Here is a 220,959-nt window from a genome sequence, read left to right as displayed (position 1 = left end):
CTTCTAAGTTGTAACCGGCCGATTTTAACTAATTCTCAACTTGAATTAGGATCGTCATCGACCATAAAAGAGCGTACTTGAGCTCAAGCTTGACATTAATTGTGCATAGATTCAGAGAAAAGCGAGGAAAATATATCCTTAAATGTAAAAGGATGTAAAACATAAGATGCGTTTATTATATTTTTAAACGGAGATAAAAAAAAAAACAAAATTAACAAGAAGAAAACTCAAAGAGTCTAAGACCAAAATAAAAATTTCAGTTATAGAAATTTGAAATACGTATGCAATAAATGCAGTTGTATGGATAAGCAAATAAATTTGTAACATAGATTCAGAAAAAAAAAAGTGAGTAAAATGATATATTAATACCAAAAGGATAAAAAGTTGGTTCTTTATTTTTAGCTCGGCAAAATAATAACATAGAGATCGGGAAAAATACAAAATTTGTACTTCAAAGTATAGCTCGGCAAAAGAAAAATATCACAAGGTGGTATGTTGACGCATTAACTACTCCAGTAATTGTGGCATTCCAATTAAATGCCGTGTAGACATTAGACGATGGCCTTAATTTTCAGGCTTAATTCAAATTTCTTTCATATATCGATGAATAATGAAAAAGTGCATACTCCATTCGTTTCGCAAAACATCAACAATTTGATTTAAAAAATTCTTGATTTTGAATGTTTTCTTGTTTAGAAAAATGACCATCCATGGCTATAAACTTTTATTGGGTAGAAGTATATCTTTCGTTAACTTATTTTTCAAAACGATTTAAATTGCAAAATTTGGAATTGTTGGCTTCTTTTTATGAAAACAAATGGAGTCTGACTAAAAGGAGGCTTACTTAAGCAACGACAAAATAATTAAGTTGGAGAGACCGGAAGATTAGGTTAGTGACCTTGCTAAGAGGAGGCTTACTTAAGCAATGATGAAATAATTAAGTTCTCCTCCATAAAAAAAAATAAGTTAATTAAATACCATTAGCTTATTAAGTTTTACTTCACCCTTAGCTTCGTAATTTTCTGTAATCCTGTAGCAACAATTTTCATCTCCTTAGTCCATTCTCGTCCAAGTTAGTTGACAATTTAGCCCTTAATAAATCCACTTTAGGGATTTTAGATCACCCAATTAGAGAGTGGTAACATGGGGACTTTGTCATAATTGCTCTCGAGTTAGGCAGTTTGACCAATCTTGAGACATTTTGATTAATATTTTTTTTTGTTGGTTTTATAAGCATCGCCAGATGTGAATTGTGGGATTTTTAATTGGTTTTAAACAAAAGTTAATTATTGATCTCGACCTCGCGAATCTTTTTGGCTTGGGAGACCTGCCCTTAATGTGATTTCAGCCCAGCTACATGCTCGACGAATGTGGCTTCCTCTTCAACCCTTTCTCTAATCCTCGTGACTTTTCGAAGACTTGTGGCCCGAAATCAAAGTTGAATTCATTGTTAATTGTACTTTACGTCCGTCATCATTCCTTTCTAGAATGAATTAGGATCACTATCACGAAAAACCCCAAACTGATACATCTATAATAAATTTACCCCAAACTAATTTTTTGATCATTAAAAATCCCAAACTGGTACACTTGTGACAAATTTACCATTCGTTAGTGTCAAATTACTAAATTGGATGACACGTGATTATTAACGGCTATGCCAGTTTTAAGTTTTACCCTTCGTTTGTCACAAGTGTATCGGTTTGTAGATTTTTGTGGTATTAATCCAATTTAATGGAAACTAACGGAGTGTAAATTTATAACAAGTGTACTAGTTTTGGATTTTTTGTGGTCAAAAAATTAGTTTAGGGTAAATTTACCACAGGTGTACCAGTTTGGGATTTTTTGTGATAAAAAAATTAATTTGAGATAAATTTATCACAGGTATATCAATTTGGGGTTTTTCGTGATATTAACTCAACAAATTAAGGGTGATGTCAGGCGATTTCTAGCTATAAATCAGCTAATTTAAAATTAGCCGAAAAATCGTTTTTCATTGTTGTATCCCATCACATATGCTATAGTAAATTCCACGAACCTTTGATTGAGATGGTAAGTTGACTCTTGGTTCCGAAGTATAAATGATGGTTCCTCCTCAAAGTTGTTTACAGATGCTTTGAATCATCAAATTTCACGTCCAAAAAACACATCTTTGCCACTCCTAGCACAAAATCTTCTCTTTTCACAAGTGGTAAAACCGGTAAAAATCCCATCAAAGTACTTTTTTTACCTAATAAATGACAAGACATTTTGGGGGGGGCCAACAATTCCGTATAAACATGTTATGTGTCCGATTGGCTATTTCCACGAAGGACAATTCGATTTATGTGCTTTCCAACTTTAATTACATAAACAAATGACAAAGAAGAAAACACAACACAAGAGGGAGGAGTACGAAATTAAGGGTCCAGTCGAACTCGAGATTTTTGGACTTTGGACTAAGAAGTCCACATCCGCACAAGCACCCAAAAAAGCCTCTGACGTGGACGATCCAACGGGGATTTTCGAACCTCGAATTCAGGACAAAAGGAGAGTCAAACTTGTTCTCTCCCAAGGAGGGGACCAGAATACCACTTCGGACCCTCAATTGAAAAACCCCCTTCTTCCCTTCCATCGATCCATACTTTGCATATGCTTACGAGGAAGAAAACGAAACCCAAAAGCCCACCCACGGGAAAGCAATAGAGAGAGAAGGAAAGAGAGATTAAATATAGTATAATGTCACCATGATTGTCTTCACATGGATCCCAACATAAAAGGGTTGATGAGTATTTTAAAATGTTGGAGGGTGGGGAGGGGTGGAATGGAATAGCTTTGAGCCTCAAATAATGAAACCCAAATGGCAATTTGTTTAGTGGTTTTTTCTTGTAGGCTACCCCCCACAAGACAATAAGTTTTTAGGGGGGAAAAGATGCTGAAATGGCTTGACTTGTGTAGAATTTGAGGGAAAGGGGGGATGGTTTCAAATGCAACTTGTGGGGCTTGCTTAGTTTTGGGGGAGAGAGTAATTAGGGCAAAGCCAAGGAAGACCAACCAAATTGGTCTCCACATGGGGAAGTGCACTCATCGTGTCATGAGTTCTCCCAATCATATAGTACACGCTTGCACACACACTCACACTTTAACCCCCCCACTTGGTTTTTCATGGTACAACTACTTGCCCTTTAGAATGGTCCTCCATCTCTTTTCTCCCTTAGTTCATATTAAAATCAAGCTTTGCTTTTTGTAAATTTCTTTTGTATCTTTTTTAGAGCATTGGTGGCTTGATTTGGTAAGATATTGACCAATTAATCAAACAGCAAAAATTCGGTAAAGATGATGATGAATTTTGTTGTTTCTGTTATATGTATATTTAACAATGCCGAGATCTTGAAATTCTTTCGATATATTCGATGTTTCCATTACGTGATGCCCAACTTATTAAATAATGATAATAGAAATTGTTCTTTTTAAAATGTCAATCACCCAAACAACTTATTCAACTTTTTCCTTTTCTTTTTGTAGCAGATGTTCTCTCGGGATAACTAATTTGCTCTTTTTGATTGACTAGTCATTGGATAAAGTAGATCATCAAGAATGCAATTGAATCTTTGCATAACCTTTCTCATTCTATTACATCTTTGATTGTTATTCCTTTTTCTCTTTCGCTATCCTTGTTCCTGCCCTCTGAAATTTGTGCCATCACATATCCATTCGATGTTACAAATTACTTCCGTCTTGGCATCGCTCATATATACTAGCAAATGTGCATACGAGTTGCATGTATGCACGAATTTGACTTTTGAAAAACTAGCTCTCGAGCTGGCGCTATGTGCAAGCGTGTGGGAAGCTAGCAGTTAGCATATAGTGGCAGCAACTATCCCAAGGGACCTAACAAAACATTGTGGGTATTGATCATCTTTCTAATTATTAATGGATAAGGGGAACATAATTTATGCGTGGTTATCATCTTTTGAATTAGTATATAAGGGGAAAATTGTCCAAAAAGTCATAAACCTATTGTACTTTTACCAATTCAGTCCTAAACCTTTTAAGTTTGCCAATTCAATCCTAAACCTTTTCACTTCTTGTCAATTGAGTCTATCCGGCTAATTTTGACCGGCTGATGCTGACGTTGCCATTTTTTAATATTTTTTTCTACCTTCTTCTCTCTAGCCGGTTCGGCAACTGGCGACCAGCCAGAGGCACGGGCCGGCGAGGTCGACCTTGCCAGTCTCTAGCGAAGCTTACCCCTGCTGGCCATTGGCGAGGGCGAGCCTCACTTGCAGCTGCCAAGCCGACCTCGCCCAGCCAAGGCGAGGTGAAACCTAGCTACCAAAAAAAATTAGATAACTAAATTAGACAAAAAAAATTACCAACCAAAAAAAATTAGATAAATTGAAAAGTTTAGGACTAAATTGGCCGCCATACTATAAATTCAGGACTTTTCGGACAATTATCCCACCATTAAAGGGAAACAAAATTATTTTCGTGTGGACATGGAGAGTTTGAATATTTGTAATAATCAAAGGTAATATTCATGCAACAATGGGGAAAATTATCAATAAATCATAATCCTATTGTAATTATGCAAATTCAGTCCTAACCCTTTTTTTACCAATTTAGTCATAAACATTTTGTATTTGCACCAATTCAATCCATTCGGCCAATTTTGGCTGGTCGATGCTGACGTGGACGCCGTCTAACCGACGTTGACGTAGATAATTTTTAATAATATTTTATTTTTTTCGAAATTTTTATTATTTTATTATTTTTCCTTTTATTTTTTATTTTCTTCCTTCCTTCCTTCTTTCGTTTCCCACTGTGGCTGGCGAGGATCGCAGCCCTCGCCCAAATCTGGGCGAGGCCATGGTCAACTTCGCCCATGGCCTGGCCTCGCCCCCACAATCCCAATGCACTCGCATTCTTGAATAGCACGGAAGAAAAATGGAAGCAAAAAACAGGTGAAGGAGGCATAGATTTCCAACCTTTGATTGTGCCCAAGAGTAGAAGTCCAGTGAAGTAAGGCAAGCCAGCCACAGCCCCCAGGCCTTGCCTAGATCTAGGCGAGGGCTTTGTGGCCCTCGCCTAGTGGGCAACAAGCTCCGGCGACTCGCCAGCCATAGTGGGAAACAAAAGAAGGATGTGAGGAAGAAATGAAAAAAGAAAAGGAAAAAAAAATACACTTCAGTTCACCGGTGTTGGTCTGCGTCCACGTCAGCGCCAGCCGATCAAAACTGATCGAATGGACTGAATTAGCACAAGTACAAAAGGTTTAGGACTACATTATCACAATTGCAGTAGATTTAGGACTTTTTTTGTAATATTTCCTGCAACAATGATTATCTAAACTCCAATTCCATCAATCATCCGTGCCTCGATATCGCTTGACAAACTCATTTCTCCGGAGATTGAATACGAATATCTATTTACATATCAACAAAAGAACAAGAATATCCAATTCACGTAACTATCGTCACACTTGTGCACATGGGCCGGCACACGTGCTAGAGAAATGTCCAAAAATTGCAGCATCTTTCTCTTGTAAATAAAGAAAGAGAAGATGGTCGTCTTTACAACGAAACGGTGACGCCAAGGACAGAGTAAAATTCTATGTGCGCGCGGGCGAGATTGGATCGAGGCCGTTCAAGATGAGGGGTTGGTGGGGGGCTATTGATGTTGAGGCAAGGCATGTCTCCTGGAGGTGATGAGGTCAGGCTAGGGCTGGGAGGGTGGAAACAGGTTTTCTTTGTTAAAAAAAAGAAGGGATCTATTTTAGAATGTCACCGGCCAAAAACCGCCACCAAGTAAAACAATGCTCTCTCTCCTCTCCTTAAACTAACCGAAAAAAAAGACAACCACAAGATAATTAAGGTAGGGGAAACGGAGCGAATGGTTCTTGAACTTTGAACTCGATATATAATGTTGTTCCTGAACTTTTAATTTGTTTAATGCGATCTCTAAACTTTGATCCAATATGCAGTGTCGTCCCTAAACTTTTAATTTGCCCAATATGGTCCCTGAATTTTGGCCCGATATTTGATGTTGTCCCTAAACTTTTAAACATCTTCATATAGTTTGAGGACTCTATTGAACATTTACCGATAGTTTGGAGATCACATTGAACAAATTAAAAGTCTTTGGGCGACATTGAACATTGGGTTAGAGTTCAGAGACCGCATTGCATAAATTAAAAGTTCGAGGATGATATTGCACATCAGACCAAAACTCGAGGGCAATTTGTGCTATTATCCCTAAAAGATAATTGGGAAAAGACCATAAAAAACCCCAAACTATGCTATTGTGACACATTTATCCTAAACTTTTTTTGTGACATAAAAAATCCCAAATTATGCACATTGTGACACATTTATCCTCCGTTAAGGTTCGGCTCCGTTAAAACTCTGACGTGGTACTGGCGTGGCGCTCGCATGGCACTATGTCAAAAAATAAATAAATAAAAAATCATTGTTCATCGCGAGTTACTGCTCATCATCTTCTTGCTCGACCAAAGCTCTTCCGGAGCTCGTTCATCGCTGCCCACTACCGCCTGGACTTCTGGGAGCTTTGTCGTAGTTGCTAATCATGGCGGCCGCGAGCTCGAAGCTTGGCCATGGCGATTCCGCTCGAGCTCGAAGCTTGGCCTAATGACGAAGAAGAGGAATACGATGACGAAGATCCACTTCGGCCAAGCTTCACCCTCAAGCCAAGCTTCGAGCTCGAGCAGAGCCATCATGGCCAAGCTTCGAGCTCGTTCCTTTTCGGCTTTTCTTTTCTTATCAAAATGTGCACAAAAGATGATAATGCGAGGATCAAAAGTTTTACCATCAAGAAACACAGCCATTCGAGTTGAACTCAATGGAACTCGCATAGCTTTCAGGAAGTTTCTGAGGTAGAGAACCTCCGGCCATGAGACCAAGCGACACCTCTACGGCCTCGCCATTTCCCCTGTCCTTAATATTGAGCTTCAATTCTTCGACCTTGTAGTTTGGCAGCCGTGAGCTCGAAGCTTGGCCATGGTGGCTGCTCGAGCTCGAAGCTTGGCCCGAGGGCGAAGCTTGGCCAAAGTGGACCTTCGTCATCGTATTCCTCTTCTTCGTCATCAGGCCAAGCTTCGAGCTCGAGCGAAGCGGCCATGGCCAGGCTTCAAGCTCGCGGCCGCCATGGTTGGCAGCTACAACGAAGCTCCCGGAGGTCTAGGCGACAGTGGGCAGTGACAGACAAGCTTTGGCTGAGTGAGAAGACGATGAACAGTAACTTCGAAGATAATGAACAGTAACTCGCGATGTACAGTGACTTTTTTTAAATATTTTTTTGATGTGGTGCCATGTGAGCGCCACATCAGCGCCATATTAGAGTTTTAATGGAAATTTTTAACGGAACCCTAACGGAGGGTAAATGTGTCACAATGTGCATAGTTTGGGGTTTTTGGTGTAGCAAAATTTTTTTGGAGTAAATGTGTCACAATGAGCATAGTTTAGGGTTTTTGGTGGTCTTTTCCCAAGATAATTTAGATAAGCTTAAAAAATCTCCACCGCTGCTTTTAAAATTTACCTATGGATTAACATTATCTTGTACGTTGTATTGATAATTAAATATGTTAGGTCCACTAACTTTTTTTTAGTTTTGGGAAAATGACACAAAAGGTCCCTGAATTTTGACAAAATGTGCAATGTGGTTTATGAATTTTCAATTTGTTTAATGTGGTTCCTGGATTGTAGCCCAATGTGCAATGTGGTCATTGAATTTTCAACTTATTCAATGTGATCCTTGGACTTTTGGTACATATTTAATTTAGTCCATGAACTATATGAAAATATTCAATATTGTCCTTGAATTTGAATTAATAGAAGGACGACATTGAACATGAAAATGACAACATTGAACATTTTCATATAGTTCAAAAATATGTACCAAAAGTGTAGAAACCACATTGCATATTTGGCTAAAGTTTGGGGACCACATTGAACAAATTAAAATTCATGGACTATATTGCATACAAGGCTAAAGTTCAGGAATATTTTGTGTCATTATCTCGTTAGTTTATTAGCACAAACACATTGATATCGTGTTATATGGTAAAATGTCTTGCGTCATATGTTTTTTAGCTTTATATGCTATTTATATACATAATTTCCTTCTATCGGAAAGTATAACCCCTTGGGTTGGAATTCCTGACACGGTACAATAGTCGAGTTCTACCCGGTTTATTTCGAAAGACCGGGGTCAAATTCCGCTTGCCCTCATCGATACTGCTCGCAAAAATCCACTAACGGGACATGAACAAGTATGGACAAGGCAAGAGGCTAGTTCTGTCTATCGACAACTCATGCTTATTGTTCTTTTCTGTCTTGAAGAATAGTGAATGCATCTCTGATGCTCCTCCTCACTTGACTTGTTCTATTAAGTGAAGTTTCGCATGCACATTCTCTATTCATGCTTTTTTTCCCGACCTAATACTTTCTCTATCGGTCGGATCACACGGCTTATCCGGAATAAGAGAAAGTTCTCTCACCTCTCTATTTTTTTCTCTTTTTTCTTTTCGTAATGCAGAACCCTCGCTTTCTATTGACCAAACAATACCCAAAAGCATATCAAAAGTAAGAAACACACAAAACGAATCATTGAGCGACCGTTTCCTACCAGAACCTCTCGTTCCAACTTCGTTCAAATCACGCGTGGTGGGCAGTATAATGCTAGCTCTTGATAGGGGGGAAAGGCCAAATGGCTGCTAAAAAAGCACAGTTCACTTATCACAGCAAAAAGAGACAGGTGTCGACCCATAAAGCCGCGCTTAAACAAATTCATCAAATTGCCTAATTATGCACAGGGGACAGACAAACCCTCACTAATCCAAGCCCTGATTGGTTTGTCCTTTTGTTCTCCCCCCCTTCCCTCCCTCCCTCCCCCCTCTATTTTCTCCCTTTCTCTGATTAAAAGCACTTCAAATGGGTTTTTAGTTCCTAAGTGTGCGTGTGTGAGAGAGATGCTTATCCACACCCCCACCACTAAAATGATTAAAAATTTGCAAATTATGAAATGAAAAGCCAGTGCTGACGTGGACTCGATAGAGGTGGGGCCATGCTTACTTGGTTTTTTTTGCAAATGTGATGCCCCCATCACTAATTGACAAAAATTTTCACATTGGGTGACCAAAGTTGACCCTTAATCTGCATGCGATCGATCGACGTGGCCTTTAGGGATGATCGGTTCTCGATCCGGTCCGATTTCAAGATGGAACCGGAGCCCACCCGGGAGGACTGATTCTCAATTTTGAGAACCGAAAATCGGACTGGTTGGTCCTAGGATTGGGAACAGATCACTTTTTTATTTTTTTCCCACCACAACGAGAAAGAGTGACAAATGTCAATATATTGACGGAATCGATTATGAGTGAAGAGTCATTGTGGTGTGACGACAAGGGAAAAACGTTGTATGTGAGTTTAGTTCACATTTTACTAATTTTTTTTAAAGAAATAAAAATAAAAAAGTATATGTAGTCAGTCTGGTTCTTCCTTAAAATCGGGAACTGGACCGCCCGGATAACGGTTCTACTTTCAAGAACCAGGAACTGGATCAATATTCCCGAGAACCGGATCAAACCGGCCGGTCCGTTTTGCACACCTCCAATCGCGGTGATCGATTCTAGGTCGAGTAGGACTTCGACTCGGCATTACCTGCTCCTTTCGAACGCGGAGAATTACCATTTAATGGTAGATGCATACGCCGGCTTGGAATGAGATCAGGATGCGGATGACCAATCTGGACACGAAAGGGCGGAGAATTCTCCCATCGCGAATTCGGGGGGCGTACCTCTACGATCGTCGCATAAACTAATATTATCGGAAAGGAATAAGAATACGATGTAATCGTCGGTCGATCGATCGAGAACAAAAGCATCCGGCTCTTGGGTAAGCAAGCATCTTGGACATTCCTCGTTGGGGACAACCGGGGATTGCTATATAATGTCACAAAAAGGTGCAAAAGCTACCGGGCAGAGCACAAGCCATAGGCTTAATCAATTCAAATTCCCATTAATTAATCGGCCTAATTTAGGTAAAAGTTAGGCCTAAACAAATGGTCGACCGTCCTTTATGCCGTGTCTTCCAGGAATGAGGAAGGGAAGGGAAGGGAAAAGGGTCGTTCCTACGCAAGACCTCTTTTTACAACTCATCACCGCAATAATGTTTGGTGACAACAGCAATAATTTCATCTGGGGTTGTTCGTCCAATTTGCCAGAGCGTGCAGAGTCCTTTGCTGACCGCGTAACATGCATTCACAAATCCACCGCCGTACTGTTTGCATGAGATGGATGATTGATAAATCCCACGCATAATGCACGTAATAAGCTAGGGAAAATTGTCAAAAAAAAAAAAATCTCTTAAAGTTTATAACTAAATTAGCTGAAAATTGCGATCTGCGCCCATGTCAGCAACTTCCGGCCTGAATTGTCAGAAGGACTGTATCGATAAATTGTCAAAAAGTTTATGACTAAATTGATAAACTTGAAAAATTTAAGAAGTGGATTAACCACTATATAATAGGTTTGTGATTTTTTTTTTGGACAAATATCCCTCCAAGCTCGGATCCGTTGGCTGCTCCACCTGGCCAAAAGCTTTGATTACACTAAATACATTTCTACACAAAATACCATCTGTGGCTGATTGGCTTGGTATCTCCCACTCGTATTTTCCTAATTCTGTAAGTATTTGTCTCTATGATCTTTTCTATGAATAAAAAACATTAGAAATTCTTATAAAGGTTGGCTACTATCGGTCCTATAGTATTTTGTGATCGTTTTATTTCGAACTTGGCACATCACCATTCGATCATAGCATTTCCGAGGGAGACGAAGGAGAGGAAGGTCTAGCAAGGGATTCATGCGTCTTCTTTCATTTCCATTGATTCAAAATGGTGGCTTGCCAAACAAGGTGTGTGAATTCGATTCAAATATGGGTATTTATAATTTTATATACGGGTATTAGATTGTCTATTTTCAAAGGAAAATGTATATACATCTCTATTTCACTTGGAGTTACGCACCCTTTATAACTTAATGCAGCTCTTTATTCGGATATGTTATGTGATTACGATTATCATGACTATTTTAAGCTGATCTATTGACCAAAATCTCTTGTAACTGTCGTCAAAATGAGAACACAACAATTGGGCAATGATTTCCATATTTAATCTTTTACTATCTTGAAAATCTTGCCGACTCGTACAATTCATCTTCAGTTTACGGCGAACCACTCGAATGGTGCACGGGGCCAATCACGTGAAAATGCTTTTTATTGACTATGGATGTTATAAAGGATATGTTAACGAGTGTCCTGTAACAAATTAATTCTCAAGACACTAATCGTATGCGAGAAAAAGATAATCGATCTTTCGAAAAAGATTATAAAATTTTCTTAATCAATTGCTAAACAAGTATTCTCGAACAAATTTTAATAGGGTTTAATACCACGAAAAATTTCAAACTAGTACGCCGATGACAAATTTACCTAAAACTAATTTTTTGACATCTAAAAATCCAAAACCGGTGTATCCGTGATAATTTTACCCTTTATAAGTTTTTGTTAACTTTTACTATCAAATTGCCGAGTTGGATGACACGTGACAGTTGAAGGGTGTACCAGTTTAAGGTTCTTCCTCTATGTTTGTCACATGTGTACCGGTTTGTGATTTTTTGTGGCATTTAGAGGGTAAATTTATCACAAATTCACCCGTTTGGGATTTTCGATGATAAAAAAATTAGTTTGGAGTAAATTTATCATAAATATATTGAGAATTTGAGGTAAATTTACTATAAGTGTATTAATTTTGGGTTTTTTTTTTATAGCATTAATCCTTTTTAATAAAGTGGATGCTGCAAGGAGTCACGAGCATGAATTCGAAACCACCGGGGATGGAGAGAGGACAACGCGGGGCGAGAGTACGAAATCATTGCATCCTGGCCTTTGTCCGATCATCATCTGTCCCCCCAACCACATGTGCATTTGCAGCAGCACTCACCCAGCAAAACCTGCTGAGTTCATCATTTCCTGTACGTCCCCCCCTCATAGGACCCTCCTTCCGGGACACGTCACCATCAACCCCCCTCGAAATCTTCATACCAAAAAAGGAAAAAAAAATATATATATAAATAGTCTATGAATTTTAATTCAATATATAATAACGTAATTTCTAAATTTTTTTTTTGATCGAAAGATTCCTAAACTTTGGATTCCTGAATTTTAACCTAATGTGCAATATCATCCATGAACTTTTAATTCATTTAATGTGGTCCTTGAACTTTTGATAGTCCTCAAAGGCCTAATTAAAAAAAAAAAAACACTAACTGTACCTCAATTTATTCAATTTGGGACTTGAGTAAAAATTAGTGCATTTTATCGAGACAAAAAAGTTCGCTCCAAAATTGTCACTCAATATAAAATCGATGCTTTTTTTTTTAGAGGTAGCCCATTCCCAGATTACATGAAAAAGTTCAATGTTACTCTCGAACTTGAATTAATAGAAGGAAAATATTGAATATTTTTATATCGTCTAGAGATCAAATTGAACATATACCTTAATTTAGAGATTATATTGAACAATTTAAAAGTTTAGAGACGATATTACATATTAAATAACAAATTTAACGATCACATTGAACAAATGAAAAAAATTGAAGATAAGATTTCACGTTGCTTCAAAGTCCGAAGACTATTTGTGTTATCATACCAGAAAAATAAAAAGGGCGGGAGGGAGGCAGGTTTTGCTACAGTGCGGGGGCGCTGCAGGGGGAGCTAGCCGTGTTCACACGTGGTCCCGAGACCCGCTCTGACCTAACCACGTGGATCGCCTGGCGACTCCCCGATGACGTGTGCCCCCCTGGACCGCAGATTCGTGTGGGGACATCGGAGTCCGGACAACAGAGTCACAGCACTGACCATATAGTTTCCTTTGCCTGGGGACAAGGCTCTACACAAGAGGGTTCAACGACGAAAACAAAAAAAGAAAATGATAATAACAATAAAAGAAAATTAAAATAATAATTTTCTTTTGGGCGAGATCGTCAGCGTCCCGAGTCTCGTGGGCGCGTGAAATAGTTGCCGACCGTTTTGACCGGTCGGAGGACGCCGATTCGCCGGTGCGTCGATCCGCCGCTGGTTCCGCACGATATGCTTTTGCTTGGGCAATCGGTTTGACCGGTAATCCTAGTATGGCGCATGATGTTCCTGTCGAGATGGGAGGGTTTAACTCCATGATGCGTACGTTTTAAATGATTTGCACGTGCGTGGCTGTCCAATCATTTCTCCTCTTTGCGTTGATACTAGAATCATTAAAGATTATTATACATAATTAGGGTTAGACGCCGTTAATAATATCAAACCGGGTGTATTAGTGTAGCATTTATCTCGAATTAATTATCGAGTCACCAAAAAGCCCCACTGCGCTAGTGCTCGTGTCGCAAAAAATTACGGATCCTAGCATGGAATTCGAACGAGCTTTTAAGTGGAAATTAGCAAATTTTGAAAATTTATATATTTTAAGATTTTCGTGATTTGTAATCTTTTGTGACGCAAAGATTAGTTCGGGATAATTGTGATACGTGCCTACCAGGTTGAGATTATTTTATGATACGAAAATTAATTCGTAGTAAATATGGCGATGAACTATCGATTTGGAATTTCTGGTTGCATCGGCCCTCGTAGTTTTGATTCGGTGCGACTAGATGAGTTTTGGTGATCACACTTTCAAGTTGTTGGACGGGTAAATAAAGGAATGTTTTGATTTTTATATTATAAATCACATATAAATACTGTGAAATTTATTAACAACAAGAATTCCATCGAACACATAAACAAAAATCCAACATCCCTATTTCCGGGCGCGGACCGGTACAGGTCTCTCCTTCATATCACCAGTCTCCGCAAAGCGAGGACAATGGCACGACCCGTAATAATCGGTCAACACGGAGGTCAAACTTTAAGACCGGGACGAATATTAAAACCTTAAACCCGAAAAAAGGAAAAAAGGAGAGAGAGTCCCCCAAAATTCTGCCGGTTTAACTCTAGCCAACCCTGTTGCCTGCTTCGAAGCAGACAACACAAGGGACGGCCCCTCCCTAACGGCGACTCCCGACGGCGACGGCCTCCGTTATCCTGGACCACCTCCCCTCCGATCGCATCCCGATGCCCCCCCCGCAGTCCGTACAGGCCTCCCAGCGCCCGGCACGCTCATTAAACTAATCGGACTCCCCTCATTCAAAACAAGAAAATTAAAATAAAACAAAACACCAAAAAAAACAAAACCCCCGCCCTCCACCCGCGCACGCCGTTACCGTCGCCGTCACCGTGAGCGCGCGCTAACCCGTCGCTCCGGTTGAACCGCGGTTAGCGTTTCGGGGCAGCGGGGGGGGCGGGGGCGAGCAGGGGGGTTAACCAATGGCATCGCGCAACAATGCACACGGCACGCGCAGAGATAGAGATAGAGATAGAGAGAGAGAGAGAGAGAGAGAGAGGTAAAGTGGGGAGGGAGGGAGAGAAAGCTCTTTGCGTATAATAAGTGGAGCAAAGCGGTTTCGTTGATTCTCTGAACGGCGTTCTCTCTGTGATTCATTTCTCTCCCATCAAGAGAGAGAGAGAGCGAAGGGCCTAGAGAGAGAGAGAAAGGAGAGGGAGAGGGCGGTGCTTCTGGTCCGGTGCCGGCGAGGTCCGCGGTGGCGGCGGCGGTGGCGGCGCGGGTCGTAACGGCCGTCGCGGTCGCCGAGAGGACGGTGCTGCTGGGGGGGGGGGGGGGGTTTCTCTGGCGTTACGTCTTTGCTTCTGTTTCTCTCTCTCTCTCTCTCTCTCTCTCTTCGCGGAGGAGGCGAATCGCATTTACGGCTCGCGGGCTGTGAGTATTTCTCCGCGGCGATTGTTTTGCGGTTACATAAGGAGGCGTACGGACGGACAGACGGACGGAGGGAGCTAAGCTTCTAGGGGACCTTTCGTCTGTGATTTCGCCGGCCGGCGGGGGTGCAGCTTCGGAGCCGTTGACCCAGGCGGGGCTCAGATGATGGCGAATCGAGCTGAAGGTGAGCTCCGCTCCGGCGTTCCTCCTCCTCCTCCGTTTGTTTTCTCGCGTTTTCTGTTCGTTTTTTGGGAGGAAAAATGTTGAGGAGCTTTGGTTTCTTCCCCTTTCTCCGGCGTCTGTTTCCGACGGCGATAGGTTGTGGAGGCGGAGGCGGCGGAGGAGGAGTTGAGGACCTCTATATGGAGCTGTGGAAGGCCTGCGCGGGGCCGCTGGTCGACGTCCCTCGCGGAGGAGACAGGGTCTACTACTTCCCACAAGGACACATGGAACAAGTGAGTGATTTCGGTTCCAGAATGTTAGATCGGTTAGAGGATTTCGCTTGTCTGCCTTTCCCTAATCGCTGCTCCAGTTCGTTTCCATGTGTGGGTGGTGCTGCTTCTTTTTGGGTAGTGGGAATTGAGTGTGTTCCTTTTTTGTTGCCATTTCTGTGGATTTGTAGCTGGAGGCATCGACAAATCAGGAACTGAACCAGAGGATTCCGCTCTTTAGCCTCCCTTCCAAAATTCTTTGCCGGATTGTGCACGTTCACCTCCTGGTATTCTTCTTCAAATTCTTGTTGTTTTCGCGAGAATTGATGTTCTTGTTCCTTCTTTTATTGGGTAAATTGCTCGGTTTAAGAATTAGTTTGCCGAGCTAAACCATATTTCGGCGTTCGTCGGTTATATTTATGGTCACGATAAACTTCTAGAGGCACTCGTCCAATTTGGTGGCAGCAAGGGTTTCGATTTTCTAATCGGTGGAGAGGAACTATATCAGTTGCTTCGCGGCAAGGCTTTTGCCTTGCGATTGGAATTCTTGACAACCAAAGGTTGCATTGGTTGAGCCCTTGGAAGCTTTGATATTAATAGATTTTGCTTTATTGTGTTATTTGTAGGCGGAGCAAGAAACAGATGAGGTTTATGCACAGATTACTCTGATTCCAGAAGGAAATGTAAGGTTCCTTGTCCTTAGATGTTTTCCTTAAGGTTGTGATTGCATATGGTGATTAAGTCAAATGATTTGGGGATGTTGTCTCTTGTTTAGCAAACAGAGCCTACCAGTCCTGATCCATGCGCTCCAGAACCTACAAGACCGAGAGTTCATTCTTTCTGCAAGGTTCTAACTGCCTCTGATACCAGCACACATGGTGGCTTTTCTGTTCTCAGGAAACACGCCACCGAATGTCTTCCCCCATTGGTAATTGATTGCGAAACTTGAACAACCAGAGGCTTTCTTCAAACTTTTGTTTGGTTTTGTCAAATGGGCCTTATCTCCCTGTCTTCGTCAGGACATGACCCAGTTAACCCCAACCCAGGAGTTAGTTGCCAAGGATCTTCATGGATATGAATGGAAATTTAAGCATATATTCAGAGGTGTGTAGCTCACACAATCCTTTTCCATATAGAGTAACTTTTACTCTTTTGTTTCATATTGAATGGACTGATGCCAAAAGGCGGCACTTGTGCTTTTATTTTGGCCTGAAACCTGACAGGTCAACCTCGAAGGCATTTGCTTACTACAGGATGGAGTACGTTTGTCACATCGAAGAGATTGGTTGCTGGTGACTCGTTCGTGTTCTTAAGGTGTTTCACCTTATGATTTTCTGTTTAGACACCAGTTTCCTTGCCCTATCCGGGAACGTTTTTGGCTTTTTTTTTTTTCCGGAAGTTAAAAGATCAGTATGTGATGTGATAGGGGGGACAATGGCGAATTGCGTGTTGGAGTGAGACGAGTTGCTCGTCAGCAGAGCAGTATGCCTTCCTCAGTGATTTCGAGTCAGAGCATGCACCTTGGAGTCCTTGCGACTGCCTCTCATGCTGTCACGACTCAAACTATGTTTGTAGTTTATTACAAGCCAAGGTTTGATACGCCAAATTAGTGTCCTGTATCACTGTATGATTGTTCCTGCTGAATCACGCTTTTGATTAAAACCAGCCCTTTTTAATCAGGACTAGTCAGTTCATCATAAGCTTGAACAAATATTTGGAGGCTGTTAACAATAAATTCACAGTTGGAATGAGATTCAAGATGAGATTTGAGGGTGAGGATTCTCCAGAGAGAAGGTATTGGAATATAAGAATGACTGTTCATTTAAGATCATTGAGATTCAATTGTATTTTTTCTCGTGTTTTATATGTCCCGTGTATTTTGTTCCATTAGGTTTTCCGGTACAATAGTCGGGGTGGAAGATTTCTCGCCTCAATGGACTGATTCAAGATGGCGATCATTGAGAGTACTGCTTTGTTCTGCTGTTCTTGTTTATAAAAAGTAAATTACTATTGAGAGATAATCTCATCCCAAGTATCTCTCTTGCTCAGGTTCAATGGGACGAACATGCATCCATCCCAAGACCTGACAGGGTATCACCCTGGGAAATTGAACCCTTTGTGGCTTCTGTGCCTGCAAGCATCCCTCTATCGACAGCAGTGAAGAGCAAGAGGCCCCGTCCAGAAGTCCCTGCAGGTTGGATATAATGTTTTGCTGTACTATATGGTTTAGCCTTTTAGTTTTGTGCTCCATATTAAGGTTACATTCTGACAATCTCAGTGTCATTTCGTGTTCTAGATGCTACTGCTGCGTCTGCTATCTGGAATTCTGGATATACACTGACCCATGATCTGAAACAACTGAGAGTTACTGATGAGGGAAAAAGTAGTGATGGTCATTTTATGTGGAATTACAAGATGGCAGATAACAGCACTGGCAGTTCTATAACAAGGGCCCAAACAGAAGGGGGATGGCTGTCTTCTCCATGCTTAAGTGTTTCTCAAAATATTCTACCCGATGCAGCGGATGACAGGAAGAGCATCTCTGCTTTGCCTGTGCCCTCCAAGCACTCAATAATGCATCCATCAAGCTTGAATAATGAACAGATGCCCAACCCAGTTGAGGACGGTAAAAAAGTCGAGACAACTTCTAGTTGCCGGCTGTTTGGTATTGATCTGATTAACCACTCTTTAAGTTCACCTCCTTCGGACAAGGCACCTGTTCAATCTATGTGTGTATCAACTGCTACAACTGAAGGACATGTTCAAACCGCCCTGTCAACAGCTGATTCTGATCAGAAATGTGATCTTTGGAAGGCTTCTGAGGAAGTAAAACAAGGACAGTTGCAGAATCTAGGGAGAGAGACGCAGACCAAGCAAAGTTGCTCCACTAGAAGTCGTACAAAGGTATGTCTCAAACAAAATCAAACTGACTTATTGCCCTAGGTCTGTCTCTAAAATTCAATCTCAAAGGTGGATTCATGTTTTATAAAGGTTCAAATGCAAGGAATGGCCGTAGGTCGTGCCGTGGACTTGACCATGTTGGAAGGTTACAGTAAACTGATGGACGAGCTAGAAGAGATGTTTGACCTCAAAGGACAGCTTCGGCCACGAGATAAGTGGGAGATTGTCTTTACTGATGATGACGGAGATATGATGCTCATGGGCGACGATCCCTGGCCGTAAGCATTCTACTGAGCTACCCAATTTCAGCTTGGTGTAGAAGTTTCCCTGTATCACTGATATCGACTTAAATTGCTTGTGCCATCTTGGTTTTTTCAGGGAGTTTTGTAACATGGTGAGAAGGATTTTCATATGCTCGAGCCAGGATGTGAAGAAAATGAGCCCCAAAAGCAAGCTCCATGTGGTACAAGGTGAAGGCACCGTAATAAGCTCGGACTCAGCAGATAACTGACTCGACGGAAGGCTCTCTCTCTTTCACTCTCTTTACCTTGTCACTTTCTTTTCTAGTGGTCATTCCGTTTTGTTGTTCTATTTGTTCATACAAAAGGGAGCTGGTTTACATTTATTTAGAGGGATGATGTTAGTTTGGACAGTAATGTAACCGGACATCCGTAGCTCGTTTTTAGGAGCTGCTAACTTCCAAAATGAACCTCATTATGCTAAGTGAGTTCGAGGGCTGGAGGGAGTTAATGCATAAGAGTCGAGCACTAGAGTCTGTGAATACTTTTAATTTCTCCATCAGGTGGAGATTGTCGTGAGGTCTCTGTCTCTTTGTACTTGTAAATATGCTCGTGGCAGGACAATGATCGTTGTTAGTGACTACAAAGTTTCTAAGTTTAGTTTAGTCGCTTTGGTTTCCTATTTATTTTTTTCTTTTGAGATTGCATTTGATCAAACATCATCCTGCTTTCGGCTGTCCGTAAAAGATTTAATTTGTCATTGTCACTCGAGGGATGTTATGTGGGAAGTCGTTATAGGCCTTGTTTTGGGACGGTCTTCTTCTCTCTGTCCTTCAACTCGACTTAGGACCGTGTGTTCATGTGATTGGCAGACAAATACCTCTGGGCACCTGAGCCTGATGAACGACGAGAACTCCAAATCTTAAATTTTGTCACGGAAGTATAATTGAGTCATAACCTCTGTTACAAAGGTGCAATCGATTTTCAACTAGGGCATTCAGCAGAAGGACTTCATTAAATTAATTTGGCAAGTTTTAGAATTCGATTATACTTTTTGAAATCATTAGGATTTGATTGTATTTTCATGATGAATTTTAGGATTTGATTGCATTTTCATAAACAAGTTCTAAGACTTATAATGTACTTATTCCAAAACAAAAGAAGCATAAGTTGTAATATAGAAAATATGTAGAAGTATATGATCTCCTATGATAGAATGTCTAGGAAGAAAAACAATTCTTTACCCATCTCGTCTCGTTTTTGTAAGAGCAAATTTTTCTCAGCAAAATCCAGTTTACGCGGAAAATAGATCGTTGAAGCTTTCCTATCCATAGCATTGCAACCAAACAAATGGACTTTTCAATCGCGTTGAGTTTTTTGCAACTGTTTCATGCAAGTGAAATCTTGATTTCCTCTCGTATCTCTTCATGAATATGACTCCATTTTATTGACATTATGTAAGAGACTGCCTTCAAATAGTTGCAACTTCTCAAATCATCTTAAATCATTTGAAACATCGTCTAAGGTTAGTGTACTCTCCAAATATGTGGTGCCTCACACTCGATAAAGAAGTGATAAGTTTTGCATCGCATGTGAAGTCATAAGTTATTAAGTTCGCTCTTGCGTTATCTAGAGATAAGAAGAGAAGGCATCAGATCGACTCGACTGAATGAATGAAATGGGTAGCTCGTCGTGTGATTTTAGTAGGCCGGAGAATCGCAATTAAACACCTGAAAATCGATTCATCGATCCTATTCCTTACCCAGCAAATAAACCCGAAAATCAACAACGCTTCATTCCAGTACAATTTTCTAACCCTATCGAAACTTTATATGTCCAGAACAAGATTTCTGTGAGCGCTCGAAAAAAGTCATGAAAAAAAATCATTCAGCTCGTACCTGTCTTGGCAAATTTTGGCAAAGATTGAACAATGCTCTCTTCCACCAAGCCCGTGATGAATGAGATGGATCCTGGAAACGAAAATCACACTGTCGACCATCAAGCCCGTTCCCATCTCGGCCATCTTCGGGCCCAAACGCTCTCGGGCCCAATAATAATCTTCCCAGCCCGGCCCAATCGCGCCCCCCACGCGCCGGCCGCCTCCTCCCTGCCTTCCTTTGTCTTGTCAGGAAAGCAAAGCGCAAGCACGCTCTGCTCAAGGACAAAGCAGCAAGCAAAGACCGAGCGAAGGAGAGAAGAAGAGAAGGAAGAGAGGAGAAAGAGAAGCCATGGATCCGAAGCTCACGGAGGTGTCGCAGCAGTTCGGCCGGTTCAAGGCCGCCCTCGTCAGGAACGACTTCTCCGCCTGCACTAGCCTCCTCTCGCAGCTGAAGGTTTGAACCCTAATCTCGCCCCCCCTCCCTCCCCTCTTTGAGCTGCTTCGCGATGGCGAATGCTTGGTTTGATGCCGGTCTGAGCGCGCGCAGCCGAGCTCCGCGACCGAATGTTTTTGGTTTATTAGCTTGTTCTGGGGCCCCTTCGAGCGATCGATCCCGGTAATCGCCGTTCTCCGGCACGTCTTCGGCCTCCTTTGTGCGGTTTTGGCTCAGTACCGTTGCTGAATTCGAGAATTTTGGGTTCGCGGTCGTGGTGCTCTCCGGTTGTTTCCGAGAGAAATGGAATTTGTGGGCCCTGATCGTATTGCAGTGACCGGTTTTCGCTTTGGTCTTCTTGCGCTTCTGAGTTTCGGCTGTAGAGATTAAGCTTTGTCCTGAATGTGGGCTGGGTCGGGGACGGATGTGGGAGTAAATGAGAGCGTAGATGTTGTGAGGTTTAAGATTGGTGATTGGGTATGCCGAGATTGAATCGAAAGTTTTGATTTTTTGTCATCACCAATCAACTCTGGAAGTGCTGCCGGTTGTTCTGTGGAGAGCTGAATCCGATTCGCGGTATGCGAGGTGCACATTTTGAACTGGTTGAGTTCAAGAAGGCCTTCCCTGGCATGAGTTGCATTCTGTTAATGCTTGAAGCTCACAGATTGCCCCCATTTAGGACGAGGTTTGAGTGGAGAACAAATTGGAGGTCTTCGTATATATAATTTCTAATCATTGTAGATTTCGCTCTGTAAATTGTTACTGTATGGAGAGTTTGCTTGCCAAATTTGTTGTGTAGAGAAGAGTGTTGACTGAGGTCCCCACTTTAAACTGTGCCGTCTCTCTTGTACGTGTATCTGTCATTGTATGTATGCAATAAGTAGAAAATGTTCATTGTACAGGTTTTGCTGACAGAGTTCAAAAGTCTTCCTCCGCTGTTTGAGGAAACACCAAATGCTGTCCATGAATTGACTCTTGCAAGTAAGATCAGGTTTACTCTTTATTGTGTTTGATTTTTTCTCCTTGTTGTGGGCCTAGTATGGTGCTTTAGTGGTATGCAAATGGAAGTGGAGAAATCTGAATTTTTTTCCTGGAAACTGCAAATTCCTTCTCTATATTCACATTTTGTGTTAAAAGTGGAAGAGAAGTGTCTTCTGCTGAGTCATACACTTTATAATGTGTCCCTTTAAGGTATCAATTGAATGTTCTTGGGAAATAATTTGGAGAACTTATAGTTGGTCTGATCATTCTGGTTGGTTGCTTGTAAGATGGGTGCCTGTGGCAATATTTTTATCTATATGCTCTGTCATTCCGCAGGAGATATTTACGAGCATGCTGTTATTCTAAGTGTGAAGATGGAAGATCAAGATGCATTTGAGCGAGATTTTTTTCAACTGAAGCCTTATTATACAGATGCAGGGTAAAATTTTGTGCTAGAGTTGCTTAAAATTGTTTGTGCGTACTCATTTGCGCGTGCATGTGCAGATGCTATAAGGCATTGGACTTGAGTTGCTAGATTATGAGAAAGATTTCCCATCCTTATTGCTTTATTAAACATTTTACTCTCATCATTTTTATGTGAACTAACTTGAGAATTCTTGTGGCTGAGCAGTGGCCGTATTCCACCATCTCCTCAAGAGTACCCTATTTTAGGTCTCAACCTGTTGAGACTCCTTGTGCAGAACAGAATAGCTGAGTTCCATACCGAACTTGAATTGCTTTCATCTGCTGCCCTGGAGAATCCTTGCATCAAGCATGCTGTTGAGTTGGAGCAATCTTTCATGGAAGGGGCCTACAATCGTGTTTTGAGTGCTAGGCAGACAGTGCCTCATGAGACTTATGTTTATTTTATGGATCTTCTGGCCAAGACAGTCAGGTAATTACCGTGTTTTTTGTTGTTAAGATGTTAAATCAGTCAAAAGATTTGAAGTTAGCTTCAACTGGGTAGACTGGATTAGTAATCAGTAAAATTAGATATATGTCTCTTCATATATTTGCAACAGAAAGTATTGTTGGAAATGTATGGCATTTGCAATGGGGTGATTGAGCATACACTTGTGTGGCTTTCTGTTGCCTTTGAATTAAATACACAAGTTCATGGCCTGTACTAATCAATATCGACCATCACAATATACAAATAGAAACATGAAGTGTGACCCATCTAGATTTCAAGGTCTTAGTTAAATAGTGAGATTGTCATACTTAAAGATTCTCTTATGTGTGCTTACTTTATTCTTTCCCTTTTTACAACAGAGATGAAATTGCTGGATGTAGCGAGAAAGCATATGATTATTTGTCAATTAGTGACGCACGGCAAATGTTGCTATTCTCCTCTGACCAAGAACTTGCGGAATATATCAGGGAGGTAAATATTATGGGAGGACTTTAGCCTTCTCTACCTGGAATTCTATTCTAATTTGACTAATTAAGTCAGAAGGATAATATACTCTCCAGCATCAGTCCAGACCTTCCAAGGGTCTCATTAAAACCTCTTCTATGGAGTTGCTAATTTATATCCTTTTCAACGATTATGGTAGTTTATCCTATCTTGGGATCACAGACAGATATAAAACTTACACTTGCCACATCTACGTGTCATTTGGCCCTTGCTTTCACTCTGCTGGGGTCAAACTAGGTAAGTTGGGGTCAGTACTGAAACCTCGTGCTTGAGAAAGCGCTGATGTAGATAGTAAACAGTAGTCCTACTGTGTTGAAGAATTTATCTATGTAAATAGCTGTAATGTGGAGCCTGAGCATTTCTGTATCTGTTGGAATGCAGGAACATCCCGAGTGGGAGATTAAGAGTGGGTTTGTATATTTCCAGAAGGCGAAGGAATCTGCACCTTCGAAGGAAATTCCTTCCCTGCAGCTTATCAATCAGACTTTGAGTTACGCGAGAGAGTTGGAGCGGATTGTTTAGGATCTTCTGCCATGCGTGGTGGTTTGCACTGACATTTGCACACTTAAAAGATTGGTTATTTTGTGCTAATGGCATATCATCCCTTTTGCCCATTTCGAGAAACTTGATATTCTTTTTAAAGTCTGTAACTTTATTTGATCATTGTGTTGGAATTATCTCAGCAATCACGTTAGTATTCATATCCATGTTAATTTGTTTTTGTATTTGTTCAGTAGGAAATATCCTACTGAAGATGGATAGCTCGGAGAATGCACACGTCCCTCTTAACCAATCTAACCCTATGAGTAGACCTAGATACAATTAGGTTTAACTGTTATAGGAGAATCGAATCTATGCACACTTGGTGACATCAATTGTCTTCATTGTTCAAAGAGTTGCAAGGCATTGACGTAGGAATAGGCCAACTAGTGTTGCTCGTGTCCAGTTCAAATTTTAGTTCGGTAGGTTTGAAAAAGTCATATTGCTACGGCGGATGGCTTTTGCTTACTCTTGGTTGTCAGTATCCGGAAGAGATGACATAGGAAAATCATATCAGATATTTTCCTTTTCCCCATTTTTCCTATACTCCAGTTTGAGCTCTGTGAACATGTGGTTCGCTTGGTACATTTGCTGCGATAAAGCTCTCAGGACTGAGCAGAATCAATGATTCTGGGTTTGCATTTTCTTAGAGTCTTTCATGATCCATGATTTAGCCTCTGCATGGTAAAATAAAAGTGGTCGCTAGTTGCTGTTGACCGTCTCTGATAACTGATGTTCCTCCTACTGGGCAAGAACAATGGAAGTCACCATCAATTTGCTTAATTGATACTTCTAACGGATCGGGGAAACAGCAAGGACGAGGAATTTAGTGGGTGGGTATCCAACAATGGTCCGCCTCTTCTAAATCATGGTTGTCATAATGTACTCACTCGATGTGCAATCATCGACAAATCTCATCATATCGTATGATGATGTAATAACCAAACGTCTGAGAAGGAACTCCCAACCACTCATATGTTTCCAATTTCTTAGGCTCTTTTTCGTCTTTATTCCATTATTTTCTAAATAATTGTTGATTTTTGTTGTTTCTTTACAAGTAGGCCCTTCTGCTCGACAGTGCACGATTTGTTCCCATCTTACCATGTAGACTTGCTCGATCTCGTATCTTGACTACTGTATTTACCAAAAAGTTCAAGAGTGCAAAGATTTTGCCACCTCACTTCTACTGGGATTTACACCGATGTATTGCAAAACCTCACTATGGTTAGATTTGCATGCACAGTGGACCACCAGCGAATCCTTGAGACGTATATAGAAAACGTACTGCATGAGTTAGAGCTGGTCTATATTAGATTAAATGTCAATCAGTTACTGAATTGAATGCTTTAAGCCCTGCATCTTCTGACATCCTAAAGGAGTCCACTGATGACTGTCATTTTGCATAATCGAATCACAAAAAAGTGCTCGGCGAGTGCAAATTGAGTTAGGAATGTGATAGATCGACCCTGGGTAGGCCGATGAATGAGATCACCCATCCTTGAGTTTTACACCTAGTATGACAAATTTTGTTGAAGAATTAAACTGGATCATCAGCGAGAAAATTAGATGGAACTCCCAATGACTTTGATGGCGATACGGTTATAAATCACCACCCATACATGATTTTTATGTAGTCAAATATCCAGTTAATCTTTTATTTTAAATGAACTATGTCCCTTTTTTTTAAAAAAAAATTCTGTCTTAATGTAGTGGGGCTCAATTGATGGAAAGACTCTAGCTGACAGCAACCGACAGCTGATGTATGTCGGCTGTGTAGAGGATTGACTTACATTGTAGTACCAAATGCCAAACCGACACCACGTCTTTCACACAAGAGAAGGTTTCTGTTTTCGGTGAGTGATCTTGAATGAAGATGATTGTACTACCCATGATGAAGAGCAAATATTACACTTGATCATTGCATAAGAATAACTGGTAACATCTTCGCTTACGTGTCACTCCTCGTGTAGATACGCAGGGATGATATAACTCGTAAGCCAAATGAACAGGAGCGGCAATTGGATTGGCAAGAGTCTACCTTTTATGCTCGATATGTAAAAGTTTAAATTATTAGATAGAAGAAAGTGCTCGTACATGAGAGGCTCACGGGCAAAAACAGTGACTAAGAATTATTGGGATGCTAAAGTTTTCGGATGTTTCACTTTGGTAGTTTTCTGTTTGGGTGTGCATTGCTTTCAGAACTTTATTTCCAAAAAACTCAGTGCCTTTCTTGTCCTTGTTAGTAAAATGTAGCCTTCATCATACCCCAATTATTACTCTCCCCGACAGAGACACTCAAACAAGCTTGTGACAAAAGCATAAGGCACAAATTGCACAAACAACTATCTATAAAAGCCCATCTTCAGCAAGAGTCATCACTGCCTCACTCTGACACTTGGTGGTGACACATCTCTGCAAAATGATTTTTCTGCTTTCTCTCCCTCTCAATATCTAAGGTGAAGATCACTATTTCTGGTTATGGCCTTTTGGATATGTTTCTTTTCTTTTCCTTACTGAGGAATGTTAGTGAGCTGAAACTACGCTGGGGACTGTGTTGTTGTAGATAGAAAGGGAAAAGAGCAGGTAACGTCATATTCGTTGCATGTGCTTTTTGCTCTCCTACTGGGATTTTTTCTCTAGTTCTTTTTGGACTTGCGGTTTAGCAATGCTCTATGTGATCCGTGAATTGACAAAACAAGAAGAAAAGTTTGCTTGCGTTGGCAATAACTGTTGTCATCAGAACACGAAGAACTCTCTGAGTTTTGCAATATCTCAGGATTTTAGCCTCGGCTTTGATGGTAGGAAATGGTTGAGATAAGAATAGGGTAAGAACATCAAGAAGAAGAAATTACGTTTTCATGATTTGGCAGGACGGTGAAAGATAATAGAGAAGGAAAATGTTCTCTCGGTTAGAAGGAAAATTACAACTAGGACGAGACGGTGTCTTGGAAATGGATAATGACAGTCAGTGCACGAGTGTGTGAATTTGAATCTGATTGCTTCATCTTCATTGTAACAGGTGAAGATACTCTAAACTTTGGTATGATGGATGTTTCCCAGTTGCCTTCTCCAGTTTCCGCTCCTCAGCAAGCTTCACATTATGATGAGCTCTCCATGAAACAGAGCTTGAACTTTTCAGATAGCTTGAAGGTACTTATATAAACACGCACACCTGAAGTTTTCTTCAGTACATAACTACTAGTTACTTTTACTAGGTTTACCTTGAAATTCGATTGGTGTTCCGTTATGATCTCATTTATCCATTTTCATAGTTGTCTGTGTTCATGAACCAGTTGCTTTCCTCTACTTTTTTTTCACTTGTTAGATGATCAAATTCCTCATGATCTAGTCTTCATCATGTTCAAATTTCGGGGTGAAAAGGTTTGGTTTTGTCTTACATGCTGATTGTAACCTTTTTCACTAATCAGGACCTGAAGGATCTTAGGAAGCAGTTATACTCGGCAGCTGACTATTTTGAATTGTCTTACAACAGACATGATCAGAAACAAATGTGAGATAAATAGGTTTTCATTTCATTGTCGTGTACTGGGTTGAGCATTTTTTTCTGTTGCGCATCTGTTAAATGGCCTTGACAATATTGTAGAGTGGCGAACACATTGAAAGATTATGTGACAAAAGCTTTCATAAACACTGTGGATCACTTGGGCTCCATGACTTATAAGGTCAACTGTCTCCTGGATGACAAGATTGAGGAAGCATCTGCAATTGAGCTCAGATTCTCTTGCGTTCGACAGGTCTTCTATATTGCATACCCTCTGATTTACCATGTGCAGGGTCTAACAAATTGCAACTTACCAAGAAGAATTAAGTTTTTGAAAATCTGAAATTACTTTAGATAAACTCCGTGACGTGTCGGATTATATTACATTGTAACAAACTAATTGGCAGAGCAAAACATGTTCTAAATAGCAGAACATATCCTGCTTCAACATTAATATGGAAAATGGCATAGAGAACAACTATCTCTCGTACTGTCGATTTTTTATTTTTATTTTTTTATTTACTGTCGACTTATTCATCACAGATAACGAATATAATTTTCCACCCTGTTTTTGTGCTTTAGAGACTAAGAATGTGTGAGATGTTCATAGACCGTGGAGGCCTTTCTCAGCAGTCACTAGCGATAAGAACTCCGAAGCACCACACGCAATATATCTTACCAGGCACGCTTCCCTTCACAAGATTTGTCATTGGTTTATTATGATCAAAAGTTTCGAGTTGGCTCGTGCTTAAGAACTTTCTTTCAGTTTCAAAAGCTAAAGACGGTGGAGTCAGCAAGAATCCGCGATACTGTATGACAAGTGAAGTATATGGCGAAATGTCCGCTGGTGAACATTGTACGACTCTTTTTCTGTTTTAGCTACCACTATGCAAATTGCACGGAACAAGATTGGTCTATTAGATAAAAAGCTCATTGAGTCATAGAACTAGCTGATATCTAGCTCATCATTTACATGTGTTCAACTTATTCCATCAAAAAGAAGAAAATCAAATGCTACTACTGATGTACTAATGACTTTTTTTCTTTCCGAAGACATATATCCAAGAAATATAGAGACTTCTGCATCATTTGTCAGGTAACATTTGATGGAATCTGTGCTAATCATCCTAGCTTCGAAAAGACCCGATGCTAACAGTGGAACCCTGATGCAGGAAACAGCATTCGGCAAACCAGTTTCCACAATCCTCCCCAGCCGGCACCTTTTCATTCGCAAGTACTTCATCCAAAAAAAAAGCAGGTCAGTACACTCGACTTGAATGCTCTAGATTGCCATACCTAGCGTTTGCGTCATGTTTTCAGACCCTATGATGGTATCATATGTCGTGTAGTCAGACAAGCTCCTAATGCAAGCCGCACTTTTTCTTACCAGAAAAATGCGCCTCCCCATTTCAATTTCAACTCACACGTTCGGGTTCTCTTGTCTATAGATCTCCAAACCCTTCTAATGCCAAAAGACGAGTAAGCATCAATGAACTTCAGTGCAGCTTAGCTATTAAGCTTTATTTTTTGTTGGACATGTCTTGCGGACATGATCTCTCATGATCGATTCTCTTATATGCCCACATGAACATCCAGTACCAATCGGAACCCCGAAGATCCACTACAATGTCTACTCATGTTGAGAGGAACAGAAGAACTGATATCGAGCTATATTCCAGCAAAAACAAACGTCTCTTCAAGGCCTTGCTTAGCATGTGGAAGTCGAGAAAGGACAGCAAGTTATACAAGTTCTTGGACGAGAACTAAGAAGAACAGGGGATAAAGGAAACCAGATAGACCCATATCTCAGCTTCTTTGCATCATAAGTGTACTTCAGTATGTTGAAGATCACTGGAAATACATTAATTATGTCGTGTAACTAAAAACGTTTCAGATCAGACTGCTGCAAATGAACTTGGCACTAGAACACTCCACATAAAAAAAAGAGCTCGACTGTACAGATTTCATGTGTGATAGGCACGAGATTCTTGCGCACTCCATCCCGATTCTTGACAGTAGCAATATAGTTGATTGAGCAATGGATATGGTTCAAAATCCAAGATCAAAACTGGGACACTCAGCCTTCACTTTCAATGGATCTCTATCTCCTTCAGGGGTCATCCTTTCATCATTAGCATTGCCGGGAGAACCACGTGAAAGAGATGCTTCAGAAACAAGATTGTTGCTGCAGCATTTGGGGTGAGCTTGTTCATGAGAAGGCTGCAAACGTTAATTGCAGCAGATGTACATGCTAGTCATACAAAGCTCAGTGAAATTAAGAATGTCCTCAAGGTAAATAAAGAACTAGATTTTGGACTGGGATGTATTAGAGAATTCAAGCAGGTCCTCATGCATCTAGCTTGAAAATGACCTACAAGCAGTTGCTATCTCCCGTTAATTTAATTCAGCTTGTCCAGTAGTTTGGACCAAAGAGTTTCTACAAACATCAAAACTCATTAAGTTGTAATGGAATTTCAAGATGCTTAGAGTCACAACCTTGCCACAGACGGGTCAAAATAGAGCTGAAAGAATCGATTACTGTAAACAGAATAGGACAAGTAGCTGTGAAATACCTGTGAGTTGCCAATTGCAAAGCCCCTCGTATAGCGACATTCATTGAAATCAGAGGCTGAGTCTGATGATATTTTACGATGTCAGATGAGGAAACATATATTGCGAGAAAGCTAACACTAACGATAAAAGAATGCTGAAGTGAGTAAAAATTATTTGTTTTGACAAAGACGGTAACAAATTGATTGCCAGTGCAGTTTTGACAAAGACAAGCCAATCAAACCCAATCATGTCCGAGCCCAATCGAAGGTAACTAAATTCTCCGCTTGAAGTGCTTGGTGAAGGTGACGTTCCAACTCGTGGGAGCCTCCATGGTCGCTGCTGCATTTGGGGATTTCGAGAGCTGCGAAGGAATTGCTGGGAGAGTGATACTCATTGCGGGAGATGATTTATTAATATATTTTTTTTGGTCGGAATGATTAATTAATATGAGCGGTAGGAATTATTTGTTTTTTAGGTCTAGACATCTAACTCTGACAACTCTGACATGTGTGTTCGATACATTTTGTACGGGATAATGTGACTGATTATATAATCAATGCCGGTCTTCAGATTGTTTGCCTACTCACGAGTGATAACTTTTTTGCATATCAGTGGTAATGTCTTGGAACATCCGTAACTGGAGCAACAAAGCATTTCTTCTACCTGCAGAGAGAATATATACCCTGTAAACTTTTCCCTTACTCCATTCTTTTCTTCTTGGGGTGCTTTTCGTGCATCGGTGGATGTAGAATATGGAATATCAATACAATACGCAACTTTCTAAGTACTCATTCCTTTTCTCTCTTCCGCAACCTGAAGGCCTATATGTTCAGAGCTTATTAACGCATGAAAAGTGAACTCTCAAGTCATTCTCCATCATAAGCTCCACTGATCATTTTCAAGTACCGCAGTACCAATGGCCGAGGCTGTTGTTTCATTCGCGGCGGAGACAATAGGAAAGCTGCTCATCGACGAGGCCAAATTCTTGTGGGGCGTGGGGGGCAAGGTCAAGGACCTGCAAAGGGAGCTGAGGCTGATTCAGGCCATGTTGAGGGATGCAGATGCAAGACAAGAGCGCGAGCAAGTTGTTGGAGAATGGGTCGCCCAACTCCGTGACATTGCCTATGATGCTGAAGACGTCATCGAGCAATACATCCTCAGAGTAGCACCAAAGAAGGAACAAAACATCATCAAAGCGTATGCTTGCTTCGTGGCGAAGTGCACTTGGGTGCAGGCTCATGTGGTGGGGACAAAGATTGAGGGCTTAAAATCCAGGATCTCCAATCTGAGAACGAGTATGCAGGGTCATGGCATACTATTAGCGAATGAGGGCAATCGCGAATGGGCGACGGCTTCGATGCAAAGGCATACTTATGCCCATTTCGAGGAGGATGTTGTTGGGATGGAAGATAGTATTGAGGTGTTAGTGAAAGAGTTGAAGAATGGAAGACAGCACAGAGTTATTTCTATATGGGGAATGGGTGGTTTGGGTAAGACAACACTTGCTAAGAAAGTCTTCGCTCATGATGGAGTGAAGAGCAATTTCGATGGTTTCGCATGGGCTTGCGTATCTCAAGAATACCATACGAAAGAAATCTTGGTGGGAATTCTTGTTAAGTTAGTCCCAGATCAAAGAGAGAAGGTTATGCAAATGACAGATGACGAATTGTTTGAAACTTTATACAAGATCCAACAAGAGAAGAGATGTATCGTGGTTCTTGACGATATTTGGACCAAAGAGGATTGGGACGGTATTTGAGCCGTGTTCCCGGTCGAGAACAAGAGAAGCAAGTTATTGATAACGACTCACAATAAAGAAATAGTGGAGTATATTGATCCTCATGGTTTTCTCCATGAACCTCCGTGCTTATCAAACCAGGAGAGTCGGGAGCTGCTGATGAAGAGGGTGTTTCCTAAAACGAAAAGTAAGGCTTCTCTAAGGTTATTATCCTCGCATATAGTTCAAGAGATTATATTGTCTGTTTGATTTTGATTTATGGCCCCCTTGTTATTATTGCACGATTAGCTATTGAACTTTCTTCTATTGGACCTGGAGTTGGTCAAGGTATTGCTACGGGCCAAGCTGTAGAAGGTATCACAAGACAATCAGAGATGGAGGGACAAATACCAGGTACTTCATTGCTCAGTTTGGCCCTTTGGAAGCTTTAGCAATTTATGAATCAACAGTTACATTGGAGTTCCAATAATAGATACAAGTATTAGGCACCATAATTTCAAATTTTGGGTAAACAAATGCCCCTTTTGTTTCTTAACGGCTAACCATTGTACCTCTATACCAACATCCAAAACTTTGCTCCTCCTTTCCTCCGAATAAATATCGAAGTGGCTTTTATATGGACCAGAAAATAAGCGATTTTGATAAGATTAATGAAATAATGTGAAGCCTAGCTATGTTACTTCTTCCATAGGCTTCATCTCATGTCCACCTTTTTGCATTTGTGAATAGTTGGCTTAACAATAAGAATTGAGATTGTTAGGAAAATCGTGAATCTTCATGCAACAAAGGAGAGGGGCAACATGAAGATTTCACTAGAATTTGCGAATGAGATTAGTAGCACACTCAAGTCACGAGAGATTATTAGCACATTTGAGTTATCCCCGGATTGCTTTCGTTTTTCTTCATCAAGTAGGATTATTGTTGTTATACATTTGCTTGAATCACTCAATTCAAGCCACGTATAACAAAGAAGATACATTTCATTTGTAAATTTAGGGTTCTTGATCTTCCAGGCGTAGATGGAGGCATATATAGGAGCTTTGTTGTGGTCCCTATATTCTTTCCCCTTACAAAAGCATAAATGAACCATGGAATATAAAGAACTGTACAATCTTACTTATATATCTAAAAGCATATATTCGTACTTGAAATTATCTTCTTATGACAGTTGCATCTTCCTATGACTGCTAAGTTACAATTTATTGCTTGATACTGTGCAGTAATCACTGAAGACATGAAGAGGTTAGGAGATGAACTCCTTAAGAAGTGTGGAGGATTACCTCTAGCTATCATTGTGCTTGGTGGACTTCTGGCGGTCAACAAGTGGGACACGGTTTACAAAAAGATCAATTTGTATTTTAGCGATAAGAGTGATGTGTCAAAAGTGTTGGCCTTAAGCTATGACGATCTACCATGGCATCTAAAGCCATGCTTCCTATATTTGGGTAGCTTTCCGGAGGATGCAGAAATTCCCGCAACAAAGGTTCTTTACATGTGGATTGCTGAAGGCTTTGTGTCGCTGAATCCATATGACGAAGAGAGAGAAATTCAAGTGGAAGATATAGCAGAGCAATATTTAACGGAGTTGGTTAACAGGGGGATGGTTCAAGTACGATTCAACTTGAGTGGAAAGATCAAAACTTGCCACCTTCATGACGTGATGCGAGACTTATGCGTCTTTAAGGCTATGCAAGAGAGTTTTCTAAGCACAGCAATAAAAGTCGAGTCAACTTGCAAAATACGAAGGCTTTCGCTCAATATGCACAAGATTGCCGAAGGAAACATGTTTTCGAGCGTAAAACCAATAGAAAGGACTATACTCCACCTTCGAACTTTCATGTTCTTCGGATCTGTCCAAGGGATTTGGAAGCAATTTCAACCGATTTTTATCAACTGTAAGTTTCTCAGAGTTATGAAACTGGAGAATCTTTATGATATGAGAGGAAATTTACCTAAATCAGTGGGAGACCTAATCCATTTAAGATTCTTAAGTTTAGCGGGAAGTTATTTTGATGACTTGTCGCAATCTATAGGGAACCTTATATGTATGGAATTTTTGGACCTGCGTGTGGCTTCATCTGCTAGTGGTATTGTGCCAAATGTGTTGCGTAAGATGAGAAGGTTGAGGAGTCTCCACCTTCCCTTCGTTTTTCACTTCAAGGGGGAACTTTATGGAGAGTGGTCAAAGTTGCGATTTGACACTTTAAAGAATTTACGGACACTGAGAAACTTTAAGCCGTTTAATTGTGATGTGAACGATATAGGCAAACTGACTAATTTGCAAAAACTGACCGTCAATGAATGCGAGGAGTTGGAGATAATGCCACAACTTGCTAAATTCGCTTTGAAACATCTTCGAACCTCATCTTTTAAGTTCTTCGGCCGCTTGTTCACTCAAGGTGAATTGAGTAAAATGTCGAGCTACCCATATTCCTGTAAGCTGAGGTTACAAGGAAGAATAGAGAAGTTACCGGAACATAAGAATCTACCACAACAACTGAGGAGGCTGGTCTTATTACACTCTAGACTGGAAGAAGATCCGATGCCAATATTGGAGAGATTGCATCACTTGGTTGTTCTCGTGCTGGGGACTTGGGCTTTTGACGGAAAGGAAATGGTTTGCTCTACAGGAGGCTTTCCTCAACTCAAGCATTTAGTTCTTTATTATATGGAGGATTTGGAGGAGTTGCGGGTGGCTGAAGGAGCCATGCCTCATCTTTCTCGATTAGGGATCGGCTACTGTCCCAAATTGAAGGCGGCGGTTCCTGAAGGAGTCCACACCTACGACAGTTCTCAAGAAATGTGGGATGAGTTTCATAAGAGGAAGTGAGATAGAGAGATATTGATGTGGGTGGTCAGGGGTGGCCTCAGCTGTCTCGTGGGTTGTCAGGGGGTGGGCTTGAGGACTTCAGTGGGGAAATCTGTTTGTTTCGCTCGCCGTCGAGATGCGTCGCGACTTTGCTCGTGGAAGATTGCAAAGTTCTCGCTGGGGAGGTGGAGCGAATTCAATGCGATGCTTCTCCAGAAGACAGCTGATGTTGAAGACGCCATCGTGAAAGCAGCTTGTTTTGGCGAGGAGAGGAGAGAAGATTCGATCATTTCCATAGTGCTGGTCAGATGTTTGACGAAATGCGCATGTGAGTAGAAACTGGGGGTAACATAAATCGGTTGTGCAATCTATTTCTTTGTATATAGACACATAATGACGAGGAATACAACATTGCATTATTGTGCACATCCCAGTCTCTCTACGTTTTTTTTTTGTTATCATCAGTATCCTACTCTCCTTCTTGTAAGGCTACAGGATATACTTAAAAGATTCTTTTATGTGTGCTTACATTACTCTTTCCATTTGAACAACAGCGATGAAATTGCTGGATGTAGCAAGAAAGCAATATGATTATGCCAATTGGTGACGCGCGGCAATTGCTGATGCTCTCCTGCGACTGAGAACTTGCGGTGTATATCGAGGAGGTAAACATTATGAGAGGATTTTGGCTTTCTCTGCCTGGAATTGTATTCTCGATTGACTAATTAAGTCAAAAAGATGATATCCGCTCCAGCATCAGTTCAGACATTCGAAGGGGTCTCATAAAATCTCTTTTATCAAGTTGCTAATCTATGTCCTCTTCAACTATGATGATTGTTTATCTTCTTTTGGAATCACAGACTGATGTTAAACTAACGCTTACCACATCGATGTGTCATTTGGCCCTTGCTGTCACTCTGCTGAGTTCAAACTTGGCAAGGTATGCTTGGTAATGAAGCCTCGTGCTTGAAAAAGTGCTTCATAGTACGTGGAAGAATTTATCCATGTAAAAGCTATATTGTGGAGCCTGAACAATTACATATGTTGTCTGTTGGACTGCAGGAGCATCCCGAGTGGCAGATTAAGAGCGGGTTTGTATATTTTCAAAAGCGCAGGAATCTGCATCTTCGAAGGAAATTCCTTCCCTGCAGCTTAATATGACATCGAGTTACGCAAGAGAGCTGGAGCAGATTGTTTTGGATCTGCTGCAGTGTATGGTGGTTGTAACAGCCCGAATTTCGACGTAATTCCGGGATCAATAAAATTGACAATATTTCGCATTTCATTTTAGTAAGTCTCGCCCAGAGCTGATCACTCTCGGGATACTAACCAATGGGGTATGGCTAACTAGGAAACGGTACGTGGATCAGGGACTCGACAGTGAACGGGACACCGATCTCGAGATACGATGAGTGAATATTTTGGGCCAACGTGGGTCGATCTTAGGAAAGGTGATGGATTTGGTTTGGCCAAGGCCAACGATGTACAATCGGATCGCAGGTGATTCTGCAAGACCGAAAGTGCACGTGGCCAACCAGTCCTGAACCTGAACCGAACGATCGTAACCTTTGGAACTAATGATAATTTCTCATTCTCTCAATGATCGGGACCGTCGTAATTCGAATAACCCTAGGTCGATACGCGTATGTCCTAAATGACCGCCCGTTAGCCGAGACTCGAAATTGAAACTCGAGCGAGTTTGATCACGAAATTGGGCTCGGATTTTGATGTCGATTTTCGAAGGCTTAAGAGACTATTTTTGGGAATCTGACGTCATATTACGCTGGCCACACATGTTTGGAGTTAGTACGAGTAAAAATTGGAATTTCGGTCCGGGGGTGAAAAATTACGATTTTGCCCCTCGGGACGCCAGCGTTGCTTTTCGAGGCCAAATGAGGTTATTTTTCGAGGCCGGCACCATTTTTGGGTGGCCACGCATACCAGGAGTCGTTATGGCCAAAAATTGGAATTTCGACAAAAATTGGAAAAATAATATTATTTTATTCCCGGAACTTCGCATTCGATTTTCGAGGGTTTAGAAAGTGAATTTCGCGATTCCGACGCCACATTTTGTTGGCCACGCTCATGGAGGGTTGGTACGTGCGAAAATTGAAATTTCGCCCCGGGACCGGAAAAATGACGATTTTGCCCCTGGGCTAATTTTTGGTCCGAATTTTTTTGGGATAATTATGGATAATTATCAGCTGCATTATTGGGGGCTATTGACCATTTTACCCCTCCCTTTTTGGATAAGAATGCATAGGAACCATTGGATTAGGGGCATTTTAGTCATTTTTGCGGATGGGCGACACTTGGCGCCCCTAGTCTATAATGTTTGACCAGAATTAAACTCTCTCTCTCTCTCCTCAGCTCCCCCATTCGGCAGAACCACCCAGAACAGCCCCCACCAGCTCTTTCTCCTCCATTTTCTCTCTTTTTCCTCTCTTGTTTGGCTCGCCGGAGCTCGTCGCCGGCCACCGGAGCACCGCCGCCGACCACCGTACCCCGCCGTGGACCACCTCAGCCCCCTCAGCCTCAGCCTTGCCCTGGCCGACCCTTTCTCTCTTCCTTTCTCTCTCTTTCTCCCTCTTTTTCTCTTTCCCGTCCGGCAAAAAGGGCCGCCGGAGCTTCGCCGGAGCTCGGATCGCTGTTCCGTCACCACCCAGCTGTCCAGCCTCGCCCCGTACGACGTCGGGCGTACCCGTCCGTACAATTTCCGTACAAAGTTACTGTAGCAGTCCGTACGGAAGTTACTGCTCATCCCGTTCGTACGGGGTCACTGTTCACGCCGTCGCCAGGAATTTCGCCGCCGGTTTCACTGTTCACCAGTGATCGGCCGCCGTTCCCCATCGTCGTGACCTCGGATTAAGTGAGTAAAATTCCTAAACCCGGATTAGGACTGTTAGTGCATTTTTCTGGACTGGTTTAGGTATTATCGATACATTTTGGACTGGCTTAGATAGTATCAGTGTGTATTTCAGACTGGATTGAGGATTGATTAGTGGAAATAAAATCCGAGGAATTTAGTGGGATTGTTATGGACAATTATTGGGCCCGGATTGAGGAAATAGCGGCTGTCCATGTTTTTGAGGAATGTACCGGATTATATTGGACAGCAAGAATTATTAGCTGAATGGCCGGGATTACCCAGAATGATTGGCTATTGATTGATTGGTGATCAATTGTGTTTAATTGCGAAATACTATATTGCGTGCTTGTGTGGCTGAATCATGCGGAGTGTGATTGGCCAATTGATGGCTTGAATTGTGTATTTGGAATTGGACCGCACGGTATTAATAGGCCAAGTAAGCACGTGGCTTGTGAATTAGGCACTGTGGAATGACTTTGATTGAACTGTGTGCCTGTGCCTATGTTATGTGGATGCTCATGTTGCATTTCATGGCACGCATTATGAATGCCGAGAATGAGGCTTGTGATGAAATTGTGTGAGACTGTGTGCCTGTCATGAGCATGTGATCACCTAAAATACCTTGATGCATGTTACGCGGGGTTCAGATAATAATGGGTTGTGTGATCACCTAAGGGCCTTCGGGTCGTGACCTTCGGGTCGATACCATCCTCATGCACTTTGAAGCAGGACGATGCCCGGTACGTCCGGAAGACGACCATCCTCATGCACTTTGAAGCAGGCTCTGGTTCGTAAGGAGATCAGTGTTGCGCCTCGTGCACTTTGAAGCAGGCTAGAGACACTCGGGCCAGATCGGCTGCTGCGCCTCATACACTTTGAAGCAGGCTAGACGCACCGGGCCGTGAATATTGTCGACTCGAGTCGTAATGAATAATAAATTGGGCGATTGCCAGTGTGCCAGTGTGGGCCAGTGGGCCGGAAAATGCACGTGACATGTCCACGACATTTGCATGCATGAACACGAGGCTAGCGAGGGAGTTCGTGAGGCTAGAGACCCAAGGTTTGACGATGTGATGAATACCCTACGGGAGATAGGGCGTGTTATGGGATTGCAAGCTCGGGAAAGGGGCCGCTGTTATTGCCCAGGCTGCTGAGGTTGCAGTGATTACTGCTATGAATGGGAATGATACCAGTTAGGCCAAGTGCAAGTAGTGGCCAATAGACAAGTGCACCGATTTGTGGAATAATTTTTCGAGTTGAACTCTCTTAAGTTCAATGGTAAGGGTGACCCCGAGGCTACACCGAGATTGATAGCAGAATTTGAGAAAGCCTTTGAAACATCGGAGTGCACCGAGATTGAGAAAGTAAATTTGGCGGTGTATCAGTTACAGAATCATGCCAGTTATAGATGGCTTTCCACTAGGGATAAGATATCCGCAATGAGTATAGCCCAAATTTGAGCCATGATTGTTAAGAGTTCCTATGGAAAAATATTTCCCGGAGAGTGCCAAGAAAAGGGAACTGATGGAGTTTATGTGACTTCGCCGAGGGCAGATGACTGTGAAATGATATGAAATGGAGTCTGCTTGGCTGGTTGAGAATTCACAGGACAAGGTTCGGAAAATCAGGAATGATGGGGAAGTGTATGAATGAGCTCAAGTAATAGAGCGAGATCAGTTGGAAAGTGCAACTACTTCTGGATAGTGGTTTGCTCAAATTAAGGATAATCACTGCTTCGGGAAGAGGCAGATGGCGGGGAAACAGGTGATTCGTCCCATTGGTTAGGAAGGATATCATAAAGCCGAACCGTCAAACGAGCTGTTTTGAGGCTTGCATCGAAAGTGGGAGTCGGAACAACTAGTTAAACTGGATGGGATTGAGTCTGTTGTGCTTGAGTCACGTTTGGTGTGACGATTCCTCGAATGATAAGGTGATGGTGTCATTGAGGTGTCTTAACTGTGAGACAGTAATTGATAGTATAGAAAGGAGTGTCGACTTGGCAGTATTGGTCATGTACGATTTTGTCGTGGAAATTGATACTGAGTGATTTGTAAGGCAGAAAGCTGTAATGAATTCTGATAGTAGGGTAATCCAGTTTTGTCTGAATGGACGTCCTAGGTTTGGATTTCAGGAAAGTCGAGGAGGAATATCGATTCCTTGGATGCCCTTGCTTGAGGTGATTAGATGTCAGATGAAGGTTGAGAAGGACGCTTAGTGGGCGGGGTTAACCCGATCGTGACGGAACTAAAATCGGAAAAATTAACGAGGTGTGTAACCTTTCGAGGTCTTTTCTTAGAAATTTTGGGATTGCCACTAGAACGAGAAGTGGAATCGTGGCAGATTTGCCCAGGAGTTGAACTGATTTCGAGGGCATTGTATTGAGTGTCCTTGCTAGAAATCAAAAGAATTGAAAGTTCAGATGTAAGACCTCATAGACAAAAATTTTATTCGCCCTAGTATATTTTTATGGGGAGCTCCTGTATTTGGTATGAGGAAAAAGGACAGGATTTTGAGATGGTACGTAAATTACCGACAATTGAACCAGGTGACAAAAAGGAATGAGTACCCATTACCGAGGATCGATAGCCTGTTCGATTAATTGCAAGGAACTTTAGTGTCCTTTGAGGTTGAATTATGGACGGATGTCATCGGCAAAGAATTCATAACGAGAATGTTCCTAAGATTGTGTTACGGACTGGAAATTTTCCGTTAAGGATGTGAAAAAGAGGATGTAATTACGACTGCTTAACAGACGAGGTATGGGCATTATGCATTCATAGTAACGCCCATTGGTCTAAGGGATGCCTCGCTGCTTTTATGGACCTAATGAACTGAGTGTTCCAAGAATTATGGGATTAGTTCGTAATGGTTTTCGTTGACGATGTATTGGGAGACTCGAGGAGCCTGAAAGCAAGAAGCAAGTCTGACTGAGGAGTTGCGAACCTTGAGAGAACACGTACTCCACGCCAAGTATGGCAAGTACGAATTTAGGCTCAATAGAATAACGTTCCTTGGACATATAATGTAAGGGAAATGGAATTACAGTGAACCCAACTAAGGTCGAGGTGATGACTAAGTGGCCAAGACTGATGCCAATAACGGAGGTTAGCAGTGTCTTAGATTTGGCTGACGATTATCGACGTTTTGTGGAAGATTCTCGTCGATAGCCGTGCTACGGGCACGACTGATTGGGAAGGAAATCCGTTTGAATGGAATGATTACTGTGAATGGAGTTCCCAAGAGCTGAAGCGTAGGCTGATAATTGCCCCGGTATTGAATATTCAACCTGAACAGGGAGGATTCGAGGTCTATGGTGACGCTTTATTAAGAAGACTTGGGTGTGTGTTGATGCAACACGGTAGAGTAGCAAATTATGTGTCGTGCCAGTTGAGGCCACGTGAAAAGAATTACCCGACGCATGTCGAAAAATTGATTGCAACACCCTGTATCGCCATGGAAAGACTGGATGAGTAATAGATACGCTAAGTCGTGAGTCGATTGGGACGTATGGGGTGATCAAGGAATGAACCTCGTTGGGAAGGCTCAGGGACTTGGAAGTTAAATTTGAGGTGAACTGGATGTGGAATCTGTTGACCGCCTTGAGGATTAGTTGGAAATCTAGGCCCAGAACAAGGAATGGCATTATGTGGATCACAAGATTCAAAAAAGTTGTTGAGATGGATACCGATAAGCGGAAGTCGGATTTCCCTATATTCGGGGATAGAAATCTTGAGGTTCTAGGAATGATTGTGTGTACCTGATGAGGCGAAACTCGAGGAAAAAAAATTGAATGGAAATTTCCGCAATAAGCATAAGGTTCACCCGAGTAGCACAAAGGTGTGTCCAACGACGTAGGGAGGAAGAAAGAAATCATATTGAGACCTATGAGAGTAATTATGATGTTCACACGGGCAGTACGAAATGTACTAGGATTTGTGGTGACACTGCCGGAAAAATGGGGTGAAAGTAAATATGGCCAAGTGTTTGACGTGCCAACCAGTGAAGGCACAGCACTGCAAGCCAGGTGGCTTATTAAGACCGTTAGAGATTCCTGAATGGAAATGGGAACATATCACGATGGATTTCGTGACGGGTTTGCCACGAAGCCAGAGAGGGCATGATTCGATATGGGTGCTAGTGGATCGATTGACTAAGTCAGCGCACTTCCTGGCAGTGCAAAAGGACTTTAAGTTGGAAAGGTATGCAGAATTATGTGTACGACAGATAGTACGTCTGCATGGTGTACTAGTGACGATCACATCGGATCATGACCCAAGATTTACAGCGCATTTTTGGAAAAGCTTGCAATTGGCCTTAGGAACGAAGCTGCAGTTTAGTACTGCTTATCATCCTTAGACGGATGGTCAGTCAGAAAGGACAATTCAGGCCCTAGAGGATATGTTGAGAGCATGTGTAATTGATTTTAGGGCAAATGGGAAGAGCAGTTGCATTTAGTGGAATTTACCTACAATAACAGCTATCAGCAAAGTATTCAGACGGCACCGTTTGAGGCCTTATATGGTAGGGCGTGTAGGACGCCAGTGTGTTGGAATGAAGTGGGTGAACGGAGTACCACGGGTCCAGAGTTGATACAACAAACCGTTGAGGCAGTTGAGGTCATTCGAGACAGACTCAGAACGGCGTAAAGTCGCCAGAAAAGTTATGCCGATCGAAGACAACGACCTTTAGAGTTTCAGGTTGGAGATCACGTGTTTCTTAAAGTGTCGCCTATGAAGGGATTATCTAGATTCGGCAAGAAGGGAAAACTGAGTCCTAGGTATGTCAAGCCATTTGAGATTTTGGAAAAGATTGGAGATATGGCTTACCGACTTGCCTTGCCGCCCAATTTGTCCCAGGTACACAGTGTTTTCCACGTGTCGATGTTAAGAAAGTATGAACCAGATCCGACTCACGTTTTAAGATATGAGGAGATAGACGTGGACGATAAAGTATCGTACGTGGAAAGACCAATCAGGATCGAGGATAGAAAAGAGCGTGTGCTGAGAAACAAGACGATCCCAATGGTCAAAGTTGTCTGGGAGCACCACGGAACAGAAGGTGCCACGTGGGAAAGCGAAGAAGCGATGCGACGTCAATACCCCCAGTTATTTGAGTAGATAAGGATAGATTACAAATTTCGAGGACGAAATTTTTGTAAGGGGGGAAGAGTTGTAACAGCCCAAATTTCGACGTAATTCCGGGATCAATAAAATTGACAATATTTCGCATTTCATTTTAGTAAGTCTCGCCCAGAGCTGATCACTCTCGGGATACTAACCAATGGGGTATGGCTAACTAGGAAACGGTACGTGGACCAGGGACTCGACAGTGAACGGGACACCGATCTCGAGATACGATGTAACAGTCTGAATTTTCGATCCTTTTCCCGGGATTTAAGAAATGAATTTGACCCTTTTGCCCATCTCTTTTTAGATAAGAATGACTAGGAACCATTTAATTAGGGGCATTTTAGTCCTTTTTACCTAAGCTTGACACATGGCACCCCTAATTAAATTATTTGACCAAGTTGGCTGATCTCTCTCTCTCCTCACTCACTCTCACGTGCAGACCAACCCTCTTCAGAAATTTTCTCCCCATTTTCCCACCTTTTCTCTCCACTTTCTCTCCATTTTCCTTCATTTTCTCTCTCGCCGGAGTTTCGCCGGAGCCACGCCGGCCAGCCGTTCCACCTTCCCGCTCTAGCCGAGTTAGTCTAGAGTCTGGTAAGTCGCGATCTAATCCCTATTTAGGACGTCGGGTATTTTCGGACTCGTTCGGGTATGGTTTAGAGGATTTAGAGGGTGATTAAGGTATTGATCATGATTATTGGTGGTTAATCATGGCTATTGGTGGCTGAGTATGACTGTTAGTGGTTGTTGCGGGTTGGATTAGACGTCGGGAAATGAGTTTTGGCTGTTGGAATTCGGTAGAAATCGATTCGGGCTTGAATCCGTGAGGTTCGGGGTGAATCGCGGATTCGCGGTTACTGTACCCACCCGGTTTGCTATTTTTGTAGAAAATTTTGAGGGTCGAATTTGAGGAAGTTTTCTTCATGAAAGTTGTTTCCAACATTTTGAAGTATAACATATATTAATTTGGGAATTTTTGGAAATCATTTGATGCCATTCGGAAGTCCATCTTTGGACCGAAATAAAACTGCCCGATTTACTGTTCAGTCGACCTTCGGGTCTGTTCGAATTTTTATAAATTTTTCCAGGCCTATTCTCGAAACACTTCCTTCACAAAACCTGTTGGGGACATTTGTGGCTATAACATATAAAAATTTCAAATATTTTCAAGGTGATTTGGGTGTTGAAATAAATGTATTTTGAGGACAAAATAGTCTGTTAGAGCGAACTGATTTTGGTCTGATTTTGAGGGACAAAAAGGCATGGTTGTAAATTGAACCGGATTTCGTGTTCTCATGAGAAATGTTTATCGGGATGTGTTTTGCGACATATCCAAAATTTAGAATTTTTGGAGTTCGTTTACTATTTATTTTGATGGGATTCCGGTCACTATTTAGGGTTCGGTTTAGGGGATTTTGTGACTGTTTTAGGGGCTGTTTGGGGCTGAATTGAGAGACTGGTTATTTGGTGGTTGTGGACTGATTTGGCGACGAAAATTTGAGGTATAGAAAGCTTGGGTAGGACCGTGATGTTGTGACTGGATTGGGGTTGAATTGTGCAATCGATCAGTGGGAATTATGCTATGAATTGAATTGTGTACGTGGTTGTGTGATTTGTGATCGTGGGCTGATTTGGATTATGCTTGGGCTGAATGTGGATTGGTGATATGCAGTGTGTGCTTGGCCGTGAGATGTGGTGGTGTGATAGTGCATTCGCGTATTGTATTCGCGTGCCAAGAATGTGTGATTGGGTGGCGTGTTCGTGTGACGAGAATGTGAAATTGTGAAATGTGTGTGAGGTGTGCGTGTTTGGCAGTGTGTAGGTGTGGCCGTGTGACAAATGTGGTTTGAGTGGAACGAAGGTACTGGAATGTAGGATTGGTTTGAAAAGTGAGACCCTGAGGCGTGTACGTTTACGCGGGGTGAGGTCCGTCCTGAGGCGTGTACGTTTACGCGGGACGATGCCGTCCCTGATGAGGTGACGATGCCCGGCCCGACGGGGTGACGATGCCTGACGTGGTCAGAAGACCGTTGGCCTGATGCGTTTTACGCGGGCGCGGTAGAACGAAAGTGTGTGTAGGATTCCGTCCTGAGGCGTGTTCGTTTACGCGGGACGATACCGTCCCTGACGAGGTGACGATGCCCGGCCCGACGGGGTGTCGATGCCTGACGAGGTCAGAAGACCGTTGGCCTGATGCGTTTTACGCGGGCGCGGTAGTGGTGGAAAGGTTGAGAATGAGCGGGAATTGGCTTGAGGTGCGAGGTTTGAGAAAGTGACGCGTGGTGTGAGTTGGTGTGCGAGTGTGTTTGTATCGCGTAATGCAGTGCGCGATTATGGGGTAAAATCAGCTAGGCATGGTATGGGACGTGCCCAAGTAGGTTTTGCTTTATAATCGAGGCACGCGCGCGGGGCCGTGATGTACCTCTTTGTGGTATGATTGGCGTGTGTATTGATATGTGGAAAGTGTGTGATGGCATGTGTGCAAGAATTGTATGTTGGGATTGTGGGCTAACGGGCATGGTGCGTATGCAGAGAGTCCAGGTATGTGTGAATGTTTGATTGCTGGTTGTGTGGTTGTTTGGTTGCGCGTTTGGATGTGTCTGGAATTACGTGATAGCCTAGGTGGGGCTTAGGTTGTGACTTATTGAGATGTGATCTCATGGTTGTTTCAACCAAACCATTTCAGAGCCCCGCCTGAATGTCGAGGTTGAGGTCGACTCGGAGTCGTCGGGTGAGCAGACAGCTGCGGAGGATTCAAGTGGTGATGCCGAGGACAGTGAGTCAGAGTGGACGCCTTCGAGAGGGCGTAGGGGATAGTTCTGGGAGGAGGATGCGCCCCATTTTTGGATAGTGCTGACCTAGAGAGCCGATCTTAATAATTTGGTGGTTTGGAGTTTATAGTTCGGTGTGCTTATAAATTATTTTGTGGTTTGTATTGGCGGATGATGTAAATATTTGGAAGTGTAATATATGCTTGGTGGTTTGTCGATTTGTTCCTTCTTGGTGTTCTCCAATTTTATTGTCCGGGATTTTTGATTGCTTCTGCCGCGATTTAACTCTGATGTTTGGGTTGGGTCGGCGGCGTTCCTGGGACATTGCAATATTTCGACCAGAGCGGGATGTCGCGAGCTCGATGGGGTTCGAGGCGTGACATACGATGAGTGAATATTTTCAGCCAACGTGGGTCGATCTTAGGAAAGGTGATGGATTTGGTTTGGCCAAGGCCAACGATGTACAATCGGATCGCAGGGTGATTTTGCAAGACCGAAAGTGCACGTGGCCAACCAGTCCTGAACCTGAACCGAACGATCATGACCTTTGGAACTAATGATAATTTCTCATTCTCTCAATGATCGGGACCGTCGTAATTCGAATAACCCTAGGTCGATACGCGTATGTCCTAAACAGCCGCCCGTTAGCCAGAGACCCTGAAATTGAAACTCGAGCGAGTTTTGATCACGAAATTGGGCCCGGATTTTGATGTCGATTTTCGAAGGCTTAAGAGACTATTTTTGGGAATCTGACGTCATATTACGCTGGCCACACACGTTTGGAGTTAGTACAAGTAAAAATTGGAATTTCGGTCCGGGGGTGAAAAATTACGATTTTGCCCCTCGGGACGCCAGCGTTGCTTTTCGAGGCCAAATGAGGTTATTTTTCGAGGCCGACGCCATTTTTGGTTGGTCACGCATACCAGGAGTCGTTATGGCCAAAAATTGGAATTTCGACAAAAATTGGAAAAATAATATTATTTTATTCTCGGAACTTTCACAGTCGATTTTCGAGGGTTTTAGAAAGTGAATTTCGCGATTCCGACGCCACATTTTGTTGGCCACGCTCATGGAGGGTTGGTACGTGCGAAAATTGGAATTTCACCCCGGGACTGGAAAAATGACGATTTTGCCCCTGGGCTAATTTTTGGTCCGAATTTTTTTGGGATAATTATGGATAATTATCAGCTGCATTATTGGGGGCCATTGACCATTTTACCCCTCCCTTCTTGGATAAGAATGCATAGGAACCATTGGATTAGGGGCATTTTAGTCATTTTTGCGGATGGGCGACACTTGGCGCCCCTAGTCTATAATGTTTGACCAGAATTAAACTCTCTCTCTCTCTCTCTCTCTCTCCTCAGCTCCCCCATTCGGCAAAACCACCCAGAAAAGCCCCCACCAGCTCTTTCTCCTCCATTTTCTCTCTTTTTCCTCTCTTGTTTGGCTCGCCGGAGCTCGTCGCCAGCCACCGGAGCACCGCCGCCGACCACCGTACCCCGCCGTGGACCACCTCAGCCCCCTCAGCCTCAGCCTTGCCTTGGCCGACCCTTTCTCTCTTCCTTTCTCTCTCTTTCTCCCTCTTTTTCTCTTTCCCGTCCGGCAAAAAGGGCCGCCGGAGCTTCGCCGGAGCTCGGATCGCTGTTCCGTCACCACCCAGCTGTCCAGCCTCGCCCCGTACGACGCCGGGCGTACCCGTCCGTACAATGTCCGTACGGGAGTTACTGTAGCAGTCCGCACGGAAGTTACTGCTCATCCCGTCTGTACGGGGTCACTGTTCACGCCGTCGCCGGGAATTCCGTCGCTGGTTTCACTGTTCACCAGTGATCGGCCGCCGTTCCCCGTCGTCGTGACCTCCTGGATTAAGTGAGTAAAATTCCTAAACCCGGATTAGGACCGTTAGTGCGTTTTACGGACCGGTTTAGGTATTATCGGTACATTTTGGACTCGGCTTAAATAGTATCAGTGTGTATTTCAGACTGGATTGAGGACTGATTAGTGGAAATAAAATCCGAGGAATTTAGTGGGATTGTTATGAACAATTATTGGGCCCGAATTGAGGAAATAGCGGCTGTCCATATTTTTGAGGAATGTACCGGATTATATTGGACAGCAAGAATTATTAGCTGAATGGCCGGGATTGCCCAGAATGATTGGCTATTAATTGATTGGTGATCAATTATGTTTAATTGCGAAATACTATATTGCGTGCTTGTGTGGCTGAATCGTGCGGAGTGTGATTGGCCAATTGATGGCTTGAATTGTGTATTTGGAATTGGACCGCACGGTATTAATAGGCCAAGTAAGCACGTGGCTTGTGAATTAGGCACTGTGGAATGACTTTGATTGAACTGTGTGCCTGTGCCTATGTTATGTGGATGCTCATGTTGCATTTCATGGCACGCATTATGAATGCCGAGAATGAGGCTTGTGATGAAATTGTGTGAGACTGTGTGCCTGTCATGAGCATGTGATCACCTAAAATACCCTGATCCGTGTTACGCGGGGTTCAGATAATAATGGGTTGTGTGATCACCTAAGGGCCTTCGGGTCGTGACCTTCGGGTCGATACCATCCTCATGTACTTTGAAGCAGGACGATGCCCGGTACGTCCGGAAGACGACCATCCTCATGCAATTTGAAGCAGGCTCTGGTTCGTAAGGAGATCAGTGTTGCGCCTCATGCACTTTAAAGCAGGCTAGAGACACTGGGCCAAATCAGTTGCTGCGCCTCATACACTTTGAAGCAGGCTAGACGCACCGGGCCGTGAATATTGTCGACTCGAGTCGTAATGAATAATAAATTGGGCGATTGCCAGTGTGCCAGTGTGGGCCAGTGGGCCGGAAAATGCACGTGACATGTCCACGACATTTGCATGCATGAACATGCATGGACTGGCATGCGAAAGTGTGAGAATCGGTGCATGAGCATGTGATTGGCGTACGTGTGATAATGTGTGCCACGTATGTGCCGTGATTATTATATATATATTGAATTGTCTAACCTGCAGGGTCAGAGAATCATTGATTGTTGTTGTGTTATGATTTCTAAGTATTTGTTTCCGGTCAGGAGATTGCATGCTAGCCTAACCTAGGTTTAGGGGTTGAACTCGCTGAGATTCGTCTCACGGTTGTGTAAACCGAAACTTTTCAGACCCCCAGCCGTAGGATGCTGAGGACATCACCTCTTTTTGGGATACCGCATTTTATCCAGCGGTCGTCAAGCATGCACCCCGGTGGAGATGGAGCAGAAATGAGAAGTGGCTGTTTGGTTGTTCCCAGCTGTTGGTGTTTCCTTTTTTGTTGTAGTGAACGCTGTAAAAAGAGTTTTAAAATAGTAATATAAGTATGTACATATTTTCTGCGTTGATCGTTGTTTATTGCTTGGCTATCCTTGGCTCGTATTTTATTATTGTCAGGGTTATGTATTGCTTCCACATGTGTTTGATCTCTGCCTGTTCTGAACGTGGGTCGGCGACGCTTCCTGGGACGTCGCATAATAATTGACCGGAGGTAGGATGCTCGCGCTTCGTGGGGTACGGGGGCGTGACAGTGGTTTGCACTGATATTTGCACACTTTGAAGATTGGTTATTTTGTACTAATTGCATCTCATCCCTCTTGCCCATTTCGAAAATTTTGATATTTATTTTTAGTGCTCATAGCCATTTCATTGTTGACTACAATTTTGTGTTTGATTAGTAGGATATTTTCCTTGTCTTACCTACTTGGAAGAATCAGAAACCAAAATCAGTGTTGTCACATGGAGATGGACAACGTAGAGAATGTAGACGTCGCTCTTAATATATCTAACCCTACGAATAGGCCTAGATACAATTAGGTTTAATTTGTTATAGGAGAATCGAATCTATGCACACTTGGTGACATCAATTGTCTTCGTTGGTCAAAGAGTTGCAAAGCATTGGCGTAGGAAGGCCAACTAGGGTTGCTCGTGTCCAGTTCAATTTTTAGTTCAGTAGGTTGAAATAGTCACCGGCTGCAGGCCTTTGCTTACTTTTGATTGTTGGTATTCCTGTGCTTACTCTTGATCGTTGGTATTCCGAAGAGACGACATAGGAAAATCATATTAGAAATTTCTTTTCCCCTTTTTTTTCCCAAACTCCAGATTGAGCTCTGTGAACATGTGATTTCAATTTCTACATTTGCTGCATAAAGCTCTCAAGACTGAGCAGAATCAATGAATCTGGGGTGTGCAATTTGGTAGAGTTTTGCGTGATCCATGATGTAGCCTTTGCATGGTAAAATCATCGCTAAATGCTGTTGCCCCTCTCTGATAGCTAATGGTCCGCCTCTTCTAAATTGAGGTGTTATGATGAATTGACTCCTTGCTGTTGGTATGTGACAATCATCGACAAATCTCATCATATCGTATGATGATGTAATAACAAACGTCCGATTAGGAATTCCCAACCACCCAAATGTTTCCAATTTCTTAAGACTTATTTTCTTGTTTATTCCATCATTTTTCAAATTATCGTTGGCTTTTCTTGTTTCATTTCAAGTAGGCGCTTCTGCTCCACAGGGCACGTTTTGTTTCCATCTTTCCATGTAGTCTTGCTCGACCTTCAAGGTGACGATATTAATAAAAAGTTGACGAGTGCAAAGATTTTGCCACCTCACTTCGAATTGGGTTGACAGGATCTTTTGCAAAACCGCACTTTCATTGGATTTGCATGCACAGTGGACCACCAGCGAATGCTTGAGACCTATATAGAAGATGTACGACAAAAGCTAGAGTTGGTTTATGGTGAGAAAGATGAAATGTCATTCAGTTGCTGAATTGAATGTGTAAGCCCCACACCACCTGACTTCCTAAAAAAGTCCATTGTATCTTAATGTAGTGGGCCTCAATTGATGAAAACTCGAGCTAACAGCAACAGACAGCGGACGTATGTCGGCTCTGTAGAGGATTGACTTCTGTGTTGTACCAAATGCCAAACCGACACGGCATCTTTCACACAAGAAGGAGGTTTGTGTTTTCGATAGATGAGAGTGAGTGAAAACGATTGTATTACCCACAATCAAGAATAGATATTATACTTGATCTTCACATAAGAATAACTCGTAAAACCTCCTCTCACGTCACACCGCGCGTAGATATTAAGGGCTGAGATAACTCTCGAGCCAAATGAACGGGTACAGCTATTGGATCGGCAGAAATCTACCTTTTATGCTGGATATGTAAAATCTTAGACTATTAGATGGAAGAAAATGCTCACATATGAGAGAATTATAGGCAAAGACGGACGAATTATTGGGATTTTACTGCAATTGGATGTTTCACTTTGGTAGTTTTCTGTTTGGGTCTGCGTTGCTTTCAGGACTTATTCCCAAAAAACCCAGTGCCTTTCTTGCCCTTGTTAGTACAGTGTAGCCTTCATCATATCGCAATTATTACTCTCCCCAACAGAGACCCTCAAAACAAGCTTGTGACAGAAGCGAAAGGCACAAATTGCGCAAACAATTATCTATAGCCATCTTTAGCAAGAGTCATCACTGCCTCACTATGGCATTTGGTGGTGACACATCTCTGCAAGATGATTTTTCTGATCTCTCTCGCTCTCTCTCTCTCTCTCTCTCTTAATATCTAAGGTGAAGATCACTAATTCTGGTTATGCCCTTTTGGATATCTTTCTTTTCATTTCCTTGCCGAGGAATGTTAGTGAGCTGAAACTGGGCTCGGGACTGTGTCGTTGTAGATAAAAAGGGAAAAGAGCAGGTAACGTCAGCTTCATATTCGTTGCATGTGCTTTTTGCTCTCCTACTGAGATTTTTTCTCTAGTTCTTTTTGGACTTGCGGTTTGGCAATGCTCTATGTGATCCGTGAATTGATAAAACAACAAGAAAAGTTTGCTTGCCTTGGCAATAACTGTCGTCATTGTCACATGAAGAGCTCTGAATTTTGCAATATCTCAGGATTTTAGCCTCGGCTTTGTTGGTAGAAAATGGTTGAGATAAGAATAAGGTAAGAACATCAAGAAGAAGACATTACGTTTTCATGATTTGGCAGGACAGTGAAAGATAATAGAGAAGGAAAATGTTCTCTCGGTTAGAAGGAAAATTACAACTAGGATGAGACGGTGTCTTGGAAATGGATAATGACAGTCGGTGCACGAGGGTGTGAATTTGAATCTGATTGCTTCATCTTCATTGTAACAGGTGAAGATACTCTAAACTTTGGTATGATGGATGTTTCCCAGTTGCCTTCTTCAGTTTCCGCTCCTCAGGAAGCTTCCCATTATGATGAGCTCTCCATGAAACAGAGCTTGAACTCTTCAGATAGCTTGAAGGTACTTATATAAACACACACACACACACACCTGGAGTTTTCTTCGGAACATAACTACTAGAGTTACTTTTTCTCGGTTTACCTTGAAATTCGATTGATGTTCCTTTATGATCACATTTATCCATTTTCATACTTGTCTGTGTTCACGAGACAGTTACTTTCCTCTACTTTTTTCGCTTGTTAGATGATCAAATTCCTCATGATCTAGTCTTCATCATGTTCGAATTTCAGGGTGAAAAGGTTTGGATTTGTCATGCATGCTAATTGTCGCCTTTTTCACTAATCAGGACCTGAAAGATCTTAGGAAGCAGTTATACTCGGCAGCTGATTCTTTTGAATTGTCTTACAATAGACACAATCAGAAACAAACGTGAGATACATATGTTTTCATTTCATTATAGTGTACCGGCTTGAGCATTTATTTCTGTTGCACATCTCTATACTGGCCTTGACAATACTGTAGAGTGGTGAACACACTGAGAGATTATGCAACGAAAGCTTTCATCAACACTGTGGATCACTTGGGCTCCATGACTTATAAGGTCAATTGTCTCCTGGATGACAAGATTGAGGAAGCATCTGCAATTGAGCTCAGATTTCTTGTGTTCGACAGGTGTGCTATATCATTAGGTTTTCCTTGTTTTATAGCATTACGGATGGAAAGGGCTTGCATGCCCTCTGATTTACCATGTGCAGGGTCTGACAAATTGCAATTTACCAAGAAGAATTAAATTCTTGGAAATCTGAAATTACTTTAGATAAACTCCAAGACGTGTCGGATCATATTACATTGCAACAAACTAATTTGACGAGCAAAAGATATTCTAAATAGCAGAACATATCCTGCTTCAACAATAATATGGAAGATGGCATAGAGAACAACTATCTCTCATACTGTCGATTTATTTATCTCTTTCAACCCTGTTTTTGTGTTTTAGAAACTACGAATGTGTGAGATGTTCATAGACCATGGAGGCCTATCTCAGCAGTCACTAGTGATAAGAACTCCGAAGCACCACATGCGATATATCTTACCAGGCACGCTTCCCTTCACAAGATTTGTCATTGGTTTAGTAAGACCAAGAGTTAGGAGTTGGCTCATGCTTAAGAACTTTCTTTCAGTTTCAACAGCTAAAGACGATGGAGTCAGCAAGAATCTGCGATACCACATGACAAGTAGAGTAAATGCCGAAATGTCCGCAGATGAACATGGTATGACTCTTTTTCTGGTTTAGCTACCACTATGCTAATTGCACGGAACAAGCTATTAGATGTAAAAAGTTGACGAGTCATAGAACTAGCTGATATCTAGCTCATCATTTGCATGTGTTCAACTTATTCCATCAAAAAGCAGAATATCAAATGCTACTACTGACGTACTAATAACTTTATTTCTTTCCGAAGACATATATCCAAAAACTATAGAGACTTCTGCATCATTTGTCAGGTAACTTCTGATAGAATGTGTGCTAATCATCCTAGCTTCGAAAAGACCCAACGCTGACAGTGGAACACTGATGCAGGAGACGGCATTCGGCTACACAGTTTCCACAATCCGCCCCAGCCGGTATCTTTCCATTTGCAAGCACTGCATCCAACAAAAAAGCAGGTCAGTACACTTGACTTGAATCCTCCAGATTGCCATACCTAGCGTTTACATCATGTTTTCATACCCTGTGATTGTATCATATGTCGTGTAGTCAGACAAGCTCCTAATGCAAGCCGCACTTTTTCTAACCAGAAAAACGCGCCTCCCCATTTCAATTTCAATTCACACGTTCAGGTTCTCTTGTCAATAGATCTACATCTCCAAACCCTTCTAATGCCAAAAGACGAGTAAGCATCGATGATATTCAGTGCAGCTTACCTATTAAGTTTTATTTTTTGTTGGACATGTCTTGCGGACATGATCTCTTATGAACGATTCTCTTATATGCCCACATGAACATCCAGTACCCATCGGAACCCCGAAGATCCACTTCAATGTCTACTCACGTTGATAGGAACAGAAGAACAGATATCGAGGTATATTCCAGCAAAATCAAACGTCTCTTAAAGGCCTTGCTTAGCATGCGGAAGTCGAGAAAGGACAACAAGTTATACAAGTTCTTGGACGATTACTAAGAAGAACGGGGGGTAAAGGAAACCGGATAGACCCATATCTCAGTTTCTTTGCATCATAACTGTATCTCAATAAGTTGAAGATCACTGGAAATAATGTCGTATAACTAAAAATGTTTCAGATCAGACAGCTGTGAATGAACTTGGCACTAGAACTCTCCACATAAAAACAAGAGCTCGACTGAACAGATTTCTTGCGTGATAGGCACAAGATTCTTGCGCGCTCCATCCAGATTCTTGACAGTAGCAATATAGTTGATTGTGCAATGGATATGGTTCAAAATCCAAGATCAAAACTTGGACACTCAGCCTTCACTTTCAATGGATCTCTATCTCCTTCAGGGGTCATCCTTTCATCATTAGCATAGCCGTGAGAACCACGTGAAAGAGATGCTTTGGAAACAAAATTGTTGGTGCAGCATTTGGGGTCAGCTTGTTCACAAGAAGGCTGACAACGTTAATTGCAGCAGATGTACATGCTAGTCATACAAAAGCTCAGTGAAATTGAGAACGTCCTCAAGGTAAATAAAGAACGAAATTTTGGACTGGGCTGTATTAGAGAATTCAAGCAGGTCCTCTTGCACCTAGTTTGAAAATTCCCTATAAGCGGTTGCTATCTGCTGCTAATTTAATTCATTTTGTCCAGTAGTTTGGACCAACGAGTTTCAACAAACATCAAAACTCATTAAGCTTTTATGGAATTTCAAAATGCTTAGAGTCACAGCCTTGCCACAGACAGGTCAAAATAGAGCTGAAAGAATCTATTACTGTAAAGAGTAGGACAAGTAGCCGTGAGATGCCTGTGAGTTGCCAATTGCAAAGCCCCTTGTATAGTGAAATTCATTGAAATCAGAGGCTGAATTTGATGATATTTTACATTGACAGATGAGGGAGGAAACATATATTGCGAGAAAGCTAACACTAACATTAAACTGAAGCTAGTTCAGCAGCTGGCGCTCTGTCTTTGAGCACCATTACAAAACTTATCTGAATCTTGAAGCTCCTTTGTTAGTGAAGCAAAAGTTGCCTTACTTTCATACGTATTTTCGGCAATGGCAACTTGATCTAATGGTTTTCGGAGGACAGATAACATTTGATAGGCTGCATCGATTGGATTACAAGAGATCATTTGCAAGCTGGAGTAAGTAACACAACAGGTTCCTCCAATAAATAAGAGAGTTAACTTTATAGGAAATGCAAAATGAAGTGAGTGATCCATCAAAATCCATAAAACCAATCCCAAGCTTAATTGCATGACATTCTCTTTCTAGAGCGGGTCCGTGAAACAATCTATCCATTTTACGGGCTTTACAAAGCTTACTGTAATTTACTTGATACACCTGAATAACATAAAATTTCATTGTGCCTAAATCTAACTACACATGCGAAAGATAGTAACATCAAAAGGCAGAAGACAATTCTCATAAAGAGAAATTTCTACATAGAGTAATCACCATCACGGAGAGGCTTGGTCTTGGGAACTCTCCTGATGCAATCTGTGCTTTTGAAACCAGATATTCCACTGTTTGAATCTGAATCTCTCGCTGGATGAACATTCCCTAAAGTTTTGTCTCCATGTTCATGCCAGAGTACTGTATTATCCAAACATAAAGCGTTAGGCATCAAATAATTGAGGCACATAGAATTGATATCTATGGAAGAACGAATTAGATGCTCCAATTCTGAATCATCTTGAGGTGACCATATCAGGCGAACAATCCTCCTCATATAAGTGCCCCTACTTGGTTAGGGAGGTAGCAACTTTCTCCTAACATGTTCTTTCAACATATTCATTTACAACTCTATCTTAATACCCACAGTTCCACCTAAATAACCTCTTCAGTAATTCACTAGGACATAGCTAGACAAACAGGATGCATTAAGGAAAACTACAACTGAATACAATAAAGTTATTGAAACATCTGAATAGCATTGGATGAATCAATTATGCTGCAAACCTCCCAGGATTGATTGACCAACTTTAGCACCATCCACCTCCCCATGGCCTGTTCCCATTTCTCCAGCGGCGTGACATGGTTCACGATCATTCAAACCCATTGGTACCTTTTCTTTTACTACATGCTCCCCAATATCAACCAAGTGAGAATCAAATACTAGCAATTTTCCAGTTCCCAACACTTCATCTTTCCTAAGAAATTATTCACCAAGACTTTCCTGCTAGCATCATACAGTGTGACCTGAATGATCCAAGGGGAAGAAAACAATGAGCAGAAAAGTAATTCCAGGACCTATAAATAAGGGGTGCGAAAGGCCTTTGAACTTTTTTGGGTATTGAAAAGCACTTGAATTAGTGTGATACTTGGGGCACATAATGAACCACTATCCAAAAAACAGAAGTGATTCATGTTGGATCAGCAAACAAAATGGCCAGCGTAGTTTAATGAAAAAACAGTGGCTTAAGGATGAAAACGTCCTTGAAAGTGCTTTGGAATGACCGGCCTCCCTAAGGATCCGCGAACTTCAAGCTGCAAAAAACCATCGTGGTATTTCTTGGCCTCTTGAGTTACTTGGGTCGTGTACAAAACCTGCCATTCTACATGACAGGAAAATGTTAATCTCCAAGCAGGACATGCTCAGTTAAACTAACACAAAACAGCAGGAGAACACAGACCTCAAAAAGGAATATTCACATGCTCATGCGTGTTGAAAATGACTGGAGAATAATAATGAACTTGTTACTGATTTCGTTATTTCAATAACCTCAAGCTAAATGTAGGCAGTAAATACACAGCAATACATACCTACCCATGTAGAAATCTATCGGGATGTAGAAGGAGCAATCTGTTAGTTAATGAAAACTTCATTGGACAATGTAAAAACTATAAAGGGATATGCTGAGGAATCCATATACTTGGTTCATTGCCCTCCTCTTTTCCATGAGGTTCCCCTAATTGTAATTCATTCTTCACCCAAATCATGGTGCTAAAGCTAGGACAATATCAAGAACATAACCTGACAAGGCGAATTCTGGACTTTCAGAATGCACAGACACACATTGTCCACCGCCGAAGCACAAAGCCGAAACCTCAATAGATAGTTTTGTATTTGGTGAAGCTTTTACACATCATACGTTTTGTCCTTTGAACTCAAGTTGGAAATCTGTTGTATCTAAGTTATTTCAAGAATCCATCTGGTTAAGCAGTAGAGAGTTTTGCCTATGACAAGTACAAAAGTTTCCTTACAGTTCATCAAGGAAAAAAATTGTGAGTTTGGCCATTTTTTCTTCTGAAAGAGGAGTAATGGGTACATCTTTCAGCGCATCACAATCAGATTCAAGTCATTATTGTAGATCATCCAAAACATGAAGAGAAGGTATCATCCTCCTTAACAGAAAAGGAAGAGATCATCTGAATAACAATGATGATTTTCAATTGTCATATCTCTTTATCTGGTCAATGAAGAAAGTTTTAACTGGAAACAAAAACAAAGAATTGACTCTTGGCATCTGCAAGTTAAAGAATTTTTGGAAATTGTCCCACATTTTATGAACATCCTATGAACTTGTGTCCTTAAAGCTCCGAATCACATTGTGTTGAAATATCATTTTGGTGAGTATGGAGTATCCCGCAATTACATCAATTGCATAGCACCTGAGGGAAATATAAACAATCAGGAAGAAAATGTTGACAATCTATTGGCAGTTCAAGACTGTGGACCAGGGGGTAAGGCAAATTACCTCCATAGAAAGACTAAACAGGAAAAAAAAATTATACAACACCATGGAATGGATCAAATTGAACTGTATTCAGGTACCTTTTACAGCAGATTCAATGGTAGTAACGTTATGCTGCTGCTTCTGAATATTTAATTTGTGAAGAGAATTGAAGCCGTTTCCAGATGCTTTTAGATCACTCAAAGATTCATGGTTTGCTTCACGATTGCCAACTTCAACCAAACAACTAGGAAATTCCATCATCTCCGCAGAGCTTACTTCTTCAGCTTTGTTCAGGAACCTGCTATCTAAAAGTTTCCAGCTCGTATCATACAAGAAAACCTGGTAAAAAACCCAAATAAGGTTTCAATCATCTGAGCCATATTTATCCTGACAAAATTTTCACTAATCTGCTGAGAAAGGTATACATCATGAAGAAGAAAACCAACTAATAAAGTAAGCAAGAGCTGAAATTTAATTCAGCAATGAGATAGCTGGTATTATCGAACAGTAAAAATCCATAGTAGATGTAGACTGTATGACCTGCCTAGTCATAGATCCACTGCTTGTACAACGAAAGAAGCCATCATGATATTTTTTCAACTTTTGAGTTGAGTGTGTTGTATGCAAGGCGTGACAATCTATATCAAAAGGAATATCATGTCAACTGCAGTGCTGAGACAACAATAACGAACTCTTGAATATAACTGCATAGAGAATTTTGAGACCAGTTTTCTGAGGGAAATTTGGATATATGGTAAGAAGCTCCAATGATTTCAATAGAAGCCATGAGAATATATAGAACCACCGTGATTGAGAAGATTTGATATACAAAGCATCAAAGTTGGGAGAATCTTTGTTGACCTTGAAAAGGTTCTTTATGTATGTAGTATAAAGATGTGCAGAAACTGTACCCCAAAGAAAATCAAGAACAGATTCACAATCCAGGAGATACATCAAGAGAAAGACACGGCCTGGCATGGGCATAGATGAGTCAGCAAAAGTCCAAACTCACCTGTCGTACTCGATGTCCTTGAGTTTGGACTTGCCTGCAATATGCCGTACTTGTTCATTTCATTCTTCTTGAATTCTGGAAATCAAAAAACAAAATAAAACGCATGCTAAGTTTTGTACCCAGCATTTACTTGCAGTTAAGAGAGAGTAAGATTATGTAGCCAACCTTTTATAATTTTCTGCGATGGGCTTAGGTCGATCGTCTGCTGTTTACCCTTCTCCACTTTGGTCTTCACATCTCCTTAGAAACTAAGCCGAGTGGATTATACGATAATACAGGTAGATGAGCACAACATTGTGAGTGTACGAGTACGAGTTGTCAAATTTCAAATCAATGGAGACACCAGCATGGAGAAAAACAAATATGTAAGAACAGACAATACCGGCGGAATCAGATACTTTGATGAACTTGTTTCTGTGAAGGGAAGCTCTTCCCTTAGGAACTTTCTTTTCTCGGCTGCAAGTATAAGCATCATCAAGAGGCTTTTGCCCTCCTTCAGGCTCTCCAACCTCAACCAAATAAGCGTTGAAGGTCAGTGTCTCACCAGAACTAACAACTTCATCATTCTTCAAGATCCTGCATTCCAATAGCTGCTCGCCGTCATCATACAGCATTACCTGTCATATCATCCGACCATCAATCACGGAATGAACTAATCTACTCAGAACAAGCTCAATCCTGGAGAGTATGACGCCCGAAAGCACAGAACAGAACAATCCGCGATGACAGTCAAAATTGAAATCCTAAATATGGACAAGCCAATCAAACTGAATCATGCCTGAGCCTCCATTGCGGATCGAGTTGAGCTGGACACCAATGGCAGAGGAGTTTAGTAGTGAGCAGTCGGGAACGCACCTTGCCGGCGGGGGTGTGGAGAGAGAGGAAGCCGTGGCGACAGGACTTGCGCTTCTTCTGCTTGAGGTGCTTCGTGAAGGTGACGTTGCATTTCGTCGGAGCTTCATCCATGGCGGTTTCTGCATTTGGGGAATGGGGAAGAAGAAGAAGAAGAAGATCTTCCAGGGATTTCGAGAGCTGCGAGAGCGATCCCGCTTTCGACAACTTAAATAGTTATGGCGGAAGATGAATTACTAATATGAGTTAAATCATATTAAATATCGATGTTCGCTAATTCATTTGTTGAAGTTGTTCCTAAATCCTTGAGTTTATATCATAGTCATAATAGTTTAATAATACATTAATATTAAGTTACATAATTTTTAATCATAAATTTATTAAATAATTCATTGGTTATGATGTAATTTTTGTCTAGTCAATTACATTATAGGTATGGGACATAAATACCGCTCAATCATTTTCGCCACCCTAATTAAGGGCTAATTCCATAAACAAAAATACAAACTTTACTTTGAGTGATAATTCTGCCTCGATTTTTTTTTGTCTTAATAAAAAGCATCAACTGTTACTCGAGTCCTAAATCTGGCCACCGTAATGTAAAATTTTCAAAATGTTCTGGTCAGATTTGAGATTTAAGTGAAAATTAGTGATTTTTTATGAGACAAAAAAAAAATTCGGGCCAGAATTGTCATTCAAAGTAAAATTGATGCTTTTTTTGAAATTATACCCCTAATTAATTCAAACCTTTTGAGTGCAGGAAGATAGCAAGGAAGATCTTGGAGGTTGCCTAGAGGTAAACAACAAATTACTGAGTAATTAGCATTTTTTAGGATGTTTGAGCATTTTCACTTTCTAAGAAATTTCATCTATAACTTTTTCTCATGCGGTGGAGAAGAAGAAGACGATGAGCACTAGACTCCGTATTAGAGAGATTTCTCTGACAATGCAATTTTTTTCGATATTTACTTATATCATAGTTCAGTAATAAATTACAATACTTCAAGTTTTTTCTTTTCTAGAATTTCAATATAATAATTGGGCTGAAATATCTTTTCATTAAGGCTCAACTAGTTAAAATATTAGGGTCCTCTTTAATTTGAGCTAGCTCATGAATAGGTCAATTTGGACTAAGAGTATTTGGTCCTTCCAGTAGTGAGAAAAGAATGATCACATCGATAAGAGGGTCAGAAAAAAAAAAAAGCGAGAATTCAAAACATTTATAGTAGTGGGAACACAAAACTCGAGGAGTTTGGAAGAAAAAGATCTCTTATTCACATAAATCGCATAAATATTATTTTACTTGTATTTTTATTCGACAACCCGAACATTACAAGTCAAGTCTATTTAACGGACATTTATATGGTATAAGATTGTACCGTACATCATTAATCATCAATTATTAAACGATATTAATTGATAAAAAATGTTAACGATTTCAGAGAAGTCACTAAGTGAAATTTGAACAGTATTTTAAATTTCAGTGGCATGTAGTGTTTCAGTGTAAAAAAGTTGGCCCATTTGAAAGGATATAGCAATAATAGGGAAGTTCTAGCTGCACTTGCTCCCCTCCCACACTCTCCCATGGACACACTTTTTTATTATTTGACAATTGTTTCTTCTTTCCTCCAAATACGCTTATCTTAAATCAATATTTTGCTACATTGTCGCGACCTAAATTTTCTCAGGCTAATGAATTATTAAGACTAAGCCTAACTCGGGCCCTCCCAAGCCCTACCATTTCGCAACTTAGGATTTAAGTTTTTAATATGCAAAAGTTTTCATGCTTAGAGTCGCTACTAATCTATTTGTGGTAGGTCGATTAGAAATCTAAATAAAACATAGGAAGATATGTTTTATTCCTACGAACCAGAGATTCTAAGCTCGGGGACTTAATTACGCTAGATCTAGTCTAACACCCTTTCGGTACCTTTTCTTTTCAAAAATGTTTATGCAGGCAGTTTGAATCCATTTTATTACCTAATCACTAACATGTGAGGTGTTCATGCGGGTGCGCAAACCACCAATTTAACACCCAAGAAAGCAATAAATAAATTGCAAGATTAGGAAAATGACGTACCTTAATGCAACTCAAGCATATGCATTGTTAGTAGAAAATCACACAAACAATCCTAATATGATTTCTAATTAACAAAGCAAGGCACTTAAGGTGTTGTTTAGGGTTTGCGCTTTATTAAAATGCAAACTAACCTATATGCAATGACGTGCAAAAAATGACATGCGATTAATGCAACCTAGCATGCAAACTATATGTCATGCGACGACGTGACCTAATTCTAATGACGGAAAAATGATTTATCTTTTGGTATTTTTTTCAATGAAATTCGGAATTAAAAATACTCAAATCAACATGCAATCTATCCTAGAGAAAATGATTTGATCTATCCTAAAGTGATTCTTTTTTTTTTTTGAGATTTTTATTAAAATTCGAAAGCATAGTTTGCAGCTAAAAGCACGCTCTCATTCCTCAATAACAGATTTACCACAGTAAACGTTCGGCGGCCAATTACTAGATTTAGTGATGAGCACAAGCCGATATCCCCCACTCCATTTTCAACGGCTTGCGGTGCACGTCTAGATTCAACGTCCTCATCGCTATCACCGTGCAAAGACACTAACATCAATATGTTGAAAGAACATATAGCAAATACCTGTAAGGAACTCCCAGATTTAAACCTGAATCTAAATCAGGAGAATAAACTCCTAGATCTAGACTTAAATCTAACTCGGGAGAGGAGAGCGATCTAATATCGGATAAATTGTGGAGCCACGTCACGCACATTTTTCTCGATGGCTATCAACTAGATGAATGGTCGAACTGGACTCAATGTTTCACCCAAGATCAACCGCAGAAATTTATTTATACACAAAATCTCCCAAAATAGATCAAGAGAAAAAAGAAAAGATGGTCGAAGCAAAGAAAAATTTTTGCTGTTAATTGGCCTCTCATTTTTCTTGCAAACCATTAAATTTAGCCTTGAACTCCAATTACTTCAAGGGTTAAGATGAACAATCTTGTACTTGGGGCTAAAATTGGCTGCTGACCAGTCGTTGATTGGTAATTTAAGGAACCAATGTGTGCTTTGGTGCAGTTGATCATTAATTCATTACCCACATCGCAAAGAAGCTCTCAGCCTCTCTTCCCTCTCTATCAGTCGCTTGTCTCATTTCTGTCAACAAAGGGATCATCATCTACAATCACGTAGTCCGACGTCATCGTTGCCACAATCACCAGGAACGTCATTACGGTCTAAAAAAAATTAACAGTTCCCTCCAGTTTACGGTCTAAAAATAGTTGAGACTCCTTAACTTTGATGCACTAAACTAAAATCTCAATCCTCATTCTTATCGTGGGCTGACCACCTAAGAATATCTAAATAATCCATTAAGATTAAAATAATCTCTAATTTAAACTAGGAAATATGCTACCCTAGATCCCAATTTAAATCAAATAATTATCTTATTCTTTTAGATATATTAAGGATTCTTTAAGCATGCAAAATTTCTAATTTAAATCTAACTAACAAATTTTTGGATTTTCTTTATTTAAAAGGAAAACAATTAAACAAAGATAACAATCACATTCAAACAATCCATGCAATCCGCAAGATTCTTCAAATTCAGATAAGGCAAAGAAATCAAACTAACGGTCATATCTATAGGGTTATAGATATCGACAGAAAGTTGATTGTTCAAATTTGAAAAGCAAATAAATCCTATTATCGTACCCAAGTGATTATGGGTAAGATAACAATTTTCCGTATCGCCGCGTATCGTACCTTAGGGATAAGGTCGAATAGTCGTCCAGATACGTTGCCAAATTAGGAATGAAGAATCTTAATTTTGGGTATTTTCGAATATTGCGGATATAGCACACATCATCCTAACATATCTAGCAATCCATGCACTATTCACGAAATATTCAAACACCCGAAAGATTAGAGATTGAATATTCTAAGAATATAGATGAGAATCTTACCTAATTTGTGGATATTTCAATTCGAACTCGGATCGGACTCATGCTTGTGAATCGGGACGGCGACCGATGGCGACGGTTCTCACGACGGTGACATGGTGGTGGATGATGTATGATAACAAAATTCAATGGATCAACGCCAAGGTTGTAGGATCGCCAGAAAAGATCGGAATTTGCTAGACCAATAGAGAATTTCACGGTAATCCTGCAAAAAATAGACGAAGCAAGGGAAGGACAGCGTCGGATCTTGGGCTGTTGTGCTCACTAGAAAACTTTTCTTTGTTCAACAAAGCAACCCATGTGATATTGCGATTTGACAGTGAACGTGGCTTCTTTTCTCTTCCTCAAAGCCACCTGTTTGCTACACGATATCAAAAACGGTGGTCAAAGTCCCTCTTTTCCTCACCCCACCTCCACCACTTGGCTCTCTATAATTGTATTATTATCAGTCTTCCTCTGCTCGTTTGACTTATGGCCATTGGAGGCGACTGATGCTCCCGGAAACACTTGTTGATAGGCGTTGTGTGGCGGCTCAGCAGGGATCACGAGTCAGGAAGCAGCAGTGATGTTAAGAGGGACAGAGCAGCGCAGCAACGTCGTCAAGGAGGTCAAGACAGAACAGATTCGCGTCGGTGCAGGGGAGTCCTCGGCGGGGTTTTCGACTGGATCGGGCAACGGGAAGAAGCAGCACCGGCTGGGGAACAGCAACTGCATAGCAAGGACGTCATCGAGCGGCTAGGACTAATTGCGGTAGTGCAGCAGCTCGGTCAGCGGAGAGATGCGGCAAGGGGTGCAGCCAAAGGTTTGGTCGCGGAATCTTTTCAAGCTCTCTTTCTCACTCAACTCAAATGTATCTCTCGTGCCTCTGAAAATTCTGTGTCTGAAAATTATGAGAGTTCCCCCTTGATTATGACCCATAACGACATATTTATATCGCAACCTAGGTTAATTAACCGGGCTTCCTAGTCCTAATGAGCTTATACTTAGGCTTTATCATTTAATTTAATTTTAATTCTAAATGGGCTAAATTAATTCGGGCTGATTTAAGCTCGAATTAAAACAACCAAAGCCTTTTAGATTTGTGAATTTTGGCCCCCAATCCCTTGAGTGAACCGAGTGCTCAAGCTCAGTTTACGCGATGAATTTTCAGCTTTCTCGCCACCGCCGGTCCGATACGGAATGCAACTAACCTATATGAACTTAAACTATATGCTATGCAATTTTAATATTTTTGTTTAGGGGTGAAAATTTAATCCTTAATTTTCTATGCAAATTATTATTAAATGGTCGGTCGAAATTTAGATGTCAACATACATAAAAAGACATTTAAATCATAATAAATTATTTTGTTCTCTGGGTGGCATCCAAACAATATTATGACTTAATGCCTCTATTTCCTTTGTCTTTTTTTTTCTCATGATTATTTATATAATTTCTATTTCTTTCTAATTAATCGCCTCTATCAATACATAGCATAATCGAATTTGCTAGTGAATTCGTGGGATGACAGAGAGATCTAAAGGCGTGAAACTAATTCAACGAGCCGCGACACTGATTAAAAGATCAGTTTGTGGGATTTGGGAGCCATGGCCATCTATATTATTTCCAACCAATACCTCAAGCACCAAACTATTAGTTTAGCACTCGAGATCAATGTCTAAGCAAAGATCTAATTGAACAAGCAGCGGCACTTGGCCCTCCATAAAGAATTTTTCGATTTTTGACTGCATGTGTGACTCGAAGCCCACATTAAGATGATCTTGAATCAATAAAAACCAATAAATGATTTGTCAATTTGAAGAAAACTCAAAGAACTCGGGAAGTAAGTTCAAGTCAGCTACTGCTTCATCATGAGCTAAAAGTATTACTCCAATAGTTGATGCAGTTGACTCTATAATGTTTTTTTCTCCTCCAGGAAAAATTTATTAGTTGATTTCTGAATCGGTCAAGGACCGACTAAACAATCAATATAAAAAGCTATACATGCACTAATTGAATTCATTTAATTCTTTTGTAGGGGCTACAATCTAGCTCTCGCAACTTTTCTTTTTTTTTATCTGTTCTATCTCTTAACTTGTAATGTCAATTCTCCTTGCTTTTTGAATTTTGCTGTGCTTCTTAGAGAGCGCAGGAGTCAAACACCGTAGATGTGATACTATTGGCTAGCTCTTGCACCTTACTAAGCGAATTAAGGGCACCGACCCCGCAATTACATCTGAGCCCCTCCTCCTTCGCGCGTACTCTGTACGCAATACAAAAGGCAGAAGAGTCCAAGCAGAGTCAATACTACGGATAAGGGTTGGATTTCTCACGGGCTCAAATTGAGACGATCGTCGATCGTCCCGATCAATCCGATTGATCCCCGAATTGAGATCACTGCCTACTGCACCGTCGCTCTTCTCGTCGCCGATCGCACATCGCTTCAGGTTAGTCGGTCCCCGATTTCGTCCTCTCTAGCGTTTTGTTTCTCTTACTACCTGGGGGGGGCGGATTCCGTGTCTTATAAGGTTCCTGTTTCGCACCACGACGGTTCTCCAGTCCTTCGATCTGCCTTCCGTTATCAAAAGCTTTGATTTTTTTTCAGCATCCGGGTGTGAATTTTTTTTCCCGATTCTCTCCCTCTTCCCGTGCTTGAAAGATTTTCCGGAAAGTGATGTTGAATGTCGTCTGCTGTTGCTTGTTTTGTTGATGCTCTCTATAATCTCTCGTTACGGCTGCCTGCACTGGTGCCTCGCGGTATTGGGTGTGGTTTGTTCGCTGTGAAAAGAGTTTTTTTTTTTTTAATTAATATGTATGTGAGCACCAGCTCGGGCATGCGTAGACCCTTTGCGAGTTTTGAACGATAGCAGGAAGGGTGAGCGAGATCTTTTTGTAAATTGATTTGATGAACGTAGAGGCAGATATGTCGGGGCATGTATCTAGTCAATCGGGCGCTCAGTTGCCTGGGGTGTCCCACCAAAATGGGAATGCTGTCCCGGATATAGTAGCTGCAGGCGGCGGTGTCCCTCATGCTGCGTTCGGGGTGGACACGGATCTTGTCAGAGCTCGGCGCTACATGCAAGAGAAGATGTAATCTAATCTGGAGCACTTGTTCTTCTTGTGCTTTAACCTCCACAGCTCCATTGGTCCTTGTTTGCTGATTGGACTTTTTACTGTCCTTTTCAGCTTTGTTCTCTTGGCAGAGCGGCATCAGCAGCCAATTAATTACTCTCAAATGCAGAAGCTGAAGGATATTGTTATACGCCTGGAAGACAGTCTCTTCAAATCTGCTCACTAGAGGTCTTCCCATCCTCATCATTTCTCTCCACTTCTTCTTTGTAAAAGTACAAAAAGCGGCTTATGATTGCCCTTTATTGGGTTTTTTTTTTATGGGGTTTTACATTTTACATCTGCGAAAGCCAATAATCTGTTCATTTCTCTTGCCTGGTTTCACCTGTTTTTTCTCGTCATTATTAGTATTCCCTTTTCTTTTTTGGTGAATAGGGCTTGACATTCTTTTGCTCCTATAATATTACAATTATGCAGGATGAGTATATGAATTTAGGCACATTGGAGTCCCGGTTGCATAGTTTGATCAAGCGTCCATCTCTTAATAATCAAAATCCAGTCAATCCTAATTCAATGACACAACGATGATTCCAACTCCTGGATTGTCGCATAATGGGAGTTCGACCATTATGGTGATATCTTCTTTCCTCCGAACACCCTTATTTCAAATTATAGCTGCATAAAATGACATTCAAGTCATAATACATTATTTTATATTCCTTGCTCTCGTTAGCATCCACAAATTATCATAACTTAATGCCTATATTTTCTTTTCCTTCTTTTTCTGTCGTTATTATTTGAGTAATTTCTTTTCCTTTCTAATTAATCACCTCTATCAATACATAGCATAATTGATCTAGTCTTGTTTCCATTCAGCGGAAGAACAGGAGGAGAAGAACGTGAGACATCTGACTAGGGAGAACTCTCTAATAATGAAGTTTCATTACTTGAAGCTTCTAAGGAGTCCTCAACAAATTGGGCATGGTTTAATCGTCATTTCTTGTGAAACCTTATATGTTATGGGATGTTATATTGAATTTGCTAGTGAACTCATGGGATGACAGAGAGATCCAAAGGCGTGAAACTTAATTGTTCATGTGGTAATTAATGGTTTGCAATTTGTTTATGTGCCTGGTCATGTGTCGTGTTAAGTATTCCAAGCTCTATTTAGACAGCGTTTGAGTAATGTTCGATGTTATGAAACTTATAAAGCCGGTGCCCCCTTGTATTATGGAACTAATAAGTATTGTCATGTATCTTGTGAAGAACTGTTTGGTGCTCCTGAAAAAAGTGTTATTTAGAGTTAATTTTTCTTTCTTGTATTTGGCTATTTACCATCAAGTATGCTGTAGTCGATGTATGACTATTTTGTGAGAGCTAAAACACTCTGTTGTCTTGTTTTAAGTAGATGATGAATGTATAGGTTTATGAGCCATCATCTTGTGGGTGCCTAATGTAAGGGGAAGCCATTGTTTGTCCATCAAAGTTCCCATATTGCATATTTCACTAGGCCAATTCCTGCGTGATCGGGCTATTAGTTCCCCCACTCAAGACTTGAGCATGCCTTGAGCCATAGGTATGCTCAAGTCTGCCTTAGCTTCGGGCTCATATTCTACTTTTTGCTGATTTTCATAGCTCATACTGCTAGAAAAGGCATTTGGCTGTTTTGAGTTTACTGTAACTATTAACATCAGCACCAACATACTTTGGTCGCCGCATAGAATGTGTTTGGTTTCAAGACCGCCAATGTGTTTGCCGATAGAGCCACAGTCTCATGCCGACGACGGGCATCTCAGGCGCCACTTTCCTGGAACAATGTCTAAGTGAGCATCGATAGAGATTGAACTAAGTCTGTGTCTATACAAAGTTTATTTCCTGAACTTAGAATTGATTATATTTAGTGGCGTTGCCACAAGCCTAATATGTCGGCTGGAGCTTACTTAAGGAAAAGATCAGCTTGCGGGATTTGGGAGCCATGGCCATCTATATTATCTCCAACCAATACTTCAAACACCAAATTATTAGTTCAACACTCAAGATCAGTGTCTCAACAAAGATGCAATTCAATGAGTTGAGAAACCTGACCCACCATAAAGAACTTTCCGATGTTTTGTTCGCATGTGTGACTCGAAGCCCACGTTAAGATGATCTTGAAACAATAAAATCCAATAGCTGATTACGTCCTGGTGCAGGATCTTGGTCAGTTTGAAAAAAACTCAAACCAACTGGGGAAATAAGTTCAAGTGTGCGGCTGCGTCATGAATTCATTTAATATAAAAACCTATACATACACTAAATGAATTCATTTAATTCTTTATCAGGGAAAAAGAAAGGAGTTGGCTCCAATCCGGCCCTTGCACCTTTACTAGGCGAATTAAGGGGCACTGACCCCACAATAACATGTGAGCCCCCCGCCTTCGCACGCACTGTGTACGCACTACAAAAGGAAGAGTCCTAGCAGTCAAAACCGGTCAAATCTTTGTGTGCAGTTATGAGAGGCCCTTCAAGGAAGGAAATTCAATCAAAGATAAGAAAACGTGGGATTCCTATCCTCGCATCTGATCAGCGATGATTTCTCCAGTAAAAATCCTTCTCAATATTACGGATTTCGGATTGGATTTCGTACGAACTCAAAGTTCGAGATATAATTTAACATAAATAGAATTGAGACCATCGTAAATCGTCGCGATCAAATCCGATTGATCTCCGAATTTGAGATCACTGCCTACTGGCGCCGTCGCTCTTCTCGTCGCGGATCGCACTTCACTTCAGTTTCGTCGATCCCCGATTTCGTCCTCTGACGGGGGGATTCCGGGTCTCATAAAAGGTTCCTGTTTCACACCACTGACGGTTCTCCAGTCCTTCAACCCGTCGTCTCCCGTTATCAAAGCTTTGATTTTTTTTTTCCCAGCATCTGGATGTGAATTTCTTCCCAATTTTTCTCCCTCTTCCCGTGCTCGAGAGATTCTCGAGAGAGTGATGTTGAATGTCGTCTGCTTTTGCTTGCTTTGTCGATGCTCTCTATAATCTCTTGTCACGGCTGTCTGCACTGGTGCCTGGCGGTTCTGGGTGTGGTTTGTTCGCTGTGGATAGAGTTTTTTTTTTTATATGTTGGCACCAGCTCGGGCATGCGTAGACCTTTGCGAGTTTGAATGATTACAGGAAGAGTGAAGCTCGAGCTTTTGTAGATTGATGTGATGAATGTACAGGCAGATATGTGGGGGCATGTATCTAGTCAATCGGGCCCTCAGTTGCTTGGGGTGTCCCAGCAAAGTGGCAATGTTGTCTCGAATACGGTAGCTGCAGGCGGTGGTGCCCCTCCTGCTGCGTTTGGCGCGGACACGGATCTTCTCAGGGCTCGGAGCTATATGCAAGAGAAGATGTAATCTAATCTGGAGCACTTGTTCTTCTTGTGCTTTAACCTGCACAGTTCCAGTGGTCCTTGTTTGCTGATTGAACTTTTTACTGTCCTTTTCAGCTTTGTTCTCTTAGCACAGCGGCATCAGCAGCCAATTAATGACTCGCAAATGCAGAAGCTGAAGGATATTGTTATACGCCTCGAAGACGGTCTCTTCAAATCTTCTCACTCAATGGTCTTCCCATCCTCATCATTTCTTGCCTCTTCTTTTTTGTAAAAGTACAATAAGCGGCGGATGATTGCCCTTTATTGGGTTTTTTTCGGTGTTTTACATTTTATATCTGCGAAAGCCAATAATCTGTTCATTTCTCTTGTCTGGTTTCACCTGTTTTTTCTCGTGATTATTAGTATTTCCTTTTCTTTTTTTGGTGGATAGGACTTGCCATTCTTTTGCTACTTTAAAATTACAATTATGTAGGATGAGTATATGAATTTGGACACATTGGAGTCCCGGTTGCATAGTTTGATCAAGCGTCCATCTCCTAATAATCAAAATCCAGTCAATCCTATCTCAATGACAACGATGATTCCAAGTCCTGGATTGTCGCATAATGGGAGTTCGACCATGACGGTGACAACTTCAGTGGATGGACCTATGAGTAATATAGCTGGGAGTAGTAGCGTGCAGCCAACGAATGCAAACACGGGAAGCCTTATGTCAAACAGAATTAATCCAAAGGCATGTGCTCTCTATAAACTCTTGTTATGGCTGTCTGCATTGGTGCCTGGCGGTATTAGTTGTAGTTGTTCACTGTGAATAGAGTTTTTATGTATGTAGCACCAGCTCAGGCATGTGTAGACCCTTTGCGAGTTTAAATGATTACAGGAAGAGTGAGAGCTTTTGTAGATTGATGTGATGATTGTACAGGCAGATATATCGGGGCATTTATCTTGTCAATCGGGCACTCAGTTGCCTGGGTTATCCCAGCAAAATGGCAATGTTGTCCTGAATATAGTAGCTGCAGGCACTGGTGCCCTTCATGCTGCGTTCAGCGTGGACACGGATCTTCTCAGAGCTCGGAGCTATATGCAAGAGAAGATGTAATCTAATCTAGAGCACTTGTTCTTGTGCTTTAGCTTCCACAGTTCCATTGGTCCTTGTTTGCTGATTGAACTTTTTACTGTCCTTTTCAGCTTTGTTCTATTAGCACAGAGGCATGCACAGCCAATTAATGACTCTCAAATGCAGAAGCTGAAGGATATTGTTATACGCCTCGAAGACGGTCTCTTCAAATCTTCTCACTCAAAGGTCTTCCCATCCTCATCATTTCTCTCCTATTCTTCTTTGTAAAAGTACAAAAAGCGGCTTATGATTGCCCTTTATTGGGTATGTTTATAGTGTTTTACGTTTTACATCTGCGAAAGGCAATAATATGTTCATTTCTGTTGCCTGGTTTCACCTGTGTTTTCTCGTGATTATCAGTATTTCCTTTTTTTTGGTGAGTAGGACTTGACATTCTTTTGCTACTTTGAAATTACAATTATGTAGGATGAGTATATGAATTTGGGCACGCTGGAGTCCCGGTTGCGTAGTTTGATCAAGCGTCCAACTATTAATAATCGAAATCCAGTGAATCCTAATTCAATGACAACGATGATTCCAACTCCTGGATTGTCGCATAATGGGAGTTCGACCATGATGGCGACATCTTCAGTGGATGCACCTCTGAGTAATATGGACGGGAGTAGCAGCATGCAGCCAACGAATGCAAACACGGGAAGCCTTATGTCAAGTGGTGTCATGCAAACACAGGAATCCTTATGTGAAGCCTTATGTCAACTTGAATTGTAAATGAACGTTTTCATTCAGATGTTGACCTTATGTAGGATGTTTTGCTATGTTTTGAAGTTGGGGTATAATTTGAACGATTTTCCTGTTTCCCAGAATATCAATGAAGATATAAACACCTACGCACTGGCGCTGATGATCAAACATTCACTTGGAACTTCGACCAGAAAAGGATGAGAATGCAAAACAATAGGGGATTTATTCACATTTCAGAAAATGTTACAGCTAAAATATTCAACCTGTCATTCCCTATGAAGGAACAAAAAGAAGCAGGACATACGACAAACCTAAACTGTGGACTCTGCGTGTAAGAATGAATCACATGCCAGCTACTCAAGATTTTTCCAGTGATCAAACATACTTCGGAGTAAACCCAGCATCAGGTAAATCGCCATCTCTGCACATGATGCTGCATTTCCCGTGATGTCACCTGGAATCCTGGCAACTTTTATTCCATTTTTGGTGGCAGCGTCAATATCAACACCTTCGTGGAGATGTAAATGTTGGGTACTAAATTCAATTAAGATCTAACAAAACATAGTAATAATACTGACAAAATAAACCAAACTCGGGGAGATTATCACCTTCCAGACCGACACCAGATTGCATTATAAGCTTCATCTGTTTCACTCAAGCTATAGTATCTGAGTCGAGGCGCTTGTTCTTCACCACACAAATATGGTAGTTTCCTATAACATGTGGCACCTCATCTAGGGCCACTCATCAACCTATGAAAATGGAAAACAGATGAACGAATGATCTTCAAGGTGCCGCTAGAGAGAAAATTTGGAAACATATGAAACAGTAAGTCCTTACACTGCCATAAACCCAAGCACACTGATTAACGCGGATATATCTACATTTAAACGTAAGACCGAGCCAAATGTGCAAAGTTGAACATGCTTTCTATTCCTAGTCTGTTATTTATCCAAAGGCATGTGCTGGCGATAATGGGATCATTACGGCAAGTTTAAGTAGGACCCTGACAAGAGCAGATTGGTTTGTTTATTTAGCCAAGTAAAATTTCATCGCTTACTACAGTGTCTCAAAGTATACAATTCTACTATCTTACAACGATCAGAGGCAGAAACGGGATATCACTTCAGTGCAATAGGTAGTTGAAATCCGGCTCTACCAATGGATGTGAAAATAATTGGATGGCATCGAGACCTCAAGTCGATGCAATCAAATCCCTTTTTTCCGCTCAAAACACATCCAGCTAATTCCATCAACCACTTGCAACCGAAGAAAGTGGAACATTAAAGCATTTTCTTTCATATACCGTAGGGGAATCAGAATCACATAGGGTCTGAACCTGGATAAATGGTTATTGGCTCAAGTAGACTTTGGTGTGATTGTGAGACGCCAGGAAGTAGCGCCTGCAAAAGAGGACGCAGGTGACGCCTTCTTCACCGGCTCCATTCCCATTTCCCTCCACTTCCGTTGAGCTTGTGAAGCTGTAACTCGGAGTTAGAGAGAGAGAGAGAGAGAGAGAGAGAGAGAGAGAGAGAGAGAGAGAGAGAGAGAGAGAGAGAGAAGGCAGGGACGTTGACGTACTTACAACTGGGGACTGGTGAGGTGGAGAAAGAGACGGAGTTTGTAGCCTCCACAATCTACACCAAAGCACAGAACATTCCTCGATGACAGACTAACTCATAATCCGAAAGGATGCTATTCAGTTCGATCGAGCGAGCTAAATTCGAGGAAAAGACGGTAACAAATCGATCGCCACTGCATTTTCGACGTAGACTAGCCAATCAAGCCGAATCATGTCCAATCGCAGGTAACTAAGTACGCTGATCGAGTTGAGCTGGGACATGAACGGCAGATATCAGTAGTAAGATAGAGAGAGGAAGCCGTCGTGATAAACCTTGCGCTTCTTCTGCTTCAGGTGCTTCGTGAAGACGACGCTCCACTTCTTGGAAGCATCATCCAGGGCGGTTTCTGCATTTGGGGGGATGAAGAAGAAGAAGATCTTCTAGGGATTTCGAGAGCTGCGAGAGCGACACCGCCTTTGAGAGCTTAAATAGTTATGGAGGGAGATGAATTATTTAATATGAGTTCAAAGGCTAAGTCACTGCACAACCACACCCTTTGCGTGACTTTCTCAAACAAACTTTTGATTCGATTTTAACTCACACCGCGAGCTAAACAAGAAAGCCTATTAACAGGAGAGCATAGTATTTAGCACGACAGCATCAAGCAAACTCATGATTCGTCCTTTAATCAAGAAAACCTTTATACCTTCTCAAGTCTCTGTCATAACCCTCCTAAGAAGTTTAATCACATTCTGTTGGGGGGAAAAGATCCCAAAGCGTCCATCGATAATTTTGTTGGACCCACATTTATGCAAAAGTTTCAGCCATTGAATTATGTGCCAAGTAGGAATTATCTGTTTTTTTTTTACTAGCTTTGGACATCCAATGCGGAATTTCTTCCCTCTCATGACTCTCGCGCGTGTGTTCGGTGCATTTTGTGCGGGATAATGTGACCGATTATATAACCAATGCTGGTCTTGAGATTTTTTGCTTATCATAAGTGATGACTTATTTGCACATCGGTGGTAATCTCTTGGAAGATTACTCCATTCTTTTCTTCTTGGGGTGCTTTTCTTGTGTCGGTGGATATAGAATATGTGATTATCAATGCAATACGCAACTTTCCGAGAACTTATTCCTTTCCTCTCTTCTTTGCAACTCGCAGGCCTATATGTGTTCAGAGCTTGGTAACGCATCATAAGTGAATTCTCGAGTCATTCTCTATCGTAATCTCCACTGATCATTCTCAAGTAGTACAATACCAATGGCCGAATCGGTTGTTTCGTCTGTGGGGCAGACAATAGGAAATTAGCTGCTCATCGACGAGGCCAAATTCTTGTGGGGCGTGGAGGGCAAGGTCGGGGACTTGCAAATGGAGCTGAACCTGATCCGGTGCTTGCTGAGGGATGCGGACAGGAGACAAGAGCACAACGAAGCTGTCGGAGAATGGGTCACGCAACTCCGAGACGTTGCCTATGATGCCGAGGACGTCATCGAGCGATACATCCTCAGAGTCGCGCCAAAGAAGGGACGAAACATCATCAAAGCGTATGCTTGCTTCATGGCAAAGTGCACGTGCGTGCATACTCATGTGGTGGCAACAGAGATCGAGGGCTTAAAATCCAGAATTTCCGATATTGGAAGCAGGATGCAGAAGTATGGCATACAATCTGTGAAGGAAGGGGAACGCGAACACGCGAAAGCTTCCACGCCGAAACAGACTTACGACCATTTTGAGGAGGATTTTGTTGGGAGGGAAGACAATATTAAGGAGTTGGTGAAAGAGTTGTTGAAGGATGGAAAAGAGCAGAGAGTTATTTTTATATGGGGAATGGGTGGTTTGGGTAAAACTTCACTCGCTAGGCAAGTCCTCGCTCTTGACAAAGTGAAGAAGAATTTTGATTGTTTCACTTGGTCTTACATATCCCAAGAATACAACGTGAAAGATATCTTGGTGGAAATTCTTGTTAATTTGATCCCTCATCAAAGAGAGAGGGTTATGAACATGATAGATCATGAATTGTTTAAAGCTCTATACAAGATCCAACAAGAGAAGAGATGTATTGTGGTTCTTGATGATATTTGGACCAAACGGGCATGGGATAGTCTTCGAGCCGCATTCCCAGTCAAGAACACGAGAAGCAAGCTAGTGATAACAACCCGCAATAGAGAAGTAGCGGAGTATATTGATCCTCAAGGTTTTTTTCATGAACCTCAGTGCTTATCGGACAAGGAGAGCTGGGAGTTGCTGATGAAGAGAGCGTTTCCTAAAACGAAAGGTAAGGCTTCTCGAAGGATATTATCCTACCATATAGTAGCGTCAAGATATTATAAAGCTCGTTGAATTCGATTTATGGCTCTTCCACAGGGTTAGCCGTTGGCCTTTCTTCTGTTGGACCAAAAGTCGGTGAAGGTATTACTGTGGGGCAAGCTGTAGAAGGTATCACAATACAGTTAGAGGTGGAGGGACAAAGACAAGGTGCTTGATTATTCAATCTGGTCTCTTGGAAGGTTTAACAATTTATAACTTGATAGCTTGTACTGGAGTTGGAATGATTGATATATGGAGTAATAGGCATCAAAATATTGATATTTGGGAAATGATATGCCTCTTTTATTTCTTAATAGCTAGCAATTGTACTTCTAAACAAACATCCACAACTTTGCTCCTCCTTTCCTCTAGTGAGGATGACTATCGAAGAGGCTTTTATATGGCCAACATAATAAGCGGTTTTGATAGGATTTATGAAATAATGTGAAACCTAGCTATGTTACTTCTTCCATAGGCTTAATCTCAGGTCCACCTTTTATGCATTTGCAAATAGTTGGCTTAATAATAAGATTTGAGATTGTTAGGAAAATCGTGACTCTTTATGCGACTAGAGCGGCAAAATGAAGATTTCACTAGAATCTGTGCAGGAGATTAGTAGCACACTCAAGTCAGGGGAGACTACTAGCACACTCGAGTTATCCTTGTGTTGCTTTCATTTTTCTTCATCAAGCAGGATTAGTGTTGTTATACATTTGCTTGAGTCACGTAATTCAAGCCACTAGTAACAAAGACAATACATTCCATTTGTTAATTTAGGGTTCTTGATCTTTCAGGCATAGATGGAGGCATATATAGGAGCTTTGCCATGGTCCCTATAGTCTTTCCCCTTACAAAAGCATGAATGAACCACGAAATATAAAGAACTATAACATCTTATTTATATATTTAAAACGAGATATTCGTCCTTGAAGTTGTCTTCTTATGATAGTTACATCTTTATCTTATTGCTGAGTTGCAATTTATTGCTTGATATTGTGCAGTAAACACTGACGACATGGAGAGGTTAGGATATGAACTCCTTAAGAAGTGTGGAGGATTACCCTTGGCTGTCTTTGTGCTCGGTGGACTTTTGGCGGTCAACGAGTGGGAAACAGTTTACGAAAAGATCAATTTGCATTTTAGTGATACGAGTGATGTATCAAAAGTGTTAGCCTTAAGCTATGACGATCTACCATGGCATCTAAAGTCATGCTTCCTCTATTTGGGTAGCTTTCTGGAGGATGCAGAAATCCCTGTAACGAAGGTTCTTCACATGTGGATTGCTGAAGGCTTTGTGTCGTTGAATGACAAAGAGAGAGAAATTCCGGTGGAACATGTATCAGAGCAACATTTAACGGAGTTGGTTAAGAGGGGGATGGTTCAAGTACGATTCAACTTGAGTGGAAAGATCAAAACATGCCACCTCCACGACCTCATGCGAGACTTATGCGTCTCCAAGGCCACGCAAGAGAGTTTTCTAAGCATTCTTAACATTCACAAAGACAAAAAGCTGGACGATTGAACTTCTTTGAGGGCAATAAAAGTCGAGTCAACTTGCAAAACACGAAGGCTTTCTCTCAATTTGCACGGGAGTGCTAAAGGAAACATGATTCCGAGCATAAAATCAATGGAAAGGACTATGCTCCACCTTCGAACTCTCATGTTCTTCGGACATGTCAATAATGAGTGGAAGCAATTTCAACCTATTTTCATTAACTGTAAGTTCCTTAGAGTTCTGAAGCTGGAGCACCTTCCAAAGATGAAAGGAAATTTACATAAATCAGTGGGAGACCTAGTCCATTTGAGATTCTTAAGTTTTGCAGGAAGTTGGTTCCAGGGCTTGCCTCAATCTTTGGGAAACCTTGTATGCATGGAATTCTTGAACCTGCATTTTGTATCATGTGATACGGTAATTGTGCCAAATGTGTTGTGGAAGATGACAAGGTTGAGGTGTCTCCAACTTCCCATCGTGTTTACTGTCCAGGAGAAACCCATTGTGCCAAATGTGTTGCGGAAGATGACAAAGTCGAGGGGTCTCCACCTTCCCATCCTGTTTGCCGTCAAGGAGAAATCCAATGGGGATCGGAAGAAATTGCGGTTGGACACTTTGAAGAATCTACGGACATTGAGAAACTTTTGTCCGGATAACTGTGATGTGAACGATGTAGGTAAACTGAACAATCTGCAAAAACTAACTCTTATTCGTTGTCAAGAGTAGGAGATAATTCCAAAACTTGCTGAATTCACTTTAAAACATCTTCGATCCTCATCTTTTAGATTCTCAGGCCGTGATCGTTCATTCACCGAAGGTGAATTATGTCAATTGTCAAGTTGTCACCATTCTTGTACGCTATCCATACATGGAAAAATAGACAAGTTACCGGAGCATAAGAATCTACCCCAGCAACTGAGGAAGCTAGTCTTACTCTATTCGAAACTCGAAGAAGATCCGATGCCGATATTGGAGAAATTGCATCACTTGGTTGTTCTCCTACTGGGGTCTTGGGCTTTTGTGGTAAAGAAAATGGTTTGCTCAGCAGGAGGCTTTCCTCAACTCAAGCAGTTAGTTCTTTCTGATTTGTCTTATTTGGAGGAGTGGAGGGTCATTTGAAGGAGCCTTGCCTCATCTTTCTCGATTGGGGATCAGCAGACGTCCCAAATTGAAGATTTTGCCTCGAGGGATCTCCACATATGATGGTTCGGGAGACATGTTTGATGAGCTTTGGAGGCACCCTGACTTGGGGATAGTGCCCTGGTAGACTAATAATTAATTTGAAAGGCCAAGTAGGGCATTTCTACTCTGGCATGAAGCAGCCGTATAATAATTTTTTTTCCAGTAAAGTTTGTAATGGGCAATCATATGACATTTTGGATCAAATATTGTGTCTATGCAAATGGAGCAATCCTACAAACTTTCTGGTCTTTCTTGTTGGCCGGCGTAGTTGGCAATGTGAGTGCTATTCTCCCTCCCTCTCCTCTCTTTATCTCTCTCTTAATTGTCTCTCTTTACGTGAAAAGAGGTTTTCGTCTTACTTTATTAAATAAATAAATTATATCAAAATATTGATGATAATAATATTGTATTTGCTAATTCATTTGTTCAAGCCATCCCAAATTCTTAAATTTAAATCATAACCGTTGTCTAACATTAAGTTAAGCAGTACGCGCACTAATTGCATCTCTATATTCCTTCATTTCACGCTTGCTCTTCTCTGTTGAGTTAGCACCCTGGCGATATACAACGAGAATAAAGGGAGAGTTCATATTTTTCATAATTTTAAGTCGGCAATAAAATTCAAATTCCTTGGTTGAGCGGAAAAAAAAATCGAATTAATTCGCTCGAGATCGCTCGACGGGGGACGCTAGAACGCTAAAAGACTACTCATTTCCAGCCATTTGTGCGTAATCGTTTCGATGCTCACATCACGCATTTCATTATCATAAATTCCATCTCCATTCTCCAATTTTGCCCATTCTGTTTCGTTTCCTTTTCCCAATCTTCCTTGCGGACTTCAATGGTGGGGAATCTGTCCGTTTCGCTCGCCGTCGAGACGACTCGCGACTTGCTCATGGAAGATTGCCAGGTTCTCCCGAGCGCACGAGGGGACAAAGGGATGGGTGAAGGGCACGCGGAGTGGAGGTGGAGCGAATTCCATCCTCCTCCAGAGACGCTGGACGGGAGGCATGTGAAGAAATACGAGTCATCGCTCGCGGGGTTGAAGACGTCGCCGTGAAAGCTGCATTGGGGAGGACGGAAGATCCGAGCATTCCATTGCGCTGGTCAGATGTTTGACGAAATGCGCGGGTGAGATTAGAAACTGCGGTACCTAAAGCCGAAATTGGCGTGTTGCTTTCGGAATGTGTGATTCATTTCGTTGTACATTTAAGGATTCTTTTATGTGTGCCTACTTTGTTCTTTCCCTTTGGAGAACAGAGATGAAATTGCTGGATGTAGCGAGAAAGCATATGATTACTTGTCGATTGGTGACGCGGGCGGCAAATGTTGCTGTCCTCCTGCGATGAGAGAATTTTAGCTTTCTCTAGCTGGAATTCTGTTGTAAATTGACTAATTAAGTCTGAAAGATAATGTACTCTCCGGCATCAGTTCAGACCTTCGGAGTGTCTCATAAAACCTCTTCTATGGAGTTGCTAATTTATATCCTTTTCAATGGTTACGTTAGTTTATCCAAATTCTGGGATCGCAGACAGATATAAACTTTCACTTAACCACATCTACGTGTCATTTGGCCTGCAAGGTGGGCTCAGCACGGAAACCTCATTTTTGAAAAGGTGCTGATGTAGATAGTAAACAGTAGATTCATAGCGCAAACCCAATGCTTCTCGAGAGATGCTAATGCGAGACTAGACGAAGTTGAGTCATTCCTCGTGGCGTTGCAGATTTCGTCGTCAAAGGTTGATGCTAAACCAAAGAAGAGGGAAGATCTGAGCATTTTTCCAAATGCTGGCCAGGTGTTTGACAAGATGCTCTCGCGAGTTGAAACAGCTTTTTTTTTTTTTTTTTGGGGTGAAAACTGAGAAACTTCATTAATTCAAACCAAGTTTGTTGACATCCAAACATAAAATATCTTAACATAGATTGCGGGGGGCAAAGCAAACAATTAGAAGGGAGTTCATTTTTCCTCTTTTGAAACAGTGTTCGAATGCGTGAAATAGAAGCGGCATGTTGATTTCGGTTTGTATAGTCCAATTCTTGCATTTAGATGAACAACGAGACGTAAAATATAAACTCATAGAGAAAAACGAAAAAGCGTGATTAAGGAAACACCAATTGGCTTTGTCAAAACATATTAATCAAAGGGACGAGCAACATGTAAAGATACGACAAAGCAACGGCGGCTGAAACCGTGAGGCACCTCCTCAGGTTTCGCGCTCATAATTTCTTCAGCTCCTGTGCATCGGTCTTTCTTTACAATTTTTTCGTGCAGCTGTCCATCAAAGCTAAAGGGACCCCAAAAAGACAAAAAGAGAAGAGACAAAGCAATTGGTGGTGGTCGAAACGGGAAGCATGAAGCAAGAAGCAATCTTTTTCTCCGTTCTTTCGGTGCTAATTGTCGAATCTTGCAGATGAGAGTTCACATCATAATCTTATGGTAATCCTTCTCTAAACATGGGGAATGAATGTAAAGAGACGGAGCCTCCCCCCTTTGCTACTTTTGACAGTTTTTTTATGAATTTATCATAATCTAATTAAAGAATGCTTCAAGGACACTCATTAATCATATTTAATAAAGAAATATTTTCATTTGTATTTTACCGATTGTGCAATAGATGAGAAATTTTTCCCTTGAAAACTTCCACATATCAAGATTGGTTTACACAATCATGTATCATATGTTTTTGGGGTATCTCTATCTTTTCAATAAATTCAACCCATTGTCGGTTGAGAGAAGTTGTGGTTGTATTCTTTGTTTCGTCCAGAGAAATTGAGACAAACTGCCAAAACTACAAAAGTGGTCCGTTTGCAATCCGTGCCCCCCCACCGAAAAGCAAGATATGATTCCACAACTTGGTAAACTTACAAACTCCACGAATCCGCCCCCTTTTGTTTCCTTGCTCCTTGGCAAGGTTTCAGCCGAGACGATTTGTGTAAAATGTCTAGCAATCTGTATGATTGTAAACTATACTTACATGGCCAAATCAAGGAGATGCCGGAACACAAGTATTTGCCTCTGCATCGGAGGAGGTTGCTCTTGGTTGGGCCATGGAATTGAGAGGAATGGAGAGTTTTTTTATTTTTTTGCTAGAAAAGGAATGGAGAGTTGCTAAAGGAGCCATGCAACGTCTTTCTCGAGTCGGGATCGATGTCTGTCCAAATTGAGGACTGTACCTAAAGAAATCCACTTATGCAAAACTGAGGAAGACATTGTGGAGGCCGTTGGGAAGCTGCATCAAAGGGCGAAATCGAAACACTATGTCAGTGGTACTTGGCTACTTGCTCTACCTGGTAGTCAAATTTGAAGCAATGTTTCTCGGAAGCTAATAATATTGATAGTGAATTGCTCATTTTGCAAATTGAGTAGCAATGGTAATAGACAATAATAACGTAATAAGATTGATTGGTTTGAAATCATCGTGTCAAATCAAATTTGAAACCAAAAAGCAAAATTTGTTGACTTTACTAGATTTTGCCATACCAAACCAACCCGAATATATCCATCCCATCTTAATTCGCCCTTTTATGCTGTTAATTTTTTTTTTTGAACAAAGCAAATACTAGAACGCAAATAACAAAGCATAAAGCATAGTCTGCAGCTAAAAGCACACTCTCATCTCTCAATAACAGATTTACCACAGTAAACATTCGGCGGCCAATTACTAGATTCAGTGATGAGCACCGGCCGATATCCCCCACTCCATTTTCAATGGCTTGCGGTGCGCGTCTAGATTCAATGTCCTCAGTGCTATCGCCGTGCAGAGACACTAACATCAATATGTTGAAAGAACATATAGCAAATACCTGTAAGGAACTCCCATATTTAAACCTGAATCTAAATCGGGAGAATAAACTCCTAGATCTAGACTTAAATCTAACTCGGGAGAGGAGAGCGATCTAATATTGGATAAATTGTGGAGCCACGTCATGCACATTTTTCTCGATGGCTATCGACTAGATGAATGGTCGAACTGGACTCCACGTTCACCCAAGATCAGCCGCATAAATTTATTTATACACAAAATCTCCCAAAATAGATCAAGAGAAAAAAGAAAAGATGGTCGAAGCAAAGAAAAATTTTTGCTGTTAATTGGTCTCTCATTTCTCTTGCAAACCATTAAATTTAGCCTTGAACTCCAATTTCTTCAAGGGTTAAGATGAACAATCTTGTACTTGGGGCTAAAATTGGCTGCTGACCAGTCGTTGATTGGTTAATTTAAGGAACCAATGTGTGCTTTGGTGCAGGTGATCATTAATTCATTACCCACATCGCAAAGAAGCTCTCAGCCTCTCTTCCCTCTCTATCAGTCGCTTGTCTCATTTCTGTCAACAAAAGGGATCATCATCTACAATCACGTAGTCCGACGTCATCGTCGCCACAATCACCAGGAATGTCGTTACGGTCTAAAAAATATTAACAGTTCCCTCCAGTTTACGGTCTCAAAATAGTTGAGACTCCTTAACTTTGATGCACTAAACTAAAATCCCAATCCTCATTCTTATCGTGGGCTGACCACCTAAAAATACGGTTCCATAAAATCACTTTTTCTTTCGAATTTAAGAATCTCAAATTACACAAAATGCAAAATCATCACCTTAACAACTCTCTGTTTCTTGTTTGGTTAGAGCTTTGGGAGCATTTCAAGTTACAAACTGGGAGGTCGCCGGTTAATGTCACCAATTGCATGCAAATTTCTCTGGGTCAAGCCAATTGCATAGACTGAAGGCATGAACTCAACGAATATAGCATGTTGCGATCCCATGTTAAAGTATTCAATGATGGAGCTTTTTATGGGCATTATATACATGTGGTCCTTTTGCATTTAACTAATTGTTTTTAAGCTTTTGGATTATAATTTTTAATACAGTATCGTAGATAACCACCACACTTATATTTTAGAATCAAAATATTTGACTATCAACTCGCCGCAAAATTACTATAGCACATCACTAAATTTTCAGAATGTGAGAAGTGCATATATAGAGTTTCCAAATTTTATGGGCGGGTTCGATCATGGCAACTTATCTTTAATTTTGTGGAGTTGAATTTAATTAACATGGACGAGTTGACTGATTTGTGTGTGTTTCTTAGATAGTACGAGCCTTGATAAATCTTATAGTAGATATAATCTGGGATGGCTTGTTTCCCAACACAAGAAACCAAAATGTTGCTATCAGTGTTAGCCCATGGGAAACCAATCTTTTGACTTCACGTAAAGCAGATGCTTAATTGACGGCAGATAAAAGCTGTTGGCCCATGAGAAACGAATCTTTTGACGAGGCATAAAGCTGTTCGCCATGATAAGCCCATCTTTTGACTGCCCATAGAACAAAAGGTTGATGCTGAATTACTGCCATTAGCCCATGCGAAACAAATCTTCTTTGGACATAAAGCAAAAATATGATTCTGAATTATTGATCTTTGCCCGGGTGATACGAATCTTTTGACGGTACATAAAGCAAAAATGCAATGCTGAATTATTGCTTTTAGCATATGTGCCATTACCTGTATCTATATGCCATCGCCTAGATACAGTTAGCTGTGGAGAGTGATGATGATGACGATGAAGATGATGAGGTCATTGACCCGATCCCAATATTATAACTGGACAATAATCATTCTGAGTTATTGTTTTTGGCTCCGTCGTAGGATTGGTAGCGGATCGTTCGGAGAGATCTACCTCTGTGGAATGCTTGCTAACTGATGCTCGGTTTTTGCTTTATCCATTCTGCTTTTAGTTTGATTTTGTTTGAACTTTTCCGCGAATTTATTTCAGGTTCTAAAATTCAGACGAACAAGAAAGTCGCAATTAAGCTTGTGAGTGGCCCTTTCCCATTTGAATTGACCCTATTTCTTTCTCTAGTTTTTGTACGTTTTAGTTTTTTTTAGCATTGTAGTAGTCATTGCATCCGTGTTTAGTGGATTTAAAATTTCGATGTTTTATTTTTACGTTCTTTAAGGCAATATGGATTATGCTTTGTTCCGTTTTTTTTTCTTGGGTTGTTCGAATGACAAAGATATTAGTTCACTTGCTTCCAGCAATTCGGCGGTGCTAACTTTTATAGCGCGTAGTTGAGATCGGCTATGGAGCTAGCCTGAGGAAGACTGATTATGACAGGCTTTCGTTCTGCTTTTTTCACCATACATTGAAGACAAACTCACCATGAGATAGCCTTTAACAAGAAAGCATCATATTCGTGATTGCTGTCAAGCAAATTCATGATTCCTCCTTCAAACAAGAAAGCCTTTATATCTTCTTTAGATTGCCGTCATAACCCTTTTGACAAGTTTAATTACATTCTGTTGGGGTGATTTTCTTGCGTCTGTAACTATAGCTACAAAACATTTCTCCTACCTGAGAATATATGCCTGTAGACTTCCCCATTACTCCATTCTTTTCTTCTTCGGGTGATTTACTTGCATCGGCGGATATAGATTAGGTATAATCAATGCAACAAGCAACTTTCTAAGTAGTTATTCCTTTTCTCTCTTCTATGCAACTTACAGGCCTATATGTTCAGAGCTTGTTAACGCATCAGGAGCGAATTCTCAAGTCATTCTTTATCATAAATCTCCACTGATCATAATCTAAGTAGTGCAATACCAATGGCCGAGTCTGTTGTTTCGTCTGTGGGCCAGACAATAGGAAAGCTGCTCATCGACGAGGCCAAATTCTTGAGGGGCGTGGAGGGCAAGGTCGAGGACCTGCACAGGGAGCTGAGGCTGATCCAGTGCTTGCTAAGGGATGCGGATGCGAGACGAGAGCACAACCAAACTGTTGGAGAATGTGTTGCACAACTCCGAGACTTTGCCTATGATGCCGAGGACATCATCGAGAGATACATCCTCAGAGTCGCGCTGAAAAAGGGACAAAACATCATCAAAGCGTATGCTTGCTTCATGGCGAAATGCGCGTGCATGCAGGTTCATGTGGTGGGGACAGAGATTGAGGGCTTAAAATCTCGCATCTCCAATCTTAGAACGAGCATGCTGGCTTTTGGCACACAACCTGCGAATGAGGGTGAACACAAACGCACGAGAGCTTCGATGCTGAAATGGAACTATGAACATTTCAAGGAGGATTTTGTTGGGAGGAAAGATAGTATTGAGGAATTGGTGAAAGAGTTGTTGAATGACGGAAAAAAGCACAGCGTTATTTTTATATGGGGAATGGGTGGTTTGGGTAAGACCTCACTCGCAAAGAAAGTCGTCGCTCATGACAAAGTCAAGAACAATTTCGATGGTTTCGCTTGGGCTTGCATATCTCAAGAATACCACATGGGAGATATCTTGGAGGGAATTCTTGTTAAGTTGATCCCTGATCAAAGAAAGAGGGTTATGGAGATGAAAGATGACGAATTGTTCAAAACTCTATATGAGATTCAGCAAGAGAAGAGATGTATCGTGGTTCTTGACGATATTTGGACCAAAGAGGCATGGGACAGTCTTCGAGCTGCATTTCCGATTGAGAACACAAAAAGCAAGCTATTGATAACGACCCGCAATAGAGACGTAGCGGAGTACATAGATCTTCAAGGTCTTTTCCATGAACTTCGATGCTTATCAGACCAGGAGAGTTGGGATCTCCTAAAGAAGAGAGCGTTCCCTGAAATGAAAGGTAAGGCATTTTCAAGGTTATTATCCTAACATATAGTAGCTTCAAGAGATTATAATGCTTGTTTGATTTTCGATTTATGGTACTTCTATTGTTATTGACAGGATTAGATATTGAACTCTCTTCTGTTGGACTTGGAGTTGGTCAAGGTATTACAACGGGCCAAACTGTAAAACGTATCGCAAGACAGTCAGAGACGGAGGGACAACTACCAGGTACTTCATTGCTCAGTTTGGCCTTTTAGAAGCTTTAATAATTTATGAATCGATAGTTATAGTGAAGTTCAAATGATAAATATATCGAGTGTTAGGCATCATAATTTCAATATTTGGGGAATCGGATGCCCCTTTTGTTTCTTAATAGCTAACGACTGTACCTCTGAACCAACATTTAGAACTTTGCTCCTCCTTTCCTCTGACGAGGATAAATACAAAGAGGCATTTATATGGCCAACATAATAAGCGATTTTGACAGATTTGTGAAATAATGTGAAGCCCAGCCACGTTAGTTCTTCCATAGGCTCAGGTCCGCCTTTTTTGCATTTGTGAATAGTTGGTTTTACAAAAAGAGTTGGGATAATAAGGAAAATCGTGAATCGTTAGGCGACAAAATAGAGCGGCAACATGGAGATTTTAGTAGAATTGGTGTGGGAGATTAGTAGCACACTAAGTCACATAAGATTACTTGCACTTTCGATTTATCCCCTGCGTTGTTTTCATTTTTCTTCATCAAGTAGGAGTATTGTTGTCATGCATTTGTTTGAGTCACTTAATTCAAGCGACATATAACAATGACAATACATTCCACTTGCTGATTTAGGGTTCTTGATCTTCAAGGTGAAGACGGAGGCATATAGAGGAGCTTTGTTGTGGTCCCTATAGTCTTTCCCCTTACAAAAAGCATAAATGAACCACAAATTATAAAGAACTATAACATCTTATTTATATAGCTAAATGCAAATATTTGCACTTGAAGTTATCTTCCTATTACAATTGCATCTTCCTATGATTGCTAAGTTGCATTTTGTTGCCTGAAATTGTGCAGTAATTACTGAACACATGAAGACTATAGGAGATGAACTCCTTAAGAAGTGTGGAGGATTACCCCTGGCTGTCATTGTGCTTGGTGGACTTCTGGCGGTCAACGAGTGGGAGACGGTTTACAAAAAGATCAATTTGCATTTTGGCGATAAGAGTGATGTGTCAAAAGTGTTGGCCTTAAGCTATGACGATCTACCATGGCATCTAAAGCCATGCTTCCTGTATTTGGGTAGCTTTCCGGAGGATGCAGAAATTCCCGCAACAAAGGTTCTTCACATGTGGATTGCTGAAGGCTTTGTGTCGCTGAATCTATATGACGAAGAGAGAGAAATTCAAGTGGAAGATATAGCAAAGCAATATTTAATGGAGTTGGTTAGCAGGGGGATGGTTCAAGTACGATTCAACTGGAGTGGAAAGATCAAAACCTGCCACCTTCACGACCTCATGCGAGACTTATGCATCTTTAAGGCTACGCAAGAGAGTTTTCTAAGCATTTTTAACATTCGGCAGGACAATGAGACGGAGGATTGTTCTTCTTCGACAGCAATAAAAGTCGAGTCAACTTGCAAAATACGAAGGCTTTCGCTCAATATGCACGAGAGTGCCGAAGGAAACATGTTTTCGAGCATAAAACCAATAGAAAGGACTATACTCCACCTTCGAACTTTCATGTTCTTCGGATTTGTCCAAGGGAAGTGGAAGCAATTTCAACCAATTTTTATCAATTGTAAGTTTCTCAGAGTTCTGAAACTGGAGGATCTTTCTGGTATGAGAGGAAAATTACCTAAATCAGTGGGAGACCTAATCCATTTAAGATTCTTAAGTTTAGCGGGAAGTGATATTAAGGACTTGCCGCAATCTATAGGGAACCTTATATGGATGGAATTTTTGGACCTGCGTGTGGCTTCATCTGCTTGGGTAATCGTGCCAAATCTGTTGCGTAAGATGAGAAGGTTGAGGTGTCTCCACCTTCCCACCTTTTTTGTTGTCAAGGGGAAACTTCATGGAGAGCGGAAGAAGTTGCGGTTTGACACTTTAAAGAATTTACGGACACTGATAAACTTTAATCCGTTTAATTGTGATGTGAACGATATAGGCAAACTGACTAATTTGCAAAAACTGACCGTCGATGGTGGCAAGGAGTTGGAGATAATGCCACAACTTGCTAAATTCGCTTTGAAACATCTTCGAACCTCATCTTTTATGTTCATCAGCCGACATCCTGACTCGTTCACTGAAGGTGAATTGAGTAAAATGTCAAGCTATCCATATTCCTGTAAGCTGTGGATAAGGGGAGACATAGAGAAGTTACCAGAGCATAGGAATTTACCCCAGCAGCTGAGGAAGCTGGTCTTATTGAAGTCTTTTCTGGAAGAAGATCCGATGCCAATATTGGAGAGATTGCAGCACTTGGTTGTTCTCATGCTGGGGCGTTGGGCTTTCACTGGGAAGGAAATGGTTTGCTCCGCGGGAGGCTTTCCTCAACTCAAGCATTTAGGTCTTTATTATATGGAGAATTTGGAGGAGTGGAGGGTGGCTGAAGGAGCCATGCCTCATCTTTCTCGATTAGGGATCATCGAATGTCCCAAATTGAGGACGGCGGTGCCTCGAGGAGTCCACACCTACGACAGTTCTCAAGAAATTTGGGATGAGCTTCGTAAGACGATGTGAGATAGAGAGATATTGATGTGGGTGGTCAGGGGTGGCCTCAGCTGTCTTGTGGGTTGTCAGGGGGTGGGCTTGAGGACTTCAGTGGGGAAATCTGTTTGTTTCGCTCGCCGTCGAGATGCGTCGCGACTTTGCTCATGGAAGATTGCAAAGTTCTCGCTGAGGAGGTGCAGCGAATTCAATGCGATGCTTCTCCAGAAGACAGCTGATGGGAGGCATATACGAAGAGAATAAGGGTCATCGCTTGTGGTGTTGAAGACGCCATCGTGAAAGCAGCTTGCTTTGGCGAGGAGAGGAGAGCAGATTCGATCATTTCCATAGTGCTGGTCAGATGTTTGACGAAATGCGCATGTGAGTAGATACTGGGGGTAACATAAATCTGTTGTGCAATCGATTTCTTTGTATATAGACACAATGACGAGGAATACAACAGTGCATTATTGCGCACATCCCAGTCTCCTACATTTTTTTTTTGTTATCATCAGTATCCTACTCTCCTTCATGTAAGGCTACAGGATGTACTTAAAAGATTCTTTTATGTGTGCTTACATTACTCTTTCCATTTGAACAACAGCGATGAAATTGCTGGATGTAGCAAGAAAACAATATGATGATGCCAATTGGTGACGCTCGGCAATTGTTGATGCTCTCCTGTGACCGAGAACTTGCGGTATATATCGAGGAGGTAAACATTATGAGAGGATTTTGGCTTTCTCTGCCTGGAATTGTATTCTCGATTGACCAATTAAGTCAAAAAGATAATATCCGCTCCAGCATCAGTTCAGACCTTCGAAGGGGTCTCATAAAATCTCTTTTATCAAGTTGCTAATCTATGTCCTCTTCAACTATTATGATTGTTTATCTTCTTTTGGAATCACAGACTGATGTTAAACTAACACTTACCACATCGATGTGTCATTTGGCACTTGTTGTCACTCTGCTGAGTTCAAACTTGGCAAGGTGTGCTCGGTAATGAAGCCACGTGCTTGAAAAAGTGTTTCGTAGTATGTGGAAGAATTTATCCACGTAAAAGCTACATTGTGGAGCCTGACCAATTACATATGTTATCTGTTGGACTGCAGGAGCATCCCGAGTGGCAGATTAAGAGCAGGTTTGTGTATTTTCAAAAGCGCAAGAATCTGCATCTTCGAAGGAAATTCCTTCCCTGCAGCTTAGTATGACGTTGAGTTACGCAAGAGAGCCGGAGCAGATTGTTTAGGATCTACTGCAGTGCATGGTGGTTTGCACTGATATTTGCACACTTTGAAGATTGGTTATTTTGTACTAATGGCATCTCATCCCTCTTGCCCATTTCGAAAAATTTGATATTTATTTTTAGTGCTCATAACCATTTCATTGTTGACCACAATTTTGCATTTGATTAGTAGGATATTTTCCTTGTCTTACCTACTTACTTGGAAGAATCAGAAACCAAAATCAGTGTTGTCACATGGAGATGGACAACATAAAGAATGTATACGTCGCTCTTAAAATATCTAACCCTACGAATAGGCCTAGATACAATTAGGTTTAATTTGTTATAGGAGAATCGAATCTATGCACACTTGGTGACATCAATTGTCTTCGTTGGTCAAAGAGTTGCAAAGCATTGGCGTAGGAAGGCCAACGAGGGATGCTTGTGTCCAGTTCAATTTTTAGTTCAGTGGGTTGAAATAGTCACCCGCTGCGGGCGTTTGCTTACTTTTGATTGTTGGTATTCCTGTGCTTACTCTTGATCGTTGGTATTCCGAAGAGACGACATAGGAAAATCATATTAGAAATTTCTTTTCCCTTTATTTTTTCCCAAACTCCAGATTGAGCTCTGTGAACATGTGATTTCGATTTCTACATTTGCTTCATAAAGCTCTCAAGGCTGAGCAGAATCAATGAATCTGGGGTGTGCAATTTGGTAGAGTTTTGCATGATCCATGTTGTAGCCTTTGCATGGTAAAATCGTCGCTAAATGCCGTTGCCCCTCTCTGATAACTAATGGTCCGCCTCTTCTAAATCATGGTGTTATGATGAATTGACTCCTTGCTGTTGGTATGTGACCATCATCGACAAATCTCATCATATCGTATGATGATGTAATAACAAACGTCCGATTAGGAATTCCCAACCCCCCCAAATGTTTCCAATTTCTTAAGACTTATTTTCTTGTTTATTCCATCATTTTTCAAATTATCGTTGGCTTTTCTTGTTTCATTTCAAGTAGGCGCTTCTGCTCCACAGGGCACGTTTTGTTTCCATCTTTCCATGTAGTCTTGCTCGATCTTCAAGGTGACGATATTAATAAAAAGTTGACGAGTGCAAAGATTTTGCCACCTCACTTCGAATTGGGTTGACAGGATCTTTTGCAAAACCGCACTTTCATTGGATTTGCATGCACAGTCGACCACCAGCGAATGCTTGAGACCTGTAGAGAAGATGTACGACATAAGCTAGAGTTGGTTTATGGTGAGAAAGATGAAATGTCATTCGGTTGCTGAATTGAATGTGTAAGCCCCACACCACCTGACTTCCTAAAAAAGTCCATTGTATCTTAATGTAGTGGGCCTCAATTGATGAAAACTCGAGCTAACAGCAACAGACAGCGGATGTATGTCGGCTCTGTTGAGGATTGACTTCTGTGTAGTACCAAATGCCAAACCGACACGGCATCTTTCACACAAGAAGGAGGTTTGTGTTTTCGATAGATGAGAGTGAGTGAAAATGATTGTATTACCCACAATCAAGAATAGATAGATATTATACTTGATCTTCACGTAAGAATAACTTGTAAAACCTCCTCTCACGTCACACTGCGTGTAGATATCGAGGGATGAGATAACTCCCGAGCCAAATGAATGGGAGCGGCCATTGGATCGGCGGAAATCTACCTTTTATGCTGGAAATGTAAAACCTTAGACTATTAGATGGAAGAAAATGCTCACATATGAGAGAATTATGGGCAAAGACAGACGAATTATTGGGATTTTACTGCAATTGGATGTTTCACTTTGGTAGTTTTCTGTTTGGGTCTGCGTTGCTTTCAGGACTTATTCCCAAAAAACCCAGTGCCTTTCTTGTCCTTGTTAGTACAGTGTAGCCTTCATCATATCCCAATTATTACTCTCCCCAACAGAGACTCAAAACAAGCTTGTGACAGAAGCGAAAGGCACAAATTGCGCAAACAATTATCTATAGCCATCTTTAGCAAGAGTCATCACTGCCTCACTATGGCATTTGGTGATGACACATCTCTGCAAGATGATTTTTCTGATCTCTCTCTCTCTCTCTCTCTCTCTCTCTGAATATCTAAGTTGAAGATCACTAATTCTGGTTATGCCATTTTGTATATCTTTCTTTAATTTCCTTGCCGAGGAATGTTAGTGAGCTGAAACTGGGCTCGGGACTTTGTCGTTGTAGACAAAAAGGGAAAAGAGCAGGTAACGTCAGCTTCATATTCGTTGCATGTGCTTTTTGCTCTCCTACTGAGATTTTTTCTCTAGTTCTTTTTGGACTTGCGGTTTGGCAATGCTCTATGTGATCCGTGACTTGACAAAACAACAAGAAAAGTTTGCTTGCCTTGGCAATAACTGTCGTCATCGTCACATGAAGAGCTCTGAGTTTTGCAATATCTCAGGATTTTAGCCTCGGCTTTGTTGGTAGAAAATGGTTGAGATAAGAATAAGGTAAGAACATCAAGAAGAAGAAATTACGTTTTCATGATTTGGCCGGACGGTGAAAGATAATAGAGAAGGAAAATGTTCTCTCGGTTAGAAGGAAAATAGAACTAGGACAAGACGTGTCTTGGAAATGGATAACAACAGTCAGGGCACGAGGGTGTGAATTTGAATCTGATTGCTTCATCTTCATAGTAACAGGTGAAGATACTCTAAAACTTTGGTACAATGGATGCTTCTCAGTTGCCTTCTTCAGTTTCCGCTCCTCAGGAAGCTTCGCATTATGATGAGCTCTCCATGAAACAGAGCTTGAACTTTTCAGATAGTCTGAAGGTACTTATATAAACACACGCACACGCACACCTGGAGTTTTCTTCAGAACATAACTACTAGTTACTTTTTCTAGGTTTACCTTGAAATTCGATTGATGTTCCTTTATGATCACATTTATCCATTTTCATACTTGTCTGTGTTCACGAGCCAGTTACTTTCCTCTACTTTTTTCGCTTGTTAGATGATCAAATTCCTCATGATCTGATCTTCATCATGTTCGAATTTCAGGGTGAAAAGGTTTGGATTTGTCATGCATGCTAATTGTCGTCTTTTTCACTAATCAGGACCTGAAAGATCTTAGGAAGCAGTTATACTCGGCAGCTGATTCTTTTGAATTGTCTTACAATAGACACGATCAAAAACAAACGTGAGATACATATGTTTTCATTTCATTATAGTGTACCGGCTTGGGCATTTATTTCTGTTGCACATCTCTATACTGGCCTTGACAATACTGTAGGGTGGTGAAGACACTGAGAGATTATGCAACGAAAGTTTTCATCAACACTGTGGATCACTTGGGCTCCATGATTTATAAGGTCAAGTGTCTCCTGGAAGACAAGATTGAGGAAGCATCTGCAATTGAGCTCAGATTCTCTTGTGTTCGACAGGTGCTATATAATTAGGTTTTCCTTGTTTTATAGGATTAAGGATGGGAAGGGCTTGCATGCCCTCTGATTTACCATGTGCAGGGTCTAACAAATTGCAATTTACCAAGAAGAATTAAGTTCTTGGAAATCTGAAATTACTTTAGATAAACTCCACAACGTGTGCGATCATATTACATTGCAACAAACTAATTCGAAGAGCAAAAGATACTCTAAATAGCAGAACATATCCTGCTTCAACAATAATATGGAAGATGGCATAGAGAACAACTATCTCTCATACTGTCGATTTATTTATCACTTTCAACCCTGTTTTTGTGTTTTAGAGACTACGAATGTGTGAGATGTTCATAGACCGTGGAGGCCTATCTCAGCGGTCACTAGTGATAAGAACTCCAAAGCACCACATGCGATATATCTTACCAGGCACGCTTCCCTTTACAAGATTTGTCATCGGTTTATTAAGACCAAGAGTTAGGAATAGGCTCATGCTTAAGAACTTTCTTTCAGTTTCAACAGCTAAAGACGGTGGAGCCAGCAAGAATCTGCGATACCACATGACAAGTGGAGTAAATGCCGAAATGTCCGCAGGTGAACATGGTATGACTCTTTTTCTGGTTTAGCTACCACTATGCTAATTGCACGGAACAAGATTGGTCTATTAGATGTAAAAAGTTGACGAGTCATAGAACTAGCTGATATCTAGCTCATCATTTGCATGTGTTCAACTTATTCCATCAAAAAGCAGAATGTCAAATGCTACTACTGACGTACTAATAACTTTATTTCTTTCCGAAGACATACATCCAAAAACTGTAGAGACTTCTATATCATTTGTCAGGTAACTTCTGATAGAATCTGTGCTAATCATCCTAGCTTCGAAAAGACCCGATGCTGACAGTGGAACACTGATGCAGGAGACGGCATTCGGCTACACAGTTTCCACAATCCTCCCCAGCCGGCACCTTTCCATTTGCAAGCACTTCATCCAACAAAAAACCAGGTCAGTGCACTCGACTTGAATGCTCCAGATTGCCATACCTAGCGTTTACGTTATGTTTTCATACCTTGTGATTGTATTATATGTCGTGTAGTCAGACAAGCTCCTAATGCAAGCCGCACTTTTTCTAATCAGAAAAACGCGCCTCCCCATTTCAATTTCAATTCACATGTTCAGGTTCTCTGGTCAATAGATCTACATCTCCAAACCCTTCTAATGCCAAAAGATGAGTTAAGCATCAATGATATTCAGTGCAGCTTGGCTATTAAGTTTTATTTTTTGTTGGACATGTCTTGCGGACATGATCTCTTATGAACGATTCTCTTATATGCCCACATGAACATCCAGTACCCATCGGAACCCCGAAGATCCACTTCAATGTCTACTCATGTTGAGAGGAGCAGAAGAACAGATATCGAGGTATATTCCAGCAAAAACAAACGTCTCTTAAAGGCCTTGCTTAGCATGCGGAAGTTGAGAAAGGACAACAAGTTATACAAGTTCTTGGACGATTACTAAGAAGAACAGGGGGTAAAGGAAACTGGGTAGACCCATATCTCAGTTTTTTGCATCATAACTGTACCTCAATATGTTGAAGATCACTGGAAATGATGTCGTATAACTAAAAATGTTTCAGATCAGACAACTGCAAATGAACTTGGCACTAGAACTCTCCACATAAAAACAAGAGCTCAACTGTACAGATTTCTTGTGTGATAGGCACAAGATTCTTGCGCGCTCCATCCAGATTATTGACAGTAGCAATATAGTTGATTGTGCAATGGATATGGTTCAAAATCCAAGATCAAAACTTGGACACTCAGCCTTCAATTTCAATGGATCTCCATCTCCTTCAGGGGTCATCCTTTCATCATTAGCATAGCCATGAGAACCACGTGAAAGAGATGCTTCGGAAACAAAATTGTTGCTGCAGCATTTGGGGTCAGCTTGTTCACGAGAAGGCTGAAAATGTTAATTGCAGCAGATGTACATGCTAGTCATACAAAAGCTCAGTGAAATTGTGAATGTCCTCAAGGTAAATAAAGAACGAAATTTTGGACTGGGATGTATTAGAGAATTCAAGCAGGTCCTCTTGCACCTAGTTTCAAAATTCCCTAGAAGCAGTTGCTATCTGCTGCTAATTTAATTCAGCTTGTCCAGTAGTTTGGACCAATGAGTTTCAACAAACATCAAAACTCATTAAGCTCTTATGGAAATTCAAGATGCTTAGAGTCACAGCCTTGCCACAGACAGGTCAAAATAGAGCTGAAAGAATCGATTACCGTAAAAAGAGTAGGACAAGTAGCCGTGAGATGCCTGTGAGTTGCCAATTGCAAAGCCCCTTGTATAGTGAAATTCATTGAAATCAGAGGCTGAGTTTGATGATATTTTACATTGACAGATGAGGAAACATATAATGCGAGAAAGCTAACACTAACATTAAACTGAAGCTAGTTCAGCAGCTGGCGCTGTCCTTGAGTACCATTACAAAACTTATCTGAATCTTGAAGCTCCTTTGTTAGTGAAGCAAAAGTTGCCTTACTTTCATATGTATTTTGGCAATGGCAACTTGATCTAATGGTTTTCGGAGGACAGATAACATTTGATAGGCTGCATCGATTGGATTACAAGAGATCATTTGCAAGCTGGAGTAAGTAACACAACAGGTTCCTCCAATAAATAAGAGAGTTAACTTTATAGGAAAAGCAAAATGAAGTGAGTGATCCATCAAAATCAATAAAACCAATCCCAAGCTTAATTGCATGACATTCTCTTTCTAGAGCAGGTCCGTGAAACAATCTATCCATTTTGCGGGCTTTACAAAGCTTACTGTAAATTACTTGACGCACCTGAATAACATAAAATTTCATTGTGCCTAAGTCTAACTACACATGCGAAAGATAGTAACATCAAAAGGCACAAGACAATTCTCATAAAGAGAAATTTCTACATAGAGTAATCACCATCATGGAGAGGCTTGGTCTTGGGAACTCTCCTGATGCAATCTGTGCTTTTCAAACCAGATATTCCACTGTTTGAATCTGAATCTCTCGCTGGATGAACCTTCCCTGAAGTTTTGTCTCCATGTTCATGCCAGAGTATTGTATTATCCAAAGATAAAGCGTTAGGCATCAAATAATTGAGGCACATAGAATTGATATCTATGGAAGAAAGAATTAGATGCTCCAATTCTGAATCATCTTGAGGTGACCATATCAGGCGAACAATCCTCCTCATATAAGTGCCCCTACTTGGTTAGGGAGGTAGCAACTTTCTCCTAACATGTTCTTTCAACATATTCATTTACAACTCTATCTTAATACCCACAGTTCCACCTAAATAACCTCTTCAATAATTCACTAGGATATAGCTAGACAAACAGGATGCATTAAGGAAAACTACAACCGAATACAATAAAGTTATTGAAACATCTGAATAGCATTGGATGAATCAATAATGCTGCAAACCTCCCAGGATTGATTGATCAACTTTAGCACCATCCACCTCCCCATGGCCTGTCCCCATTTCTCCAGCGGCGTGACATGGTTCACGATCATTCAAACCCATTGGTACCTTTTCTTTTACTACATGCTCCCCAATATCAACCAAGTGAGAATCAAATACCAGCGATTTTCCAGTTCCCAACACTTCATCTTTCCTAAGAAATTTATTCAACAAGACTTTCCTGCTAGCATCATACAGTGTGACCTGAATGATCCAAGGGGAAGAAAACAATGAGCAGAAAAGTAATTCCAGGAACTATAAATAATGGGTGTGAAAAGCCTTTGAACTTTTTTGGGTAGTGAAATGCACTTGAATTAGTGTGATAGTTGGGGCACATAATGAACCACTATCCAAAAAAGCAGAAGTGATTCATGTTGGATCAGCAAACAAAGTGGCCAGAAAACAGTGGCTTAAGGATGAAAACGTCCTTGAAAGTGCTTTGGAATGACCAGCCTCCCTAAGGATCCGCAAACTTCAAGCTGCAAAAAACCATCGTGGTATTTCTTGGCCTCTTGAGTTACTTGGGTTGTGTACAAAACCTACCATTCTACATGACAGGAAAATGTTAATCTCCAAGCGGGACATGCTCAGTTAAACTAACACAAAACAACGGGAGAACACAGCCCCCAAAAAGGAATATTCACATGCTCATGAGTATTGAAAATGACTGGAGAATAATAATGAACTTGTTATTGATTTCGTTATTTCAATAACCTCAAGCTAAATGTAGGCAGTAAATACACAGCAATACATACCTACCCTTGTAGAAATCTATCGGGATGTAGAAGGAACAATCTGCTAGTTAATGAAAGCTTCATTGAAAAATGTAAAAACTATAAAGGGATATGCTGAGGAATCCATATACTTGGTTCATTGCCCTCCTCTTTTCCATGAGGTTCGCTTAATTATGATTCATTCTTCACCCAAATCATGGTGCTAAAGCTAGGACAATGTCAAGAACATAACCTGACAAGGCGAATTCTGGACTTTCAAAACGCACAGACACACATTGTCCACCTCCGAAGCACAATGCCGAAACCTCAATAGATGGTTTTATATTTGGTGAAGCTTTTACACATCATACATTTTATCCTTTGAACTCAAGTTGGAAATCTGTTGTATCTAAGCTATTTCAAGAATCCATCTGGTTACGCAGTAGAGAGTTTTGCCCATGACAAGTACAAAAGTTTCCTTACAGTTCATCAAGCAGAAAATTGTGAGTTTGGCCAGTTTTTTTCTTCTGAAAGAGGAGTAATGAGTACATCTTTCAGTGCATCACAATCAGATTCAAGTCATTATTGTAGATCATCCAAAACATGAAGAGAAGGTATCATCCTCCTTAACTGAAAAGGAAGAGATCATATGAATAACAATGATGATTTTCAATTGTCATATCTCTTATCTAGTCAATGAAGAAAGTTTTAACTAGAAACAAAAACAAAGAATTGACTCTTGGCATCTGCAAGTTAAAGAATTTTTGGAAATTGTCCCACATTTTATGAACATCCTTTGAACTTGTGTCCTTAAAGCTCCGAATCACATTGTGTTGAAATATCATTTTGGTGAGTATGGAGTGTCCTGCAATTACATCAATTGCAGAGCACCTGAGGGAAATATAAACAATCAGGGAGAAAATGTTGACAATCTATTGGCAATTCAAGACTGTAGGCCAGGGGGAGGCAAATTACCTCCATAGAAAGACTAAACAGGAAAAAAAAAATTATACAACACCATGGAATGGATCAAATTGAACTGTATTCCAGGTACCTTTTACAGCAGATTTAATGGTAGTGACGTTATGCTGCTGCTTCTGAATATTTAATTTGTGAAGCGAATTGAAGCCTTTTCCAGATGCTTTTAGATCACTCAAAGATTCATGGTTTGCTTCACGATTGCCAACTTCAACCAAATGACCAGGAAATTCCATCATCTCCCCAGAGCTTACTTCTTCAGCTTTGTTCAGACCCTGCTATCTAAAAGTTTCTAGCTTGTATCATACAAGAAAACCTGGTAAAAAATCCAAATAAGGTTTCAATCATCTGAGCCATATTTATCCTGACAAAATTTTCACTAATCTGCTGAGAAAGGTATACATCATGAAGAAGAAAACCAACTAATAAAGGAAGCAAGAGCTGAAATTTAATTCGGCAATGAGATAGCTGGTATTATCGAACGGTAAAAATCCACAGTAGATGTAGACTGTATGACCTGCCTAGTCATAGATCCACTGCTTGTACAACGAAAGAAGCCATCATGATATTTTTTCAACTTTTGAGTTAAGTGTGTTGTCTCCAAGGCGTGCCAATCTATATCAAAAGGAATATCATGTCAACTGCAGTGCTGAGACATCAATAACAAACTCTTGAATATAACTGCATAGAGAATTTTGAGACCAGTTTTCTTAGGGAAATTTGGATACATGGTAAGAAGCTCCAGTGATTTCAATAGAAGCCATGAAAATATATAGAACCACTGGGATTGAGAAGATTTGATATACAAAGCATCAGAGTCGGGAGAATTAAAGATGTGTAGAAACAGTACCCCAAAGAAAATCAAGAACGGATTCACAATCAAAGACATACATCAAGAGAAAGACACAGCCTGGTATGGGCATAGATGAGTCAGCAAAAGTCCAAACTCGCCTGTTGTACTCGATGTCCTTGAGTTTGGACTTGCCTGCAATATGCCGTACTTGTTCATTTCATTCTTCTTGAATTCTGGGAATCAAAAAACAAAATAAAACGCATGCTAAGTTTTGTAGCCAGCATTTACTTGCAGTTAAGAGAGAGTAAGATTATGTAGGATATCATCGCCAACCTTTTATAATTTTCTGCGATGGGCTTAGGTCGATCGTCTGCTGTTTACCCTTTTCCACTTTGGTCTTCACATCTCCTTAAAAAGTAAGCCAAGTGGATTATATGATAATACAGGTAGATGAGCACAACATTGCGAGTGTACGAGTATGAGTTGTCAAATTTCAAACCAATGGAGACACCAGCATGAAGAAAAACAAATATGTAAGAACATACAATATATACCGGTGGAATCAGATACTTTGACGAACTTGTTTATGTGAAGGGCAGACAATACCGGCGGAATCAGATACTTTGACAAACGTGTTTCTGTGAAGGGAAGCTCTTCCCTTAGGAACTTTCTTTTCTCGGCTGCAAGTATAAGCATCATCAAGAGGCTTTGGCCCTCCTTCAGGCTCTCCAACATCAACCAAATAAGCGTTGAAGGTCATTGTCTCACCAGAACAAACAACTTCATCATTCTTCAAAATCCTGCATTCCAACAGCTGCTCGCCGTCATCATACAGCATTACCTGTCAAATCATCCAACCATCAATCACGGAATGAACTAATCTGCTCATAACAAGCCCAACCCCGGAGAGGATAACGACCAAAAGCACAGAGCAGAACTATCCGCGATGATAGTCAAAATCGAAATCCTAAGCAGCATCGAGCTGTTGCTTGCTATTTTGTTCAACCGAGTGAGCAAAATTCGGATAAAAAAGGGTAAAAAATCGATCGCCACTGCATCTTAGACATAGACTGGCCAATCAAAACGTCCGAGCCCAATGCAAGGAAACTAAAATTTGCTGATGGAGTCGAGTAGGACATGAATGGCGGAGATCAGTCGTGAGGGAGAGGGAACGCACCTTGGCGGTGGAGGAGTGGAGAGAGAGGAAGCCGTGGCGACAGGACTTGCGCTTCTTCTGCTTGAGGTGCTTCGTGAAGGTAACGTTCCATTTCGCCGGAGCTTCATCCATGGCGGTTTCTGCATTTGGGGAATGCGGAAGAAGAAGAAGATCTTCCAGGGATTTCGAGAGCTGCGAGAGCGATCCCGCTTTCAAGAGCTTAAATAGTTATGGCGGGAGATGAATTACTAATATGAGTTAAATCATATTAAATATCGATGTTCGCTAATTCATTTGTTGAAGTTGTTCCTAAATCCTTGAGTTTATATCATAATCATAATAATTTAATAATACATTAATATTAAGTCACATAATTTTTAATCATAAACTTATTAAATAATTCATCGGTTATGATGTAATTTTTATCTAGTCAATTACATCATATGTATGTGACATAATTACTACTCAATCATTTTCGGCACCCTAATTAAGGGGCTAATTCCATAAAAAAACACAAACTTTACTTTAAGTGATAATTCTGGCCCGATTTTTTTTGTCTCAATAAAAAGTATCAACTTTTACTCGAGTCCCAAATTTAGCCACTGTGATGTAAAATTTTCAAAATATTTGGGCCAGATTTGATATTTAAGTAAAAGTTAGTGATTTTTTATGAGACAAAAAAAAATTCGGGCTATAATTGTCATTCAAAGTAAAATTGGTGCGTTTTTTGGAATTGGATGCCTAATTAATTCAAACCTTTTGATTGCAGGAAGATAGCAAGGAAGATCTTGGAGGTTGCCTAGAGGTAAATAACAAATTACTGAGTAATTAGCATTTTCAAGGATGTCTTAGCATTTTCACTTTCTAAGAAATTTCATCTATAACTTTTTCTCATACGGTGGAGAAGAAGAAGACGATGAGCACTAGACTTCATGTTAGGAAGATTTATCTGATAATGCAATTTCATTCGATGTTTACTTATATCATAGTTCAGTAACAAATTATAGATACTTCAAGTTTTCTCTTTTATAGAATTTCAATATAATAATTGGGCTGAAATATCTTTTTATTGAGGCTCAACTAGTTAAAATATTAGGGTCCTCTTTAATTTGAGCTAGCTCATGAATAGGTCAATTTGGGCTAAGAGGATTTGGTCCTTCCAGTAACGAGAAAAGAATGATCACATCGATAAGAGGGTCAGGAAAAAAAAAGCCAAAATGAAAACGTTTATAGTAGTGGGAGCACAAAACTCGAGGAGTTAGGAAGAAAAAGATCTCTTATTTATAGAAATTGCATAAATATTATTTTACTCGTATTTTCATCCGACAATCCGAACATTACAAGTAAAGTCTATCTGACAGACATTTGTATGGTATAAGATTGTACCGTACATCATTAATCATCAATTATTAAATGATATTAATTGATAGAAAATGTTAACGATTTCAGAGAAGTCAATAAGTGAAATTTGAATAGTATTTTAAATTTCTGTGGCATATAGTGTTTCTGTGTAAAAAGTTGGCCCATCTGAAAGAATATCGCAATAATAGGGAAGTTCTAGCTGCACTTGCAACCCCCCCAACCCCCCCCCCCACACACACACACACACACACACTCTCCCATGGACACACTTTTTTATTATTTGACAATTGTTTCTTCTTTCCTCCAAATACGCTTATCTTAAATCAATATTTTGCTACATAAAAAGACATTTAAATCATAATAAATTATTTTGTTCTCTGGGTAGCATCCAAACAATGTTATAACTTAATGCCTCTATTTCCTTTGTCTTATTTTTTCTCATGATTATTTATGTAATTTCTATTTCTTTCTAATTAATCGCCACTATGAATACATAGCATAATTGATCTAGTCTTGTTTCCATTCAGTGGAAGAACAAGAGGGGAAGAACACGAGACATCTTTTTAGGGAGAACTCTCTAATAATGAAGTTTCGTTACTTGAAGCTTCTAAGGAGTCCTCAACAAATTCGGCATGGTTTAATGACAAACCTTATATATTATGGGATGTTATATTGAATTTGCTAGTGAATTCGTGGGATGACAGAGAGATCTAAAGGCGTGAAACTAATTCAACGAGCTGCGACACTAGTTAAAAGATCAGTTTACGAGATCTGGGAGCCACATCCATTTGTATTATTTCCAACCAATACTTCAAGCACCGAACTATATTAATTCAGCACTCGAGATCAATGTCTAAGGAAAGATCTAATTGAACAAGCTGCGGCACTTGGCCCTCCATAAAGAACTTTTTGATTTGTGTCTGCATGTGTGACTCGAAGCCCACATTAAGATGATCTTGAATCAATAGACATCAATAGATGATTTGTCAATTTGAAGAAAACTCAAATAACTCGGGAAATAAGTTCAAGTCAGCTGCTGCTTTATCATGCGCTAAAAGTATAACTCCAATAATTGATGCAGTTGACTCTATAATGTTTTTTTTTTCTCCCCCAGGAAAAATTTAGCCAAACGTGTAGTTGATTTCTGAATCGGTCAAGGACCGACTAAACAATCAATATAAAAAGCTATACATGCACTAATTCAATTCATTTAATTCTTTTTTAGGGGCTACATTCTAGGTCTTGTAATTTTTTTTTATCTGTCTTATCTTGTGATGCTAATTCTTCTCGCTCTTTGAATTTTGCTATGCTTATTAGAGAGCGCACGAGTCGTACACCGTACATGTGATACTATTGTCTAGCTCTTGTACCTTACTAAGCAATTACATATGAGCCCCTCCTCCTTCGTGCGTACTCTGTACGCAATACAAAAGGTAGAAGAGTCCAAGCAGAGTCACTACTACGGATAAGGGTTGGATTTCTCACGGGCTCAAATTGAGACGATCGTCGATCGTCCCGATCAATCCGATTGATCTACGAATTGGAGATCACTGCCTACTGCTCCGTTGCTCTTCTCGTCGCCGATCGCACATCGCTTCAGGTTCGTCGGTCCCCGATTTCGTCCTCTCTAGCGTTTTGTTTCTCTTGCTACGGGGGGGCGGATTCCGTGTCTTATAAGGTTCCTGTTTCGCACCACGACGGTTCTCCAGTCCTTCGATCTGCCTCCCGTTATCAGAAGCTTTGATTTTTTTTCAGCATCCGGATGTGAATTTTTTTCCCGATTCTCTCCCTCTTCCCGTGCTCGAGAGATTCTCGAGAGAGTGATGTTGAATGTCGTCTGCTTTTGCTTGCTTTGTCGATGCTCTCTATAATCTCTTGTCATGGCTGTCTGCACTAGTGCCTGGCGGTTCTGGGTGTGGTTTGTTCGCTGTGGATAAAGGTTTTTTTTTTAATTAATATGTATGTGAGCACCAGCTCGGGCATGCGTAGACCCTTTGCGAGTTTTGAACGATCACAGGAAGGGTGAGCGAGATCTTTTTGTAAATTGATTTGATGAATGTAGAGGCAGATATGTCGGGGCATGTATCTAGTCAATCGGGCGCTCAGTTGCCTGGGGTGTCCCACCAAAATGGGAATGCTGTCCCGGATATAGTAGCTGCAGGCGGTGGTGTCCCTCCTGCTGCGTTCGGCACGGACACGGATCTTCTCAGAGCTCGGAGCTATATGCAAGAGAAGATGTAATCTAATCTGGAGCACTTGTTCTTCTTGTGCTTTTAACCTCCACAGCTCCATAGGTCCTTGTTTGCTGATTGAACTTTTTACTGTCCTTTTCAGCTTTGTTCTCTTAGCACAGCGGCATCATCAGCCAATTAATGACTCTCAAATGCAGAAGCTGAAGGATATCGTTAAACGCCTAGAAGACGGTCTCTTCAAATCTTCTCACTCGAAGGTCTTCCCATCCTCATCATTTCTCTCCACTTCTTCTTTGCAAAAGTACAAAAGGCGGCTTATGATTGCCCTTTATTGGGTTTTTTTTGTGGGGTTTTACATTTTACATCCACAAAAGCCAATAATCTGTTCATTTCTCTTGCCTAATTTCACATGTTTTTCATGTCATTCTCAGTATTTCCTTTTCTTTTTTTGGTGAATAGGACTTGACATTCTTTTGCTACTTTAATATTACAATTATGCAGGATGAGTATATGAATTTAGGCACATTGGAGTCCCGGTTGCATAGTTTGATCAAGCGTCCATCTCTTAATAATCGAAATCCAGTCAATCCTAATTCAATGACACAACGATGATTCCAACTCCTGGATTGTCGCATAATGGAATTCGACCCTTATGGTGATATCTTCTTTCCTCCGAACACCCTTATTTCAAATTATAGCCGCATAAAATGACATTCAAGTCATAATACATTATTTTATATTCTTTGCTCTTGTTAGCATCCACAAATTATCATAACTTAATGCCTATATTTGCTTTTCCTTCTTTTTCTGTCGTTATTATTTGAGTAATTTCTTTTCCTTTCTAATTAATCACCTCTATCAATACATAGCATAATTGATGTAGTCTTGTTTCCATTCAGCGGAAGAACAGGAGGAGAAGAACGTGAGACATCTGACTAGGGAGAACTCTCTAATAATGAAGTTTCGTTACTTGAAGCTTCTAAGGAGTCCTCAACAAATTCGGCATGATTTAATCGTCATTTCTTGTGAAACCTTATATGTTATGGGATGTTATTCTGAATTTGCTAGTGAACTCGTGGGATGACAGAGAGATCCAAAGGCGTGAAACTTAACTGTTCATGTGGTAATTAATGGTTTGCAATTTGTTTATGTGCCTGGTCATGTGTCGTGTTAAGTATTCCAAGCTCTGTTTAGACAGCATTCGAGTAATGTTCGATGTTATGAAACTTATAAAGCTGGTGGCCCCTTATATTATGGAACTAATGCTGATTTCTCGCAGTTTTAAGTATTGTCATGTATCTTGTGAAGAACTGTTTGGTGCTCCTGAAAAAAGTGTTATTGAAAAATTTTTCTTTCTTGTATTTGGCTATTTACCATCAAGTATGCTGTAGTCGATGTATGACCATTTTGTGAGAGCTAAAACACCCTGTTGTCTTGTTTTAAGTAGATGATGAATGTATAGGTTTATGAGCCATCATCTTGTGGGTGCCTAATGTAAGAGGAAGCCAGTGTTTGTCCATCAAAGTTCCCATAGTGCATATTTCACTAGGCCAATTCCTACGTGATCAGGCTATTAGTTCCTCACTCAGGACTTGAGCATGCCTCGAGCCACAGGTATGCTTAAGTCTGCCTTAGCTTCGGGTTCATCTTCTACTTTTTGCTGATTTTCATAGCTCATACTGCTAGAAAAGGCGTTTGGCTGTTTTGAGTTCCCTGTAACTATTAACGCAAGCAACAACAAACTTTGGTCGGTTCATAGAATGTGTTTTGATTTCGGGACCGCCAATGTGTTTGCGGATAGAGCCAGTCTTATGCTGACTGACAGGCATCTCAGGCACCACTTTCCTGGAACAATATCTAAGCGAGCATTGATAGAGATTGAACTAAGTCTGTGCCTATACTAAGTTTTCTTTCCTACACTTAGAGTTGATTATATTTAGTGGCATTGCGACAAACCTAGTATGTCAGCTGGAGCTAGCTTAAGGAAAAAATCAGTTTGCAAGATTTGGGAGCCACGGCCACCCATATTATCTCCAACCAATACCTTGAGCACCAAACTATTAGTTCAACACTTGTGATCAGTGTTTCAATAAAGATGCAATTCAATGAGTTGAGAAACCTGACCCACCATAAAGAACTTTCCGATTTTTTGTTTGCACGTGTGACTAAAAGCCCACGTTAAGATGATTCAAGTGTGCGGCTGCGTCATGAATTCATTTAATATAAAAACCTATGCATACACTAAATGAATTCATTTAATTCTTTATTAGGGAAAAAGAAGGGAGTTGGCTCCAATCTGGCTCTTTGCACGGTTGCACCTTACCAAGCGAATTAAGGGGCACTGACCCCACAATAACATGAGAGCCCCCCTCCTTCGCACGCACTCTGTACGCACTACAAAAGGAAGAGTCCTAGCAGCCAAAACCGGTCAAATCTTTGTGTGCAGTTATGAGAGGCCCTTCAAGGAAGGAAATTCAATCAAAGATAAGAAAACGTGGGATTCCTATCCTCGCATCTGATCAGCGATGATTTCTCCAGTAAAAATCGTTCTCAATATTACGGATTTCGGATTGGATTTAGCACGAACCCAAAGTTCGAGATATAATCTAACATAAATAGAATTGAGACCATCGTAAATCGTCGCGATCAAATCCGATTGATCTCCGAATTTGAGATCACTGCCTACTGGCGCCGTCGCTCTTCTCGTCGCGGATCGCACTTCACTTCAGTTTCGTCGATCCCCGATTTCGTCCTCTGACGGGGGGATTCCGGGTCTCATAAAAGGTTCGTATTTCGCACCACTGACGGTTCTCCAGTTCTTCAACCCGTCGTCTCCCGTTATCAAAGCTTTGATTTTTTTTTTCCAGCATCTGGATGTGAACTTCTTCCCAATTTTTCTCCCTCTTCCCGTGCTCGAGAGATTCTCGAGAGCGTGATGTTGAATGTCGTCTGCTTTTGCTTGCTTTGTCGATGCTCTCTATAATCTCTTGTCATGGCTGTCTGCACTGGTGCCTGGCGGTACTGTGTGTGGTTTGTTCGCAGTGGATAGAGGGTTTTTTTTTTTGTATGTGGGCACCAGCTCGGGCATGCGTAGACCCTTTGCGAGTTTGAATGATTACAGGAAGAGTGAAGCTCGAGCTTTTGTAGATTGATGTGATGAATGTACAGGCAGATATGTGGGGGCATGTATCTAGTCAATCGGGCCCTCAGTTGCTTGGGGTGTCCCAGCAAAGTGGCAATGTTGTCTCGAATACGGTAGCTGCAGGCGGTGGTGCCCCTCCTGCTGCGTTTGGCGCGGACACGGATCTTCTCAGAGCTCGGAGCTATATGCAAGAGAAGATGTAATCTAATCTGGAGCACTTGTTCTTCTTGTGCTTTAACCTGCACAGTTCCAGTGGTCCTTGTTTGCTGATTGAACTTTTTACTGTCCTTTTCAGCTTTGTTCTCTTAGCACAGCGGCATCAGCAGCCAATTAATGACTCGCAAATGCAGAAGCTGAAGGATATTGTTATACGCCTCGAAGACGGTCTCTTCAAATCTTCTCACTCAATGGTCTTCCCATCCTCATCATTTCTTGCCTCTTCTTTTTTGTAAAAGTACAATAAGCGGCGGATGATTGCCCTTTATTGGGTTTTTTTCGGTGTTTTACATTTTATATTTGCGAAAGCCAATAATCTGTTCATTTCTCTTGTCTGGTTTCACCTGTTTTTTCTCGTGATTATCAGTATATCCTTTTCTTTTTTTGGTGGATAGGACTTGCCATTCTTTTGCTACTTTAAAATTACAATTATGTAGGATGAGTATATGAATTTGGACACATTGGAGTCCCGGTTGCATAGTTTGATCAAGCGTCCATCTCCTAATAATCAAAATCCAGTAAATCCTATCTCAATGACAACGATGATTCCAAGTCCTGGATTGTCGCATAATGGCAGTTCGACCATGACGGCGACAACTTCAGTGGATGCACCTATGAGTAATATAGCTGGGAGTAGCAGCGTGCAGCCAACGAATGCAAACACGGGAAGCCTTATGTCAAACAGAATTAATCCAAAGGCATGTGCTCTCTATAAACTCTTGTTATGGCTGTCTGCATTGGTGCCTGGCCGTATTAGTTGTAGTTGTTCACTGTGAATAGAGTTTTTATGTATGTAGCACCAGCTCAGGCATGTGTAGACCCTTTGCGAGTTTAAATGATTACAGGAAGAGTGAGAGCTTTTGTAGATTGATGTGATGATTGTACAGGCAGATATATCGGGGCATTTATCTTGTCAATCGGGCACTCAGTTGCCTGGGTTATCCCAGCAAAATGGCAATGTTGTCCTGAATATAGTAGCTGCAGGCACTGGTGCCCTTCATGCTGCGTTCAGCGTGGACACGGATCTTCTCAGAGCTCGGAGCTATATGCAAGAGAAGATGTAATCTAATCTAGAGCACTTGTTCTTGTGCTTTAGCTTCCACAGTTCCATTGGTCCTTGTTTGCTGATTGAACTTTTTACTGTCCTTTTCAGCTTTGTTCTATTAGCACAGAGGCATGCACAGCCAATTAATGACTCTCAAATGCAGAAGCTGAAGGATATTGTTATACGCCTCGAAGACGGTCTCTTCAAATCTTCTCACTCAAAGGTCTTCCCATCCTCATCATTTCTCTCCTATTCTTCTTTGTAAAAGTACAAAAAGCGGCTTATGATTGCCCTTTATTGGGTATGTTTATAGTGTTTTACGTTTTACATCTGCGAAAGGCAATAATATGTTCATTTCTCTTGCCTGGTTTCACCTGTGTTTTCTCGTGATTATCAGTATTTCCTTTTTTTTGGTGAGTAGGACTTGACATTCTTTTGCTACTTTGAAATTACAATTATGTAGGCTGAGTATATGAATTTGGGCACACTGGAGTCCCGGTTGCGTAGTTTGATCAAGCGTCCATCTATTAATAATCGAAATCCAGTGAATCCTAATTCAATGACAACGATGATTCCAACTCCTGGATTGTCGCATAATGGGAGTTCGACCATGATGGCGACATCTTCAGTGGATGCACCTCTGAGTAATATGGACGGGAGTCGCAGCATGTAGCCGACGAATGCAAGCACGGGAAGCCTTATGTCAAGTGGTGTCACGCAAACACAGGAATCCTTATGTGAAGCCTTATGTCAACTTGAATTGTAAATGAACATTTTCATTCAGATGTAGACCTTATGTAGGATGTTTTGCTATGTTTTGAAGTTGGGGTATAATTTGAACGATTTTCCTGTTTCCCAGAATATCAATGAAGATATAAACACCTACACACTGGCGCTGATGATCAAACATTCACTTGGAACATCGACCAGAAAAGGATGAGAATGCAAAACAATAGGGGATTTATTCACATTTCAGAAAATGTTACAGCTAAAATATTCAACCTGTCATTCCCTATGAAGGAACAAAAATAAGCACGACATACGACAAACCTGACCTGTGGACTCTGCGTGTAAGAATGAATCACATGCCAGCTACTCAAGATTTTTCCAGTGATCAAACATACCTGCTTTCGGAGTAAACCCAGCATCAGGTAAATAGCCATCTCTGCACAGGATGCTGCATTTCCCGTGAAGTCACCTGGAATCCTGGCAACTTTTATTCCATTTTTGGTGGCAGTGTCAATATCAACACCTTCATGAAGATGTAAATGTTGGGTACTAAATTCAATTAAGATCTAACAAAACATAGTAATAATACTGACAAAATAAACCAAACTCCGAGAGATTATCACCTTCCAGACCGACACCATATTGCATTATAAGCTTCATCTGTTTCACTCAAGCTATAGTATCTGAGTCGAGGCGCTTGTTCTTCACCACACAAATATGGTAGTTTCCTATAACATGTGGCACATCATCAAGGGCCACCTCATCGATCTACGAAAATGGAAAACAGATGAACGAATGATCTTCAAGGTGCAGCTAGAGACAAAATTTGGAAACATATGAAACATTAATTAGTCCTTACACTGCCATAAACCCAAGCACACTGATTAACGCGGATATATCTACATTTAAACGTAAGACCGAGCCGAATGTGCAAAGTTGAACATGCTTTCTATTCCTAGTCTGTTATTTATCCAAAGGCATGTGCTGGCGATAATGGGATCGTTACGGCAAGTTTAAGTAGGACCCTGACAAGAGCAGATTGGTTTTGTATTTAGCCAAGTAAAAATTTCATCGCTTACCACAGTGTCTCAAAGTATACAATTCTACTATCTTACAACGATCAGAGGCAGAAACGGGATATCACTACAGTGCAATAGGTAGTTGAAATCTGGCTCTACCAATGGATGTGAAAATAATTGGCCGGCATCGAGACCTCAAGTCGATGCAATCAAATCCCTTTTTTCCGCTCAAAACACATCCAGCTAGCTCCATCAACCACTTGCAACCGAAGATAGTGGAACATTAAGCATTTTCTTTCATATACCGTAGGGGAATCAGAATCACATAGGGTCTGAACCTGGATAAATGGTCATTGGCTCAAGTAGACTTTGGTGAGATAGGCCAGGAAGTAGGGCCTGCAAAAGAGGATGCGGGTGACGCCTTCTTCACCGGCTCCGTTCCCATTTCCCTCCACTTCCGTTGAGCTTGTGAAGCTGTAACTCGGAGTTACAGAGAGAGAGAGAGAGAGAGAGAGAGAGAGAGAAGGCAGGGACGTTGACGTACTGACAACTGGGGACGGGTGAGGTAGAGAAAGAGACGGAGTTTGCAGCCTTCACAATCTACACCAAAGTACAGAACATTCCTCGATGACAGACTGAATCAAAATCCGAAAGGATGCTATTCAGTTCGATCGAGCGAGCTAAATTTGAGGAAAAGACGGTAACAAATCGATCGCCACTGCATTTTCGACATAGACTAGCCAATCAAACCGAATCATGTCCAATCGCAGGTAACTAAGTACGCTGATCGAGTTGAGCTGGGACATGAACGGCAGATATCAGTAGTAAGCGAGAGAGAGGCAGCCGTCATGATAGACCTTGCGCTTCTTCTGCTTCAGGTGCTTCGTGAAGACGACGCTCCACTTCTTGGAAGCATCATCCAGGGCGGTTTCTGCATTTGGGGGGATGAAGAAGAAGAAGATCTTCCATGGATTTCGAGAGCTGCGAGAGTGACACCGCCTTTGAGAGCTTAAATAGTTATGGCGGGAGATGAATAATTTAAGGCAAAAGGACACTATAAGTGCCATAACTTGTGTACGGAGATCACTTTGATGCCATAACTTTTTTTCGGATCACTTTGGTGCCAAGTCGGAGGAAAAACGATCACTTAAGTGTCATAAGTTTTTTTGGATCACTTCATCTAAAATTTTTGAAAACGATCACTTAAGTGCTAAAATTTTTTAAAAACGATCATTGAAGTGCTAAAATTTTTGAAAACGATCACTTAAGTGCCAATCTCCGGCGAGCCACGTCAGCTTCAGAAATTAATAAAAAAAATGCCACGTCGGATTTCCGGCGAAAAATTGTGTACGGCACCGGAGTTGGCACTTAAGTGATCGTTTTTAAAAAATTTTAGCACTTAAGTGATCGTTTTTCAAAAATTTTAGCACTAAAGTGATCCAAAAAAAACTTATGGCACCAAAGTGAGCGCCGTACACAAGTTATGGTACTTGTAGTGTTCTTTTGCCAATAATTTAATATGAGTTCAAAGGCTAAGTCACTGCGCAACCACACACTTTGCGTGACTTTCTCAAACAAACTTTTGATTCGGTTTTAACTCACACCGCGAGCTAAACAAGAAAGCCTATTAACAGGAGAGCATCGTATTTAGCACGACAGCATCAAGCAAACTCATGATTCGTCCTTTAATCAAGAAAGCCTTTATACCTTCTCAAGTCTCTGTCATAACCCTCCTGAGAAGTTTAATCACATTCTGTTGGGGGGAAAAGATCCCAAAGTGTCCATCGATAATTTTGTTGGACCCACATTTATGCAAAAGTTTCAGCCATTGAATTATGTGCCAAGTAGGAATTATCTATTTTTTTTTTACTAGCTTTGGACATCCAATGCGGAATTTCTTCCCTCTCATGACTCTCGCGCGTGTGTTCGGTGCATTTTGTGCGGGATAATGTGACCGATTATATAATCAATGTAACAGACTGAATTTTCGATCCTTTTCCCGGGATTTAAAAAATGAATATTTTGGCCAATGCACTTATAGTGAGATCTCACCCGGAAATGCGCATTCACGGGATGCTAACCTTAGGGGTAAGGCCATTACGGGACTGAGTTCGCACGACCAAAGAACTCGATCTTGGTTCGACCTTCGACCATAAAGATTGACGAGGGAATGTTTTGAGCCAACTGAGACCGATCTAATTGATTGATCGTGTCCGAAGGGAATTAGCGACAGACCCTCACAATTACATGACAATCGAGATCGCCTTGGTACGAGTAAACTTAAACGTGATTGGACTTAGTGTCGGTCACGGGTCGAGAGCGCGTAATCCCAACGAGCCACCCGTTAGCAAGAGATAAGCTAAAGTCGCGATTGTTCGATTTTAGTCATTTCTTGGAATTCGGTCCCGGGAATCGAGAATTTTGAAAGTGACAATTTTGAGCGGTCGATAACGTTTTTGGCTTGGCCAACCTTGGGGCCACCCATTTCTGCAAAAAAATGGATTTCGGTTCAGGACCGGAAAAATTACGATTTTGCCCCTCTGGACCCCGACGTTGATTTTGAGGCCGTATGAGATTATTTTTCGCGGCCGATGTCATTTTAGGGTGGCCACGCACATTTAGAGTTATTGCGGTCAAAAATTGGAATTTTGGCTCGGAAGTAAAAAATAATATTATTTTAATCCCCAGGACTTTGCAGTCGATTTTCAAGGGCTTAAGAGGCTATTTTCGCGATTCCGACGCCATATTATGTTGGCCACACCCATTTAGGGTTGGTATAGCCAAAAATTGGAATTTCGTCCCGGGACCGGAAAAATGACCATTTTGCCCCTGGGCTATTTTTGGGTTCCGAATTTTGGGATATTTTTGGAATAATCAGGTCTGAAATATCAGCTCAATTATTGGACCTTGGACGCTTTTGCCCCTCAATTATTGGATATGGACGAACGAGGACCGTCGGATTAGGGGTATTTTGGTCAAATTCTCCGGATCGGCGACACGTGGCGCCATTAGCCCATTATATTTGACTGGTCTGACCAGCATTCTCTCTCCTCTCTCATTCTGGCCAGACCACTCTCTCTCCTCTCCCTCGAAACCTCTCTCTCCCTCTTCCTCCTTCTCGGCCGCCGTCCGTACGCCGGAGCTCACCGCCGCCACACCGGAGCTTGAACAGCCGAGCTGCTGCCGCCGTGACGCTTCATCCGTCCATACGTCGCGCGTATGTCGCCGTCCGTACGGCGTCCGTACGTCGCCGACATTACGTCTCCGCCGGCGACGCCGCCGCCACCGCTGCTCTGTTCCGGCCACCATCCAGCCAGCTTGCCCTGTTTTTATTAGGTAAGTGTCTCCCCCAAAAACTACCTAGGACCTCGGGTATTTCTAAGCTCGTTTAGGACACGGTTTAGGCAATTTTTATGGCTGCTTTGGGACTGAATGAGTGGCTAATTGTTTGGTGGTTGTGGACTGAATTGGCGATGAAAATTTGAGGTTTAGGAAGCTCGGGTAGGGCTGTGATGTTGTGGCTGGATTGGGGGTTGAATTGTGCAATTGATTGGCGAGATTGTGCCTTGAATGGAAATTTGGTATGTGGTTGTGTGAATTGTGTTTATTGGCTGATTTTTGAGTGATTGTCGGGCCGAATGTGGATTGGTGATATGCCGTGTGTGTTTGGCCATGAGGTGTGGTGGTGTGATAGTGCATTCGCGTATTGAATTCGCGTGCCAACAATGTGTGATTGGGTGGCGTGTTCGTGTGACGAGGATGTGAAATTGTGAAATGTGTGTGTGAGGTGTGTATGTTTGGCCGTGCGTTTGTTGGCCGTGTGTAAATGTGGTTTGAGTGGAACGAGGGTATGGAAATGTAGGATTTGTGGTAAAGGATCCGTCCTGAGGAGTGTTCGTTTACACGGGGCCGATCTTGTCCCGACGAGGTGACGATACCCGGCCCGACTGGTGTCGATGCCCGACGAGGTCGAAGACCGCTCGCCCGGATGCGTTTTACACGGGCACGGTAATTAAGGAAAGGGAGAGGTAGGATTCCGTCCCGAGGCGTGTTCGTTTACGCGGGACGATGCCGTCACCGGACGAACGATGCCACCTTCGTCGAGGTGACGATGCCTGAGGTCGAAGAGCCGTTGAGCACATGCGTTTTACGCGGGCGCGGTAGTGGTGGAAGAGTTGAGAATGAGCGGGAATTGGCTTGAGGTGCGAAATTCGGAAAAGGGATGCGTGGTGTGGGTCAGTGTGCGAGTGTGTTTGTATCGATTGCTATGGTGCTCGATTATGAGGTAAAATACTGATAGGCACGGTATGGGACGTATCCAAGTAGGTTTTGCTTTATAATCGAGGCACGTGCGTGACTGTGATTCATCTCTGTAGTGTATTGGCTGTGTTATTGTCTAAGGTGCAGGAACGTGCATGATGGATTCCAGGTAGGGTCGTGTGTGGTTGTTAGTTTGGTTGATTGTGTGTGTTCTGCGTGTTTTCGTCTGGCGGTACGTGAGTGCCTACGTGTGGTTTGGGGTTGTACACTTATTGAGATTCTTCTCATAGTTGTATAATCCACAATTTCAGACCCCCAACCTTAGACCCGGGAAGTTCGCCTCCTCTTTTTGGAAGTTCAAGGAACCACCTTTGGTGCTCGGTGGAATTCCAGGTGAGTGTCCGGAGGCTCAAGCCCAGAGAATCAGGAGCAGAAAGGAAGGCGACCAGTAGGCTTTCCCTAGGGTATTTTAGGGGTTGTTTAACTTGTGTTATCTGATAGTGAAGTTAAGATAACCAAACCCCTGAACTTTTGTTAAAACGGTGGCGGAGGATGTTCGTCTGTATTTATGTTTGTAATACGATGTTTGTATATTTGGTGCTGTATGAAGATGTTGTTGTTTGATTCCTATGGTGTTCTACCCCGTCGTCGTCATCTTTCTATCCGGGGTTTTTATATTCGCTTCGCGCATGTGGCTCGATGTTTGGGTTGGGTCGGCGACGTTCCTGGGACGTCGCATCATTTCGACCGGAGCGGGATGTCGCGAGCTCGATGGGGTTCGGTGCGTGACAACCAATGCTGGTCTTGAGATTTTTTGCTTATCATAAGTGATGACTTATTTGCACACCGATGATAATCTCTTGGAAGATTACTCCATTCTTTTCTTCTTGGGGTGCTTTTCTTGTGTCGGTGGATATAGAATATGTGATTATCAATGCAATACGCAACTTTCTGAGAACTTATTCCTTTCCTCTCTTCTTTGCAGCTCGCAGGGCTATATGTGTTCAGAGCTTGGTAACGCATGATAAGTGAATTCTCAAGTCATTCTCTATCGAAATCTCCACTGATCATTCTCAAGTAGTACAATACCAATGGCCGAGTCGGTTGTTTCGTCCGTGGGGCAGACAATAGGAAAGCTGCTCATCGACGAGGCCAAATTCTTGTGGGGCGTGGAGGGCAAGGTCGGGGACTTGCAAATGGAGCTGAACCTGATCCAGTGCTTGCTGAGGGATGCGGACAGGAGACGAGAGCATGGCGAAGCTGTCGGAGAATGGGTCACGCAACTCCGAGACGTTGCCTATGATGCCAAGGACGTCATCGAGTGATACATCCTCAGAGTCGCGCCGAAGAAGGGACGAAACATCATCAAAGCGTATGCTTGCTTCATGGCAAAGTGCACGTGCGTGCATACTTATGTGGTGGGGACAGAGATTGGGGCCTTAAAATCCAGAATTTCCGATATTGTAAGCAGGATGCAGAAGTATGGCATACAATCTGCGAAGGAAGGGGAACGCGAACACGCGAAAGCTTCCACGCCGAAACAAACTTACGCCCATTTTGAGGAGCATTTTGTTGGGAGGGAAGACAATATTAAGGAGTTGGTGAAAGAGTTGTTGAAGGATGGAAAAGAGCAGAGAGTTATTTTTATATGGGGAATGGGTGGTTTGGGTAAAACCTCACTCGCTAGGCAAGTCCTCGCTCTTGACAAAGTGAAGACGAATTTTGATTGTTTCGCTTGGTCTTACATATCCCAAGAATACAACGTGAAAGATATATTGGTGGAAATTCTTGTTAATTTGATCCCTCATCAAAGAGAGAGGGTTATGAACATGATAGATCAAGAATTGTTTAAAGCTCTATACAAGATCCAACAAGAGAAGAGATGTATTGTGGTTCTTGATGATATTTGGACCAAACGGGCATGGGACAGTGTTCGAGCCGCATTCCCAGTCAAGAACACGAGAAGCAAGCTAGTGATAACGACCCGCAATAGAGAAGTAGCGGAGTATATTGATCCTCAAGGTTTTTTTCATGAACCTCAGTGCTTATCAGACAAGGAGAGCTGCGAGTTGCTGATGAAGAGAGCGTTTCCTAAAACGAAAGGTAAGGCTTCTCTACGGATATTATCCTACCATATAGTAGCGTCAAGATATTATAAAGCTCGTTGATTTCGATTTATGGCGCTTCCACAGGGTTAGCCGTTGGACTTTCTTCTGTTGGACCAAAAGTTGGTGAAGGTATTACTGTGGGGCAAGCTGTAGAAGGTATCACAATACAGTCAGAGGTGGAGGGACAAAGACAAGGTGCTTCATTATTCAATCTGGTCTCTTGGAAGGTTTAACAATTTATAACTTGATAGCTTCTACTGGAGTTGGAATGATTGATATATGGAGTAATAGGCATCAAAATATTGATATTTGGGAAATGATATGCCTCTTTTGTTTCTTCATAGCTAGCAATTGTACCTCTAAACAAACATCCACAACTTTGCTCCTCCTTCCTCTAATGAGGATGACTATCGAAGAGGCTTTTATATGGCCAACATAATAAGCGGTTTTGATAGGATTTATGAAATAATGTGAAACCTAGCTATGTTACTTCTTCCATAGGCTTCATCTCAGGTCCACCTTTTATGCATTTGCAAATAGTTGGCTTAATAATAAGATTTGAGATTGTTAGGAAAATCGTGACTCTTTATGCGACAAAATAGAGAGGCAAAATGAAGATTTCACTAGAATGTGTGAAGGAGATTACTAGCACACTCAAGTCAGGGGAGACTATTAGCACACTCGAGTTATCCCTGTGTTGCTTTCATTTTTCTTCATCAAGCAGGATTAGTGTTGTTATACATTTGCTTGAGTCACGTATTTCAAGCCAATAGTAAGAAAGACAATACATTCTATTCATTAATTTAGGTTCTTGATCTTTCAAGCATAGATGGAGGCATATATAGGAGCTTTGCCGTGGTCCCTATAGTCTTTCCCCTTACAAAAGCATGAATGAACCACGAAATATAAAGAACTATAACATCTTATTTATATATCTAAAACTAGATATTCGTCCTTGAAGTTGTCTTCTTATGATAGTTACATCTTTCTCTGATTGTTGAGTTGCAATTTATTGCTTGATATTGTGCAGTAAACACTGACGACATGGAGAGGTTAGGATATGAACTCCTTAAGAAGTGTGGAGGATTACCCTTGGCTGTCTCTGTGCTTGGTGGACTTTTGGCTGTCAACGAGTGGGAAACAGTTTACGAAAAGATCAATTTGCATTTTAGTGACACGAGTGATGTATCAAAAGTGTTAGCCTTAAGCTATGACGATCTACCATGGCATCTAAAGTCATGCTTCCTCTATTTGGGTAGCTTTCTGGAGGATGCAGAAATCCCTGTAAGGAAGGTTCTTCACATGTGGATTGCTGAAGGCTTTGTGTTGCTGAATGACAAAGAGAGAGAAATTCCGGTGGAACATGTAGCAGAGCAACATTTAACGGAGTTGGTTAAGAGGGGGATGGTTCAAGTACGATTCAACTTGAGTGGAAAGATCAAAACATGCCACCTCCACGACCTCATGCGAGACTTATGCGTCTCCAAGGCCACGCAGGAGAGTTTTCTAAGCATTCTTAACATTCACCAAGACAACAAGCCGGAGGATTGTACTTCTTCGATGGCAATAAAAGTCGAGTCAACTTGCAAAACACGAAGGCTTTCTCTCAATATGCATGTGAGTGCTAAAGGAAACATGATTCCGAGCATAAAATCAATGGAAAGGACTATGCTCCACCTTCGAACTCTCATGTTCTTCGGACATGTCAATAATGAGTGGAAGCAATTTCAACCTATTTTCATCAATTGTAAGTTCCTCAGAGTTCTGAAGCTGGAGCGCCTTCCAAAGATGAAAGAAAATTTACCTAAATCAGTAGGAGACCTAGTCCATTTGAGATTCTTAAGTTTTGCAGGAAGTTGGTTCAAGGGCTTGCCTCAATCTTTGGGAAACCTTGTATGCATGGAATTCTTGAACCTGCATTTTGTGTCATGTGATACGGTAATTGTGCCAAATGTGTTGTGGAAGATGATAAGGTTGAGGTGCCTCCAACTTCCCATCATGTTTGCCGTCCAGGAGAAATCCATTGTGCCAAATGTGTTGCGGAAGATGACAAAGTCGAGGGGTCTCCGCCTTCCCATCCTGTTTGCCGTCAAGAAAAAATCCTATGGGGATCAGAAGAAGTTGCGGTTGGACACTTTGAAGAATCTACGGACATTGAGAAACTTTTGTCCGGATAACTGTGATGTGAACAATGTAGGTAAATTGACCAATCTGCAAAAACTAACTGTTATTCATTGTCAAGAGTCGGAGATAATTCCAAAACTTGCTAAATTCACTTTAAAACATCTTCGATCCTCATCTTTTAGATTCTCAGGCCGTGATCGTTCATTCACCGAAGGTGAATTGTGTCAAATGTCAAGTTGTCACCATTCTTGTACGTTGTCCATACATGGAAAAATAGAGAAGTTACCGGAGCACAAGAATCTACCCCAGCAACTGAGGAAGCTAGTCTTACTCTATTCCATACTCGAAGAAGATCCGATGCCGATATTGGAGAAATTGCATCACTTGGTTGTTCTCCTGCTGGGTTCTTGGGCTTTTGTGGGAAAGAAAATGGTTTGCTCTGCAGGAGGCTTTCCTCAACTCAAGCATTTAGTTCTTTCTGATTTGTCCTATTTGGAGGAGTGGAGGGTCATTGAAGGAGCCTTGCCTCATCTTTCTCGATTGGGGATCAGCAGATGTCCCAAATTGAAGATTTTGCCTAGAGGGATCTCCACATATGATGGTTCGGGAGACATGTTTGATGAGCTTTGGAGGCACCCTGACTTGGGGATAGTGCCTTGGTAGACTAATAATTAATTTGAAAGGCCAAGTAGGGCATTTCTACTCTGGCATGAAGCAGCCCCATAATAATTTTTTTCCAGCAAAGTTTGTAATGGGCTAATCAGTAATCATATGACATTTTGGATCAAATCTTGTGTCTATGCAAATGGAGCAATCCTACAAACTTTCTGGTCTTTCTTGTCCGCTGGCGTAGTTGGCAATGTGAGTGCTATTTTCCCTCCCTCTCCTCTCTCTATCTCTCTCTTAATTGTCTCTCTACTTCATTCGTAACTTCTTTACATGAAAAGAGATTTTCGTCTTACTTTATTAAATAAATAAATTGTATAAAAATATTAACGATAATAATATTGTATTCGCTAATTCATTTGTTCAAGCCATCCCAAATTCTTAAATTTACATCATAACTGTTGTCTAACATTAAGTTAAGCAGTACGCGCACTAATTGCATCCGTATATTTCTTTATTTCACGCTTGCTCTTCTCTATTGAGTTAGAACCCTGGCGTTATCTGCATAATCTTCTTTTCTTTTCTTTGCTTTCTTTTCCCTTTTGAGCGATACAAGGAGAATAAAGAGAGAGTTCGTATTTTTCGTAATTTTAAGTTTGCAATAAAATTCAGATTCCTTGGTTGAGCGAAAAAAATCGATTTAATTCGCTCGAGATAGCTCGACGGGGACGCTAGAACGCTAAGGGTGCGAATGGTAACATCGCTCCGCAAATCAAATTCTTGCCGAGAAATTGATTTAGGAATTCTTTGCAGAAATTATTTTACGGAGGAGAAATCTTGCTTGGTAAAACATGACTAATTCTACTCTAGAAATTAATTTCTAGAGCGAAAATCTGTTTTGATTTGTTGATTTTTTTGCACCTAAAAAAATTTAAATTTCACTCAAGTGAGTGGTACAGTATTCTAAGCCATTTTGTGAAGTTTTAAATTTTTTATTTTTTAGGCACCTCAAAAAAATTTAAATTTTACTCAAAGTGGGTGGCTCTGAGATATTCTAAGCCATTCTCGTAAAGTTTTGAAATTTTTTGTTTTTGTTTTATTTTTTTGGATAAAAATTTAAATTTCACTTCAAAGTGGGTAGCCATGTATTTTAAGCCATTTTGTGAAGTTTTGAAAATTTTAATTTTTTATTATTTTCTTTTTTTGGCACCTCAAAAATTTAAATTTCTAAAGTAGGTGGCGCGGGTATTTTAAACCATTTTGTGAAGTTTTGAAATTTTTAATTTTTTGTGGTACCTCAAAAAATTTAAATTTCACTCAAAGTGGGTGGCCACATGTGTTTTAAGCTATTTTGTGAAGTTTTGAAATTTTTGATTTTTTTATTTTTAAAAAAAAATTCACCAAATTTCATATTTTCCGAATCTGACTTTTTTATTTTCTGGAAATTTTTATGAATTTTTCTAGAATTTTTCAATTTTTATGCATTTTCTGAAAAAAATTGTGAGAAAATAGGGAGAATGCATTCGAATCAAGAAGCTACAAAAAGTAGCTTCTCTTTTCTTGCCAAAAACTCATTCCAGAATCAAGAATGCGTTAAAATCGAAATGCGTTACGGAATTAAGTATTTTTAACAAACGCATTTTTATTCCGAATGCAAAAATCGCTTCAGAATGCATTCAGGAAATTTTTTAACAAACGCCATTTTGTTCGAGAATTAGGAACAAATTTTTATTCCGGAATGCATTCCATGCGCACTCATTTCCAGCCATTTGTGCGTAATCGTTTGAAGCTCACATCACGCATTTCATTATCATAAATTCCATATCCATTACGCAAATTTTGCCCATTACATTTCGTTTCCTTTTCCCAATCTTCCTTACGCAAGAGTGCTGCAGCGGATTGTTTAGGACCTGTCGTTTCGCTCGCCGTCGAGGCGAGATGACTCGCGACTTGCTCATGGAAGATTGCCAATTTTGTATTTGATCATAGGATATTTTCCTGGCCTTACCTGCTTGGAAGAAGCAGATATCAAAATTAGTGTTTTCACATGGAGATGGACTTAACCAATCTAACCCCACGAGTAGACCTAGATACAATTAGGTTTGACCTGTTGTTATAGTAGAATTGACTCTATGCACACTTGGTGACATCTACTATCTTCATCGGTCAAAGAGTTGCAAGGCATTGACGTAGGAATAGGCCAACTAGGGTTGCTCGTGTCCGGTTTAATTTAAGTTTTAGTTTAGTAGGTTGGAAATAGTCATCGCACCGTCCGTGGGCTTGTGCTTACTCTTGACTGTTGGTATTCGGATGCCATCTTGCAATATTGACTTGGACTACACCGCATAGGAAACTCATGTCAGATTTTTCTTTAATGAAGATTATTTCAGTCTGTGTTCTTGTTGTTAATGTTTTGTGAGGAAAGTGTCCCTTGTCCAATTACCTTGCGCCCCATACCAGACGCATAAAGAATGAAATTTTATGCCTTGTCATGTGGCAACATGGAGATATAATGTTGTAATCAATGTTGAGGAATCACAACACAGAAGTTATCTGATTTGATGTGTGATATTCTTCAAGCAGATCAAATGAGGAGAGCAGGATTTGTGCATCAGGAAAGTTGTGATGATTAAAAACTTAATCTATCTCGGAACACAAGATCTCATGTCTTCATAGCCACGTTTAGAGGGAAAATTGCTGTGACTTTTTTGTTCAAACAAAATTTTATTGAATCTGAAAGTACTTAAAACATCAAAACCCACGTCAAGGGCATCAAAACAAAGTAGATCCCAAAGAGGTTGGGGGGATGGACTATCCAATTTGAAGATAAATTTTTTAGTCGATAAGCCTTACAAATCCAGTCTACCACACTATTGAACTCTCTTGTGCAATAGGCTAGAGAAATGTTCTTGAATCGCCTCGTGACCCTGCGAGCTTCCACCATAAGAGCACGTGCTTCCCAATTACCTTGATCTGAGCTGTTAACCACGTGAACTAAAGACAGGTAGTCAGATTCAGCTATGATATCTTCTTCCTTCTTTGCTTCGAGGAGAGAGAGAGATCAATGAGCAAGCCTAGGGTTTTTGAATAGAAAAAAAGTCATGCTTCCTCTATTTGGGTAGCTTTCCATAGGATGCAGAAATCCCTGCAACGAAGATTTTTCACATGTGGATTGTTGAAGGCTTTATGTCGCCAAATGGATATGAGGAAGAGAGAGAAATTCTAGTGGAAGATGTAGCAGAGCAATGTTTAACGGAGTTGGTTAACAAGGGGATGGTTCAAGTACGATTCAACTTGAGCGGAAAGATGAAAACTTGCCACCTCCACGACCTGATGTGAGACTTATGCATCTCTAAGGCTATGCAAGAGAGTTTTCTAACCATTCTTAACATTCAGAAGGACAATGAGACGGAGGGTTGTTCTTCTTCGATGACAATAAAAATAGATTCAACTTGCAAAACATGAAGGCTTTCTCTCAATTTGCGCATGAGTGACAAAGGAAACATGATTCTGAGCATAAAACCAATAGGAAAGACTATGCTCAACCTTCGAACTCTCATATTCTTTGGATCTGCCGGAGGGAAGTGGAAGCAATATCAACCTGTTTTCATCAATTGTAAGTTTCTTAGAGTTTTGAAGTTAGAGAATCTTTTTTGATAAATGGAAAATTACCCGAATCAGTGGGAGACCTAGTCCATTTAAGATTCTTAAGCTTAGTAGGAAGTAAATTTATGGGCTTACTGCAATCTATGGGGAACCTCCTATCTATGGAATTCTTAGACCTATGTATGCGATCAAATAATGAGGTAACCATGCCAAATGTGTTGTGGAAGATAAGAAGGTTGAGGTATCTCCGTCTTCCCATCTTATTTGTCATCAAGGAGGACTTTCATTTTTTCCGAAAGAAATTGCAGTTAGACACTTTAAAGAATCTATGGATATTGAGAAACTTTTGTTTGGAAAACAATGATGTGAATGATGTAGGCAAATTGCCCAATATGCGAAAATTGACTTTTGCCATCATCAGGGGGCCACATGACAATTTTGAGATATTTCCACAACTTGATAAATTCGTTTTGAAAAATCTTCAATTCTCATCTTTTTATTTCTTGTCCCATGACCTTTATGATTCATACACGGAAGATGAATTGAGTAAAATATCGAGCTATTCCCATCCATGTAAACTGTGCATAATTGGAAAAATAGAGAAGTTACCTGAACATAAGAATCTGCCCCAGCAATTGAGGAAGCTGGTCTTACTGGGGTCCAAAATGGAAGAAGATCCGATGCCAATATTGGAGAAATTGCATCACTTGGTTGTTCTCCTACTATGGGATGCTTTTGTGGGAAAGGGAATGGTTTGCTCTGCAGGAGGCTTTCCTCAACTCAAGCATTTAGTTCTTGATGAGCTGCCAAATTTGGAGGAGTGGAGGGTGGCTGATAGGAGTGATCGGTTCGGGGTGGGTTGGGTCCGGCACTGGAACCCGAAACCAACCTGTTATAATCGGTTCCTAATTTTTTGAACCCGAAACCGACCCTATTTACCCTGACCCTGTTTTGGAACCGACCCTATTTTTCCGGTCCGGTTTCGAGGTCTACCCGAGAACCTGATTTTTTTAAAAGGTGATTGACCATGACTTAAAGAACTTGCCAATTTTTTGGTCCAAGGACTATCCTAGAACTAGGAGGCCATTAGACACTGTGGTTCCATTGCTGAGTTGCTTCATGATTGAACTCATAATCTTGAGTACGAATCGATAAAGACTCGCTGAAGTTGAATCATCCAACTACGCAAGATTTGGTAGTAAATTCAACAGGCGCTTACAACATATAACTACACAGATGGACCATTCTTTGACTTATTGGTGCAATTGCAAACTTTTTCTTGTCTACGATGCTAAACTATATTCTAGGATCAAATATCGCTGTTCTTATCTACGATGCTAAACGATATGTGATGAATTATTCCCTTCCTATTCATAAATTACAAGTAGCAAGCATAAAATGTTAACGATCTGCATGCTAACAAGCTCGAGTTCTTTTCTTTTCTATATTGGATAAAAGGGCGAAATTTCTTTTTAGTGAATTTAAGTTCTTCATCTAAACCAAAAGAAATTTCTTTTCTTTTCTATATTGGACATCCGTGATCTTTAAGGAGCTTGCAACATATAGAGTTTTGAGTTGAGGCCAACCACTGAAATCAGGCATGCAACCAACGCTTATATTCTACCATTAAACAAACTCAGAAGTCCAAGAAGCAAGAGATAAAAGTTTTAAAAAAAAAAAACTTAGACAAGCCGATTCCGCAAGATCGGATGGCGTCTCTTCCCTCAAGTCCTCCACTGATCATCAAAATTCGAGAATCTTCTACACCAACCCAAGCCCGTGGCGAAAAACCCCTAAAACTCGAACGCAAAACCTCAAACTCGAACTCGAACATTTCCCCAACACGAGAACAGATTCGAGCTCGAGCTCAAAACCATTTGACCTTGCAACAAAGACGAAGAAGAGAGAATGAGGAACGGAGGACTCACGGATTGGTGAGGCCGGACGAGCGAAGCGAACCGGGAGCCTCCTCGGTTGCGTAATTGCGTTCTTGCGGCGAAGAGAGAAGCGAGACAGAGGAGCGGCAAAGAGAGAAGAGAGGTAGGTAACGTGATCATCATTTAGGGGTTTTTTTTTACATTATCTTAAAATCGGTTCTAAAACAGTCCGGGTCGGTTTTTACTTGAACCGGAAACCCAGGACCGGTTTTAACCGATTCCAAAAAATGGAACCGGTTCCCAAACCGTTAACAAGAACCAAGTCCGGGCCTTGTTTTCGAGTGGGTCGGTCCGGTTTCGGTAAACCGGTCCGGTTGCACACCCCTAGTGGCTGAAGGAGCCATGCCTCATCTTTCTCGATTAGGGATCGGCCCGTCCCAAATTGAAGACGTTACCTGAACTTGAAGGAGTCCACACCCATGACGGTTCTGAAGAAGTTGATCGTGAGTATTGGAAGAGCCGTCGTCTTTGACGGTGGTGAGAGAGAGATATGAGATGTGGGTGGTCACGGGGGGCCCCAGCCGCCCGCAGAGAGAGAGAGAGAGAGAGAGAGAGAGAGAGAGAGTGGGGTGTGTGTTGCGGAGAAAATGGGGTGGTGTGTTGTCGGGGGTAGCCCTCAACCCCCCCCGCACAAAAGATAACAGCAGATGCGGAAAATGGAAAACTTTAATTATTAATATCGCAATAATGCTTTATAAAATTGATATAAGAGTATAAATATCCAATCTGGTATTATTATTAGCGAGAACCGACTATTTATTACGGCAATCCTTAAATAAATTATTCCATGCCGTCTTCTCTTTTTCTTTTTTCTTTTTTATCACAAATCATTGTTCGTTTCATTTCCCCCTCTCATCCTCGTGGACTTCAATCAGTTGGGGGACTCTGTTTGTTTCGCTCGCTCTGGAGATGGCTCGGGGACTTTTGCTCATGGGAAGACTGCGAAGTTTTCGGGAGCGCCGTGAGGAGAGGCGGAGCGAATTCGACGCTTCTCCAGAAGACGCTGGATGGTGGGAGGGAGGCATACATGAAGGGAATAAGAGTCGATCGCTCGCGGTGTTGAAGGGCGCCATCTGTGAAAGCTGCTGCCATTGGAGGGGAGGGGAGAGGAGATCCGATCATTTCCCATAGTGCTGGTCAGATGTTTGACGAAATGCGCATGCGAGCGGAAACTGGGGGTAACATAAATCTTGAAGTCGGCGTGTCGCTTTCGGCTCGTGCAATCGATTTCTCTGTGTATATATATATAGATAAACGATGACGAGAAATACAACCGTGCATTTTGCACGCCCCAGTCTCCTACATTTTTTTTTGTCATCAGTAGCCCCGTCTCCTACATGTAAGGCTGCAAGATATATACTTAAAAGACTCTTTCATGTGCGCTTACATTACCTCTTTCCCTTTGAGCAACAGCAGCAGTGAAATTGCTGGATGTAGTCAGAGAGCATATGATTATATGTCGATTAGTGACGCACGGCAAATGTTGCTCTTCTCCTGCGACCAAGAACTTGCGGTATATGTCAAGGAGGTAAATATTATGTGAGAGGATTTTGGCTTTCGCTGCCTGGATTTCTATTCTCGATTGATTAATTAAGTCGAAAAGATGATATCCGCTCCAGCATCAGTCCAGAAATTTCTTTTCCCCTTAATTTTTTCCTAAACTCCAGATTGAGCTCTGTGAACGTGTGATTTCGCTTTCTATCTTTGCTGCATAAAGCTCTCAAGACCGAGCAGAATCGATGAATCTGGGGTTTGCAATTTCGTAGAGTCTTGAGTGATCCAAATTCATATCATTGCATGTGCTCTTTGCTCTCTTAGTGAGATTCTTTCTCTTGTTTTTTTCTTCTTCTTTTTTGGACTTGCTGTTTGGCAATGCTCTACGTGATCAGTGAATTGACAGAACAAGAAGAAAAGTTTGCTAGCGTTGGCAATAACTGTTGTCATCAGCACATGAAGAGCTCTGACTTTTGCAAAATAAACATCTCCGGGATTATAGCCTCAGCTTTGTGGGAAGGAAATGGTGAGATAAGAATATGGGAAGAACAACAAGAAGAAGAAAGTAAGTCTTCATGATTTGGCAGGATGGTGAAAGAGAATAGAGAAGGAAAACATTCTCTTTGTTACAATGAAAATTAGAACTAGGCCGAGGTGGTGTCTTGGAATTGGATAATGACAGTCAATGCACGAGGGTGTGAATTTGGATCTGATTGCTTCATCTTCGTTGTAACAGGTGAAGATACTCTTAAACTTCGGTATGATGGATGCTTCCCAGTTGCCTGCTTCAGTTTCTGCTTCTCAGGAAGCTTCCAATTATGATGAGCTCTCCACGAAACAGAGGTTGAACTTTTTAGATAGCCTGAAGGTACTTCATAATACACCTGGAGCTTTCTTCAGTGCAAAACTACTGCTATACTTCTTCTGGTATTTGATGTAATTTTCCTTTATGTTCCCATTTTCCACTTTCATATCCATATGTGTTCACGAACAAGATACTTTCCTCTACCTTTTTCGCGTATTAGATTATCAAATTCCTTGTGATCTAGTCTGCGTCCTGAACAAATATCAGGGTGAAAAGGTTCGGATTCGTTATGCATGCTAATCATAGCCTTTTTCACTAATCAGGACCTGAAGGGATCTTAGGAAGCAGTTGTACTTGGCAGCTGACTATTTTGAATTGTCTTACAACAGACATGATCAGAGACAATTGTGAGATAAATAGGTTTTCACTCCATTGTCGTGTACTGGGTTGAGCATTTCTTCCTGTTGCACATCTGTTAAATTGCCTCGACAATATTGTAGAGTGGTGAACACATTAAAAGATCATGCGACGAAAGCTTTCATAAACACTGTGGATCACTTGGGCTCCTTGACTTATAACTGTCTCCTGGATGACAAGATTGAGGAAGCATTTCCAATTGAGCTCAGATTCTCTTGCGCTCTACAGGTGTGCAATATAATTAGCTTTTCCTTGTTTTGTAGCGTCAAGGATGGGAAGGGCATGCATACTCTCTGATCTACCATCTGCAGGGTATAACAGATTGCAGCTGATCAAGAAGAATTAAGTTCTTGAAAATCTGAAATTACTCCAGATACACTCCATAATGTGCCAGATTTTATCACATTGTGACAAACTAATTATTGTGCTTCGACAACAGTATGGAAAATGGCAGGGAGAACTGCCATTTCTCGTGCCACCAACTAATTTATCACAAGTAGTGATATAACTTTCAACACTGTTCCTGTGTTTTAGAGACATTGACGTGTGAGACGTTCATAGACCATGGAAGCCTTTGTCAGTAATCACTAGCAATAATGTTGAAAATATGTCTCGAGTTTAAGATCAAAGCGAAATTTAAATATTTTGAATTGGATATTTTGCGGCCATTCGAAATCGAGCAAAGTAAAAGAGAGGAGTTTCCTAACGAAGTTGGAGTCTTCGCCCACTGCAAAAAAGGAAAGTCCAATTGTGTCAGAGAAAGGAAGGAAACGCTACTTGAAGTCGGCCAAAGAAAAGTCAAAAGAGGAAAGTTCAAACTTTGACTAGTTGACCGAATGACATGATTTTCCATTATTCCCAAATCCCAACCCATCTTGACGTGGGCTTATGAAGGTGTTCTTCTTTTGGCTATAAATATATTCAGTGGGCACTTAAGTTATTCTCAAAGCGCCGCTTGTGTGTGAGTGCTTGGCGGTGGGCAATCTTCATGATTTTATTCGTGGAATTATATCAAGAATTCAAGTATTAATAGCGATTAAATCTTGTGTTAAGATTTGTATATAATTCTTTTGCGAAATTGAGAGATTATTTCGTGAGGAATTATGGGGTTAAACACTGCGTGAGTTATTGGGTATAATTGGAGCTTGGAAAACACTTAGAGTGTTTGAGTGACTCGAGTATGATTGTAATTTCCGTTATATCGCTTGATCTATAGTGGAATTCCGTGCTACTCTCCCTGTGGATGTAGGTCACTACGACCGAATCACATAAATCTGGTGTCCGATTTATCTTCTTATTCTGTCAAATTTTTTGTTCAATCATTTGGCTTCCGCAACAAATAAGAACTCTGAAGCACCACATGCAATATATCTTACCAGGCACGCTTCCCTTCACATAATTTATCATTTGGTTTATTAAGACCAAAAATTTGGAGTTGGCTCATGCTTAAGAACTTTCTCGGTTTCAAAAGCTAAAGGTGCATGATGGAGTCGGCAAGAATCTAGCAAGTGGCATAAATGGCGAAATGTCCATAGGCGAACATTGTATGACCCTTTTTTCTGATTTAGCTACCATTATGCACATTACACGGAACAAGATTGTTCTATTAGACGTTGAAAGGTCGCGAGTTACAGAACTAGCTGATATCCCGCTCATCATTTGCATGTGTTCAACTTATTCGATCAAAAGAACTTCAAATGCTACTACTGACGTACTAATACCTTCTTTTTCTGAAGACATATCCATAAAACATAGAGACTTCTGCATCATTTGTCAGGAAATTATTCATAGAGTCTGTGGTAATCATCAAAGTTTCGAAGAGACGACGCTGACACAAGAACTTTGATGCAGGAGATGGCACTCGGCAAGACAGTTTCCCCAATCCTCGGCAACCGGTACCTTTTCATTTGCAATTACTTCATCCAACAAAAAGCAGCTCAGCACACTCTTGACTTGAATGCTCCATTTTGCCATACATAGCATTTACGTCATGTTTTCATACCCTACGAGTGTATTATACATCGCGTAGTTGGAAAAGTTCCTAATGCCAACTTCATTTTCTGACGAGAAAAACAGTCCACTTTCCCATTTCATATTCAACTCACACGTTTGGATTCTCTTGTTGATAGATCTACATCTCCAAACCCTTATGATGCGAAAAGATGAGTAAGCAGCAATGAACTCTAGTGCAGCTTAGCTAATAGGTTTTTTTTCTTTTTCTTGTTGCGGACATGTCTTGAGGACATGATCCTTTATGACTGAATCTCTTCTGAATTGCGATTATGTTCCCACATGAACATCCAGTACCCGTTGGAACCCCAAAGATCCACTTCAATGTCTAACCATGTTGAGAGGAATAGGAGAACTGATATTGAGCTATAGTCCAGCAAAAACAAACGTCTCTTCAGTGCTTAGCATGCGGAAGTCAAGAGAGGACAGCAAGTTATACAAGTTCTTGGACAAGAATTAATAAGAACAGGAGATAAAGGAAAGTAGATAGACCCATATCTCAGTTTCGTTACATAGTGTGACCTCAGCTGTATTTGTAAGCTGGCTTAAGCTATTGAGAATAATTTTATGACAGCAAGAAACTGAACGAAAATAAAGTCCAGATAGAATTTCTACAGGGTATTTTAAATATTTTTTCGAAACTCTATTAATTTTTTCTTCTCTTTATTCCTTTTCACTTTTTTCTTCTCTTTTCCTTCTTTTCTTTTTTTTCTTTTTTTTTTTTTTTCATTTTTCCTTATTTCCCTCCACCAGTCATTAGTCTGCTTGATGACCGGCGAGGGCGAGGGTGGGACGCCCTCGCCGACCACAGGCGAGGTCGATGCCCGTGAGGGCTGGGCGAGGGGCCGGATTTGGCGAAGGGCGGCCCCGTCCCACCCTTGCCAAAGGCTAGGCGTGAAGGAAAAGATATGAAGGAGACGAACATGAGGGATGTGCTCGAAGTTGATTCCCCAAGAGGACCTCCTCTGCTTGGGATTATAGAAGGAGAAACGATGCCTGCCCGTGAAATTCGCTAGCATCATCTCACTGTCGATCTAACCCGTACATCTCACCCTCCTCAGCGTCACACAGTCCGCGAAATTCTCTGGAAATGCTACGATGTGAATCTCGTATCTCTTCATCCACTTGCTGCTGCTCGGACCCAAACCTCAATATGTCTCGCCAAGGAATGATTTACTGGCCAGCGATCCTCTCACCTCAAACAACCCTGTTTCGCTCCCAGCACCTTTGACTTCGAGGGCCGTAGTACAGAGAACTCTTCCTTTTCAAGGTCAAATGAAACTATCTCCGGATCAATTCGTCCGGTAAGGGCTGGGCGAGGTCCCCTCATGAGGAGCCCAACCCTTGTTGGCCCTCGCCAAAGGCCAGCTAGGGCCGGCCTCGCCCCTTGCCTTGCCGGCAACCTTCGCCGGCCATCATGGAGGCTGGCCACTAGCGGAGGTAAATAAGGAAAAAGGAAAAGTAAAGAAAAAAAGGAAAAGAGAAGGAAAAAAAAGAAAAGGAAAAAGAAAAGAAAAGATTAATAAAAAATTGAAAAATATTTTAAAAAATGTCTATGACAGCGTTAATCATGTCACGTAGGATAGCCAGTGTTCACATCCGCAATTTCTGGCCTAAATTGGACGGATTGACTCAATTTATATCAATATTAAAATGTTTAGGATTAAATTAGTCTACTTGAAAGGTTAATGACTAAATTGGTACCAATGTAATAGGTTTAAGACTTTTTTAATATTTCTCCCCATCATTGATTGGGAGACAGCAAACTAATCCTGGCCATTAAATCAAAGTCTTCTCATATTGACAATCAGATTTTGCTCGATAAATTCCACGGTGCGGCAAGGTCTTGCATTATAGGTGAAAAGATAGTCGATCCAAAGCCAAGACTATGGTCCCTCTCCCTTCACTTAGGCTCCTCAAATGTGAAGTTGGCTAATATTGACTTGTAACAAAAGAAAATTCCACTAATGAAACTTGATGGTGTATTGGGATAAGTGCACTGAAAGCTCTAAAATCTATCTCGAAAGTAAAATTGAGTTATAAAATTTTCAGAAAGTGCAATTAAGTTTTAAAACTTATAAAATTGGTACAATCTAGTACTTTCCATTAATTCCGTCAAACTTGACTAACGGAAAAGGTTGACATGGTTTTTATTATTATTTTCTCTATCCTACGAGGCGATGATGTGGCTTTTTTAAAAAAATAAATGAATATATTCCATTGAGGTTCCATTTTACTATCACTTGTTCAAAAAGAATTCTACATCAGCGTTGTATCTTATTTAATCCTTTATTTCCAGCATATGTATGTGGCAATATGAGTGGAATTATCTCTAGAAAAGTCATATAGCAGGGGTGAGACGCTCAACGGGTCGAGAGTTGGACGTGAATGAAGAGAAGCTCTTGGTTGAAGAATTGATATGATCAAACTTCAAGAAAAGAATGCTTCAGAAAAGGAAATCACCATCGCTTTGAAGAATATGGGCCCGCAGAGGTTTGCTTGTTATTAATCGAATTGTAAACAATGCAATTGATGATCAACTCAACTGAAAGTTACATCTTTTAATTATTGATCTCAAACTCGAGCAAATTAGACGGCTACCTCAAGCTCGGCTTACCCAATGATCATCTCTAAAATTGATTGTATCATATTTATACGTGAAGCATGTCTTTTCTTTTTTCAACAGTGAACTGGAAATTAGACTCTCTTTTCAGCTATTGGGTGTTATAGTTTCAAAGCTCACGCATACATTATCATAATTCATCCATTCTGCAATTTGCCCTTTTTGTTCGTTTCAATTTCCCTATCATCCCTGTGGATTATTTGTAATTCTGGAAAAAAAAAATTTTGGCTCCAATTCAAGTGGGAGTTATTTCAACTCGGTACATAGCGAACTTATAATTGATTGATGAGGTTCAAAATTAAACATACAGAGAAAATTCATAGGAAAGGACTGCGCATGAATGATAAAGTGCCGGATGGTTCTCTAAAAGAATGCAGGGATTTTTTTTTTGGTCACGAATAATGTAGAGATTAAATAATTTACTTTTTAATGGATCTTTTAAGAAATTGGACTAGTATTTTCAGGAAAAAAATAGAAAATTGGCTCCGATATAGCTCTTGCACCTTAAATCAAAGAGTACAAAGACCAAATTGAACGATGACTAAAAATTTAGGACGAACTTTGATATCATCCTTCCTATTTAAATCTGGAGCCCATTGGCTGAATGAACTTAATGAATTAGAAGCTGAACACATGCGTATACAACTTCATTTCGAGCCAATAACTCTAACAAGAGATCGAAGTCTCGTGAAAGCTACATTGTCATAGAACACTGTCATTCTGGAATTTGCCCATTTTATTCATTTCATTTTCCCTCTCATCCTTGTGGGCTTCAATGGCGGAATCTGTTAATCCGTTCGCTGTATAGAGAGCTTGTGACTTGCTCGTAAAAGATGCAAAGTTCTTGCAGGTTGCGAGGGGACAAGGAGAAAATTATCTAAAAAGTCATAAACCTATTACACTTTTGTCAATTCAGTCCTAAACCTTTTAATTTTGTTAATTGAGTCTTTAACCATTTCACGTTTTGCCAATTGAGTCCATTCGGTCAATTTTGGTTGGAAATTACTGACGTAGATGTCGGCCGTCCTATGGGGCATGGCCATAGGATGGCTAGCGCTAACGTAAACAATTTTTGAAAATATTTTAATAATTTTATTCGAATTTTTATTTATTATTTATTTTTCCTTTTTCTTTTTTTATTGAAAATTAAAAAAATAAACTATTATTAAAAATTATTCACGTTAGCACTGGTTGCACCACGTAAGATGACAGACGTCCACATTAGCTATTTCTAGTTAAAATTGGCCAAATTGACTCAATTGACAAAACGTAAAAAATGTTAAGGACTCAATTGACAAAATTAAAAGGTTTAGAGCTGAATTGACAAATATGTAATAGATTTGGAATTTTTTGGATAAATTTTCCTGAGACAAGAGAAGGGCATGCCAGAGGAGGCGAAATCCAATGCGTCTCACAAGACGCTGATGCGGGAGCCAAGATGAAATGAGAGTCGTCGTTGTTGTTGGAGTCATCGTCAAAGTCAATGCTAAACCAAAGGAGCGAACACCCTTGCATTTTCAAGTGCTGGCCACATGTTTGACAAAATGGCCATGTGGATCGAGACAACGTTCGAGCGCGTGAAATATGAGCCACATGTTGCCTTTGAATCGTCCAATTCTCGCATTCACATGAACAATGACTTAGGAAAAAGAAAATCCGCGATTAAGGAAAAGACCAATCAGCATCTCCAACTTGTACTGATTGAAGGGACGAGAAAAAACCTGTGGCCGTGCTTCATGGGACAGTCGGTGTCCTAGAAATTTCCTATCAAAATTGGCCAGATTGACTCAATTGAAAAAATTTGAAAGATATTAAGGACTTAATTGATAAAATTAAAAAGTGTAAGATTGAATTAGCAAAAGTACAATAGATTTGGGGTTTTGTAGATAATTTTTCCAGGGGCAAGCGGAGGGCACGCGAGAGGAGGCGAAATCCAATGCTTCACAAAAAGACGCTGATGTGGGAGCCAAGATGAAAAGAGGTCGTTGCAGGGTCATCGTCAAAGTCAATGCCAAACCAAAGTAGGGAACACCCTTGCATTTTCAAGTGCTGGCCACATGTTTGACAAAATGGCCATGTGGATTGAAACCGCGTTCGAGCGCGTGAAATAAGAGCCACATTTTGCCTTCGGTTTGAATCGTCCAATTCTCGCATTCACATGAACAACGACGTAGGAAAAAGAAAGACCGCGATTAAGGAAAAGACCAATCGGCATCTCCAACTTGTATTGATTGAAGGGACAAGAAAAAACGGAAGTATGATGCCGAATTATAGCTATTAGACCATGCGAAACGAATCTTTTGACGGCACATAAGACAAAGATTATGGCTAATTAGCCCGTGTGCCATTACCTCTACGCCATTGCCTATATTTAGTTAGCTGCAGAGAGCGATGAGCTCATTGACCCAAGCCCAGTATTATTGCTGAACGATAATAAAGCTGAATTGTTGTTTCCAGTTGATCCCAGGAACGAGCTCCGGCTCGCTCATCGGATCAGTAGCGAATCCTAAGGAGAGATCTACCTCGGTGGGTTGCTCGCTTACTGATGCCCGGTTTTTGCTTCATACGTTCTGCTTCTAGTTTGATTCTGATTGAGGTTTTCGCAAATTATTTGCAGGTACTATTTATTATTCAGAGGAACGAGGGAGTCGCAGCTAAGCTTGTGAGTCGCTCTATTCCCAGTCAAATTGACCTTTTTATTTTTCTAGTTTCTGTGCGTTCTAGTTCTTTTTTTTTAAAGGATTGTTGTAGTAATCGCATCGGTATTTTGTTGATTTAGAAATTAGATGTTTTACGAATTATTAGGCGGTGTGGATTGTGCTCTGTTCCGTTTTTCTCTTGGGTTGTTTGACAAGAACAGATATTGGTGGTTCACTTGCTTCCAGCAAGTCGGCGGTGCTAACTGTTATAGTTTAGAGTGAATTTTGTTAACAAGCGGAAGCTATACGCGGTTTGCGGCTTTCACATGCATGTGTATTTACGTTTAGAGTTGGGATGCTTGAATTCATGCTGTGCTTCGGGTATAATATGATTGTAAGCCCAAGTATCAACTTTTACGGTGCATGTCTCGACTTTTTTTGACAAGTCAGTGATCATTATCCCTTGTTGAGTACAGGCTCTTTGCCTGAAAGATTACTTATAAGAGAAGATAAGAAGATCCATGATAAAAAAAAAGGTCGATTTTTTCGCTTGAAACATGTATGTTTTGATTGAGTGAGATTAGTGAGGGGGTTGACTAGGAAGCAACTGAGGCAACTTTTTGATGACACGAAGAAGCTCTGTTACCAATTAAGTAGCGAGAGTGACTAGTGACTAACGCACATATCTTAATAGTGGAGGCGTGGAGAGAGAGAGAGAGAGAAAGCGGTCACAATAGACCTTTCGGTCTTGCCTCAGGTGCTTTGTGAAGGCAACCCACCATTTGAGTTCATAGCTTCCATGGTTGTGCATTTGGGATTTGAATTTCTAGGGTTTTTAAGAGCTATGAGAGTGGGTTTGTTTGGTTTACTAGTTATGGCAGGGCTGAATTATGATATGTGAGGTATGCGGTTAGACCTAAAATCCTCTTGAGATGAGCTAAAACTTTTTGAATAATTGCTAGGTCCAGTGCGAGGGTTATGAAGATAATAAGATAATTGAGTTTTTCCACGTGTAATGTGAATCTATTCTTGCAGAGGTAATAGATCTGATTAAAATTCTTTTTTCGTCTAGAGCGTCTTTTGAATGTATGAAAAGCAAACATTCTTTATTAATAGCATAATATAAACACGTATTAAAAACATATTCTGTTAAAGTAATTCGATTTTTGTTTCATCTCTCTTCTATTTTATTCACGTAATCTACGTGCAAGAACATCAAGTTTATACAAAACAGACCTAATATAGCTAAATAATTTAGATTTCTTTTTCAATCATAAGAAGTTGTATCAAAATGTAGCTACTTCTAATCGAAATTTTTACATGCTTATTAGATGGGTGCAATGTAATATGTGGATTTTGCTCAATTACAACATACTTGAGGCAAACTCATGATGAGAAACTTTAGTTCCAAATTTTTCCCCATACTCTTAAGACAATCTCCCTATGAGTAATCTCTTGACAAATTTTGCTTTAATTGCAACATATTTAACTGGGTCCACTGCTTCGCCCATGATCAACATAGGTTCACAAATAGAACCGCCATGAGAAAGCCTTTCCTAAGGGGATCTCAGGCCGAAAGCTTAAAACCCCACATCCTGCCAGCCTATTCCTGTATAGATACAGGAGCGAGCCACACCAATCTGTATGCTTTTTCCCCCTCTCCAAATTCCATGGTTTCCACTCTCTAATCCCACGCTAATTTAAGCATCGGAGGATTCTTAACGAGCCAGGACCTGGGGACTCCTTGTCTTTGTGGTATGCAGGTTCCAACCGCAATTTGAAAAGAAAAAGTAAAAATTCCATGCCTGTTGCAATTCCAAGAGAAAAAAGAACAAACATAATTGCCAGCTTATTACACTTCGAAGAAAATACCAAATAAACCTCAACGTGAGTGAACACAAGTTTGGCGGACAGGCATATCTATGCCTATTGAAGATTTGCGGCTATGTTAGCCAGTCTCTAGAGGCAAACTCTTTTGCTCCGATTTTTTTCGCCATACTTTTAAGACAATCTCACCGTGAGCGAGCCTTTAACAAGAAAGCATCTTATTTAACAAGCACCATCAGACAAACTCAAGATTCGCCCTTTGATCAAGAATCAATTTTTACCTTATTAGATTAAAGACATAACTCTTTCGGGAAGTTTTAATAGCATTTCGTCGAGGGAAACTCGACATAAATCCAACACCTTGATAATGGGGAGATCCAAGAGGGAGCCCATAACTTAAGTCTACTGACAATCTCGTTAGATTTATATTTACTCAAATAGCTTAAACCATTAAATCATGGCCAAGTATCAATTGCTTTTTTTAGCTCTAGAAATCCAATGCGGAAACTTTTCTTTTTCAACACTACTCACTTGGGCATTCAACACGTTTTGTGTGGGATAATGTGACTCATAGTATAATAAATGTAGGTTTTGAAATTTCCTTTTGTCTATCATAAGTGAGAAATTATTTGCACATCAGTGTTAATATCTTGGAACATCTGTAACTCTAGCTACAGAACATGTCTTCTACTGCGGACAGTACATATGCCTGTAAACTTCCCCATTACTCCATTCTTTTTTTATTAGGGTGAATCTCTTACATTGGTTGATATAGAATATTCATTATCAATGCAATATGCAACTTTCTAAGTACTTATTCCTCCTCTCTCTTCTTTGCAACTCGCAGGCCTATATGTTCAGAGCGTGTTAATGCATGAAAAGTAAATTCTCAAGTCATTCTCTATCATAAGCTCCACTGATCATTGTCAAATAGTGCAATACCAATGGCCGAGGCTGTTGTTTCGTTCGTGGTGGAGACAATAGGAAAGCTGCTCATCGACGAGGCCAAATTCTTGAGGGATGTGGAGGGCAAGGTCGAGGACCTGCAAAGGGAGCTGAAGCTGATCCGGTGCTTGCTGAGGGATGCGGATGCGATACGAGAGCACCACCAAGCTGTTGGAGAATGGATTGCCCAACTCCGAGACGTTGCCTATGATGCCGAGGACGTCATCGAGCGATACGCCCTCAGAGTTGCGCTGAAGAAAGGACAAAATAGCACCAAAGCATATGCTTGCCTCATGGCGTCGTGCACAAGCGTGCCGGTTCATGTGGTGGGGACAGAGATTGAGGGCTTGAAATCCAGAATTTCTTATCTTGGAAGGCAGATGGAGAATTATGGCATTCGATCGGTGGATGAGAGCAAACATGCGCACGCAAGAACTTCGACGCCAAAACGGACTTATGCTCATTTCGTGGAGGAAGACTTTGTTGGGAGGGAAGATAATATTGAGGTGTTGGTGAAAGAGCTGTCGAAGGATGGAAAACAGCACAGAGTTATTTCTATATGTGGAATGGGTGGTTTGGGTAAGACCACACTCGCTAAGAAAGTCTTCACTCGTGATGAAGTGAAGAACAATTTTGATGGTTTTGCTTGGGCTTGCGTATCTCAAGAATACCATGTGAAGGATATCTTGGTGCAAATTCTCGTGAAGTTGATCCCTGATCGAAGAAAGGATGTTATGGAGATGATAGATGACGAATTGTTTGGAACTCTTTATAAGATCCAACAAGAGAAGAGATGTATTGTGGTTCTTGACGATATTTGGACTAAACAGGCATGGGATGGTCTTCGAGCCGCATTCCCATTCGAGGACACGAGAAGCAAGCTATTGGTAACGACTCGCAATAGAGAAATAGCAAAGTATATCGATCCTCTAGGTTTTTTCCATGAACCTAAGTGCTTATCTGACCAGGAGAGTTGGGAGTTGCTGACTAAGAGGGCATTTCCTGAAACGAAAGGTAAGGCTTCTTTAAGGTTATTATCCTAACATATAATAGCTTCAGGAGATTAATTGGTTCATGAGATTTTTATAGTCGGAGACGAAGGGACAAATACAAGGTACTTCATTGCTTAGTCTGCCTTTTGAAAGGTTTAAAAAAATTTATGAATCGATGGTTACTATGAGTTCGAATAATCGATATATGTAGTATTCAGCATCAAAATGTTGATATTCGGGGAATGAGATGCTCCTTTTATTACTTAATGGCTAGCGATTGTACCTCCAAAAATCCAAAATTTTGCTCCTCCTTTCATCCAATGAGGAGAAATATCAAAGAGGCTTTTATATGGCCAACATGATAAACGATTTTGATAGGAATTCATGAAATAATGGGGAGTCTAGCTATGTTCCTTCTTCCACGGGCCCAATCTCAGGTCCACCCATTTTTGTATTTGTGAATAGCTGGTCCAAAAATTAGAGTGGGGATTGTTAAGAAAATCGTGAATCGTAATACGACAAAAGAGAGTGGTAACATATAGATTTCGCTGTAATTTTCATTGCAATAGAGATTACTAGCGCACTCAACTCAGAGAAGATTAGTAAGACCCTCAAGTTATCTGTGCGGCTTTCCTTTTTCCTCATCTAGTAGGATTATTATTTCTATACATTTGCTCGAACCACTTCATTCTAGCCGCATATAGCAAAAATGATACGTTCCGTTTGTCAATTTAGTGTTCTTGATCTTCCAGGTGTTGGTGGAGGCATATATAGGATGCTTGCTATGGTCCCCATAGTCTTTCCCCTTACGAAAGCATAATTGAACCACATATTATAAACAACTATAACATCTTATTCATATATCAAAAAGCACATATTCGTCCTTGAAGTTATCTTCTTATTATAGTTGCAATTTGCGGCCCGATATTGTGCAGAGATCACTGAAAACATGAAGAGGTTAGGAGATGAACTCCTTAAAAAGTGTGGAGGATTACCCTTGGCTGTCATCGTGCTTGGTGGGCTTTTGGTGGTCAACGAGTGGGAGACGGTTTACAGAAACATCAATTTACATTTTAGAGATAAGAATGATGTATCAAAAGTGTTGGCCTTAAGCTATGATGATCTTCCATGGCATCTAAAGCCATGCTTCCTCTATTTGGGTTGCTTTCCGGAGGATGCTGAAATCCCTGCAATAGAAGTTCTTCGCATGTGGATTGCAGAAGGCTTTGTGTCGCCCGATGCATATGACGAATATAGAGAAATTACAGTGGAAGACATAGCAGAACAATATTTAATGGAGTTGGTTAACAGGGGAATGGTTCAAGCACGATTCAAATTGAGTGGAAAGATCAAAACCTGTCACCTCCATGACTTAATGCGAGACTTATGCATCTCCAAGGCTACGCAAGAGAGTTTTCTTAGCATTCGTAACATTCAGCTGGATAATGAGATGGAGGATTGTTCTTCTTCGATGGCAACTTGCAAAACACGAAGGCTTTCTCTTAATATGTGTGGAAGTGCTAAAGGAAACAGCTTCTCGAGAGTCAAACAAATAGGAAGGACCATGATCCACCTTCGAACTCTTATGTTCTTCTATTCTAAGGCATATGGTAGAAGGATGTGGGAGCAATTTCGACCTATTTGCATCAACAATAAGTTTCTCAGAGTTCTAAAGTTAGAGCACTTATTTATTGTGAGTGGAAGTGTACCTAAAGAGGTGGGAGACCTGGTTCATTTAAGGTACTTAAGTTTAGCAGAAAGTATGTTTGAGGGCTTGCCGCAATCTATGGGGAACCTTTTATGCATGGAATTCTTGGACCTGTGTGTGAACCAAAGAGTAACCGTGCCAAATGTGTTGTGGAAGATGAGAAGGTTGAGGTATCTCTGTCTTCCCTACAAATTTGCTGTCGAGGGGAAATTTCGTGGGGACCGAATGAAGTTACAATTGGACACTTTAAAGAGTCTACATACGTTGAGAAACTTTCGTCCGAATAATTGTGACATGAATGATGTAGCTAAACTGACCAATCTGCGAAAATTGACTTTGGCCACTATCGACGATGAAGATGACAAGTTGGAGATAATTTCACAACTTGCTAAATTCGATTTGAAACATCTTCAATCCTCATCTTTTGGATTCAAAAGCCTTACATTATTCACTGAAGGTAAAATGAGCAAAATGTCAAGCTATCAGTATTCCTGCAAAATGCACATATTTGGAAAAATAGAGAAGTTACCGGAACATAGGAATCTACCCCAGCAACTGAGGAAGCTGGGCTTACTCTATTCCGCACTAGAAGAAGATCCGATGCAAATATTGGAGAAATTGCAGCACTTGGTTGTTCTCGTGCTGGGGCCTTCAGCTTTCGTGGGGAAGGAAATGGTTTGCTCTGCGGGAGGCTTTCCTCAACTCAAGCATTTAGTTCTTGATCATCTGCTCAATTTGGAGGAGTGGAGGGTGGCTGAAGGAGCCATGCCTCATCTTTCTCGATTAGGGATCAGCCGATGTCCCAATTTGAAGACGGCGGTTCCTGAAGGAGTCCACACATATGACGGTTATGAAGCCTGGCATCGCGAGTGGCGGAAGCTCTTCCAATACTGGCGGTGAGAGAGAGAGAGATGCAGGTATGTGTGGTCAGGGGTCGCCCCAATTGTCCGCTGAGAGAGAGGGAGAGGGAGAGGGAGAGGGAGAGGGGGAGGGGGAGGGCGGGAGAGGCGTCTGGCTTGGTGGGTTGTCAAGGCGGTGGGTGGGCCCCCCCAAGATAATAATAGCAGATGTGGAAAATGGAACATTTGATTATTTGATATCGCAAATGCTTTATAAAATCGATATAAGAGGAAAAACATGTAATTCGATATATTTTTATAAGTGAAAATAGGGTATGTATTATGGCAATCCTTCGATAAATTTCCCCATCGTCTTCTTCTTCCCATCGTAAATCACTGTTCCTTTCATTTTCTCTCTCATCCTCGAGGACTTAAATTAGTGGAGGGTAGTAATCTGTTGTTTCGCTCGCTGTCGAGATCATAGCTCATGGGAAGATTGCAAAGTCCTCGCTGAGCGCCGTGAGGAGGTGGAGCGAATTCGATGCAATCCTTCTCCAGAAGACGCTGGATGGGAGGCAGCATATCTGAAGAAATAAGAGCCATCGCTTCTGGTGTTGGAAGGCGTCGTCGTGAAAGCTGCATTGCAGGAGGGAGGAGAGGAGAGAAGAGAAGATCCAATCTTTTCCATGGTGGCGGTCAGATGTTTGACGAAATGCGCATGTGAGTAGATACTGGGGCTAACATAGATCTGAAATCCTCGTGTTGCTTTCGGATTGTGCAATTGATTTCTCTGTATATTGATAAACGATGACGAGAAATACAAAAGTGCATTTTGCATCTCCCGGTCTCCTACATTTTTTGTTTATATCAGTATCCCTGTCTCCTTCATGTAAGGCTGCAAGATACGCCTAACCATTCTTTTATGTGTGCTTACTTGATTCTTTCCCTGTGTACAAGAGAGATCAAATTGCTGGATGTAGCGAGAAAGCATATGATTATACGCACGTCAAATGTTGCTGTTCTTCTGCGACCGAGAACTTGAGGTATATATCAAAGGAGGTGAATATTATGAGAGGACCTTTAGCTTTCTCTACCCGGAATTACTATCTAAATTGACTAACTATGTCAAAAGGATAATATCAGCTTCAGCATCAGTTCCGACCTTCGTAAGGGTCTCATAAAACCTCTTATAGAGTAGCTAATTTAGATCCTTTTCAACTATCATGATTGCTTCATCTTAATATGGGATCACAGAGAGATGTAACGCTGGAATTTGCCCATTCTGTTTGTTTCATTTCTCATTCTTTTGGGCTTCAATGGCGGATGGGAAGGGCTTGCGTACCCTCCGATTACCATGCGTAGGGTCTTACAAAATGCAACTTACTGAAGTTACTCCAGGTAAACTCCATGATGTCCCAGATTTTATCACATTGTGACCAACTCACTAGAAGAGCAAAAGAGATTCTAAATAGCGGAATATATCTTGTTTCGGCAATAGTATGGAAAATGGCAGGGAGAACAGCTATCTCTCGTACTACGGAATGATGTATCGCAGATGACGAATATAACTCTCAATACTGTCCATGTGTTTTAGAGACTACGAATGTAGGAGATGTTCATAGATCACAGAGGCCTTTCTTGGCACTCACTACGATAAGAACTTCGAAGCATCACATGCGATATATCTCTTACCAAGCACTCTTCCCTTCACAAGATTTATCCGTTGGTTTATTAAGACCAAAAATTTGGAGTTGGCTCATGCTTAAGAACTTTCTCTCAGTTTAAGATGAGGGAGTCAGACAAGAATCTGCAAAACTACATGACAAGTTGCGTTAATGGTAAAATGTCCACAGGCTAACATTGTATGACCCATTTTCTGGTTTAACTACCATTATGCATATTGCACGTAACAAGATTGGTCTATTAGATGAAGGAAGTTCATGAGTCACAGAACTACTTTTCTTGTTGTTTGGACGTCTCGAGGACATGATCTTTTATGACTGATTCTCTTCTGAATTGCGATTATATTCCCACATGAGCATCCAATACCTATCAGAACCCTGAAGATCCACTTCAATTTCTACTCATGTTGGGAGGAATATAATATCGAGCTATATTCCAGCAAATACAAACGTCTCTTCAAGGCCTTGCTTAGCATGCGGTAAGTTAAGAAAGGACAGCAAGTTTTACAAGTTCTTGGACGAGAACTAATAAGAACAGGGGATGGGGGAAAGTGGATAGACGCATATCTCAGTTTCTTTGCATCGCAAGTGTGACCTCTGCTACACTACTAAATCGTGGTTCGGCAATAAATTATAGATACTTCAAGTTCTCTCTTTCTAGAATTTCAATATTATGATTGGGCTAACATATCATTCTATTCAAGCTCAACTAGTGCTACGGAAGGCATTTGGTAGCCACCGCCATCTATATCATCTCCAACCAATACCTCGAGTTCGACCAAAAAAAAAAAAAACACAATACCTCGAGCACCAAACTATTAGCTCAGCACTCGAGATCAGTGTCTCAGCAAAGATCTGATTCAACAAACTGCAGCACTTGGCCCTTCATAAAGAACTTTCCGATTTTTGTTTGCATGTGTGACTCGAAGCCCACATTAAGATGATCTTGAATCAATAAAATCCAATAGATGATTATGTTCTGCTGCAGGATCTTGGTCAGTTCGAAGAGAACTCAAAGAACTCGGGAAATAAGTTCAAGTGTGCAGCTGCATCATGAGCTAAAAGTATGTGAGATCTGCTAAGCTTAAACAACTCCAATAATCAATGCAGTTGACTCTGCAATTTCATTTTTCTCCTCAATCAATAGTTAGCCCAATGTGTTATTGATTCCTGAATCGGTCAAGCACCGACTATGCACACTAATATAAAAATCTGTAGATGCACTAAATGAATTCATATGATTCTTTATTAGGGAAAAAGGAAGAAGTCGGCTCTAGTCTTAGCTCTCGTACCTTACTAAGAGAATTTAATTCTTTATGATATCGGGAGCCCACTGGCTGAATGGGCTTCTGAACATTTCATCAAAGACAGAAGAATTCAATACCCGAACAATCTCTTTTCTCTTTGCAACAATAAACTGGAAATTAGACCATTTCTTTTCAGCCGTTACGGGTAATAGATTCGAAGCTCGAACATACATCGTGGTAATTCGCGAAAGCTGCATTATCCATTGTGCAATTTGGCCACTTCGTTCGTTTCATTTTCCCTATCATCCTTTTGCACTTCAGTAGGGGGAATCTGTTGTTTCGCTTGCTCGCTGTCGAGAGAACTCGCGACTTTTGCTCATGGAAGATTGCATAGTTCTCGCGAGCGCCCTAAGGGGACAAGTGAAGGGTGAAGGGCATGCGAGAGGAGGCGGAGCGAATTCAAATGCTTCTCCAAAGACGCTGGATGGGGAGGCACGAAGAAATGAGATTCGTCGCTTGTGGTGTTGGAGACATCACCACGAAAAGCTGCATTGGAGAGGAGAGAGGATCTGAGCATTTGGTAGCGCTGGTCAGATGTTTGACGAAATGCGCGGGTGAGAGTAGAAACAGGGGTACATGAAACTGAGATCGGCACGTTGTTCCCTTGTCTCTCTTCCAGGTTCCCTCATCGCTCGTTCCTAGTCTATCCTTCACACGGGCATTCATATGCGAAGATCTGTTCACACCATAATTAGCGAATATTCGAGCCTCTCTCTATCGCAGGAAAAGGCCATTATGCCCCCACACCATTCCCAGCACTGAGATTGAACAAGAGATATGGGCAAAAATTTCGAGATTGAAATCCTCATTTGAGTTTGCTTTACATATAGTTGAGAATCTTGGGATCCGCAATAGTTTCAACGAATTTTTGTATGATTCCTGAGATCCTTTAGATGCCATTAACAGCAGAAGTTCAAAAGTTCATCCTTGTTTTCCGCTAATCAGGAAAAGTCACGAAAGTATCAATCAGCTATGGCATCCATAATCATATTAATTTTACTTGAAGCAGTAGAACTGCGACCAGCATTGCACCTCTTCCCGATGGGCAGTTATGTCATCTTCGCTGTCAGCTAAGTTGAAATTTGTTGCATGGTATTGTACAGAAATTCATGAAGACGTGGAGAGGCTAAGGAAATGAACTCCTTAAAAAAGTGTGGAGGATTAGCCTTGGCAGTCATCGTCCTAGGTGGACTTGTTGCGAAAAAAGCAACAAAGATCGAGTGGAAGGCAGTTTACATAGACATCGATTGACATTTTAATGTGGAAAGTGATCCATTAAAAGTGTTGGGGTTGAGCTACGAAAATTTACCATATTTACCTAAAGCCATGCTTCCTATATAGTTGGTTCATAATATCCAATCGTTGATGATAAAAATCTTTAATTGAATAATCTTGACTAAAGATGAACTGAATATTTTTGTGCAGGCTAAGAGCTCTCGCATCCGAGGCACAGTGACGCAATTATTAGCCAACAATTGGGATTTCTAGCAGCTAGTGATTCACTCTGTAGCTTTACTCCTCTTTTTTAAGTTTATGTAGTTTTCATTGTATAAAAGTCAAACAATTGTTGGTTCCACTGAATTGATGCTTTTGGATTCAAAGGACCCTTTCTTGGAATCGTATAAGACGTGATGGCAGATGGATTCCCATTTTGAGTAATATTATTTCTTTGTATAAGATTTATTTTCTATCGTTTGGATGACAAAAAATTTTGACCTTGAAAATACTTGCCACTGGAAATTTTCGCCGTGGATTATCTATTCATGATTCCGGGAAAAAGATCTTTGATTCCAATTCAAGTGAGAGTGAATAACTCTCTACATAGCAAAGTTGTAATTTATCGGTGGGGTTTAAAAATTGAACATAAAGATAAAATTCAAAAGCAAGGAATGTGCATGAGCGATAAAGTGATGGGTGGTTCTATAAAAGATTGCGAAATTTAAATATTTCACTTTTATTTTGGTATTTTAACAAAGTGAACTAGTAATTTCTGGAAAAAAAGAAAATTGTGTCCAATATTGTGTCCAATCTAGCTCATGTAGCTCTCCAACGAACTGATTTTATAGGGCTTCAAAGTTGGATTGTATGTCGGCTAATCTGATCTTGGAGCAGATTGCTTCACTTTCCTTTTTCTCACTAAAGGTTCAATAGACTCCTCTTCATCAGGTTCAACAGAGACATTGACAGAGTCATTTTGCTGTGCATTCATCAACTCAACTGGAACAATTTCATTCTTTTTATTCATCTAGTTTACATCATCAAACTTATATCCCATCTTAGTCATCATAAGTTCTCCTACAATCATGATTGGAAGAGTTTTACTTTTGAGTTTAGCAGGAATGGAAATTTTGAGATACTCAAAGATAGCAGTGATCAGAGCTCCATAAAGGAGTTGACCTTTACCCTTCTTGATAGTCTTGTATATTTGGAGAATGATCATATGTGATAGGGAAATGGAAATTGTGTTCTAAATTGCCCAGATCAGCTTGGTCTCATATCTAGATACATCACTTTTAGAAGATCCTTTGGGCCTAAGACAGTTGATGATTATTTTGTGTAGTACAATAGAATTGAGAGGAAAAAGGTTGTGAGAAACATGAGATGCAAAACCTCTGATAAAAGAAGAGTCACCAGATAGAGATCAGTATGCCAAATCAGAAGTAATAGGAATGAAAGAGAATTCAGTATGTGTAGATTCTAAGATGGCAGAAAGATCCAAGGCTGCTAACTTATAATCAGTTTGAAAGACAGAGAATTCGATCTCAGAAGGAGAAGTGAAGGATAGATTAGAATAGAAGTAGGCAGTGAGTTCAGGGTACACCTTGTGGGAGAGAGAACACATTTTCAGAAGATCAAGATATTCAATCAGCTTCTGAATTTTGATATTGAAGTGTTCAAAGAAAGTGAAATCTACTCCCCTGTTATTCAAGACTACTCTAGCTAAAAGAGAATTGTAAGCAATCTGATGAGCCTTGTTTCTGAATAGACTATCTTTTTTCTGATCATCAGGAGGAATGCCAGAAATAGACACGAACTTAGTGAATAATTTCTCATCATTGTCCTCATTTCTAGAATCAATGTTTTTGCTTTTCTGTAGAGTCTGTGGTTCCTCCTCAACAAGTCTTTCATCTGAACCCACATTCGATGCTTCCCCTATTTTCTGCTTTCCTTTTCTAGACGTCCCTGTTTTCTCTGTCGTAGGATTCTCCTTAACACTCTTCTCAGCAATAGATGTCTCCTTTACAACTATACCTTTTTTAGCAATAGGTTTTCTTCTTATTCTCAAACCTCTTTCATATACTTACACAACTTCTTATTCAGATAGAAAACCTAATGTATTACAAACCGCGTTGACAATACTCTGATCACTTCGATTTGCTTGAAGTAGTTTGATGGTCTTATTCAATCGCCTTGCTTTAACAAAACTATCTTGCTCATTGACAGGGATTCTCGGAGATTTGTTACCTTCAGACGACTCCGTGTCAGAGTCCGTATCGGAGATATCGATCTTCTTTGGTTCGCCATCGTGTTTTGCCCTAGTTGTCATTCCGGCGAGACGATTTGATCTCCTAGAGCCCTTCGTTCCTTTCTTCGATTCTGAGGTCAACTTAGGTGCCATTGAAGAGATTTAAGTTTTCGGGAGAGAAAGATAGGATTTTTAGGGTTTCAGTGATTTGAGAGAGAAAGAAACCGTGTGTTTGGGAGAGAGTGAAAGACGAGAAGGAAGAAGAAGGGTTTATAAGACCCCTTTTTTTTTTTGGTAACTGTCAATTGATAGTTAATTAAAATTTTGGAAATTTTATTCCGAAAATATTGGGGATTTTAATTCCCAAACGGTATCACTCAATTCAAGCAAACACATCAATCAAATATATCATTCAAATATAGAAAAGACACATACCTTCTATAAGATGTTTTGCGCTCCAAAACTAAATGCTTCAAATATGTGCTTGATCATAAGATGCAAATAAGTCATCAGATGCAATGTGAGTTTATACTGCACAGCTCAATAAAGAGGGTTAATAATGTTTAGTCTATCTCTAATAAGCTCGAAACTTTTCTTTTCGAGAGGTTTGGTAAAAATGTCAGCTAATTGATGTTTAGTATCTATGAATTGAACATTAATATCTCCTTTTGAAACATGATCACGGATAAAATGATGCTTAATATTGATATGCTTAGCTCTTGAATGCAGAATAGGATTCTTGGTCAGATTAATGGCGCTGGTATAGTCACACTTGATCTCCACAGTTGAGTCTTTGATGTTGAAGTCTCTCAATTGTTGTTTCATCCAAAGGATTTGTGCACAACAGCTTCCAAGTGAGACGTATTCTGCTTCTGCTGTAAAAAGAGCTACAGTTTATTACTTTTTTGAATACCATGACACAAGCATGTGTCCTAACAATTGACACGTTCTAGAGGTACTCTTCTTGTCAATCTTACAACCAGCATAATCAGCATCAGAATATTCAATTAGAGTAAAATTGGATCCTTTTGGATATCACAATCCAAGTGTAGGATTGGTGCCAACATATTTGATGATCCGCTTGACTGCAGTAAGATGAGATTCTTTTGGTTCTGGCTGAATCTTGCACATAAACAAACACTGAACAGAATATATGGTCTTGAAGCAATTAAATATAAAAGTGAACAAATCATGCTTCTATATAATTTTTGATCTACTGGTTTTCTTTTTTCATCATTGTCTAGTTTAATAGAATATGACATTGGAGTTTCCGTCTTTTTGCAATTTTCCATACCAAACTTTTTAGCAATTTCTCTGGGATACTTTTCTCGACAAAGAAAGGTGCCATTTTCGATTTGTTTAACCTGTAGGCGAATTTGCATAAAACGTCCAGCAATCCCTATGCTTGTAAACTATATTTATATAGACCAAGTTGAGAATTTTCCAGAACACAAGTATTTACCCCTGCATTTGATGAGGTTGGTCTTTGTCGGGCTGTGGAATTTAGAGGGAAGGACGTCCGTCCCAAATCGAGGACTGTTCCCAAAGGATCCGCGTATGCAACATTGAGGAAAACATTAGGGAGGCCATTGAAAAGCCGTACGGAAGGACTGAGCCCCCGGAAAAAGGGTTCTATAAAACTTTTTCTCAACCTATTCCCAAACAAAAAGTTACAATTTCAAATTAGAATCGAACTTTAAAATGTCAAGCCTTTTGAACTGCAAAATCTCAGTAATTTTAACAACTCTCCTGTTCAGTTTGGGCCTAAGGAAATTTCAACGTCACAATTGGAAGGTCACCCGTTAAATGTCACAAATTGCATGCAAATTGCTTTGGATTAAGCCATCTACATGAGTCAAAGGCCTAAACTTAATAGGATTGGGGGACTTGTAGGGTGTTTCACAGGTTTCCAAGTAATTCAACTTCTATCCATGTGCACTAGATTGTCAAAAAAAGAAAAAAATGCAACAACCTCTCATTAATCTTTTGTAGGATTTTGCATGAATAGATAATACAAATTACACATATCATCCATTAGTATAAAATAGTACACTGCATGTTGCAATCACATGCTAAAGTATTCAAAATCGTTTTTTTATAAAGCTTTGAATGAGCATTATATACATGTGGTCGTCCTCCATCTAACTAATTACTTTTAAACTTTTGGATTATAATTTCTAATACGATATGGTAGAAACCCACCGCACTTATATTTTTGAGTCAAAACATCTAACTATCAATTAACTGCAAAATGACTTAAGCACTTTGCTAAATCTTCGAGTAAGAGGTTTTCTTTTTAAAAAAAAATTTTCATTATTTTCATGATGAGTCGTTATGAGAGAAGTGAATACATAGAGCATCCAAATTATATGAGCAGTTCGATCATCGCAACTTACTCTTAATTTTTGTGGAGTTGATTTAATTAACATGGACGAATCCCATTGGTTTGTATGTGGGGAAAATTGTATAAAAAATCCTAAACCTATTGTACGGCGGTCAATTCAGTCATAAATCTTTTAATTATGTCAATTCATTCCTAAACCTTTTCACAACTTGCCAATTTAGTCTTAAACCTTTCAATTGTGTCAATTTAGTCACAAAAATTTTCACGATTTGTCAATTTAGTCCTAAATCTTTGACGATTTGCCAGTTTAGTCCTTTCGGTCAATTTTAGTTTGAAATCCCTAACGTGGGCACCGACCGTCTTACGTGGCATGGCCGGCGTTGGCACTAATGTGATCAATTTTTTTTATACTTTTTTTAATTTTTTGAATTTTATATAATTTTTTTTGAATTTCTTCTTATCATTTCCCTTCTTCCTCCGCTTGTCATCGGGCCTTGGCAATGGCTGGCAACTGGCCACAGGTGACGGCTGGCGAGGCTTACGATCTTGCCAGCTTCGGGTGAGGGTCGAGCCTGGTTGGCCTCGCCAAGGGAGCTGGACTCTTGTTGAATCTAGCGAGGGTTGAGCCTCGCAGAGCCATTGGCGAGGTTGCCAGCCTCGCCAAGGGCCGGCAAGGCTTGACCCTCGCTAGCTCGCCAAAGACCGGCGAGGTCGAGCCTCGCCGGCCCTAACTGTGGCCGGTCGCCAGCTACTGCCGAGGCCCGGCCACTGGTAGAGGAAGAAGGGGAGAAAAATGAAAGAAAAGAAAAAAATTCAAAACATTAAAAAAATTTAGAAAATTTTAAAAAATTATAAAAATTTATCCACGTCAGTGACGGTCATACCACGTAGGATGGCCAGCACTGACTAGACTGCCATGTCATCGATTCCTGGCCAAAATTGACTGGAAGGGCTAAATTAGCAAATCGTCAAAAAGTTTATGACTAAATTGACAAATTGTCAAAAGATTTGGGACTAAATTGACATAATGGAAAAGTTTAGGATTGATTTGGCCGCTGTACAATAGGTTTATGAATTTTTGGATAATTTTTCCAGTGTGTTTATTAGATGGTATGGACCGGGATAATCTTATAGTAGATAATATATATTTTTTATGGTTAGTTTTCCCACCACAAGAAACAAAAAAGTTGCTATTAGGATTAGCCCATATGAAAACCCTCTTTCAAAAAAAACATAAAAATAAATAAATAAATAAACCCTCTTTTGAGGGCACATTGAATGAAGATATGATTCCTTTTGACTGCACAGTAAACGAAAATGTGATTGCTTTTGAGGTCACATAAAACGAAAAATATGATGGTGAATTACGGCTATTAGTCCATGAAACCACCCGAAATCAATCTTAAAAAAAATATGACACTGAACTATTGCTATTAGCCCATGTGAAACCATGTGAAACCAAAAATATGATCCGGAATTATCGCTATTAGCATGTGCCACTGTCAGTCCATGTGAAATCAATCTTAAAAAAAATATGATGCTGAACTATTGCTATTAGCCCATGTGAAACCATGTGAAACCAAAAATATGATCCGGAATTATCGCCATTAGCATGGGCCATTACCTAAGCTCATTGACCCAAACCCAATATTATTATTGGAAATTTTTCTCATTCCCGATGTCACTTCCTCAGGCCAAATGAAATAGCAGCTTTTCTCAAACAGCCTATTTCAACTCTAGCTCAAGACCAACAGCGGCCAGTAGTCGAGAGCACTTACAATATTATCTAACACCGGATACTCTCACGGTAAGAGTTCGTTCTGATCAAACTTCTATTAAAATTCGATCTCCGAAATTAGGTCAGTTGCTTGCCACATGGATGTGTCAAACAATTGATTGTCCATCTCCTTTGGAACTTCAAAAATGGGCTTTTCTCGTATAGGTTTGTTTCCGGTTGATCCCAGAAATAAGTTTCGGCTCGGTCGTAAGATTTCGGAGATATCTACCTCGGTGGGACTGCTCGCAAACTGATACTTGTTTTTTGCTTTATTTGTTGTGCTTTTAGTTTAATTTTGATTGAAGTTTTTCGTGAATTAATTTCAGGTACTAATATTTCAGAAGAACGAGAAAGCCGTGATTAAGCTTGTGAGTGGCTCTTTTCCCAATTGAATTGACCCCTTTTTTTTCTAGTCTTTGTGCGTTTAAATTTTTTTTTGGTATTGCCAGGGTCATTGCATTGGTATTTTGTTGATTTAGAATTTTGATGCTTTACTTTTACGTTCTTTTAGGAGATATGGATCGAGCTTGGTTCCGTGTTTTTCTTGGGTTGTTTGAATGACATAGATACTGGTTCACTTGCTTCCAGCAAGTCGGCCTTGCTAACTTTTAGTATGACCGTAAGCCCAAGTAATGCTTCTTTGGTGATCTTTTATGATGTATGTCTCAACATTTTCGTCAAGTCAGTGCTCCTTCTCCCTTATTAAGTATCGACTTTTTTGCCAGAAAAGTTACTTATAAGAGAAAGATAAAAAAAAATCCATTTTTCACTTGAAACATGTATGTTTTTATTGAGTGAGATTAGTGAAGGGATTGACTAGGAAGCAACTGAGGCAACTTTTTGATGGCATGAAGAAGCTCTGTTATCAATTAAGTAGCGAGAGTGACTAGTGAGTAATGCACCTACCTTAACAGTGGAGGCATGGAGAGAGAGAGAAAGTGGTCGCGATAGACCTTCCGGTCCTGCTTCAGGTGCTTTATGAAGGCAACACACCATTTGAGTTCATAGCTTCCATGGTTGTGCATTTGGGATTTGAATTTCTAGGGTTTTTAAGAGTTACGAGAGTGGGTTTGATTGCTTTACTAGGTATGGCGGGGCTGAATTATGAAATGTGAGGTATGGAGTTAGACCTAAAATCCTCTTGAGTTGAGCTAAAACTTTTTGAATAATTGCTAAGTCCACCATGAGGGTAACAAAATTGTTAAACGCTATGAAGATAACAAGATGATTGAGTTTTTCCGCATGTAATGCGAATCTATACCTGCACTGGCTATAGATCTAATTAAACTTCTTTTTTCGTCTACTACGTTTTTTGAATTTATGAAAAGCAAACATTCTTTATTAATAGGATAATATAAACACATATAAAAAACATATTCAGATAAAATAATTTGATTTTTGTTTCATTTTTCATCTATTTTATTCATGTAATATATGTGCAAAACGTCTAGTTTATACAAAACAGACCTAATTTAGCTAAATAATTTAGAGTTTTCAATCATAAGAAGCTATATCGAAATGTAGCTACTTCTAATCAAAATGTTTACATGCTTATTAGATGATTCTAACTTAATATGTAGATTTTGCTCAATTACAACATCATTGAGGCAAACTCGTGATGAGAAACTTTAGTTCCGATTTTTCCCCCATACTCTTAAGACAATCTCACTATGAGTAATCTGTTGACAAATTTTGCTTTAATTACAACATATTTAACTGGGTCCACTGCTTATGAAGGAGCCCATAATCAACATAGGTTCACAAATAGAACCGCCATGAGAAAGCCTTTCCTAAGGGAAGCTCAGGCCGAAAGCTTAAAACCCCACATCCCGCCCGCCTATTCCTGTATAGATACAGGAGTGAGCAACACCAATCTGTATGCTTTCTCCCCCTCTCCAAATTTCATGGTTTCCACTATCTAATCCCACGCTAATTTAAGCATCGGAGGATTCTTAACGGGCCAGAACCTGGGGACTCCTTGTCTTTGTGGTGTGCTGGTTCTTGTCGCAATTTGAAAAGAAAAAGTAAAAAGTCCATGCCGGTTGCAACTCCAAGAGAAAAAATAATAAACATAATTGCCAGCTTATTACAATTTGAAGAAAATACCAAATAAACCTCAACGTGAGTGAACACAAGTTCAACGGACAGGCATATCTATGCCTATTGAAGATTTGCGGCTATGTTAGCCAATCTCTTGAGGCAAACTCTTTTGCTCTGATTTTTTTCACCGTACTTTTAAGACGAACTCACTGCAAGCAAGCCTTTAACAAGAAAGCATCTTATTTAATAATTACCATCAGGCAAAATCATGATTCACCCTTTGATCAAGAATGCATTTTTACCTTCTTAGATTAAAGACATAACTCTTTCGGGATGTTTTAATCCCATTTCGTCGGGGGAAACTCGGCATAAATCCAACACCTTCATAATGGGGAGATCCAAGAGGGAGGCCATAACTTAAGTCTACTGACAATCTAGCTGGATTTATAGTTACTCAAAAGCTTAAACCATTGAATCATGGCTAGGTATCAATTGCTTTTTTTAGCTCTAGACATCCAATGTGGAAACTTTTCTTTTTTCAACACAACTCACTTGTGCATTCAACACGTTTTGTGTGCGATAATGTGACTCATGGTATAATAAATGTAGGTTTTGAAATTTTCTTTTGTCTATCATAAGTAAGAAACTATTTGCACATCGGTGTTAATGTCTTGGAACATCTGTAACTCTAGCTATAGAACATATCTTCTACTGCAGACAGTATATATGCCTGTAAACTTCCCCATTACTCCATTCTTTTTTTATTGGGGTGAATTTATTGCATTGGTTGATATAGAATATGTATTATCAATGCAATATGGAACTTTTTAAGTACTTAATCCTCTTCTCTCTTCTTCGCAACTCGCAGGCCTATATGTTCAGAGCTTGTTAACGCATGAAAAGTGAATTCTCAAATCATTCTCTATCATAAGCTCCTCTTATCATAGTCAAGTAGTGCAATACCAATGGCCGAGTCTGTCGTATCGTTCGCAGTGGAGGCAATAGGAAACTTGCTCATCGACGAGGCCAAATTCTTGTGGGGCGTGGAGGGCAAGGTCAAGGACCTGCAAAGGGAGCTGAGGCTGATTCAAGCCTTGTTGAGGGATGCAGACGCAAGACAAGAGCGCGAACAAGTTGTTGGAGAATGGGTCGCGCAACTCCGTGACATTGCCTATGATGCTGAGGATGTCATCGAGCAATACATCCTCAGAGTAGCACCAAAGAAAGGACAAAACATCATCAAAGCGTATGCTTGCTTCGTGGCGAAGTGCACCTGGGTGCAGGCTCATGTGGTGGGGACGGAGATTGAGGGCTTAAAATCCAGCATCTCCAATCTGAGAACGAGTATGCAGGATCATGGCATACTATCAGTGAATGAGGGCAATCGCGAATGGGCGACGGCTTCGACGCAGAGGCATACTTATGCCCATTTCGAGGAGGATGTTGTTGGGATGGAAGATAGTATTAAGGTATTAGTGAAAGGGCTGAAGAATGGAAGACAACACAGAGTTATTTCTATATGGGGAATGGGTGGCTTGGGTAAGACAACACTCGCAAAGAAAGTCTTCGCTCATGATGGAGTGAAGAACAATTTCGATGGTTTCGCATGGGCTTGCGTATCTCAAGAATACCATATGAAAGATATCTTGGTGGGAATTCTTGTTAAGTTAGTCCCTGATCAAAGAGAGAAGGTTATGCAAATGAGAGATGATGAATTGTTCGAAACTCTATACAAGATCCAAAAAGAGAAGAGATGTATTGTGGTTCTTGACGATATTTGGACCAAACAGGCATGGGACGGTATTCGAGCCGCATTCCCAGTCGAGAACACGAGAAGCAAGCTATTGATAACGACCCGTAATAGAGAAGTAGCGGAGTATATCGATCCTCATGGTTTTCTCCATGAACCTCCGTGCTTATCAAAGCAGGAGAGTTGGGAGCTGCTGATGAAGAGGGTGTTTCCTAAAACGAAAAGTAAGGTTTCTCTAAGTTTATTATCCTCGCATATAGTTCAAGAGATTATATTGTCCATTTGATTTTGATTTATGGCTCCCTTGTTATTATTGTAGGATTAGCTATTGAACTTTCTTCTATTGGACCTGGAGTTGGTCAAGGTATTGCTATGGGCCAAGCTGTAGAAGGTATCACAAGACAATCAGAGATGGAGGGACAAATACCAGGTACTTCATTGCTTAGTTTGGCCTTTTGGAAGCTTTAGCAATTTATGAATCAAGAGTTACATTGGAGTTACAATAATCGATACAAGTATTAGGCACCATAATTTCAACTTTTGGGTAAACAAATGCCCCTTTTGTTTCTTAACAGCTAACCATACCATACCAACATCCAAAACTTTGCTCCTCCTTTCCTCTGAATAAATACCGAAGTGGCTTTTATATGGACCAGAAAATAAGCAATTTTGATAGGATTTATGAAATAATGTGAAGCCTAGCTATGTCACTTCTTCCATAGGCTTCATCTCATGTCCACCTTTTTGCATTTGTGAATAGTTGGCTTAACAATTAAATTTGAGATTGTTAGGAAAATCGTGAATCCTCATGCAACAAAGTAGAGGGGCAACATGAATATTTCACTAGAATTTGCGAATGAGATTAGTAGCACACTCAAGCCACAGGAGATTGTTAGCACACTTGAGTTATCCCCAGATTGCTTTCATTTTTCTTCATCAAGTAGGATTATTGTTGTTATACATTTGCTTGAATCACTCAATTCAAGCCACATATAACAAAGAAGATACGTTTCATTTGTAAATTTAGCGTTCTTGATCTTCCAGGCGTAGATGGAGGCATATATAGGAGCTTTGTTATGGTCCCTATATTCTTTCCCCTTGCAAAAGCATAAATGAACCATGAAATATAAGGAGCTATAGCATCTTACTTATATATCTAAAAGCATACATTCGTACTTGAAATTATCTTTTTATGACAGTTGCATCTTCCTATGACTGCTGAGTTACAATTTGTCGCTTGATACTGTACAGTAATCACTGAAGACATGAAGAGGTTAGGAGATGAACTCCTTAAGAAGTGTGCAGGATTACCCCTGGCTGTCATTGTGCTTGGTGGACTTCTGGCAGTCAACGAGTGGGAGACGGTTTACAAAAAGATCAATTTGCATTTTAGCGAGAAGAGTGATGTGTCAAAAGTGTTGGCCTTTAGCTATGACGATCTACCATGGCATCTAAAGCCATGCTTCCTGTATTTGGGTAGCTTTCCGGAGGATGCAAAAATTCCCGCAACAAAGATTCTTCACATGTGGATTGCTGAAGGCTTTGTGTCGCTGAATCCATATGACAAAGAGAGAGAAATTCAAGTGGAAGATATAGCAGAGCAATATTTAACGGAGTTGGTTAACAGGGGGATGGTTCAAGTACGATTCAGCTTGAGTGGAAAGATCAAAACTTGCCACCTTCATGACCTGATGCGAGACTTATGCATCTTTAAGGCTACGCAAGAGAGTTTTCTAAGCATTTTTAACATTCGACAAGACAATGAGATGGAGGATTGTTCTTCTTCGACAGCAATAAAAGTCGAGTCAACTTGCAAAATACGAAGGCTTTCGCTCAATATGCACGAGAGTGCCGAAGGAAACATGTTTTCGAGCGTAAAACCAATAGAAAGGACTATGCTCCACCTTCGAACTCTCATGTTCTTCGGATTTGTCCAAGGGAAGTGGAAGCAATTTCAACCAATTTTTATCAACTGTAAGTTTCTCAGAATTCTGAAACTGGAGGGTCTTTCTAATATGATAGGAAATTTACCTAAATCAGTGGGAGACCTAATCCATTTAAGATTCTTAAGTTTAGCGGGAAGTTATTTTAAGGACTTGCCGCAATCTATAGGGAACCTTATATGGATGGAATTTTTGGACCTGTGTGTGGTTTCATATGTTAAGGTAAACGTGCCAAATGTGTTGCATAAGATGAGATGGTTGAGGTTTCTCCGCCTTCCCTTCGATTTTTTCGTCAAGGGGAAACCTCATGGAGTGTGGGAGAAGATGCGGCTTGACACTTTAAAGAATTTACGGACACTGAGAAACTTTACGCCGTTTAATTGCGATGTGAACGATATAGGCAAACTGACTAATTTGCAAAAACTGACCGTCATTGGTAGCAAGGAGTTGGAGATAATGCCACAACTTGCTAAATTCGCTTTGAAACATCTTCGAACCTCATCTTTTGTGTTCGTCAGCCGACGTAGCTCGTTCACTGAAGGTGAATTGAGTAAAATGTCAAGCTACCCATATTCCTGTAAGCTGTGGATAATAGATAAAATAGAGAAGTTACCGGAACATAGGAATCTACCCCAGCAGCTGAGGAAGCTGATCTTATTCGACTCTGAACTGGAAGAAGATCCGATGCCAATATTGGAGAGATTGCAGCACTTGGTTGTTCTCATGCTGGGGAGTCGTGCTTTCATGGGGAAGGAAATGGTTTGCTCTGCGGGAGGCTTTCCTCAACTCAAGCATCTAGTTCTTTATTATATGGAGAATTTGGAGGAGTGGAGGGTGGCTGAAGGAGCCATGCCTCATCTTTCTCGATTAGGGATCAGCGGATGTCCCGGATTGAAAAAGGCTGTACCTCGAGGAGTCCACACCTACGACAGTTACCTAGAAATAGAGGATGAGCTTCAGAAGAGGATGTGAGATAGAGAGATATTGATGTGGGTGGTCAGGGGTGGCCTCAACTGTCTTGTGGGTTGTCAGGGGGGTGGGCTTGAGGACTTCAGTGGGGAAATCTGTTTGTTTCGCTCGCTGTCGAGATGCGTCGCGACTTTGCTCGTGGAAGATTGCGAAGTTCTCGCTGAGGAGGTGGAGCGAATTCAATGCGATGCTTCTCCAGAAGACAGCTGATGGGAGGCATATAGGAAGAAAATAAGGGTCATCGCTTGTGGTGTTGAAGACGCCATCGTGAAAGCAGCTTGCTTTGGCGAGGAGAGGAGAGAAGATTCGATCATTTCCATAGTGCTGGTCAGATGTTTGACGAAATGCGCATGTGAGTAGAAACTGGGGGTAACATAAATCTGTTGTGCAATCGATTTCTTTGTATATAGACACACAATGACGAGGAATACAACAGTGCATTATTGTGCACATCCCAGTCTCCTACATTTTTTTTTTGTTATTATCAGTATCCTACTCTCCTTCATGTAAGGCTACAGGATGTACTTAAAAGATTCTTTTATGTGTGCTTACATTACTCTTTCCATTTGAACAACAGCGATGAAATTGCTGGATGTAGCAAGAAAACAATATGATGATGCCAATTGGTGACGCTCGGCAATTGTTGATGCTCTCCTGTGACCGAGAACTTGCGGTATATATCGAGGAGGTAAACATTATGAGAGGATTTTTGCTTTCTCTGCCTGGAATTGTATTCTCGATTGACCAATTAAGTCAAAAAGATAATATCCGCTCCACCATCAGTTCAGACCTTCGAAGGGGTCTCATAAAATCTCTTTTATCAAGTTGCTAATCTATGTCCTCTTCAACTATTATGATTGTTTATCTTCTTTTGGAATCACAGACTGATGTTAAACTAACACTTACCACATCGATGTGTCATTTGGCACTTGTTGTCACTCTGCTGAGTTCAAACTTGGCAAGGTGTGCTCGGTAATGAAGCCACGTGCTTGAAAAAGTGTTTCGTAGTATGTGGAAGAATTTATCCACGTAAAAGCTACATTGTGGAGCCTGACCAATTACATATGTTATCTGTTGGACTGCAGGAGCATCCCGAGTGGCAGATTAAGAGCAGGTTTGTGTATTTTCAAAAGCGCAAGAATCTGCATCTTCGAAGGAAATTCCTTCCCTGCAGCTTAGTATGACGTTGAGTTACGCAAGAGAGCCGGAGCAGATTGTTTAGGATCTACTGCAGTGCATGGTGGTTTGCACTGATATTTGCACACTTTGAAGATTGGTTATTTTGTACTAATGGCATCTCATCCCTCTTGCCCATTTCGAAAAATTTGATATTTATTTTTAGTGCTCATAACCATTTCATTGTTGACCACAATTTTGCATTTGATTAGTAGGATATTTTCCTTGTCTTACCTACTTACTTGGAAGAATCAGAAACCAAAATCAGTGTTGTCACATGGAGATGGACAACATAAAGAATGTATACGTCGCTCTTAAAATATCTAACCCTACGAATAGGCCTAGATACAATTAGGTTTAATTTGTTATAGGAGAATCGAATCTATGCACACTTGGTGACATCAATTGTCTTCGTTGGTCAAAGAGTTGCAAAGCATTGGCGTAGGAAGGCCAACGAGGGATGCTTGTGTCCAGTTCAATTTTTAGTTCAGTGGGTTGAAATAGTCACCCGCTGCGGGCGTTTGCTTACTTTTGATTGTTGGTATTCCTGTGCTTACTCTTGATCGTTGGTATTCCGAAGAGACGACATAGGAAAATCATATTAGAAATTTCTTTTCCCTTTATTTTTTCCCAAACTCCAGATTGAGCTCTGTGAACATGTGATTTCGATTTCTACATTTGCTTCATAAAGCTCTCAAGGCTGAGCAGAATCAATGAATCTGGGGTGTGCAATTTGGTAGAGTTTTGCATGATCCATGTTGTAGCCTTTGCATGGTAAAATCGTCGCTAAATGCCGTTGCCCCTCTCTGATAACTAATGGTCCGCCTCTTCTAAATCATGGTGTTATGATAAATTGACTCCTTGCTGTTGGTATGTGATCATCATCGACAAATCTCATCATATCATATGATGATGTAATAACAAACGTCCGATTAGGAATTCCCAACCCCCCAAATGTTTCCAATTTCTTAAGACTTATTTTCTTGTTTATTCCATCATTTTTCAAATTATCGTTGGCTTTTCTTGTTTCATTTCAAGTAGGCGCTTCTGCTCCACAGGGCACGTTTTGTTTCCATCTTTCCATGTAGTCTTGCTCGATCTTCAAGGTGACGATATTAATAAAAAGTTGACGAGTGCAAAGATTTTGCCACCTCACTTCGAATTGGGTTGACAGGATCTTTTGCAAAACCGCACTTTCATTGGATTTGCATGCACAGTCGACCACCAGCGAATGCTTGAGACCTGTAGAGAAGATGTACGACATAAGCTAGAGTTGGTTTATGGTGAGAAAGATGAAATGTCATTCAGTTGCTGAATTGAATGTGTAAGCCCCACATCACCTGACTTCCTAAAAAAGTCCATTGTATCTTAATGTAGTGGGCCTCAATTGATGAAAACTCGAGCTAACAGCAACAGACAGCGGATGTATGTCGGCTCTGTTGAGGATTGACTTCTGTGTAGTACCAAATGCCAAACCGACACGGCATCTTTCACACAAGAAGGAGGTTTGTGTTTTCGATAGATGAGAGTGAGTGAAAATGATTGTATTACCCACAATCAAGAATAGATAGATATTATACTTGATCTTCACATAAGAATAACTTGTAAAACCTCCTCTCACGTCACACCGCGTGTAGATATCGAGGGATGAGATAACTCCCGAGCCAAATGAACGGGAGCGGCCATTGGATCGGCGGAAATCTACCTTTTATGCTGGATATGTAAAACCTTAGACTATTAGATGGAAGAAAATGCTCACACATGAGAGAATTATGGGCAAAGACAGACGAATTATTGGGATTTTACTGCAATTGGATGTTTCACTTTGGTAGTTTTCTGTTTGGGTCTGCGTTGCTTTCAGGACTTATTCCCAAAAAACCCAGTGCCTTTCTTGTCCTTGTTAGTACAGTGTAGCCTTCATCATATCCCAATTATTACTCTCCCCAACAGAGACACTCAAAACAAGCTTGTGACAGAAGCGAAAGGCACAAATTGCGCAAACAATTATCTATAGCCATCTTTAGCAAGAGTCATCACTGCCTCACTATGGCATTTGGTGATGACACATCTCTGCAAGATGATTTTTCTGATCTCTCTCTCTCTCTCTCTCTCTCTCTCTGAATATCTAAGTTGAAGATCACTAATTCTGGTTATGCCATTTTGTATATCTTTCTTTAATTTCCTTGCCGAGGAATGTTAGTGAGCTGAAACTGGGCTCGGGACTTTGTCGTTGTAGACAAAAAGGGAAAAGAGCAGGTAACGTCAGCTTCATATTCGTTACATGTGCTTTTTGCTCTCCTACTGAGATTTTTTCTCTAGTTCTTTTTGGACTTGCGGTTTGGCAATGCTCTATGTGATCCGTGACTTGACAAAACAACAAGAAAAGTTTGCTTGCCTTGGCAATAACTGTCGTCATCGTCACATGAAGAGCTCTGAGTTTTGCAATATCTCAGGATTTTAGCCTCGGCTTTGTTGGTAGAAAATGGTTGAGATAAGAATAAGGTAAGAACATCAAGAAGAAGAAATTACGTTTTCATGATTTGGCCGGACGGTGAAAGATAATAGAGAAGGAAAATGTTCTCTCGGTTAGAAGGAAAATAGAACTAGGACAAGACGTGTCTTGGAAATGGATAACAACAGTCAGGGCACGAGGGTGTGAATTTGAATCTGATTGCTTCATCTTCATAGTAACAGGTGAAGATACTCTAAAACTTTGGTACAATGGATGCTTCTCAGTTGCCTTCTTCAGTTTCCGCTCCTCAGGAAGCTTCGCATTATGATGAGCTCTCCATGAAACAGAGCTTGAACTTTTCAGATAGTCTGAAGGTACTTATATAAACACACGCACACGCACACCTGGAGTTTTCTTCGGAACATAACTACTAGTTACTTTTTCTAGGTTTACCTTGAAATTCGATTGATGTTCCTTTATGATCACATTTATCCATTTTCATACTTGTCTGTGTTCACGAGCCAGTTACTTTCCTCTACTTTTTTCGCTTGTTAGATGATCAAATTCCTCATGATCTGATCTTCATCATGTTCGAATTTCAGGGTGAAAAGGTTTGGATTTGTCATGCATGCTAATTGTCGTCTTTTTCACTAATCAGGACCTGAAAGATCTTAGGAAGCAGTTATACTCGGCAGCTGATTCTTTTGAATTGTCTTACAATAGACACGATCAAAAACAAACGTGAGATACATATGTTTTCATTTCATTATAGTGTACCGGCTTGGGCATTTATTTCTGTTGCACATCTCTATACTGGCCTTGACAATACTGTAGGGTGGTGAAGACACTGAGAGATTATGCAACGAAAGTTTTCATCAACACTGTGGATCACTTGGGCTCCATGATTTATAAGGTCAAGTGTCTCCTGGAAGACAAGATTGAGGAAGCATCTGCAATTGAGCTCAGATTCTCTTGTGTTCGACAGGTGCTATATAATTAGGTTTTCCTTGTTTTATAGGATTAAGGATGGGAAGGGCTTGCATGCCCTCTGATTTACCATGTGCAGGGTCTAACAAATTGCAATTTACCAAGAAGAATTAAGTTCTTGGAAATCTGAAATTACTTTAGATAAACTCCACAACGTGTGCGATCATATTACATTGCAACAAACTAATTCGAAGAGCAAAAGATACTCTAAATAGCAGAACATATCCTGCTTCAACAATAATATGGAAGATGGCATAGAGAACAACTATCTCTCATACTGTCGATTTATTTATCACTTTCAACCCTGTTTTTGTGTTTTAGAGACTACGAATGTGTGAGATGTTCATAGACCGTGGAGGCCTATCTCAGCGGTCACTAGTGATAAGAACTCCAAAGCACCACATGCGATATATCTTACCAGGCACGCTTCCCTTTACAAGATTTGTCATCGGTTTATTAAGACCAAGAGTTAGGAATAGGCTCATGCTTAAGAACTTTCTTTCAGTTTCAACAGCTAAAGACGGTGGAGCCAGCAAGAATCTGCGATACCACATGACAAGTGGAGTAAATGCCGAAATGTCCGCAGGTGAACATGGTATGACTCTTTTTCTGGTTTAGCTACCACTATGCTAATTGCACGGAACAAGCTATTAGATGTAAAAAGTTGACGAGTCATAGAACTAGCTGATATCTAGCTCATCATTTGCATGTGTTCAACTTATTCCATCAAAAAGCAGAATGTCAAATGCTACTACTGACGTACTAATAACTTTATTTCTTTCCGAAGACATACATCCAAAAACTGTAGAGACTTCTATATCATTTGTCAGGTAACTTCTGATAGAATCTGTGCTAATCATCCTAGCTTCGAAAAGACCCGATGCTGACAGTGGAACACTGATGCAGGAGACGGCATTCGGCTACACAGTTTCCACAATCCTCCCCAGCCGGCACCTTTCCATTTGCAAGCACTTCATCCAACAAAAAACCAGGTCAGTGCACTCGACTTGAATGCTCCAGATTGCCATACCTAGCGTTTACGTTATGTTTTCATACCTTGTGATTGTATTATATGTCGTGTAGTCAGACAAGCTCCTAATGCAAGCCGCACTTTTTCTAATCAGAAAAACGCGCCTCCCCATTTCAATTTCAATTCACATGTTCAGGTTCTCTGGTCAATAGATCTACATCTCCAAACCCTTCTAATGCCAAAAGATGAGTTAAGCATCAATGATATTCAGTGCAGCTTGGCTATTAAGTTTTATTTTTTGTTGGACATGTCTTGCGGACATGATCTCTTATGAACGATTCTCTTATATGCCCACATGAACATCCAGTACCCATCGGAACCCCGAAGATCCACTTCAATGTCTACTCATGTTGAGAGGAGCAGAAGAACAGATATCGAGGTATATTCCAGCAAAAACAAACGTCTCTTAAAGGCCTTGCTTAGCATGCGGAAGTTGAGAAAGGACAACAAGTTATACAAGTTCTTGGACGATTACTAAGAAGAACAGGAGGGTAAAGGAAACTGGATAGACCCATATCTCAGTTTTTTGCATCATAACTGTACCTCAATATGTTGAAGATCACTGGAAATGATGTCGTATAACTAAAAATGTTTCAGATCAGACAACTGCAAATGAACTTGGCACTAGAACTCTCCACATAAAAACAAGAGCTCAACTGTACAGATTTCTTGTGTGATAGGCACAAGATTCTTGCGCGCTCCATCCAGATTATTGACAGTAGCAATATAGTTGATTGTGCAATGGATATGGTTCAAAATCCAAGATCAAAACTTGGACACTCAGCCTTCACTTTCAATGGATCTCCATCTCCTTCAGGGGTCATCCTTTCATCATTAGCATAGCCATGAGAACCGCGTGAAAGAGATGCTTCGAAAACAAGATTGTTGCTGCAGCATTTGGGTTCAGCTTGTTCCCGAGAGGGCTGAAACTGTTAATTGCAGCAGATGTACATGCTAGTCATACAAAAGCTCAGCGAAATTGAGAATGTCCTCGAGGTAAATAAAGAACAAAATTTTGGACTGGGATGTATTAGAGAATTCAAGCAGGTCCCTCTTGCACCTAGTTTGAAAATTCCTTATAAGCAGTTGCTATCTGCTGCTAATTTAATTCAGCTTGTCCAGTAGTTTGGACCAATGAGTTTCAACAAACATCAAAACTCATTAAGCTCTTATGGAAATTCAAGATGCTTAGAGTCACAGCCTTGCCACAGACAGGTCAAAATAGAGCTGAAAGAATCGATTACCGTAAAAAGAGTAGGACAAGTAGCCGTGAGATGCCTGTGAGTTGCCAATTGCAAAGCCCCTTGTATAGTGAAATTCATTGAAATCAGAGGCTGAGTTTGATGATATTTTACATTGACAGATGAGGAAACATATAATGCGAGAAAGCTAACACTAACATTAAACTGAAGCTAGTTCAGCAGCTGGCGCTGTCCTTGAGTACCATTACAAAACTTATCTGAATCTTGAAGCTCCTTTGTTAGTGAAGCAAAAGTTGCCTTACTTTCATATGTATTTTGGCAATGGCAACTTGATCTAATGGTTTTCGGAGGACAGATAACATTTGATAGGCTGCATCGATTGGATTACAAGAGATCATTTGCAAGCTGGAGTAAGTAACACAACAGGTTCCTCCAATAAATAAGAGAGTTAACTTTATAGGAAAAGCAAAATGAAGTGAGTGATCCATCAAAATCAATAAAACCAATCCCAAGCTTAATTGCATGACATTCTCTTTCTAGAGCAGGTCCGTGAAACAATCTATCCATTTTGCGGGCTTTACAAAGCTTACTGTAAATTACTTGACGCACCTGAATAACATAAAATTTCATTGTGCCTAAGTCTAACTACACATGCGAAAGATAGTAACATCAAAAGGCACAAGACAATTCTCATAAAGAGAAATTTCTACATAGAGTAATCACCATCATGGAGAGGCTTGGTCTTGGGAACTCTCCTGATGCAATCTTTGCTTTTCAAACCAGATATTCCACTGTTTGAATCTGAATCTCTCGCTGGATGAACCTTCCCTGAAGTTTTGTCTCCATGTTCATGCCAGAGTATTGTATTATCCAAAGATAAAGCGTTAGGCATCAAATAATTGAGGCACATAGAATTGATATCTATGGAAGAAAGAATTAGATGCTCCAATTCTGAATCATCTTGAGGTGACCATATCAGGTGAACAATCCTCCTCATATAAGTGCCCCTACTTGGTTAGGGAGGTAGCAACTTTCTCCTAACATGTTCTTTCAACATATTCATTTACAACTCTATCTTAATACCCACAGTTCCACCTAAATAACCTCTTCAATAATTCACTAGGATATAGCTAGACAAACAGGATGCATTAAGGAAAACTACAACCGAATACAATAAAGTTATTGAAACATCTGAATAGCATTGGATGAATCAATAATGCTGCAAACCTCCCAGGATTGATTGATCAACTTTAGCACCATCCACCTCCCCATGGCCTGTCCCCATTTCTCCAGCGGCGTGACGTGGTTCACGATCATTCAAACCCATTGGTACCTTTTCTTTTACTACATGCTCCCCAATATCAACCAAGTCAGAATCAAATACCAGCGATTTTCCAGTTCCCAACACTTCATCTTTCCTAAGAAATTTATTCACCAAGACTTTCCTGCTAGCATCGTACAGTGTGACCTGAATGATCCAAGGGGAAGAAAACAATGAGCAGAAAAGTAATTCCAGGAACTATAAATAATGGGTGTGAAAAGCCTTTGAACTTTTTTGGGTAGTGAAATGCACTTGAATTAGTGTGATAGTTGGGGCACATAATGAACCACTATCCAAAAAAGCAGAAGTGATTCATGTTGGATCAGCAAACAAAGTGGCCAGAAAAAAAACAGTGGCTTAAGGATGAAAACGTCCTTGAAAGTGCTTTGGAATGACCAGCCTCCCTAAGGATCCGCAAACTTCAAGCTGCAAAAAACCATCGTGGTATTTCTTGGCCTCTTGAGTTACTTGGGTTGTGTACAAAACCTACCATTCTACATGACAGGAAAATGTTAATCTCCAAGCGGGACATGCTCAGTTAAACTAACACACAACAACGGGAGAACACAGCCCCCAAAAAGGAATATTCACATGCTCATGAGTATTGAAAATGACTGGAGAATAATAATGAACTTGTTATTGATTTCGTTATTTCAATAACCTCAAGCTAAATGTAGGCAGTAAATACACAGCAATACATACCTACCCATGTAGAAATCTATCAGGATGTAGAAGGAACAATCTGCTAGTTAGTGAAAACTTCATTGGAAAATGTAAAAACTATAAAGGGATATGCTGAGGAATCCATATACTTGGTTCATTGCCCTCCTCTTTTCCATGAGGTTCGCTTAATTATGATTCATTCTTCACCCAAATCATGGTGCTAAAGCTAGGACAATGTCAAGAACATAACCTGACAAGGCGAATTCTGGACTTTCAAAACGCACAGACACACATTGTCCACCTCCGAAGCACAATGCCGAAACCTCAATAGATGGTTTTATATTTGGTGAAGCTTTTACACATCATACATTTTATCCTTTGAACTCAAGTTGGAAATCTGTTGTATCTAAGCTATTTCAAGAATCCATCTGGTTACGCAGTAGAGAGTTTTGCCCATGACAAGTACAAAAGTTTCCTTACAGTTCATCAAGCAGAAAATTGTGAGTTTGGCCAGTTTTTTCTTCTGAAAGAGGAGTAATGAGTACATCTTTCAGTGCATCACAATCAGATTCAAGTCATTATTGTAGATCATCCAAAACATGAAGAGAAGGTATCATCCTCCTTAACTGAAAAGGAAGAGATCATATGAATAACAATGATGATTTTCAATTGTCATATCTCTTATCTAGTCAATGAAGAAAGTTTTAACTAGAAACAAAAACAAAGAATTGACTCTTGGCATCTGCAAGTTAAAGAATTTTTGGAAATTGTCCCACATTTTATGAACATCCTTTGAACTTGTGTCCTTAAAGCTCCGAATCACATTGTGTTGAAATATCATTTTGGTGAGTATGGAGTGTCCTGCAATTACATCAATTGCAGAGCACCTGAGGGAAATATAAACAATCAGGGAGAAAATGTTGACAATCTATTGGCAATTCAAGACTGTAGGCCAGGGGGAGGCAAATTACCTCCATAGAAAGACTAAACAGGAAAAAAAAAATTATACAACACCATGGAATGGATCAAATTGAACTGTATTCCAGGTACCTTTTACAGCAGATTTAATGGTAGTGACGTTATGCTGCTGCTTCTGAATATTTAATTTGTGAAGCGAATTGAAGCCTTTTCCAGATGCTTTTAGATCACTCAAAGATTCATGGTTTGCTTCACGATTGCCAACTTCAACCAAATGACCAGGAAATTCCATCATCTCCCCAGAGCTTACTTCTTCAGCTTTGTTCAGACCCTGCTATCTAAAAGTTTCTAGCTTGTATCATACAAGAAAACCTGGTAAAAAATCCAAATAAGGTTTCAATCATCTGAGCCATATTTATCCTGACAAAATTTTCACTAATCTGCTGAGAAAGGTATACATCATGAAGAAGAAAACCAACTAATAAAGGAAGCAAGAGCTGAAATTTAATTCGGCAATGAGATAGCTGGTATTATCGAACGGTAAAAATCCACAGTAGATGTAGACTGTATGACCTGCCTAGTCATAGATCCACTGCTTGTACAACGAAAGAAGCCATCATGATATTTTTTCAACTTTTGAGTTAAGTGTGTTGTCTCCAAGGCGTGCCAATCTATATCAAAAGGAATATCATGTCAACTGCAGTGCTGAGACATCAATAACAAACTCTTGAATATAACTGCATAGAGAATTTTGAGACCAGTTTTCTTAGGGAAATTTGGATACATGGTAAGAAGCTCCAGTGATTTCAATAGAAGCCATGAAAATATATAGAACCACTGGGATTGAGAAGATTTGATATACAAAGCATCAGAGTCGGGAGAATTAAAGATGTGTAGAAACAGTACCCCAAAGAAAATCAAGAACGGATTCACAATCAAAGACATACATCAAGAGAAAGACACAGCCTGGTATGGGCATAGATGAGTCAGCAAAAGTCCAAACTCGCCTGTTGTACTCGATGTCCTTGAGTTTGGACTTGCCTGCAATATGCCGTACTTGTTCATTTCATTCTTCTTGAATTCTGGGAATCAAAAAACAAAATAAAACGCATGCTAAGTTTTGTAGCCAGCATTTACTTGCAGTTAAGAGAGAGTAAGATTATGTAGGATATCATCGCCAACCTTTTATAATTTTCTGCGATGGGCTTAGGTCGATCGTCTGCTGTTTACCCTTTTCCACTTTGGTCTTCACATCTCCTTAAAAAGTAAGCCAAGTGGATTATATGATAATACAGGTAGATGAGCACAACATTGCGAGTGTACGAGTATGAGTTGTCAAATTTCAAACCAATGGAGACACCAGCATGAAGAAAAACAAATATGTAAGAACATACAATATATACCGGTGGAATCAGATACTTTGACGAACTTGTTTATGTGAAGGGCAGACAATACCGGCGGAATCAGATACTTTGACAAACGTGTTTCTGTGAAGGGAAGCTCTTCCCTTAGGAACTTTCTTTTCTCGGCTGCAAGTATAAGCATCATCAAGAGGCTTTGGCCCTCCTTCAGGCTCTCCAACATCAACCAAATAAGCGTTGAAGGTCATTGTCTCACCAGAACAAACAACTTCATCATTCTTCAAAATCCTGCATTCCAACAGCTGCTCGCCGTCATCATACAGCATTACCTGTCAAATCATCCAACCATCAATCACGGAATGAACTAATCTGCTCATAACAAGCCCAACCCCGGAGAGGATAACGACCAAAAGCACAGAGCAGAACTATCCGCGATGATAGTCAAAATCGAAATCCTAAGCAGCATCGAGCTGTTGCTTGCTATTTTGTTCAACCGAGTGAGCAAAATTCGGATAAAAAAGGGTAAAAAATCGATCGCCACTGCATCTTAGACATAGACTGGCCAATCAAAACGTCCGAGCCCAATGCAAGGAAACTAAAATTTGCTGATGGAGTCGGGTAGGACATGAATGGCGGAGATCAGTCGTGAGGGAGAGGGAACGCACCTTGGCGGTGGAGGAGTGGAGAGAGAGGAAGCCGTGGCGACAGGACTTGCGCTTCTTCTGCTTGAGGTGCTTCGTGAAGGTAACGTTCCATTTCGCCGGAGCTTCATCCATGGCGGTTTCTGCATTTGGGGAATGCGGAAGAAGAAGAAGATCTTCCAGGGATTTCGAGAGCTGCGAGAGCGATCCCGCTTTCAAGAGCTTAAATAGTTATGGCGGGAGATGAATTACTAATATGAGTTAAATCATATTAAATATCGATGTTCGCTAATTCATTTGTTGAAGTTGTTCCTAAATCCTTGAGTTTATATCATAATCATAATAATTTAATAATACATTAATATTAAGTCACATAATTTTTAATCATAAACTTATTAAATAATTCATCGGTTATGATGTAATTTTTATCTAGTCAATTACATCATATGTATGTGACATAATTACTGCTCAATCATTTTCGGCACCCTAATTAAGGGGCTAATTCCATAAAAAAACACAAACTTTACTTTAAGTGATAATTCTGGCCCGATTTTTTTTGTCTCAATAAAAAGTATCAACTTTTACTCGAGTCCCAAATTTAGCCACTGTGATGTAAAATTTTCAAAATATTTGGGCCAGATTTGATATTTAAGTAAAAGTTAGTGATTTTTTATGAGACAAAAAAAAATTCGGGCTATAATTGTCATTCAAAGTAAAATTGGTGCGTTTTTTGGAATTGGATGCCTAATTAATTCAAACCTTTTGATTGCAGGAAGATAGCAAGGAAGATCTTGGAGGTTGCCTAGAGGTAAATAACAAATTACTGAGTAATTAGCATTTTCAAGGATGTCTTAGCATTTTCACTTTCTAAGAAATTTCATCTATAACTTTTTCTCATACGGTGGAGAAGAAGAAGACGATGAGCACTAGACTTCATGTTAGGAAGATTTATCTGATAATGCAATTTCATTCGATGTTTAGTTATATCAGAGTTCAATAATAAATTACAATACTTCAAGTTTTCTCTTTCCTAGAATTTCAATATAATAATTGGGCTGAAATATCTTTTTATTAAGGCTCAACTAGTTAAAATATTAGGGTCCTCTTTAATTTGAGCTAGCTCATGAATAGGTCAATTTGGGCTAAGAGGATTTGGTCCTTCCAGTAACGAGAAAAGAATGATCACATCGATAAGAGGGTCAGGAAAAAAAAAGCCAAAATGAAAACGTTTATAGTAGTGGGAGCACAAAACTCGAGGAGTTAGGAAGAAAAAGATCTCTTATTTATAGAAATTGCATAAATATTATTTTACTCGTATTTTCATCCGACAATCCGAACATTACAAGTAAAGTCTATCTGACAGACATTTGTATGGTATAAGATTGTACCGTACATCATTAATCATCAATTATTAAATGATATTAATTGATAGAAAATGTTAACGATTTCAGAGAAGTCAATAAGTGAAATTTGAATAGTATTTTAAATTTCTGTGGCATATAGTGTTTCTGTGTAAAAAGTTGGCCCATCTGAAAGAATATCGCAATAATAGGGAAGTTCTAGCTGCACTTGCTGCCCTCCCACACACACACACACACACTCTCCCATGGACACACTTTTTTATTATTTGACAATTGTTTCTTCTTTCCTCCAAATACGCTTATCTTAAATCAATATTTTGCTACATAAAAAGACATTTAAATCATAATAAATTATTTTGTTCTCTGGGTAGCATCCAAACAATATTATAACTTAATGCCTCTATTTCCTTTGTCTTATTTTTTCTCATGATTATTTATGTAATTTCTATTTCTTTCTAATTAATCGCCACTATGAATACATAGCATAATTGATCTAGTCTTGTTTCCATTCAGTGGAAGAACAAGAGGGGAAGAACACGAGACATCTTTTTAGGGAGAACTCTCTAATAATGAAGTTTCGTTACTTGAAGCTTCTAAGGAGTCCTCAACAAATTCGGCATGGTTTAATCGTCATTTCTTGTGAAACCTTATATGTTATGGGATGTTATATTGAATTTGCTAGTGAATTCGTGGGATGACAGAGAGATCTAAAGGCGTGAAACTAATTCAACGAGCTGCGACACTAGTTAAAAGATCAGTTTACGAGATCTGGGAGCCACATCCATTTGTATTATTTCCAACCAATACTTCAAGCACCGAACTATATTAATTCAGCACTCGAGATCAATGTCTAAGGAAAGATCTAATTGAACAAGCTGCGGCACTTGGCCCTCCATAAAGAACTTTTTGATTTGTGTCTGCATGTGTGACTCGAAGCCCACATTAAGATGATCTTGAATCAATAGACATCAATAGATGATTTGTCAATTTGAAGAAAACTCAAATAACTCGGGAAATAAGTTCAAGTCAGCTGCTGCTTTATCATGCGCTAAAAGTATAACTCCAATAATTGATGCAGTTGACTCTATAATGTTTTTTTTTTCTCCCCCAGGAAAAATTTAGCCAAACGTGTAGTTGATTTCTGAATCGGTCAAGGACCGACTAAACAATCAATATAAAAAGCTATACATGCACTAATTCAATTCATTTAATTCTTTTTTAGGGGCTACATTCTAGGTCTTGTAATTTTTTTTTATCTGTCTTATCTTGTGATGCTAATTCTTCTCGCTCTTTGAATTTTGCTATGCTTATTAGAGAGCGCACGAGTCGTACACCGTACATGTGATACTATTGTCTAGCTCTTGTACCTTACTAAGCAATTACATATGAGCCCCTCCTCCTTCGTGCGTACTCTGTACGCAATACAAAAGGTAGAAGAGTCCAAGCAGAGTCACTACTACGGATAAGGGTTGGATTTCTCACGGGCTCAAATTGAGACGATCGTCGATCGTCCCGATCAATCCGATTGATCTACGAATTGGAGATCACTGCCTACTGCTCCGTTGCTCTTCTCGTCGCCGATCGCACATCGCTTCAGGTTCGTCGGTCCCCGATTTCGTCCTCTCTAGCGTTTTGTTTCTCTTGCTACGGGGGGGCGGATTCCGTGTCTTATAAGGTTCCTGTTTCGCACCACGACGGTTCTCCAGTCCTTCGATCTGCCTCCCGTTATCAGAAGCTTTGATTTTTTTTCAGCATCCGGATGTGAATTTTTTTCCCGATTCTCTCCCTCTTCCCGTGCTCGAGAGATTCTCGAGAGAGTGATGTTGAATGTCGTCTGCTTTTGCTTGCTTTGTCGATGCTCTCTATAATCTCTTGTCATGGCTGTCTGCACTAGTGCCTGGCGGTTCTGGGTGTGGTTTGTTCGCTGTGGATAAAGGTTTTTTTTTAATTAATATGTATGTGAGCACCAGCTCGGGCATGCGTAGACCCTTTGCGAGTTTTGAACGATCACAGGAAGGGTGAGCGAGATCTTTTTGTAAATTGATTTGATGAATGTAGAGGCAGATATGTCGGGGCATGTATCTAGTCAATCGGGCGCTCAGTTGCCTGGGGTGTCCCACCAAAATGGGAATGCTGTCCCGGATATAGTAGCTGCAGGCGGTGGTGTCCCTCCTGCTGCGTTCGGCACGGACACGGATCTTCTCAGAGCTCGGAGCTATATGCAAGAGAAGATGTAATCTAATCTGGAGCACTTGTTCTTCTTGTGCTTTTAACCTCCACAGCTCCATAGGTCCTTGTTTGCTGATTGAACTTTTTACTGTCCTTTTCAGCTTTGTTCTCTTAGCACAGCGGCATCATCAGCCAATTAATGACTCTCAAATGCAGAAGCTGAAGGATATCGTTAAACGCCTAGAAGACGGTCTCTTCAAATCTTCTCACTCGAAGGTCTTCCCATCCTCATCATTTCTCTCCACTTCTTCTTTGTAAAAGTACAAAAGGCGGCTTATGATTGCCCTTTATTGGGTTTTTTTTGTGGGGTTTTACATTTTACATCCACAAAAGCCAATAATCTTATCATTTCTCTTGCCTAATTTCACCTGTTTTTTCATGTCATTATCAGTATTTCCTTTTCTTTTTTTGGTGAATAGGACTTGACATTCTTTTGCTACTTTAATATTACAATTATGCAGGATGAGTATATGAATTTAGGCACATTGGAGTCCCGGTTGCATAGTTTGATCAAGCGTCCATCTCTTAATAATCGAAATCCAGTCAATCCTAATTCAATGACACAACGATGATTCCAACTCCTGGATTGTCGCATAATGGAATTCGACCCTTATGGTGATATCTTCTTTCCTCTGAACACCCTTATTTCAAATTATAGCTGCATAAAATGACATTCAAGTCATAATACATTATTTTATATTCTTTGCTCTTGTTAGCATCCACAAATTATCATAACTTAATGCCTATATTTTCTTTTCCTTCTTTTTCTGTCGTTATTATTTGAGTAATTTCTTTTCCTTTCTAATTAATCACCTCTATCAATACATAGCATAATTGATGTAGTCTTGTTTCCCTTCAGCGGAAGAACAGGAGGAGAAGAACGTGAGACATCTGACTAGGGAGAACTCTCTAATAATGAAGTTTCGTTACTTGAAGCTTCTAAGGAGTCCTCAACAAATTCGGCATGGTTTAATCGTCATTTCTTGTGAAACCTTATATGTTATGGGATGTTATTCTGAATTTGCTAGTGAACTCGTGGGATGACAGAGAGATCCAAAGGCGTGCAACTTAACTGTTCATGTGGTAATTAATGTTTTGCAATTTGTATATGTGCCTGGTCATGTGTCGTGTTAAGTATTCCAAGCTCTGTATAGACAGCATTCGAGTAATGTTCGATGTTATGAAACTTATAAAGCTGGTGCCCCCTTATATTATGGAACTAATGCTGATTTCTCGCAAGTTTTAAGTATTGTCATGTATCTTGTGAAGAACTGTTTGGTGCTCCTGAAAAAAGTGTTATTGAAAAATTTTTCTTTCTTGTATTTGGCTATTTACCATCAAGTATGCTGTAGTCGATGTATGACCATTTTGTGAGAGCTAAAACACCCTGTTGTCTTGTTTTAAGTAGATGATGAATGTATAGGTTTATGAGCCATCATCTTGTGGGTGCCAAATGTAAGAGGAAGCCAGTGTTTGTCCATCAAAGTTCCCATAGTGCATATTTCACTAGGCCAATTCCTACGTGATCAGGCTATTAGTTCCTCACTCAGGACTTGAGCATGCCTCGAGCCACAGGTATGCTTAAGTCTGCCTTAGCTTCGGGTTCATCTTCTACTTTTTGCTGATTTTCATAGCTCATACTGCTAGAAAAGGCGTTTGGCTGTTTTGAGTTCCCTGTAACTATTAACGCAAGCAACAACAAACTTTGGTCGGTTCATAGAATGTGTTTTGATTTCGGGACCGCCAATGTGTTTGCGGATAGAGCCAGTCTTATGCTGACTGACAGGCATCTCAGGCACCACTTTCCTGGAACAATATCTAAGCGAGCATTGATAGAGATTGAACTAAGTCTGTGCCTATACTAAGTTTTCTTTCCTACACTTAGAGTTGATTATATTTAGTGGCATTGCGACAAACCTAGTATGTCAGCTGGAGCTAGCTTAAGGAAAAAATCAGTTTGCAAGATTTGGGAGCCACGGCCACCCATATTATCTCCAACCAATACCTTGAGCACCAAACTATTAGTTCAACACTTGTGATCAGTGTTTCAATAAAGATGCAATTCAATGAGTTGAGAAACCTGACCCACCATAAAGAACTTTCCGATTTTTTGTTTGCACGTGTGACTAAAAGCCCACGTTAAGATGATTCAAGTGTGCGGCTGCGTCATGAATTCATTTAATATAAAAACCTATGCATACACTAAATGAATTCATTTAATTCTTTATTAGGGAAAAAGAAAGGAGTTGGCTCCAATCTGGCTCTTTGCACGGTTGCACCTTACCAAGCGAATTAAGGGGCACTGACCCCACAATAACATGAGAGCCCCCCCCCCGCCGTCGCACGCACTCTGTACGCACTACAAAAAGGAAGAGTCCTAGCAGCCAAAACCGGTCAAATCTTTGTGTGCAGTTATGAGAGGCCCTTCAAGGAAGGAAATTCAATCAAAGATAAGAAAACGTGGGATTCCTATCCTCGCATCTGATCAGCGATGATTTCTCCAGTAAAAATCGTTCTCAATATTACGGATTTCGGATTGGATTTAGCACGAACCCAAAGTTCGAGATATAATCTAACATAAATAGAATTGAGACCATCGTAAATCGTCGCGATCAAATCCGATTGATCTCCGAATTTGAGATCACTGCCTACTGGCGCCGTCGCTCTTCTCGTCGCGGATCGCACTTCACTTCAGTTTCGTCGATCCCCGATTTCGTCCTCTGACGGGGGGATTCCGGGTCTCATAAAAGGTTCCTGTTTCGCACCACTGACGGTTCTCCAGTCCTTCAACCCGTCGTCTCCCGTTATCAAAGCTTTGATTCTTTTTTTCCCAGCATCCGGATGTGAACTTCTTCCCAATTTTTCTCCCTCTTCCCGTGCTCGAGAGATTCTCGAGAGAGTGATGCGGAATGTCGTCTGCTTTTGCTTGCTTTGTCGATGCTCTCTATAATCTCTTGTCATGGCTGTCTGCACTGGTGCCTGGCGGTACTGTGTGTGGTTTGTTCGCAGTGGATAGAGGGTTTTTTTTTTTTGTATGTGGGCACCAGCTCGGGCATGCGTAGACCTTTGCGAGTTTGAATGATTACAGGAAGAGTGAAGCTCGAGCTTTTGTAGATTGATGTGATGAATGTACAGGCAGATATGTGGGGGCATGTATCTAGTCAATCGGGCCCTCAGTTGCTTGGGGTGTCCCGGCAAAGTGGCAATGTTGTCTCGAATACGGTAGCTGCAGGCGGTGGTGCCCCTCCTGCTGCGTTTGGCGCGGACACGGATCTTCTCAGAGCTCGGAGCTATATGCAAGAGAAGATGTAATCTAATCTGGAGCACTTGTTCTTGTGCTTTAACCTCCACAGTTCCAGTGGTCCTTGTTTGCCGATTGAACTTTTTACTGTCCTTTTCAGCTTTGTTCTATTAGCACAGAGGCATGCACAGCCAATTAATGACTCTCAAATGCAGAAGCTGAAGGATGTTGTTATATGCCTGGAAGACGGTCTCTTCAAATCTTCTCACTCAAAGGTCTTCCCATCCTCATCATTTCTTGCCTCTTCTTTGTTGTAAAAGTACAATAAGCGGCGGATGATTGCCCTTTATTGGGTTTTTTTCGGTGTTTTACATTTTATATTTGCGAAAGCCAATAATCTGTTCATTTCTCTTGTCTGGTTTCACCTGTTTTTTCTCGTGATTATCAGTATATCCTTTTCTTTTTTTGGTGGATAGGACTTGCCATTCTTTTGCTACTTTAAAATTACAATTATGTAGGATGAGTATATGAATTTGGACACATTGGAGTCCCGGTTGCATAGTTTGATCAAGCGTCCATCTCCTAATAATCAAAATCCAGTCAATCCTATCTCAATGACAACGATGATTCCAAGTCCTGGATTGTCGCATAATGGCAGTTCGACCATGACGGCGACAACTTCAGTGGATGCACCTATGAGTAATATAGCTGGGAGTAGCAGCGTGCAGCCAACGAATGCAAACACGGGAAGCCTTATGTCAAACAGAATTAATCCAAAGGCATGTGCTCTCTATAAACTCTTGTTATGGCTGTCTGCATTGGTGCCTGGCCGTATTAGTTGTAGTTGTTCACTGTGAATAGAGTTTTTATGTATGTAGCACCAGCTCAGGCATGTGTAGACCCTTTGCGAGTTTAAATGATTACAGGAAGAGTGAGAGCTTTTGTAGATTGATGTGATGATTGTACAGGCAGATATATCGGGGCATTTATCTTGTCAATCGGGCACTCAGTTGCCTGGGTTATCCCAGCAAAATGGCAATGTTGTCCTGAATATAGTAGCTGCAGGCACTGGTGCCCTTCATGCTGCGTTCAGCGTGGACACGGATCTTCTCAGAGCTCGGAGCTATATGCAAGAGAAGATGTAATCTAATCTAGAGCACTTGTTCTTGTGCTTTAGCTTCCACAGTTCCATTGGTCCTTGTTTGCTGATTGAACTTTTTACTGTCCTTTTCAGCTTTGTTCTATTAGCACAGAGGCATGCACAGCCAATTAATGACTCTCAAATGCAGAAGCTGAAGGATATTGTTATACGCCTCGAAGACGGTCTCTTCAAATCTTCTCACTCAAAGGTCTTCCCATCCTCATCATTTCTCTCCTATTCTTCTTTGTAAAAGTACAAAAAGCGGCTTATGATTGTCCTTTATTGGGTATTTTTATAGTGTTTTACATTTTATATCTGTGAAAGGCAATAATCTGTTCATTTCTCTTGTCTGGTTTCACCTGTGTTTTCTCGTGATTATCAGTATTTCCTTTTTTTTGGTGAGTAGGACTTGACATTCTTTTGCTACTTTGAAATTACAATTATGTAGGCTGAGTATATGAATTTGGGCACACTGGAGTCCCGGTTGCGTAGTTTGATCAAGCGTCCATCTATTAATAATCGAAATCCAGTGAATCCTAATTCAATGACAACGATGATTCCAACTCCTGGATTGTCGCATAATGGGAGTTCGACCATGATGGCGACATCTTCAGTGGATGCACCTCTGAGTAATATGGACGGGAGTCGCAGCATGTAGCCGACGAATGCAAGCACGGGAAGCCTTATGTCAAGTGGTGTCACGCAAACACAGGAATCCTTATGTGAAGCCTTATGTCAACTTGAATTGTAAATGAACGTTTTCATTCAGATGTAGACCTTATGTAGGATGTTTTGCTATGTTTTGAAGTTGGGGTATAATTTGAACGATTTTCCTGTTTCCCAGAATATCAATGAAGATATAAACACCTACACACTGGCGCTGATGATCAAACATTCACTTGGAAATTCGACCAGAAAAGGATGAGAATGCAAAACAATAGGGGATTTATTCACATTCCAGAAAATGTTACAGCTAAACTATTCAACCTGTCATTCCCTATGAAGGAACAAAAAGAAGCACGACATACGACAAACCTGACCTGTGGACTCTGCGTGTAAGAATGAATCACATGCCAGCTACTCAAGATTTTTCCAGCGATCAAACATACCTGCTTTCGGAGTAAACCCAGCATCAGGTAAATAGCCATCTCTGCACATGATGCTGCATTTCCCGTGATGTCACCTGAAATTCTGGCAACTTTTATTCCATTTTTGGTGGCAGCGTCAATATCAACACCTTCATGAAGATGTAAATGTTGGGTACTAAATTCAATTAAGATCTAACAAAACATAGTAATAATACTGACAAAATAAACCAAACTCAGGGAGATTATCACCTTCCAGACCGACACCATATTGCATTATAAGCTTCATCTGTTTCACTCAAGCTATAGTATCTGAGTCGAGGCGCTTGTTCTTCACCACACAAATATGGTAGTTTCCTATAACATGGGGCACATCATCAAGGGCCACCTCATCGACCTACGAAAATGGAAAACAGATGAACGAATGATCTTCAAGGTGCAGCTAGATACAAAATTTGGAAACATATGAAACAGTAAGTCCTTACACTGCCATAAACCCAAGCACACTGATTAACGCGAATATATCTACATTTAAACGTAAGACCAAACCGAATGTGCAAAGTTGAACATGCTTTCTATTCCTAGTCTGTTATTTATCCAAAGGCATGTGCTGGCGATAATGGGATCGTTACGGCAAGTTTAAGTAGGACCCTGACAAGAGCAGATTGGTTTTTTATTTAGCCAAGTAAAAATTTCATCGCTTACTACAGTGTCTCAAAGTATACAATTCTACTATCTTACAACGATCAGAGGCAGAAACGGGATATCACTACAGTGCAATAGGTAGTTGAAATCTGGCTCTACCAATGGATGTGAAAATAATTGGCCGGCATCGAGACCTCAAGTCGATGCAATCAAATCCGTTTTTTCCGCTCAAAACACATCCAGCTAGCTCCATCAACCACTTGCAATCCAAGTTAGTGGAACATTAAGCATTTTCTTTCATATACCGTAGGGGAATCAGAATCACATAGGGTCTGAACCTGGATAAATGGTTATTGGCTCAAGTAGACTTTGGTGTGATAGGCCAGGAAGTAGGGCCTGCAAAAGAGGATGCGGGTGACGCCTTCTTCACCGGCTCCGTTCCCATTTCCCTCCACTTCCGTTGAGCTTGTGAAGCTGTAACTCGGAGTTACAGAGAGAGAGAGAGAGAGAGAGAGAGAGAGAGAGAGAGAGAGAGAGAGAGAGAGAGAGAAGGCAGGGACGTTGACGTACTGACAACTGGGGACGGGTGAGGTAGAGAAAGAGACGGAGTTTGCAGCCTTCACAATCTACACCAAAGTACAGAACATTCCTCGATGACAGACTGAATCAAAATCCGAAAGGATGCTATTCAGTTCGATCGAGTGAGCTAAATTCGAGGAAAAGACGGTAACAAATCGATCGCCACTGCATTTTCGACATAGACTAGCCAATCAAACCGAATCATGTCCAATCGCAGGTAACTAAGTACGCTGATTGAGTTGAGCTGGGACATGAACAGCAGATATCAGTAGTAAGCGAGAGAGAGGCAGCCGTCATGATAGACCTTGCGCTTCTTCTGCTTCAGGTGCTTCGTGAAGACACGCTCCACTTCTTGGAAGCATCATCCAGGGCGGTTTCTGCATTTGGGGGGATGAAGAAGAAGAAGATCTTCCATGGATTTCGAGAGCTGCGAGAGTGACACCGCCTTTGAGAGCTTAAATAGTTATGGCGGGAGATGAATAATTTAATATGAGTTCAAAGGCTAAGTCACTGCGCAACCACACACTTTGCGTGACTTTCTCAAACAAACTTCTGATTCGATTTTAACTCACACCGCGAGCTAAACAAGAAAGCCTACTAACAGGAGAGCATCTTATTTAGCACGATGGCATCAAGCAAACTCATGATTCGTCCTTTAATCAAGAAAGCCTTTATACCTTCTCAAGTCTCTGTCATAACCCTCCTGAGAAGTTTAATCACATTCTGTTGGGGGGGAAAAGATCCCAAAGTGTCCATCGAGAATTTTGTTGGACCCATATTTATGCAAAAGTTTCAGCCATTGAATTATGTGCCAAGTAGGAATTATCTGTTTTTTTTTTTACTAGCTTTGGACATCCAATGCGGAATTTCTTCCCTCTCATGACTCTCGCGCGTGTGTTCGGTGCATTTTGTGCGGGATAATGTGACCGATTATATAACCAATGTAACAGACTAAATTTTCGATCCTTTTCCCGGGATTTAAGAAATGAATATTTTGGTCAATGCACTTATAGTGAGATCTCACCCGGAAATGCGCATTCACGGGATGCTAACCTTAGGGGTAAGGCCATTATGGGACTGAGTTCGCACGACCAAAGAACTCGATCTTGGTTCGACCTTCGACCATAAGGATTGACGAGGGAATGTTTTGAGCCAACCGAGACCGATCTAATTGATTGATCGTGTCCGAAGGGAATTAGCGACAGACCCTCACAATTACATGACAATCGAGATCGCCTTGGTACAAGTAAACTTAAACGTGATTGGACTTAGTATCGGTCACGGGTCGAGAGCGCGTAATCCCAACGAGCCACTCGTTAGCAAGAGATAAGCTAAAGTCGCGATTGTTCGATTTTAGTCATTTCTTGGAATTCGGGCCCGGGAATCGAGAATTTTGAAAGTGACAATTTTGAGCGGTCAATAACGTTTTTGGCTTGGCCAACCTTGGGGCCACCCATTTCTGCAAAAAAATGGATTTCGGTTCGGGACCGGAAAAATTACGATTTTGCCCCTCTGGACCCCGACGTTGATTTTGAGGCCGTATGAGATTATTTTTCGCGGCCGATGTCATTTTAGGGTGGCCACGCACATTTAGAGTTATTACGGTCAAAAATTGGAATTTTGGCTCGGAAGTAAAAAATAATATTATTTTAATCCCCAGGACTTTGTAGTCGATTTTCAAGGGCTTAAGAGGCTATTTTCGCGATTCTGACGCCATATTATGGTGGCCACACCCATTTGGGGTTGGTATAGCCAAAAATTGAAATTTCGCCCCGGGACCGGAAAAATGACCATTTTGCCCCTGGGGTATTTTTGGGTTCCGAATTTTGGGATATTTTTGGACTAATCAGGTCTGAAATATCAGCTCAATTATTGGACCTTGGACGCTTTTGCCCCTCAATTATTGGATATGGACGAACGAGAACCGTCAGATTAGGGGTATATTGGTCAAATTCTCCGGATCGGCGACACGTGGCGCCATTAGCCCATTATATTTGACTGGTCTGACCAGCATTCTCTCTCCTCTCTCATTCTGGCCAGACCACTCTCTCTCCTCTCCCTCGAAACCTCTCTCTCCCTCTTCCTCCTTCTCGGCCGCCGTCCGTACGCCGGAGCTCGCCGCCGCCGCACCAGAGCTTGAACAGCCGAGCTGCTGCCGCCGTGACGCTTTAGCTGTTCATACGTCGCGCGTACATCGCCGTCCGTACGGCGTCCGTACGTCGCCGACCGTACGTCTCCGTCGGCGACGCCGCCGTCGCCGCTGCTCTGTTCCGGCCACCATCCAGCCAGCTTGCCCTGTTTTTATTAGGTAAGTGTCTCCCCCAAAAACTACCTAGGACCTCGGGTATTTCTAGGCTCGTTTAGGACCCGGTTTAGGCAATTTTTATGGCTGTTTTGGGACTGAATGAGTGGCTGATTGTTTGGTGGTTGTGGACTGAATTGGCGATGAAAATTTGAGGTTTAGGAAGCTCGGGTAGGGCTGTGATGTTGTGGCTGGATTGGGGGTTGAATTATGCAATTGATTGGCGAGATTGTGCTTTGAATGGAAATTTGGTATGTGGTTGTGTGAATTGTGTTTATTGGCTGATTTTCGAGTGATTGTCGGGCCGAATGTGGATTGGTGATATGCCGTGTGTGTTTGGCCATGAGGTGTGGTGGTGTGATAGTGCATTCGCGTATTGAATTCGCGTGCCAACAATGTGTGATTGGGTGGCGTGTTCGTGTGACAAGGATGTGAAATTGTGAAATGTGTGTGTGAGGTGTGTATGTTTGGCCGTGCGTTTTTTGGCCGTGTGTAAGTGTGGTTTGAGTGGAACGAGGGTATGGAAATGTAGGATTTGTGGTAAAGGATCCGTCCTGAGGAGTGTTCGTTTACACGGGACGATGCTGTCCCTGACGAGGTGACGATACCCGGCCCGACGGGGTGTCGATGCCTGACGAGGTCAGAAGACCGTTGGCCTGATGCGTTTTACGCGGGCACGGTAATTAAGGAAAGGGAGAAGTAGGATTCCGTCCCGAGGCGTGTTCGTTTACGCGGGACGATGCCGTCCCTGACGAGGTGACGATGCCCGGCCCGACGAGGTGACGATGCCTGACGAGGTCAGAAGACCGTTGGCCTGATGCGTTTTACGCGTGCGCGGTAGTGGTGGAAGAGTTGAGAATGAGCGGGAATTGGCTTGAGGTGCGAAATTCGGAAAAGGGATGCGTGGTGTGGGTCAGTGTGCGAGTGTGTTTGTATCGATTGCTATGGTGCTCGATTATGAGGTAAAATACTGCTAGGCACGGTATGGGACGTATCCAAGTAGGTTTTGCTTTATAATCGAGGCACGTGCGTGACTGTGATTCATCTCTGTGGTGTATTGGCTGTGTTATTGTCTAACGTGCAGGAACGTGCATGATGGATTCCAGGTAGGGTCGTGTGTGGTTGTTAGTTTGGTTGATTGTGTGTGTTCTGCGTGTTTTCGTCTGGCGGTACGTGAGTGCCTACGTGTGGTTTGGGGTTGTACACTTATTGAGATTCGTCTCATAGTTGTATAATCCACAATTTCAGACCCCCAACCTTAGACCCGGGAAGTTCGCCTCCTCTTTTTGGAAGTTCGAGGAACCACCTTTGGTGCTCGGTGGAATTGCAGGTGAGTGTCCGGAGGCTCAAGCCCAGAGAATCAGGAGCAGAAAGGAAGGCGACCAATAGGCTTTCCCTAGGATATTTTAGGGGTTGTTTAACTTGGGTTATCCGATAGTGAAGTTAAGATAACCAAACCCCTGAACTTTTGTTAAAACGGTGGCGGAGGATGTTCGTCTGTATTTATGTTTGTAATACGATGTTTGTATATTTGGTGCTGTATGAAGATGTTGTTGTTTGATTCCTATGGTGTTCTACCCCGTCGTCGTCATCTTTCTATCCGGGGTTTTTATATTTACTTCCGCATGTGGCTCTGATGTTTGGGTTGGGTCGGCGACGTTCCTGGGACGTCGCATCATTTCGACCGGAGCGGGATGTCGTGAGCTCGATGGGGTTCGGGGCGTGACAACCAATGCTGGTCTTGAGATTTTTTGCTTATCATAAGTGATGACTTATTTGCACACCGATGATAATCTCTTGGAAGATTACTCCATTATTTTCTTCTTGGGGTGCTTTTCTTGTGTCGGTGGTTATAGAATATGTGATTATCAATGCAATACGCAACTTTCTGAGAACTTATTCCTTTCCACTCTTCTTTGCAGCTCGCAGGCCTATATGTGTTCAGAGCTTGGTAACGCATGATAAGTGAATTCTCAAGTCATTCTCTATCGAAATCTCCACTGATCATTCTCAAGTAGTACAATACCAATGGCTGAGTCGGTTGTTTCGTCCGTGGGGCAGACAATAGGAAAGCTGCTCATCGACGAGGCCAAATTCTTGTGGGGCGTGGAGGGCAAGGTCGGGGACTTGAAAATGGAGCTGAACCTGATCCAGTGCTTGCTGAGGGATGCGGACAGGAGACGAGAGCACGGCGAAGCTGTCGGAGAATGGGTCACGCAACTCCGAGACGTTGCCTATGATGCCGAGGACGTCATCGAGCGATACATCCTCAGAGTCGCGCCGAAGAAGGGACGAAACATCATCAAAGCGTATGCTTGCTTCATGGCAAAATGCATGTGCGTGCATACTTATGTGGTGGGGACAGAGATTGGGGGCTTAAAATCCAGAATTTCCGATATTGTAAGCAGGATGCAAAAGTATGGCATACAATCTGCGAAGGAAGGGGAACGCGAACACGCGAAAGCTTCCACGCCGAAACAGACTTACGCCCATTTTGAGGAGGATTTTGTTGGGAGGGAAGACAATATTAAGGAGTTGGTGAAAGAGTTGTTGAAGGATGGAAAAGAGCAGAGAGTTATTTTTATATGGGGAATGGGTGGTTTGGGTAAAACCTCACTCGCTAGGCAAGTCCTCGCTCTTGACAAAGTGAAGACGAATTTTGATTGTTTCGCTTGGTCTTACATATCCCAAGAATACAACGTGAAAGATATATTGGTGGAAATTCTTGTTAATTTGATATCTCATCAAAGAGAGAGGGTTATGAACATGATAGATCAAGAATTGTTTAAAGCTCTATACAAGATCCAACAAGAGAAGAGATGTATTGTGGTTCTTGATGATATTTGGACCAAACGGGCATGGGACAGTCTTCGAGCCGCATTCCCAGTCAAGAACACGAGAAGCAAGCTAGTGATAACGACCCGCAATAGAGAAGTAGCGGAGTATATTGATCCTCAAGGTTTTTTTCATGAACCTCAGTGCTTATCGGACAAGGAGAGCTGGGAGTTGCTGATGAAGAGAGCGTTTCCTAAAACGAAAGGTAAGGCTTCTCTAAGGATATTATCCTACCATATAGTAGCTTCAAGATATTATAAAGCTCGTTGATTTCGATTTATGGCGCTTCCACAGGGTTAGCTGTTGGACTTTCTTCTGTTGGACCAAAAGTCGGTGAAGGTATTACTGTGGGGCAAGCTGTAGAAGGTATCACAATACAGTCAGAGGTAGAGGGACAAAGACAAGGTGCTTCATTATTCAATCTGGTCTCTTGGAAGGTTTAACAATTTATAACTTGATAGCTTGTACTGGAGTTGGAATGATTGATATATGGAGTAATAGGCATCAAAATATTGATATTTGGGAAATGATATGCCTCTTTTGTTTCTTCATAGCTAGCAATTGTACCTCTAAACAAACATCCACAACTTTGCTCCTCCTTCCTCTAATGAGGATGACTATCGAAGAGGCTTTTATATGGCCAACATAATAAGCGGTTTTGATAGGATTTATGAAATAATGTGAAACCTAGCTATGTTACCTCTTCCATAGGCTTCATCTCAGGTCCACCTTTTATGCATTTGCAAATAGTTGGCTTAATAATAAGATTTGAGATTGTTAGGAAAATCGTGACTCTTTATGCGACAAAATAGAGCGGCAAAATGAAGATTTCACTAGAATGTGTGAAGGAGATTACTAGCACACTCAAGTCAGGGGAGACTACTAGCACACTCGAGTTATCCCTGTGTTGCTTTCATTTTTCTTCATCAAGCAAGATTAGTGTTGTTATACATTTGCTTGAGTCACGTATTTCAAGCCAATAGTAAGAAAGACAATACATTCTATTCATTAATTTAGGGTTCTTGATCTTTCAAGCATAGATGGAGGCATATATAGGAGCTTTGCCGTGGTCCCTACAGTCTTTCCCCTTACAAAAGCATGAATGAACCACGAAATATAAAGAACTATAACATCTTATTTATATATCTAAAACCAGATATCCGTCCTTGAAGTTGTCTTCTTATGATAGTTACATCTTTCTCTGATTGTTGAGTTGCAATTTATTGCTTGATATTGTGCAGTAAACACTGACGACATGGAGAGGTTAGGATATGAACTCCTTAAGAAGTGTGGAGGATTACCCTTGGCTGTCTCTGTGCTTGGTGGACTTTTGGCTGTCAACGAGTGGGAAACGGTTTACGAAAAGATCAATTTGCATTTTAGTGACATGAGTGATGTATCAAAAGTGTTAGCCTTAAGCTATGACGATCTACCATGGCATCTAAAGTCATGCTTCCTCTATTTGGGTAGCTTTCTGGAGGATGCAGAAATCCCTGTAAGGAAGGTTCTTCACATGTGGATTGCTGAAGGCTTTGTGTTGCTGAATGACAAAGAGAGAGAAATTCCGGTGGAACATGTAGCAGAGCAACATTTAACGGAGTTGGTTAAGAGGGGGATGGTTCAAGTACGATTCAACTTGAGTGGAAAGATCAAAACATGCCACCTCCACGACCTCATGCGAGACTTATGCGTCTCCAAGGCCACGCAGGAGAGTTTTCTAAGCATTCTTAACATTCACCAAGACAACAAGCCGGAGGATTGTACTTCTTCGATGGCAATAAAAGTCGAGTCAACTTGCAAAACACGAAGGCTTTCTCTCAATATGCATGTGAGTGCTAAAGGAAACATGATTCCGAGCATAAAATCAATGGAAAGGACTATGCTCCACCTTCGAACTCTCATGTTCTTCGGACATGTCAATAATGAGTGGAAGCAATTTCAACCTATTTTCATCAACTGTAAGTTCCTTAGAGTTCTAAAGCTGGAGCGCCTTCCAAAGATGAAAGGAAATTTACCTAAATCAGTGGGAGACCTAGTCCATTTGAGATTCTTAAGTTTTGCAGGAAGTTGGTTCAAGGGCTTGCCTCAATCTTTGGGAAACCTTGTATGCATGGAATTCTTGAACCTGCATTTTGTATCATGTGATACGGTAATTGTGCCAAATGTGTTGTGGAAGATGATAAGGTTGAGGTGCCTCCAACTTCCCATCATGTTTGCAGTCCAGGAGAAATCCATTGTGCCAAATGTGTTGCGGAAGATGACAAATTTGAGGGGTCTCCGCCTTCCCATCCTGTTTGACGTCAAGAAAAAATCCAATGGGGATCAGAAGAAGTTGCGGTTGGACACTTTGAAGAATCTACGGACATTGAGAAACTTTTGTCCGGATAACTGTGATGTGAACAATGTAGGTAAACTGACCAATCTGCAAAAACTAACTGTTATTCGTTGTCAAGAGTCGGAGATAATTCCAAAACTTGCTGAATTCACTTTAAAACATCTTCGATCCTCATCTTTTAGATTCTCAGGCCGTGATCGTTCATTCACCGAAGGTGAATTGTGTCAAATGTCAAGTTGTCACCATTCTTGTACGTTGTCCATACATGGAAAAATAGAGAAGTTACCGGAGCACAAGAATCTACCCCAGCAACTGAGGAAGCTAGTCTTACTCTATTCCATACTCGAAGAAGATCCGATGCCGATATTGGAGAAATTGCATCACTTGGTTGTTCTCCTGCTGGGTTCTTGGGCTTTTGTGGGAAAGAAAATGGTTTGCTCTGCAGGAGGCTTTCCTCAACTCAAGCATTTAGTTCTTTCTGATTTGTCCTATTTGGAGGAGTGGAGGGTCATTGAAGGAGCCTTGCCTCATCTTTCTCGATTGGGGATCAGCAGATGTCCCAAATTGAAGATTTTGCCTAGAGGGATCTCCACATATGATGGTTCGGGAGACATGTTTGATGAGCTTTGGAGGCACCCTGACTTGGGGATAGTGCCTTGGTAGACTAATAATTAATTTGAAAGGCCAAGTAGGGCATTTCTACTCTGGCATGAAGCAGCCCCATAATAATTTTTTTCCAGCAAAGTTTGTAATGGGCTAATCAGTAATCATATGACATTTTGGATCAAATCTTGTGTCTATGCAAATGGAGCAATCCTACAAACTTTCTGGTCTTTCTTGTTGGCTGGCGTAGTTGGCAATGTGAGTGCTATTCTCCCTCTCCTCTCCTCTCCTCTCTCTATCTCTCTCTTAATTGTCTCTCTACTTCGTTCGTAACTCCTTTACGTGAAAAGAGATTTTTGTCTTACTTTGTTAAATAAATAAATTGTATAAAAATATTAACGATAATAATATTGTATTTGCTAATTCATTTGTTCAAGCCATCCCAAATTCTTAAATTTACATCATAACTGTTGTCTAACATTAAGTTAAGCAGTACGCGCACTAATTGCATCCGTATATTTCTTTATTTCACGCTTGCTCTTCTCTATTGAGTTAGAACCCTGGCGTTATCTGCATAATCTTCTTTTCTTTTCTTTGCTTTCTTTTCCCTTTTGAGCGATACAAGGAGAATAAAGAGAGAGTTCGTATTTTTCGTAATTTTAAGTTGGCAATAAAATTCAAATTCCTTGGTTGAGCGAAAAAAAAATCGAATTACTTCGCTCGAGTTAGCTCGACGGGGGACGCTAGAACGCTAAGGGTGCGAATGGTAACCATTCTGCTCCAGAAATCAAATTCTTGCCAGAAATTGATTTCTGGAATTCTTGCCAGAAATTGATTTCTGGAGGAGAAATCTGTTTGGTAAAACATGACTAATTCTGCTCCAGAAATTAATTTCTAGTGCAGAAATCTGTTTTGATTTGTTGATTTTTTTTGCACCTAAAAAAATTTAAATTTTACTCAAAGTGGGTGGCCACATGTATTATAAGCCATTTTGTAAATTTTTGAAAGTTTTGATTTTTTTTAATTTTTTTTGGGCACCTAAAAAAATTTAAATTTCACTCAAAGTGAGTGACCACAGGTATTCTAAACCATTTTGTGAAGTTTTGAATTTTTTTATTTTTTTGGGCACCTCAAAAAATTTAAATTTTACTCAAAGTGGGTGGCTACAGATATTCTAAGCCATTCTGTAAAGTTTTGAAATTTTTTGTTTTTTTTTTATTTTTTTGGGCACCTCAAAAAATTTAAATTTCACTCAAAGTGGGTAGCCACAGGTATTTTAAGCCATTTTGTGAAGTTTTGAAAATTTTTATTTTTTTATTATTTTTCTTTTTTTTTGGCACCTCAAAAAATTTAAATTTCACTCAAAGTAGGTGGCCACATGTATTTTAAATCATTTTGTGAAGTTTTAAATTTTTTGATTTTTTTTGGGCACCTCAAAAAATTTAAATTTCACTCAAAGTGGGTGGCCACATGTGCTTTAAGCTATTCTGTGAAGTTTTGAAATTTTTGATTTTTTTTTATTTTTAAAAAAAAAATTCACCAAATTTCATATTTTCCCGAAATCTGACTTTTTTTATTTTCTGGAAATTTTTATGAATTTTTCTAGAATTTTTCAATTTTTATGCATTTTCTGAAAAAAAAAATTGTGAGAAAATAGGGAGAATGCATTCCGGAATCAAGAAGCTACAAAAAGTAGCTTCTCTTTTTCTTGCCAAAAACTCATTCTGGAATCAATAATGCATTCTGGAATCAAGTATTTTTAACAAACGCATTTTTATTCCAGAATGCAAAAATCGCTCCAGAATGAATTCCGGAAATTTTTTAACAAATGCCATTTTGTTCCGGAATTCCGGAACAGAATTTTTATTCCGGAATGCATTCCATGCGCACTCATTTCCAGCCATTTGTGCGTAATCGTTTCGAAGCTCACATCACGCATTTCATTATCATAAATTCCATATCCATTACGCAAATTTTGCCCATTCTGTTTCGTTTCCTTTTCCCAATCTTCCTTGCGGACTTCAATGGTGGGGAATCTGTCCGTTTCGCTCGCCGTCGAGACGAGATGACTCGCGACTTGCTCATGGAAGATTGCCAATTTTGTATTTGATCATAGGATATTTTCCTGGCCTTGCCTGCTTGGAAGAAGCAGATATCGAAATTAGTGTTTTCACATGGAGATGGACTTAACCAATCTAACCCCACGAGTAGACCTAGATACAATTAGGTTTGACCTGTTGTTATAGTAGAATTGACTCTATGCACACTTGGTGACATCTACTATCTTCATCGGTCAAAGAGTTGCAAGGCATTGACGTAGGAATAGGCCAACTAGGGTTGCTCGTGTCCGGTTTAATTTAAGTTTTAGTTTAGTAGGTTGGAAATAGTCATCGCACCGTCCGTGGGCTTGTGCTTACTCTTGACTGTTGGTATTCGGATGCCATCTTGCAATATTGACTTGGACTACACCGCATAGGAAACTCATGTCAGATTTTTCTTTAATGAAGATTATTTCAGTCTGTGTTCTTGTTGTTAATGTTTTGTGAGGAAAGTGTCCCTTGTCCAATTACCTTGCGCCCCATACCAGACGCATAAAGAATGAAATTTTATGCCTTGTCATGTAGCAACATGGAGATATAGTGATTTAAGAAATGTCAAGGAATCACGACACAGAAGTTATTTGATTTGATGTGTGATATTCTTCAAGCAGATCAAATGAGGAGAGCAGGATTTGTGCATCAGGAAAGTTGTGATGATTAAAAACTTAATCTATCTCGGAACACAAGATCTCATGTCTTCATAGCCACATTTAGAGGGAAAATTGCTGTGACTTTTTTGTTCAAACAAAATTTTATTGAATCTGAAAGTACTTAAAACATCAAAACCCACGTCAAGGGCATCAAAACAAAGTAGATCCCAAAGAGGTTGGGGGGATGGACTATCCAATTTGAAGATAAATTTTTTAGTCGATAAGCCTTACAAATCCAGTCTACCACACTATTGAACTCTCTTGTGCAATAGGCTAGAGAAATGTTCTTGAATCGCCTCGTGACCCTGCGAGCTTCCACCATAAGAGCACGTGCTTCCCAATTACCTTGATCTGAGCTGTTAACCACGTGAACTAAAGACAGGTAGTCAGATTCAGCTATGATATCTTCTTCCTTCTTTGCTTCGAGGAGAGAGAGAGATCAATGAGCAAGCCTAGGGTTTTTGAATAGAAAAAAAGTCATGCTTCCTCTATTTGGGTAGCTTTCCATAGGATGCAGAAATCCCTGCAACGAAGATTTTTCACATGTGGATTGTTGAAGGCTTTATGTCGCCAAATGGATATGAGGAAGAGAGAGAAATTCTAGTGGAAGATGTAGCAGAGCAATGTTTAACGGAGTTGGTTAACAAGGGGATGGTTCAAGTACGATTCAACTTGAGCGGAAAGATGAAAACTTGCCACCTCCACGACCTGATGTGAGACTTATGCATCTCTAAGGCTATGCAAGAGAGTTTTCTAACCATTCTTAACATTCAGAAGGACAATGAGACGGAGGGTTGTTCTTCTTCGATGACAATAAAAATAGATTCAACTTGCAAAACATGAAGGCTTTCTCTCAATTTGCGCATGAGTGACAAAGGAAACATGATTCTGAGCATAAAACCAATAGGAAAGACTATGCTCAACCTTCGAACTCTCATATTCTTTGGATCTGCCGGAGGGAAGTGGAAGCAATATCAACCTGTTTTCATCAATTGTAAGTTTCTTAGAGTTTTGAAGTTAGAGAATCTTTTTTGATAAATGGAAAATTACCCGAATCAGTGGGAGACCTAGTCCATTTAAGATTCTTAAGCTTAGTAGGAAGTAAATTTATGGGCTTACTGCAATCTATGGGGAACCTCCTATCTATGGAATTCTTAGACCTATGTATGCGATCAAATAATGAGGTAACCATGCCAAATGTGTTGTGGAAGATAAGAAGGTTGAGGTATCTCCGTCTTCCCATCTTATTTGTCGTCAAGGTGGACTTTCATTTTTTCCGGAAGAAATTGCAGTTAGACACTTTAAAGAATCTATGGATATTAAGAAACTTTTGTTTGGAAAACAATGATGTGAATGATGTAGGCAAATTGCCCAATGTGCGAAAATTGACTTTTGCCATCATTAGGGGGCCACATGACAATTTTGAGATATTTCCACAACTTGATAAATTCGTTTTGAAAAATCTTCAATTCTCATCTTTTTATTTCTTGTCCCATGACCTTTATGATTCATACACGGAAGATGAATTGAGTAAAATATCGAGCTATTCCCATCCATGTAAACTGTGCATAATTGGAAAAATAGAGAAGTTACCTGAACATAAGAATCTGCCCCAGCAATTGAGGAAGCTGGTCTTACTGGGGTCCAAAATGGAAGAAGATCCGATGCCAATATTGGAGAAATTGCATCACTTGGTTGTTCTCCTACTATGGGATGCTTTTGTGGGAAAGGGAATGGTTTGCTCTGCAGGAGGCTTTCCTCAACTCAAGCATTTAGTTCTTGATGAGCTGCCAAATTTGGAGGAGTGGAGGGTGGCTGACAGGAGTGATCGGTTCCAGGGTGGGTTGGGTCCAGACCTGGAACCTGAAACCAACCCTGTTATAATCGGTTCCTAATTTTTTGAACCTGAAACCGACCCTATTTACCCTGGACCCTGTTTTGGAACCGACCCTATTTTTCCGGTCCGGTTTCAGGGTCTACCCGAGAACCTGATTTTTTTTAAAAGGTGATTGACCATGACTTAAAGAACTTGCCAATTTTTTGGTCCAAGGACTATCCTAGAACTAGGAGGCCATTAGACACTGTGGTTCCATTGCTGAGTTGCTTCTGCATGATTGAACTCATAATCTTGAGTACGAACTGATAAAGACTCGCTGAAGTTGAATCATCCAACTACGCAAGATTTGGTAGTAAATTCAACAGGCGCTTACAACATATAACTACACAGATGGACCATTCTTTGACTTATTGGTGCAATTGCAAACTTTTTCTTGTCTACGATGCTAAACTATATTCTAGGATCAAATATCGCTGTTCTTATCTACGATGCTAAACTGATATGTGATGAATTATTCCCTTCCTATTCATAAATTACAAGTAGCAAGCATAAAATGTTAACGATCTGCATGCTAACAAGCTCGAGTTCTTTTCTTTTCTATATTGGATAAAAGGGCGAAATTTCTTTTTAGTGAATTTAAGTTCTTCATCTAAACCAAAAGAAATTTCTTTTCTTTTCTATATTGGACATCCGTGATCTTTAAGGAGCTTGCAACATATAGAGTTTTGAGTTGAGGCCAACCACTGAAATCAGGCATGCAACCAACGCTTATATTCTACCATTAAACAAACTCAGAAGTCCAAGAAGCAAGAGATAAAAGTTTTTAAAAAAAAAAACTTAGACAAGCCAGATTCCGCAAGATCAGATGGCGTCTCTTCCCTCAAGTCCTCCACTGATCATCAAAATTCAGAGAATCTTCTACACCAACCCAAGCCCGTGGCGAAAAACCCCTAAAACTCGAACGCAAAACCTCAAACTCGAACTCGAACATTTCCCCAACACGAGAACAGATTCAGAGCTCGAGCTCAAAACCATTTGACCTTGCAACAAAGATGAAGAAGAGAGAATGAGGGAACGGAGGACTCACGGATTGGTGAGAGCCTGGAGCGAAGCGAACCAGAGCCTCCTCGGCCATGCGTAATTGCGTTCTTGCGGCGAAGAGAGAAGCGAGACGAGGAGCGGCAAAGAGAGAAGAGAGGTAGGGTAACGTGATCATCATTTAGGGGTTTTTTTTTTTTACATTATCTTAAAATCGGTTCTAAAACAGGTCCGGGTCGGTTTTTACTTGGAACCGGAAACCGGACCGGTTTTAACCGATTCCAAAAAAATGGAACCGGTTCCCAAACCAGTTCTAACAAGAACCAGTACCCGGACCTGTTTTCGGGTGGGTAGGTCCGGTTTCCGGGTAAACCCGGTCCGGTTGCACACCCCTAGTGGCTGAAGGAGCCATGCCTCATCTTTCTCGATTAGGGATCGGCCCGTCCCAAATTGAAGACGTTACCTGAACTTGAAGGAGTCCACACCCATGACGGTTCTGAAGAAGTTGATCGTGAGTATTGGAAGAGCCGTCGTCTTTGACGGTGGTGAGAGAGAGATATGAGATGTGGGTGGTCACGGGGGGCCCCAGCCGCCCGGAGAGAGAGAGAGAGAGAGAGAGAGAGAGTGGGGTGTGTGTTGCGGAGAAAATGGGGTGGTGTGTTGTCGGGGGTGGGCCTCAACCCCTCCCCCCCGCACAAAAGATAACAGCAGATGCGGAAAATGGAAAACTTTAATTATTAATATCGCAATAATGCTTTATAAAATTGATATAAGAGTATAAATATCCAATCTGGTATTATTATTAGCGAGAACCGACTATTTATTACGGCAATCCTTAAATAAATTATTCCATGCCGTCTTCTCTTTTTCTTTTTCTTTTTTATCACAAATCATTGTTCGTTTCATTTCCCCCTCTCATCCTCGTGGACTTCAATCAGTTGGGGGACTCTGTTTGTTTCGCTCGCTCTGGAGATGGCTCGGGGACTTTTGCTCATGGGAAGACTGCGAAGTTTTCGGGAGCGCCGTGAGGAGAGGCGGAGCGAATTCGACGCTTCTCCAGAAGACGCTGGATGGTGGGAGGGAGGCATACATGAAGGGAATAAGAGTCGATAGCTCGTGGTCTTGAAGGGCGCCATCTGTGAAAGCTGCTGCCATTGGAGGGGAGGGGGGAGAGGAGATCCGATCATTTCCCATAGTGCTGGTCAGATGTTTGACGAAATGCGCATGCGAGCGGAAACTGGGGGTAACATAAATCTGGAAATCGGCGTGTCGCTTTCTGCTCGTGCAATCGATTTCTCTGTGTATATATATATAGATAAACGATGACGAGAAATACAACAGTGCATTTTGCACGCCCCAGTCTCCTACATTTTTTTTTGTCATCAGTATCCCCGTCTCCTACATGTAAGGCTGCAAGATATATACTTAAAAGATTCTTTCATGTGCGCTTACATTACCTCTTTCCCTTTGAGCAACAGCAGCAGTGAAATTGCTGGATGTAGTCAGAGAGCATATGATTATATGTCGATTAGTGACGCACGGCAAATGTTGCTCTTCTCCTGCGACCAAGAACTTGCGGTATATGTCAAGGAGGTAAATATTATGTGAGAGGATTTTGGCTTTCGCTGCCTGGATTTCTATTCTCGATTGATTAATTAAGTCGAAAAGATGATATCCGCTCCAGCATCAGTCCAGAAGTTTCTTTTCCCCTTAATTTTTTCCTAAACTCCAGATTGAGCTCTGTGAACGTGTGATTTCGCTTTCTATCTTTGCTGCATAAAGCTCTCAAGACCGAGCAGAATCGATGAATCTGGGGTTTGCAATTTCGTAGAGTCTTGAGTGATCCAAATTCATATCATTGCATGTGCTCTTTGCTCTCTTAGTGAGATTCTTTCTTCCTTGTTTTTTCCTTCTTCTTTTTTGGACTTGCTGTTTGGCAATGATCTACGTGATCAGTGAATTGACAAAACAAGAAGAAAAGTTTGCTAGCGTTGGCAATAACTGTTGTCATCAGCACATGAAGAGCTCTGAGTTTTGCAAAATAAACATCTCCAGGATTATAGCCTCAGCTTTGTGGGAAGGAAATGGTGAGATAAGATTGTGGGAAGAACAGCAAAAAGAAGAAAGTGCGTCTTCATAATTTGGCTGGATGGTGAAAGAGAATAGAGAAGGAAAACATTCTCTTTGTTACAATGAAAATTAGAACTAGGCCGAGATGGTGTCTTGGGATTGGATAATGACAGTCAATGCACGAGGGTGTGAATTTGAATCTGATTGCTTCATCTTCGTTGTAACAGGTGAAGATACTCTTAAACTTCGGTATGATGGATGCTTCCCAGTTGCCTTCTTCAGTTTCTGCTCCTCAGGAAGCTTCCAATTATGATGAGCTCTCCGCGAAACAGAGTTTGAACTTTTTAGATAGCCTGAAGGTACTTCATAATACACCTGGAGCTTTCTTCAGTACAAAACTACTGCTATACTTCTTCTGGTATTTGATGTAATTTTCCTTTATGTTCCCATTTTCCACTTTCATATCCATATGTGTTCACGAACAAGTTACTTTCCTCTACCTTTTTCGCGTATTAGATTATCAAATTCCTTGTGATCTAGTCTGCGTCCTGAACAAATATCAGGGTCAAAAGGTTCGGATTCGTTATGCATGCTAATCATAGCCTTTTTCACTAATCAGGACCTGAAGGATCTTAGGAAGCAGTTATACTCGGCAGCTGACTATTTTGAATTGTCTTACAACAGACATGATCAGAAACAATTGTGAGATAAATAGGTTTTCACTCCATTGTCGTGTACTGGGTTGAGCATTTCTTCCTGTTGCACATCTGTTAAATTGCCTCGACAATATTGTAGAGTGGTGAACACATTAAAAGATTATGTGACGAAAGCTTTCATAAACACTGTGGATCACTTGGGCTCCTTGACTTATAAGGTCAACTGTCTCCTAGATGACAAGATTGAGGAAGCATTTGCAATTGAGCTCAGATTCTCTTGCGCTCTACAGGTGTGCAATATAATTAGCTTTTCCTTGTTTTGTAGCGTCAAGGATGGGAAGGGCATGCATACCCTCTGATCTACCATGTGCAAGGGTATAACAGATTGCAGCTGATCAAGAAGAATTAAGTTCTTGAAAATCTGAAATTACTCCAGATACACTCCATAATGTGCCAGATTATATCACATTGTGACAAACTAATTATCGTGCTTCGACAATAGTATGGAAAATGGCAGGGAGAACTGCCATTTCTCGTGCCACCAACTTATTTATCACAAGTAGTGATAAAACTTTCGACACTGTTCCTGTGTTTTAGAGACATTGACGTGTGAGACGTTCATAGACCATGGAAGCCTTTGTCAGCAATCACTAGCAATAATGTTGAAAATATGTATCGAGTTTGAGCCCAAAGCGAAATTTAAATATTCTTAATTGGATATTTTGCGGCCATTCGAAATCGAGCAAAGCAAAAGAGACGTGAGTTTCCTAATGAAGTTGGAGTCTTTGCCCACTGCAAAAAAGGAAAGTCCAATTGTGTCAGAGAAAGGAAGGAAACACTACTTGAAGTCGGCCAAAGAAAAGTCAAAAGAGGAAAGTTCAAACTTTGACTAGTTGACCGAATAACATGATTTTCCAATAGGGGTGATCGGTTCAAGGGTGGGTTGGGTCCAGACCTGGAACCTGAAACCAACCCTGTTATAATCGGTTCCCAATTTTTGGAATCTGAAATCGACCCTGTTTTCCCTGGACCCTGTTTTGGAACCGATCCTATTTTTCCGGTCTGGTTTCAGGGTTTACCTGAGAACCTGTTTTTTTTTTCCTTTTTTCTGGTTTCATTTTTTTTCTAGCAAAATAATATATGTTCTTGTCTTCGATGAGAAACTGATATGTGACGAATTATTCCCTTCCTATTCATAAATTACAAGCAGCAAACATAAAATGTTAGCGATATGCATGCTAACAAGCACGAGTTCTTTTCTTTTCTATATTGGATAAAAGGGCGAAATTTCTTTTTAGTGAATTTAAGTTCTTCATCTAAACCAAAAGAACAACAAGAATGAACAAAGGGGGACTCTTGATGAACATATCGGGTTAACTCAAGGGGGTTCTCAACTCAAATATGCAAAAATCACTGATCTTTAAGGAGCTTGCAACATATAGAGTTTCGAGTTGAGGCCAACCACTGAAATCAGGTATGCAACCAACGCTTATATTCTACCATTAAACAAACTTAGAAGTCCAAGAAGCAAGAGATAAAAGTTTCAAAAAAAAAAAACTTAGACAAGCCGGATTCCGCAAGATCAGATGGCGTCTCTTCCCTCAAGTCCTCCATTGATCATCAAAATTCAGAGAATCTTCTGCACCAACCCAAGCCCACAGCGAAAAACCCTTAAAACTCAAACGCAAAACCTCAAACTCGAACTCGAACATTTCCCCAACACGAGAACAGATTCGGAGCTCGAGCTGGAAACCATCTGACCTTGCAACAAAGACGAAGAAGAGAGACTGAGGGAACGGAGGACTCATGGATCGGTGAGAGCCGGACGGGCGAAGCGAACGAGGAGCCTCCTCGGTTGCATAATTGCGTTCTTTCGGCGAAGAGAGAACTGAGACAGAGGAGCGGCGAAGAGAGCGAAGAGAGAAGAGAGGTAGAGTATCGTGATCGTCATTTAGGGTTTTTTTTTTTACATTATCTTAAAACCGGTTCTAAAACCGGTCCGGGTCGGTTTTTACTTGGAACCGGAAACCGGACCGGTTCTAACCGGTTCCAAAAAAATGGAACCGGTTTGGGAACCGGTTCTAACAAGAACCGGTACCCGGACCTGTTTTTCGGGTGAGCCGGTCCGGTTTGTGGGTAAACCCGATCTAGTTGCACACCCCTATTTCCCAATCCATCTTGACATGGGCTTCTGAAGGTGTTCTTCTTTTGGCTATAAATATATTCAGTGGGCACTTTGGGCGTGGGTTGTTGATAAATACGTGAAGTTATTCTTGAAGTGCCACTTGTGTGCAAGTGCTTGGCGGTGGGCAATCTTCATGATTTTGTTCGTGGAATTATATCAAGAATTCAAGTATTAATAGCGATTAAATCTTGTGTTAAGATTTGTGTACAATTCTTTTGCAAGATTGAGAGATTATTTCGTGAGGAATTGTGGGGCTAAACACTGCGTGAGTTATTGGGTGTAATTGGAGCTTGGAAAACACTTAGAGTGTTTGAATGACTCGAGTATGGTTGTAATCTTTGTTGTATCGCTTGATCTATAGTGGAATTCCATGCTACTCTCCCCGTGGACGTAGGTCACTACGATCGAATCACGTAAATCTGGTGTCCGATTTATTTTCTTATTCTGTCAAATTTATTGTTCAATCGCTTGACTTCCGCAACAAATAAGAACTCTGAAGCACCACATGCAATATATCTTACCTGGCATGCTTCCCTTCACATAATTTATCATTTGGTTTATTAAGACCAAAAATTTGGAGTTGGCTCATGCTTAAGAACTTTCTCGGTTTCAAAAGCTGAAGGTGATGGAGTCGGCAAGAATCTAGCAAGCGGCATAAATGGCGAAATGTCCATAGGCGAACATTGTATGTGACCCTTTTTTCTGATTTAGCTACCATTATGCACATTACACGGAACAAGATTGTCCTGTTAGACGTTGAAAGGTCACGAGTTACAGAACTAGCTGATATCCTGCTCATCATTTGCATGTGTTCAACTTATTCGATCAAAAGAACTTCAAATGCTACTACTGACGTACTAATACCTTCTTTTTCTGAAGACATATCCATAAAACATAGAGACTTCTGCATCATTTGTCAGGAAATTATTCATAGAGTCTGTGGTAATCATCAAAGTTTCGAAGAGACGACGCTGACACAAGAACTTTGATGCAGGAGACGGCACTCGGCAAGACAGTTTCCCCAATCCTCCGCAACCGGTACCTTTTCATTTGCAATTACTTCATCCTACAAAAAGCAGCTCAGCACACTCTTGACTTGAATGCTCCATTTTGCCATACATAGCCTTTACGTCATGTTTTCATACCCTATGAGTGTATTATACATCGGTAGTCGGAAAAGTTCATAATGCCAACTTCATTTTCTGATCAGAAAAACAATCCACCTTCCCATTTCATATTCAACTCACACGTTTGGATTCTCTTGTCGATAGATCTACATCTCCAAACCCTTATGATGCGAAAAGATGAGTAAGCAGCAATGAACTCCAGTGCAGCTTAGCTAATAGGTTTTTTTTCTTCTTGTTGCGGATATGTCTTGAGGACATAATCCTTTATGACTGATTCTCTTCTGAATTGCGATTATGTTCCCACATGAACATCCAGTACCCGTCGGAACCCCAAAGATCCACTTCAATGTCTACCCATGTTGAGAGGAATAGGAGAACTAATATTGAGCTATAGTCCAGCAAAAACAAACGTCTCTTCAATGCTTAGCATGCGGAAGTCAAGAGAGGACAGCAAGTTATACAAGTTCTTGGACAAGAATTAATAAGAACAGGAGATAAAGGAAAGTAGATAGACCCATATCTCAGTTTCGTTACATAGTGTGACCTCAGCTGTATTTGTAAGCTGGCTTAAGCTATTGAGAATAATTTTATGACAGCAAGAAACTGAACGAAAATAAAGTCCGGATAGAATTTCTACAAGGTATTTTAAATATTTTTTCGAAACTTTATTAATTTTTTCTTCTCTTTCTTCCTTTTCATTTTTTTCTTCTCTTTTCGTTCTTTTCTTTTTTTTTTTTCTTTTTTTTTTTCATTTTTCCTTATTTCCCTCTGCCAGTCATTAGTCTGCTTGATGACCGGCGAGGGCGAGGGTGGACGCCCTCGCCGACCACAGGCGAGGTCGATGCCCGTGAGGGCTGGGCGAGGGGCCGGATTTGGCGAAGGGCGGCCCTGTCCCACCCTTGCCAAAGGCTAGGCGTGAAGGAAAAGATATGAAGGAGACGAACATGAGGGATGTGCTCGAAGTTGATTCCCCAAGAAGACCTCCTCTGCTTGGGATTATAGAAGGAGAAACGATGCCTGCCCGTGAAATTCGCTAGCATCATCTCAATGTCGATCTAACCCGTACATCTCACCCTCCTCAGCGTCACACAGTCCGCGAAATTCTCTGGAAATGCTACGATGTGAATCTCGTATCTCTTCATCCACTTGCTGCTGCTCGGACCCAAACCTCAATATGTCTCGCCAAGGAATGATTTACTGGCCAGCGATCCTCTCACCTCAAACAACCCTGTTTCGCTCCCAGCACCTTTGACTTCGAGGGCCGTAGTACAGAGAACTCTTCCTTTTCAAGGTCAAATGAAACTATCTCCGGATCAATTCGTCCGGTAAGGGCTGGGCGAGGTCCCCTCATGAGGAGCCCAACCCTTGTTGGCCCTCGCCAAAGGCCAGCTAGGGCCGGCCTCGCCCCTTGCCTTGCCGGCAACCTTCGCCGGCCATCATGGAGGCTGGCCACTAGCGGAGGTAAATAAGGAAAAAGGAAAAGTAAAGAAAAAAAGGAAAAGAGAAGAAAAAAAAGAAAAGATTAATAAAAAAATTGAAAAATGTTTTAAAAAATATCTATGACAGCGTTAATCATGTCATGTGGGATGGCTAGTGTTCACATCCGCAATTTTTAGCCTAAATTGAACGGATTTACTCAATTTATATCAATATTAAAATGTTTAGGATTAAATTAGTCTACTTGAAAGGTTAATGACTAAATTGGTACAAATGTAATAGGTTTAAGACTTTTTTGATACTTCTCACCATCATTGATTGGGAGACAGCAAACTAATCCTGGCCATTAAATCAAAGTCTTCTCCTATTGACAATCAGATTTTGCTCGATAAATTCCACGGTGCGGCAAGGTCTTGCATTATACTGGGTGAAAAGATAGTCAATCCAAAGCCAAGACCATGGTCCCTCTCCCTTCACTTAGGCTCCTTAAATGTGAAGTTGGCTATTATTGACTTGTAACAAAAGAAAATTCCACTAATGAAACTTGACAGCGTATTAGGATAAGTGCACTGAAAGCTCTAAAATCTATCACGAAAGTAAAATTGAGTTCTAAAACTTTCAGAAAGTGCAATTAAGTTTTAAAACTTATAAAATTGGTACAATCTAGTACTTCCATTAATTCCGTCCAACTTGATTAACGGAAAAGGTTGACATGATTTTTATTATTATTTTCTCTATCCTACGTGGTGATGACGTGGCTTTTTAAAAAAAATAAATGAATATATTCCATTGAGGTTCAATTTTACTGTCACTTGTTCAAAAAGAATTCTACATCAGCGTTGTATCTTATTTAATCCTTTATTTCCAGCATATGTATGTGGCAATATGAGTGGAATTATCTCTAGAAAAGTCATTTAGCATGGGTGAGACGCTCAACGGGTCATGAGAGTTGGACGTGAATGAAGAGAAGCTCTTGGTTGAAGAATTGATGATCGAACTTCAAGAAAAGAATGCTTCAGAAAAGGAAATCACCATCGCTTTGAAGAATATGGGCCCGCAGAGGTTTGCTTGTTATTAATCGAATTGTAAACAATGCAATTGATGATCAACTCAACTGAAAGTTACATCTTTTAATTATGGGTCTCAAACTCGAGCAAATTAGACGGCTACCTCAAGCTCGGCTTACCCAATGATCATCTCTAAAATTGATTGTATCATATTTATACGTGAAGCATGTCTTTTCTTTTTTCAACAGTGAACTGGAAATTAGACTCTCTTTTCAGCCATTGGGTGTAATAGTTTCAAAGTTCACACATACATTATCATAATTCATCCATTCTGCAATTTGCCCATTTTGTTTGTTTCAATTTCCCTATCATCCCTGTGGATTATTTGTAATTCTGGAAAAAAAAATAATTTTGGCTCCAATTCAAGTGGGAGTTATTTCAACTCTGTATATAGCGAACTTATAATTGATTGATGAGGTTCAAAATTGAACATACAGAGAAAATTCATAGGGAAGGACTGCGCATGAATGATAAAGTGCCGGATGGTTCTCTAAAAGAATGCAGGGATTTGTTTTTTGGTCACGAATAATGCAGAGATTAAATAATTTACTTTTTAATGGATCTTTTAACAAATTGGACTAGTATTTTCAGAAAAAAAATAGAAAATTGGCTCCGATATAGCTCTTGCACCTTAAATCAAAGAGTACAAAGACCAAATTGAACGATGACTAAAAATTTATGACGAACTTTGATATCATCCTTCCTATTTTAAATTTGGAGCCCATTGGCTGAATGAACTTAATGAATTAGAAGCTGAACACATGCGTATACAACTTCATTTCGAGCCAATAACTCTAACAAGAGATCGAAGTCTCATGAAAGCTACATTGTCATAGAACACTGTCATTCTGGAATTTGCCCATTTTATTCATTTCATTTTCCCTCTCATCCTTGTGGGCTTCAATGGCGGAATCTGTTAATCCGCTCGCTGTATAGAGAGCTTGTGACTTGCTCGTAAAAAGATGCAAAGTTCTTGCAGGTTGCAAGGGGACAAGGAGAAAATTATCTAAAAAGTCATAAACCTATTGCACTTTTGTCAATTCAGTCCTAAACCTTTTAATTTTGTCAATTGAATCTTTAACCATTTCACATTTTGCCAATTGAGTCCATCCGGCCAATTTTGGTTGGAAATTACCGACGTAGACGCCGGCCATCCTATGGGGCATGGACATAGGATGGCTGGTGCTAACGTAAATAATTTTTTAAAATATTTTAATATTTTTATTCGAATTTTTATTTATTATTTATTTTTCCTTTTTCTTTTTTATTGAAAATTAAAAAAATAAACTATTATTAAAAATTATTCACGTTAGCACTGGTTGCACCACGTAAGATGACAGACGTCCACATTAGCTATTTCTAGTTAAAATTGGCCAAATTGACTCAATTGATAAAACGTAAAAAATGTCAATGACTCAATTGACAAAATTAAAAGGTTTAGAGCTGAATTGACCAATATGTAATATATTTAGGATTTTTTGGACAATTTTTCCGGAGACAAGCGAAGGGCATGCGAGAGGAGGCGAAATCCAATGCGTCTCACAAGACGCTGATGCGGGAGCCAAGATGAAATGAGAGTCGTCGTTGTCGTTGGAGTCATCGTCAAAGTCAATGCTAAACCAAAGGAGCGAATATCCTTGCATTTTCAAGTGCTGGTCACGTGTTTGACAAAATGGCCATGTGGATCGAGACAACGTTCGAGCGCGTGAAATATGAGCCACATGTTGCCTTTGAATCGTCCAATTCTCACATTCACATGAACAACGACTTAGGAAAAATAAAATTCGTGATTAAGGAAAAGACCAATCAGCATCTCCAACTTGTATTGATTGAAGGGACGGGAAAAGACCTGTGGCCGTGCTCCATGGGATAGTTGGTGTCCCAGCATTTTCCGATCAAAATTGGCCAGATTGACTCAATTGGAAAAATTTGAAAGATATTAAGGACTTAATTGATAAAATTAAAAAGTATAGGACTGAATTGGCAAAAGTACAATAAGTTTGGGACTTTTTAGATAATTTTTCCAGGGACAAGCGGAGGGCACGCGAGAGGAGGCAAGATCCAATGCTTCACAAAAAGACGCCGATGTGGGAGCCAAGATGAAACGAGAGTCGTTGCAGGGTCATCGTCAAAGTCAATGCCAAACCAAAGTAGGGAACACGCTTGCATTTTCAAGTGCTGGCCACATGTTTGACAAAATGGCCATGTGGATTGAAACCGCGTTCGAGCGCGTGAAATAAGAGCCACATTTTGCCGTCGGTTTGAATCGTCCAATTCTCGCATTCACATGAACAACGACGTAGGAAAAAGAAAGACCGCGATTAAGGAAAAGACCAATCGGCATCTCCAACTTGTATTGATTGAAGGGACAAGAAAAAACGGAAGTATGATGCCGAATTATAGCTATTAGACCATGCGAAACCAATCTTTTGACGGCACATAAGACAAAGATTATGGCTAATTAGCCCGTGTGCCATTACCTCTACGCCATTGCCTATATTTAGTTAGCTGCAGAGAGCGATGAGCTCATTGACCCAAGCCCAGTATTATTGCTGAACGATAATAAAGCTGAATTGTTGTTTCCAGTTGATCCCAGGAACGAGCTCCGGCTCGCTCGTCGGATCAGTAGCGAATCCTAAGGAGAGATCTACCTCGGTGGGTTGCTCGCTAACTGATGCTCGGTTTTTGCTTCATACGTTCTGCTTCTAGTTTGATTCTGATTGAGGTTTTTTGCGAATTATTTGCAGGTACTATTTATTATTCAAAGGAACGAGGGAGTCGCAGCTAAGCTTGTGAGTGGCTCTACTCCCAGTCAAATTGACCTTTTTATTTTTCTAGTTTCTGTGCGTTCTAGTTTTTTTTTAAAGGATTGTTGTAGTAATCGCATCGGTATTTTGTTGATTTAGAAATTAGATGTTTTACGATTTATTAGGCGATGCGGATTATGCTCTGTTCCGTTCATCTCTTGGGTTGTTTGACAAGCATAGATATTGGTGGTTCACCTGCTGGATTGCTTCCAGCAAGTCGGCGGTGCTAACTGTTATAGTTTAGAATGAATTTTGTTAACAAGTGGAAGCTTTACACGGTTTGCGGCTTTCACATGCATGTGTATTTACGTTTAGAGTTGGGATGCTTGAATTCATGCTATGCTTCTGGTATAATATGATTGTAAGCCCAAGTATCAACTTTTTCAGTGCATGTCTCGACTTTTTTTGACAAGTCAGTGATCATTGTCCCTTATTGAGTATCGGCACTTTGCCTGAAAGATTACTTATAAGAGAAAGATAAGAAGATCCATTTTTTTTCGATAAGCTAGTGATCCTTGTCCCTTATTGAGTATTGGCTCTTTGCCTGAAAGATTTACTTATGAGAGAAAGATAAAAGGATCCATGTTTCGGTTGAAACATGTACGCTTTTGACTGACTGAGATCAATGAGGGGGTTGCTAGGGAAGCAGCTGAGGCAACTTTAGTATTCCCTTTTGATGACATGAGTTAGCTCTTTTAAAAATTAAGTAGGGACTAGTGAGAAACGCACGTGCCTTACCGGTGGAGGCGTGGAGAGAGAGAGAGAAAGCAGGCACGATATACCTTGCTGACATGCTTTGGGTGCTCTGTGAAGGTGATGATCCGTTTCTTCACAACTTCCATGGTCATGCATCTGGGATTTGAATTTCTAGGAATTTCAAGAGCTATGCGAATGCGTTTGATAGCTTTACTAGTCATGGCGGTTATGAAATGTGAGATGTGGGGTTAGACCTACAATCCTCTTGAGACGGGCTAAAATTTTTTGGACAATTATTAGGTTCATAACAAGATTTCTACACACTTTGAAGATAATAATGTAATTGGGTTTTTCCGCATGTCAATCACTCAACGGTGAATGTTTAAATCAATTCTCAATCTGATAATAGATTTAATAAGAGTCCAAACTCTCTTTTTTGTTTCTTCTACTATGTTTTTTGAACTTATGAAAAGCACGCATTCTTTATTAATAGGATAACATAAGCACGTATAAACACACATTCAGATAAAGTGATTTGATTTTCTTCTTATTTCGTATCTATTTTTTTCATGTAATTATATGTTCAAGAACATGAGGTTTATGCAAAGCTGACCTAATATAGGTAAATAATTTCGATTTCTTCTGAATCATAAGATGTCATATTGCATGTAGCAAATTGTAATCCAAATTTTTACATGATTTTTTTTTGGTCGAAATTTTTTTACATGATTGTTAGATGGGTGTAATTTAATATGTGAATTTTGGTCAAGTAAAACATACTTCTGGCAAACTTATGATGACAAACTTTTGTTCCAATTTTTTCCCCGTACTTTTAAGACAATCTCACTATGAGCAAGCTTTTGACAAATTTTGCTTTACTTACGACATATTTAACCGGGTACCCTGCTTACAAAGAAATCCATAATCAACATAGGTTCCCAAATGGACCCCACCATGAAGCCTCTCCTAAGGGGGCTAAGGCCGAAAGCTTAAAAAACCGCATGCCGCCCACCTAATTCTCGATAAATGCAGGAGTAAGCCACACCCGCAGTATGCTTCCTCTCCCTCTATAAATTCCATACCGTACGATCTCTAGTCCCATGCTAATTTAAGCATGGGAGGATTCTTAATGGGCCAGAACCTGGGAACTTCTTCTCTTTGTGGTGAGCAGGTTCAAGGCACAATTTACAGAAAAATAAAAAAAAATCGAAGCTTACGCTTGTTGCAACTCCAAGAGAAAAAAAGGATAACATAATTATCAGCTTACTACACTTCGAAGAAAAGTTGGCAAGCTTCGAGACCATATAAGCCTCAAGTCATTAGTGGGGTGATTTTCTTGCGTCCGTGGATGTAGAATATGTATTATCAATGCAATGTGCAACTTTCTAAGTACTTATTCCTCGTCTCCCTTCTTTGCAACTCGCATGCTTATATGTTCAGAGCTTATTAACGCATGAAAAGTAAATTCTCAAGTCATTCTCTATCATAAGCTCCATTGATCATTGCCAAATAGTGCAATACCAATGGCCGAGGCTGTTGTTTCGTTCGTGGTGGAGACAATAGGAAAGCTGCTCATCGACGAGGCCAAACTCTTGTGGGGTGTGGAGGGCAAGGTCGAGGACCTACGACGGGAGCTGAGGCTGATCCTGGGCTTCCTGAGGGAAGCAGATGTGAGACGAGAGCGCGACCAAGCTGTTGGAGAATGGGTCGCGCAACTCCGAGACATTGCCTATGATGCCGAGGACGTCATAGAGAGATACATCCTCAGATTCGCGCTGAAGAAGGGACAAAACATTATCAAAGCATATGCTTGCCTCGTGGCGAAGTGCACGTGCGTGCCGGTTCATGTGGTGGGGACTAAGATTGAGGCCTTGAAATCCAGCATCTCCAATCTGAGAACAAGTATGCAGGATTATGGCATCCAATCTGTGAATGAGGGCAAACAAGATAGAGCTTTGATGCCAGAACGTAGTTATGCCTATTTCGAGGAGGATATTGTTGGAAGGGAAGATAGTATTGAGAAGTTGGTGAAAGCGCTGAAGGATGAAAAACAACACAGAGTTGTTTCTATATGTGGAATGGGTGGTTTGGGTAAGACCACACTTGCTAAGAAAGTCTTCGCTCATGATGAATTGAAGAGTAATTTAAATGGTTTCGCTTCGGCTTCCATGTCTAAAAATTTCCACGAGAGAGAGATCTTGGTGGGAATTTTTAAAAAGTTGATCCCCAATAAAATAGAGGAGGAACCTTACCAAAAATAAAATAAAATAGAGGAAGTTAATTCTATGGGACAGGAAGAATTGTGCGAAACTCTATACAAGATCCAACAAGAGAATAGATGCATCGTGTTTCTTGATGATATTTGGACCAAACAGGCATGGGACAATTTTCGAGAAGCATTCCCCATCGAGAACACGAGAAGCAAGCTATTGATAACGACCCGTAATAAAGAAGTAGCGGAGTATATCGATCCTCATGGTTTTGTCCATGAACCTAAGTGCTTATCTAACCAGGAGAGTTGGGAGCTGCTGATGAAGATGGTGTTTCCTAAAACGGAAAGTAAGGTTTCTCTAAGGTTTTTATCCTCACATACAATAGCTTCAAGAGATTATATTGCTTGTTTGATTCTGATTTATGGAACTTTGGTTATTATTGCAAGATTAGCCGTTGGACTTTCTCCGATTATACCTGCAGTTGGTCAAGGTATTGTTGCTGGCCAACCTGTAGAAGGTATCGCAAGACAAGCAAAGACGGAGGGACAAATACCAGGTACGTCATTGCTCAGTCTGGCCATTCGGAAGCTTTAACAATTTATGAATCGATAATTATAGTGGAATTCAAATAATAGATATATGGAGTAGTAGGCACCATAATTTCAATATTGGGGGAATCAGATGCCCCTTTTGCTTTTTAATAGACAACAATTATAACTCTAAAACAAACATGCAAAACTTTGCTCCTTCTTTCCTCTTATGAGGATAAATATTGAAGAGACTTTTATATGGCCAACATAATAAGCTATTTTGATAGGATTGACGAAATAATGTAAAGCCTAGCAATGGTACTTCTTCCATGGGGCTTCATCTCAGGTCCACCTTGTTTGTATTTGTGAATAGTTGTCCAATATTAAGAGTCGGGATTGTTAGGAAAATCATAATTGTTATGCCCTAATAGAGAGCGGCAACATAATTATTTCATTAGAATTCGTTGCTGCAATGAAGATTACTAGCACACTCACATCACATAAGATTACTAGCTTATTAGCACACTCAAGTTATCCCTACTGTTTTTTTTTTTTGTCATCCAGTAGGATTATTGTTGCTATACATTTACTCGAGCCACTTAAATTCAAGCCGCATATAGCAAAGCCGATACATTCCATTTGTTAATTTAGGGCTCTTGATCTTCCAGGCATAGGTGGAGGCATATATAAAGAACTATACATATGTTATGGTCCCTATAGTCTTTCTCCCTACAAAGTCATAAACAATCCGCAAATTATAAAGAACTATAACATTTCACTTATATATATCAGCAGATATTCGTCCTTGAAGTTATCTTCTTATTACAGTTGCATCTTCCTATGACTGCTAAGTTGCAATTTGTTGCCTGATATTGTGCAGAAATCACTGAAAATATGAAGAGGTTAGGAGATGAACTCCTTAAGAAGTGTGGAGGATTACCCTTGGCTATCAAAGTGCTTGGTGGACTTTTGGCAGCCAACGAGTGGGAGAAGATTTATAGAAACATCGATTCCTATTTAAGCAATGATGATGATGTATCAAAAGTGTTGGCCTTAAGTTATGACGATCTACCATGGCAGCTAAAGCCATGCTTCCTCTATTTGGCTAGCTTTCCAGAGGATGAAGAAATCCCTGTAAAAAAGGTTCTTCACATGTGGATTGCTGAAGGCTTTGTGTCGTCCCCTGCATATGGCGGAGGGGGAGAAATTACAGTGGAAGATATAGCAGAGCGATATTTAATGGAGTTGATTAAAAGGGGGATGGTTCAAGTACAATTCAAATTGAGTGGAAAGATCAAAACCTGCCACCTCCACGACCTGATACGAGACTTATGCGTCTTCAAGGCTAGGCAGGAGAGGTTTCTGAGCATTCTTAACATTCAGCAGGACCATGACATGGAGGAGTGTTCTGCTTCAATGGGAATAGTAGGCGAGTCAACTTGCAAAACACGAAGGCTTTCTCTCAATTTGTGCTTGAGTGATGCAGAAAACACATTTCCGAGAGTAGAACAAATAGGAAGGACCATGTGCCACCATCGAACTCTTATGATCTTCAATTCAGGAGAATCTGTTGAAGGGATGTGGGAGCAATTTCGACCTATTTGCATCAACAATAAGTTTCTCAGAGTTCTAAAGCTAGAGCGCCGAATTAATATGAGTGGAAGTTTACCTAAAGCGATGGGAGAACTGGTTCATTTAAGATACCTAAGTTTAGCAGGAAGTAGGATTGAGGGCTTGCCGCAATCTATGGGGAACCTTTTATGCATGGAATTCTTGGACCTGCGTGTGAGACCAAGAGTAACCGTGCCAAATGTGTTGTGGAAGATGAGAAGATTGAGATATCTCCGTATTCCCTACGAATTTACCGTCAAGGACAAAATCCATGGGAACCGGAAGAAGCTGCGGTTGGACACTTTAAAGAATCTACGGACAATGATAAACTTTAATCTGAAGCAATGTGAAGTGAATGATATAGGCAAACTAACTAATCTGCAAAAACTGTCTTTAGCCGCCATCGACGATGCAAATGACAAGTTGGAGATAATTCCACAACTTGCTAAATTCGATTTGAAACATCTTCAATCCTCATCTTTTGGATTCAAAAGCCCTGAATCATTCACTGAAGGTGAATTGAGCAAAATGTCAAGCTATCGGTATTCCTGTAAAATGCGCATACTTGGAAAAATAGAGATGTTACCGGAACATAAGAATCTACCACAGCAACTGAGGAAGCTGGTCTTATTAGGGTCTTTTCTGGAAGAAGATCCGATGCCAATATTGGAGAAATTGCAGCACTTGGTTGTTCTCATGCTGGGGCGTCTTGCTTTCGTGGGGAAGGAAATGGTTTGCTCTGCAGGAGGCTTTCCTCAACTCAAGCATTTAGTTCTTTGTGAGTTATTTAATTTGGAGGAGTGGAGGGTGGCTGAAGGAGCCATGCCTCATCTTTCTCGATTAGGGATCTTCTTTTGTCCCGGATTGAAGACGGCGGTTCCTGAAGGAGTCCACGTGTATGACGGTGATGAAGCCTGCCATCGCGAGTGGCTGAAGTTCTTCTAATACCTGTCGTGAGAGAGAGATGCAGGTATGTGTGGTCCGGGGTCGCCCCAATTGTCCGCTGAGAGAGAGGGAGACGGGGAGGGGGAGGGCGGGGGAGGTGTCTGGCTTGGCGGGTTGTCAGGGGGTGGGTGGTGCCCCCCAAAGATATTTTAATATCGCAAATGCTTTATAAGAGTAAAAATATCTAATTCGATATATTTTTATAAGTGAGAATAGGCTATGTATTATGGCAATCCTTAGATAAATTTCCCCATCGTCTTATTCTTCCTATCGTAAATCACTGTTCCTTTCATTTTCTCTCTCATCCTCGAGGACTTAGATTAGTGGGGGTAGTAATCTGTTGTTTCGCTCGCTGTCTAGATTATAACTCGCGACTGGGCTCATGGGAAGATTGCAAAGTCCTCGCGGAGCGCCGTGAGGAGGTGGATTGAATTCGCTGCAATGCTTCTCCGAAAGACGCTGGATGGGAGGCATATCTGAAGAAATAAGAGCCATCGCTTCTGGTGTTGGAAGGCGTCGTCGTGAAAGCTGCATTGCAGGAGGGAGGATAGGAGAGAAGATCCAATCATTTCCATGGTGCCGGTCAGATGTTTGACGAAATGCGCATGTGAGTAGATACTGGGGGTAACATAGATCTGAAATCCTCGTGTTGCTTTCGGATTGTACAATTGATTTCTCTGTATATAGATAAACGATGACGAGAAATGCAAAAGTGCATTTTGCATCTCCCGGTCTCCTACATTTTTTGTTTATATCAGTATCCCTGTCTCCTTCATGTAAGGCTGCAAGATACGCCTAACCATTCTTTTATGTGTGCTTACTTGATTCTTTCCCTGTGTACAAGAGAGATCAAATTGCTGGATGTAGCGAGAAAGCATATGATTATACGCGCGTCAAATGTTGCTGTTCTTCTGCGACCAAAAACTTGAGGTATATATCAAGGAGGTGAATATTATGAGAGGACCTTCAGCTTTCTCTACCTGGAATTACTATCTAAATTGACTAATTATGTCAAAAGGATAATATCAGCTTCAGCATCAGTTCCGACCTTCGTAAGGGTCTCATAAAACCTCTTATAGAGTAGCTAATTTAAATCCTTTTCAACTATCATGATTGCTTCATCTTAATATGGGATCACAGAGAGATGTAACACTGGAATTTGCCCATTCTGTTCGTTTCATTTCTCATTCTTTTGGGCTTCAATGGTGGATGGGAAGGGCTTGTGTACACTCCGATTTACCATGCGTAGGGTCTCACAAAATGCTACTTACTGACTGAAATTACTCCAGGTAAACTCCATGATGTCCCAGATTTTATCACATTGTGACAAACTAACTAGCAGAGCAAAAGAGATTCTAAATAGCCGAATATATCTTGTTTCGACAATAGTATGGAAAATGACAGGGAGAACAGCTATCTCTCGTACTATGGAATGATGTATCGCGGATGACGAATATAACTCTCAATACTGTCCATGTGTTTTGGAGACTACGAATGTAGGAGATGTTCATAGATCACGGAGGCCTTTTTCGGCACTCACTACGATAAGAACTCCGAAGCATCACATGCGATATATCTCTTACCAAGCACTCTTCCCTTCACAAGATTTATCCGTTGGTTTATTAAGACCCAAAATTTGGAGTTGGCTCATGCTTAAGAACTTTCTCTCAGTTTAAGATGAGGGAGTCAGACAAGAATCTGCAATACCACATGACAAGTTGCGTTAATGGTAAAATGTCCACAGGCTAACATTGTATGACCCATTTTCTGGTTTAACTGCCATTATGCATATTGCACGTAACTAGATTGGTCTATTAGATGAAGGAAGTTCATGAGTCACAGAACTACTTTTCTTGTTGTTTGGACGTCTCGAGGACATGATCTTTTATGACTGATTCTCTTCTGAATTGCGATTATATTCCCACATGAGCATCCAATACCTATCAGAACCCTGAAGATCCGCTTCGATGTCTACTCATGTTGGGAGGAATATAATATCGAGCTATATTCCAGCAAATACAAACGTCTCTTCAAGGCCTTGCTTAGCATGCGGTAAGTTAAGAAAGGACAGCAAGTTTTACTAGTTCTTGGACGAGAACTAATAAGAACAGGGGATGGGGGAAAGTGGATAGACGTATATCTCAGTTTCTTTGCATCGCAAGTGTGACCTCTGCTACACTACTAAATCGTGGTTTGGCAATAAATTATAGATACTTCAAGTTCTCTCTTTCTAGATTTTCAATATTATGATTGGGCTAACATATCTTTCTATTCAAGCTCAACTAGTGCTACGGAAGGCATTTGGTAGCCACCGCCATCTATATCATCTCCAGCCAATACCTCGAGTTTGACCAAAAAACAAAACACAATACCTCGAGCACCAAACTATTAGCTCAGCACTCGCGATCAGTGTCTCAGCAAAGATCTGATTCAACAAACTGCAGCATTTGGCCCTTCATAACGAACTTTCCGAGTTTGCAAGTGTGACTCGAAGCCCACATTAAGATGATCTTGAATCAATAAAATCCAATAGATGATTATGTTCTGCTGCAGGATCTTGGTCAGTTCGAAGGGAACTCAAAGAACTCGGGAAATAAGTTCAACTGTGCAGCTGCATCATGAGCTAAAAGTATGGGAGATCTGCTAAGCTTAAACAACTCCAATAATCAATGCAGTTGACTCTGCAATTTCTTTTTTCTCCTCAATCAATAGTTAGCCCAATGTGTTATTGATTCCTGAATCGGTCAACCACCGACTATACACACTAATATAAAAAGCTGTAGATGCACTAAATGAATTCATATGATTCTTTATCAGGGAAAAAGGAAGAAGTCGGCTCCAGTCTTAGCTCTCGTACCTTACTAAGCGAATTTATTTCTTTATGATATCAGGAGCCCACTGGCTGAATAGACTTATGAACATTTCACCAAAGACAAAGAAGAAATCAATACCCGAACCATCTCTTTTCTCTTTGCAACAATAAACTGGAAATTAGACCTTTTCTTTTCAGCCTTTACGGGTAATAGATTCGAAGCTCACACATATATCGTGGTAATTCGCGAAAGCAGCATTATCCAAAGTGCAATTTGGCCACTTCGTTCGTTTCATTTTCCCTATCGTCCTTTTGCACTTCAGTAGGGGGAATCTGTTGTTTCGCTTGCTCGCTGTCGAGAGAACTCGCGACTTTTGCTCATGGAAGATTGGGTAGTTCTCGCGAGCGCCCTAAGGGGACAAGTGAAGGGTGACGGGCATGCGAGGGGAGGCGGAGCGAATTCAAAATTCAAATGCTTCTCCAAAGACGCTGGATGGGGAGGCACGAAAAAATGAGATTCGTGGCTTTGTGGTGTTGGAGACATCATCACGAAAAGCTGCATTGGAGAGGAGAGCGAGGATCTGAGCATTTGGTAGCGCTGGTCAGATGTTTGACGAAATGCGCTGGTGAGAGTAGAAACAGGGGTACATGAAACTGAGATCGGCACGTTGTTCCTTGTCTCTCTTCCAGATTCCCGCATCGCTCGTTCCTTGTCTATCCTTCACACAGGCCTACATATACGAAGATCTGTTCACACCATAATAAGCGAATATTCGAGCCTCTCTATATCGCAGAAAAAGGCCATTATGCCCCCACACCATTCCCAGCACTGAGATTGAACAAGAGATATGGGCAAAAATTTCGAGATCGAAATCCTCATTTGAGTTTGCTTTACATATAGTTGAGAATCTCAGGATCCGCAATAGTTTCAACGAATTTTTGTATGATTCCTGAGATCCTTTAGATGCCATTAACAACAGAAGTTCAAAAGTTCATCCTTGTTTTCCGCTAATCAGGAAAAGTCATGAAAGTATCAATCAGCTATGGCATCCATAATCACATTTTACCTGAAGCACCAGAACTGCGACCAGCATTGCACCTCTTCCCGATGGGCAGTTATTTCATCTTCGCTGTCAGTGAAGTTGAAATTTGTTGCATGGTATTGTACAGAAATTCATGAAGACGTGGAGAGGCTAAAGAAATGAACTCCTTAGGAGAAGTGTGGAGGATCAGCCTTGGCAGTCATCGTCCTAGGTGGACTTGTTGCGAAAAAAGCAATGAAGATCGAGTGGGAAGCAGTTTACACGGACATCGATAGACATTTTAGTGAGGAAAGTGATCCATTAAAAGTGTTGGGGTTGAGCTACGAAAATTTACCATATTTACCTAAAGCCATGCTTCCTATATAGTTGGTTCATAAAATCCAATCGTTAATGGTAAAAATCTTTAATTGAATAATCTTGACTAAAGACGAACTGAATATTTTTGTGCAGGCTAAGAGCTCTCGCATCCGAGGCACGATGACGCAATTATTAGCCAACAATTGGGATTTCTAGCAACTAGTGATTCACTCTGTAGCTTTTCTCCTCTTTTTTAAGTTTATGTAGTTTTCATTGTATAAAAGTCAACAGTTGTTGGTTCCACTGAACTGATGCTTTAGGATTCAAAGGACCCTTTCTTGGAATCGTATAAGACGTGATGGCAGATGGATTCCCATTTTGAGTAATATTATTTCTTTGAATAAGATTTATTTTCTGTCGTTTGGATGACAAAAAATTTTGACCTTGAAAATACTTGCCACTGGAAATTTTCGCCATGGATTATCTATTCATGATTCCGGGAAAAAGATCTTTGATTCCAATTCAAGTGAGAGTGAACAACTCTCTACATAGCAAAGTTGTAATTTATCGATGGGGTTTAACATGCAAATAAAATTCAAAAGCAAGGAATGTGCATGAGTGATAAAGTGATGGGTGGTTCTATAAAAGATTGCGAAATTTAAATATTTCACTTTTATTTCGGCATTTTAACAAAGTGAACTAGTAATTTCTGGAAAAAAAGAAAATTGTGTCCAATTAATATTGTGTCCAATCTAGCTCATGCACCTCTCCAACGAACTGATTTTATAGGGCTTCAAAGTCGGATTGTATGTCGGCTAAAAGGATCAATCAGCTTAAATCAGAGAGTACAAAGACCAATTTGGTCAAAATTTAATTTCAAACACCAAATTGAACATTGACTAAAAATTGAGGGATCAACTTTGATATCCTCCTTCCTATGTAAACCTGGAGCCCATTGGCCGAATGAACTTCATGAACATTTTCATCATGAGAAATAATTGCATGCGTGCAGATGTATGGACAAGGTGGACTTGCTCTGCACAGTCTGGAGCCAAATCTTTCCCTCAAGAATTTTTACTCGAACCATTTCTTTTAATCATTTTTTAATAAACTGGAAATTAGACTATTTCAGCGATTGTGTGGAATAATTTAGAAGCTCAACACATGCATATCCAACTTCCTTTCGCGCCCATAACTCTAGCAAGAGATTGAAGTCCGGTGAAAGCAATAAAACATTTTAATTTTATAAGTTAGAATTGTGATGACAGAAAAATGTAATATTTTGTTCTTTATCAAATCAAGAGTATCTGGGCCTATTGTAGACTTTACAAGACAACTATCTAAAGTAGCAAAATATCAATTGCAATCGATTAGAACCAATCTAGGGAAATATACGTAATCTCCTACAACCTCGTTAATATATCCCAACACTGTAATTTGCCCATTTTGTTCGTTTCATTTTCCCTCTCATCTTCGTGTTCTTCAATGGGAGAATCTGTCATTTCGCTCGCTGTCGAGAGAGCTTGCGACTTGCTCGTGGAAGATGCAAAGTTCTCGCAAGCGTCGGGAGGGGACGAGTGAAGGTGAAGGGCATGCGAGAGGAGACGCTGATGGGAGGCATGAGGAACCAAGACTCCTTGCTTGTTGCGTTGAAGACGTCGTCGTGAAAGCTGCATCGGAGAGGACAGAAGATCCGAGCATTCCATAGCGCCGGTCAGATGTTTGACGAAATGCGCGGGTGAGCAGTAACTGGAGCACGTAAAACTGAAATCGACATGTTGCTTTAGGCTTGTGCGGTTGATTTCTTTGTATATCGCCATCAGCCGATAGAGTATGTGATTTATCTTGATAGGCCACGTAACTACTTAACAGCCAAACTTTAATTGGTGTGAGTGAGAGCAAAGACTGAAAAATACATTCAGAAGAATATCGAAAGAAGCAACACACAGTTTTTAAGCGTCCTCGACTTGTTTCCATGTTTTCAACGCATTCCTTAATTCTTTCATTTCTATATTATCAAGTACATCTTTCTCAATAAAAAGCAACCAAAGTAATTATTCATCATCAAATGATCCTCCACTCAATTGAGTGCGCAGACGATTCTTCATAATCTTCGTTATACAGAATGATCTTTGTTTGGCAACTTAGTTACCAGTACTGCTCAAAGGTCCAAGAGTTGGGGAATGGCGATGGAGAATGATCTTTCTAACTTGTCGTCACCACAAGCCAAATCAAATTTATAAGCAAGTAGATCAAAGGATAAGACAGCATCTTTCTCCTTTTTTCTTTTAGGAGCTAGCTTCTTCTGAACTAGCTCTTGCACTAAGATCACGTTGCTTTCTTTTTTCTTTTCTTTTTTTGGTTTTTCTTTTCTTATATCACAGATTAATAGATGGGAGCTACTGAACCGCTACGGTATTTCTGCCTTCTGGCGGCCTTTGTCCTTCTTCATTGTTTTTTTTTAATTATTTTTTTGGCCTTTTGATACTTATTGTAAAACTATAAAATGATTTTTGTGTCGGGCTTTATTCCACTTCGGGCATTTCAAGTTTTTAATAGGCTAGCCTCATAGTAACAAATTTTCGGTGGGGGTAAAAGCCCACAAAGTAATGGAGTCAAACTTTGCGCGGGACAACTACGGTAAGAGTCTTAAAATTTGTGTCGATCCAATATTTGAGTATTAAAATTTTCATTTCGTGCGTTTAAGTCCTAAAATTTATATTGATCCTCCATGTTAGTCCCAAGCTCTGTTAGCTTCTAGTCGAAGGAAAAAGTGCGAGGTGACATTTTTCATTAATATCTTCGTCCACGTGGCAATTAAAATTTGTTATTGTCCTCCATGCTGAAATTGTTAGTTGAGTATTGAGTTTGATGCTGATGTTGTTAGTTGCGCGTTGAATTTAGGCATTTAATGCTGAAATTGTTAGTTGAGCATTGAATTTCAATAATTTCTCACCAACATATTATTTATTGGAATGTCGATTAGTAGTGACCAACACGCACTCTCTCTTCATCACTGGCTCATTATTCGCGGTTTGATGGCGATGAAGTCTCTCCTATAGTCTTCTGTATAGGAGCGTGCATAGCTACAGTTCTTCCCTTCGCAGCAGGGGCTTTGAAATTCGCTCTCCAGTGGAGCCACGTGTCGGCAACAAGTTCCGGCTCGGTGGTAAGATCGGCAACGGATCATTTGGAGAGAGATCTACCTCGGTGGACTGCTCGCTAATTGATATTTGGTTTTTGCTCCATCCGTTCTGCTTTTAGTTTGATTCTGATTGAACTTTGTTGCAAATTACTTTCAGGTACTAATACTATTCAGACGAACGAGGAAGTCGCGGTTAAGCTAGTGAGTGGCTCTTCTCCCAGTTGATTTGACCCTTTTCTTTATATAGTTTTTGTACGTTTTAGTAATTTTTTTTTTAGTATTGTTGTGGTCAACGCATCGGTATTTTGTTGATTTAGAATTTTGAGTATCGACTTTTTTGCCTGAAAGATTACTTATAAGAGAAAGATAAAAAGATCAATTTTTCGCTTGAGACGTATATGTTTTGACCGAGTGAGATTGATGAGGGGTGTTTGCTTGGGAAGCAACCGAGGCAAATATAGAATTCTCTTTTGATGGCATGAAGAAGCTCTCTTTACCGATTAAGCGGTGACTAGTGAGAAAGGCACGTACCGTACCAGTGGAGGCGTGGAGGGAGAGATCGAAAGCCGTCGCAATAGACCTAGCGGTCCTACTTCAGGTGCTTCGTGAAGGTGATGTTCCATTTCTTCACAGGTTCCATTGTCATGCATTTGGGATTTGAATTTCTAGGGATTTCAAGAGCAGCGAGAGTGCGTTTGACAGCTTCACTAGTTATGTCGGGCAGCCGAAGTATGAATATGTGAGATGTGGGGCTAGACATACAATCCTCTTGGACTGGGCTAAAAGTTTTTGGGCGATTATTAGGTTCGTAACAAAATTTCCACACACTTTGAAGATAATAATGTAATCTAATTCTTCCACATGTCAATCATGCAATGGTAAATATGCAAAATCAATTCTCACTCTGATAATGGATCTAATATAATTCCAAACTTTTTTTTTGTTTGTTCTAGTACGGTTTTTTTAACTTATGAAAAGCACATGTCCTTTATAAATAGGATAACATAAACGCGTATAAAACACACATTCAGATAAAGGAATTTGATTTTCTTCTTAATTTGTATCTAATTTTTTTTCATTTACTTACACATGTGCAAGAACATCACGTTTGTACAAAACTGACGTAATAGATAGCTAAATAATTTCGATTTCTTTTCAATCATAGGATGTCATATTGAATGTAGCAAATTGTAATCGAAATTTTTACATGATTTTTTTTTTGGTCGAAAATTTTTTACATGGTTGTTAGATGGGTGTGATTTAATATGTGAATTTTTGCTCAAGTAAAACATACTTCAGGCAAATTTATGATGACAAACTTTTGTTCCAATTTTTTCCCCATACTTTGACAAATTTTGCTTTACTTACAACATATTTAACCGGGTAACCTGCTTACAAACAAATCCATAATCAACATAGGTTCCCAAATGGACCCCACCATGAAGCCTCTCCTAAGGGGGCTAAGGGCGAAAGCTTAAAAAACCGCATGCCACCCGCCTAATTCTCAATAAATGCAGGAGTAAGCCACACCCGCAGTATGCTTCCTCTCCCTCTATAATATTCCATAACTTACGCTCTCTACTCCCATGCTCATCTTAGCATCGGAGGATTATTAATGGGCTAGAACCTGGGAACTTCTTCTCTTTGTGGTGAGCAGGTTCAAGGCACAATTTACAGAAAAGTAAAATAAAATCGAAGCTTATGCTTGTTGCAACTTCATGAGAAAAAAAAGGATAAACATAATTACCAGCTTACTACACTTTGAAGAAAAGTTGGCAAGCTTCGAGACCAAAAAAGCCTCAAGTCATTCGTGGGGTGATTTTCTTGCGTTCGTGGATGTAGAATATGTATTATCAATGCAATATGCAACTTTCTAAGTACTTATTTCTTGTCTCTCTTCTTTGCAACTCGCAGGCCTATATGTTCAGAGCTATTCACGCATGAAAAGTGAATTATCTAGTCATTCTTTATCATAAGCTCCACTGATCATTGTCAAATAGTGCAACACCAATGGCCGAGGCTGTTGTTTCGTTCGTGGTGGAGACAATAGGAAAGCTGCTCATCGACGAGGCCAAATTCTTGAGGGATGTGGAGGGCAAGGTCGAGGACCTGCAAAAGGAGCTGAAGCTGATCCGGTGCTTGCTGAGAGATGCGGATGCGAGACGAGAGCACGACCAAGTTATTGGAGAATGGACTACCCAACTCCGAGACATTGCCTATGATGCCGAGGACGTCATCGAGGGATACACCCTCAGAGTTGCACTGAAGAATGGACAAAACATCACCAAAGCATATGCTTGCCTCGTGGCGAAGTGCACGTGTGTGCCGGTTCATGTGGTGGGGACTAAGATTGAGGCCTTGAAATCCAGCATCTCCAATCTGAGAACGAGTATGCAGGGTTATGGCATCCAATCTGTGAATGAGGGCGAACACGAACGGGCAAGAGCTTCGACGCCAAAACGTACTTATGCACATTTCGAGGAAAATATTGTTGGGAGGGAAGATTGTATTAAGGTGTTGGTGAAAGAGCTGGAGGATGGAAAACAGCACAGGGTTGTTTCTATATGGGGAATGGGTGGTTTGGGTAAGACCACACTTGCTAAGAAAGTCTTCACTCATGACAAAGTGAAGAACCATTTCAATGGTTTCGCTTGGGCTTGCATATCTCAAGAATACCGTGCGAGAGATATTTTGGAGGGAATTCTTGTTAAGTTGATCCCCGATCAAAGAAAGAGGGTTACAGAGATGAGAGATGATGAATTGTTCGAAACTCTTTATAAGATCCAACAAGAGAA

The 220,959-nt window shown here is 40.7% G+C and overlaps 13 protein-coding genes, 4 long non-coding RNA genes and 8 pseudogenes across 50 annotated transcripts in view; 19 read left to right on the top strand and 6 right to left on the bottom strand.

The window, feature by feature from the left end:
- Positions 1-14,658: 14,658 nt before the first annotated feature.
- On the top strand, positions 14,659-19,095 carry LOC115688472 (auxin response factor 9-like). Its single transcript, XM_030614298.2, has 14 exons — positions 14,659-15,043; positions 15,178-15,314; positions 15,482-15,577; positions 15,917-15,973; positions 16,066-16,218; positions 16,310-16,394; positions 16,514-16,604; positions 16,717-16,881; positions 16,971-17,084; positions 17,182-17,254; positions 17,340-17,484; positions 17,587-18,194; positions 18,282-18,469; positions 18,570-19,095. The coding sequence occupies exons 1-14, from the start codon at positions 15,022-15,024 to the stop codon at positions 18,700-18,702; spliced, it is 2,067 nt and encodes a 688-aa protein (XP_030470158.2). The 5' UTR covers positions 14,659-15,021; the 3' UTR covers positions 18,703-19,095.
- A 1,485-nt stretch (positions 19,096-20,580) lies between these two features.
- LOC115688463 (26S proteasome non-ATPase regulatory subunit 8 homolog A) lies at positions 20,581-23,841 on the top strand. Its single transcript, XM_030614282.2, has 6 exons — positions 20,581-20,763; positions 21,645-21,723; positions 22,060-22,162; positions 22,355-22,618; positions 22,996-23,107; positions 23,522-23,841. Exons 1-6 carry the CDS (start codon positions 20,659-20,661, stop codon positions 23,660-23,662), a joined length of 804 nt encoding a protein of 267 aa, XP_030470142.1. The 5' UTR covers positions 20,581-20,658; the 3' UTR covers positions 23,663-23,841.
- A 2,047-nt stretch (positions 23,842-25,888) lies between these two features.
- On the top strand, positions 25,889-59,015 carry LOC115665246 (protein ABIL2-like; annotated as a pseudogene).
- LOC115665804 (protein ABIL2-like) lies at positions 26,255-29,098 on the top strand. Its single transcript, XM_056317836.1, has 10 exons — positions 26,255-26,263; positions 26,700-26,830; positions 27,109-27,191; positions 27,285-27,435; positions 27,765-27,864; positions 27,949-28,038; positions 28,236-28,278; positions 28,355-28,440; positions 28,573-28,661; positions 28,779-29,098. The coding sequence occupies exons 2-10, from the start codon at positions 26,723-26,725 to the stop codon at positions 28,947-28,949; spliced, it is 921 nt and encodes a 306-aa protein (XP_056173811.1). The 5' UTR covers positions 26,255-26,263; positions 26,700-26,722; the 3' UTR covers positions 28,950-29,098.
- Positions 30,652-35,485, top strand: LOC115663411 (probable disease resistance RPP8-like protein 2; annotated as a pseudogene).
- Positions 56,759-100,224, bottom strand: LOC115665245 (uncharacterized). Of its 3 annotated transcripts, none has more exons than XM_056317832.1 (5): positions 99,891-100,224; positions 99,320-99,554; positions 99,047-99,121; positions 97,932-98,946; positions 56,759-57,189 (listed from the first exon to the last, which is right to left on the bottom strand). In XM_056317832.1, the coding sequence occupies exons 1-4, from the start codon at positions 99,999-100,001 to the stop codon at positions 98,813-98,815; spliced, it is 555 nt and encodes a 184-aa protein (XP_056173807.1). In that variant the 5' UTR covers positions 100,002-100,224; the 3' UTR covers positions 56,759-57,189; positions 97,932-98,812. The 3 variants fall into 3 exon arrangements, with proteins under 3 accessions (XP_056173807.1, XP_056173806.1, XP_056173808.1); XM_056317831.1 differs by lacking the exon at positions 56,759-57,189 and adding an exon at positions 95,886-96,433 and having other exon boundaries at positions 97,997-98,946; XM_056317833.1 differs by lacking the exon at positions 56,759-57,189 and adding an exon at positions 97,260-97,833 and having other exon boundaries at positions 97,997-98,946.
- LOC115694064 (histone acetyltransferase HAC1-like) lies at positions 65,162-171,615 on the top strand. 9 transcript variants are annotated; one of them, XM_056317820.1, is made up of 7 exons: positions 65,162-65,442; positions 65,911-66,085; positions 69,543-69,657; positions 69,901-70,165; positions 70,355-70,523; positions 70,617-70,731; positions 70,972-71,416. In XM_056317820.1, exons 2-7 carry the CDS (start codon positions 65,919-65,921, stop codon positions 71,272-71,274), a joined length of 1,134 nt encoding a protein of 377 aa, XP_056173795.1. In that variant the 5' UTR covers positions 65,162-65,442; positions 65,911-65,918; the 3' UTR covers positions 71,275-71,416. The 9 variants fall into 9 exon arrangements, 6 of the variants coding, with proteins under 6 accessions (XP_056173795.1, XP_056173794.1, XP_056173793.1 ...); XM_056317819.1 differs by having other exon boundaries at positions 65,164-65,442; positions 65,866-66,085; positions 70,972-71,414; XM_056317818.1 differs by having other exon boundaries at positions 65,164-65,442; positions 65,823-66,085; positions 70,972-71,414.
- LOC115663317 (disease resistance protein RPP8-like) lies at positions 67,311-78,083 on the top strand (annotated as a pseudogene).
- Positions 84,313-89,690, top strand: LOC115664564 (probable disease resistance protein RF45). Of its 8 annotated transcripts, none has more exons than XM_056317813.1 (6): positions 84,314-85,413; positions 85,515-85,625; positions 86,455-88,469; positions 88,693-88,803; positions 88,999-89,078; positions 89,201-89,690. In XM_056317813.1, the coding sequence occupies exons 1-3, from the start codon at positions 84,402-84,404 to the stop codon at positions 88,119-88,121; spliced, it is 2,790 nt and encodes a 929-aa protein (XP_056173788.1). In that variant the 5' UTR covers positions 84,314-84,401; the 3' UTR covers positions 88,122-88,469; positions 88,693-88,803; positions 88,999-89,078; positions 89,201-89,690. The 8 variants fall into 8 exon arrangements, with proteins under 8 accessions (XP_056173789.1, XP_056173788.1, XP_056173787.1 ...); XM_056317812.1 differs by having other exon boundaries at positions 88,999-89,087; XM_056317814.1 differs by having other exon boundaries at positions 84,313-85,413; positions 86,455-87,177; positions 87,316-88,469; positions 88,693-89,690.
- Positions 91,025-99,262, top strand: LOC130139885 (protein ABIL3-like). 11 transcript variants are annotated; one of them, XR_008817943.1, is made up of 9 exons: positions 91,026-92,116; positions 92,401-92,483; positions 92,577-92,727; positions 93,051-93,324; positions 93,523-93,565; positions 93,642-93,727; positions 93,860-93,954; positions 94,073-94,144; positions 99,160-99,217. XR_008817943.1 is itself a non-coding variant. In XM_056317824.1 (8 exons), exons 1-8 carry the CDS (start codon positions 92,012-92,014, stop codon positions 99,161-99,163), a joined length of 870 nt encoding a protein of 289 aa, XP_056173799.1. In that variant the 5' UTR covers positions 91,027-92,011; the 3' UTR covers positions 99,164-99,262. The 11 variants fall into 11 exon arrangements, 4 of the variants coding, with proteins under 4 accessions (XP_056173801.1, XP_056173800.1, XP_056173799.1 ...); XR_008817946.1 differs by lacking the exons at positions 93,523-93,565; positions 99,160-99,217 and adding an exon at positions 94,362-94,790 and having other exon boundaries at positions 93,051-93,150; positions 93,235-93,315; positions 94,073-94,255; XR_008817945.1 differs by lacking the exons at positions 93,523-93,565; positions 99,160-99,217 and adding an exon at positions 94,362-94,790 and having other exon boundaries at positions 91,027-92,116; positions 93,051-93,150; positions 93,235-93,324; positions 94,073-94,255.
- Positions 93,644-164,415, bottom strand: LOC130139890 (uncharacterized). The gene is made up of 3 exons (XR_008817952.1): positions 163,981-164,415; positions 128,908-128,934; positions 93,644-93,765 (listed from the first exon to the last, which is right to left on the bottom strand). It is a non-coding gene; the product is annotated as an uncharacterized LOC130139890 (long non-coding RNA).
- LOC115663315 (uncharacterized) lies at positions 106,270-178,224 on the top strand. Its single transcript, XM_056317817.1, has 9 exons — positions 106,270-106,764; positions 106,861-106,975; positions 107,219-107,483; positions 107,673-107,841; positions 173,235-173,349; positions 176,893-177,157; positions 177,347-177,515; positions 177,609-177,723; positions 177,964-178,224. The coding sequence occupies exons 1-9, from the start codon at positions 106,580-106,582 to the stop codon at positions 178,171-178,173; spliced, it is 1,608 nt and encodes a 535-aa protein (XP_056173792.1). The 5' UTR covers positions 106,270-106,579; the 3' UTR covers positions 178,174-178,224.
- Positions 108,774-109,391, bottom strand: LOC130139891 (uncharacterized). The gene is made up of 2 exons (XR_008817953.1): positions 109,179-109,391; positions 108,774-109,078 (listed from the first exon to the last, which is right to left on the bottom strand). It is a non-coding gene; the product is annotated as an uncharacterized LOC130139891 (long non-coding RNA).
- Positions 114,758-119,220, top strand: LOC115666211 (probable disease resistance protein At1g58602; annotated as a pseudogene).
- On the top strand, positions 133,583-159,367 carry LOC115662717 (probable disease resistance RPP8-like protein 2). Of its 4 annotated transcripts, none has more exons than XR_008817936.1 (7): positions 133,583-134,090; positions 134,182-134,226; positions 153,999-155,104; positions 155,245-155,310; positions 156,132-158,144; positions 158,370-158,764; positions 158,878-159,367. XR_008817936.1 is itself a non-coding variant. In XM_056317815.1 (5 exons), the coding sequence occupies exons 3-5, from the start codon at positions 154,096-154,098 to the stop codon at positions 157,793-157,795; spliced, it is 2,784 nt and encodes a 927-aa protein (XP_056173790.1). In that variant the 5' UTR covers positions 133,583-134,090; positions 134,182-134,226; positions 153,999-154,095; the 3' UTR covers positions 157,796-158,343. The 4 variants fall into 4 exon arrangements, 1 of the variants encoding a protein (XP_056173790.1); XR_008817935.1 differs by having other exon boundaries at positions 133,584-134,090; positions 155,236-155,310; XR_008817934.1 differs by having other exon boundaries at positions 133,584-134,090; positions 155,206-155,310.
- Positions 139,957-157,527, bottom strand: LOC130139892 (uncharacterized). 2 transcript variants are annotated; one of them, XR_008817954.1, is made up of 2 exons: positions 157,437-157,527; positions 139,957-140,126 (listed from the first exon to the last, which is right to left on the bottom strand). It is a non-coding gene; the product is annotated as an uncharacterized LOC130139892 (long non-coding RNA). The 2 variants fall into 2 exon arrangements; XR_008817955.1 differs by lacking the exon at positions 157,437-157,527 and adding an exon at positions 140,205-140,510.
- On the top strand, positions 161,675-164,140 carry LOC115662718 (protein ABIL2-like; annotated as a pseudogene).
- Positions 168,069-169,901, bottom strand: LOC130139886 (uncharacterized). Its single transcript, XM_056317835.1, has 4 exons — positions 169,568-169,901; positions 168,997-169,231; positions 168,724-168,798; positions 168,069-168,623 (listed from the first exon to the last, which is right to left on the bottom strand). The coding sequence occupies exons 1-4, from the start codon at positions 169,676-169,678 to the stop codon at positions 168,490-168,492; spliced, it is 555 nt and encodes a 184-aa protein (XP_056173810.1). The 5' UTR covers positions 169,679-169,901; the 3' UTR covers positions 168,069-168,489.
- Positions 178,225-178,447: 223 nt separating the features above from the next.
- Positions 178,448-179,759, bottom strand: LOC115663316 (uncharacterized). Of its 2 annotated transcripts, XR_008817950.1 has the most exons (3): positions 179,342-179,759; positions 178,853-179,251; positions 178,448-178,752 (listed from the first exon to the last, which is right to left on the bottom strand). It is a non-coding gene; the product is annotated as an uncharacterized LOC115663316 (long non-coding RNA). The 2 variants fall into 2 exon arrangements; XR_004003409.2 differs by having other exon boundaries at positions 178,853-179,759.
- A 4,350-nt stretch (positions 179,760-184,109) lies between these two features.
- Positions 184,110-188,047, top strand: LOC130139888 (putative disease resistance protein At1g50180). The gene is made up of 3 exons (XM_056317838.1): positions 184,110-185,166; positions 185,256-185,366; positions 186,203-188,047. Exons 1-3 carry the CDS (start codon positions 184,155-184,157, stop codon positions 187,957-187,959), a joined length of 2,880 nt encoding a protein of 959 aa, XP_056173813.1. The 5' UTR covers positions 184,110-184,154; the 3' UTR covers positions 187,960-188,047.
- A 2,986-nt stretch (positions 188,048-191,033) lies between these two features.
- Positions 191,034-194,063, top strand: LOC115666210 (probable disease resistance RPP8-like protein 2; annotated as a pseudogene).
- Positions 194,064-194,357: 294 nt separating this feature from the next.
- LOC115665027 (protein ABIL3-like) lies at positions 194,358-197,177 on the top strand. 2 transcript variants are annotated; one of them, XM_056317830.1, is made up of 5 exons: positions 194,358-195,116; positions 195,821-195,952; positions 196,213-196,295; positions 196,389-196,539; positions 196,624-197,177. In XM_056317830.1, the coding sequence occupies exons 1-5, from the start codon at positions 194,964-194,966 to the stop codon at positions 196,642-196,644; spliced, it is 540 nt and encodes a 179-aa protein (XP_056173805.1). In that variant the 5' UTR covers positions 194,358-194,963; the 3' UTR covers positions 196,645-197,177. The 2 variants fall into 2 exon arrangements, with proteins under 2 accessions (XP_056173805.1, XP_056173804.1); XM_056317829.1 differs by having other exon boundaries at positions 196,389-197,175.
- A 1,976-nt stretch (positions 197,178-199,153) lies between these two features.
- On the top strand, positions 199,154-200,043 carry LOC130139850 (protein ABIL2-like; annotated as a pseudogene).
- A 3,994-nt stretch (positions 200,044-204,037) lies between these two features.
- On the top strand, positions 204,038-211,591 carry LOC115664517 (probable disease resistance protein At1g58602; annotated as a pseudogene).
- An 8,583-nt stretch (positions 211,592-220,174) lies between these two features.
- The window catches only part of LOC115694062 (putative disease resistance protein At1g50180), a 1,038-nt gene continuing 253 nt past the window's right edge, over positions 220,175-220,959 (top strand). Inside the window, exon 1 of the mRNA XM_030621196.2 lies at positions 220,175-220,959. This exon is cut by the window's right edge and continues 253 nt beyond it. Within this exon, the coding sequence (XP_030477056.2) occupies positions 220,175-220,959 (785 nt within the window).

The sequence above is a fragment of the Syzygium oleosum genome, unplaced genomic scaffold (genome assembly GCF_021117445.2).
Source record: "Syzygium oleosum isolate NSW1041296 unplaced genomic scaffold, Sole_v2.1 Sole_v2.14, whole genome shotgun sequence".
In the NCBI taxonomy this organism is placed as follows: Eukaryota; Viridiplantae; Streptophyta; class Magnoliopsida; order Myrtales; family Myrtaceae; genus Syzygium; species Syzygium oleosum.
Note: the sequence above shows the minus strand (reverse complement) of the source record. Positions and strands in the feature narration are given on the sequence as shown.

What these genes read in the sequence shown, in the direction of transcription:
- LOC130139888 (XM_056317838.1), top strand. Translation starts at nt 184,155, where the DNA reads ATGGCTGAGTCGGTTGTTTCGTCCGTGGGGCAGACAATAGGAAAGCTG. An exon ending in AGCGTTTCCTAAAACGAAAG is followed by an intron (nt 185,167 to 185,255) that starts GTAAGGCTTCTC and finishes GCGCTTCCACAG; the next exon opens with GGTTAGCTGTTGGACTTTCT. An exon ending in GGTAGAGGGACAAAGACAAG is followed by an intron (nt 185,367 to 186,202) that starts GTGCTTCATTAT and finishes GATATTGTGCAG; the next exon opens with TAAACACTGACGACATGGAG.
- LOC115688463 (XM_030614282.2), top strand. Translation starts at nt 20,659, where the DNA reads ATGGATCCGAAGCTCACGGAGGTGTCGCAGCAGTTCGGCCGGTTCAAG. An exon ending in CCTTATTATACAGATGCAGG is followed by an intron (nt 22,163 to 22,354) that starts GTAAAATTTTGT and finishes GTGGCTGAGCAG; the next exon opens with TGGCCGTATTCCACCATCTC. An exon ending in TTGCGGAATATATCAGGGAG is followed by an intron (nt 23,108 to 23,521) that starts GTAAATATTATG and finishes GTTGGAATGCAG; the next exon opens with GAACATCCCGAGTGGGAGAT.
- LOC115688472 (XM_030614298.2), top strand. Translation starts at nt 15,022, where the DNA reads ATGATGGCGAATCGAGCTGAAG. An exon ending in TTGTGCACGTTCACCTCCTG is followed by an intron (nt 15,578 to 15,916) that starts GTATTCTTCTTC and finishes TGTTATTTGTAG; the next exon opens with GCGGAGCAAGAAACAGATGA. An exon ending in CAAGATGGCGATCATTGAGA is followed by an intron (nt 17,255 to 17,339) that starts GTACTGCTTTGT and finishes TCTCTTGCTCAG; the next exon opens with GTTCAATGGGACGAACATGC.
- LOC115665804 (XM_056317836.1), top strand. Translation starts at nt 26,723, where the DNA reads ATGATGGATGTTTCCCAGTTGCCTTCTCCAGTTTCCGCTCCTCAGCAA. An exon ending in CACGCAATATATCTTACCAG is followed by an intron (nt 27,865 to 27,948) that starts GCACGCTTCCCT and finishes ACTTTCTTTCAG; the next exon opens with TTTCAAAAGCTAAAGACGGT. An exon ending in TTCATCCAAAAAAAAAGCAG is followed by an intron (nt 28,441 to 28,572) that starts GTCAGTACACTC and finishes TTTTCTTACCAG; the next exon opens with AAAAATGCGCCTCCCCATTT.
- LOC130139886 (XM_056317835.1), bottom strand. Translation starts at nt 169,678, where the DNA reads ATGGATGAAGCTCCGGCGAAATGGAACGTTACCTTCACGAAGCACCTC. An exon ending in CAAAGTATCTGATTCCGCCG is followed by an intron (nt 168,799 to 168,996) that starts GTATTGTCTGCC and finishes TTACTTTTTAAG; the next exon opens with GAGATGTGAAGACCAAAGTG. An exon ending in ATCGCAGAAAATTATAAAAG is followed by an intron (nt 168,624 to 168,723) that starts GTTGGCGATGAT and finishes TTTGATTCCCAG; the next exon opens with AATTCAAGAAGAATGAAATG.
- LOC115664564 (XM_056317811.1), top strand. Translation starts at nt 84,402, where the DNA reads ATGGCCGAGTCTGTTGTTTCGTCTGTGGGCCAGACAATAGGAAAGCTG. An exon ending in AGCGTTCCCTGAAATGAAAG is followed by an intron (nt 85,414 to 85,514) that starts GTAAGGCATTTT and finishes TGTTATTGACAG; the next exon opens with GATTAGATATTGAACTCTCT. An exon ending in GACGGAGGGACAACTACCAG is followed by an intron (nt 85,626 to 86,454) that starts GTACTTCATTGC and finishes GAAATTGTGCAG; the next exon opens with TAATTACTGAACACATGAAG.
- LOC115694064 (XM_056317819.1), top strand. Translation starts at nt 65,901, where the DNA reads ATGAACGTAGAGGCAGATATGTCGGGGCATGTATCTAGTCAATCGGGC. An exon ending in CGCTACATGCAAGAGAAGAT is followed by an intron (nt 66,086 to 69,542) that starts GTAATCTAATCT and finishes TGTCCTTTTCAG; the next exon opens with CTTTGTTCTCTTAGCACAGC. An exon ending in TCAAATCTTCTCACTCAAAG is followed by an intron (nt 70,732 to 70,971) that starts GTCTTCCCATCC and finishes ACAATTATGTAG; the next exon opens with GATGAGTATATGAATTTGGG.
- LOC130139885 (XM_056317824.1), top strand. Translation starts at nt 92,012, where the DNA reads ATGGATGCTTCTCAGTTGCCTTCTTCAGTTTCCGCTCCTCAGGAAGCT. An exon ending in AGACACGATCAAAAACAAAC is followed by an intron (nt 92,484 to 92,576) that starts GTGAGATACATA and finishes ACAATACTGTAG; the next exon opens with GGTGGTGAAGACACTGAGAG. An exon ending in AATGTCCGCAGGTGAACATG is followed by an intron (nt 93,325 to 93,641) that starts GTATGACTCTTT and finishes ACACTGATGCAG; the next exon opens with GAGACGGCATTCGGCTACAC.
- LOC115665027 (XM_056317829.1), top strand. Translation starts at nt 194,964, where the DNA reads ATGTGCGCTTACATTACCTCTTTCCCTTTGAGCAACAGCAGCAGTGAA. An exon ending in TTGCGGTATATGTCAAGGAG is followed by an intron (nt 195,117 to 195,820) that starts GTAAATATTATG and finishes TCGTTGTAACAG; the next exon opens with GTGAAGATACTCTTAAACTT. An exon ending in AGACATGATCAGAAACAATT is followed by an intron (nt 196,296 to 196,388) that starts GTGAGATAAATA and finishes ACAATATTGTAG; the next exon opens with AGTGGTGAACACATTAAAAG.
- LOC115663315 (XM_056317817.1), top strand. Translation starts at nt 106,580, where the DNA reads ATGAATGTACAGGCAGATATGTGGGGGCATGTATCTAGTCAATCGGGC. An exon ending in TCAAATCTTCTCACTCGAAG is followed by an intron (nt 173,350 to 176,892) that starts GTCTTCCCATCC and finishes ACAATTATGTAG; the next exon opens with GATGAGTATATGAATTTGGA. An exon ending in AGCTATATGCAAGAGAAGAT is followed by an intron (nt 177,516 to 177,608) that starts GTAATCTAATCT and finishes TGTCCTTTTCAG; the next exon opens with CTTTGTTCTATTAGCACAGA.
- LOC115662717 (XM_056317815.1), top strand. Translation starts at nt 154,096, where the DNA reads ATGGCCGAGTCTGTCGTATCGTTCGCAGTGGAGGCAATAGGAAACTTG. An exon ending in GGTGTTTCCTAAAACGAAAA is followed by an intron (nt 155,105 to 155,199) that starts GTAAGGTTTCTC and finishes TTATTATTGTAG; the next exon opens with GATTAGCTATTGAACTTTCT. An exon ending in GATGGAGGGACAAATACCAG is followed by an intron (nt 155,311 to 156,131) that starts GTACTTCATTGC and finishes GATACTGTACAG; the next exon opens with TAATCACTGAAGACATGAAG.
- LOC115665245 (XM_056317832.1), bottom strand. Translation starts at nt 100,001, where the DNA reads ATGGATGAAGCTCCGGCGAAATGGAACGTTACCTTCACGAAGCACCTC. An exon ending in TCCACTCCTCCACCGCCAAG is followed by an intron (nt 99,555 to 99,890) that starts GTGCGTTCCCTC and finishes ATGATTTGACAG; the next exon opens with GTAATGCTGTATGATGACGG. An exon ending in ATCGCAGAAAATTATAAAAG is followed by an intron (nt 98,947 to 99,046) that starts GTTGGCGATGAT and finishes TTTGATTCCCAG; the next exon opens with AATTCAAGAAGAATGAAATG.